The sequence below is a fragment of the Festucalex cinctus genome, chromosome 5 (genome assembly GCF_051991245.1).
Source record: "Festucalex cinctus isolate MCC-2025b chromosome 5, RoL_Fcin_1.0, whole genome shotgun sequence".
Classification (NCBI taxonomy): domain Eukaryota; kingdom Metazoa; phylum Chordata; class Actinopteri; order Syngnathiformes; family Syngnathidae; genus Festucalex; species Festucalex cinctus.
In genome coordinates this window covers 28,709,179-28,996,160 of record NC_135415.1, presented here as the reverse complement: position 1 = coordinate 28,996,160, position 286,982 = coordinate 28,709,179, and the positions used below count along the sequence as shown (strand labels likewise).

Genomic DNA, 286,982 nt, shown 5'->3' with positions numbered 1-286,982 from the left:
ATGTAAAAAAAATTTACTCGCAGGAGTCGAAATAGGGATACATATCTCGAATACTGCATCACACACGTTTGTTTACATATTTGTCTTCGCAGTGATGTGCGGTTATCTATCCATAAGTAACTCGTTTGTCTGTGGTGCTATCGCCCAGAGACATATCCAAATGCTACACTCGACTAGAGTTGAACAACACACATACTGCACGCTCTGCGAAGGGGAGATGCAGTTAACTTGTACTCCCTGGGCGGCGTGAGGTCACCCAGTTCTCCATTTCAAAGGAGACGGGGTCACTTTTGAGCCATCTGAGGCCCTCTGGAAGCAACCAGTCATGTGCGATTTTCCAGTCCAGCGCTCAGTGATGAGCAGCTCCGACTGCGGCTCGGCCCTCGGGGGCCCGAACCCGCGGGGGGAATGGCAGGCTTAGAGCTTGTCCACCTTCTGCTCCGGCCTTGTCGTATCATTGGGAACGAAGACTCATCATCGCCTGCCAGCTCGCGCCGCAGTCATCATTTGCTGCATTCTTTGGCTCTCCGGGGCCCCAGCTCAAGTAAATTATGCTTACCCACGCCATTATTAGACTCATTATAGACCCATTTGAGTGGCTTTCAGCCTGTCACGGGTGCTCAACTATGTCTTTGGCCTGACTTGATTCCTTGTGACAGGCTTTTCTTGAACTAAAAGGCTGGGGAGGGGAAATGGAGAGATTGAAGAGAAGGAAGAAAATATATCTTGAAGGAGTCAAGTGAAGGCTAATTTATGACATTCGTTTGCTTTTATGATTCGGCGGACATTTCTCGTTATGGCATGGCTCCGCATAAAATAATTTTGGATTTGACTTTGAGATATATCTAAACGGTTTGTGCGGCAGAGGTTAATTGGCAGGTTGAGTCCATCTTGCTGGTTGTTGACACATTTTCAAACAGAGTTGAAAAATGACCGTCATTTTTGGAAACCGAGCGGCATTTCATTTTACCGCGCTTGGCTGACGATTGCTATTCACTCGGATTCCCAGTTGCACATTAACCACTTGCCATCCATTCATTTTTCCGTGTTGTGTCCCCACTTCCTCCATTTTTCATTCTATCATCAGTAACATGATAGGGAAATCCCCAGGCCAAAGGAAAATCTGCCTTTCACACATTTTTCACAAAAAAAGTGTGTACCAAATCCTCGCCACGCTAAACCGGGACAGCCAAGATCAATCTGGGAAGGTTCATTTGGAAATTACGGCCCTCGACTCTGGTTCCATCTTATTCTGAATGCCATTATTAATTTCAGTGACTCGGTTATATAATTTATCCTTTTTTCTCCGCCCCTATCAGTTGTGCAGTTTTTTGATTCCCCCCTAATTTCCTTTCGGACTTCGCTCTAATGTCCAGTTTACTTTCCTGCTTAATGATTTATACAAAACTGCAGTTTCACGTTACTTTTTTTAAAGTGTTTTGCAGCTTCAACAGCATGCGGGCCCACTCTGACAAACTTTCCAGTATTTTTTGGAGTCCTAAATCCATCCTGTACTCGTACGTTATTCCACTTAATCACTTTCTTCTGATGTTTCTTTGCATTTCACCCTCAGACACTGTCATGACTAAGTGTGGGTGATACCATTGACATGTCACTGTTCATTTACATCATACAGATTGACAGGAGGGACCCAGGCCAAGCTTTGCGCCTGATAATGACTAATTTAATGCATACCGCTGCTCACTTTCTCCCACTCAGCTCCTCTGTTCTTGGCATGGACGTCTCTCGACCTAAAAATGCTCCTTCTCTCACCCCCCCCTCGACATGTGTTTGCAATTCCCCTCCAGGGGGTTATGATTCAACAGCGGCATCATCTCAATTTGTCTCAAAGAAAGTGGGAGACAAGACCGCCCCTCTCTGCCCCCCTTTTTCGGAGGCAAGATAGCCCGAGCGTGTTTGGCGGAGTTGGACGACGTGAGGCTCAGCTCGTTCGGGATGTGGGAGTTGAAGAAAGGGAGCGGCACGCTGGCCTAATCACATTACGGGTGCCATATTACGTGTCAAGCTGTCACTTTCGATTTGAGCCACCACACTTGCAGCGGCGGGTGCTTTGCTTTTATTTCATATTCCTGTTTTGATTGAGGCTCGATAGTGGTTGGGTAGGGAAGAGATCTTTGAAAAGGGCTGATCATATGTTTACCATTAGTAGTGGTCAGAGTGTGAATGCGTGTGTGTGTGCGTGTGTCTGAGGGCTGACCTCTTCACATTGCATCACACGTCTTCTTATTCTTGTCCCCCATTGAACCGATGTCATGTGTCTCATCATCCAATCTGTCACAGTCGTCGATGTTGAAAGCGAGGGGGAGGGTGGGGGGAAATGCTTGCAGAATCGCATCACAAGAAAAAGAAGATAACAAGTGACAAGAGTGAAAAAGAAGGTATTGGTTTCAAAATGGTGGGAACAGCGTTTGAGTTTCGTCAAAAGCAATTGCGCTCAAATTGAGTGCAATGACTTTGAGGTTGGACTCTGGGGATATTCAGTGCAAGAATAGCTAAACGCTCTTTCAATTACTCGCTGCTTCTCAACGCTCGTCTCCGTCCGAAAGATCATCAGCTTGGTGATGAAGTCCAGAGAACTGTCAAGGCCGACAGCTTCAGATATAGTCAACATAACTGAAGACATTGACCAGGGACAGGACACAAATAGAGGCTGAGGTGCAAACTGAAGGAGAAATATCTCCTGATTTTTTACAATGACAGTCAACTGTAGCCTACAAATTTTGTAAAAAAATAAAATAATTAAATATCCTAAAATCTTCCATTTTATGGTAATTCATTACTGAAACACTGCAGCAGATTTCTAAATACCAATTGCACATTCCACACAATTGGTATACAGCAGGGGTGTCCAAACTACGGCCCGGGGGCCATTTGCGGCCCGTCATCCATTATTTAGTGGCCCGCGACATATGCTAAAAATGACATTTGACTCAGTTCAAATAAAAACAAAAACGTTTGGAGATGGTCAAAGTAAGAAGGGAGCGTGTCAAAAAACACAGGTGCTATTAAAGGTTATTTTAGTTCACTAAAATTAACGGAATAAAATAATATTAAAGAAACAATTTCGTTAACGAAATAAAATAAAAACAAAGATGCTTTTTAAAAAATAAAACTAACTGAAACTACATTTTATGTTTACAGAACTAACTAAAACTAACTCTAATTATAGCAAACATGTCCTTCGTTTTAGTCTTTGGTCATTAATTTTAATGCACCAGACTTTGGGGATGATTTTAAATGTGATTTTTAGTAGATTTATGTTGATATAAACCGGAATAATGACTTTGCGCCCATGTTGTTTTTTTTAAATATTGCGCACAATACTTAATAATAATAATTCATAATTTTGATCGGATAACATGTTGCAGTCCTTCTATTTTTGTTTCGAGACATAACCTTTGATAAATCTCTTACTCATCGAGTGTCTCCAACATTATTTGTGTTTCTTTACTGTGCGTTCTGGACAAACGTCAAAATCCAGATTTGCATACAGAACCAATGAAAAAAAAAAAAAAAAAGGCCCATGCTACAAGAACCTGCTAACCCAATGGAGGTGACCAAAGCATCTGTTGGGTGCAAGTAGTTTGTCATGCTGTGTGAGTGTTTCAACTGACTTGATTGATGATTCCTCATTTACATTTCATCTCCCTGGCAGAGTAATGATCCATAAAACCTGCGTAGATTGTTTCTATAAATTAATGTGAGGTAACAGGCACTATGAATCAGTCCCAAAACTGAGTGATCTGTTGTTGCAATAATGTGCATCGTTAATTTGAAAAGCAGACACAGAAACCCACATGCATTAACTGCCCCTAGTCCCCCACCCCTATATAACATATATAACATATGAAATATGGTTTATTACTTGGGTGGAATTGTGTTCAATGGGCCAGTTAGACAGGACTGCTTTTAATGAGAAATGGCTATGTCCTTTTGTCCACTGTTTAATAAAATAAGAACATTTTGAACATGGGGAAAGGACATGCTCGGTCCTAAAAAGGAGAACACTGTTGCATTTCTTGCGTGTGTGCCACTCACTGACTCACACATTGTTTTACAGAGTGGCAACGGGCGTGTATAAAGATCTTAATCACCAGTTTTGAATTCACTCCCACTCCCTGCCGCCGCTTCACAAGCACAGGTACAACTGTGCAGAGTTGCCAGACGTGCCACTGGTGCCACTGGAGATAATCGTCAAGATTGCATTCAACGCAAGAATGGCCTTTACATTTAGTTTACATTTATTTCCCAATAACACAATTTCCCCCATAATTGTAATTATGTAAACCTCAGATATTCGCCAAGTATTAAAAAAAAAACACAAAAAAAAAAAAAAAAAAAAAGCACTTTTTGTGGGAGAAAAACATTTTTTGTACATGCAGGACTGAAATTACAGTGCAAAGGGATGTAACGATATCCAAACATCACGATACGATATTATCACGATATGAAGATCACAATACGATAATTATCACGATATTGTGGAGGGTTGGCGATATTTAAAAAACATCACAATATTGTAAAAAAAAAAGAAAAGAGCTCAGACTAAAAAAAAAGCGCAATATCATGCTTTTGTACATAACAGCAACACATATAAACCACCTACAATCTCTAATAACAACATTGAGGCACTTACTTGCTAATGCAAGCACACATTGATCGCTTCACAAGCAAATTTGGTTCCCCTTCATCTGACAATTAGTATAGATTTTAAACATAGAAGGCCAAAACATCCCTAATGAAAATTAAATTGCACTAATAAACTAGCCACTGGAGGGTGCTAGATCTGCACAAATGGAAATCAACCTGACTTTTTTTTTTTTTTTTTTTTTTTAACAGATGTGTAACTTTTAAATATTGTGAACATGACGACGACCATATTGTTTTAATATCACGATATTGCCCTTATCGTTACATCCCTAATTACTATATATGTTGTTTGCACCCCCACTAGTCGAAACGCGGCATTCTGATTATTATTGCGCTTGTTGTGGAATATAAATTAACCAGCAAAATGCACCCGTTTTTTTTCATCTCAGGATGTTGCTGTCGACTGAAATGATCAGAAATGCATAAAAATCGCGTTTCCTATTGATATTTATCAATTTTCTAATTATTGTGAGAAATCTTTAGCATGTTATTAGATGCAACTTGTCACTTTCAGAAGTGTGCGTATCAAACTGGTAGCGCATCGTATTCATCAGTGCACAAGTATGAGAGCCAAGCTCTCAATGGGCCAAGAGATTCTAAAGTGCAAATTGTAGCAGACATGAAATCATATTTAACTCATTCACTCCCAACCATTTTCACGTTTCGCAATCCCGTTCGCTCCGGCTGTTTTACTGGATTTTGACTGATTTTGCAAGGCCCACAGAATATTGTGTTCTATTTGCTATAAAAGCATGGAACCTATCAAAAGAAAGATTAAAGTCTCTTCTTTCATCAGGAAAAAAAAGTAAGTTTCTATCTGTTTCCGTTTTGCAGCAATTAGCATTAGAAGAGAGCTAAGTTTCATCAGTTTTCGCAAATCTATTTAAAATTATAAGTAATTTAGCTTTTTTTCTCGATGGCCCTGGTTGATCTCCTTTGCTCTGCTGCCACCTGCTGGCCGTTTGTGTAATAACTACCATTTCTGCAACCGTTCTTTGCAGTTGAGAGGCTGCATCAAAGCCTTCTGTATGCTCTAGCATAAAAAACAAACGTATAAATACGTCTTTGGGACACTTAGAACATTAAAAACAACGTATTTACAAGTTATTGGGAGCAAATGATTAATGTCAAAGAACTCGAAACACAGGTACATTTCTTGGAGTGCTTTCAGAATTAGTCATTAAAATAAGAAAATCAGAAGAAAGAAAAAAAAAAAAGAAATTTGCACCAACACACCCACTGAGAAACGTATTTACCGCACGTGTCTGTAGGCGGGGACCGGAAAACAACACGCTTGCTGTTTTATGAACACGCTCAGCGGCAACCAGCGCACGTAAGGGCGTTAATATTTCACAGGGGAGAAAACGTTATGGACTCTAATAAATATGCACACATGTGCTGCTTGTGTCGAGTTATTGGCACTGGCAGAACACGTTAATGTGTCATATTAAAGTAGCCGCCTGTTGACAAGCCCTCTGTGACCCCTCTTGACTTGCCTTGAGTGAAATGTTAGGTACCCAAAACTTTGAGTTGGAATGCACGATATTTGCAGGTTGAAGCCGATAATGCAAAGCAGATTTTGGATATGTCAGGCACCACCAGTGAGAGGAAATCACAAGACATGAGAGAGAGAGGGAAAATAAGCGTAAGAAAGAAGCGTAGACAGAGGGAGAGAGACATCAAAGAGTAGCGAGTGTTTTCCATACAAGAGCGCAAACGCAGGGCTTCAGATCAGACGAGCTCCTCTGTAAACAGGCTGCTCAGATCCTGCCAGCAGGAGGTTCCCCTTCAGCATGCTATGCTGCTTTGTCTGTCAAAGTTGGAGGGGCACTGGAGCAGCGCTCCTTGCCACTTAACTCCCTCCTCGAATCACCAACACTTCATCACAAAAAAAAATAAATAAATAAGGTGCCCCACTGCTACCGCCACTTCCATTTATTCTTCCCTCTTCCTCCCTCCACTTTCCTATTATGTGTTCTCCTTCATGTTTTTCAATGGTTCTCCCTTTTCAACGTCCCTTCCCGTGTGGACGTCACGTTTGTACGCCGTGTGCTAAAACTTCCATGTCCGAGGGCTTGCGGTTGAGTGAGTTTTGACAACAGAGGCAAAATGGTCGCTAAGTCCGTTTTGAGTTCGCAATCGCGATTAACTCATTCACTCCCAAAAACGTATTTATACGTTTTTTTTTTTGGTTTTTGTATGAAGGTTTTGATGCAGTTTCTGACCTGAAGCGGTCACTTAAAGCGATGATACTTATTACAAAAAAAAAAAAACACAAACGGCCAGCAGGTGGCAGCAAAGTATAAGAGATCAACCAGGTCCATGTTGCAACAAGCTCTTTTTCCCAGTATTTTCAACAGGTTTGTGAATAATGATGAAACTTAGCTAATTCTAATGCTAATTGCTACAAAACAAAAAAATACTGTACTTTTTTTTTTTTTTTTTTTTTCCCCCTTATGAAAGAAGAGACATTTTTCTTTTGGTAGTTTCCATGTTTTGATAGCAACAGAACATGAAAATGGCTGGGAGTGAATGAGTTAAAGATAAGAAATCATTCTTTCTGATATCAACGGTGATTGTGAAGCGGGCGGGGGAGGGGTGGGGGTCCATTGGAGACTACCCCATAAAAAAAAAATGTACAGTGAGTTGTGAGTGAGGCTTCTAACATTGCTAGCCATGCTAACCATGCTAACACTAGAGTCATTGTTATCTCTGCGTGGTGACATGAGCACAGCGAAACAACTCATAACAGCGTAAATATAATATAGATGAATCAGAAAGTTGTTTACCTTCAAATTGAAGCAGGAAAATAAGAATTAAATTCCTGTGTGGTCATTTTATTGAGCAAGTTGAGCTTCTGTTTCATGTCATTATTCCCGCTTTATGGTGACCTGTTAAAAAATGAAGGGGAAAAAAAGAACAATGTTCAGCCCTCCACACACACCTCACAAATTAAGTTAATCCAAAGTGAATATATTAAATTTAATTCATTTTTAGTTCATTAATCTTAATATATTCACTTGAATTAAGTTAATCCAAAATTAATCCAAAGTGAATTTATTAAGTTTAATGAACTCATAATTAATTAAACTTAATATATTCACTTTGGGTTAATTTTATTCAATAGTTTGTTACCATTTAAAGCCATTTTATTACGTTGTCAACAATTCAATTTGTTCATCCAAAATTAATCCAGAGTGAATATATTAAATTTAATGAATTCATAATTAATTAAACTTAATATATTCACTTGACGGGCAGGTCTGACACAAAGACATTTAATTCATTCAGACCAGGGGTGTCCAAACTTTTTCATTTGAGGGCCACATAATGTTATGAAGAGAAATTGTGTTTAGTCCTCAAAATTTTGCATATTTAGAAAAATGCTACAGTATATAAACCAATGAATTTAGTAAGTTTTTATGAGTTTTCAGGGTGGTTCTGTTAGTTTTTATTAGTTTAGTTCATTAAAAAAAAAAATGCTTAGTTTTAGTTTAGTTTGTTAGTTTCAGTATTAGTATTTTTTCTTTTTTCTTTTTTTAAAATGTGTATGACTTGTGTGCAATATTTAAAAAAAACACCATGGGAGCAACGTCATCTTTTGGTGCTTTTCTATTGGCTGCTGCTAGATGACGTCACTTCTGTGTGCATACTTTCAAACGTCATTATTCCGCTTTATATCAAAATAAATCTACTAAAAATAATCCCCAAACACTCATGCATTCAATCAATTACCAAAATCTAAAACAAAGGACATATTTGCTATAATTCTAGTTAGTTTTAGTTAGTTTTGGAAACATAAAATGTAGTTTCAGAAGTAGTTTTCGCTTTTTAAAAAGCATTTTCGTTTTTATTTTATTTCGGTTTTTTGAATATTAGTTGTATTTTTTTCATTAGTTTTAGTTAATACCCTCCCTTCTTACTTTGACCTTCTCCAAACATTTCTGTTTTGTTTATTTTCTTTGAACTGAGTCGCGTCGCGGGCCACGGAAAAATGCATGGCGGGCCGCAAATGGCCGCCGGGCCGTAGTTTGGGCACCTCAGATTTAGACCATTTAGTCAGATGAAGTTTAATGAACTTGGAAGACGTGCACAACCCCATTGGTTGCCTTTGCCAGCCTTTAAACTTCGGTTCAGTTCTTGAGAAAACACGTGTCTTTGCACTTTGGCATAGTTGTCAAGCGGGAAACATCGGAAACCAAACGAAACCTCTCACAGGCAAAGCGATTGGCCAAAGTGAAAAGGCCTTTCCCCTTAAACAAAACCGTGGTTACTTCCGGGTGCGAATGACCTGCGGTCCTCAGTTCCTTCTCGCCCTCGCCGCTCTTTTCAATGGGCTTTGGGAGGGAGCTTTACAAGCGCTTCGCTACTCTCATCCTCCACTGATCAAAGCCTGCTCACGCAGATATATTTCCCCTCGCAGACAATGCCTCTTCTCAAGGTGCTGTCAGGTTCCCTTCTTTGCTTTAATTTCATCTCTTAAACTTTTTTTTTTTTAATCCCCATACCCCCTGCCTCCCTTCGCTCTCCTTCTTTTGTGAGGCCTGTCAGCCGTGACAGTTTGTTGCCAGGAGGGACTTGTGGGAAGAGAAGGTAGGTGCACTTTTACAAAGAGACGCCGCCTGGCTTCACCTCACTCACGCTGTCACTCAAAGCCGCCTGACTTGCCCTCACTCACATGCACGCACCCGCACATACTTACGGGCAAGGTGACACACCCGGCTTTCATCCGCCGGCACCCGTAACGATGTGACGTCGCACTTAGACGTGACGCACACCTTGACCTTGCGTTTGTTGTGTCAAGTTGAAGTATCCGTGGCTGCACAAAAGGGGGGGTTGGGTAACGTTTTGGAGCTGTGAAAGCCAATCGCAGTGTCTTGGGTGTCTCAGATCATAAGCCAGAAGGAAACGCGGAGCGACAGAGCCGTGATGGAGCGCTGGCATAGCCGGCGCTGACGGGGCTTAGATGACAGACACAAGCTGACAGACGCTGACATCGCCCTGTCGCCTCGGGGAGACGCGCGCGGCCCTGAGTGAAACCTGAGGAGTCCCGCTGGCAGCCGGAGTTGCCAGCCAGCCAGCCAGCCCTCGCGAGCCTTAATCCCTCAAAGTTCATAGGAAGACACCCAGGTGACGGAGGGGAAGGAGCAAAGAGGAAGACAAGAGGGGTACGAGGAGAGAGTTTGCCTAAAGGGAAAGGATTGAGTTTGTGAAACATTAATTACACCTTTTCCCTCCCCCTACTATGCCCCCCCCCCCCCCCCCTCCGCAACCTCACCTCTTGCCTATCTGTCATCGTTTCACTTGAGCTGGGGCAGCTCAGAGCAGGTAAATAACTTCATTTGTTCATCTCAAGGCAGTTACAGGTAAGCAGAAGTATTATTTTGTTTGTTTTGGGGAAAGGCACACGTACCACACAGACTCACGTCGTATAATAAGATGCACATTCAAGTATATAAAGTTAAACCGTTTTGTTGTCTTCATGAAAAAAAAAGTTGAAATGATTTCTGCTCGCAAAAAACTTGAAATGATTTCTGCAACAATGACTTTTGCATCTGGCCTATTACAACAACAAGCTCGCTAATCAGTCCCTCCAGGATTTCGCGGGCAAGTTGAAACAACAAGTTGCTTTCTTGGGGGGCGGTCCTCACTTTTTCGCCAAATATTAAGAATTTTGCAGGCATTTTTTATTTTTGTTATGTGACATGCTCACTGCATCCCGATCTAAGATATCCTATTGGCCCTTGAATGCTCTGAACCAATGGCAGGACAGGCTTTTTATGTTGAGAAAAAATAAATAAATCTTAGGTATCGGTATCGGCCGATACTGCAAAGCTGGGTATCGGGATCGGTATCGGGGGGCCAAAAAAAAACGGTATCGGAACAACACTAATTTCTAGGGATGGGCGAGTACCGATACCATGTATCGCTATCGGGCCGATACCAGCCTTTTTTCAAGTACTCGAGTACTCGTGACGCAGACGAGTACAAGCGAGCGATGGCAGAGGGGGAAGACGTTAAGTGAGTCCTCCTTGCCTGTAAGTGGCGCTAGCTTGCAGCAGTTTTTCACCAAAACTTCACCGGTTTGGAAATACTTCAAAATTGTGAATCTTAAACTAAAAGAGCATTTTTGTGTTTTATTTTGAGCGTTAAGACTATTGAACAGTGACTGTGCTGTTTTTTTGTTTTTTTTTGTCAAAATTAAAGGAAATATATTTGTTTAAAAATATCTTTTAGTGATTTTTTTTTTTATTTGTCAAAATGTACTAGTGGTATCGGCAGTTGGTATCGGTGAGTACTGAGGGTCTGAGTATCGGTATCGGTCTGAAAAAAAGTGGTATCGAACATCCCTACTAATTTCTACAATCCAGCTCAAAATGATTTTCAAGATGGTATTTCTCATTTATTATTTCACGTTTGAAGTTCAAACTACATTTTGTTCATTTTTAAACAGGATTATGGCGGAGGTAATAAAAGTGGAAGAGAACAAAGTCAAAGAAGGGGCCTACTTTCTATGAATCAATGGCATTTGCGAATTGACCAGCATCGGTGTGGATGAATTTCCATTCCACATGAGAACCCCACCCCCCCTTCTCCATTGCCTCTCAATAGGCAACCCATCCGGTGCTATAAAAATCACCCCAAGCACGAGTAAGTTTCATTGCGCGCTGTCACGGCTTCAAGAGATGACTGTTCCGCCTTTGATGGGCAAACGTGCCTCATCTCACGCCTCCATTTCAAACTTCAAGAGACAGCCACTCAGCTCCCAGGAACAAGGATGTTGGCTTGTCAGTGGGGTGACAAGTTTAGCACAAAGGGGGCATTTGGCAGGGGTGGGTATACTGGCCCAGTCAAAAGGTCAGACCGCGCCAGTCACATGTCATTAATCTCATACTGGTACATTTTACTGAGGAGGATTCAGACCCACAAGGAGGGTTTTGTTCAAACCCTCTCGAACTACCGTATTTTTCGGATTATACGTCGCTCCGGATTGTAAGTCGCACCAGCCAAAAAATGCATAATTAAGAAGGAAAAAACATATCTAAGTCGCACTGGAGTATAAGTCGCATTTTGGGGGGAAATTTATTTGGTAAAATCCAACACCAAAAACATACGTCGTCTTGAAAGGCAATTTAAAATAAAAATAAAAGAGAGAACAACAGGCTGAATAAGCGTACGGTATACTAACGTTACATGACTGACATGCCTGCTAATGTCAGTAACGACGTAACATATTAAGAGTTTGTAGCGAGCAGTGACGGGAGTCGGAGGCGGAGTGTTGAAGGGCGGCGCCAAAGGCTGGCGTTTTATTGACATCAGCTTCGGAGGTCTTAACAGCAACTCCCCACTCAGCTAGAAGCTAACAGGCTAACTCCCCTTTTCCACATAACAAAACCTTCCCACCCGGAACTCTCCCTTCGTCCCAACGTTCCGTGGGTGAATTATGTTCCCATCACTACAAGTTATTCATATAACTCTAGCATAAAGAACATGTTAACAAGTTTACCAAACTATCAGTTTCACTCCAAATCACTAAATCCAATGAAATCTTCATCCTCGGTGTCACTTTTAAACAACTCCCCCAACTCGGAGGTAGACGATGCGGCGCTTCCTCTTCTACCGGCAATGTTGAACTTATCAACACAGGCCTCGAGCGCCCTCTTGCGGTTTAGTGTGAAAATAACATGTGAAATTATATTATAATGTGATAATTTCACACATAAGTCGCACCCGGCCAAACTATGAAAAAAACCTGCGATTTATAATCCGAAAAATACGGTATATTATTTTGGAAAAGGAAGACACACACACTGTTTTTGTTTTTCCTATTTGGCAGGAAGGAGGTTTTTGAGTGTCAATATTTCATTATATACATTACGCGTAATATCAAAGCTGTGGGCGGGCTACACACCTGCACTTCTCTTTCGCTCTCGAATATCGCAAATGGATCGTTCTGAGATCCCGAGAAGCAAAACGTATTCTTCAGAGTAATTATGTAAGTATCTTCTTTTTCCTCTTTGTCCCAGTTCCTTCACTGGCAGACAACACATTACTTTGACTGACAACTCCAATCATTTCCACTGTGTTTGCGTGGCAATTTCAAAATGTACGTGTGACTGACACTCGGCTCATTGAATTGAGGGGGAGGCTGGACTGGAAGGGGGTGGGGGCATGAAATTAAACAGAAAACAAAATCCTTCTGAGCATGTCAACTCCCCCAACCCCGTGTCTCCTTCTATCCTCCCGCCTCCACTTTGTTGCCTCCTTTCCGTCCTTTCCCTTCTTGTCAGTTCTTTCTACAGCAAAATCCGTTTTGATAGCAAATCAGCACGGGCTTGCCAAATGACAGATAATCCTTCACAGTTTTATCACTAAACCCTCTTCTTCCTATTTTTTCTCGCAGCATGTCGAGTACGTACAGCTGCTGTGTTGGCAGATACAATCTGCCAGCCGATGCGGGTAGTGGAAAATTCCTCAGAAGAACGCAAAGCTCGCCTCCACAGCATCACATGTATCATTTTTTTTTTTTCAATTTATTAATTCAATTCTGCTGTCACCAATAAGCATTAGCAGTAGGGGTGTGAATTGCCTAGTACCTGACGATTCGATTCGTATCACGATTCACAGGTCACGATTCGATTCGATACCGATTAATCCCGATACAAATTTCTAAGTCGATTGTTGCGATTTTTTTTCATTCAAATTTAGAAAATACTAATCAGTAAGCTTGTAGAGTGTAAGATTTATATGAAAATGTATTATTTATTTATCTGAAATTTCAGTCTTATAGAGGTTGTAATCTGTTTCATGTTTGAACAGCATTAAAATAAAAATATTAAGGCTTAATGTTCCGTTCATATAACATTCTTCCATGCTCAAGGTGTGAATCCTAAAAAAAAAAAAAAAAAAAAAAAAAAAAAAAATCAAAAAAAAAAATCGATTCTGCCGATTATTGAATCGATTCGAGAATCGCGCGATGTAGTATCGCGATATATCGCCGAATCGATTTTTTTTAACACCCCTAATTAGCAGTTAGCGCGGATAATTAAAAAAAAAAAAAAATGGGCGACACTGGTAAACAACAATTTGTAGACCATAGACCACAATAATTCAATATCCCAAAAATCGCACCCAGAGTGTCATGACTGTGTTTCGTTTGGGGCAAGGGTTATGTTTAGGTCATGCAAGGGTTTATGTTTGGGTCATGACTGTGCTTTTTGGGGGGGTCTGATGCAATCAGCATGTAACAGCAACTTGTTTCAACTGGTAAGAAGCTATGTGAAGTCAGAAGCTATGTGATGTAAAGAATCTTTCATCTCTTTATCTGCTCCTGTGTTCCTCGATGCCTTTCTCGTTGTTTCTGGTCTAGTCAAGTTAGTTCCGCGCCTCTTGATGTTATGCGAATAAAGTGTTAAAATCGTATTTGTGTCTGCGTTTTTGGGCTCCAAACCCAGAACGTAACACGGAGCACTATTTGAGAAGCACTGGTTTAGCATTGGAGTTTGGACACTAGAACGCCAATATTGACTTCATCTTAATTTTTGTATTTGAGCCCTATTGTAGATCTGCTAGACCAAAAAGCTGAAGACGTCCCACAGACACGCCCACCCCCCCCCCCCCCCCCCCCAATAAGAGAGAGAGAGAAAAAAAAAGCACCCGGTCCTCAGATGTTTAAAGGTTACCGCCTCTTCATCAACCTGCCGCCACATCACTTCAAATGTCGAGTGACAATCACGTCACGATGTGAACAACACCTATAATTTACCTGTCACTAGCAATTATCCAAATTAAAAATGGGACTATTGTCTGACAGATCTACATAATTACTAATCCCAGTTAACGACAGTTTATTACTGCACGACATACTTTCTTCAAAGAGAGAAACGCCTCGAAGCAGCCGCGTCGACACGTACTTGTGCCGGGAAGCTGAAGTGAGCAATTAACTTCCTCACAAACAAAATACAACTGCATAAGGGACAAGTAAATGAGGTACCACAACTTAAGTAAAATAGTTTTCTTTTCTGGTTATTGATTTTTAAGAATCCACCACACTCGAGGAAGAACAGCCAATCAGAGACAGGAATAGGTGTGGCCAATGATGTGTCAATTCGACCGGCATCAACATGGCTTTGTCATTGTGGACACGCCCCCAAGGCCTAGCTAGCACTGACCTGGTAGCTTGAGCCTCAGGAACATTGTGAAAACTCAACAAAATTGGAATTTTGCTTTATTATTGTTATATAATTCATTGATTGTTGCATCCCTGACCTATTGCATTGACGTGTTGGGGTGTGCTAGCAAAACCTACACGAGCCCATCTTTCTTCTACACAAACATGCTATTCGTGCCGTTTTCCCGATGTGGATGCAGAGATCACACTAATCCAATATTTATACAACTAAAAACTTCAAAATGTAATAAATTGATGGAGTTTAAGGATTACACTTTAAAGTCCAATACTGAAAATAATGATGCTAAAACTCAATTAGAATCAAATTTACATCGATGTTATTTGTTCATACAATGATATTGTCATATCCAAGCATGTGCTTTAAACTCAGTCACATACCTTCAAATGACATCATTAGCATTGCTGAGTGGCCTCTCCTTGGCCTTCCCCACGGTATATATATTTAGGGGTGGGGCCAAAAGGTTAAGGGGCATAAGAGAAGGCCGAGGGCTGGAGTACAAGGGCAAAAGTCTAACGGGTCATGGGAAGGTAAAGAAAAAAGGCGGCAACAGTTGAAGGACATTTGTGTTGTTGTTTTTTTCCCGCTGACCTAATTCACAAAACCGACCATTATCTTGAAAAGGGGAAGAGCTATAAATCCCCAAAACAGATGCGCCATTGGGGAAGATTTAGTTGCATGTGATTCATCACCGCGACTAAAAATAAGGGGATGAACAATAGAGTGCATACACAACCGCAAACCATCTGTCCGGTGAAAATACGCAAGCATACATTTTCAACAGAAATGTTAATATAGTGTATTTGATCAAGTTTGTTTTCTACTAAAATTAAGCTAATACGAATTTGATTTTCTCTCGATTCAGTTGCATCAGGCTAGTTCTTAATCTTCTAAATGAAAAATGTATCACAAGTTTGTCCACAGCCGTTTGTTTTTCTTTGTTGAGACTTTTAATTTGAAGCGAGCGGAAAGTAGGAAGTCGAAGGCCAAGAAGGTTCCACGAGCAACGTTAATGGCTTGCGGGGCCGTGCAAGGCGTGTGGGATGAGAGGAAGGAGAGGGAGCAAAAGAGTAAGTGCACTTTTTCCTCTTCATCCCGGGTGATGAATGAGTTCTCGAACAAGGCAGAATATACATCATATCACCTTTAATGGGTGCACATTTCTACAGCCATAACTCAGTGTTTGGAAATAGGGAGGGGAGGATGAAATACGACTTGGTATATATTCCTCCCAGCGACACTTTTACGAGCCCTCCCCGCAGTATAAAGGCATTGATTGCTATTTCAAAAGCTCCATGTCCGACTCGGAGCTGAGTACCTCCAGCTGCCGGTGAAAAGGAAGCCAAACGTTCTTGACCACATGGAGCCTCCAAACATGCCTGCTTCCATCAGGTCAGCAGAACGAGGTGAATACCTACAGCAGGGGTCAACAACATGGCGCCAGTTCTACAGAGTCTCTGCACATGTTTAAAGCAAAAGAAATCGTCAAACATAGCCAATGTATTTAGGAACAAATAACTAAATTAACTATCCAGGGTCTGTAAAATACCTGATTTTATTATATTTATGTGATTTTTCTGGTCAAACTGGTAGGAAAGTTTTAGGAGAGGTTTGTGGAAGGCAAATCGGGGTGACTGACCAAACTGTTGCGGTAAACTGATGGTTTTGACTAAGTAGGTTGAGCTTCTTTTGGTGAGAGATGTAAAAGTTAAAATGTTCCGGAAAGGAAGTCCTTACAGTAGAAAATGAAGGTTTCTCCATATCATTTGTGTCCATATAAAAGTCTGTCTTCTTCAAGTCGTGTAGCCCAGGAAGAAATGGACCGTGCTTGCCTTTTTTCTTTTTTTGGACTCAAACTCAAGGATTAACTAACATGGACATCCCTCAAGTCACAGTTGTATAAACAAAAAACAAAAAAAACAAAAAAAACAACAACAGTTGAGGTCAAACCATCCTCATCTTGCAAAACTTCATAATACATCATACTCGAGGCCAGAGAACATCGAAAGCATGAACTCCACAACCATTTATAAGAGAAACAAATGTCCCTTCATCTCTACTACGTATCACATGTACAGTACATTACAAACAGACTTAGTTAGTTACGCGTAAAATCAATGGAGACTCTCAAAAAGTATGATCTCTATTGGAGCCTAAAATACTTTACAGTCCATACATGAAGAGGTAAAAGAGATACAGTAGATGGCGGCTATATTGGGAGAGATAGAAATGTCGAAATCCCCCTTCTTCCTCATTCTGTTTCAGTATCCAAACTGTGATTTAAAAACCTCATCTGGATATCTGCCACGAGCACTTCATTTATTCATGCTGAGGCCGAGTAGAATTATTGTTGTGTAAAAGCCCAAAGACTTTCAGAAGATCAAAGTTCCAGAATATAAATCATGTTTCCCTGCAGCTCCAACTCAACTCCCCCTCGCTGACTGCCTCTCCAAACTCGTACTGTACTTTCATGCCACATCAATCAAAAGCGGGCGCACACAAATAACTTTCTCTTAAAATATTACACAAGCTTTCGTTGGCTGCCAAATAAAATCACTCTCAATTTCCAGCATGTTTCATGCCCTTGCAGTAGTTTGCCGTGTCTTTACTTTGCATCTCTTCGTCTTCTATTATTGATTATCATTACATGCAGACATTTATTGTGTTAGTCTGGTTAGCACAAGCCTCCGTCAGTTTAGGTTTGGAAAAAAATATTTGTTCCTCTTAATTTGTACTCACTTTCCCTTTTGTTGAATTTCATTTGTATGTTAATTGGATAAGATTCCACGATGGGCTATATACATTATTTTAAGGTTTGACCGCCAAAAACGTTTAATCACGATTGGTAAAATCTTAATGTATGCTGCCATAAGCGTTAAATGATGTCAACAACTTTTTTATTTTTTTTATTTTTTTATTTTTTTTTATCAATGGGCAGTGCAATGTCTAAGTGCACCGCTGCCTGGTCAATGGGTTGTGGAATCAAAAACACTCACTAACTATGGCCAGCAGATGGCAGCATTCGATTTTCAATGGGCTGCCGGTGAATGACATTACAATGAAACATGACAGGAAATAGAACGTTTTCAAGGCTGATGTTAATGATCATAGCCTTTGTCATATTGAAGTTTTTTTTTGTGTCAGTAAAAGAGTTAACTCTTTGACCGCCAAAAACGTTTAATAACGTTTAGTAAAATCACGATGTATGCCGCCATAAACGTTAAGTGACGTCAATTGGTCAGTGCAACGTCCAAGTGCAGCGCAAGCCGGGTCAATGAGTTGTGAAATCAAAAACACCCCACTAACTATGGCCAGCAGATGGCAGCATTCTATCTCTTTTCAATGCCGGTTGCCGGTGTATGGAATTACTCAACTCAACTCAAGTTTATTTAACCTCGCAGCGGTAGCTGCTCGGGCCCTAACTAGAGCTGCAAATGGCAATGAAACATGACGCAATCTGATGAAACAGAACGTTTTCAAGGCTGACGTGAATCATCAAAGCATTTGTCACATTAAATCTAATTTGACCGAGTGTCACTAAACAAAAAATATTAGTATCCAAGTCATTGTGGAGAAAATGTATCTTATTTTCAATTTTGGCTCAATGTCACTCAAATGACCTATTTTCAAATGGTGATTACTAAAGAACGGAATAAGGTAGAAACACACTTTTTTATATATAATGAAAGAATGGAATGTGATCTTTCATGTGGTATATGTATGTTGTATATGTAGCAAAAGAACACAAAATTCTGTTTGCTTCAAAAAATGAGCTAAAATGCTCGAAATCCGCTGGCATTGGGTTTTTTTTTTTTTTTTTGATCACGTGTGGCAGTAAAAGAGTTCAAATAGAGTGAATGAGTGCGTGGGCATTTCGAACAATAACAGTAAACTACACAATTGTTTACTTCTGCTCTTTTCCTCCACTTATGTGCATTTTCATGTGCAAATATGCGTGTATTTGCGCGCCACACTTATCACCGCACAGGACTGGATGTGATTATTACCGCCACAACAAACCTGCTGCATTTTATGTTTTGCAATCACCAGAGGTAGCATATCTGCCGGTGAACGCGCGTATGCGCGTGCTGCAGTTTGCGCCGACGGTGGATTCATCTCCCGAGCTGAGGCAGTAGCTAAGGTCAGCAAGGAAAATATTTCATAAGTGTCATCTTGGCCTGTAGCCTGTGTGACAATATGACAAACAGCTGTATGTGACTTTGCCGGGCTAATGCGCCTCGGCGTGCGTGCGTGTGTGCGTGCGTGCGTCTCTGGAGGGTAGTTTGATATATTACCTTGCTTTTATGTAGCCATCTGAACCAATGAATTACTGCCAGGGACAAGCACGGGTGCTTTGTCATCACAAGGACCCAGTTGAGGAAAATATTTTGGCCTCTGTGTGTGGAATGTGTTATCCGTGACTGCCAGTTCTGAAAACCTTCTTTTTTATGGATCATTTTTAAATATATGTTCTCAAAGTCAGCTAACAAAAGGCATGTTTTAAAAAGTGCACTTAATGTGTTGTTTTTCATTCAGCCTGCAAGACAGTTTTATGTATTGCCCGTATCCGCTCTTTTCCTCTTTTGTAGGCTTTTTTTTACTCCCACGGAGAGCTTAACGACAAAAGGTGGACGGCTTCGATAAACGTTTGTTTGATGTGTCGGGCTTGAAAGATTGACTTGCATTGATTTGATTTGAACTGAGTGAGGCTTGTCTTTTTTTTTTTTTAAATGACTCGGCAGCTCACATGGCTCACTTCTGCCGATTGACAGTTGTTTCTAAGCCCCCCGCTCCTCCTCCTCCTCATCATCATCATCATCATCATCATCATCATCATCATCTCATATCATGTTTGGCAGGAACTCTGTAGATTCTATCACCTCCATTACCTTCTGTTGTTTTTCTGGCTAGTCATTCACAGTCCCGACAGAGAGGTTCAAGCCATCGTAGCAGGAAGCAACATCGACTTGTCACAAGCGTGACCTAACGTGCTGAGAAGCTGACGACGTTTCCTCGAGCACACATGTCACTGCTCTACTTTGTAAATGTTTAAATCGTGCTGCTGTCAAAATGACAGCGGCACAATAATTGCCCTGTTTTTGCTCTAAAACTTTCACCCGATAAATTTAAATACAATAACATTGATTTCATTATTTTTATTGATAAAAAAATAAATAAAATACCTATAAAATGAGCACATACGCGCGCACACACGCACGCACACAAACGGACACAGAAAGAAAAAAAAGCCCATTGAAAATCAAATGCTGCCATCTGCTGGCCATAGTTAGTGAGTGTTTTTGATTCCACAACCCATTGACCAGGCAGCGGTGCACTTAGACATTGCACTGCCCATCCATCCATCCATTTTCTTGACCGCTTATTCCTCACAAGGGTCGCGGGGGCTGCTGGCGCCTATCTCAGCTGGCTCTGGGCAGTAGGCAGGGGACACCCTGGACTGGTTGCCAGCCAATCGCAGGGCACACAGAGACGAACAACCATCCACACTCACACGCACACCGACGGGACAATTCGGAGCGCCCACTTAACCTTCCATGCATGTCTTTGGAATGTGGGAGGAGACCGAAGGAGTACCCGAAGAAGACCCACGCGGGCACGGGGAGAACATGCAAACTCCACCCAGGAAGGTCCGAGCCTGGACCCGAACCGGAGACCTCAGAACTGGGAAGCGGACGTGCTAACCACTCGACTACCGTGCCGCGCACTGCCCATTGATTAAAAAAAAAAAAAAAAAAAAAAAAAAAAAAAGAGCAATGATGATAAGACGAATCCGTAAGACTACCGAACAATTCTGAGCTCTCTCTTAAAAAGAAGAAGAAGAAGAAAAAAAAATGACCTCCTCTGCCGTCAGGCATGGGGTGAAAAAAACAAAACAAAACAAAAAAAACAGGGTTTTTGTTTTGTGTTTTGTAACGCAACACAGACCAATCTAACTTGAGACAGACACTGTCTGGCAGTACAAGCCACGCCTCCACCCAACTTCCTCCTCCTCCTCCTCTCTGTGCTCCAGATAACTTCTCGGCGTCGAGGACAATGGCCGCTTTTGTTCAAGACGGTGCAAGAGAGGACTCGAGTCGCGCATAATGCGGGCGACGTGCAAGCCCGTGTGCGCCTGCGAATGTGTTTCAGGTGCAGCAAGTGCGCACGGGCGGGAAAAATAAAAGTAAACGTAGAGGGGAAGCTATTATCCTGGTGTGATTATTTTGCAGACAGATAGACGACAGGGAGGCAGGCTGGATAAGAGAGTTAGCTTGTGAGACGTGACAAGCTGACAAGAAAGACAATCTCCTTTACTAAAGTGAAGCGATAAGGTTGTCAGGTGCAACTCTGACACGCACACAAAATGTAGTATACTTTAAGCACATAATATGGAGTATATTTAAGTATACCTAAGTTTATTTTTTGAGTGTGCTTATTCTTGTACTAAAAGTAAACTTTAGGTAAACTCATTGGGACTAAATTGGCCCTTTTTAGTACACTTAAGCATACTTGATAGTATATTTAAGTACACTATTAGGATGTAATGTGAATAGGTCACAAAGGGTTATTCTAATCCTTTTTCAGATGCGAGTCATGTAAAATTTCAGTTTCAAATAAACATTCAGAAAGTACATTTGTGTCAATTACTCAGTATACCACACAAACAAAACTTTTCACTTAAACTATATACTTGAACTCCATATAATTGCCCTGTTTTTGCTATAAAACTTTCACCCAATAAATGTAATACAATAACATTGATTTTATTATTTTTATTGATAAAAAAAAAAAAACTATAAAATGAACATGTGAGGCTTTCCTCTCCTTAGACCTGACTGTAACTTTATTCGAATTAGGTGCGTCTCCTGCTTTTTTTTCCCCCATAGAGATTATGACTAAAGAAAGCCAAATTTAAGATTTAAATAGTCGATATCCTTGTCCAAATGTGAAGTTTGATATCGTATAGTAAAAATATAACATTTCTTGTCTAGTTTGACATTTGGAGGGTGTTTTTAATTTCTTCCAAAAGTGCAATCAAAATGTATTGCAACCACAAATAGCATGATACATTAAAAATATTTAAAAACTACAAGTACATCCTAAGTATATACTAAGTATGTAAACTTTTAGTACCGTATTTTCACGACTATAAGGCGCACTGCATTATAAGGCGCACCTTCAATGAATGACATATTTTAACATTTTTTCCATATATAAGGTGCTACAGTAGAGGCTGGGGTTACGTTATGCATCCATTAGATGGTGCTGCGCTAAATGGAATGTCAACAACACAGTCAGATAGGTCAGTCAAACTTTATTAATAGATTACAAACCAGCTTTCTGACAACTCCATTCACTCCCAAAATGAATAAACAGCTGTTTTATTATTTTCTCTGAGGTAAAATATTAGCATTAGCTAGCGATCCAAGATGGCGGGATCTTCTGCGCATGCGCGTCACCGATCGTGCCGACATAGCATCTCGACAGCGAGACCTGTTGCGGCTCAATATGGATCCATATATAAGGCGCGCTGGATTATAAGGCGCATGGTCAGCTTTTGAAAAAATTGAAGGCTTTTAGGTGCGCCTTATAGTGCGGAAAATACGGTATATGTTTCCGTATACTTGCAGGTAGGTACAGTTAACATTTACTTGGTGGAGTATACGTCCAGTAAGTACAAGAAAAGTAAACTGGAATTATCCTGTCCTAATTTTGAGTATACTTCAAGCATACTGAAACATACTTCTTTTTTGGTAAGGCATGTTTTCACATGCGATCGATGTACTATGCAAAGATTAGCATGCAGGTCACACAGGCAAGCACACAAACATAAACGATGGCGAGTACACGCATTAAGTACACTGTGTAGATATTGTTTGTGGACCTTTTAGCTCAGGGAAATCCTTGTTTCAACTGTCTCGGCTGGAATGTTGCCTGCAAGGCTCCTTTTAAGTGTTTGGGTCTAAATGCCATGTCTGCTACACCCCATGAAACTGTCTTAATCCACTTTTTTCCCCTCTCGGTTTTATTGCTGCTGGAGAAAACATGAGGGCTGTAGCGGGGGCCCCAGCCTCAGGGCTCTATCCCCATTCCACACACCCCATAAGTCAGTCACAGATAATTAAATAGGAGTTATTTACACTCGTTTTCCCTTCTCTGCCTCCCTGGCGCTTTTATCATTTCTCGCTCTTTCTCTTTGTGCAGTACTACACCCAGACTCTGACAGTGTCTGGCTGACACCAGTGAATGCCTCAAGAAGTACAATAGGTTGGGGGGGGGGGGGGGTTGACTATTATACGGAGCCCCTAAGGCAGGGGTGTCCAAACTACGGCCCGGGGGCCATTTGCGGCCCGCAGTCCATTTTTCAGTGGCCCGCGGCATATGCTAAAAATGGCATTTGAGTCAGTTCAAATATTTATAATCCATTAAATTTTAATACAAGTGCTATTGAAGGTTATTTTAGTTAACAAAAACTAACGGAATAACTAAAATTCAAAAAACAATTTCCTTAACGAAATAAAATAAAAACGAAAATGCTTTTTAAAAACGAGCTAACTGAAATGACATTTTATGTTTACAAAACTAACTAAATCTAACGAGAAAATTTCCTTCGTTTTAGTCTTTGGTAATTAATTTAATGCATGAGACTTTGCGGATGACTTTAAATGTAATTTTTAATAGATTTATTTTGATCTAAACCAGAATACAGTGATACCTTGGCTGACGAACGCTTTAGCTCACGAACTTTTCGCCTCACAAACATTAAATTCGCGAGCATTTAGTCTTTGCTGACGAACTACTTTTCGGCGGACGAACCAAACCACGCGGTCGAACAGCACCACGAGAAGCTGACGCACGCTCACGGCGTCCCAGTTCGTCACCCCCTTTCTTTTAGTGCGGACGCGGTTTGTGTTTGATAGACATTATGAGTGTACTTTTGCTATTATGGGAGCGAAAAAGACCCCACCACAGGCTAGTGTTAAGCCGAATGCTTACCAGCGAGGGACGGCGATTCGGCGGCGCGTTTGCATTGTAGTCAATGGAGTTGGCGCCACTAAAAAAAGCGAAAGTGCCATCACGTACCTCAAAAAAGGAGAAAATCGTGCCACGGCAGTTTAGTCCCAGGAAAGAGGTGAAAGTAGTTGGCGGTGCTCACTTTTTGTTGACAGCGCTAAAGTGCTCCACTTCCTTGTTCACCAAGGGACACGCCTCCTCGCACGAAAGTGCGAATGAGCGACAACCGTTCCATAAACACTCGACGCGGTGAAACGCTCGTGAATGAAGTAAGTCTACCATTGCTATTATCCTTAAGAACTACCATCACAAAGTAAAATAAAACGACTTTATTATACAGTACAATTTATTTCTTTAATTACAATACAATAGCACATTTATTATACATAAAATAAGGTATATTTTTGTGTAGTTTTAAGGCTTATTTAGTAGAAAATTATGTTTTATAGGGACCTGGGAACGGATTATTCTCATTTTAATGGTTTCTTATGGGAAATAAATGTTCGGAAGAAGAACTTTTCGGTTTACACACACTCTCTGGGAACCAATTATGTTCGTGAGCCGAGGTATCACTGTAATGACATTTGAAAGTATGTCATATGGAAGTGACATCATCTAGTAGCAACCAATAGAAAAGCACCTTCAGATGACGTCGCTTCCATGCTGTTTTTTAAATATTGAGCACAAGTAATACACATTAAAAAAAATCCTAAAACTATTACTAAAACCAAGCATTTATTAAAGAACTAAAACTAATAAAAACTAACAGAACCACCCTGAAAACGAATTAAAACTAACTGAATTTAATAAAACCAAACTCAAAACAAAACAAAAACTAAAATAAAAAATTCCAAAACTATAATAACCCTACTGCCATATTACAAATACATTGGTTTATATACTGTAGAATTTTTCTAAATATATGCAAAAGCACAAATAAATTATTTGTACAATTCTTTTTTTAGGACGAAACACAATTTCTCTTCATTAACATTACGTGGCCCTTGCATCATTCTGATTTTCTGTATGTGGCCCTCAAATGAAAAAGTTTGGACATCCCTGCTTTAATGCATGTAGTTATTTTTACCTTTAACGTAACCATCCGCTGTCGGCTAAAAAGGATCATCTGCGGTCAAAATTAATAGTGTGATTAATCTGTGGTAATACAATGCTTAATACGATAATTTTTTGTGATTAATTAATTAGTTAACGCTTTAACTTTGACAGCACTAGAGGGAACGCAAAGTTTTTTTGTGAGGGCACGCAAACTTTGCGTTCGAACGCAAAGATGTTTGCGAGGGAAGGCAAAGTTTTTGTTTTTTCTACCATGTCACCTTAGGGGCTCCGTACTCTTATGAGGTTGTTTCATTGAACAATCTCATGAATCTAATCCTAAAGTGTGGCACAAAATGTCTCGGCTTGACCAAACACGGTGACAAAGACGAGCAGATTTTCACAAGACGGGCTTGAACGATTCAGCTGCCGAATGTCAGCGTTACACTTATATACTGTGGAGTCAGGCAAACAGCAGCCTTTCAACACCGGGATGAATTAGGGCCCACCGCAGAGCTATGGCGTCCATTACAAGCCTCAGCTGCTCCTTAAATCTTGGGATCACAGGGACACGGAGGGTTCGGCCCTCCTCGCTCCTCGTCAGCCTCAATCTGTTTTTTTTTTTTTGTTTGTTTGGTCTCCGTCCGAGGGCCGGCACGGACCCCAACATGCTGAGAATCCTCTTTAACCGAAAAGGCCGTCCCCTTTAAAAATATCCGCAACAGGAAACAGCCATCCGTCATCAACGTGCCAAAACAGCTGTTAGCAGGCTGCATGAAGGGCCACATGAAAGGAGTTCTTCCCTGTTGTTTGAGCCCTCCCCTTGTTTCATTCTCTCACTGCCTTTGTCTGGCTTTTCCTAATCCCCACGTCTTTGGTCTACTTTTAAACACCCACCTTCTCTCACATGTGCAACCCCACCCACAATGCAGCCACTCACCCTTTTAAACAAAGGGGGCAACGGCATGAGTCGGAAAGCTCCCACATTAACTGTCAGTCTTATGTTGCGAAACGCTTGTTTGTGATTCATAATAAGCTCTCGGAAGAGTACGTCGCACTTTGAGGCTCACCTGTTGTCTGAACAAGGCGGGGACGGACGACGCGCGCACTAAATCCGGCATGCGTTTTCCGCGCTCACATTTTCTCGGATCTCTGCAGGCCGCCGAGGCGTGAGTGGCGACGTGTGGGCGATGAATGAAGGCTAAGCCCAATGATGACAGGTCGAACAGTGACGCTTGTTGAGTGACAACCAAGTGACGCTGCCTCGCCTCTCAGCTGCCGATAAACAGCGGCGGCTTTTAATAATAAAGGGCCGTCTCATACGCAAGTATTATGTATGTGCGGACTTAACTCTTTGACTGCCAAAAACGTTTAATCCCGATTAAAAAATCACAATGGTTGCCGCCATAAACGTTAAATGACGTCAACTACGTTTTTTGTTTTGTTTTTTTTTAATCAATGGGCAGTGCAACATCTAAGTGCAGCGCTGCCTGGTCAATGGGTTGTGGAATCAAAAACACTCACTAACTATGGCCACCAGATGGCAGCATTGTATCGCTTCAATGGGCTGCCCGTGTATCAAATTGCAATGAAAGATGACGAAATCTGATGAAATAGAACGTTTTCAAGGACGACGTGAATGAGAACGTTTTGATAACGTGTGTCAGTAAAAGAGTTAACATGTGAAATGTCAAACAAGTCTACCTGTAAGAACTCCAAGGAAAGGTGATGATTCATAATGCTATTTAGAAACTAAATCTGGATCTGTGGGTGAAGTAGATGTTCTAACAAGAATAGAACTCCATTACAAGACGTGCTTGTTCTTTGAGGAAAATGAATGGGGCCTATTCTGTGCGTCTATCTGATGAAAACTGAAAAAGGCAGATTGAGCCATTAAACCGCCACTAATAGGGAGATTTGGGAGCATGCAAGGATTTCACTATCACAACAAGAAAAGAAAGTTGGATCATGAGGATTTGCTGGCAAGTATCCCGTTTGGTGAATTAAAGGCTCGGAGGCATCTCGTTAAATGAATATCCCAGATACGTCAGAATTAATCAAATACAAGGTTTGATAAGATACAGAACAGAACACGTACTGTTGTGAAAAGCAGTGAAAGGCCACATTAAAAGACAAATACAGCCAAGAAAAAAATGCCCTATTTTCTTAAATTTCTTCTTCATTTTAATGTTTAAAGGGGAAGTCAACCTATACGATTTCTTTACAATGTCCTATGTGCCCCCACTATTAGTATTGTGTTTGTGTAATATGAATTAAACAGCATTTTAAGTGGCGGCCATTCGGCCACTTATTGTTGCCTAAAAAGTATATCAAAGTATCTCAGGAAACAACCAATCACGTCTCAGCGTGAGCGTCACATGACCAAATTCAGAAAACAGGTGAGCATGATTGGTTGTAACGTGGGCCCTGAGCGACTGTTTTGCCATTTTCAATCAACAGAAAGTGGAAAAAATGGCGGAGTCCTAAGATGGGGAGTAAACAGGTCATTTTTGCTACTTAGTTCATGTTCCACAAATGCGATATTAATCAGAATGCCGTGTAGTCGGGGCACATACAACATATTATTATTACATATTAACAATAGGTGAACAACTAACACAAAACAAAACAAGAAACACCTAAAAGCAATGTTTTTGGCAGAACAATACAGTATTTATGCAAGAACTTGTTGTTATCTTAGAAAATCTTAGGAAAATGTCTCGATCAGCTCTTAATATTCAACTTTTATCAACTTTTTGTAGTTTATGAACAAATTGATATATTAGTTCAAGCCACTGGACCTTTAGTTGTAGGCCTATTAAGTATTTAATATGAACAGGAAACTGAAGAAACGAGAATGATTTCTCAAAAATTTCCATATCTGTACATGCAAAATTATGTGCAAAATGTAATAAACTTATGAGAATAGTTGTAATGTGAAATGAAGATATGTTGAATGACTTTTTCCCCCTTGTCGCAATTGTATGAGAATAGATTTAACGATTGGATGTCATCATTTCCACACTCAGTCTATAGCTTTATATTCTCCATCTAGAGACTATAAAGATGAAGTAGTATCATTAAAATCGTGCTAGTTGAGGAATACCAGTCTTGACACAAATGTTTAACTGCTCACACTGGCAGTGTCCTGAACTATCAGGTCATCATTTCTGTCGTTTTGATATGTAAAAACTGCTTTTAGAACAACTCGTTTCGTATGTATTGTGTGTAAATTATGAATGTGGTATGTTGAGGTCACGCATTTTGCATGAGGGTGAGGCCATGAGTCAAACCACGCCTCTATGGAGCAACGAAGCTCTGATTGGGCAGCGACTGGCCGCTTAGGAATAGCGCCCCTCCCCTTGGAGACGTGCAGGAAGTCGAAAAGGGGGACGAGCTTACAGTTTACAGCAGTCAGACGGAGACGCGCACGTCGAACCACCTTCGCCTGCTTTCTTCCTCCTCGGGAATATTCCTCACACAAGTGTCTCTTCATGGTGGTTTTACATTTTGAGAACTGGATCGAGGAGTACTCAACTAGGTCGAGACAGTGAAGAGCCTGTGAAAAAGGATGTCATTTGTTTCTCTTTAGACATTTTTGCGTGGTTCCGCACTGCGCACAAGCCTTATTTTTTTGGATTATCGAATTCTCTTCGGATGAATTTGATCACTATGAACGGATCTGGTAAATGAATTTGAGTTCGGCGTCCGCAAATTATTACCCGCGTTCCTTTACGCGTCTGGACCCCGATGAGAGATCCGACCAGTGGCTCCGGATCGTTTTTACGCAGCCAGTCCCGGGATCGTAACGTCGCCAGTGGTGGTCCTCCTCGCCGAACAGGAGTGGAGAAGCCGTCCGTGTGCAGTGCCAAGTCTCCGTTAGACCCGTCACGTCAGGCCAAAAGGCTCCCCATCAGGATTGTAAAGATGTTGACGGCGCACAGCGGCCACTTGCTCCACCCGGAGTACCTTCAACCGCTTCAGTCCGCACCAGTCAGCATCGAGGTGAGAGACGAATACAAAAAAAGAAAAAGACACAACTCGACCAGAATCTTAATATGACATAATTTATCCAAATAAGCAATTAAAAACAATTGTATAATACAAATTAAAATTGTCAAATTAAGGTGGTCACATAAATCAAATTCATTCGTGGGTGAAAAAAAATCAACATGTAGGCTATTTGTGGTTAATTTAATTCATGAAATTATTCCCCCCCCCCCCCCCCCCAATTTTTCATTGCTTCACTGGTTCATTTTATTTCTGTAATTTCCTCATGCATGTGTTCAGAAATTATACAGTGTTCCCTCGTTTTCCGCTGGGGTTAGGTTCCAAAAAATACCCGCAATAAATGAAATCCGCAAAGTAGTTAGCTTTATGTGTTACAATTCTTATAAATGTTTTAAGGCTCTAAAATCCCCGACCGCACAATTTAGACACTTTTCTCATTGAGGCATTTACATGTTCTCACATTTCTCTCTTGTTCAAACATTGATAATGTTCAAACCTTCAGAAATTTTATAAAATGGGTATATTACTGCAAAAAAATATGCAAAATTGCACTTAAAAAAAAATCCGCGAAAAGTGAACCGTGTTATATCGAGGGAAGACTGTACACGAATGAGCTGATCACAATTGTTTGGTTCTGTTCTTTTATTTATATCTTTTTTGTTTTACAGCGTAAATACAGTTTAACTGTGTACTACAGTTTAATAAGGGGATATGAAAGTTTGAAAATCATAACACATTATGTTTCTTTTCTTTTCTTAGCTGGATGCCAAAAAGAGTCCATTAGCTTTGCTGGCTCAGACCTGCTCTCAAATTGGCAAACCGGACCCTCCCTCCTCTTCCAAGCTGGCCTCCCTCTCCTCAGGCAGTTTGGGAGACAAAGAGTCCACAAGCCGATCATCCAAGCCTGGAGAGCAGCATCAGTCTTTGGAGGACAAGTCCAGCTTCAAACCTTACTCCAAATCATCGGGCGACTGTCGTAAAGACGTTCAGGTGTCCAAGGGGTCTTCAGATAAAACTTTCAGAGTGGCCAATGGCGGCTCAAGCGGCGGCGGCGGCGTTCCTTGCCCATCTTTTCCACCACATTCCAAATCGCCAAGCTCTCCTCAGCTCCACACTCAGAGCCAACCTCACGCACAAAGCCACTCCCCGGCCGCACAACCGCTGCCACACTCGCAGGCCTCGCACACGGACAACAAAGCTGCCGGTTTGGAGCAGCCCGGCTCGGACGTAAAGAACAGCGGAGACAAAAAAGACTCAGATGCGGCTAAGTCGGTCATGGACGGGGCTCAGTTGGCCAACTCCAGCCACATACGGGCCAGCGCCAACTCCAGTAATGCCAGCTCTGCCAGTAGTCCGCGGCCTGAGAGCAAGGCCGACACGCAGGCCTCTCAGGGTAACCTGGTCTCCGGGCACATCGCACCCGTCTCCCCTTTTAAACCGGGACATTCTGTTTTTCCTTTGCCTCCTGCTTCAATGGGCTACCACGGCTCCATTGTGGGAGCCTATGCGGGTTACCCGTCGCAGTTTGTTCCTGGTTTGGATCCTACCAAGTCTAGCCTGGGGTTAGGACTTCCGAGTAAACACCCGAGTTCCAGTCCACTCACGGGAGCCTCTCCTCCGTCGTTGATGCAGGGCTTGTGTCGGGACCCTTACTGTTTGACTTACCCCAATGCGCACCATTTGGGAGGAAGTAACTGTTCCACCTGCGTCCACGACCCCTCAAGTCTCAAGTCCGGTTTCCCCCTGGTCTACCCTTCGCACCACCTGCACTCCTTGCACTCGAGCGCCTTATCTTCCAGCACCACTCCCTCCCTCTCGCACCCGCTCTACACTTACGGTTTCATGCTCCCCAATGAACCGTTACCCCACGCCTGTAACTGGGTGTCTGTCGGAGGCCCCTGCGACAAGAGATTTGCCACTTCCGAGGAGCTCCTGGCCCACTTGCGTACGCACACCGCTTTGCCTGGCATGGTGGAGAGTAAACTCTTGTCGGCGTATCCTTCGTCAATTTCGTCATCAGCCTCCTGCCATCTTCACCTCCCGCCGCACAGCAGCCCAGGCTCCCTGCCCAGCACCTTCTCCTTTCGAGGGTCCCCCGGCTTGGGCCTGGCCCGCTACCACCCCTACGGCAAATCCCACCTGCCTGGAGCACCTGGACTTCCCATGCCATCCATCCCCTCATCTTCAGCTTACTACTCCCCTTATGCCCTCTACAGTCAGAGACTGGGCTCAGCCTCAGCCCTCGGATACCCGTGATATGACACGGTGACATCCGTGGACCGCCGGGAACCAGCTTGAACTCTCCGGAGCGGTCCCCAAGGTACACTTCTCGGAGAGGAATCTTCAGCAGTCGGGGCGTCGTTCCTGATGGTCCGCCTGTCAGGAATGACCATCTGTTAGCCTCACAACTGCGACTGGTGGAGTTTGTAAGCCACCCAGATTCAATAGACTTAAACGCTATTAACTCATTCACTCCCAAAAACGTATTTATACGTTTTTTTTTTGTTTTTTTTTTTGTTTTTTTTAATGCTAGAGCATACAGAAGGCTTTGATGCAGCTTCAGATCTGGAAAAGGTCGCTTAAAGCAATGGTAGTTATTACAAAAAACGGCCAGCAGGTGGCAACAGAGTATAAGAGAGCAGCACGGGCCATGTTGCAACAAGCTCTTTTTCCCAGTGTTCTCAACAGGTTTGTGATTAATGATGAAACATAGCTATATTGTAATGCTAATTGCTGCAAAACAGAAACAGATAAAAAATATACCTTTTTTTCTGATGAAAGAAGAGACTTTAATCTTTCTTTTGGTAGGTTCCATGTTTTATAGCAATAGAACACAATATTCTGTGGGCCTTGCAAAATCAGTCAAAAAACAATAAAACAGTGAAAACGCCTGGGAGTGAATGAGTTAATGACACCAATAAGCAAAGCTTGAAAGTGATGAAATTATGTTTTTCATCTCTCTTGATTGTGTTATTTGTATCTTTTTTTTTTTTCATAATGTGTCACCCAAAACTGAAATCCTGTATTTATTTTTCACACAAGCGCTTGCTTCAAATCTGGGGGATTTTTTTTTTTCTTCCCTACTACAAACTGTTTATTGAAAATCAATAATGATTTAAGTATATTACCGTAATGACTATTATAAATAAATAAAAACCTTGCACCATAATAATGATGGACTATCACGCTTTATTCTGGATTATGTCTTTTAACTCTTCTAAGGTTTACTTTGTTCATCTCTGAAGGCTTATTGAGACTCTGGAGTCGTGCATGTCAGTGAAAATATTTTTATTTGTAAATATGCAAAGATGTAATATTTTTTCAAGCCTGTGTGGGGCATTTTGTTTGGGTTCACAAATGGTACAAATATAGGTGACAAAATGTGTTAATAATGACTGTAATATTCAACCAACTTGGGAAAGTCTTATTTTATTAAATAAATGATCGCATTTGACTCGTTTCCCCTCATTCTTAAGTACATTTATACACTACATAATGCAATTGAGCACTCAGTCTCTCTTCATCATGGTCTATCCATAATTCCAGCTGTTCTATGTGGGGCTGCGTGTAATATTTCATGTCCCATATCAGTTGACAGGGCATCCTGGGTCACATTAGCCCTGTTAGCTAGTCACTGAGGACTTCCATCCCCTCCTCTTCATCCTCCCTCCATCACCAACGTTGCTTTTGTTGACATGAGTGCAGCTTTTAATTGCTGATTCCTGTTTGTGAGGCCCCAAAACAGCCTTCTCAGCAGAAGGTATGGCGGGGCAGGGGTGGCCACTGAGGTCACTGGCACTTCAATAATGACTTGAGGGAGGTGTCGACCCAGGATCACCTCACACTGATGGATAGACCCGCAACACAAAAGGGCCATGGCTGACAAAGGGATGTAGTTATTAGAGAAATATTCATCAAAGTCCTGATACCTCCCCGCTGGGGAAATTGGACTCACGGCTTCCATCCTGAAGTAAGGAACCATTTTCTTGCTGATTTTCTGCATGTCAGCAGTACTGGCTCGATTTTTTGTGGAGACACTCATTCAACAAGAAAGAGCGAGTCTATGTTATATTAGAGCAGGGGTGTCCAAACTACGGCCCGGGGGCCATTTGCGGCCCGCCATACATTTTTTGGGCGGCCCGCGGCAAATGCTAAAAATAATTTTTCAATGCTGTTTTTAAAAAAAACACACACAAAAAAAAGAGGGTGGATTAAACATTCCTAGCTACGCAAAGACACAAATTTGCAGCTAATGATTCAGTTTCAAAAATAAAAATAGTTTCATCCACTTGTTGCTTAGTGTCAAGGTCCAATTTGTGAAAACGTCACATTAAATTAATGGTTCTTAAGTGTGGTCAGTTTACTACCGATCGTTCTTGTTGTGGTTCAGAATGTCAAGTTGGGATTCAGCTGCCGCTCAGTGGAGAGGCGAATCTATAGTGGCACACAGGGGCCACTATTTGCCTTGTGACTGTTAGCAGTTTTCAATAAGTAACTGTACATTATATCAACAATTTTTAATTGCTTCATTGATTTTTACCATGTTTAACTCATTCACTGCCATTGACGGAAAAAGACGTCAAATGATGCTTTTTTTTTTTTTTTTTTTGCTGGTCTGGCAATGAATGTGTTAATAAATAACTTTTAAAAAAAAAATCAAAGTGGCCCTTGCAGCTTGTATTAGAGTATTTGGGTGCTGATAATGTACCTTTGTCTCCGCTCCACTGTTTTTGGCTGACATGCTGTCGGTGGCACAGAGCAAAGAGTCTCCGAGGTGGCTATTGACCCCCGACTCCCAGACTCCTCCACTCTCGGGCTTCATTAGCACTCCAGACAGGGAAAGGCAAGCACAGGTGTCACTTGACAGGACCATTAACAAAATGGATGACCCTCCCAAACCACATCCAGCCCCTGCCTTCGCCAGCAAGGTCACAGCGCCCTGATCACCAGTCTGGGCGGCTCTTTGGGACACTACACTTATTTTTCTCATTTAGAAAGTGGAGCGAGCCACTCCACTTGAAAAGAAGAGTCAATCTGCGCTCTCCTCCACCTACTGGCTCTGTTTTGACGGAATGAAGGATGATAGAAGGCAAGCTAGTCCAAAAATATTACATTCAATGCTTATTGCTTTTTTTTCCAAGGTCTCATAGTCATACAGTGGATTGTGTTGCCCCCTGTAGTTTTGTTGCAGAATTACAGTTTGCAGAAGCACAGTTTGGAAATGTGGTTTAAAAAAAAAAAAAGTACTGTACATTGTTATCCAGATTTTCAAAAGGAATGTCACAAATTACAGGTAAAGCTGACGAGCCGAGCAGGCTGAGATGGTTTACAGCAGAGGTCACACAGAGGGGAAAACTTTCAATCATGTCTGGAGGTGGAATTCATTTCACTGTTGCCAGTTTGCACTCGTTCATCAAATGCCTCACTATTCTCCCTATTCCCTTGCTCATCAGTCTCCGCCATCTATCCCCCCCACACACATCTCTTGCAGCTGAGTCAACACCCACACACTCCATTTATGTTGCCTGTGTGGGGCTTGCGCGCTTGTGGAAGTATGTGTACTCAGCCTCCATCCTTTGTCCACAGGAGTTGACATATGAGGCAGGACTCAGCATTTCTGTTGTATTTAATACCGGAAAACACCACCGCCCATTTACATTTTTTTTTTTTTTTTTTAACTGTTTTTGAGGTCAAGTTCTTGTTCTATTTCTGATCTAAAATGCATTTATTACAAATAAGTCAATAAGTCAGTAAGTAAATAAGTTATAAGATATAAACAGTAAACACAATTATTTATCCATCCATCCATCCATCCATCTATCCATTCATTTTCTTGACCTCTTATTCCTCACAAGGGTCGCAGGGGGTGCTGGAGCCTATCTCAGCTGGCTCTGGGCAGTAGGAGGTGTACACCCTGGACTGGTTGCCAGCCAATCGCAGAGTAATCACAATTAAAAAAACAAACAAAAAAAAAACAGAAAATCATCAGCCTAATTGTTACTGATACTTTAAAAATATATATATATAAAATATATAATTACTGAGTGTTGCAAACCAGTCCAGGGTGTATCCCACCCGAATGTCAGCTGCAATATGCCCCTGCTCCCTCGTAATCCTAATGAGGACAAGCTAGTAGATCACTTCCTGGTTTAATAAGGATGATGGGTTAAGATAATTGGACCATACCATTTTTTTTTTAATTTGATAGCCATGGAAGATTAAAAACTACCGACACAACTTGTGCGCAGTGCCATGTTTGTGTTAGTTACAAATAAATAAAAACCTTTGATTAAATTCCTGCATCCACATTTGTATCCAGATTTGTACCAAATTTAAACGTGTCTTCCGCTGAACAGAAAATCTTCCTGTAAACTGCCTAGCAACTAACAAACTTAAACAAACAGCAAAGACTCTCACCTTTCACACTCGGCAGAGGTCATAAATATATATATATATTTCTATAACCTCTACCTGTTATGAAGAGTGAATGGTATCACTGTGGTGCCGGGGAAAGATTGATAGTGGAAATCAAAGAAGTAACTGTGACAGATGGTGATGGAGAGGACTAATATTTTCCCCCCCGCGAGATGCCGAGACGCTGCAGAGTGCCACTGTGAGGTCCCGAGCAGCCAGTTGACAGCGCTGGTGATTAATGACGACAGGGTGTGGAGCTGCTCTTCAATTAGAGCCAGCTCTTACTCAACTCACCAATGCTGCTGACAGCCAGGACACAGCCAGAGAGAGAGAGAGAGAGACGAGGGGGGTGTTTTTTTTATTTTTTTTATATGTCTCACTATTCGTGTCTCTGAAACAAAACATTAACCTCGACTCCATGACTACCACCTCTGTGTTTAACATCAGGACCCAGTACAGAGCGTTTTGGCACCAGACAGTGACCACAGTGTTAAAGCGGGCCAGATGGCATGAACACATCCCTCGTCAGGCTCTGTCACACAAAGTCTGTTCTGTCTCCGCATAACTCTGCAACCGACTCTTCCAACTGCCCTCTTACAGTCCCAACAGCCTCTTGTACTGCAGTCTTTTGCTACTGTACCAAGTCGGAAATGGTGCAGTTAATGATGTTATAAGGTAGGGGTGTGCTCAAAAAATCGATACGGCAATATATCGTTGCGGGCCTCATTACAATACACGTATCGATATTGCTTGTTAATAGGGGTGTAAAAAAAAAATCGATTCGGCGATATATCGCGATACTACATCGAGCGATTCTCGAATCGATTCAATAAAAAAAAATCGTTTTTTTTTTTTTTTTTTTAAGAGCTCAGAATTGTTCATTCGGTATTCGGATTCAACGTCTTATCATCATTGCCTTTTTTTTTGTTTTGTTTTTTGTGTGAATCGATTTTTAAACTTCCATTTTTAATGGAAAAATATTCAACAAAACGTCTGACTTCGGGTTAGGATTCACACCTTGAGCATGGAAGAATGTTATATGAACGGAACATTAAGCCTTAATATTTTATTTTAATGCTGTTCAAACATGAAACAGATTACAACCTCTATAAGATAAATAAATAATACATTTTCATATAAATCTTACACTCTACAAGCTTACTGATTAGTATTTTCTAAATTTGAATGAAAAAAAATCGCAACAATCGACTTATGAATTCGTATCGGGATTAATCGGTATCGAATCGAATCGTGACCTGTGAATCGTGATAGGAATCGAATCGTCAGGTACTAGGCAATTCACACCCCTACTCGTTAACTTTAAATAGGCAGTTAACGTTTGCCTTTGCAGCTTGCATTGCACCTAAAAAATAAAAACCAGCAGCGTCTTTGAAGTTAATTGCCTTCAATGAATGCAAAAAATAGCTCACCAGCGATTGGACACTGTGACTGGCTAATAAAAATGAAAGCAGAGGAAGAATGTCAACATTTATTTACTTATAAACTTAACATGGCATGTGTCTCAGCGTACCAAATTTCCCTATATTTTGTTCAAAAAAATAAAAAATAAAATAAAATGTGTCTTATGTGGGATACATATGTATCGCAATACGTATCGTATCGTGGCCCCTGTATCGTGATACGTATCGTATCGTGAGGTTGGCGGCAATACCCAGCCCTATTATAAGGACGTTAATCCGTATCATATCTATTCGTGTTACCAGTGATTGAATTTGTGTTGTATTTAACACATTTATGTCAGTTGTATGATTACATAAAAATAATAATTAAACAAACCGTAGTTTAAGTTGTGTGTAAAATAATGACATCCAGGACGACGATTCCCAGTTGTGTTGCTCATCTGAGGACTGCTTGTGATTACAAATCTGTATGTTTTGATTGTGGCTGGCTGATTAATTAGTCCGACCGACATTACAATTTTTTTTCTTTTTTTTTTTTCTTTACAAAATCATCTTGCGGGCCGGATTAAACCGGATTGGTGGGCCTGATCCGGCCCGTGAGCCGTATGTGTGACACCCCTGCTTTATATGATTAAATTTAGTGTACTCGGAACACTCACTCTCATATCACACGTTTTCCACATAATTCTACAATATGTCTGTAACAACTGTTGCACATTAAAATGTTGGTGGTTGCTGTTCGTGATTCAGGGCCATCCAACGGATCTCTGTGTTTAATTTAGCTGAAGAAGTGACTCACTGATACACACATTCACACTCGAGTTTATATTAGCAAAGACCTTGTGGTTTCTGGAGTAAGAGTGTGGAATAAGCTCCAACAGGCAGCGTGATTATTTTTTTTACTCTTTTCGTCAACCCTATTCAGACCAGAAAAGTCCTTTTGTAGTCCGCTTGTTCGGTCCGGACCAAAAGCGGACTTTGTTATTATTATTATTTTTTTAAGTTTGGTGCGGTTCATATTCACACTCTGCTTTTTTTTTTTTTTTTTTTTTTTTTTCTCAAGTGGACTATATTGCGTAATCACGTCGAACCACGTGACGATCCGTGCTGCTATTGGACAAAAAATGACGAGGGCTGTACGCGTACGAAACCCGGAAATGGCGGTAAAATGGTAAATTCCGACGTGCTGTATTATGACGCTGAATATTTGTTGCGTTATTAGATGCGAGATATATGCGAGCGTCAAGGGCAGCTCATTCAACGGAGGTTCCGCCACACTGTTGCTAAATTTGGAACGCGTCGTCGACTGCGTGTAGTAAACGGAAGATGTTGACGGCATCATGGTTAAACAGAATACGGATGATGATGAATTAATTTAGCACAATATCCACTACCGGGAACAGTGCAGGTCTGAATACACCTCGATGCAAGGCAAGTTTATTTGTATAGCACATTTCATACACAAGGCAACTCAATGTGCTTTACACAAGGAAAGACAACACAATAAGCATCAAGAAACAGTAATTAACATTCAAAGGAAGAAAAATAAATGAAAATAGGTTACAAGATTTACTAAAAAGAACATACAATAACAATCTTAAAACATTGTTCAACAAACCTTAAAACATTTAACATAAGGAAGTTTAAAATAATAATTAAAAAAAAACACACACTTAACTCATTCACTCCCACCCATTTTCACTGAAGCAACCCCTTTACTGGATATTCTCTGCTTTTGCGAGGCCCACAGAGTATTGTGTTCTATTACTATAAAACATGGAATCAACCAAAAGAAAAATTAGCATCTCTTCTTTCATCGGGAAAAAAAAAAAAGTATAATTCCATCTGTTTCCGTTTTGGAGCAATTAGCATTAGAATATAGCTAAGTTTCATCACAAATCTGTTTAAAACAGTGGGGAAAAGATTTTTTGCAACATGGCTCTGTTTGATCTCTTATACTCTGCTGTCACCAGCTGGCTATATTTGTAATAACTACCATTGCTTCAAGCGTTTTCTTCAGTTCAGAGGCTACATCAAAGACTTCTATATGCTCTAGCATAAAAAACATAAAAAACGTATAAATACGTCTTTGGGAGCAAATGAGTTAATTAAAGCTGTTTAAAAGTCCCTAATCAAAGGTATCTGAAAACAGCAAAGTTTTTAACCTGGATTTAAAAGCATTTACACTCGGGGCTGACTTCACTTCTGTTGGCAGCCTATTCCAACTGTGTGCAGCATAATAGCTAAATGCAGCGTCACCATGTTTGCTTCGAACTCTGGGTTCCACTAGTTGGCCCAAGTCTGTCGATCTCAGAGCCCTGCTGGGTTTGTACTCAATTAGCATTTCTTGGATATATTCAGGACCCAAACCATTTAGTGATTTATAGACGAGTAGCAGAACTTTAAAATAGATTCTACAGCTGACTGGGAGCCAGTAATATGTTCTGATGTAGCGAGTCCCCTCTTCACTTTTACAGCCTCCACCTTTACCTTTTCTTCCATTATTGTACGTTACCCATAAGCCCCCTAGGTAATCATAGCGCTTATGTTATGAAAAAAAAGAAAAAAAGAAAAGAAACCCCTTCCCATATAGCGGTGGAAGCCAAGGAGAGGGCGGGAAGGGAAGAGAGCTGATTATCCAAATACAGTCATTAAAGGGGAAATGTGTTTTTGAAGCTGTCAAGATGATTAATGGGCGAGAGCAAATCCTCACAAATGCTCTTGTTTAGTCTCACTGGCAGACACGATCCTGCCCATTGATTTATGGCAGGCCTGCTGTGTGAGACCACAGTGAGGTTAGAGGCTGTGAGTTTGTGAGCGTGTACCTCGTGGTGTGTGCGCGCACGCATTCACGCTTGATTGTGTGCATATGTGTGGCTTGCCTGTTCCGAAAGGTAAATTGCGGGGTTGTGTGCACATGCATATGTTAGCGTATACAGTACTGTGCAAAAGTCTTAGGTCACCACAACAAGCTTTGCTTTTATAATGGCCCCTTTTTCACAGCAGTTCAGTATGACTTGTAAAACTTGAACTAATAGGACACAGCAGGTTTAGACAAATAAATACGAAACCAATTTACGCAAAACAATGAATAGAAATGGTGGAAATTGCATTTCTATTAAGAATTTTATATTTTTATCTACTTTGGTGATAATCTGGATGAGGGTGGGTTTTTTTTCCTTTTTTTTTTATTTTTTATTTTTTTAGGCATGTAAATATTGGCACTATCTTAACCCTGTAATCAGATTGGCACACCCGTGTCTGTTTTTACCATCCATTAACCGGGACGTAGCCTGCTAGCTAACAAACATGGAACAATAAACCTAAACACAATGCTCGATTAATTGTTTTTATCAATTGTTTAAACTTGTTGGATGTCTGCACTTGAGTGGCCTTCTAGTTCTATATGAGCGTGTTGTTAAACCCACAAATCAGATGGTGGCCCAAAACCTTTGCACAGTATTGTATGCAGAGGTAACATTTGCTCTTGTGTCTTTTTCGTTTCATTGTACTTAGTTTTCCTGAAACATAATTTTTACTTTTACTCCAGTATTTAAAGGCCTGGTCTACCGTTTTCACTCAGGAAACTGCACTTTTTAAATACAGGATGTACACACTTGAAGTTTTTCTCAGTCTACACATCTGGGCTTATGTTAATGTCTGGTGGTGATTTGTCCTAAACCCCCACACCCCCAGCCTGTATTTTGCCATTTTGTGTTGGTTTTGTAAACAGCGGGACGTTTCTGTGGAAAGACAGTGTTTACACCCCTCCAGCCAATCGCAGAGCGCGGGGGGGGTGGGGGCGGGCGGGGGCGGGGGCTGCGTGTCGCAAACGGGGCCGGGCGAATTTGTCGGCTGCGTGATGTCACTCCCACGGCAATTTGACAGCACGCACAGATTTTTTTTTTTTTCACTCACTCACTCACTCACTCACTCACTCACTCACTCACTCAAGCTTACATGTGTGAATGAGTGAATGAGTCTTAACGCTCAAAATAAAACACAAAAATGCTCTTTTAGTTTAAGATTCACAATTTTGAAGTATTTCCAAACCGGCGAAGTTTTGGTGAAAAACTGCTCCAAGCTAGCGCCACTTACAGGCAAGGAGGACTCACTTAACGTCTTCCCCCTCTGCCATCGCTCGCTTGTACTCGCCTGCGTCACGAGTACTCGAGTACTTGAAAAAAGGCTGGTATCGCCCATCCCTACTAATTATATATCATAAAATGAATAACTCTTCTCAGAAAAGAATGTTTCTCATCCCAAGAAGGTAAAGTAGAATTATTTCAAGGCGGAACAGTCCGTTCGAGTCAAGCTCTCCTTGGCTGCTTTCAGATGGATGTCTAGCAGCTGTTGGCCCCGTCGTCTGCTCCCTGAGCACCACCATTAGTCCTATCTGTCTGCAATTTCCTCATTCTTCCTCGGTTCCCTCTGAAGTCCACTCTGATCGCTTTCCCACACCCCCACGGCTCAGCACAACACTGTACTGTAAATACGCAGCAGCTAGACTCGGCCTGGAAAGACCAGAGCACATTTCCCCGTCCACCTACTCATGCACTCGTAATCTCACACACACGCACGTGCATGCACGCTTACGCACACACACCTCATCTAATATTCCTTCATGAAGCAATTACGCAGTCACCCGTGAAGGAGATGTTAAAGGTTGATTTTTGCAGCAGCGAGAGGTCAGTTTTAGAAGTTTGCGCTGGAACCAGAATCTTCAACATTGTTTCTCCTGTGCAAAAAAAAAAAAGTGAAGAGTTCTTTATAAACGTACTTTGTGCACTTTGATCAGATGGACTCCAGTGAGTCCGTTTCTGATTCCGCCACTAATTTGAAAGAAATGAGAAAGGCGCTCCCATTGGCCACAAAGCTATGTTCCGCCCATAATGGCGCTCAGTCTTGCAGAAGCAGCAATCCGCTTTTGATCAAAGGGGCATAAAGCGGAAAAAAAAAAAGAAGTGGAAATTCAAATTTTGGTAGTCTGGTGCCCCGTGCGCCCGGCGTAAAAATATGTGCAACTTCATTTTGGTGCCAGGGCAAGTCTAGCCTACACTGGGAAAAAAAATAATAATAATAAAAAAATAATACCTCGTACGATTTACTGAAAAACAAGTATTTGCACTCACTCCAATTAAGTAAATTCTACTGCTCAATATCAAGTATTCGACCTCAACAGAATTAAGTAACATTTGCATGCATATTTAAAAAACATTACATTCTGGAAGCCATGCTTTGGAAAATACACAACTTTCTTTTTTTCTTTTTTCTTTTTTTTAAAGAAGGCAATGGAGGACAATGCTGATCTAAAAAAAAAGGTTTCATTGCACATTTGACATCAGAAATTCTAATAAATGACGTAAGGTTGTGTCATGTGCGCTGCAGATGCAGTGGCGTGTTTGTTGCATCTTGTTTAAATGATGATAGGGTGCCATTTGTCGATTCAATCCATCATCCGTTGTACCTCAGCTGACCCCGAATGTTGGAGCCAGATGGGTCCAATTGGAGCTGGCCACTAACATGCTGCACTGGAGGAGGAGGAGGTTCCCACACATGCCTTCCAAAAGCAAAATTTAAGGGCATGTTAACCAGCTGCGAACTCATTCTCTGTGTTGATATCGTATATGTACACACCTGTGTGTATGTAGGCACATTTCTATACGTTGGGTTTATTCCTGCTGACTACTCGCTCCCTAAAACCCCAACTGTGTGTGTGTGTGCGTGTGTTTGTCAAAACGTGATGATTGATGACCCAAACTCTTCAGCTTCCTTCCTCTCTGCTCCAGTTGTGTCGCACACATCAACACACGTCACCATAATGGATGGCGGCAGACAACTTTCGCAAGCTCCTGCTCAGGCTCAAGCAAGCAAACGGACCATAAAAACTCTCCACCACGTGCAAACAAAATCATATAAGTCGCAATCAAAACCCTCACAGACACTTTTGCATTTCAGTCATCGTGAAAATAATCTTTTTCACAATGACCTTGAAGCAGAGCGCTCATAGCTAAGAGTACGAAAATAAGTTGGTAGTGGATAAAGCCCAATTCACAGTGACTGCGGAACGGCTGCGGTGCGTTTTCCGTACGGCGGCCGTACGGACGCCCGTAAGGACTTCACACCGCGTGCGTTGAGTGTCCGGAAATCTACTCCCGACAGATCACGAGATCACGTTCTAGCACCCTCTGGTGGCTAGTTTTTTTTTTTTTTTTTTTTTTTTTTTTTTTTTTTTTTTTTTTTTTTTTTTTTTTTTTTTTAGTGCAGTTCAGTTTTCACAAGGCATGTTTTGGCCCTTCTATGTTTAAAAATGTGGAGGAGCTCAAGGTGTGCTTGTATTAGCAAGTAAGTCAATATAAAGTGTTATTAGAGATTGTAGATGTTTATGCGTTGCCAACACAAGCAATGCCAAAACATCCGCAGATTCAAACTGTCTTACAAACATATGGTTTTGGTCTCAGTATTTGGAGAGTGCATCTTAAACCAACATCTATCTTTCAACCTATTGTGATAGAGTATACTTGCTGCCTTCTTATTTTACATACTATCTATCGCCACTGTTGGTATGCTTGTGTCTTACAATTATTGATATGTGCCATTTGTGGACTTGTTTTGTTTCTAGTTTGTCTTTTACCCAAGCTAGTATTGTTATTTTTTTTATTACCATTGCTGGTATGAGCCGTTGATGTCATGTTACTTAATTAACACATTGTTTGTAAACACATAGTTTTTCAGTATTATGACAACCGCTGTTGGTTAGTGCAAGTTTGTAGTAAAGTAGCTAAATTTGTTTTTGATACTAATGATATTGGGGGTGGGACTTAATAAGTTTTTCTTCCTTCCACTGATTTTCAGGCTAGGTTTAGAAAAAAAAATTGTCTAGAAAAATTGATATATTGTTAATGTGATTATTGCCTGAAATAAATGAACAAAATAAAAAAAATTAATGAAAAAATAAATAATGTAAAAAAAAAAAAAAAAAAGCACAATATTGTGATTTTTTTTTTCTTCTTTACAATATTGTTATATTTTTGGGGGATCGCCAACCTCCTCACAATATCGTGATAATTATCGTACCGTGATCTTCATATGGTGATAATATCGTATCGTTACATCCCTACTGATAATCCATCAAAGTATGTCCGACTTAATCAAACAGATGCAGTAATATCCTGCTTAAATGCAGTATATGAGACAGACAAAATAATAATAATAATAATAAAATGAAAAAAATAATAATAAAATAAAACAAAGCTTAAGTGCGTTCATCTCAGCATCATCCTGAGCTTTTGACTCTCAAGCTTCAATGATCTGAGTGAGACTGAGAAGGAAAGACATAAAAAGCAGACGTGGGGAGTGGTACCAACAAAGAAGGAGAAGGGAGTGGGAGGATAAATAGAGCGAGAAAGAGAGTGGTGGAAAATGAAGGAAGAAAAGAGAGCCAGAGCACAAGCAAGTCCTGCATGTGTGTAAGTTCCCAGCCCTGTCAGGGCCCTGTCAGCCCGTGATTTATGGCACCGAGACTGGGAGCAGTCTTCGCTGCCAGCTCAGTATTGTTACAACTGACAGCTAATGAGGCCAGACTGGCTTTCAAGCACAGCACTTAACAGCGGCCTCCATCTTCTCCACTCACCAGCGTTCTCCACACTCTCTTTCTCTCCTCCATTTATTTCTTCTTCCAGGGTGGCGGCATGCAGCGTGCAGAGCTGCAACAATGCTTCCGGGGGTCCGAGGAGAAACTTGTCAGGCAGACTTAGATATACGAGCGCCGCTGCGTAATTGCCATATTTTCGCTCTCTTCTGCGGTCTATTAGCCAAGGGGCTCGGCGCAAAAATAAATGAGGGTGAGATCATGATTTAAACAAAGGAAGAGATGAACACGTTTGAGACAGACAGTGCTTCACTTACTCTTTGACCTCTCAAACTGATTGGCGGGGGCCGTCATCTTTGCAATATTACCCAAACTTTGCTTTTCAGTATTCAGCAACCCTGGTCTGGACTGCACGGGACCTCTTGCTATAATCACTAGCAGTCTCTGGCAGAGGCGCCCTCCCCTCCCTCTCACCATCCTCCCTCAGCCCCTAGTTTCATGTCAGTCGTGATTAATGGCACTAGGGCCCCGGCGCGGCTTACGCTGCCAGTTCCAGCGATGTTCCCTTGATACTTAATGAACTCTGACAAACTTCTTTTCCCTTGCTCTGTTGTTCTCTTTCTCCCCCCCAAATCCCTCCAACCTGTTTAAAATGCAAAGCACAGAGCTGCCATGGGCACACCTTAGGGTTAGCTTTCCTCCTCTGTGAATTTCTCAAGAGGCCAAGGTCTAAAAATAAGGCATCGCTGCCATTTTAAGTCAAGGGCCTTGGATTGTAGGTGATAAATAGACAAAATTAGTATTAAGAACCCCCCCCATTGAAAGACATTGAAAACAGGTTGGAACCTCGATCCCCTCTGTTGTCCTCGTCTGATTCAGGTGTTACAGGTGTTTAAGCAAACACAATGGAAGTGAAACTTTATAATTAATACGTTGGCAAAGCCGTGTGCAGTAAATTGTCATTGTTGTGATGACTCCTTTGGCTGACTTGGAGACACATACGACCTAATGTTTTCTGGTCTTTGTCGCCATCTGCTGTTTATAGTGGGTAAAGCATTTACTATGTTTTTTTTTTTTTTTTTTTTTTTTTTTTTTTTTTTTTTTTAAACAACTTCACTGTCTTAGCGGCTAAGACTTAGCCTGTGGAGTTTTTATAGGTTCTCGGGTAGTTTACCCACTGTAAAGTAAGTGTGCGCATAATTAAAATTGCAACGATTGTCTCTTTCTTTGTGGTTTCTATTTCCATTAATTCCTCAAAAAATAAAAAAATAAAAAAATAATAATAATAAAAAAAATAAAAATTTGTTTTTATAGGTACTTTTTTTATTTACAGGTAAAAATCACAACTTTTACAGATACAAAATTCTAAAAAGAAATTCTACAGGTCCTTTTTTTTTCTTTACTTTTGTACCATCTTACTTCCATATATACCGTGTTGACTGTAAACGACTGTCAACAATTTTGACTCTATCTATCTATCTATCTATCTATCTATCTATCTATCTATCTATCTATCTATCTATCTATTGTATTCAAACTGGCAGTGGAGTGGTTCATCCACTAGATGTCAGTAGTGCTCCTATTATCCTGTTTGAATCATGTGAAGAAGAAGTTAGCAGGTGGTTCTAGTGTTTAGCTTCGATTTGGACCAAATTGGAAGGTAAGAGTTTCACAGAAAGGTCGCGTCGTTCTCAATGGCAGCTTATTTTTAAATAGATTGTGCGGCATTGTTTTGCTTCCTTGTAGCGTTGGCAAAACTCAATAACTACTTGGCCACAGTTAAGATCTGACGAAAAAGACAAGGCTGACCGCAAAGTGTTTCACAGGCTCTCAGCTATTTATGCCCAACAATGTCTATATTTCAAGAATGCAAGCCGCACGTTTAGTAAATCAAATAAATCAACGTTAACAGCGTACCTTATCGAGTTCACGAATTCCATTCATTGTTTTGAAGATATTTAGTTCTCGTGTCCTTTTCCTGTGGGAGCACCTTAAGACGGCAGATCTATGCGAGCTAAAACTTAATTTAAGGTAGGTCTATGTTAACTTTAAATGTGCGTCTTCATTTATGAGCATAGTTCAGCCGATCAGTCAGTCCCTCAAAAGTCCAACTGTCGTGCACTTTGTTAGCGTTGCCACACTTTACGTGCATGTTTTGAACAAACAGGTGAAAACTGTTGATTCATGAGACCGCTCAAACGTAGTTTAATCAACTTGTTGTTCCCATGTCCCGAATGAGAGATAAACAAAGAAATGCACAAGCACCACAGCTGGAACTTGTGTCCAGAGGGATTCCCTAGTTCTTTTCAAATGCTTTTTTTTTTTTTTTTTAATCATCACCGGGGATTTTCACACATGGGGTTCAATCCTCTTTGACGGTGACAAGGTTATTGAGCCCCAGCTTACGGCAGGACAAGCCTTAGCTGAGTGCAGATAAACAGTAATGAAGCCAGCATATGCGCATCATGTGTTACTTGCTGTATGTGTTGTTCAGTGAATGCAGGAAATAAAGTCTATTTGTGGAGGGAGAGTTGCTGATTGTTATCTTTTTATTCCCAGGTTGAACGATCCATTCATTATTCCGTCTGTCTATTTTGCTTTTCAGAATGGCACAGTGGGGTGCCATATTCTCAATTATTGTGGCTCTTGTTGGAGCGACACTTTTAGCTTCCATGCACAAGATCGATGAAGGTCACACTGGAGTGTACTACAGGTGAGTGTGCACTGCGCAGTGCGTTTGGCTGCTGTATGTCCGCAAAGCAGTTAACCTGCTTAGCTGCAAAACAGCCATCTGCTTCGGTTCTTCATATTTGGCAAGTGACATATTAAGAGCAGGTACAGTAGGCATTTCTCAGTTTAGACCAGTTGACAAGAAATAAAATAATTATTTATACTACTAGAATGTTTTGGACGTGTTCAAACAAAAATGAATCTACCTCGATAGGAAATAAATATCTTCATTTGACTTCACCAATGTTCTACAAAATATCACCTCCTGCTCCGGGTATACTGTACTATAAAAATTAATTAGTATCCTGTATGATGTAATTATGGTCGAGGGTTTATACTGTACCTTGATAATAAGTCACAAATGTCGTTAGAATTTCCAGGGCTAATATTACATAGGTAAGGTACATTAACATGATTCTCACTGATTTGTGCAATGTTAATTTGACTTTTTTTTTTTTTTTTTTTTCCAAGTCATACGCAGCTTTACACTTGGCGCAGTACGTTGGTCAGGGCTCAGGTTAATGACCAATCACGACTTTTTTCTGAGTTTGGCCATGTGATTTTTGCAAGCTGAACCCTGAGGCACTGTGACGTTGTTTTGTGGCAAAATAGACGCCCCCTGAAATGTTTAAAACGGGTGGATTTTGATGATTAATTCATATTCTAAGGAAATATTATTGAGAATACCGTGTTTAGACTAGCGGGGCCACATAGACCATATTATTGTAAAGAACATTTTTCACTTGACTTCTCCTTTTAAGCTCGTAACTCACCGAGGGGGTGAACGATAGCAATTTGTCGTCAGGGTTCGTCAACGTTCGTTCAAGGTCACAAACGTTTGCCAGGCATTTTCTAGATAAGGAAAAGCACGGCAAATGTCTTGTGTTTCTTCTTGTCGCAAAACCATAAAAACAGTTGCCGAATGTCTGAAAAACGTATGCGAATTTGATCAAACCTTGATGAGAAATCAACATTTGCTACCTTCACAAACACAAACATTCGCGCTCTCAGCATGCGGGATTTTATCGGTTCAACTGTCTTGACTCATCGCAGTTGAAAAACGTGTTTTATGATCCCACAGGGGAGGAGCTCTCTTGACCGCCACGAGTGGACCGGGTTTCCATCTTATGTTTCCATTCATCACCTCCTACAAGTCTGTACAGGTGATTTAAGTGAATGTATATTTTGAAATAATAATTTGTATTCTACCACAGTAAAAAACATTTCAACAAGCAAAAAATTACCATGATGCAATTACCTTATTTTTCCTAAGATACACTTCTTTTCTGTAGTTTGGCTGGTCCTGCGACCTTTACTCAGGTGCGACTTGTGCCTAAATCCACATTCCCTTATTGTGTTGACGGCACAAACAAGTTCCGGTTGGATTGGAAACGTTCACTTCTAACTACAGAGAAGTTTTTCAATTTAGCTAGCATCCCACATAGCATTGTAAATGAAATAGTAAATCCTTGTTTTGGCAGATGCCACATGCTAAACTAGCAATACGTCACACATTAGTTGTCATGACTACTACCACTTCTTCCATTTCTTTTTCTTCTTTTGCTTCCATTTCTTCTTCTACATTGTTTTGGTGGTTGGCTAACACTTTGGTGCCACAACAAGGATTTACTATTTATAGAGCACCAAATAGCCAATCGCAATTTGGCTCTTTTGCCCACAACAAAATACAGAATTTTAGTTATAAGTAAAACATTAAAAACCAAGGAGAAAAACTTTTCCAGAGTTAGCAGTAGATTTATTTATTTATTTTTAAATCACTGAAACATTATTAGGGAAGGATTTGGGGATTTCTTGCTCTCGGTTTTTGTAAAATTAATTCCCCCCAAAAATGTGACTTAAACTTCTACATATGCATCGTTTTAACTGGTACGACTTATACTCTGACTTATAGACCAAAAAATACGGAATGGATTTGTTAAGGGGGGGACCTCGGTGTTCAGTCAAGTTTGCTTTATAACATGTCAGCATTTTACTTGGTATTATTGATTTTCAAATCTCTTTTTAGATAGTGTTTAGTAGAACTGCGCGATATGGCTATAGAATGTATCAAGATATAAGTATTTAATTTCACTGTGTCGATAATATTGACCCCCAATCAGAATAAGAAAAACAGATACAGTTAAATATGTTATAGGTGCCTTGTGCAGTTCAAAAACGTAATTGTAAATTAGATAACTTAAAAAAAAACAAAAAACAAACTTGACACAGAGGTTGCAGTTACGCGTTAGGCCACAGGGCGGCAGTCACGATTAGAAAAGTGACAAACGCCACAACACAACTAACTACTCTTTCTTCTAAAGTAGAATAATATAAAATAATTCGCCTGTTTTATTGCAGGCAAATATTCCATCCATTTTCTTGAACGCTTATTCCTCACAAGGGTCGCGAGGGGTGCTGGAGCCTATCTCAGCTGGCTCTGGGCAGTAGGCAGGGGACACCCTGGACTGGTTGCCAGCCAATCGCAGGGCACACGGATACGAACAACCATCCACACTCACAATCACACCTAAGGACAATTCGGAGCGCCCAATTAACCTGCCATGCATGTTTTTGGAATGTGGGAGGAGACCGGAGTACCCGGAGAAGACCCACGCAGGCACGGGGAAAACATGCAAACTCCACCCAGGAAGTGCCGGAGCCTGGACTCAGGCAAATATTGTTACAGTCAAATATTTTCAAATATGTTGAGTCACTGTCAATCTTTACGTCATCTGAAACTACGCTATGCAAATTGAGACAACTTTACTTTTGCAAATGAAATCATGCTGTATGGTGCGACCAACTGAAAAAGTTGGTAGCACCAGTGCTACCAGTGCAAAAGTTAGTGAACAGCCCTGATGTATCAATGATTAGTTCATGCAAACTTGAGTACACAACTGGAACACTTGTTTTCCATAACCCCCACATAAGGTTCACGTCATTTGTGCTGATATGTCAGAAAATAATGCATTGTTTTTGTCCTGTAGACCACACTGCAGACAGATGAGGTGAAAAATGTTCCCTGTGGCACTAGGTAGGCTTTCTGTTTTGATAGTTTGAACTAGTTTCATATGTGCCCTCGTGATGTGTTTACAACAGTGTTGCGCCACACAATGTGTTCAAGATGCTTTAAACTGTGTAAAGAAAATGCACTGGCATCTTTTTTCGGAGGAACGTTTCACTCATTAAAAGTATTAAAAACTCTTTCAGCGGTGGTGTAATGATCTACTTTGATCGCATCGAGGTTGTGAACTACCTTGTTCCCTCAGCAGGTAAACAATAAAACCACTATTTGTTCCTTCAGAAAGTCAGCACGTTATGTTGTTTGATGTCATGTTTGTCTCACCCTCGACAGTGTTTGACATAGTGAAGAACTTTACTGCCGATTACGACAAAGCTTTGATCTTCAACAAGGTTCACCACGAACTCAACCAGTTCTGCAGCGTTCACTCTCTGCAGGAGGTCTACATCGGCCTGTTTGGTAGGTACAAACGGTGACAAGACTCTAATAATGACAAATGCAATTAATAGAAGAAGCAGCATCACTGTAACAAAATTTCCCTTATTGTTAAAAACAGTAATTGGACACACATTTACGCGCTCTCACTCACTTTGATATCTCAAAAAAAAGCTACAACCAACTATGCTATGTGGACCAACACCTTGCTTTGGTCCACATAGCCTACGTCGTTGTTGTTGTTGTTGTTGTTGTGTGGTACTAGTTTGTTTGTGAAGTCGAATTCTCAACTTCACACGCACAACTTCTCCTCTGCAGACCAAATCGACGAAAACCTGAAACTAACATTGCAAGAAGATCTAACAAGCATGGCACCTGGTCTCATCATACAGGTACACTGACAACCATGATGACCCAAACACAGTCATCTTTTAGTTTTTCCTTTGTTTTAATGAACTTATGGATGTATTGTCGCAATCAACGGTGCACGTCGAAAGCCGTTCAACTCAACTTTTATTTATAGTCACTAGGGGTGTAAAAAAAAAATCGATTCGGCGATATATCGCGATACTACATCGCGCGATTCTCGAATCGATTCAATAATCGGCAGAATCGATTTTTTTTTTTTTTTTTTTTTTTTTTTTTTTTTTTTTTTTTTTTTTTTTTTTTTAGGATTCACACCTTGAGCATGGAAGAATGTTATATGAACGGCACATTAAGCCTTAATATTTTTATTTTAATGCTGTTCAACCTCTATAAGACTGAAATTTCAGATAAATAAATAATACATTTTCATATAAATCTTACACTCTACAAGCTTACTGATTAGTATTTTCTAAATATGAATGAAAAAAAATCGCAACAATCGACTTATAAATTCGTATCGGGATTAATCGGTATCGAATCGTGACCATTCGTATCGGGATTAATCGGTATCGAATCGAATTGTGACCTGTGAATCGTGATACGAATCGAATCGTCAGGTACTAGGCAATTCACACCCCTAATAGTCACTAAGTTTAGCTCACTGGGGAATTCCAATTTCTGTAATGGGTTTTTCCGAGACTTTTGTTTCAGTTTTCTTCAATAAGATACCCACTATTACTTTGTTTTGTTGACAGGACCCTTATTATTTTGAATGAGGCCGTTATATAACAAGTTGTGCAATGCTATAAAATCTGGATCTGGCACAAGTCGTTGTATTGAAAGGTAAACACCAACGTGATAACATCATTTTGTCTTTTGGCGTTTGTGCAACTTCAGAGGCACTGGGAAGTTTCCATCATTCTGTCCGCTTGTCTACTTCATGACATAATATTGTGATTTCGACACAATCTTTTTGTTGTTCTCAATATCCTGATCTACACACAATGCTGCATCCGGACATGAGCTGTCTTGTTTCTTTTTACCTGTCATGTTGAATTCATCCACCACTCAGAGCATTGCAAATATTAATGTGAAATCTTTTGGAATTTCCTTACTGGGCGGTACCTGTCGAAGAGGTCATTAACAAAAGTGTTTGGACACTAGGGCTGGGCAGCTCATTGAAATTTAAACTCGTGATCATACAAACACGATAATCAAACAAGAAATGATGAATGAGCCGAATGAGAATGACGCAGTGTGTTCGCAAGTTACCAACGTTGTGAAAGCACCCTGAATGCACCGTGTTGCTTGTGCGGCATTGTGCGTGACATGCGTGACATTTGCATGCCCACCCCTGAGCGTGCTTTAAACTGTTTCATGACACCTCAGTTGGAGTTAACTGTAAAATTAGACGCACAACAAACTGAATTACACACATGGTATATTTAAATGCAAGATATGCTTCATTTTAGAAACACTGTATAAGCACCAGTGCTAATGCTAACATCAATGCAAAGTAGCATTGACACGCTAATATGAAGTTAGTGTCAACTTCCAGAGTGATATTCCTTCAAATAATTATTCACACAGAACGCTGCAGGGATACATAGTCAGATAATATATCAATACTCAAAAGGCACACTTTGAGATACATGCCTACAAGTATGTTTAATGGGGGAAACTTATTTCATGTTTGTACAAGCAGATGGCACCAAAACCAACACTCGTATTTTTTTGGCTTTTTTTTCCTCCAGTTGATCTCTATTTTTCGTATTCTCATATGCCTTAACATTGAGGAGAAAAAAAACAACAAAAGTAAACCTTGTGAAAATCAGTTGAGAAATTAGTAAGTTATGATTTTTCAAATGTACATTTTTTGTTTTTTGTTTTGATGGTAACATTGCCCCACCAACATGGCTGCCACGTACACACGTTGCTTAGCTGGGCTGCCGCAGCGCGCTAGCGTAATAGTCAACGCAAGTTTATTTGCATTGCACATGGCACAATTCAACACCAATTTGACTCAGTACTTTACAAGTATTGATAGTGATACAATCTTGCAGCTAGGCCGGCCTACTCGCCACTGTATATTATAATAACATATAATTTCGAAAATTCCAGAAGGGGGAAAAGCTTTGACATTTGACATAAACCTGCAGTTGTTATGTAGATTATTGAAATTTTTTATGAGATCCAAATGCAACCCTCCTGCATAATACGGATCCCAAAATGAGATACAAATACATTTCTGAAAGGCCACTAAAAATACTTTCCAACCAGGCAGCTAGAAATAAATGAAATTTAACACCACTTAATTCCCGAAACATGACCTTCATAATCCCAAATGTTGGTTCAGATACGACCCAAGGATTTATTAAATTCATTTTTCATTTATTATTTAAATACAGTTTAAGAAAATGTAATTTTTATTATTTATTGGGATGTTTTTATTGGCAGCATTCGCCATTTATTTATTTATTTATTTTTTTAACGGCTGCTTTTCAGATGGGCTTTTCTTATACAGTATTGCGCTGCCAATGACAAGATGACCTAATGGTTCACAACCTTTTGTTAGTTCATCCCAAATGATTGTGACAGTGAATGAGACACTTGCTAGAATAAAAATAAAAAAAAATAAAAAAAACTTTTCCAAAAAGTGAAAATCATATGATTGAGTGAACAGAATATTTTAGTATGTCATGAATAATATTCAAAGGGGGCAATATCCGGTGGAAATGTTTTAATTTCATACATTTATTGATGTTACACCACAATACTTTATGAAAATAATGTGTTGCAATTATTTGAAGCCGTTGCGAGTTTCATGTCAGCTGAGCTGAGTACATTCGTGTCACTGAAAGACCAGAAGGAATTTATAGTTGGTTAGCTTTCACGACCACTGCAAAGACCTTAGCAGTCCCCACAGGATCATTCATCAACAATGTTCTTTTTTTGAAGTGGGGGTCTATTAATAAAGAACCCCCTTAGACCCCATAGATAAACACATATTTCATTGCTGAGTCTTACGCTCTCCCTTAGATTTTAATACTCGGGCCTGAAATCTCCTACAAATAACCAGAACCAGTTGAAATAACAATTGCTGCTCGTTCAGAGAAATCTTTAACGTTGTCACAGTGCCGATCGTTGAGCTCTTACATCTGGGCTCCTCGACATCTGCCTTTGCTTATTTTTTCTTTTTGTGAACACTTTTTGGGCAACATTTTTCTGAAAGAGCTGACCGGTCCCTTCTGTCTTTGCGTCTTGCTCTGCAGGCAGTGCGCGTCACAAAGCCCAACATCCCAGAGAGCATCCGCAGAAACTACGAGCTCATGTAAGTTTCATTTTGTTCCCTGTATGAACTTTGATGGTTCCTCGGGCCCCGACGTTTGTATTGTGTGTTGTGCCCCTTTCCTAAACTCATCTCTCACTGAGGCCAAATCTTGTACAGGAAACACTTAACCACATTGTTTATGTCAGTCTTGGAGCACATTTGTTTGACTTCAAGTAGTCACCAACATGTGCGTGCGCTATAAAATGCTCACCCCCAACCCGCACACGACCCTCCACTGTGAGTGCAACATCATTGCACCATCATGTTTTGACTTGCTATGTTTAGTCGATGTGTTTTCCTTTCACATCGATGTTTAATTTTCCATCAGTTGGGCATCCAGAGCCAAGCAGATAAATATATCATTTGATATGATAACGAGCATTAAAAGTTCCTTGATCCCAAGAATTTCTTTTATGCTGATACTGTACGTCACCTGCATGGCAAAAGCTGGCAAGCACATTGTGAAATTAACAAGTCAAAACTTGCAACAATTTCCAACTGGTTTATCATCTCAGATACGGGTCGAGCGCTTGATGCTTCTTTTTCCATTTCACCTACGCACACTGGCAAGTTTGCACAGCATGAGCTGAGAAACGCAGCAGTTGTGCTTTATTGTTCATGTTAAAAGTCCTTTGACTCTCATGCTGCAAACACTGGCTCTTATTCCAGATGCAGCTTTGCAGTATCGGCCGATACCGATACCGAAGGTTGTTTTTTTCCCCTCAACATGAAAAAGCTGCCCTGCCATTGGTTCAGAGCATTCAAGGGGCCAATAGGATATCTGAGATCGGCATGCAGTGAACATGTCGCATATTGGTGAATGTCGTGCACGAGCATGACACAAGATGCTGCATCCAAAGTCCTATGTTAGCGTTGGAATTAATGGTATCTGAATGTTACTTGTTAGTACTCACCGATACCACTGTTTTATTGTGGTATACGGTACCAGTATCGGTATCGGAACAACACTAAACTATACAGTATTAGACATATACAGCTCGTAGGCAGTTGGGTAGCGGGGGTGGGGCTTTGTGGGGGTGGTCACTATTTTTTAACAAGTAAAAAAATAAATAAATAACGATATGTGCTCCTTTTTTTGTCTTTTATCGCTCAGTTCCTTAGACCCCAATATTAGATTTGGCAGAGGCATCTTTTGTTGAATTACAGTTATAATTATTTAATGAAAATAAACAAATTTCCTCCTGTGAACATCGTTAAGCATATAATTGATACATGTTAAGGCAAGTTGTATCATGTAATATGCATGGTTGTAGGTGGATGACGTCAGCCTGAGCAGACACAAACGAGCAATGACACTTTTGCGCTTGAGGAATTCGTAGCCTCCGGTGTTGAAAGTTTTTTTTTCCCCGCAGGGAGAGCGAGAAGACAAAGCTGCTGATTTCCCAGCAGACGCAGAAGGTTGTGGAGAAAGAGGCGGAGACAGAAAGGATCAAAGCTGTGATTGGTAACATAGGATTATATCTCAAGTGTTAAATACAGGAGTTTGTGGGAAAAGACTGAATTTAGATTATTTGTCTTTCAGAGGCCGAAAAAGTGGCCCAAGTGGCCGAAATCAAATTTGGACAAAAAGTCATGGAAAAGGAAACCGAGAAAAAGATCTCAGAAATTGAAGGTTTGTACCCTGCTCAGGTTTAGTTTATAAATCTTATATAATAGAAACTTTTATCTTGTACAGCAGAAGCTATTTGGCAAGTCTCAGCAGGATGTGCACACTTGCAATCAATGTAATGACTAATTTGTACCAAATGAAGTGCATGGGTGGGCCATTGCTGCAGTCCAGGTACACTTCATGCGGCATTACGAAGGCAGGTTGGGGCTTTCAACACATCATTATTTTTTATGCAATGTCTTTGGAAGATGTAATCTGTTTCACACTGAGCTGAATTAGGTAAAAAAAAAAAAAAAAATACATGAATACAATCCAGTAAAATCTTCAATTGCCTGCAAACATAACTCAGGCATCACACACAGTTGTGGTGTTTGACGACCTTTCCACTTTCACAACATTCTTTTCGTGCGCTTGATAGATGAGGCCTTCTTAGCACGGCAGAAGGCCAAAGCAGATGCCGAATTCTACACGGCACTGAAAGCAGCAGAGGCCAACAAGGTGACAGAAACTCATGTTACTTAACTCATTTGCTCCCAATAACGTGTAAATACATTTTTTTTTGTTGCAAGTGTCCCAAAGACGTATTTATACGTTTTTTTTGGTTTGTTTGTTTTTTTTATGCTAGAGCATACAGAATGCTTTGATGCAGCCTCTCAACTGCAAAGAACGGTCGCAGAAATGGTAGTTATTACACAAACGGCCAGCAGGTGGCAGCAGAGCAAAGGAGATCAACCCGGGCCATCTAGAAAAAAAGCTAAATTGCTTACAATTTTTTTTTTTTTCTTTTTTTTTCTTTTTTTTTTTTTCTTTTTTTTCTATTTTTTTTCAAAGAAAAAAAAAAAGGAAAAAAAAATTGCTTACAATTTTTAATAGTTTTGTGAAAACTGATGAAACTTAGCTCTCTTCTAATGCTAATTGCTGCAAAACGAAAACAGATAGAAACATACTTTTTCTTTCTTGATGAAAGAAGAGACTTTAATCTTTCTTTTGATAGGTTCCATGCTTTTATAGCTATAGAACACAATATTCTGTGGGCCTTGCAAAATCAGTCAAAATCCAGTAAAACAGCCGGGAGTGAATGAGTTAACATAGTCCGTGTGTAAGCATACAAATCTGTGATTGATTTACTTTATGTACCCGAATTCAGAACGCAAACTCCCATTTTCCTTTCCTATCGCAGATGAAGTTAACGCCTGAATACCTGCAGCTGATGAAGTACAAGGCCATCGCCGCCAACAGCAAAATCTACTTTGGCAGCGACATACCCCAAATGTTCATGGACTCTGCCGGCACCTCACTCAAGGCCTTGTCTGCAGCCATGGATCTTGCGGGAGAGCAGATCTCGGACATGGATTAGCAAGAAAAGGTATATTGGGACCGAGAGGACGGCGCAGGTTGGTGGTGGATCAAATGCTGAAGGCAATGACTCAAACTTTGGCAGGTACTTTTCACCCTCCAGCCCAGAGATTCGCTGCTTATCATTTTTACAAGTATCTCAGAAGCACTGCTTTAAAAAAAAAAAAAAAAATGTCATTGTTTGACGAGGTGTGTAAAAATGACCCTTTCAGGTCAGTGTACAACAGTGGTTCTAAACCTTTGTTGGAGGTGTTGAACCACACCACTTTCCTATGTGCATTCACCAAACACTTCTTTATTGAAATATAAAATGTCTTTTTTTTTTTTTTTTCAAAATTCAAGTCATAGGTATAGCCGGGTTGACTGGAAAAGAAAATGAACAGGGAGAGTAACCCAAAAGCATTCGGTTCTTGTATTCACCACCTCCATGCAGCTTCACGACGCGTTCATTTAGTTTAGCTAGATAGCTAGTTGTGCTGGACTAGAATTTCTCAGCTTGTCATTGCAAATCATGCAATTAAGACAACTGACTCCCATCACTCAAATCAACTTTATAGAGTGAGTACTTTCAAAAAAACCACCAATGTTTTATTAAAACCCAGGCACAGCAGATACAATGAAAACGGCAGAGGCCCCAGAATTGAACCTTGTGGAACACCATACGTTTCATTATATGTGCAAATTCATATTACACATATGTCCCACCACTGTATTTTTTTTTTCTCGACATAGTAAGAAAATGTTACAATCTTAACTCATTTGCTCCCAATAACTTGTAAATACGTTTTTTAATGTTTTAAGTGTCCCAAAGACGTATTTATATGTTTTTTTGTTTATGCTAGACCGTGAGCATACAGAAGGCTTTGATGCAGCCTCTCAACTGCAAAGAATGGTTGCAGAAATGGTAGTTATTATACAAGCGGCCAGCAGGTGGCAGCAGAACAACAGAAGCAATCCCGTTCGCTCCCGGCTGTTTTACTGGATTTTGGCTGATTTTGCGAGGCCCACAGAATATTGTGTTCTATTGCTATAAAAGCATGGAACATATCAAAAGAAAGATTAAAGTCTCTTCTTTCATCAGGAAGAAAAAGTATGTTTCTATCTGTTTCCGTTTCGCAGCAATTAGCATTAGAAGAGAGCTAAGTTTCATCAGTTTTCACAAATCTATTTCAAATTGTAAGTAATTTAGCTTTTTTTCTACATGGCCCTGGTTGATCTCCTTTGCTCTGCTGCCACCTGCTGGCCGTTTGTGTAATAACTACCATTTCTGCAACCGTTCTTTCCAGTTGAGAGGCTGCATCAAAGCCTTCTGTATGCTCTTGCATAACAAAAAAAAACAAAAAAAACGTATAAATACGTCTTTGGGACAGTTAAAACATAAAAAAAACGTATTTACACGTTATTGGGAGCAAATGAGTTAATAATAGTAGCTCTATTTTTAATTATTCGGCAAATCCTTGCACCAATTTCAGCACAAAGAGATTACACTGGTTTTCTGCTTTAAGTTCCTGACTTCATGCACATGTAGCAACTAGTAGCATCCAATGATTATCGCTCATGTGTGGTGAAGTAGACTCGAACCCAAAAGCATGTCAACATCACTTTTATTTACTCCATGGGTGCGTTTCCTACAAATGTCACGTTTGACTCTGTGTGCTTTAATTGTTCACAATTTTTCATCACTTGCATCTTTTGGTTGATTTTTTTTTCTTGTTGTTTTACATTGTATTGGGTGCATATTGCAATCTGTTAGTAACTGTTATTTTTCATGTTGCTTGTGAGAATCATCATTCATTCTTTGACATGTTGTGTATCGCTGGGACCGACCCGAGCGATACAAGCCACTCAGGATTTTTGCTTGATCTCGTGCTGTTTCGATGCGTTTTTTCTATGCAGACTTGAGGATTCTGGCACTGGCAGACATATGAGCAGGTTTTGTTCCAGTCTAAACAAAACATTTTGATCATGAAACTTGATATGCAATGTAAGGCTTTAACGTAATATTTGAGTTCTGTTGATGGAATGGGTTGTGTTTGTGGGTACCTTTTTTTTCCCCCCATTAATATTAGTTTTATACATTGCAAATTTTGATCAGGGTGAAAGTTCAGCATGAGTGCATGTTTTTTTTTTTGGTTTTTTTGTTTTTTTACAGTTCAACAAATGTTTAAATATTGGGAACTTTGTGTGTTATCTGATTTGTTGTACAGTTTTGTCCAGAAGTATTTGGGAAGTGACAGTTTTATAAATATCTTCTTTATACTCCACTAGTTGATCATTAGAATTTAAACGCAGACTTTCAGCTTGAAGATGTTTAAAAAAAAAAATAAAAAAACATTTGATATTTAGGAATTACAGTCATTGTATTGTTTTTTTGGGCCAGTTGACCTTTTGTGAATAATTTGTCCAGATATTATTAAGTCCCTGCATTTTGTAAATGCTGTAGACAAACTTTTTGACTGATTCTCACTGATCATTGCAAATCCTTTCATATTCCAAAACTTAACGTCATGTGGCATGCGGGTTATTCCCGTATTGTCCACAGCTCCAAAATGACATTTGTTCAAATAATAATGACTTCACAATGGCATTGTACAAAATTAATCATGTTCACATTCAATTCACCTTGGGAAATATTTCCAACATTCCAAAAAATTCCAACACACCAAACATTCCTTTTTTTTTCTTTTTCTTTTTTTTAACAGCATATTACACATTCAGCACCATCATTCCACAATATTTCATATCATTCCACATCTTTCAATAGCGTTCATATTTTCTGTCTAACGTGCCATTCTTTCAATAGTTGTAACCATTTTCACCATCATGTTACACATTTGTCATTTCTTCCACTCCATCCATATCACTTGGTATCATTACATTTAGTTCATCATTCATTCCACATGATTTTTTTTTTCTTGTTTCATTCCCCAATTCACACGCATTATCTCAAGAAATTTCATTTTATAATTACAAGTAAGCTCATATTTTGTCGTTAAAAGTATTGGAAAAAAGTAAACTAGAGTCACTGGTATGATTGTTTTTTTGTTGTTGTTTTTATGTCTTCAAATCCTTGACGTGAAATCATAAAAGCTCTGTCTGTGTCCAAATACTCTTGGATCTTGCTGAAGAGGGGTCAGGGAAAAGAATCACCTGAGACCTTGAAACTTGATATGATTCATTTACAGCGGCATACTGTATCTGACTCGTATCACAGTGAGCGGACGTGAGAATTTAACTGCCATTTAATATCTGTTGGCTTTTTTTTTGTTTTTTAAGGAAAAAATAAAATATATATCTGTTGTCCTAACTCATCGTACTGTATGTTATGGCCTATCTGCTCTCTGGTGGTGATCAAATTGATCGAAAAGGGGTGTGCAGTCTGTATTTAATGACGAACAAAAATGACAATAATATGAAAGTGTAAAGTTTGTACACAGATTTAAATTGAAAATATACGTTGACAATAAAGCACTGTGGATCTTATTGTCCCCACTGATTCAAATATTACTATCTTGTCAAGGATAAGGTCCAGATAGACATTAAAATGTCTTTTTTTTTTTTTTTTTTACACATTTATTAATGTTGTATTGTAAGTACCTTTTTCCACAAAAACAGCACGTGGGCCACAGCACCTTTTCCCCTTCATTTCTAATTCTAATTCGATTTTTCCATATTAATATCAATTCGATTAATAAATGAGAATCTCGATTCTTTTATGAATCAATTTTTTTTTGGCACACCCCTACTACGCAGTTGTCATAAGGAAGTGCTCGCATACGTGTTGCTTGCAAGTTGAGTCACAACATTCCAAACATCCATCTTGAGTTGTAGACATAATGGATGATGATAAATATCTATCCATCAATTTTTAACCGCTCACTCCTCGCATAAGGGTCGCGGGGTATTATTATTATTATCATTATTAAATTAATCCGGGGGCGAGTTATGCCCCTCCTCCAAGTCCGCGGGGATGGAAAATAATAAATGTGGGGGGGGAAGCATCATTCTCCTGCTAGTGAAACTAATGTTGGGAAACAATAAGGAATGTTCGTCCTGGACCTTGACTGAAGGTGTGGTTGAGACAAATTTGCGTTCACCTGTAAGCGAAAGTGACTCAGACAGTCGCTACTTAATAGGAGATCACTGGCAAGAATGTCGATCCAGGTCGCGACCTCGCGATGAGCGCAACTTTGACGCCATGCGGGCCGATGCTCCAAAGCTTGTGGGACTACGTGAGGAGTCATCACGAGGGGGTCCTCCTCTCCCCTTACCTGCCCACGTTCTGCGCTTTCCTGACCCACGTCGCATTTTGCGCACCTTTCCTGGTGCTGGACCTCCTGGCCGGAGTCAGTCGGCGGGTGCGTTCGTGGAGGATCCCCGCGGGCGAGCCGCCGCCGCCGCCTCTGCTGGCGTGGTGGAAGTGTCTGTGGAAGGTCGCGGTCCAATACCTGACGGTCGTGCTCCCCGCCACCGCCGTCCTCCAGATGGCGAAGAGCCCAGCAAAGCTGCCCGAGCGCTCTCCAAGCAACTGGCAGCTTTTTGTGGACGTTGTAGCCTGTTTTCTGCTTTTCGACGCGCTCTTTTTCTTTTGGCATCTCTGCATGCACAGGTGAGTAAAATACATCTTAAGGTTTATGGTGACCATGCATGTTCTCACATACAACTTGCCACCTATTAAAGGCAGGCATAAGCTACAGTAGTGTATATAAACAATAGTTCAAAAATTTAATTATTAGCAGCTATTTGAAACACAATTGAAATTTGGGCTTTCAATGCTTTTTAAAGCATTAAAGCACCTTTTGACACATTTAACTTGTGTTTTAAATGCTGATGTGAAGTTTTGAGTCATTTTTCTGAACATTTACAACGATATTTGATATACATTTTCTTGACCGCTTACACCTCACAAGGGTCGCGGGGGTGCTGGAGCCTATCCCAGCTGGCTTCGGGCAGTTAAGCGGGGTACACCCTGAACTGGTTGTCAGCCAGTCGCAGTATTTGATATGTTAAATATTTTTTTTAGGGATGGAGAGTACTACGGAGCCCTTCTAGTGTCAGGGTCTGATTTTTTTTTTTTGCTAATCTGTACCCACAATTTAGCAATCTGTACCCACAGTTTATTAATCTGTACCCACAGTTTACTCATCTGTACCCACAGTTTAGCAATCTGTACCCACAGTTTACTAATCTGTACCCACAGTTTACTCATCTGTACCCACAGTTTACTCATCTGTACCCACAGTTTAGCAATCTGTACCCACAGTTTACTAATCTGTACCCACAGTTTACTCATCTGTACCCACAGTTTACCAATCTCTACCCACAGTTTATTAATCTGTACCCACAGTTTACCAATCTGTACCCACAGTTTACCAATCTGTACCCACAGTTTACTAATCTGTACCCACAGTTTATTAATCTGTACCCACAGTTTACCAATCTGTACCCACAGTTTACTAATCTGTACCCACAGTTTACTAATCTGTACCCACAGTTTATTAATCTGTACCCACAGTTTACTAATCTGTACCCACAGTTTATTAATCTGTACCCACAGTTTACCAATCTGTACCCACAGTTTACTAATCTGTACCCACAGTTTACTAATCTGTACCCACAGTTTACTAATCTGTACCCACAGTTTACTAATCTGTACCCACAGTTTACCAATCTGTACCCACAGTTTACTAATCTGTACCCACAGTTTAGTAAACCGCACCCACGGTTTAGCTCTTCTGTGGCGTTATGTAATACGCATGCGCACGCAACGTTCGAGTGGTTGCTTGACGGCAGTATTAGCAGCTAACAGGTGCTTGTTTTCATCTTAAACTGTAGAATTATGTATTCAGTTGATGTGTAATGTTGCGCTTGCGCCACTGTGAGGCGCTCGAACACTTTTCTTCTTTCTTTCTTTTACTTCCGTGTTAAGCCTGAAGGCTGGTGAAATGCAGACGTGTTTTGTTGTGCTCCGCAATTAAAACGCCATACTTGGCTAAAGAAACGTCATCTTTCCGTCATCCATTCATCGTTAAGCTGGCAAAACTACAGTTTAAGGTTAAAAAAAAAAAATTAAAAAAAAGGAGCTGTTCGCTGCTAATACTGCTGTCAATCAACCACTCGAACGTTGCGTGCGCATGCATATTACATAACGCCACAGAAGTGCTAAACCGTGGGTGCGGTTTACTAAACTGTGGGTACAGATTAGTAAACTGTGGGTACAGATTGTTAAACTATGGGTACAGTTTACTAAACTGTGGGTACAGATTAGTAAACTGTGGGTACAGATTAGTAAACTGTGGGTACAGATTAGTAAACTGTGGGTACAGATTGTTAAACTATGGGTACAGTTTACTAAACTGTGGGTACAGATTGTTAAACTATGGGTACAGTTTACTAAACTGTGGGTACAGATTAGTAAACTGTGGGTACAGATTAGTAAACTGTGGGTACAGATTGTTAAACTATGGGTACAGTTTACTAAACTGTGGGTACAGATTGTTAAACTATGGGTACAGTTTACTAAACTGTGGGTACAGATTAGTAAACTATGGGTACAGTTTACTAAACTGTGGGTACAGATTAGTAAACTGTGGGTACAGATTGTTAAACTATGGGTACAGTTTACTAAACTGTGGGTACAGATTAGTAAACTGTGGGTACAGATTAGTAAACTGTGGGTACAGATTGTTAAACTATGGGTACAGTTTACTAAACTGTGGGTACAGATTACTAAACTGTGGGTACAGATTGTTAAACTATGGGTACAGTTTACTAAACTGTGGGCACAGATTACTAAACTGTGGGTACAGTTTACTAAACTGTGGGTACAGATTACTAAACTGTGGGTACAGATTGTTAAACTATGGGTACAGTTTTCTAAACTGTGGGTACAGATTAGCAAAAAAATAAATAAATAAAAATTCAGACCCTGACACCAGAGAGGCTCCGTAGAGTACCGATACCAAAAAATCAAATTTTATTGGCCTATTTTGGCCCTGACTTCTGGCAAGGACCAGCAAACTCTTCTTCTCTGCTGAAGAAGTCCAGTCTTGGCGTTGAGAGTCACTCTTCACTAAACGCTGCCATCTAATGGTGAACTCTGTTGTTACAGCTTTCAACTGCTCAGTTACCGTAAACATTTTTATTTGCAAAAAAAAAAGAATCGAGAGTGGGCGTAAGCTGCTGCCAGGTGACAATCCTTGTTGCAAAGTCACATGGTGAAGAAAAATGGAAAGTCCCTGACTCACTGCAATGTTACTCACAGCCGCTCTGCTTTGTTGTCCCGTGATTTATTGATATCAGGGTTCTGTGCCGAGATTCATTTCTTTATTTTATTGCTTTGGCTTCACATTTCTCTTTCCATGTTACGCAACCTAAAACAGAAATACAAAAAGCAACAGAGCAGTACAGAACAGGAAGTGGCGGCATTAGCCAACAGCTATTTTTGTTAGTGTCGCAACTAAACAGTTCATCTCCCCCCCAGTGGTTTCATGACTGTAACATGACTATTAGACCAACAAATGAGACAGAAGTTGATCAAGATTCTCTGACAAAACCCGCCGAACGTAACTAAGGTGCTTCACATACCGTTTTTTTATGTTATCTGCTATTTGTCATCTTTGTTTACTTGCTGCATGTGTACAGTACGTCTCAATGATGGACTGAGTCACTTAACTCATTCACTCCCAGCTGTTTTACTGGATTTTGACTGATTTTGCAAAGGCCCACAGAATATCGTGTTCTATTTGTTGTAAAAAAAAAACATGGAAACTACCAAAAGAAGGTGTAGCATCTCTTCTTTCATTAGGAAAAAAATAATAATTTATGTTTCCGTTTTGCAGCAATTAGCATTGGAATATAGCTAAGTTCAATCATTATTCACAAATCTGTTTAAAAAAGTGGGGAAAAGAGTTTTTTGCAACATGGCCCCGGTTGATCTCTTATACTCTGCTGCCACCTGCTGGCCGTTTTTGTAATAACTACTTTTGATTCAAGCGTTCTCTTCAGTTCAGAGGCAGCATGAAAGCCTTTTGTATGCTCTATCATAAAAAATACAAAAAACGTATAAATACGTCTTTGGGAGCAAATGAGTTAATTGACTCCATATACTGTAAGCAGGAGAAACTCAAATGTTTGCATTCCATGAAGCGGAAATACTGCCACCATATTTGAGCCCCCCCCCTTTTTTTTTTTTTAAGCTGGATTCTTTGGATAAATCTTGTCTTTCTCCACTAGTTAGATGTTACAATAGGCTTAAAATCGGAACAAAATAGGGGGGAGACGAGACTCAAGGGCGCAAAGGAAAGGTTTGTTGACATACCGAAAGAATTAACATTCTGTAAATGAGCAAAAGTCTGAGGCTAGCATAAAAGGAAGGTAACTTCAATGGGAATGTGTAGGAGCCCATGAGGCAAGCAGCTGTGGCATCCTGCTGGTAGGTGGACGTCTGACTCCAGCGAGCGCCCGTACGCTTTTATTTCCTGCATGGAGAGAGGCGGATTGGGGGAGGTCACAAGACAGAATCTGAGGCGCCTGCGGGCAACAGGACAGCGAGGGGCGACCACCCAAAAAAAAAAAAAAAAAAAAAAAAGGTCCAGGGCCGGTGTTAGTACCAGATGTGATCGGGCTGCCAGATCATATCGGGGTCATCGAATGAACACGTCACGCTACAGGATTATCTGGAAATCATCCAGTTGACGTGAATCATTGGAAAGAAAACGTTAAAGATATCATTTAAATTACAAAATGTATGGAGTGACATTGTAAAAACGTAAATAAACCCAAGAATATAAAAGCAAGATATACTGAATAAATAATAGATTGAATGAATAATAAATACACAAATTAATTGCCTGAGATGTGACAAATATTTCCAGTTTAGATTGGTAATATGTTCCTCTTATCATTTTGTGAATTCCTCGTTTTCCGCTGGGGTTCGGTTCCAAAAAATACCCACAATAAATGAAATCTGCAAAGGAGTTAGCTTTATGTTTTACATGTATTTATTTACGTTTTGACGTCAACCAGATTTTTTCTCTTATAACTTTGTTGAACAATTGTAATGGATAATCCTGTAGTGCGACGTCATCGGTAGGCCAACCCCGACACCATGTGGCAGCCCGATCACATCTGGCACATCTGGTAAAATGGCTCTCAAATTATGGTTACAAAACAACTCTTAACTACTCAAATGAACTTTACATATATATTTTTTTTAAATAATAAATTGTGTATTTCATTTGTTTATGTATTATTTTTTGGTATTTATTTATTGATATATATTTTTATTTATTTTTTTGTATTTTCTTTTTTTTTTAATCTTTTTATATGTAAAAGACGAGGTTTTGATTTCTTAAACCGTAAAGACGAGCAAAACATGGACGGCAATATTATCCATCCCTGTGATTTCTCACAGCCATTTTTTGCTCGTCCGTTTCCTTTTCAGGTTCACGTGGCTCTACCGCAACATCCACCGGCAGCACCACCAGCACCGGGTACCGTTCGCCCTGCAGGCCCAAGACGCCAGCCCGGCCGAGCTGCTCTCGCTGCTGCTCCTGGCGCAGCTCAGTGCCCGTTTGGCCAACTGCCACCCCCTGAGTGCCATCCTCTTCCACGTTCTCAACAGCTGGCTGGCGGTGGAGGACCACTGCGGCTACGACCTGCCGTGGGCCCTGCACAGACTGCTGCCGTTTTTCGGCGGCGCGCCTCACCATCACGCTCATCACCGTCGGCACAGCGTCAACTTTGCGCCCTATTTCACCCATTGGGACCGCCTCTTTGGCACATATAGCCGGGAGTGAGGGCGCTGTTTCATTGGTCATTTGGAGAGTCATGTGACTCCTAAATGTGGCCATGCAATGAAACTACAATTTGACTGTCATCGAATCCTGACGGCGACGCTCGTCTTTATCGACATTGTTTAAAATGCATTGAGACAATGTGAAGCACGCGCACGCCAATGGCGGAGTGAAGCCAGTGTTGTTAAATGGCGCCATCGACTCGAATATGTTTTTGTATTTGTCTCCATGAGACGCAACAGACATGAGAAGGGAGGCAGGGAAAACACAATCAAAGTAAAAGCAATCAAAATCACATCAACACAAACTCAAATCGTGACAGCTTGCCAGGAATTGTCCAAAAATCTAAAACCTTTGAATGTATTTATTGTGCAATATTAATGTCCAGATTCAGTGTACATTTTATTAAATAAACTGTGATTATTTAAAGTAAGCGTTCCCTTTTTTTCCGCCACAGCTGTTTCCACTTTCTGATGCACTTGATAAGTCCGTGGAAGTATGAGAGCAGAACATCGACTCAAGCTCATGATTCTATTTTTTTTTTTTTTTTTTTTGTGCCTCAGTTCAAGATGTGTGTGTGCCCCTTCGGTCTTCTGTTTGCCTTGATGGACCCGCAGGGACCATATTAACTCATTCACTCCCAGGCATTTTCACTGAAGCACCCGGCTGTTTTACTGGATTTTGACTGATTTTGCAAGGCAGAATATTGTGTTCTATTGCAATAAAAACAACAAACCTACCAAAAGCAAGATTAGAGTCTCTTCTTTCATCAGAAAAAAAAAAGTATATTTCTGTTTCAGTTTTGCAGCAATTAACATTAGAATATAGTTTCATCATTATTCACAAATCTGTTTAAAACAGCGGGGGAAAACATGGCCCTGGTCGATCTCTTATACTCAGCTGCCACCTACTGGCCGTTTTTGTAATAACTACCATTGCTACAAGCATTCTCTTCAGTTCAGATGCTGCATCAAAGCCTTCTTCATGCTCTAGCATAAAAGAAACAAACAAACAAAAAAAACCGTATAAATACGTCTGTGGGAGCAAATGAGTTAAGAAACCAAAAGCACATGTGCAGAAGATGAGAAATACCCAAGCATGTCCGTTTTTTTTTCTTCTACTTCATCATCATCATTATTTATTTATTATTATTATTACTACTATTATTATTATTACTATTATTATTATTATTTTTTTTAATTATTATTATTAGTAGTAGTATTTTTAATTATTATTATTATTATTATTAATTATTATTAATTATTATTATTATTATTAGGGGTGTTTAAAAAAATTTGATTCGGCAATATATCCCGATATTTCAGCACGCAATCCTCGAATCGATTCAATAGGTGGCCGCATCGATTTTTAAACATCCATTTTTGATGGAAAAATATTCAACAAAACGTCTTAACGGAACATTAAGCCTTAATATTTTACTTCAATGCTGTTCAAACATGAAACTGTCTGTTAAATACGGTGACTCACAATTATAAGGCTGAGGTTTCGGATAAATAATACATTTTCATACAAATATTACAGTGTGCAAGTTTACTGACTAGTATTTTCTAAATTTGAGCAAAAAAAAAAAAAATCGCAACAATCAACTAATAAATTCATATCGGGATTCATCGGTATCTATTTGAATCGTGACCAATGAATCGTGATACGAATCGAATCGTCAGGTGCAAGGCAATTCACACCCCTAATTATTATTATTATTTTCTCAAAAGAATAACTGTCACACACATACTTTAATTGAATCATGCCAGGTGTTACAACTCTCTTTTATTTGGGGATGACAATTTTACATGATTCATGTTTATACTAGGGGTGTTAAAAAAAAATCGATTCGGCGATATATCGCGATACTACATCGCGCGATTCTCGAATCGATTAAAAAAATCGTTTTTTTTTTTTTTGTTTTTTTTTTTTAAGAGCTCAGAATTGTTCATTCGGTAGTCTTACCGATTCAACGTCTTATCATCATTGCCTTTTTTTTTCCTTTTTTTGTGTGTGTGTGAATCGATTTTTAAACTTCCATTTTTAATGGAAAAATATTCAACAAAACGTCTGACTTCGGGTTAGGATTCACACCTTGAGCATGGAAGAATATATATGAACGGAACATTAAGCCTTCATATTTTATTTTAATGCTGTTCAAACATGAAACAGATTACAACCTCTATAAGACTGAAATTTCAGATAAATAAATAATACATTTTCATATAAATCTTACACTCTACAAGCTTACTGATTAGTATTTTCTAAATTTGAATGAAAAAAAATCGCAACAATCGACTTGTAAATTCGTATCGGGATTAATCGGTATCGAATCGAATCGTGACCTTTGAATCGTGATACGAATCGAATCGTCAGGTACCAGGCAATTCACACCCCTAGTTTATACAATAATTGTTATATCAAAAAAAAAAAAAAGTCAGTTGCATAACAGTGTCAACATCTGTGTTCAATTTCAGACTTGTTCCGTAAACTCTCCAGCATTTCACAACTCAGAGTCCATAAATTGTTCAAAGATGTCCGAACGCGTCGGCAAGTGAATGTTTGTTTTTGGTTGAAGGAGGAGAAAAGCAGGAGAAGAGCGCTTTTGGGTGGGTGGCGGTGTTAGCGGGAGATCGGCTTGATAAAAACGTGACCCAAAGCGGAAACGATCATTACAGGCCCAACGTCAGAGTCGGGGCGAGTCGCGTAGCTGGAAGGCCCCACACATCTTCACAAGCGAGATACACGTCCACAGCCAGCAGCCCACTTCATGATCCCTTTCGGTGGAGCATTATGGGATGTCGGGAGCGACCGTACATTTTGAACTCGCTTTGTTTACTCACTGTAAGGTACACACCGAGATGGATCACGTAGGCTAAATCCTCCACAAAGGGCAACATGAAGAGCAAGCAGTGAGGCTGAAATTGTTCAGCAGATGCAATTTAACAACAATTTAGTCAAGTAATTCCTTTATATTGATTTTTTTTTTCCACCTTACGAGGCTCTCAAACCGCTTTACATTTTGACTACTCATTCACCTTCTGATGACGCAGCATTAATAGTTCAGTGTCTTGCTCAACAAGTTCACAAAGGGGATCGAACCCACAACTTCAGAGATGACCACTCTACCACTGAGCCACACCGCCCCTTTTTTTTTTTTTTTTTAATTTTGGATCACATGAAATTTATACTTAGTACTGATGCCCCAAAGCAGAGGCAGCATCCATTAGTACAATTCTCAAGCTTTCCCCTTTCCCTATATCTCATATGATCCATCCATTCATTTTCTTGACCGCTTATTCCTCACAAGGGTCACAGGGGGTGCTGGAGCCTATCGCAGCTAGTTCAGGCAGTAGGCGGGGGACATCCTTAGACTGGTCACCAGCCAATCGCATATCGTATATGATGTCTTTTCAAAATAAATGTGAATACAATTGTCATGACTCGGGTCATGCAAGGGGTATGCTTACTGTCATGACTAGGGTCATGCAAGGGTTATGTTTACTGTCATGACTAGGGTCATGCAAGGGTTGTGTTTATTGTCATGACTATGGTCATGCCAGGGTTATGCTTACTGTCATGACTAGGGTCATGCAAGGTTTATGCTTACTGTTATGATTAGGGTCAGGTAAGGGTTGTGTTTACTGTCATGACTATGGTCATGACAGGGTTATGCTTACTGTCATGACTATGGTCATGCCAGGGTTATGCTTACTGTCATGACTAGGGTTATGCTTAATGTCATGACTAGGGTCATGCAAGGGTTATGTTTACTGTCATGACTAGGGTCATGCAAGGGTTGTGTTTATTGTCATGACTAGGGTCATGCAAGGGGTATGCTTACTGTCATGACTAGGGTCATGCCAGGGTTATACTTACTGTCATGACTAGGGGCATGCAAGGGTTATGCTTGGGCCATGCAAGGGTAATGTTTGGGTCATGACCGTGTGGTCAAGTGTCACTTTTGTTGCCAGGTGTAGCTATTAATAGCTGAATTTTGAGTTATGTTGAGGTACTGAATCTGCACACTGGCCACTTGTTATTGTGTCAACACGTTCATTTTTTCATTGTTGTCCAATGCAAATATTTAATTAAATATCTGCAGAAATGTGAGAGATGTTTTCACTTTTTGTGAGATACTGTATGTCAAACGAGAAAGCGAAAAGGCACAGAGCACTCCGCAGGATTCGTTATCGTTTGAGTAAATACAAAACATTTCCCATTTCATCATATTTCCTGAGAGTTGGCTCGCCACTGACAAAGGCCAGATTCTATTTCGCCCCGATTATGTAAATATTCAATTAGTGAGCTTTTCATAGCTCAGACTGAAAAGTCCTTCTTGCCCTCTGGTCTGCTACTATATTTACTCCAGTCCTATACTGCACCGTCCTTACGGAAAGGTCTGGCACAACTTGCAATTTTTTGCTTTCTGGGATTTTTATGTGCTGTTGACTGTGTTGTTGTTGTGACGGAACACGTAAATCTTGCGATGCCACGAGATCATCACATTTATATGAGCTCATTTTGGTTCTAATTTGGGATGTCACGATAAGGGCAATATCGTGATACCGTGACATTAAAACTGCCGCAAAATCGTGTCGTCATGTTCACAATATTTGAAAGGAACGCATCTGTAAAAAAAAAAAAAAAAAAAAAAAAAAAAAGGCAGTTTGATTTCCATTTGTGCAGTTCTCGCACCCTCTAGTGGCTCGTTTATTAGTGCAATTCAATTCAAATAATTGAGAAGCACTGTGTTAGTGGAATATGAGTTAAAAGCAACAAAATCCAGCCGTTTTTATCCATTTCCCATTTCAGGGAGCGGCCATTCTGCTACTTGCTGTCGACTGAATGTTGAATCAATGTTGCTCAGATCTTAGCTAACAACCAATCACAACGCAGCTTCAGAAAACAGGTGAGCTGTGATCGTTGCCTGAGCCTGAGCAACACCGATGTGATCTTCAGTCGACGGAAAGTGGCAAAATGGCCGCCTCCAATGGATAAAAACGGCTGGATTTTGCTTCATAGCTCTTATTCCACAAATGTAATATTAATCAGAATGTCATATCGTCAAGAAATGTTTCAGTTTTACTTCCACTTTATGTAATCATTGAAATGTGGAGGGAAGCCCGAGCGAATGTAATGTGGCCAGTGGCGACATTTGAGCTACAAGCTTTTGAATTTCGAGACAGGCATACTAGCTAACCGTGCTGCCGCTATGGCGCTACATTGGACGATGACGTATGAATATAAATACTAACAATCAGTGACTACTGTAATGTCCGTGTCTACCATCTAGAATTAAAGTGCAAATGATGAAAAAAATTTTTGCATTTCAGAGCATGAATTGGATCACATCCTTTATTTACAAACTTATTGTGCGTTGGTAGATGAAACGAGCGAGACAATATCGCAGTCTGTTGTCGGCATCTTACAATTTTGACAGCAGAGAGTCGTCATCATTCAAAGCATTTCCTCAGTCTTCAGCCTCATCAACAGGTTTTCCGTCACAACGTCAGCGCGAGTAGCACATCATCCATTTTCTTCATTAACAGTCCCGCTAATCACGTTCCCATGCTGCTTTGTTTGGAAGTCACGGTTGAACTCTGACCTATGTTGCTGATACGATTGGATGAAGAAGGCAATGGAGAAGAAGCAGGAAAAAAAAAAAAAAAAAGACTTAACAGTCAAGGGGGCTCTTTAGCTGAAAAGGTCGAGCCACATCGTCATTGTAAATATCCAAACAACAAATAAACACCATCATGATGAAGTAATATTAACTTCAAGTTAAAACGCTTTAAGTAAGCATTTAACGTCATGATTTGTCATTTACTTTCGATTGGTCCAATTTCCTTACGTCACATTTTATATATACATATAATTAGGGCCGTCAAACAATCACATTTTTTAAATCAGATTAATCACTTAATTTAAAAAGGCTTTTTTATGAACTATGCCGTTTTGTTCACAAATCGGAGACACGAGAGTTCTTTGGACTGATGTTTTACTGTGGGACTTGCTTTTTTTTTTTTTTTTTTACCACAGCCGCACCGTAGAACTGGTGAGACAAATGTACAATTAAATAAACGTAGCTTTACAAAACAGAAAACATAAAATACAAATAAAACATATACGTACCACTTTGGCCTGCTAGTGAACAAACTGGTACTTATGCAACTTAATTAGCTTTACTTAAGCTCTGCCACTGTCGCGACGTAGAGCTGCTGTGGCTGCATCTGCTATGCTAGCGAAAACAGGAAGTGACCTAATCATACTCAAAAAAGTTAAACGCAAACTTTACCCTTTTAATTTACTTACAAACTAATTATTAATGACCATATAGTCCTACTAATTATACAAAAATAATAGGAAAATAAAAACTATGCACCTAAACAAAATAAGTTTGCGCACCATAGCAACCTTCTATTACAATTACTGCAACAACAACTCCTCCTACTGGCGAAACACAAAACCGCAACTACTTCAACCGTTACATGAACACTTTTTGCCTGCCAAATTTGAAGAGCACCTGTTATGTGTTAATTCGTTCAACATTTAATGTTATGAGGACATCTACAACTCTCATCCTCCACTTTTTTTTATAATCAGTTAATTACGTGCATAATTTTAAATAAATATTGAAAAAATGACCACAATCGTTTGACATGAACAAATATTCCGAATGTCATACGCAAACATTTATGAAATGCTTTACTTTAATTGCATGTAGTTGTGTTTATTGCTCAAACACAACCGGTGCAACCTTTGACGTAACCATCCGCTGTCAAAATTAATAGTGTGATTAATCGGCGTTAATGCATGACTAATGCAATCATTTCTTGTGATTAATCAATGAGTTAACACTTTAACTTTGACAAGCACTAATATACATATATATTAGTTCTGTCAAAGTTAAAGCGTTAACTCGTGTATTAGCATAGATTAATCACACTATTCATTTTTGACTCTTTGCATATGACATTCAAAGTATTAGCTCATGTCAAAACATTGGGTTAATTTTGTTGTCATTTTAAATTATGCAAGTAATTAACTGATTAGAAAGAGGAGGATGAGCGTGTGTACTGCAGCAAAAAATGTTGAAGACGTCCTCATAACATTAAACATCGAAAGAATTAACACATACCTTGCAAATTTGGTGGTAAAAAATAAATAAATAAATCATGTTTTTTTAATTGATTAATTAAAATTCTAAGATGCGATTAATCTGATTAAAATATTAATCGTTTGACAGCTCTAATATATATCGTATATGTATATAAGGCTCAAAGCTTGTAGCATAATCGAGTTAAGTGCATCTTAAAAACCAAAAATTTTGAGCACTTGGGTTTGTATCTCTTCCAAAAAACGTATGAAAATGTCAAATTTGGTCTTTAAAAAAATAGAAATAGAACTAGTGTTTATGTCTCTGAGTGTTATGTCTTATCCACCTTCTATTGTCATTTTTCAGCTGAAAGATACCCATCCCCAAAAAATTGTCACTTAACTCAAAATTTAACTACAATAACTGTTTCATTAAAAAAAATGACAATAATAAGTTAAACCAATAAATAGTCGTATTTATTACAAGTAGCAGAGGTATCAAAATCCTTATAACAAAAGAAAAGTCCTTTTCCTCTGGCTTCGTTTTTGTCCCTGACTTTGGTCCACATATGATAAATATCCCCCCCCCCCTAGAAAGGCAATTTACCATAAAAGTGATGGATGACCCAAATGAGGAGTTGCCGGGTCAGTAAAGTCGAGATAGTTAACAGTTTCCAAGGAATGTGGTCAACCCCTGCCCCTTGTTTTGTCTCAATCCTTCATACTGCCACCTCAAACATTGCTTGGAATGGACGTCCGGGTTTGATCGGCCAACCACAAACACCTTGCTATCACTTGCAGCTCGTCTGTGTGTGTGTGTGTGTGTGCGTGTGTTGATAGTGGAAAAGAGGCATGTGAAGTGGGAAACTGGGTTGGGACCGATAACCCCCGCCGGTCGGACCATCGCACGGTGCCTACGTAATCAGGAGCCTGCAGGAGGCGAGCCTGGAGAGTTCCAGTCTTGTCAGTTTTGCCCGGACGAGGTCATTTGGACTGTGGCGGGCCGCATGAAGTGCTGATTAGTGTTTGCATCAAGTGGGGAAAGGCGCAGATAAGTGGAGAGGAAAACACATGTCAGGGGGGGGGGACGGAGCGGCGGGGAGGGGGAAGCTCTGGCCCACGAGTTCCCACCGACATTGCACACACTGCAGAATGTGCTTAGTTAAGATCCTTGAGGAACTTCTTGTAACTTTTAGTCACGCTGGCAAAAAAAAAAAAAAAAAAAAAGGAGACGTGAATGTCAGTCTTACAGCTGATCTCACTGAATTGGCAGCTGCCATTCACGAAGATTCTCGTCTTTTCTGTCTCGACGGACAAAGCCCAGCCACATGGGGACTTTTATAAATAGTGATTGGATGCACTTGCAGTCCTGTTGAGTCGAGTCCACTGATAGACCCTTCCAGATGACGTCACTGCTTAGCTTTCCGGAGGGCAAGCCTCCCATAAAAAAAAAAAAAAAAAAATGAATGTAGACAGCTTGATTTTCGGTGAAGGTGGGAAATATGTCAAGTCGGGCTGCACGATATTGGAAAAACATGCGATATAGTTGCTGAATATAGCGATATCGATATTATTGCGTTATTTAACATGTACCTAAAGAATTGACATTTTTATTATTGAATGAATTACATTTTTTTCAATGCGGCAAAATAATCAAACTCAATGTATTCTTAATTGTAATTACCTCTCGATAATGTTCAACTATTGGATGGCAGTGCACATTTTCGTTTAAGAACACTTTGTTCCAACTATGTTTTGCATTTAGGGTTTGGAACGCCCATGGAACTAGGGGCGTGGAAACCAAATAAAAAGAGAGGGTGAGAAGGGGGAATTTTTTTTTTTTTTTTTTTTTTTTTTTTTTTTTTTTCCAGAGAGTGCAGTAGTGAATTGTATCAGTCAGTTCCTCTCCTCTCTCCTCGTGAGCTTTGAACTGGGTGTCTTCTCTCCTTTTTTTTGTCATGTTTAATAAATGTCAAACAGGTAAACCCCACTGGTCAAATTCATATAAAAGCATAAAATTCCATATCAAAATTGCGATATGCATATTGCATCGGCCAATATCGCGATATCGATATTTTTGCAATATATTGTGCAGCCCTAAATTGTCAAGTGTTACCAAAAAACGTCCCAAGTAGGACGACACTACATTACTGCGACTCATTGAAACCAGCCGTTTGTAGCCGCTAGCTACAAAAAAAAAAAAATAGAGATGTTTGGAGGGCAAAGTGGAAGTTAAAGCTTAAGGTGTGTTGTTTTTGGTTGAAACAGTATGTCGATCACTACTTTCATGGTGTAAATTGTCATTCGTTAAATCGTTTGTGTCCGAATATACTCGTCTCTCTGAAGTCTTCAAGCTATCTTAGCTTGCTAGCTGCTAACAAACAGACCGTACGTTTACAACACATTCCTCAGCAGAAATCAAGTCTGAGTTAAAGCGTTAATTGTGATAAACGTGTTAAATCGTTAACTTTTTGTTCAAAGTTACTTGATTACAAAAAAGAATGAATGATTGCTTCACTAAAGATACTTTGGCACATTCATCACGTCTGCCTCAAATTTACAATCGCAGGTTAATGTTATGACCCACTCAACATGAAAAAGAGAAAAACGACCTGATATAAAATGATCTGAGCATATCCTCGTACTGTTTGTGGGTGCAAAGCAGTTGCGTCGTAGTTTCGCGCTAGCTACCGTACTTGTCTTTCACTCTTCACTGTCTTCCGCCTGGTTTAGAAAGACTGCCGGCAGCCGAAAGAACGATCTCATCTCTCTTTCAGCCATTAGAGCATACATCGGCCGCGCACAAGTTCACCGAAGCATCGGTGGCCGATTTATCAACTATTTGACCTATTTTCTAGCTCACGCTGATTGTTTTCTAAGTCACTCGCATTGACGCCCTGCCCTCCACCGCGAGGGGCGCACTTCCAACGTGACGTCACACTAGAAGGGTCTATTGCTCTTGAAAACAGTCTGGAGAGTCCAGCTATCTGCAGCCGCACTCGGCCACAGTCATGCCTTCATACTTGTGCTTATACGTGACCACGCCCGTGTCGTCCAGGTACAGGAGCGAGATGGCGTCCAGCCTGGTGGGCACGCAACACGCCCGCGCCGTTTTCTGAGGGCTGTTGATGTTGACCAGCGTTTGGACGATGGCGTGCTTGGTGGGCGTGACGTGTTTCGTTAGCGGGAAGGAGCAAATCCCGGCGCACTCGTAGGCGTCGTAGCCGCCGGGCGCCAAGATCCAACTGTCCCATCCGATGTCCTTGAACTCCACGTGCAGCGGTTGTCTCCGGCAGTGGTTGCCCTTGGCGTTCCGGCGGATGCGCGAGCTCGAGTCGTAGATCAGGTTGGAGCGCATTTGGAGCAGGTCGGCTTCATCGGGCTCCGTGCCGTCGTCGTCGTCCCGATCGAGATCGCCCCACAAGTCGTTCTCAAAGTCGTTCTGGAGGATTATGTTGGACGTTTCGTGGTCAATCATCTCGTCCAGCTCGTGCTTGTCATCTCGATGCTCGCTGCTTTCGTCGTCCGAGAAAACAATCAGCAGGGGTTTGTGTTTTTCCTTCACGTTTGTGTCAATCTTCATGTCTCCGTCAATATTCCCGTTTCGGTTTCGGTCCGTGACCGGTCGCGAGTCGTCTTCGCCTGCCACGCTGTCGATATGCACCGCCAACCGATGGGTCGTTCCGTGCTCGGATTTACGCCACCGCTGGACCGAATCGGTCAGGTTGAACGCTTCCCAGCCGTTGTCGGTGCCGTACACTTGCCTCGAAGCCAACTCCAGCATCTCCACGCGCGCCTTCTCGGCCCCGAAGTCGTCTCCTCTCTCCGAATTCTCATCCGTGTCGTTGCCGTCTTTGCCGTGACGTACCAGCTCGTAGATGGTGACTTTGCGGTCAACGCCGGCAAACAGGTGACGGTCGGTCTGGACCAGCGTGTAGAGGCGCAGCTCGGCCGCAGTGACGTGCTCGTGATGGGGGACTGACACGTTGAAGAGGAGTGGGTGGCGCCTCACTCCCCCAACACCGACAGTGCTTGAAGAGGAATCTGGGGAATAGAGAAAAAACGTGAATGAATTCGGTGTTGGTATCTTTGTCAAATTCGTGACTATTTTAGTCTTTATTGCTCCAATTCTTGTGTCAATAGTTATTCAAATGGGAAGTCAACACCCCTAAAAAAAATTACCGTATTTTCCGCACTATACGGCATTATAAGGCGCACCTTCAATGAATGACATATTTTAAAACTTTTTCCATATAAAGTCGCTAAAGTAGAGGCTGGGGTTACGTTATGCATCAATTAGATGGTGCTGCGCTAAAAGGGAATGTCAACAAAACAGTCAGATAGATCAGTCAAACTTTATTGATAGATTACAAACCAGCTTTCTGACAAAATGAATAAACAGCTGTTTTTATTATTTTCTCTGAGGTAAAGTATTAGAATTAGCTAGCATGCGCGTCACCAATCGTGCAGGGTCACCGATAGCGTCTTGACAGCGAGATCTGTTGCGGCTCAATATTGATCCATATATAAGGCGCGCTGGATTATAAGGCGCATGGTCAGCTTTTCAAAAAATTGAAGGCTTTTAGGTGCGCCTTATAGTGCGGAAAATACGGTATTGACAATGATATGTTCGACCAGCCCCACTAGTCTAAATAATGGTATTCTGGTTGCTATTGCGTTAGCGGTATACGAGTTAAGCAACAAATTCCGGCAGTTTTTATCAATATCAGTCGGCGGCCATTTTGCTACTTGCTGTCGACTGAAGATGACATCAATGTTGCTCAGGGAACAACCAATCACAGCTCAGCTCCAGAAAACACGTGAGCTGTGATTGGTCATCGCCTGAGCAACTGTGACGTCATCTTCAGTCGACAGCAGGTGGCAAAATGGCCGCCTCCTAAAGTGGATTAAAACGGCTGGATTTTGCTGCATGAGTCATATTCCAAAAATGTAATATTAATATGAATGTCGTGTTTAAGCTTAGTGAAGAAATGTTTACGGTTAACTTCCTCTTTATATTATCAATAAAATGTGGAGGGAAGCCAGAGAGAAAGAGAGATTTGTAGATAGTCCAGAATAAATCATAATCATTATCTGGCTTCTGCAGAGCTGATCATTTGAATCATGTGTGTTGGAGGAGGGAGACGTGTAAAACGAGAGAGCTCGGGTGCTCAGGAGTTCTCTACCCCGATCGGGATCATTATCAGACTTCTACAGAGCTTGTTGATGAGCTGATCATTTGAATCAGGTGAGTTTGAGGAGGGGGATATCTAAATCATGCAGTATAATGGCCTTCGAGAACCAGTGTTGCCCACCCTTGTAAATCTCAACAATTACTCAATTAAATAAAAGGAATGAAATGATTTTACTAAACATTTTAGTACTCAAATGAATCTAGTTTTGATGGCTTTTCTCATACATATTAAAATATGTTAAGCTAGTCTCACAATGGAGAATTTGCAACAAGAGCAACTATATTAACTCATTTGCTCCCAAAAACGTAGAAATACGTTTTTTGGAAATGTTTTAAGTGTCCCAAAGACGTATTTATACGTTTTTTTTTGTTTTTATGCTAGAGCATACAGAAGGCTTTGATTCAGCCTCTCAACTGCAAAGAACGGTTGCAGAAATGGTAGTTATTACACAAACGGCCAGCAGGTGGCAGCAGAGCAAAGGAGATCAACCAGGGCCATGTTGAAAAAAAAAGCTCAATTACTCACAATTCTAAATAGATTTGTGAAAATTGATGAAACTTACCTATATTCTAATGCTAATTGCTGCAAAACGGAAACAGACAGAATTTTTTTTTTCCCGGATGAAAGAAGAGACTCTAATCTTTCTTTTAGTATGTTCTGTGTTTTTGTAGCAATTGCACACAATATTCTGTGGGCCTTGCAAAATCAGTCAAAATCCAGTAAAACGGCTGTGAGCGAATGAGTTAAGGTCATGACCCAAAGTTTTGCGTACCTTCATTCTTGAAGCTGCGGATGATGCTGGCGCTTGGCGCGGCGTTGCGGTCATTGGCAAAGCGGTTGTACAGCTCCATCATGTACTCGGGCGGCTCCTCTCGTATGCTTCCAGGTGGAAGCGGAGGCGGGCCCAAGCCCGACAGGTTGAAGGTCTGCAGGAACTGCTCTTTCAGGTTCTCCAGCGCGCCCTGCGTCATCAGATTGTCGTCCTGCTCCGACCGCGACGGCTCCGCCGCCCTTCCCGGTCGCCGCTCGGCGTTGGAGATGGGGCCGCTCTCGCCGCAAAGAGGCCCCCGGAGCAGCAATATGGAAAATAGCAAGAGCAAAGTCTCGCTGCTGCAAATGCTTCCCAGGAGAGAAACACAAACGCTCGCCATGGAGAGAGAAAAAAAAAAAAATAAAAATTGCAATGAACTTTTTGCCGTCACGATGACTAAAAAGTGTTGTTGACCTTTGCTGTGATCTTCGACAGCGAGCTTGATGCACAACTATCAAGCTACGAGTCCAGCGGAAGCGTGACAGCAGCTCGGTGATGGTTCCACCTTGTCATCTCTCGCCTCGTACTCGCGTTCTGTGCTTCGCTCTTCCTTCCCAGCTTTTTCTCTCAGTCTCTTATCTCCGATATGGTGGGCCCTTGCTTTGCTGCGTGCGTGCGTGCGTGCGTGCGTGCGTGCGTGCGTGCCCTCCACTTTGAGCGATGCTGAGCGTGTGTTATCTCACAACTTCCTTAATGAGCATTTTGTAAACACTGTCCTGTGGCCTCTTCCTTGTGGAAGCGCTATTTTGTTTGGGTGGGTGCACCAGAGTTGATTTTTTATTTTTTTTTCCCATTTGTTTATTTGCTTTGCAAATGGCAGAGTTCTGCACGCCGTTGTCGACGCGCCATCCACCATTTCGTTTTGACAAAGTGCGCCGGTCTGTTGATATCGTTGCATATTAGAGGACATTAAAACACTTGTCCGAATGAAATTGAAATGTAATGAGCTGTGAGGCCCAATAACCAAGAATGTTGCTCAACTCGATTCACATTTCCTGGAGAGTGCAATAGAAGCGTGTATTGGTGGCGTGGGGGCGGCCTTGGTGCTGCCGCGGCTCGGGGGATTCCGAGGGGGCGGTGCTCGCTTTCTTTGGGGGCGGTCCTTATGCATGCCAGATCCATCACACCAGCATCTACTGAAATTCAAACAGAATTCGCCTCTCCCTCCCTGTCTGTGGATCTCACTTTGCTTTATCGATCCTTCCCTCTTTCCTCTCTTTAGTTTTTCCTCTGGTCACTTGAGATCTCCTCAATTTGTTGGAATTTAGAAGTTTCTGGGGTTGGCGCAAAGACTCTGGTTTTGTAACCACGCAGGAGGTGTTTGGTTGGTGCTGGATGTCACTTTGATGGACTGGATGTGCTGGTTTCTGTGGATCTCACTCCGCCTCATCGATCCTTCCCTCCTTCCTCTCTTTAGTTTTTACTCTGGTCTCTTGAGATCTCGTTAATTTGTTGGAATTTAGAGGCTTCTGGGGTTGGCGTAAGACTTTGATTTTGTAACCATGTGGAAGGCAGGAAGTGTTTGGTCGGTGCTGGATTTCACTTTGATTTATCTTTCTTTTCTTTTTACCTTTTCTGACCTTTTCTCCGGTCTCCTGACCTTTTGAACCTCACGACTCTGGCGAGACTCTGAAGTATCCGGTTGTGGTGAAGGGTAATGGGATTTTTATTAGGTTTTAGGTGAATTAATGAGTATAAATTTACACGTATTTGCACGCACACATACACGTAAAAAAGAAAAAAAAAAGAGAGAGAGCAATGATGATAAGACGTTGAATCGGTAAGACTACCGAATGAACAATTCTGAGCTCTCTCTCAAAAAAAACAAAAAACAAACATGTATTGCACACTGTACCGTCAATAAAGTCTAAAAAGGATGAATGAGAAAGTGATTGAACGGATATCGTGTCCCGTTTCCCGCTGTGATAAAATGGCCTCCCTTGCCATTGAGAAGAAGATTCCTGAAGACTACCGAATGAACAATTCTGAGCTCTTCAAAAAGAAAAAAAAAAAAAAAAAAAAAAAAAGAGAAGAAGATTCCTGCTCACCACCTGAACTCACATGCCAGCTCACAACTGCCGCGCTCATTCCACAGCTTCTTTTTGCGTTGACCCGGAGATACACTCGGCGCGTCGCCCGGTTGGGACGCAATGAGCTGCCAGGGTGACACTTGACAGGCGGGGCTCTTATCTGTTGCGCTGTTGAACTGCTGTGGCGACTGACATCACACCTTCCTGATGAGCCATCGAAGGTTTGATAGGAGCCTGCTTGCTTGCGCACATACGGCGCATTGTAAACACACATGGCCGACTGGATTTTGTGGTGTGTTTCCTTTCAATTTGATCATCAACGAAATCACGACTATAACAACATATTCCTGATACAACAAGCTACCTCACAACCTAAAATGAAAGTTTACCCTCAGACCTGTATTGTATACTGTATTGGCCATTTACTCTTTTAATAACCCTTACTATGCTCCTATGTTGAACTACACGGACATGCCCAGAAATGTCAAGATCGTCCCATTCTCTTGTTTGACCCCGATGGTATGATTTAGATCAGGGGTGTCCAAACTATGGTCCGGGGGCCATTTGCGGCCCGCCGTCCATTTTTTAGTGGCCCGCGACAGATGCTAAAAATGGCACTGGACTCGGTTCAAATAAAATAAAAACAAAAAATGTTTGGAGATGGTCAAAGTAAGAAGGGAGAGTGTCGAAAAACACAGGTGCCATTAAAGGTTATTTTAGTTCACTAAAACTAACGAAAAAACTACAATTCAAAAAACAATTTCATTAACGAAATAAAATAAAAACGAAGATGCTTTTAAAAAAAAGAAAACTAACTGACACTACATTTGATGTTTACAAAACTAACTACAATAAAACTAACTATAATTGCAGCAAACGTCCTTCGTTTTAGTCTTTGGTAATTAATTTAATGCATGAGACTTTGGGGATGATTTTAAATGTGATTTTTAGTAGATTTATTTTGATATAAACCGGAATAATGACTTCGCGCCCATGGTGTTTTTTAAATATTGCGCACAATACTACACATTAAAAAAAACAAACACAAAAAACTAAAACTAATACTGAAACTAACTAAACTAAAACTAAGCCTTTATGAAAGAACTAAAACTAATAAAAAACTAACAGTCACCCTGAAAACTAATTAAAACTAACTTAAAAAAAAAAAAAAAAACTCAAAACAAAATAAAAACTAAAATGAAAAATTCCAAAACTATAATAACCCTACTGCCATATTACAAATAAATTGGTTTATATACTGTAGCATTTTTATAAATATGCAAAAGCACAAATAAATTATTATTATTATTATTTTATTATTATTATTATTTTTATTATTTTAAACACAATTTCTCTTCATAACATTATATGGCCCTTGCGTCCTTCTGATTGTCTGTATGTGGCCCTCAAATGAAAAAGTTTGGACACCCCTGATTTAGATCATAAATGTAACCACATTTGGAGTCAGACAATGTTTAAAAATATGCTTATACTGTAACCTGCACCATTGAATTATTGCTATTGCACAGTAATTTACACCAACAATGTGTTAGCTTGCCGGCTAGCATTGCTAGTTGAATTTGCCACCGTGAACTTTGGTCACTTTATCTTCTCAGGCCTTTATCTAATGTTTTGTCCCTGGCAGGATATTGCCTCACTGTTTTGCTTTTTCTTTGACAATCTTGGTCTTTTCACACTTGTCGAACCATTTGGTAACTGATATTTTTGTGATGGGCAGTCACTGGCAGTCAGAGGCTAAAATAACAGAATATACTGTCATATATATATATATATATATATATATATATATATATATATATATATATATATATATATATATATATATATATGTAGTTGACGTCATTTAACGTTTATGGCGGCATACATTGTGATTTTACAAATCGTCATTAAACGTTTTTGGCAGTCAAAAATTTAATTGACGCTAGCCCAAGCAAGCATTCGGCACCTACAACAATAATAATGCACATTTTGTCAAACTGTTCTCGAATACTGAAAAGCTTTTTTTGCCTGAGCCAATCAAAACAAAGAATAGTATTATTTCCTCACATCTTGGGCAGAGGCCTTTATTTACTCAACTGCAGAGTACAAACACAAAACATGCCTATTAACGTTCTATTATCTACTTTTTCCACAAATAAATATGATCTTTTATTATATTGTTGACTGGCCGGTGATCTTTTGCAGGCTTTCGAAAGCCTGTTGCCCGAAGGCAGTTGGGAAAGTCGCCAGCTCATCCGCAATGAGGACAAGTGGTACATAAAACGGATGGATTACTGTACATAATATGCATTATAATAACAAATGTGCAATAAGTAATATGTATATATATTACAGTACCGTATTCTATACTGTATTATAGGCTCTGTGGTTCACTAAAAAGTCGATCTTCCACTTCCTTTCTCATCATTTGAATGGAAACTATGTCATTGTGTTCCGGGACACACATCTCAAACGTCTGCTCTTTCTTACTTTGTTTACTTTTTTCTCTCTAATCTGTAATTATTCCTGCCTGAAATGTTGAGTAGCTTTTGCTCCACATTTTACCGCACACAGCAAAAAAGTCGCATGTGGTTTTCAAAATTTACAGATGCCATGTCGCTCTGTACAGCGAAACATGGCGCAATCAGTCATGGGAAATGATATTATTATGTTTGGGAAAGGTGAAATGAGGCCTATATTTGTGGTACTCATTTATCGAAGTAGATGATTAACTCATTCACTGGCAGCCATTTTCACAGAAGCAATCCCGTTCACTGTTTTACTGGATTTTGACTGATTTTGCAAGGCCCACAGAATATTGTGTCCTATTTCTATAAAAGCATGGAACCTATCAAAAGAAAGATTAAAGTCTCTTCTTTCATCAGGAAAAAAAAAGTATGTTTCTATCTGTTTCCGTTTTGTAGCAATTAGCATTAGAAGAGAGCTAAGTTTCATCAGTTTTTTACAAATCTATTCAAAATTGTAAGTAATTGAGCTTTTTTTCTAGATGGCCCTGGTTGATCTCCTTTGCTCTGCTGCCACCTGCTGGCCGTTTGTGTAATAACTACCATTTCTGCAACCGTTCTTTGCAGTTGAGAAGCTGCATCAAAGCCTTATGTATGCTCTAGCATAAAAAAAACGTATAAAAACGTCTTTGGGGCACTTAGAACATAAAAAAACGTATTTATACGTTATTGGGAACAAATGAACTAACTGGGGGAAGGAATTAAAGGAATGTAAGTTCTTAGCTAACATTTGGAAATATCAATCTACTTAACAGATTGCTCTCATAGGACTGGAGCCACCAAAAACGTCTCAACTGTGCACACAACAATTACACAACAAAGGCCACCAACTCTAAACAAAAAAACAAAAAAAAATGTCCCAACTGTTAAGTAGGAGTTTGCAGCTTTCCACCAAGGAACTGCTGAACCTCCTGCCGCAGCTCTTCATTTCGCGTCTGAGCTTCATCGCGGCTCCGCTCGGCATTTCGGAGGCAGATTTCCAAAGCTGCCACACGGCGGCGCTCCGCCTCCAGAGTAGACTGAAGCTCAACCACAGTGGCCCTCAGTTCCTTCATCTCCTGCTGCATACTGCAAGAGACAACGCATAACAGTGGCATGCAAATAACCTTTTGGAGGGCAGCTAATAAATAAAAAAAATAAATAAAAAAAGAAAAAAAAAGAGAAACTAATCATCCATCCATCCATCTGCTATAAACGTAACAGGCAATTTTTGATTTATCAGCGTATGTCCAACTGTTAAAGTAGCACTAAGGAACTTTTCAATCTTAATAAAATATTTTCACAACTCTTATGAAACATCGACGTAAAAGTAGTTGAATGGTACTTTTTACCATGGCCCGAGGGGATCTATCGTTTTTACTGGCACTAAACAACTTTGCTGTCAAGACGCTAGCGTTGATCCTGCACGATCGGTGACGCACATGCGCTAGCTAATACTAATACTTTACCTCGGAGTAGGGGTGTGAATTGCCTAGTACCTGACGATTCGATTCGTATCACGATTCACAGGTCACGATTCGATTCGATACCGATTAATCCCGATACGAATTTATAAGTCGATTGTTGCGATTTTTTTTCATTCAAATTTAGAAAATACTCATCAGTAAGCTTGTAGAGTGTAAGATTTATATGAAAATGTATTATTTATTTATCTGAAATTTCAGTCTTATAGAGGTTGTAATCTGTTTCATGTTTGAACAGCATTAAAATAAAATATTAAGGCTTAATGTTCCGTTCATATAACATTCTTCCATGCTCAAGGTGTGAATCCTAACCCGAAGTCAGACGTTTTGTTGAATATTTTTCCATTAAAAATGGAAGTTTAAAAATCGATTCACACACACACAAAAAAAAAAGAAAAAAAAAAAGGCAATGATGATAAGACGTTGAATCGGTAAGACTACCGAATGAACAATTCTGAGCTCTTAAAAAAAAAAAAAAAAAAAAAAAAAAAAAAAAAAAAATCGATTTTTTTTAATTGAATCGATTCGAGAATCGCGCGATGTAGTATCGCGATATATCGCCGAATCGATTTTTTTTTAACACCCCTACCTCGGAGAAAATAATAAAACAGCTGATTATTCATTTTGGGAGTGAATGGAGTTGTCAGAAAGCTGCTTTGTAATCTATTAATAAAGTTTGACTGACCTATCTGACTGTTTTGTTGACATTCCCTTTAGCGCAGCACCATCTAATGGATGCATAACGTAACCCCAGCCTCTACTGTAGCGCCTTATATATGGAAAAAGTTTGAAAATATGTCATTCATTGAAGGTGCGCCTTATAGTCGTGAAAATACGGTAAATGCAATGTTAATCCTCACCTGTCAAAAGACTGCCGGTTGTCTCTATTCTGTTGAGTCCTGTTGTTGACCTCCTGACTTAAAGCACTTCCTGTCAAGGGCTCAACAATCTTCTGGGCACAAGCAGGCCGGGAGTCACTCTCAGTTTTTTGGGAGCTCGAAGTAACGGACGCCTTCTTACTGGTTCCATCTTGCTCTGCGAACTTCACGTCTCCCTCCTTGATGCTTGTGGCGGAGCCTTTAAAAAAAGATCCCGAACTGCGGAGGTCCAGGATCTTGAAGATGTCCTCCGACAACGTCCCGCTCTTCTCTTCCACTAGATCCTGGATGCGACCCCAGCGGCTGATGGCGCCGGCTTTTGCCGCCATCCCCGTGAGGGGGCAGCTGAAGGTGGGCAGCGTTTGGGTACGTTTGCGGGGGCTCCCGGGCCAGTTGTGGGAAGTTGGCGTCGAATCTTGCAGCACATCTGGAGCGCCGCGGTTTCCTCGCAGGTCATTTTTCTCCACATCTGTAGACTCGGAGAAAGAAGTATCACCCATCTGCAACACAAATATGAATTATGTGATGTAATGTTTTAAAGTGAACAATCCTAAAGCCATTTTCTCTGCATTGTGAGTGGGAACTTATCCAACTAAATTCACCTCTTAAAACCACCACTATAACATCAAAATTATTAAATAAATATGATACAAAAACGCAGTGTCATCGCATAAATATTTATCCAAAATATAACATATAACAGATGCTAAATGTATTAACTCTTTGACTGCCACACGTTATCAAAAAAAAAAACTTTAATATGACAAAGGCTTTGATCATTTACATCATCCTTAAACATTCAATTTCATCAGCTTTCATCATGTTTCATTGTAATTTCATACGCAATGAGCCCATTTAAGAGAGATACGATGCTACCATCTGCTGACCAGAGATAGCGGGTGTTTTTGATTCCACAACTCACTGACCAGGCAGCACGTGCTGCACTTAGGCAGTGAACTGGCTATTGATAAAAAACAAAACAAAACAAAAACGAAAACAACATACTTGACATCATTTAACGTTTATGGTGGCATACATTGTGATTTTACTAACGCAACTTGCAGACGGTAGAAAAAAAAAAAGGCAATGATGATAAGACGTTGAATCGGTAAGACTACCGAATGAACAATTCTGAGCTCTTAAAAAAAAAAAAAAAAAAAAAAAAACAACGATTTTTTTAATCGATTCGAGAATCGCGCGATGTAGTATCGCGATATATCGCCGAATCGATTTTTTTTAACACCCCTAGTTTTAAGTGTCCCAAAGACGTATTTATACGTTGCTTTTTTTGTTTTGTTTTTTTATGGTAGAGCAAACATAAGGCTTTGATGCAGCCTCTCAACTGCAAAGAACGGTTGCAGAAATGGGGGTTATTACACAAACGGCCAGCAGGTGGCAGCAGCGTAAAGGAGATCAACCAGGGCCATCTAGAAAAAAAGTGGCTGATACCGTTCTTGTCTTTCTGTAAAGCGCTTTGTGACAGTTCAGGCTGTTTGAAAGCGCTTTATAAATAAACTTGAGTTGAGTTGAGTTAATGCAAAAATATTCATTAACTCTTTGACCGCCAAAAACGTTTAATAACGTTTAATAAAATCACGATGTATGCCGCCATAAACGTTCAGTGACGTCAACTACTTTTTTTTTTTTTTTTTAAATATATCAGTGGTCAGTGCAACATCCAAGTGAAGCGCAGCCGGGTCAATGAGTTGTAAAATCAAAAACACCCACTAACTATGGCCAGCAGATGGCAGCGGTAGCTGCTCGGGCCCTAACTAGAGCTGCGAATTGCGATGAAACGACGCAATCTGATGAAATAGAACGTTTTCAAGGCTGACGTGAATGATCAAAGCCTTTTTTACGTTAAACCTAATTTGACGGAGTGTCACTTAAACAAATAATATTAGTATCAAAGTCACTGTTGTGGAGGAAATGTATCTTTTCTTTTCAATTTTGGCTCAATGTCACTCAAATGACCTATTTTCAAATGGTGATTACTAAAAAAAACGGAATAAGGTAGAAACATCCTTTTTTTTTCTAATGAAAGAATGGAATGCGATCGTTCTTGTGGTACCCATGTTGTATATGTAGCAAAAAGAACACAATATTCTGTTTGCTTCGAAAAATGAGTTAAAATGCTCGAAATCCGCTGACATTGGGGGTTGTTTTTTTTTTAATAACGTATGGCAGTAAAAGCGTTTTAAAAGTACTATAAAATCATAATCGCTCAACATCAATTGACAATTTTTTCAGGCAAGAGTTGAAATGAACCATTTCACAAAATAGCTGGTTAGTTTTTCATAAGCCGCCTGTTCCTTTACCAATATTATGTATGCATGGTAGTGGTGTAAAATATGTTGCATTTCTGGAAATTGTGACTCCATCGTAATTTGTCAAGTGTTAGGTTTACTTTGAGTACCAGAGCATGCATTGAAAATAAAAACGTCCGCCCGGGTATTACTGTACCTCAGTCGAGCCCCAGCCCACAAGGTTGCGAGGCGAGTTCTTATTGTTGTCGGCCTTGTTGGAGGGAGGAGACGGAGGCACGTCGTTGCAGAGAGGGAACAAAGTCTCGTGTTGTCGGATCATCACCGTCATCAACTTCTGGATGTGAGGAGTTGCTGAGAAGGAAACAAACACAGACCAATTAAGGTCCCATTCTGATGAGATAAAATCATCATTACTGTATGTGTAGTCATACTGCTTAATTCATATTAAATGTTGTCATTACTGTATTTGTATGGCCACCTGTGTATAGAAAACAATGGGAATCGAACAGATTAAAAGTTCGGAGTTGTCTAAATATTAGGGATGTAACAATATCCAAACATCACGATACGATATTATTACGATATGAAGGTCACGATACGATAATTGTCACGATATTGTGGGGGCGTTGGCGATATTTAAAAAAGATCACAATAATGTAAAAAAAAAAAAAGAGCTCATACTAAAAAAAAAAACAATATTGTGCTTTTGTACATAACAGCAATGCATATAAACCACCTCCAATCTCTAATAACAATATTGAGGCACTTACTTGGTAATGCAAGCACACATTGATCGCTTGACAACCAAATTCGGTTCCACTTCAACTGACAATTAGCATCGATTTTAAACATAGAAGGCCAAAACATCCCTCATGAAAATTAAATTGCACTAATAAACTAGCCACTAGAGGGTGCTAGATCTGCACAAATGGAAATCAAACTGACTTTTTTAACAGATGTGTTCCTTTTAAATATTGTGAGCATGACGACGACGACATTAATATCGCGATATCACGATATTGCCCTTATCGTGACATCCCTACTAAATATACAATAGTTAAGAAATGAAAACAAGCTTGCCATGTCACATTGCTGTCGCACATTAACTAGCATAATTGAGATTGGACAAGAGTTGGGTTTGCACTTACTGATTTAAACTTGAGAATTTTTTTTATTTTATTTTTCCCCCCAACAAAACAGTGGAAAATTACAGAATAGTGGAACAATGATATCAAAATATCAAAATCAAATCAAATCAAATCAAAATATGCATCATAATTCTGCCTTTAAATAAACAAGAGTGTTTGATTGACACGGTCATGTTCATTTACAAGTAGGCCACATTAGTACATTTTGTCTGAAGTGGTGTAGAACTGCACCGAGCATATTTTGCAGCCAGTCAAAATGGCAGAAACAGCCAATTTTCATAAAGTTTGTGTATTGAATACACTGATTACAGTTTTCTATCTTTGGTTTTCAAAATTGGAAGAAAATGCTTGACATGCCTTATAAATTATCACATGCTCGGATGGCACTTTTCAAATCACAGTCTGACGTCCTGGGTTTAAATTGCTTACACAGCTATTTTTTGACTTCTTTTTTTGAAGTTTTTTTGGGGGGGGAGGGGCCAGGCTTTTTTTTTTGCCTTTAATTTCTGTATGGAGTTTCCATGTTCTCATATGAGTGCTCTGCTCTCTCTTTCCTCACACATTATAAAACATGTACAGTAAAGTTCATTGAGGACTCCAAATTGCCCGCGGGCGGTTGTAAAAAGGATGGTTTGAAATGTTGGTACCCTTCATGACTGAGATGGGGTCTTCTAACTGTGGTTTGAGCAGGTTGATCCCCATCACTGTGGCCAGGTTCTCCACGTTCATCTTGTTCACTTTGGAGTTGAGCTGAACCTCAAATAAGAACCTGCGGAACAATCAAGTACACGATGGCACTTCTTGCTCTTGTGACTGATTTTTTTTTTTTTTGGTCATATCCCACAATGCTTCAGCTCACCTGCAGATATAACTTAACAGATTGTAGTTGATTCTAGGGAGGAGGGCGATCTGTTTCTCTAACTTTTCTTGACTCTGAAAGGACATTATTTGGTCACAAAAGGACAAACGTGCTGGGAATTTCATACGCGTAACATGATGAGACATATGACATGACATATCCTAAAACATACTAAGTCATTGCCATGGTCCAGTAGGTTGGTGCAGTCCAAAAAGTCTTGGTACTGAGTCCAGGGCACCACCGGCTCGGGCAGCTCCCGCAAGTACAGCTTGAGCAGTGACGCCACCGTGTGGACGTCTGTGTCACTGTTGGGGAAAAACCCCACACCAAACAACTTCTTAATACACTCTTCATTTACTGACACGTCTCCAAAAATATGCACACTAATGGAATTAAAACTCCAAAGAGCTGTAGCAAATATATTAATAATGCTTTGCTTGGTTTATGCTGCTAATTAGATATTCATTTAATAATGTTTATGCAGTTACGGATGGATGGATTTTGGTTACAATTCTTGTTTGCTTGTTTTTGTTTTTATGGAGACATATTATGGAAAACGTACTTTATAGGGTCACCAACTCCCGTGATTCAGGCCCGTTGCTTGTCACTTTCTGCTTTTACTATTTTTTATTTTATTTTTTTTAAATAGCTCCTCCCGCTAGCCGCTCTTGTTAGCTGCTCCGGCTAATTCCGGCTCGCTCGGTCTTCCGTCATTTGCTCGCCGGGCTTCACTACGGCTGCCAAGTCGCCGTCGTTCGCCGAAATGCTCGTTGTACGTGACGCAAAGTAAAAATTGGTGGTAGGCTTGCGAAATGTGGTCTCTCTGCGCCACCGTAGAGCGCATGCTTCTAATGCTAGTCTTGGACCACTAGATGGTGCTAGCGATCACTGTATGTCCCTCTAAAACGCCACGGAAGCGTTTTAACGTGGTGAGTAAAATACATGTCAGTAATCTGTCTCATTTAAAGAGGAAAGTCAACCCCTCCAAAAATTATTGTAGGCTAAATATGTTCTATGTAACCCCACTAGTCTAAATCTGCTATTCTGGTTAATATTGCGTTATTGGATGGATGGATGGATGGATGGATGGATGGATGGATGGATGGATGGATGGATGGATGGATGGATGGATGGATGGAATATGAGTTAAGCAGCAAAATCCAGCCGTTTTTTTTTTTTTCAATATCAGAAGGCAGCCATTTTGCCACTTGCTGTTGAGCGAAAATGACATCACAGCTGCTCGGGGTTCAGGTAACAACCAATCACAACTCAGCTTCAGAAAAAAAGGTGAGATGTGATTGGTCATTGCCTGCTGCCCTGAGCAACATTGACGTCAACTTCAGTCGACAGCGAGTGGCAAAATGGCCGCCCCCTGAAATGGATAAAAACTAGGGGTGTCAGGCGAAAATTTTTAATCGTAATTAATTGCATGACTTCCATAGTTAACTCGTGATTAATCACAAATTTTATACCTGTTTTAAATGTACAATAAAATATTTTTTTCCCAAGTTTTCATACTCTTGTTAACATAAAAGTGGGGGCAAAAATGTTGAACTAATAGAAATATGGCTGCATATTTTAGTCGTTAATACAGTCATTTCATAATAATTCATCAAATTGAGTTAAAATTAAAAAGATGTCCTGTAAAAAAAAAGACGAGTGAGCTATCGAATCTTTAAAATTTGTCAAATTCTGCACATTTTTTTAAATTGTAAAATATAACTTGAACCCAGTCTCCACAAATACATGCATATTATTTAAAAAAAATAAAAAAAAAATCTAGATTTTGACATGGACCTGTCTGCTATGTTGCATTTGGAATTCCCCCAGTACAGGCTTTTCAAATAAGTAAGTTAAAATTAATCATGCGTTAAAAAAAAATAAAATAAATAGTGGTGTTAAAAGAACTTTAAATTAACTCAAAATTAACGCAGTAATTTCGACACAAATAAAAACAGCTGGATTTACTGCACAACTCATATTCCACAAATGTAACATTCATCAGAATGTCATGTTTAGGCTAATGAGGTCACATATAAGATATTATGGTCAAGAAATGTTTAAAGTTGACTTCCCCTCTTTTAAGTTTTAGCCACAAATTTGTCCATTTACCATCCGCTGTGTTACACATAACCACACACAGGCTAGACTAAATGTTTGCCTGATGTCAGCCGTGTGGAAAAACAAAGCTTATCATATTGTGTAACACGTGCGCGCATCCTCTTGCATACTCAGCCAGAACAGGATGTGGTGTCATCTGCCCCCCCCCCCTCCAGTTTCTCTGCAGGTCTCTCAAATTTCCCTGCTTTCTTATACAAGAAATGATGGTTTGATTTTTTTTTTTTTCTTTTTTCTTTTTAAGCAGCTTGGATGCAAAGTTATCGGGGAAGTGAGATATTCTTTGGTGAGGAAATGATCGTTTTCACTTTGTCTCAGCAGTCTTCTGGCTCTGTTTGTGATTAGCAAACAGGCCTCGTGATCAAAGCTTCATAAAGAGCCGAGATGTTTACGATACACAACTCAACAAAAATCGATACATGGTTTTATGTATCGATATTGGGATATAAAAAGGCGCGTCGATACGATATCGATATATCGATTATTTTGAACCCAGCACTAGCGATAGTGGAGCGTGACAGTGGAAGTGTGTGACCTGGGGAAGGACGGCCTCTCTCCCGCATCGAAGGCGTCCCTGAATTGCTTGACAGCGTTGTCTTGACCAGGGAGGCGGAAGATGCCTTCCTCACTTAGACCATGTTCTTGGATATACTCCACACACTTCTGGACCAGGATGGGCACCACGTGGGGCCCGAAACGTTGCTCATACATGACCGTGTCCCTCAGACTTTTTCCAAACACTGGAAGGACACGCAAGACATTCGGCATGTTGGACTGGTGATATTTAGCATATCGCTAATTTACATGAAAAAAAAAAAAAAAAAAAAAAAGTACAACTGTAATTTTTTTTTTTTTATTTTTTAACTCATTCACTCGCCGCCATTTTCACATTTCGCAATCCCGTTCGCTCCCGGCCGTTTTACTGGATTTTGATTGATTTTGCAAGGCCCACAGAATATTGTGTTCTATTGCTATAAAAACATGGAACATATCAAAAGAAAGATTAAAGTCTCTTCTTTTATCAGGAAAAAAATATATATTTCTATCTGTTTCCGTTTTGCAGCAATTAGCATTAGAAGAGAGCTAAGTTTCATCAGTTTTCACAAATTTATTTAAAATTATAAGTTAGCTTTTTTTCTAGATGGCCCTGGTTTATCTTCTTTGCTCTGCTGCCACCTGCTGGCCGTTTGTGTAATAACTACCATTTCTGCAACCGTTCTTTGCAGTTGAGAGGCTGCATCAAAGCCTTCTGTATGTTCTAGCATAAAAAAAACAAACAAACGTACAAATACGTCTTTGGGACACTTAAAACATAAAAAAAAAAAACGTATTTACACGTTATCGGGAGCAAATGAGTTAATAATGACTGTGACTAACCTCCACTGGGAGCACCGATGGCCCTGCGCAGAGTTCGGACCCACTCATCCAGGTCAGTCTGCGAGTTGGCCATGAACACGTGAGGACATCGTTCTTTATCCGCATTTGTACCTACCGTAAATAAAGATTGACTGAATGTTAGGTACAAGAACGAGGTCAAATAATGAATCCATCTGCCCACATGTCTGTCTGAAGTTAGTTTCTCATCCTTTTATTTGCTTCACAAAACAGGAAGTTGAAGGTCAACTATTGGAAATGTGTTGCATATGCACATGAAGTGTAATTAGTAACTAGTAACTACCTAGTATTTCTCGAGTACAAATCTTACCTGGTATGATTTCGAAGATGTACTTCCCCGGCTCATCTGCGTTTGAGGGCAGTTCATTGACCTTGCTGAATTGAAGCTGGATAAAGCCCTAGAAAACAAAAATACTGTCAAGCAATGGACGTTGACAAACTCGACACAAACTACAGGAGAATCTCAAAGGGGACGTAAAGTCAGAAATTGTATTTGTATTTGTATTGTAACCCCACCCCAGCCTGTATTTAGCCATTTTTTGGTTGTGTGTTTTCTAAACTGCCTTTGTCTAAAATTTCTGACATTTTTGGGAATTTTACAGACATATGGTCATTTTCTCTCTCTACTTTCTTTTTTTTTTTTTTTTGACATTTTAGGTCTTTATTTATTCATTTATTTTTTTTACTTATCTTCTGCCATTTTGCCAGCAAATTGCTAAGATTTTTGGCACTTTTGTGGGCATTCTACTGTAATTTTAGTGATTTATTTTGTTTTTGAATCTTTTCCTTTGGACATCTCAGTTTACTTTTTGAACATTTTCTTTCCTGCCTTTTTTATTCAATTCTCTCACATTTTTGGCAATTCCATTGACATTTTATTTGTAAATTTCTGCTGTTCCTCTTCCTGTGTGGAACTTTTATGATAATTTTTTTTTGAATATTTTTAGCTAATTAAAAAAAAAAAAAAATCATCTTTTTTTAACAACTTAAAAATTTGGATTCTTGACATTTTTTTAAAAATATTTATTTTCACTTTTTTTTAATCACTTTTTATTCACTTTTAAAACCTTAATTCATTTGAAGAATATTTTATATAAAAATAGAAAAGAAATACTATAAAAGAAATGCTAATTTCTACTATTTTATTATTTATTTATTTTTTTGAGATCAACAGGGAGCCACATAAGAGGGACAAAAGAGCCACATGTGGCTCCAGAGCCGCAGGTTGCAGACCCCTGATCTAGAGCCCGATAGAGATGGGCGGATTCAAGCGTGTGTGAAATATGTTGAGGTGTGTGAAAGTTCTTCCACAGCTGTCAAAAATAATTGATTTATGGACTGACTGAGATGTTACCTACGACTCTTAGTCGTTTATTCTTTCAGATGACTTCAAGACGTTGGGTGTGTCCAAATGCCGGCTTGAAATGGAGTCCCAAATAAAGCATCCTTTCTTACCAGGATGGTGGTTTCGCGGTCATCTTTGTGGTAGGTGAGCGTGTTCCCCCTCAGCACAAAGTATCGCTGGTGCCAGTTCTTGACGAGAGACCTTTGCTGTTTCTTCAGCCAGCCAGCCTTCAAAGGCCTCTCCATGGACTTGGAGGCGCGTGGGGAGGCCGCAGTCGGACCCGAGCTTCCCTCGCCGGACAATATGCTCTTAGAGCGCGCTGAAACACAGGAAACAGACGACGAATGGCAAGACGAGCAGTTCTTACATTACAGAAAAGTAAGAGAAACTTCTGCACCACTCGACTGCTGCAGTGTTCTTCCTCTTTTTTTTTTTGCGGTGAATGTGCACCAGCCTCAAAGGGCGAAGAGGCCTATTTTTGTTCTGTGCCGATACTTTCAGGGTGAATAGAAACCGCTTCTTTGTGCCGACCAAGTTCCTGTTCGGCTGCCCGCACAGGAGAGCTTAGAAGGTTGTGCAAGTAATCAAAATTCAATTACAATTTCAATTATGACACTCCACAATTACAAAATCACCTGCGTGATATATAAAATATACAGCAAAATATACAGCAAAGGGGAGGTTGAAATTTCCTCTTGAGATTATAAAGTGCAAAAAAAAAAAAAAAGTAGTGTAGTGGTCCACATAGATGACTTACATGTCATAGGATGAATTGCCTCTCAATGCACTGTAATGACTTTAGCTCACTCAAATGTTCATCTAGATATTGATTAAAAAACTGTGACACACATTTTAAATCTCAATTGAATTCAAAACGAAGCATTAAGTTTGCAAAAGGCACAACAAATAGTTCAACAGGATATGACTTCCTGTGATTGTGGTAAATTCCCAATGCCATTCAGTCCAAGTCAGCATTAAGCTCACAGCACGTGTGCAAATCTCCTTTATCACAATGTTGCAATTTAAAAAAAAAAATAAAAAAAAATAATAAAAAAAATTAAAATAAAAAAACGCCTCGGGGTACAAGGTGTGTTATGGCAAGTGATGCCAATAACACAAGACACAAGTAAGCCTGGCTTTAGTAGGTCAAATTCTATACACAGTTGAGGATTATCATCAAAATACAAAATATTATATTTACACATGTGGAAAATGAATAATAATACAGTAAAGGTTATTACCATGATCCATCACAGTTAAACAAACTGAAGTCCATTATCTCGAATCCAATTAATTGACCAACATCCAAAACAACTATAGCTACGTTTTACTTGTTAGTTTTGGCATGGCCAACGTTTGAAACGCTAACGAAGAGTGCTGATCTGTCCTGCAGTCGATGAAGGCAGCACGGCCGCCCGCTTACCAATGCGAGCTGTCTCAACTTTGAAGGTGCTGAAATCCCAGTTGCGAGGTAGTTTCAAAGACATACTGTAGTCCTCAATTTGTAGCACAGGTCAGTGTTTAATTTTACACACACACATACTCACGCACGCACACAACAACACGCATGCACACATACAAACACAAAAGCAGATATCGCAAATCAGACTTCCTGCTTCCTGTGTGTCATCTTTTTTTCTTTTTTTTTCTCACCATTTCGAACGCTCATGTTTCCTCAGGCTTGGTTTTCACGTTCACACTTTTTTTTGTATACATTTCTTTCGAGGTGATTCGTGAAAATGCTCCGGCGTTTTTAAATGACAAAAAAAAAAAAAAGTTCGATGTAATTGTATAAAACGCTCGTCATCTTTTGGTACAGTCAACATGTTGCCGCACACGTCAGGTATGTCAGTGACTTAATGTCCTCTGAACAAAGATGCAATGCAGTCTCAGTTATCATCAAAGATACGTAGAATGGGGCTGGGAATAAATTACATAAGGGAAGCGAAACCACGTGGACAATAACATCTTTAGCATCTATTTTTTTTAATTATTTTTCCGACAAGGCAAAGTACATTTTAGCATCAAGAGTACATTTCTTTGTATAGACAAATATACAACACAAAGCACTCAACTGCCGAAGAATAATACAACTTGGACTGATTTACAGGGGAGAAAAAAAAATAAAAAAATCAATATGTGGTTAAGAAATGTTGCACCACCACTGAATACATTCTTTAAGAGGTCCTGCTTGGCAGTATTGTAATTATGGTCCACAATGGCTTTTCTGGGTGTTACACAAATGATTTATTCTAGTTTAAGTCTTGAGTTTTCCCTCTACGTGCTATGAGTCGGAAATTAAATATATTTTGAAATTGTCATATTTGGCAAATGTTTCTTCTAACATGAGCAGACTGAGTGCTCTTCCTCCCTCTAGTGGCTGCCTTTAACAAGTACAGGGCTTTAGGCGAAAAAAAAAAAAAAAAAAAAACATCACAGGGACACAAATGCAGTACTGTACTAAGAACTTTAAAAAGTGAAAATAAAAAGTCCTGATGAAAGGACACAACAGCATCATCTGTGTAGCGTCTAACTGCATTGCAACGAGAGCGCAGAAAAGCCAACAAATCAGTCAAACAAGCAGCTCATTGCAACAAAGCGCATACTTCTATGCTATTGCAATGTCCTTTCCTAAATTACAGCATAACTTCAAATATTCCCTTGCACTATACAAAATATTAAAGCACACCAAAAAATAGCTCTAAAATCTTAAATGTATCATATAACTTTGAAGTTGCTCAAATAAATACTTCATGGATAAACTTACACTTATGGCTATAGTGATTGTCCGATGGAAAGTATGAATGACATGTTTGACTTACATTTGAACAACAAAACAACATACATCTGGTCTAGTTTCAGTGATTCATAAGAAAAGAGCCTGAATTCAAAGACTTCTAGGGTGGAAAAAAAAATAAAAATATTTGGTGGAGATATCTTAGTCCGGATGTGATTGATTTCCTGTCTGGGTCATGTTCTGAAAAGGTTGACTGACTCGAGGAGAACAACGGGACCAACAAGTGACCCGCAAGTCACTGCTACATTCCTATCTGGGCTGAACCGAAAACACATTGCGGAGATTCAGCGCAAGTCGACAGGGGAGCTCAGCAAATACTTGACGATGTAAATGTCTCTTGTAACGGCACATAGGGACCAAATGGATGTGCACAAACATAATGGAGCAAGTGTGAGCTAAGAGTTCAAAAGGTTGATGACACACCTCAATGTCCATATTGCTAATGTAAACATGTCAACTCCACGTGGGCCACACGATTGCACCTTCTTATACATCAATAACATAAACTAGATAAACACAAAAGTAGTACGTACTTTCAAAGACCACTTTTGCTTGGCAGAATTGAACGACATACTAGTTTTGCAGCACTAAAGGATGACTTGAAACGTGTCCAATAACAGCAATCTTATTTTTTTAAGTTATTCACCACCACACTTTGTATAAAACTGTCTTTTTAAATCTAAGTGAATGTGTCCTTAAGCTGTTCCAACTTACATTTACTGACACATTTTCTCCAATTACAAAATACAAACATAATCAAGAGTGGCAGTAGGTGACCCCAACGGTGGGAGAATACGTAATACTGCAAAATACTCCATTTTACTATTCAACATAACCCTTGGCAGTATTTATTGAACCGCGAATGAACCCTGACTGCTTCACGAAAAGATTCACTATTGTCACACGCTCGATATAGCGGTCAAACTATGGCAGTGAAAGGATCCAAATGTTCCCTTTGAGCATTGTGAGGAATCATCAGAATTACTACTGACAGTCAATATAACATAATGCAAAAATATGGAATATGTCTGACTTCAAGAGATAAAATTACTAGCACAACAAAAGCTTTGTTTGTGTTCAACTGGTATAGAATTTGTCAGTAACAAGCGTGGTGCTCTGCCCCCTCTGCATTGACCTCAAAATGTGCTCCGCACAAACAAAGATTGGACTTGTAGATACGTAACACTTCCTGACCCTTGACCCTGCCAAAATCATTCAGACTTCACTTACATGTGTCCGCATGACAATACATAACATATGATGTGGTTCAGATTGTGAAATGAGTGGCAGTGAAAAGACCATTAAATATACACAGACAGTTATGACCATCTGTCAAAAAAACAAAACAAAACAAAAAACTCCCAGACATACAAACGTAAATTCCAATAGTTAGGACATTGTGTAAAACATAAATAAATAAAAAAAAATATAATTATCTGCAAAATCTTTTCAACCTATATTCAATTGAATACACTTCAAAATAAGACATTAAACTGATAAACATTATTTTGAATTATTTTTTTATCCCTGCAAACATGTTGCTAAAAATGGTGGTTAGCTTAAATCAAATTCAAGTTGAAATTCTACCGTGCAACGCAAAAGCCACATAACACAAAGAAATGACGCCAGCTTCTCTGGGGCCAAGCTCACGTGAGATGCACTGATACAAAGTGGAAAAATTGTGCTGTGGTCTGATGAGTCCACATTACAAATTGTCATTGGAAATTATGAACTTTGCATCCTCCGAGCAAAAGATAGTTTTTCAGAGACAGTGTCTGTTTATTTCTGCACGACAATGTCAAGCCACATTCTGCATGTGTTTACAACAGTGTGACTTTGTACTAAAAGAGCGCAAATACTAGACTGGCCTGCCAGCAGTCCAGACTTGTCTCCCAGTGAAAAACGTGTGGAGCAGAAGAATTCCACCGATAAAGCTTCAAAAATTCATGTACTCAGTTCCCAAACAGTGCGTGTTGTTAAAAGGAAAGGTGATGTGTGGTAAACGTGCTTCTTTGGAACGTGTAGCTGGCAACCAATTCAAAATAAGTGACTATTTGACCCCCCCCCTCAAAAGTATCAATTACAACACTGAATATCTTCTCTATGCAGTCTAATCAATTGAATTTAGTTTAAAAAAAAAAAATGCATTGCTTTTATTTACGTTTTACACAATGTGCCAACATCATTGGAATTGGCGTTTGTAGTACAACACAGCTGACATATAAAAAACTATAAATACTAAAATTGACAACAAAATAATTCAATAGAGAGGGTAACAATACAGTGAGTGACATTTGAGAGCAGTGCAATAAAAAAAAAGACGCACAATTAAATATAAGAATATTGTGTACAGGTGGAAAACGCTTTTCAACAAACAGTGGGAATAGACTGAAAGGCTTGAATGGAAAAAAAAGTGTACAGTACTTGAACCAACAAACACTTGTGATTCACATATGGCATGGAAACACACACACACAACTCATACCCAAATGAAATGGAATGACCCGAGGGTGCCTTTTTGATTTTCCTTTTTTTTTTTTTTTTTCCTAGTCACGGAAAAGCACTGCGAGTCTCCCGCAGAGCCTCTCGGTGTCACCGCTCTAGGCGATCGCCTCCTCCAGCGCGGGCAGCAAGCCCTTCTCTGTTAGGTGAGCCTTGAGAGAATTGAAGATGTAGAGCTGCTGGTCGGCACGCAGGGCCAGAAGCTGCTGGATCACCTTGCTCGGGTTGGGGCCCCTGAGAGGAAGTAGCAAATCATGCCAATCAAAAAAACAAAAAACAAAAACAAAAAACACTTCGGGAAACGACCATAGAGTTTTTGAACAAACATTTGATTGTTTACCTGATGAAGCTAGCAATGTAGACATTTACAAATGTGGCCATGAGGTACTGGCAGTCAAATCGGTCCATTATGCCACCGTGTCCTGGAATAGTGTTGGCAAAATCCTGGAAAACAACATATTTAATATTGCCTTAGAAGTCCCATATCCGGCTCAGTGCCAGCTAGGGTTAGCCATTATTTAAACCTAGACTTTAAAACAAACACAGTAAACTATTAAACCAGTTAACTACCTAGGCCTAGTCATCTAAATATTTGATAAACATATTGAGAAGCAAGCCCAGGTCCAGGCCATGCAAAAGTAGCGACGTACCTTTATCTTAAAGGCCCTCTTAAAGCCGCTGGCGAAGAATCCACCAAATGGTCCGACGATGGAGGCGAACGTGGACAGGGCGATGCTGTGGATCTGGAACGGATAGAGACGAACTGTGGTCTGCAGACACAAGTGGGACAAGATTAGATGGAGACAGTCAGTGACGCCACAACTACAAAGACAATTAAGTTTTGTGACCACATTCGGTGTACTCGTGTATTAAATCAATTTCCCTCATTGAGATGAACTGAAATCCCCGTAATCCCTTCCCGACTCTGACAATCCACCAGCATTTCTGGTATGTTTTTAATGAAGGAAAATAGCACTGTATTGCAGAAAAAAAAAATATGAGAATATGAGGAAATATACCGCCTCCATCAAGTGCAATTACTTTAACAAGTGGCATGCGAGTGACATCAGAAACTGGCTAACTAATGCTGCGTTCTCACCAAAAGCGAGGGATGGCGATTCGGCGGCGCGTTTGCATTGTAGTCAATGGAGTTGGCGCGCAACGGAACGAAAGTGCGTGGGAGCGGCGCGGATGACGCGTTTCGCGCGCCAGCGAAAATCCGCACATTCGCGACGAAAATCCGCACATTCGCCGAAGTTAAAAAAATTGAACTTTTTGCGCGTTTCGCCTCGCGGTAGCCAATCGGCTTTGAGTACGTGCAACGTCACACACGGCGTGCTCGCCTATTTGTCACCCCGAGCGCAACAACACGGCCAGCCGTGACAGAATGATGATCAAGAAAGTGCTGGTAATTCTGTTTACTTGCTTTTGAACTGTACCGAGTTAGCAGCAGTGCTTATTATTGATGCCAAAGCTATTTTTAGCACAAATGCCGGCCGCCAGATTGCCACTAAAAAAATTTTTTTTTTAAAAAAGAGCAAAAAGTGCTATCACGTACCTCAAAAAAGGAGAAAATAGTGCCACAGCTGTTTTGTCCCAGGAAAGAAGTGGATGTAGTTGGCGGCGGCCGCTTTTTGTTGACTCGCTAAAGTGCTCCACTTCCTTGTTCACCAAGGGACACGCCTCCTCCGCTCCGGTGCGCACGAAAGCCCGAATGAGTGGCAACCGTTCCAAAAAAAACTCTCGCGAATGAAGCGTTCCAGTTCGCCTTTTCGGATTTGGTGAGAACGTAGCATTAAGCCTGGTACATACAAGGATTTGTTTGTCAAATCTTAAAATAGTTGGAGCTGCCCCTTGTGAGTGTTCTCTTTATGTATTTGTGTGTTTCACTGTTCATTTATTGTGGTGTACACTTGAAGTTAAACGAATAAAGAAATGTAAAAAAAAAAAAAAAAACTACACTTCCTCCTCTTCTTCGGCGACAAGGTTATTTGCATGATACTGGCTGAGCTTACATTTTCTGACACGTGCTAGCAGTTTTTTTTTTTTTTTTTTAAACAACATTGCAGTCAAGCCTAATCCTTCAGTCAGAAGATGCGTCGGACCCTCCTGTACACTCAAAAAACAAAAAACGCTACATGGTGATGTATTGATACGTCTTATGTAGGGGTGTGAATTGCCTAGTACCTGACGATTCGATTCGTATCACGATTCACAGGTCACGATTCGATTCGATACCGATTAATCCCGATACGAATTTATAAGTCGATTGTTGCGATTTTTTTCATTCAAATTTAGAAAATACTAATCAGTAAGCTTGTAGAGTGTAAGATTTATATGAAAATGTATTATTTATTTATCTGAAATTTCAGTCTTATAGAGGTTGTAATCTGTTTCATGTTTGAACAGCATTAAAATAAAATATTAAGGCTTAACGTTCCGTTCATATAACATTCTTCCATGCTCAAGGTGTGAATCCTAAAAAAAAAAAAAAAAAAAAAAAAAATCGATTCTGGCGATTATTGAATCGATTCGAGAATCGCGCGATGTAGTATCGCGATATATCGCCGAATCGATTTTTTTTTAACACCCCTAGTCTTATGTATGGAAAGAGTCAAGTCAAGGTACGACCACACTTCTTGCTCATCCAAGTGTGAGGGCATTTCATGTCACAATGCCGTGGACTCACCCATCCAGTGACAGACTCGAGGATGCTGGGAAGGTTGTAGTCCTGAAGCTGGAAAAGTTCCGGCGGCTCGCAGTCCACCTGGAAACTGTTGGAATCGTTGTTGAACTCGACCGGACACACGAAGTAGCGGTAGCCTGCCATCACGTACGAGAGCTGCGAGGGAAAATCAAGGTTTCAAGATGACTTAGTTGCAGTGATGATGCGTAACTTGTCATGTAGCAAAAAATGAAGATCTAAACCAAGTGAAGCCATGTTTTCACCAAGCTACAGTTTTGATGATTTGAAACAGGATTCTAAACTACTTGTTTGGCTTCACGCAGAGACACACGAGAGAATTAAACATTGATTTACATTTGCCTAAAAGACAATATAATACTAAAAAAAATAAGTCACCAGGATGCCAAACAAAATGGTAGCAAAGAATCCACCGATGAAACCCTCCCACGTCTTCTTTGGCGACAGCTGTAGATGACACAGCACAAGTATGTAGTACAGCTCGTTAATACACATGGAACATGGAGCCTAACACACGGAACACGGCATCAACAGTGCGCCACCAAATGGACCAACCTTAATGAGAGGGGTGCGGCCGAAGAAGAAGCCAAACATGTAGGCCATAATATCATTACAGATCACGCAGGAAATTGGCACAATAAACCTGATTTAAAAAAAAAAAAAAAAAAAAAAAAAAAAAAAAAAAAAAGAGAATGAAAATTGTTTAAAATTGGGTTCAATCCTGCAACACCTTTGCTCCTTATTTCTACGTTATTGTGATTTTGAATGCTGCACATTAGGAAAAAAAAAAAAAAAACATCTTCAAGCATGACATTTTCTGCAAATTGAACAAAATGTGTTTACATACCAGATCATCCCTTCAAACAGGTTGTGAATGATGAGGTGAGACTGCGTCACAACAATCAGCAGAGTCACGTGAGTCCACCCAAACTGATGGAATAAGAAAAATTAACAGGTTTCCAGTTTTTGAGCACCAATTTCTACAGAGAGTTGTCTATAATTGATTTGTATTTATTTATTTTGAAAGGGCTAATGCATATTAATCAACATTTTACAATGTAAATGTTGCCCAAGTTAGCTAAAATAAGCTAATTTTCATTGGCAGTCCCTTGGGCGGATGTAAGAGCCAGCCTACGAGTCATTAAAATCACAAATCAATTTCCAATATACAATAACGAAATAACGAGTCAATTTCTTGTACATATATACAATAAAAATCAACCTGTTTCTTTTCCCACTCTCTAAGCCAACGATTCTCAAAGTGTTTGATATCTAGGGCAACCACTTCCCCCAACGCGCACACAAACTGATTCCCTCTCGCAGGCCTCATTAATAACCCATCTTCCCTCAGGACGGATGCTACTTACCATGTAGAACTGAAGGCGGTAGTGCTTCTTCACCAAACTCAGCACAAACATGCAGAAACCTGAAGTGTGAACATGCTCAATCAATGCAATGCAATGTCCGTTACAGGCTAATCAATTCAGTCAGAATTCAGGTCATCTTTAACTCATTTGCTCCCAAAGACGTATTTATACGTTTTTGTTTGTTTGTTTGTTTGTTTTTTTATGCTAGAGCATACAGAAGGCTTTGATGCAGCCTCTGAACTGAAGAAAACGCTTGAAGCAATGGTAGTTATTGCAAAAAGAGCCAGCGGGTGACAGCAGAGTATAAGAGATCAAACAGAGCCATGTTGCAAAAAACGCTCTTCCGCACTGTTTTAAACAGATTTGTGATTAAACTTAGCTATATTCTAATGCCAATTGCTGCAAAACGGACACAGATAGAAATAGCCTTTTTTTTTCCCTGATGAAAGAAGAGATGCAAATTTTTCTTTTGGTAGATTCCACGTTTTATAGCAATAGAACACAATACTCTGTGGGCCTTGCAAAAGCAGTCAAAATCCAGTAAAGGGGTTGCTTTAGTGAAAATGGGTGGGTGTGAATGAGTTCAAGAAACCAATTCATTCTAATCTGACTTGAGCTAAAAGGCCCAATGTTGATTATGCAGCAGAGTGTCTCAAGGTTGCTCCATCCTAATAATCGTTTAGTGTGAGGACTGACGAGACGGTGCCCTTGCAGATCAGTCATAAAATGGCAATACAAATCACTTGTCTCTTATCAGCTCTTATTAAAAATTGTCTTGCTTCTTTTTTTTTTTTATAGCCCCAAAGCCTTTATGGCTGAAGAGGAAAGAAACCAAGACTTTCCATTTTATCTAATACAAGGGGAATCCATATGTGGCATCTTCAGTCTATGCCCTTTACAACTACATGTTTCTGCTTGCATTAACTACATAAAAAAACAAAAAAAAACAAAAAAAACGGGCAGCTCAAACCCACCAGTGATTATGGACCACTACCATGACAATGAAAGAGATTAGTCAAATAGCTTTAATAATTACTGTAGCTAGTGTGATTCAAGTGTTGTACCTGTGAGGTAGAGGGCAAAGGAGATAAAGCGGTGGTATTTGCTGAGGATGCGAAGCGGCTCTTCCCTTTGCACCAGTGTGAAGAAGTAATCTGTGACGGTTTCGCCATAGAAGAAGTAATTGACACAGAGCAAGAAGTACCTGTCGGGAAGATCGTTGACACGCTTATCTCACGCGCTTTACGACGGCAACATGCGTGTTCAAGTGTCTCTTATAAGAACAAAACTGCAAAGCATCACGCCTGATGGGAAGATATTGGATTCGGAGCAGGGAATCAGAAAGGGAAAACCGTCTTCACCAATTTGCTACAGAATATTTCCTCTGCCTTGGAAAAAATATGCATACCCTCTGAATGTTTGCACATTTTTACACCTCATAATCACAAACTTATTGCAATTTTAGTTGATGAACACAAAGTAGCATATAATTGTGAGGTGGAAATGAAAATGTTATAATTTTACAAGACTTCTGAAGGCAACAATGGGACTTGATAGGGGATATCAGAGGACCAGGGTGTGAATATAAATGCACACTACACTTTTTAAGATTTATATTTGCTTGATTTTTAAAAAAAAAAAAGGTACAATATATCATTATTTTTCCACTTTACAATTATGTAAGGTGCTATTTTGTGTTGGTCTGTCACAAAAAAAAAATAAAAAATCCATTCAAGTTTCTATGGTCACAAAATTTTGAAAAAGGCCAAGGGGTATGAATACTTTTTCAAGGCACTCAAAGTTGTTTTTATTGTTTATGACATGACAAGGATTGTCATGATAAGGATGAACATCACAGGGAATACAAATTTAAAGTTCTACCGTATACCACTGCAGCCCTGCTTTACTTTGACTTACAATCTAATACCTACTCTAAAAAAACAAAACAAAAACAGTTTAGACAACAAACCTCAGCACATCTGCATCAAAATAGACAAAATATGAGACAATATGATAAGAAAAAAAAAAAAAAAAAAAAGTCATTTTGTACGTGTAGGTGCTCACCAACTGAGTGTCCTGAACCATGGCAGATGATACGAGTGGTAAACACTGTAACCGATGGTGATGATTTCTTGAAAGCATTTGATCTGAACACACAGGACCTATGCAAGGAAACGCACAATTTACAAGTGAGGAAAAGGATCATCCATATTAACTCTTTGACTGCCAAAAACGTTTAATCACGGTTAATCAAATCACGATGTATACCGCCATAAACGTTAAATGACGTCAACTACGTTTTTTTTTGTTTTTAAACAATGGGAAGTGCAACATCTAAGTGCAGCGCTGCCTGGTCAATGGGTGGTAGAATCGAAATCACTCACTAACTATGGCCACCAGATGGCAGCATTGTATCTCTTCAATGGGCTGCCAAATTAGAATGAAACATGACGAAATCTGATGAAATATAGAATGATTTCAAGGATGGCGTGAATGATAACGTTTTGATAACGTGTGGCAGTAAAAAGAGTTAATGAAGCATTAGAAATTGTTTGATTTGAAGTTGAAACTTTTTTAACAAATGAACTTTATAGAGGACAACCAGTGCCAGATGAACATCTGTAAACTGCTCGTTCATCCAATATTCATTCTAATTCTAAAACTGTGACTTTTCTTTTATTTATTTATTTATTTTATTTTTTAATGCAACACTGCAACAACATCCAAAACTAAGACAGTGGTGGCCAAAGACATCTGTATAATATCACATAGCTTCCATGATTGCTGCTGGTCATACTCACAATCATCATAAGCACCATGGGGCCCAAGTAGATGATCAAGAAGAAGAAGGAAATCATGGCAAGTGTAAGGATCCCTCGAACCCACCAGTTCTTCCATCTAAAGGAGATGACGACATGAACATTTTTGCTTCCTGAAGGACGAAGGAAGGTGATGTCAATTCACCTTGAGGAGAGTCCGGACAAGGCTTTATTCAACACTTCTGGTGTGTCATCGGGTGGCACTGGCACCTCGGGGACCCCCGAGTCCACTTTGGGGTCACTGTCTGTCCCGCCGTCTTTTTCCGACCTTAGCTCACTGTCTGAACCCTAAAAAGCAAAACACACATAACAGCAATTCAATAGTGACACGCGTGCCTACTGTACCTTTAAACCGGGGGTGTCCAAACTTTTTCATTTGAGGGCCACATACAGAAAATCAGAAGGACGCAAGGGCCACATCATGTTATGAAGAGAAATTGTGTTTAGTCCTAAAAATTGTACAAATAGTTTATTTGTGCTTTTGCATATTTAGAAAAATGCTAAAGTATATAAACCAATTTATTTGTAATATGGCAGTAGGGCTATGATAGTTTTGGAATTTTTCATTTTAGTTAGTTTTGATTAGTTTTCAGAGTGGTTCTGTTAGTTTTTATTAGTTTAGTTCTTTAAAAAAATGCTTAGATTTAGTTTAGTTTGTTAGTTTCAGCATTAGTATTAGTTTTTTTTATGTCTATTACTTGTGCGCAATATTTCAAAAACACCATTGGAGCGATGTCATCTTTTGGTGCTTTTCTATTGGCTGCTGCTAGATGACGTCACTTCTGTGTGACATACTTTCAAACGTCATTATTCCGGTTTATATCAAAATAAATCTACTAAAAAAATCACATTTAAAATCATTCCCAAAGGCTCTTGCATTCAATTAATTACCAAAGACTAAAACGAAGGACATGTTTGCTATAATTATTATAGTTTTGCTATAGTTAGTTAGTTTTGTAAACATAAAATGTAGTTTCAGTTAGTTTTCGTTTTTTTAAGAAGCATTTTTGTTTTTATTTTATTTCGTGAACAAAATTGTTTTTTGAATTTTAGTTTATTTCGTTCTTCTGCCTTTGAAAAAGAAGATAGAACTATGTGTTCAGTTGAACAATCACACAGCAACACAGGAAAATCAAAAAAAACAAAAAAAAAAACTCTTCATACCTCGACTGACCCCTGTGCTGCAGTGACCAAATTAGGCTTGGAGTCATCACCGCAGAGCAGATGGTCGACTGACGGTGCGCTGTGCTTCTAGCAACATAAAAGGCAAGACTCAGCAAGCGAATGTCACAATCAACAACACACAGTCACATTTTTACAAGAAATTCTGGTGGAATAATAATGTCTCAGATTGAATATTCATAGAATCTGATTACATCCTGTAATATCATCACAACAAATCCTCTCGATATCGAGAAACGCACGAACAAAATCAATCATTCTACATCTGCTGGTTCCCATGGAGACAATGGTCTTCTTTCAGGATGCTTGGGTTAAAAATAGCCCACCGTCTAACATAAACACCCCCCCCCACTACTCCCCCTTCATTATTCCTGTTAGACCGCAGGGAACTTGGAGCTCCTGTTTTTGGAGTGTTAAATTTATTACACAAGATAAACAAAACAAAACAAACGAAAACAAAAGAACATTCTCTGCTCCCACTGTAGGCACTATACGAATAAAACAAATAAGAAATGTGTTTTTGATTTTGTTTTCAATCGAGAGTATATATCAACCATTAAAATGGACCATAACTGCTTTGAAATTACAATATGTGGACCACATACTTGAAAATGACTAAATATGACAATCAAAAATCATCTTATGTCAATTCCACATTTTATTGAGACCCCAACTAATTCTGGGGTAAACGTTACCCTAGTTGCATTCACAATGTGATTTTACTTTACAATGACAAACTATGATTCAGATGGAGAGAGACCGAAACAGAGTTTATCCACTTGAAAATAAGATCGTCATTACTTTACTAGGACTCTGTCATAGTATTCATACGTTATTCAGTATCTCTAAATTCCTATTTCAACGATTCAGGAATGACATGTGGTCTATCTTACTCAACACTTAATGGTTCAGTGTCGCCCCAGTGTTTATTGAAACGTTACCATCATCTCACATATTTGAAATACTGAGAAGTTAGTCTCTCTGTGGGACCATGAGTCACAGATTCTTGGAAGGCAGATGGACACTAGTGCAAAGACTAGAAATTGTCTACAACAAGATGTCACCAAGGTTAAAAAAATAAAAAATAAAATAAAAAAGAAGAAGAAAGGAGTTGATTTACAGCACGTGTCAAAATCCAGTCCTCGAGGGCCTGAGTTCTGCATGTTTTTCAGGTTTCTCGACTGGAAAACACATGATTCAATGACCAGGATCATTATCAGGCTCCTGCAGAGCTTGCCGATGAGCTTAAATATGAACCAGCTGTGTGGGGAAACCTTAAAAACATGCAGGACTCAGGCCCTCGAGGGCCAGACTTTGACACCACTGATTAACAGCGGATGTGGGTCTTGTATACAGGGGTGGGTAATCCACATTCAGAAAGTAAATATCCTGCAACAGATTGGTTTTAGCCACAGCGACTTCTACTCTGCTGGCAGGTAAACGAGCTCATCTCCACCTGTTGAGTAGAAGCACCTGTGAGTAAAGCCAAACTGTTTCAGGATTTATACATTCTAGACCCGAATTCCCCAACCCTGGCTTGGTAGGATCACTGATGACGTTAGAGGAATCATATTCGACTCATTGGCTGCACTCGTGTATTTCAGTGACAGACTTGCCACAAAGTAGCTCGCATTTTACCTGTAAACATAATTTTATTGTGAAATCTCACGCAATACAACAGTCTACAGTCCTATTGCAGAACTAGGTTGCATTTGGCCCATGGAAAAAAAGCTTACCATTGACTTAGCATTCATACAAATATTTGACAGTCCAGTTAACAAATGGTCATTTGTTTTTGGACAGGTCATAACTCATGATGAATCCTGATGCATTTGAAATTTTTGCAAAAGCTTTTAATTAATTTAATTAATCAATCACCGTGCCCACATCCATCACTGCGCCACGCCCCCTTCCACATTCCACCCACAATTTGACAACAACAAAACCCATTTCCTGTCTCTGTTTACGCGTGTGTATGTTGCAAGGCAAAGTTGCAAACCCTATCAGCCCACTCTCAACACGGCTAGTAACCGTGGACGTAAAAACAACCAAGAATATATTTCCACAATTTCTAGCCGACGTTTATGGATGAGACGAACAGATGAGATGCACAGTAGACCTACTGAATACTATGCGCTCCATCTCAGTCAGTAAAGGGTGTATAATACTGTATTTCACATGACGTTTGAATTTTGAATTTGCTCTGGCTGTTATTGTTATTGTTCCATGACGATAGCTGAGTCAATATATGCAAGGAATCAGTTTGTTATTAAAACAACACCAACGACGGCGTCTCAAGATAAATGTGTCTTTAATACAACACCCCTTTCACATTTAAAGGGTTCCACAATTTTCGCGTGATGTACTAACGCGAACACCGTCCTAAATGAATTAGCTAGGTGGCTAGCTAGCGTTAGCATCACATTGCAATGACAGGAGCGTGTCCAAGCTAACATTACCTTGTCCTCGGGCGGCTGATGTTGTAACGTCGCTTCGGTGTCTTTGGCTCCACGGTGCCTCATCTCTGTCATCTTAGCAAACCACGGCCGAACGATAACAGCGAAGGTCCTGTGGTTCCGTGACACTTGGATTTCCTCTGGCCAAAATTCTGCACGGTTTTAGTTTAGGTTAAAACCCCGCCGAATTAAGTGGGAGTGAAGCGGAACTTAACTTCCGCTTTTCAGAATAAGTGTTCCATTTAGTTAGACCATGTTTGGTTTGGTTTATTGAACATATAAATGCAATACAAAATATAAAATTAAAGTGAAAGAAAACAAATCAAAGTTAAACAAATCAAAAATAATTATTAGTAAAGTCCGAATTTACATGTTCAAATGGAGTAGGAAGTGCAAGCTTATCTAGTCCTACCCCCAATAATTTATGTCATGAAAATGTTGTGCAGAGCAGTGATACTGTATAGTGGATTAGCCCATCTGCCTCACAGTTCTGAAGTCACGGGTTCGAATCTCAGGTGGCCTTCCTGTGTGGGGTTGGAGCTTGACGTGTTTCCTCCAGGTAGTCCTGTTTTCTGTTTTTCCCAAAACATGCATTGTAGATTAAATGAAGACTATTTTTTGTTTTGTTATGTCTTGTTTTGTTTTTCTCCAGACATCTACTGTCTGGTGTAATAATGTAACTACAGCTGTAATTAAAATTAGGAAACACAACATTGACAAACGCGCTGACTGCATAGAAAGCAAATAAAATAATAGGGATAAATAATTATATACAACCATTTGCGGTGATAAGAAAATTTGGGGTTGGTAGGCATGAGACTTTACTGAAAAAAATTTGAGGATGGGGAGGGGGGGGATGTTATAGGAAGGGAAATTATTGATCTTGCTAAATTATACATTTCTTTAAAAAATAAATATCGGATTTAAGTCTTTTAAGATGATTAATTTATAACATCGTTGTGTGTAGATTATACTTAGTTTTAAATGGTGTGCTGGTGTGCTTTTATTTTGGGAGGGGGGGGCGCAACACGCGCTACGAATTTGCTAACTTGATGATGGACGCAGCGAGTGACGTCACAGAAGCGCAGAAAAATAAATATTGTGGTCTCCGGTACATTGTGTTGCACTGCTGCCCACACAATGTTACACATTACCGAGAATTCGTTTTAGAGAGAGAGAGAGAGAGAGAGAGAGAGAGAGAGAGAGAGAGAGAGAGAGAGAGAGAGAGAGAGATTGGATGTTTTCAATAGCTATTCATTATAAATGGCGGTGTGTGTTCTTCCACTGTAGTTTTCACTTTTACCACAGAGTGGCAGCAAGAGTTCATTGAGTGCGAGCGTTTGCGTGAAAGCGTGTTTGCAGGCGTGTCAGCAGTTATATAAATACATGATTGCTCGTTACAACAGAAATGAGCAGGAGGGGGGTCGAACGCTGAAGATCCAACGGCTCGATATTATCTGACATCCCAAAGCAGGGTGTTGTTAACTTGGCTTGTAGTCGGTGAGGATGATGGCTATAACTGGGATGTGGGCGACAAGATTGCTGTATTGTCAGGGAGCATCATCAACTAATCGTTAGTTTATTAACAATCACAACTTGAGCAGATCATACTGAAACTCAAGTTGTGAATTATGTTCTAAAAAGATAACATAATTACATTATTAAGACTTTTTTTTTTTTTTTTTTTTTTTTTTTTTTTAAATAAAAAGTTCTTAATACCCATCCAATCAGGTTATATAGCCACTGACTTGATATGGACGCACACACACTCAGTGATTACGACTGCAGTAGGTGTGACTGTGGTACCTCATCTTCACTGCAGTGTGACGCTCACAGATTGCAGACTCACAGTCCTCTGTGCGCCCCAGACTGGTGATATCCTACTTGTGCACAATGGATTACAAAAACAGTCCTTTTTTTTTTTTTTTTTTTTTTTTTTTGGCAGGGGCTCTTCAGCAACTCCTCCAGTTCTGCAGAGCTTTGGGACATCTGCAATGCAGAAGTCTATATATAGCAGTGGAGGTGGAGGGCGAGAGCAAAGAGACAGACAGACAGACAGACAGACAGACAGAAGGACAGAGCGATGTTTGGGCAGAGATGACACTTAAATAGAATATTAAGCTATCTATGCATTGACAATACATTGTTATTTTTTTAAAGTACGGTAAATTGGAATGTTGTAAAACTTATACCGAAGAATATTCTGGAGGCAGGCGCACCGATGTCAATTTACAAGTCAGCACTTAATACCACAAGGTCACTTGTAACATTAGTCAATATAAGTAAACGTTTCAGTCATTTAAAATAATAGCAAGATGTAATCAATCAACATTAAGGGAGGCTTGTGATTAAATGGTAATGCCTGGCATGTACAGTACAGTTTGATCCCAAAGAGTCTCAAGAGAGTAGTGAAGAGGATTAGAGAATTGCAAATGCAACAAATCCTGTAGATAAATAACCGACAATAATGTAATATGGCCTTTATATTTTAAAATGAGGTGTTAGTGTTATTATGAAGTGTTATGCTATTCTTTAATATGTAATAAATATTTTATTTTGATTAAATATTTCATAATGATTATTTTTAACAACGTCATACTTTTTAAAAATAATGACATTTTTTGACTGACCATGTCAAACCATATGATACGGAAAAGTAAAATTACATAAAATCAATAAATAATAATGCATTCAAACTGATCACCAACATTAACTCAGGAGCACAATATTAAAAAACAAAACTTTAACCTGCAAATCAAAAATATATAAAATAATTTGTGCTGATTTATTTTTTATTTTTTGCTGTGTGCAAAGCGCGCATGCTCAGTGCAAACAAAACCGCTACACCACCTAGCAAATGCTCCCTGCCAATAATGAGAGCGCCACTGCCCCCTAATGTAGTGGAGGTGCAATTGCACTTTATTCCAGGACAGTAAAAAAAATCAAAATACAAAAAAAAAAAAAAAAACATGTTCCGAGGTCAAACGCGCCCTGCTTGGTGGAGCCTCGCGCCCCCCTGGGGGGGCCCGCCCCACTATTTGAGAAGCACTGGTATAACACAATCGGACTCTGTAATATGTCTACAAGATCAATCAAATTAATTTTGTGCATTAAACACTAGTATATGCTTTTGTGTACTGTGAGACTATTCTACCCCCCTCTGGCATGAACTCTATTATTGGTTGATGCATTATTACCACAGAACAGAAATGGAGAAAGTAGTCACACTACTTACTTACTTGTACGTAATGTAACGCCTGATGGCTGATCAGCCATGGACGGCACAGCTGGACAGCAAAAACCGGAGAGCAACAAAGGAACTGGAAGTACAGAGCTTATTTTATTAACTCATTTGCTCCCAAAAACGTATAAATAGGTTCTATTTTAAAGGTTTTAAAGGGACAGCAACATGAAAAAAAAATCAACTTTTTGGACCTTTTAAAATGCTAATTCCTCACCAAGCACATGACGGAAGTGGTGTTTTGCTCCATTCGTCCTTCTATGAGAAATTCTAGATCATTCTGCTCTCCAAGCAATGAATCTTTGGGAAATGCCTAAAATCTTAAAATTACTCCTAATCCCAAACAATTATACAAAGATGTGCTTTTTCTACATGTCTTTTTACACATTTATTTCAGTTCTACAGATGCTCGTAACAGAAAAGAAAATTCTCTTAGGACACATTTGGATAATAAATGGCTTTATTTGGCTTTGAGAGAAATATCACTGCGTGAGCTAGCAGCGTGTACGTCACAGTTAACTACTAAGCAGATCCACTGGCAACGTATCCATACTCCTCTGCTACCCCAGCATTAGGTACGACGCGGGTGTTTGTATTTGATCGTTTCAGTCATGGTTAAGGCAAGTTTAAATTGAACGCGCAGCAAGCGAATGATGATTTCCAACCACAGGCGCAGTATTCAAGCTCTGAGTCAGGCCATGCATTTGTGCCTCTTGTTTCATTCATTTGTCGAGGAGAACGCAGGGCGAGGGCGTGGGACAAGACGAACGACGGCGTTAGACGACAGAGGAGAGTCCAAATAAAAAAGGTTGAGGTGTAAATAGCCCTATACAGTCAAACCTCGGTTTTTGAACATCATCCGTTCCAGAAGGCTGTTTCAAAACCGAATTGTTTGAAATCCGAAACAATTTTTCCCATTATAATTAATGTAAATAATTTTAATCTGTTCCAAGTTTAAAAAAACTTTTTCTGTTTTTTTTTTTGTTTTTTTTTTACTATTTTACACCATAAACTGCACTGTATACTGTTTACCATAAATAGAAAAGGAAATAGACACTGTTTTATTTTAATAGAAGATATCCTATCTAAAATGATGGGGAAAAAAATGCACTTACAGTATTTCTTCAATCTTCATTCATATGTTCATTGTTTGCAGCTTTTGGTTTAGGTTGTTTGTGTTCTGTATGCGTGTGTGTGTGGGTGTGAGTGTGTGGTTTCCTAAAGAAAGACAGAAAATAAGCCAATAAGTAAATGTATAAACGTAAGTTAAGGCAGAATGCAAATTAAATTAGCGCAGTTAACCATGCGTCATTTAGAACATCACTTCCGGTACGCGCTCTTAAAGTGAAACTAAATGGTGACACTTCCGGTTTCGGGCTTAGCAGCGCAACATCAACTTACGAGTGCTATGTGGTAACGTGCGGATGAGGAAACACCGTCCAAACATTCGTAACAAACATTTTAGAAGGAACAAGCTATAGCTGATTCTGGCAAGAAGGTTACAGACAAGAAATAAGGACAACAGGACCCACCAGTCTTTGACGCACACGCTAGCTAGCGCCAGACTTCCGGCTGCTATCGCTGCTGGCGAAGACTGATTCTGTTCAAGTGGCCACACGCACGAACGCGAGGGTAAATTGTGTCACGTGAACTCGCGTTCGAATGAACAGACTACAAATTATGCAAATTAGGATTCGTCTCAGTTACGCAGTTAAAGTTGAACACATAAGACTTAAGGAATAGACAGCTTTGTAGCCTTTTCTGCACTCGGCGAGTGAGTCGCGTTCAGGTACACTCGGCTTTTTTCACTTCAAGAGCCGATTTTTTTGGGACGAGTTCTGAGACATAAAATTCTCGAATTTTCTGGTCGAAAACCGATTTGGTGGAGAACAGAAGCGTTCGAAAACCCAGGTTTGACTGTACTTGTGGAACCTTGAACCACCTGCCACTTGCAGTCTGAGTGGAGTGGCTGTCAGTGTCACTGCCAGCTGTCACTCAGCCGTGCTCACACTTGCTACATTCAACAAAAAACGCGTTTGACATAGACAGCAAAAACGCGGTTGCTTCTCACAAAGAAGGAAAGAACAGAAAGGAAGCGGGTCAGCGTAGTGATCAATTACATGTCGTTTGTGTTTCACGCTTGTTCATTTTTTGAATATGCACACAGAGATAGCTCACTACTACCAATTTCTTCATTCAAGCAAGCAAAACACCCACTAGACTCGATGAGTTGCCGTTATTGCTGCGTTTTGATATTGCGATGCAAAAAAGATGGATGGTGAATGCGGACTTTTTTTTTTCTTTTTCTCTGTCTCACGAAGCACATCACTCGCTGTGGGACACACAAGGTTGGACTCAAATGGATACAATCCATTTTGCTTTACAGATGACAAGCTGATGATGATAGCTGGTAGTGCTATGATTTAAAAAAAAAAATGTTTGCCAACTTTTATCTGTCAAAATCTAATAGCACCGTAAAAGTTGGACTGGCTGTTTGTGTCGTGCTTTGTGCATTTTGTCTTTAAGGGTTATGTGCTACTACCTTATGTGCAGTATTTGATTAGTATCGGTCGTGATTGGCACATTCATTGCTTCCATAAAGCAAATAAATTCTGTTTAAAGTGTATGGAACATCTTGGCAGGATCATTCTTTTTTCCTTTTTTTGCCAGTGTAGATGGATCCAACTCATGTGCTGATTCGTTTTTTTAACAGGAATACCTCGCAAATAGACCAAGTGAAAAATAGAACTGGTCACTATATCTTATAAGCAGGAGAGATGATGATGATGATGATGATGATGATGATGATGATGATGGTGACGATGACTCCACAAGCAGTTTAGTTCTTGCTGGTCTTCTCAGTGGGGCTCTCCTTCTTCTTCTTCTCCTTCTCATCCTTCCCTTTTGGCTTCTCCTCCTCTTCCTCTTCCTCCTCCTCCTCCTCCTCAGCATCTCCTCCCTCCTGGTCGTCTCCCTCGTCTTCATCCTCGTTCTCCTCGTCCTCGTCCTCCTTGTCCTCTTCTTCTCCCTCCTCTTCCTCTTCCTCCGGCTTGGACTTCCTGTATGTTCCCAGGGAGTACGTGCGGGACGACATGTAGGAGAAGCCGGGGTAGCCCGACTGCACCATGGCACCGCCCACGGAGCTGAGGCGGCACTCCTCGCCTTCCAGCAGTTTCCTACACACACACACGAAGACCAGACATCAATATTTGGAGAAAAACAAAAAAAAACAAAAAAAAAAACACCATTTGTATATTTTGGAGCCTAAAACAGTAATTTAAAGTGACAGTGTATCAAATCTAGTGCCATCTAGTGGTGAACTAATCAAATGCAACAACCTAAGTTTGAATGCACATCCACGACAAGTGGCTCAGAGAGACTATACTTGTTTTTGTTTTAAATGTTTTCGTTTTTCCTTTTGGACAATCATTGCGACAGTTTTCAACATACAGTTTACAACAGGGGTGTCCAAACTATGGCCCGGGGGCCATTTGCGGCCCGCTGTCCAATTTTCAGTGGCCCGCGACATATGCTAAAAATGGCATTTGACTCAGTTCAAATAAAATAACAACAAAAATGTTTGGAGATGGTCAAAGTAAGAAGGGAGGGTGTCGAAAAACACAGGTGCTATTAACTCAACTCAACTTGATCTATATAGCTGTCACAAAGCGCTTTACAGAAACACAAAAAACAAACATAATATAATATATATTAAATATATATATATTTATATTAAAGTTTATTTTAGTTAACTAAAACTAATGAAAAAAAAAACTCAAATTCAAAACAATTTTGTAATCAAAATAAAATAAAAACAAACATGCTTTTTTTTTTTTTTTTTAAAGAAAAACTAACTGAAACTACATTTTATGTTTACAAAACTAACTAAAATAAAACTAACTATAAATATAGCAAAAACGTCCTTCGTATTAGTCTTTGGTAATTAATTTCATGCATGAGCCTTTGGGGATGATTTTAAATGTGATTTTTAGTAGATTTATTTGGATATAAACTGAAATAATGACGTTGCGCCCATGGTGTTTTTTAGATATTGCGCACAAGTAATTTTTTTCAAAAAAAAAACAACGAAAACTAATACTGAAAATAACTAAACTAAAACTAAGCATTTATTAAAGAACTAAAACTAATAAAAAAAAACTAACAGACCCACCTTCAAAACTAATTAAAACTAACTAAATTTAAAAAAAAACTCAAAATGAAATAAAAACTAAAATGAAAATTGCAAAACTATAATAACCCTACTGCCATATTACAAATAAATTGGTTTATACACTGCAGCATTTTTCTAAATGTGCAAAAGCACAAATAAATTATTTGTACAACTTTTAGTACTAAACACAATTTCTCTTCATAACATTATTTGGCCCTCAAATGAAAACGTTTGGACACCCCTGCCCTCCATCTACATGAGTTGACTATCAGGCCTCCTTTCTCCACATTCCGAGTTTGATTGTCGCACGACTGACGACAACTGCTACTGCCAACGTGTTAATTATTTGAAATGTTGCAAACCTGTAAGCGGCTATTTCAATGTCAAGCGCCATTTTGACATTGAGCAGATCCTGGTATTCCCGCAGGTGACGTGACATTTCTCCTTTGGTGCTGCGCAGCGCCGCCTCCAGCTGCTGAATGGTGTCCTAAAAAAACACATTTATTGACATATGGTCAATTCAAGGTCGAAAAAGTGATTGTCCGCATCGAAGCTGACACTTAGTGTGAACACTTCATCTCGTCCCACATACCTGCATGTCTCCTATTTCATTGTTATGGCGATCCTCCATCTCAGCTATCTGCCGCTCCAGGGCCTCATTGTGGCCCCTGAGGGCCTCAATCTCCAGGGTGCGAGCTTGCACCTGCCTGCGGTACTCGGTCAGCTCCTCCTTGGAGTGCTTGATGGCGTCCTGGTTGCGAGCGGCAGCCTCGGTCACCGTCGCAAACTTGGAGCGGTACCATTCCTCGGCCTGCGCCTGGTTCCTGCATGACAGGTTCTCATACTGGGCCCTGATGTCCTTCAGGGCCGCGGCCAGGTCCGGTTTGCTCATGTCCATCTCCACTGACACCTGGACAGAAGAGGGTTTTACGGCAGGGGTGTCCAAACTACGGCACGGGGGCCATTTGCGGCCCGCCGTCCAGTTTTCAGTGGACATGTGCTAAAAATGGCATTTGACTCAAGTTCAAATAAAATAAAAACAAAAATGTTTGGAGATGGTGAAAGTAAGAAGGGAGGGTGTCGAAAAAGACAGGTGCCATTAAAGGTTATTTTAGTTAACTAAAACTAACGAAAAAACTAAAATTCAAAAAACAATTTCGTTAACGAAATAAAATAAAAACAAAGATGCTTTTAAAAAAAAGAAAACTAACTGAAACTACATTTTAGGTTTACAAAACTAACTAAAACTAACTATAATTATAGCAAACGTCCTTCGTTTTAGTCTTTGGTAATTAATTTAATGCATGAGCCTTTGGGGATGATTTTAAATGGGATTTTTAGTAGATTTATTTTGAAACAATTTTTTACAATTACATTTTTTTTACAATTACAATTGTTTTATTTTAAATGGGATTTTTAGTAGATTTATTTTGATACAAACCAAAGCCCATGGTATTTTTTAAATATTGCAAACAAGTAATACACATTTAAAAAACTAAAACTAATACTGAAACTAATTAAACTAAAACTAAGCGTTAATTAAAGAACTAAAACTAATTTTAAAAAAACTAACAGAACCACCCTGAAAACTAATTAAAACTAACTACATTTAAAAAAAAATCAAAACAAAATAAAAACAAAAATGAAAAATTCCAAAACTATAATAACCCTACTGCCATATTACAAATAAATTGATTTATATACTGTAGCACTTTTCTAAATATGCAAAAGCACAAATAAATTATTTGTACAATTTTTAGGACTAAACACAATTTCTCTTCATAACATTATGTGGCCCTTGCGTCCTTCTGAGTTTCTGTATGTGGCCCTCAAATGAAAATGTTTGGACACCCCTGGTTTTACGGTTATACTGTTCACTTTTCAAGGGCGTTTTAGATTCAGATTTTATCATCGCCATTTTGGAGTAAGCGCTGCAAATGTGCTTCTTTTTTTTGGGGGGGGTTCATTGCGATCATCAAGATTCACCTGACTGGCGAGTGAGTGTGCATTTGATCGACGTGCTAATGAGCTGAGTCGGACGGCTGGAGGACAGAACTGAAGGATTAACTGCTGACTCGAGCTTCTGCTGTGCGGTCGATAGCTTACATGGCAGTAAAATTGCTTGCAGGGAGGTGCCAATACCCTGGAGAAATCTACCTGGCAACAGTCTTGAAATTGGTCTTGAAATTTCCTTAATTATAAAATACAGTAGTGGAAATTTCCGATTATAAATTTGAGTAAGTTTGAATACATTGTTGCTTCAAAACATTGTTCTATATGTTTATTACTAGGGATGTTCGATACCACTTTTTTTTCAGACTGATACCGATACTCAGACCCTCAGTACTCACTGATACCAACTGCCGATACCAGTAGTACATTTTGACAAATAAAAAAAAAAATCATTAAAAGATATTTTTAAACAAATATATTTCCTTTAATTTTGACCCCAAAAAAAACCAGCACAGTCACTCTTCAATTTAGTTTAAGATTCACAATTTTGAAGTATTTCCAAACCGGTGAAGTTTTGGTGAAAAACTGCTGCAAGCTAGCGCCACTTACAGGCAAGGAGGACTCACTTAACGTCTTCCCCCTCTGCCATCGCTCGCTTGTACTCGCCTGCGTCAGGAGTACTTGAAAAAAAAGGCTGGTATCGGTACTCGCCTATCCTTATTTATTACTGCGCTTCAAATAAAAAAGCCTTTTATTCATAAAGTGTGACGTGCAAGTCAGGGTGCCTGTTTTCAATACCGCCCCTTGGGAAGACCACACCCTTCGATGATGCGCTTTTTCTGCGCATTTTTCAACACTCTCTCCCCTTTTTCACTCCCCTCCCTTTTTCGCAAATGATGGACAATTGTTCCCTATCACGAGTTAAAAATGGGGGTTTTTTCCCCCATATTGCTCAACAATGTTACATTTATTTCTCTGGAGGATTCAACTAACTTTTTTCTAATGAATAAACCTTGTCTGATAATGTTGGTCTTACTGTTGTCGTGTTTGTTTGAAAGTTGTCACCGTTCATAAGAGTTTACTGCAAAAAGGGCGGGACCAGAAAAGTGAACTGCCATATCATAAATTGCGCATGAATGCAGTCAAACTGCGCAAAAAGGCCGCTGATTTCATTTGCGCAATGCAGCAGCGCCGTTAAAAGTAGACAATTTGGGGTGGAGCGTAATCGAGCCGGTAAAAGTTGGCTCACCTGCGTTGCCTGCAGTGACGACTGCAGCTCCTGCAGCTCCTCCTCGTGAACTTTCCTGAGGAAGGCGATCTCATCCAGCAGCGACTCCACTTTCTTCTCGAGCTCCAGTCGCGCCAAGGTGGCGTCGTCCACGTCCTTGCGGTAGCCCTTCAAGGTGTTCTCCGCCTCCTCGCGCAGCCTGCTCTCCTCGTCGAGCTTCTCCCGCAGGCGCTCCAGGGCCTCGCTCATCTGCACGCAGTCCAGGTGCATCTGGCTCTTCTCGTGGCTCAGCTCCTCGACGCGCGCGCGGAGCTCGCGGATCTCCTGCTCGTAGAGCTCGTGGAGGCGCGACGGCTCGCTGTTGCGTTGCCGCAGCAACGTCACCTCCGCCTCGAGAACTTTGTTCTGCTGCTCCAGGTTGTGCACTTTCTCGATGAAGGACACGAAGCGGTCGTTGAGCCCCTGCAGTTGCTCCTTCTCGTTGGTTCGGATGATCTTGAGCTCGTTGGTGACCGCCGTCGACTGGCTCAGGTCCATCATGGAGGAGGAGAAGACGCGGCCGGGGGCGGCGGTCCTGCGGTAGCCGCTGGACGACATGACCGAGGGGGACCCGTAGGTGCGACTGCGGTACCCCGAGGAGTGCACGCGGGACGGGCTGCTGCTGCTGCTGCTGCTCATCACCACGCGGCCGGCTCGCGGCGCGTCGCCGAATATCTTCCGATAGGAACTGCTGCTATACATTTCACTGGAGTAACTCATGTTTTCTTGTCCCACTTGCGGGTGTCTTGCCGAGCCGTGGAAGTGGAGTCCGGGTTGAGTGAGACGCAACGTGAGCTCAAGCGCCGTGTTGCATGCAGTGATCGAGTTCCCCGCAGGTGCTTTTATAGGGAGGGGTGCGCCTGCGCATCATCTGGCGCAGAAGCAACGGGACGGGACGGGATGGGACGGATGCAGGGGCCGCGGTGTGGGAGGGGACCTGGCCTGCTACCACATGCACCCTCTTGGGAGAGAAGAATTCACTCATTCAGCGCCTCTTTGCTGTCGTGCCACTCAAGCATTACATGACAAAATGAAAACGCTTGGCGTGCAAACTTATCATTCACTTTCAGCGACAACAAAATGATCAATAAGAGCCAGAATTTTCTTATATCCACCCGCACACCTGACGTGACTGCCATTGGACTTTTTTATTTTTTCCTGCTCTCCTTGCAGAAATTTAATCGATGTGGGCCCACAGCTGTGTTTTGTTACTGCAGTCTGTCCCCGCCCCTTCCCATCCCCACCTCTGCATTGAGACTAACATTTTTATGATATGCTCTCACATTCACTCCCCTGGAATATGAAAACGTATTTCTCTTTAAAAAGGGGATGCGTTGTACTTATTTAATTGCTAATTAACGTCAGCACGGCAAACGTCTACATTCACAAATTCATTCTTTACTAGCCCCAAGGTCACAATGTCAATAATTTTCCTTCATCATGTGACATTTGAAGTGACGTCTACCTGATTCTGACTCTGGCCTTGGTCCTGATCCAAGCTGGTCTGGAGATTAGACCACACCCCTTGCACACGCATCCAGCCTGCAGCCTCGCCACCTCAATACAGTGAAAATGAGTCGATGGAAATAACTTTAGGGGAAGACAAACATATATAATGCACCTTGCTTTAAATGATCAACTTTATGTCCATCCATCTTATTAACGACACTACACATTTTATCCACTAGGAGGTACCGTAGTCTCATTGGTTCATCATTATTGCCCCTAATCACCTAAATTATCTTCACACTAACAAACTATGAATACAGTCATCATTTTTGGGGGGATATTCTTACTTTTATGTTACATTACTCATGCATCCATTCATTTGACTATTTATATAACGTGGACAGAATAGAAATATGTCCATAATAGGCCCACGAAAGCAAAGGTAAAAACAACCTGCAGTGACAGTATGCGGTGCTGCACTTTGCTGTGTGTGTGTGTGGTGGCGACACACGCGCGAGCTGAGGAGGTGGAGCGGCGAGTGGGGTGACAGTGACTCAGCAGGATGCGAAAAGTCGCTGTTGGCTGTGACGATCATCCTCTGACGAAGCACAACCTCCATATTCTGTATGCACACAGCAAATCAAGTCAGCGTTAAACGTGCAGTGATCGATCAAATATGCAGTAACCAGTTGTTGTTCGAACCAAAGTGAACTTCATGGGAGATGATGGAGGACAACTGCTTTTTTGGAGGGGAAATCACCCCCCCAAAACTGCATGATAAGTCAGAAAGCGTGAATGTCGTTTGGATGGATGAGACAAAACTAGAAGGTTTACGCAAGGCACATCAGCTCTTTGTTCACAGATGACAAAATGAACCATAGCAAGAAAAGAACACTGTCCGAACTGTGAACCACCGAAGAGACGATCTTGTGTTCTGGGGCTGCTTTGCTACATCCGGCATAGGGTGTCTTGAATCTGTGGTGCAATGAAATCCCTCCAAGACTATCAAGTTATTCTAGAGAGAAAAGATTGCTTTCAGTTGCAGCTCACGGAGCTTGCAACATGATAATTCACCCAAAAATAAACAGTGAAAAGCACCCAAGAATGGCCGAGAGCGAAACACTGGACTATTCTGGAGTGGCTTTATACGAATAAAACCGAATGAGCATCCGTGTAAGGAACTGAAACTACCGTCTGGAGAAAGCGCCATTCAAACCTGAGACACTGCAGTAGTTTGCTGATGAAAAGTGGGCCAAAGCACCTGCTGAGAGGTGCAGAAAACTCGTTGAATGTTACACAAATCTTTTGATTGCAGTAATTCCCTTTAAAGGTTGTGCAACAAAGTATTTAGTTTTTTTTTCCAGTCATGTTTCATGAGTTTGTTTTTAAATAATTCTGTTGAACCAGAATTGAAAAACAATGCCAGATTTTCATTGGTTAATTTTTAAATAAAATTTTTATTTATTGTTACTATTCTAATGTTTATATTTCCTATATAGAGAGCTGCCACTGCGAGCCACTTAAGTCCACGACTGTCCATCTTGACATGCAGACATGTTTCAGAGGTGTTGCAGCCACTAACCACAAGATGGCGCTGTCCTCCCAGCAGACACTCATAGTGCTGTCACGGCAACCTAAAAATGGCGGACAGAAGGCAACGTCTTTGACAGCAACTTCTATTCTAGCAGGGTTCACCAATTCCGGTCCTCGAGGTCCGGAGTCCTTCAGCTTTTAGATGTTTCCGCCTACCAACACACCTGATACAAAAGATCAGGATCGTTATCAGGCATGATAACTGATGAGCTGATTATATGAATCAGGTGTGGTAGTGGGCAGAAACATCTCAAATCTGAAGGACTCCGGATCTCGAGGACCGGAATTGGTTTTTATTTTTTCAATATTTTGGCGAATACGACTTCTATAGTTGTCTTAATTTGTCATCACTTGAATGTTTTCATATGAATTATTTACTATATGTGCTCATTACATAGCAAATTAGCATAAGCTGCCTTTTGCCCAAAGTCAGATATTGGCCCCAGCTCGACTGCAAACATAATGTTGGTTTCATAAACCAGGTGTTACAACCGAACACTTTTTTTCTCTGTCTTTCTGTGTCACGTGCAGACCACCATCTCGCTTTCCCTTAATCAGCCTTGGATGCACTGATCTCTTGTGATGTGCACTTCTCCCTGCATTTCCCTGAGATCTCCTTTGCTCATGTTGATATCCTCCATCTGTTGGCGGAGACAAGAATGATGCACGCAAAGCAGCCAAACATATGATTCTTTGTTCCAATTGCACAATCAAATTTGATAGAACACGTACCATTCTTTGACTTTATTCAATACAAATGCCGTAATACATACATACATAATTCACTCCATCTCTGCCCGACCTTGCTAATCAGTCTGGGGTGTGGCATGCTCCTAAAAACTACTACTGTACTATACGAAAAGTAAGTTGACATGTAAATTTGTAGCTTATTTGGTCCTATAGTCAGCTGGCATCGAACCGATACTAGTTACTAGAGGATGATGATGATGATGATGATGATGATGATGATGCAGACCACTGACATATAAGGCAAAAAAATTAAAATTAAAATCAGACAGAGAAAGTCCTCCTCAGCAGTAGTTGGTGCTATACTGGCAGCCGTTTAACACATCAGTGTGGTGTAAACAAACAATCTTGGTGGTAACATTATCTTTGGTCACGCACTAGACGCTATGGTGTACTGCACATGCGCAGTTGTTTTCTGTTTGGTTCTCGAGTGTTCAGTAAAAGCTGTCGTCCAGCACACATTATTTCGTTTGATTAAAGAACACGACCATCAGTGACTCATTGTTTGCATCAGAAAGAAAGCTCTTTTTTTTCCTCTTTTTTTGGGGGGGGGGTCATTGTGTTAATGGAAATTTTATATATCAAAAGTACCATAACAGATATTGGTACTCTGTATCGGTGAGTAGGCCCGACTCAAAGAGTGAATGAATACTCAAACTAAAAAAGTGGTATCGAGCATCCTTAGTTGTGAGGACTTAGCAGGTAGAGCAAGTCATTATGTCGCCCGATTCACTTGTGTCCATAACATGATTAACTGACTGCGGACTCAATCATCATCCATCAATGTGTAAAGTTTGTGTAGCGCAAACAGTTTTGCTTGCATTCGGTGTGTGCTGTCGCAGGTGTGTACGCGTGCCTGGATGTTATTGGCTGGTCATATCTGCTAATATGGCAACCAAAGACACTGAGAGGTGGGTCAGTAGGCCTGCTCACTCTCACATCTGTAAATAAATACACAAGTTACATAACTGTCAATGACAGTTACTTGGGGCATGGAAGTGCGATAGACAACCACTAAGTGATGAGTGTTGCTGATTTGTTGATTATTTATGTTTATTATGGTTCGTATCTTGTGTTTTGTTATTGCTGGCTTTTTGGCTCTAGGTTGTACTTTACTATCTTTTCTGTGTGAGTATTTATTTTATTATTATGCAGTAGTGGTTCATTATCTTCAGCATTTTATTTTTTTTTTTTAACCATTGATGAAGAATAAATCTGTAAACTAATATGGCGCGTCTTGCGACTTCTTCCCACTCCCTTTTGAACATGAAAAATCGATGTTAGATGAGCTTTGTTGAATTTTGTATTTTTGGTGCTGTTTTGTATGTTTATTACTGTTAGTTTTTATTATTTTTTATGTTCAAATACACTCAAATCAAAAAAAAAAAAAAAAAAACTACATAATTTACAATGAGGTCAAGGTGTTAGCTAGGGAGCTTTCACCACTTTAAAAAAAAAAAAAAAAAAAAAAGGAATTTTCCTACAACTAGCATCTCACTCAACATTTCCGTCGTTCCAGAAGGCATAAAAAGAACACGCCCATCCCCCACGTTCCTTTCCCCTGGCTTTGTGTGTAGTAGTCAGATGGCCGTGATCTTACAAACGTCGGATTTGGCAAGTAGATTATTCTGAAAACACTGTTGAGAAGCAGCCTGCCGTGTCTTTCATGTGTTGTGCAAAACCTCATTACTGCTCATCCCAACCCAACTATGCCAGCAACAAAAATATTGGCATTGTTTCCAAGCCCTTTGAAATGATTTTGTGTCATGAGGAAAATAAAGACAACGTGGAGGTTGTAAGGTAGATAAACCAATGGTTTCAAAGTTATTTATTACTTTCACTGGCAAATATAAACCGCTGCCACACATTTGAAGTTGTTTCAGATGTCCAATTCCTAAAAGTCGAGTGCACGAAATGTCCTCCGTTAGGTTGATTTTGAACATACAGAAGAACGGAGCCGCCATCGAAGAAAGGCAGCGTCAGGTGACGATGACATCATGGCGCAATGATGATGATGATGAGTGTGTTTGTGTTAATGCATGACAGCACGCCTCAAAACAATTCACCGTACATTTCAACAGATCATATTCAAACATGTAGTACTTTTTTTTGTTGGGTTTTTTACATTTTAGATCAGTTTAAGGCAATACTAGCCACAAATGAAAAAAAAAACTTACAAACGTGATCCATCAGTGCCGAAAGCTGTAGCTTAAACAACTGGTTGTTCTTTAGAGACGCAACATCTTGCCTCTTGGCAGGCGTTGACAGCACCGGGGTCCGAAACTCTCCATCCGCCACCGACCTGCCTGGCATGAACCACAACCGCAAGTTCGGCACGTGCTGGTGTGTGGGTGGGGGGGAGCGGGGGGGGGGGGGGGGGGGGGGGGGTCAGGCTCACACGTGCAGATTGGCGGAAGACAAGGAAAGTAGTCTCTCTTTAAAATGATCTGCCATTATTACTAGGGATGGGCGAGTACCGATACCTGGTATCGGGCCGATACCGGCCTTTTTTTCAAGTACTCGAGACGCAGACGAGTGCAAGCGAGCGATGGCAGAGGGTGAAGACGTTCAGTGAGTCCTCCTTGCCTGTAAGTGGCGCTAGCTTGCAGCAGTTTTTCGCCAAAACTTCACCGGTTTGGAAATGCTTCAAAATTGTGAATCTTAAACTAAAAGAGCATTTTTGTGTTTTATTCTGAGCGTAAAGACTATTGAAGAGTGACTGTGCTGTTTTTTTTTGTGTCAAAATTAAAGGAAATATATTTGTTTAAAAATATCTTTTAGTGATTTTTTTTATTTGTCAAAATGTACGACTGGTATCTGCAGTTGGTATCAGTATCGGTGAGTACTGAGGGTCTGAGTATCGGTATCGGTCTGAAAAAAAAGTGGTATCGAACATCCCTAATTATTACTATAGTGGTATCGGTTCTTGGTATCTTTATTTGTGACGACTCGAGAGTTGAATTCCCACGTTAATAACGAACATCCCTAGTCTCGACTTTATCGAGATGCACACAATCAATTGTCCAGGTTTGAGATGCGCCAACGACACGCACGCGTCAGTGAATACCCAACTTGAACGCATCCCTTCACAATCCTTTTCACAACATCGCTACACGGTTCCTCGACGAGGGTTACGTTGACAAAAAAATAAGCAGCATTCCACACTCAGAAAACTAAAATCTATTTTTGTGATTTTGTTCTTTTTTTTTTTTAAGATACATTTTTTGGTGGTCCATCTTCATGCTTGAACTGTGATCTAAGTGGTGGAGTGACTCGCTGGTTGCAAGATGGTGGACATCTACATTCAAAACAAACCGCAATCCTCTCCGTGTGCGTCTTCCTGACCAAACAAGGAGATGAAATACAGATTTTTTTTTTTGTTGCTCCTTGCCACACTACTTCTATTGCCACCACCTTTCCTGTTTTATAACATTTCAATTCATTTTTTTTTTTTTGCCTTGTATTGAAGAACAGAAAAGCACCGTCAACCACAGGGTAACATTTCATCTTTCTAAGAGCTCTGTGGCAAAACTTCCCAACAGACACGAAGCCTTGAGGCACAAAAGACGTTTTTCTAAATATTCTATGGATCGATCGACTATAATCTTGACTGTGCAAACAAACTACACACGTGAAACCCTCAATAAAACTTCACGAGAAGAACAAAGGCTATGTCGAACTCATTAAATATATATTTATATTCATCTCTAGCTTGATCAGATCTAATAAATACTTCTGATAGACTTTTGTAAACTATTTACATTACAGTAGACTTTTTTTTTTTTTCAAAAACAATAAATAGCTATCAAGGCAAGACAAACGAGAGGGTCTTTCAGGCATTAACACAGAATTGAGTCTTCTGTTGGTTGGTACGCGCAGGAAAACGTAAAGCCGACATTTTGTTTTAGGGCGACTTTCCTTTTCGTACGCTGATGGCAGGAACGTTTACTAACAAAAGGAAAAGAACGCTCTTCACTTGCCTGTCTCTCTCTCGACATAGTGGAATGTTCGTCAGCCTCTCGACTGCTCTCAGTAGGTAGACTTTCCCATTCCAAGTAACACCCGGACAGGAAGAAGTAGAAATTGAAAACCGACAGGCGACGACTGTCATTTCCAGGTTCCGACGTAACCGCGGATGGTTACATTGCGCAGGTCAGTGATGAGGTCGATGCGCGGCATTTCCTACGCCTGTTGTTCCAAAATGAGCGGGGTGACTACAGTTGGTAAATTTCGCTTGAAAAAAAAAAACACACCGACGGGACTAAAGATAAAACAAAAGTCATTTGTTTAATTAATTATTAATTGCTGAATGACACCCAATTGATACGATGTTACGTTTTGAGCAATACACACATGCATGCAATTGCGTACGTCAGAAGTGTCCAAACTACGGCTCAGGGGCCATTTGCGGCCCGCCGTCCAATTTTCAGTGGCCCGCGACATATGCTAAAAATGGCATTTGACTCGGTTCAAATAAAATAAAAACAAAAATGTTTGGAGATGGTCAAAGTAAGAAGGGAGGGTGTCGAAAAACACAGGTGCTATTCAAGTTTATTTTAGTTCACTAAAATTAACGAAAAAAACATCAAATTAAAAAAAACAATTTCGTTAACAAAAAATAACATAAAAATGAAGATGCTTTATTTAACTAACTGAAACTACATTTTATGTTTACAAAACTAACTAAAATAAAACAAAAAAAAAGATTGCGCACAAGTAATACACATGAAAAAAAACTAAAACTAATACTGAAACTAACTAAACCTAAGCATTTATTGAAGAACTAAAACAAATAAAAAACTAACAGAACCACCCTGAAAACCAATTAAAACTAACTAAAAAAAAACAAAAACTCAAAACTAAATAAAAACTAAAATGAAAAATTCCAAAACTATAATAACCCTACTACCATATTACAAATAAATTGGTTTATATACTGTAGCATTTTTCTAACTATGCAAAAGCACAAATAAATTATTTGTACAATTTTTATTACTAAACACAATTTCTCTTCATAACATTATGTGGCCCTTGCGTCCTTCTGATTTTCTGTATGTGGCCCTCAAATGAAAAAGTTTGGACACCCCTGGCGTACATGCATTTAATCAATGTTTGCAAATGACATTCAGATCATAAAATGCGTTAATGTCAAAATATTACGGTATTTTGTATTTATTTTATATTAGGCGAATATGCAAGTAACTTAGCTGATTAGTCAAAATTAAAAAGTATGATTAATCGTATTAGAAATTGTAATCGTTTGACAGCACTAGTTTTAACGCTCTATAAAGCAATCCGATGTCAACTATTAAGAATGACGCCGACTCGCCGGTGCACCAGAAAACACCGCAACGATCACGACAATCTTCCTGCCTCCAAGCATGCTTAGGACCGCCCCCTCATTTAAATGACATTTCATGACGCATTTCATGCTTACAGAGTCTGCGGCTTAAAATATGAGAGCAGAGCCTTTCGATTTATTGGTTATATTGACATCTATTTATGTATTTATTTTTATATTTCTTTTTTTTTTTTTAAATCGTACTTTGAGTGGTTTTTATTTACATTTATTTTTTTGTTATTAATGTTTTAATGATATTTTTTTTTTTTATCCGTTTTTATTTTCACTTTTATTTATTTTATTTTGGCATTTTTGGTCCTTCATACCAGACGCTCTGGCAACAGCATGGATATTACAATGGTACGTTCTACACCAATCAGAAAGCGCATACAGACACTCGGCTACGTCCCCACTTTCGCCCGTCAGATTGGTGCATAGAGGCCCTTAAGAACCACCTTTGAGATGGTACTGAAAAGCGGTTCCATTGTAACCGCTCGGCCCTGAAAAGCAACCACTCGGGGGGAGGGGCCAAGCAAGGCCATCTCGGGCTAATGGAAAAGCAGCGATAATAGACATACATAAACACATGAAAAACACCACAGTCGTCAGAGAGTGGCAGAAATCGTCGGCCCCAAACGCTCAGGTGTGCACTAAAAAACGTCAAGGTGAAGATGCCTCGCGAGTGAGGCTCATATTGCTGTTGCGTTCCCTTTGAAACATTTTTCAACACCTTACAGATGACTTCTGAAGTACGAAAGGTAAGGGGAGTTCCATTTTCAATCGATGTCTGGAAAAAGGTTGACATGTTTAAAAAACAGATGACTAACTGTGGTGAGCCTGGCGGGGGGAAAAAAAAAAAAAAAAAAAAAAAGGGCCTCTTGTTGGGCACATCTTATGGAGCACCGTCTTCAAAAAAAAAAAAAAAAGCAATGATGGAGTGCGTGCGTGTTGGTGAAATCTCATAAGTGCTTCCAATACCTCTTCACACATACAAAAAGAGGCAGTGAGATATTTTAAAGCAGTGGTGTCCAAACTACGGCCCGGGGGCCATTTGCGGCCCGCCATACATTTTTTGGCGGCCCGCGGCAAATGCTAAAAATAATTTTTCAATGCTGTTAAAAAAAAAAAAAAAAGGTGGATTAAACATTTCTAGCTATGCAAAGACACAGATTTGCAGCTAATAATTCAGTCTCAGAAACTAACTAACTGCACATTATATCAACAATTTATAATTGCTTCATTAATTTTTTACCATGTTTAACTCATTCACTGCCATTGACGGAAAAAGGCGTCAAATGATGCATTTTTTTTTGTTGCTGGTCTGGCAATGAATGTGTTAATAAATAACAAATAAATAATAAATTTTAAAAAAAATCAAAGTGGCCCTTGCAGCCTTTTATTTTTCTGGATGTGGCCCTCAGAGGAAAAAGTTTGGACACCCCTGTTTTAAAGGAACATTCTCCGGTTGAAATTTGCATTTGTGACGGACGGAGGGACAAGTAAGGGGGGGACCCGACGCGACGAGGCGCTCGGTCCGGATGACAAGTCAGGTGGGGGGAGGGGGTGGGGTTATTTGAGGTGGATGGACGATCAGGGAGTGGCGACACATTCTTGGAAAGGGATTCGAGTGGGCGGGGATAAGGACCCGTGACGTTTATAGGCCGCAGGCCGGCTGCTTGGCCCTCTCCTGAGTGTCCTGCAGGCGCCGCAGGCTGGCGCTGGCGTAGCCCTCATCGCTACAGCTGCTGCGCAGGCTGCCCCGCTCGTCACCTGAGTCGCTCACGCTGCTGGTGCTCCACTCCAGATCACCCAGCAGGTAGTCCGTTCCCTCCACGTCCACATCCAGGTCCTCTGTGGGCAACAGGCAACAAATAGCAGTCGCTAAAAAACCCAACAATGCGACCATGTCAGCAAAATTATTTCCTCCCACTTATTTTATGCATAAAATAGTTAGAAATGACATTAAGTCTGTCGACAGTTTGCTGATAAAAGGCGAAAGGCTTGCAAAACAAGCAGATCCGATGTTTTTAATCGCCCGCCATTCATTTTCAAGTACCTGCTGCGCACTTCGTGCTTGCTACACGCCCACGCAAGTCATGGCTGAATGGTGACAATGCATCTGCGTCTTGTGCAAAGCTGAAACTTTGCTTCACCTGCAAACCTTGGAGGAGTTAAAGCAGGGGCGACCAAACTACGGCCCGGGGGCCATTTGTGGCCCGCCGTCCATTTTTTTAGTGGCCCGCGACAGATGCTAAAAATGGCATTTGACTCAGTTCAAATAAAATAAAAACAAAAATGTTTGGAGATGGTCAAAGTAAGAAGGGAGGGTGTCAAAAAACACAGGTGCTATTAAAGGTTATTTCAGTTAACTAAAACTAACGAAAAAAACTAAAATTCAAAAAACAATTTCATTAATGAAATAAAATAAAAACAAAGATTCTTTTTAAAAAACGAAAACTAACTGAAACTACATTTTATGTTTACAAAACTAACTAAAATAAAACTAACTATAATTATAGCAAAAATGTCCTTCGTTTTAGTCTTTGGTACTTAATTTAATGCATGAGCCTTTGGGGATGATTTTAAATGTGATTTTTAGTAGATTTATTTTGATATAAACCGGAATAATGACGTCACGCCCATGGTGTTATTTAAAATAATGTGCACAAGTAATACACGTAAAAAAAAAACTAAAACTAATACTGAAACTAACTAAACTAAAATTAACCATTTATTAAAGAACTAAATCTAATAAAAAAAACTAACACAACCTCCGTGAAAACCAATTAAAACTAACTAAATAAAAAATAAAAAACTCAAAACAAAATAAAAACTAAAACGAAAAATTCCAAAACTATAATAACCCTACTGCCATATTACAAATAAATTGGTTTATATACTGTAGCATTTTTTATAAATGTGCAAAAGCGCAAATAAATTATTTGTACAATTTTTAGGACTAAACACAATTTCTCTTCATAACATGATGTGGCCCTTGCGTCCCTTCTGAGTTTCTGTATGTGGCCCTCAAATGAAAAAGTTTGGACACCCCTGGTGTAACGTTTATTATCTGCATGATTTATTTATTACTGTTAAGTTCTGGCATGTGCACGTAGGTCGTTTGATTTTCCGTCACTTGAAATGTCCATGAAATTGTAAACAGAGAACCCGATCGCATTTGACACCTTTTACGGGAAACAAAGAAAGAAATGAATAAAGAAGGGAAGTGCATGAGCAAACCTTGGTCAGAATCGGACTTGTCAGAGGACATGGTGGAGCCAGTGCTGTCCATGCGGATTCTCACCACGCCGAGCTGCTCCAGACGCCTTCTCAGGTGTCTCTGCTCTCTCTGTAACTGTTCTAAGGTGTGCTGGGCTCTTCTGTCACTCTCCTCCAATTTCTGCACGGTGAAAAAGATGATATGGTTTTTATAGAGCACTTCAGGGTTTACATATCAGAACTGCACCGTGCTTAAACCGGATTAAGGGAATAACTTTTTTTATTCATGATGTCATTTTATGATCCATAAAACGCTTGAAGAGCAACGTTTAGATAAGCAAAACAACGACCACGCCCACCTTGATGTGATCTTTGGCCTTCATCAGCAGGCTCAGGGTTGTGTGCCTGTTGGCATCTGGACCCAAAGGAACCAACGATTTCAGTCGCTCTAAACACAGTCGGAGATGTGCCCGTCTGAAAGCAACGGGGGAGAAAAATGAGGGCAGGGGCTCATATGATCGGATTTTGAATGCCAAGAAATAGGGGTGTTCAAAAAAAAAAAATCGATTCGGCAAAATATCGCAATATTACATCACCGCAATTCTCGAATTGATTCAAAAGGCGGCCGAATCGATTTTTAAATATTCAACAAAATGTCTTACTTAGGGTTAGGATTCACACATTAATCATGGAAAAATGTTACATTAATTCATGGAACATTAAGCCTTAATATTTTATTTCAATTATTATTATTTTTACAACCTGTTTGTTAACTCATTCACTGGCAGCCATTTTCACAGAAACAATCCCGTTCGCTCCCAGCTGTTTTACTGAATTTTGACAGATTTTGCAAGGCCCACAGAATATTGTGTTCAATTGCTATAAAAGCATGGAACCTATCAAAAGAAAGATTAAAGTCTCTTCTTTCATCAGGAAAAAAAAAGTATGTTTCTATCTGTTTCCGTTTTGCAGCAATTAGCATTAGAAGAGAGCTAAGTTTCATCAGTTTTCACAAATTTATTTGTAAGTAATTTAGCTTTTTTTCTACATGGCTCTGGTTGATTTCCTTTGCTCTGCTGCCACCTGCTGGCCGTTTGTGTAATAACTACCATTTCTGCAACCGTTCTTTGCAGTTGAGAGGCTGCATCAAAGCCTTCTGTATGCTTTAGCATAAAAACCAAAAAAACCAAAAAAACGTATAAATACGTCTTTGGGACACTTAGAACATTTAAAAAAAACGTATTTACACGTTATTGGGAGCAAATGAGTTAAATACAGTGGCACAGTTATGGCTGAAGTGTCTGAAAAATAAATAATACATTTTCATACAAATCTTACAGTGTACATGTACAAGTTTACTGGTCAGTATTTTCTAAATTTGAGTTAAAAAAAAAATCGCAACAATCAAAATATAAATTCGTATCGGGATTAATCAGTATCAAATCAAATCGTGACCTATGAATCGTAATACGAATCGAATCGTCAGGTACTAAGCAAAATTCACACCCCTACCAAGAAACTAATGTTTGAGGCTACAAAAAAATGTAGGCCTACTTGAAAAAAATTGGAATAATTGCTTCTAGAATTCTGATGTAAACTGAACAATTACATTGTGCAAATATCTGCTCCATACTTTAGTCTACAAAAAAAACAAAAACGTAATGCTGCAACTAAACTGCAAATTTATGCTAACTAGACCTTTACAAAGTTGTTAATAGACTATTAACATTCATAACCCAACAATACTAATTCTATCAGCTATGCAACATGTGAAAAAGTCAAACGATTAATCTCCCTATCTGACCTATGACGCCTTTTTCAAACATTTACATCCATCTCTCCGTTCTCCATCACGCTCAACTGGCAGTTGTGGTTGGTTGCTAAGGTCTGGCGGGTGTTTGAGACCGACTGACCGCCGGCTGTTACGCAACACACACCTCCGTCTGCAGCCTCACAAAAGTGTGTGCGCGCGCCAGTGTGCATACGTGGGCGGCGGGAGCGTGTGTACGTCAGACTTCTTCAAAGAGTTTACCGTGCAAAATGCTTTTTTTTTTTCTGCATCCCAAGGCCGGATGAGCTGCTAATTTAACGGCTGCTAGGTGAGCTTCACTGCCGGATTATAATGGCACCGAATACACACTAGGAAATGTGATTGTGGATTCAGTGCTGAACACAATAAACTAAGCTTAAGCAAGCATATGCAAAGTAGCACATACTGTATAGTAATCGTATTCTATGAACGAAGCCAGCTCTTTTTCACATCTGGCTTCCAAAGTGCAAAGGTCATTACATAACACGCAAATGCTCTCGCCTGCCTTGTGATATAACACGGCGAGGCCAACGTTTGTTAACACTGTCCAGACACTCGTGTCCAAGTTACTGACAAAAAAAAAAAGAAAGGGGAGTGACTGTTTCGACTCAACTCAACTCAGGTTATTCTAGATAAGTGCCAAAAGGGCACTGTCAATAGGTGAGTATACTGTATGAAGCAGGGGTGTCCAAACTTTTTCCTCTGAGAGCCACATCCAGAAAAATAGAAAGCTGCAAGGGCCACTTTGATTTCCATTTTTATTTTATTTATTTTTTATTTGTTAACACATTCATTTCCAGACCAGCAAAAAAAAATACATCATTTGACGTCTTTTTCCGTCAATGGCAGTGAATGAGTTAAACATGGTAAAAATCAATGAAGCAATTATAAATTGTTGATATAATGTACAGTTACTTATTGAAAACTGCTAACAGTCACAAGGCAAATAGTGACCCGTGTGCCACTATAATAGATTCGTCTCTCCACTGAGCAGCAGCTGAATCCCAACTTGACATTCTGAACCACAACAGGAACAATCGGTCGTCAACTGACCAAACTTAAGAACCATTCATCTAATGTGATGTTTTCACAAATTGGACCTTGACACTAAGCAACAAGTGGATGAAACTATTTTTATTTCTGAGACTGAATTATTAGCTGCAAATTTGTGTCTTTGCATAGCTAGAAATGTTTAATCCACCCTCTCTTTTTTTTTTTTTTTTTTTATAATTATACAGCACTGAAAAATTATTTTTAGTATTTGCCGCGGGCCTCCAAAAAATGTATGGCGGGCCGCAAATGGCCCCCGGGCCGGAGTTTGGACACCCCTGGTATAAACATACAGACAAGAGCGATAGATCTGTGACATAGCATCTCCTTGAAAACAGAACTATTCCTCGCAACCCAAATTGATTTCTCTTTCATTAGCCCCAGACTGGCTGCAAACTACAACTAGGTCAGCATGGTGCACTCAGCACGCCAGTAAATAAATAAATCATCCTTCCGGCTTCACTCTCGCCCCTCTCTCACTCTTTTTTTTTTTTTAAAGATACAATGTCAGGATAGGCATAATATATCCATCCATTTTCTTGGCCGCTTATTCCTCACAAGGGTCGCGGGGGGTGCTGGCGCCTATCTCAGCTGGCTCTGGGCAGTAGGCGGGGGACACCCTGGACTGGTTGCCAACCAATCGCAGGGCACACAGAGACGAACAACCATCCACACTCACACGCACACGCACACCTAGGGACAATTCGGAACGTCCAATTAATTGGAGACCGGAGTACCCGGAGAAGACCCACGCGGGCACGGGGAGAACATGCAAACTCCACCCAGGAAGGCCGGAGCCTGGACTCGAACCGGAGTCCTCAGAACTGGGAGGCGGACGTGCTAACCACTCGACCACATATTTTTTGCCAATTCATTGATCATTGAGAAATATAACCATAATGTCTGACAGCTGTTTCAACTAATTATTGGGTCTCAGCTTTTCTCTATCACATTTTTGAGCTGTAGGATTCTTGTTTTCTTAAAATAAATAAATAAATAAATTAGAGGTGTCAAAATTAGTGCATTAATTTTGAGTTAATTTAAAGTTCCTTTAATGCCACTAATTTTTTTAACGCACGATTAATGACCGCCCCTTACTTGGAAAGTAACAATTCCACTGGTAACGCAGCAGAGACATCCAGTCAAAATTTAGCAGTAATGCATTTATTAATAATACATATATTTGTGTAGACTGGGGTCAAGTTGTATTTTTGCAATTTAAAAAAAGAATTTCACGTTACTTCATGTTAAAGATTGGATTGCTATTATTATGAAAGGAAAAATTCATTGTAACCATGCCATCTAGTGGCAGAAAAATGACCAACACAAACCAATATCACACTCTTGTTTTTTTTTTCATTTTAATTCCAATTTATGAATTATGAAATTGCTGTATCAATGACTAAAAGATGCAACTATATTTTTATTAGTTTAATTTTACTTTATCTATTCTTTACTATTATTATTCGATTCTATCCTACTAATTTAATTTTAGTTTAATAGTTTTTTCTGTTTTTGTTGAGTATGAAAACTTAAAAAAAAATAATGTCTTAATTTCTTGTTCATTAAGAACAGAAATAAAAGTTGTGATTAATCGTGAATTAACTATTGAAGTCATGCGATTAATTGCGATTAAAAATTTTAATCGCCTGACACCCCTAAAATAAATATGTGGCATGTGTGGCACGTGTAAATAAAACACTATAAGAAGGAATAGTTCTGAGATTTGAGACAAAAAAAATAATTCCATAAAATGAAATACAACTTACAATGGTATGCTCATGGTTGCAAGGTTATGAGAAAAGGTCGCAAAAATCCTCTTAATTCCTACTATGCTAGCTTTCTGTTTGCAGATATTGATTTATACTGGCCTATTGAGGAGCTGCACTGTTTCGAATTGTGACAGTACTGCGGGTGTTGAGAAACCTGTTTCCTGCACATCTCTCTCTCTCTAAAAAAAAAAAAAAAAAAAAAAAAAAATGCATTAGACAACTGGTTGCCCTGCGATTGGCTGGCAACCAGTCCAGGGTGTCCACCGGCTACTGCCCAGAGGCAGCTGAGATAGGCGCCAGCACCTCCCGCGCCCCTTGTGAGGAATAAGCGGTCAAGAAAATGGATGGATGGATGGATGGATAGACAACTGGTGTCCACACTACATCCCAGGGGCCATTTGTGGCTCGCCATCCATTTTTCAAGTGGTCCATGACGTGCTAAAAATAGCATTTGACACAGTGTTTAAAAAAAAAAAAAAAAAAAAAAAAAGGTTTGGAGATGAGAGGGTGTTGAAAAAAAATAGGTGCTACTATTACACATAAATTGGATTTATAAAGTGGCATTTTTCTAGGCAGGCAAAAACAAAAATTATCTATGCTATTTTTTTTTTTCATAACATTACGTGGCCCTTGCATCCTTCAGATTTTTTTTTTATGTGGCCCTCAGACGAAAGTTTGGACACATATGGGAGAAGAAAAAATGGATGTTCTCGTGGATTGAGCGACAGCACATTGTTTGTGTGCATTATCGGTTTACACAAGACATTTGAAATTGATTGATGTTTACATACCTGTTTTTCTCCATTTCATTGTGTGTCGACCTGTGGAGAAAAAAGCAAAACATGAGCAACCAAACACAACAGGGTAACCCTCGTCGTGTGCAATTACTGCAGTCGAACTGCATACTGTGGGGGTGTGAGAAAAGAAAGCGAGTGAGAAAAAGCTGCTGTGTGGGAGGTTGTGGTAGTCAGAGGGGGTTGACGTGAGTTTCAAGGAAAATGCACACATGGAAGACTGGATTTTGCACAGCCTGCAGTTCATTCTGCAGAGGAAACATGCGTTGTTGTTTTTTTTAAAAGGCTGTGCTTGAACATGTAAGGATGTGGGCAAGTGGTAAACATAGTAACAGTATCCAGAAACATTTAGCAGGACTATGCTCCTTTGTATTTCCGGATAATCCAACTCTGTTGGAGGAGAAGGTGCCAAAGAGAAGCGAGAAACAAGATGAAATTCCAGCTTTACTTGGAGATTATAAAATTTGTCTAATCAGTGTATATGTATGTATGTGTGAATGAGTAACTCATTCACTGCCATTGACGGAAAAAGACGTCAAATGATGCATTTTTTGCTGGTCTGGCAATGAATGTGTTAATAAATAACAAATAAATAATAAATAAAAAAAAAAAAAAATCAAAGTGGCCCTTGCAGCTTTCTATTTTTCTGGATGTGGCCCTCAGAGGAAAAAGTTTGGACACCCCTACACGACTACCTCAAGCACACACCCTGATCCGAATGCTCCCTGCGCACACTCTGCCAATAATGAGAGCGCCACTGCCCCCTAATGTAGTGGAGGTGCAATTGCACTTTATTCTAGGACAGTAAAAAAAAAATAAAAAAATAAAAAAAAATAAAAAAGCATGTTCCCCGAGGTCAAACGCACCCCCCTTGATGGAGCCTCGCGCCCCCTTGGGGGGGGGTGGGGGGTGGGGGGGGTGGGGGGGGGGGGGACTATTTGAGAAGCACTGTTTAACCCAATGTCTAAAATTAGCCTCTGCTCGCTCATCTCAGGGGATTCTAACTTGCATGGGCATATGCACACAAAATGTTTTTTTGTTTTTTTTATCACCTTTAATATCTAGATAGAGTTTAGTCTAAAGGGAGGGCTTTACTACCGCCACCTGAGAGTGGAACTTTTTGTTCGTTGCGTGCGTGCACGCGCCACTGGGGGTATCATCTTTAGGTGCGCTTAACTGCACTGACCCCCCTCCAATGGAATAGGAATTCCTACAGAGTGTAAACAGCCGCTTGTGACATAACAGTGCTGGCAGAAGAAGCATAGCACTCATTCAGACTTGATTGCAGTATCTGACCCATCTGGTGTTCATTTCGTCAACAAAAAGTAAACAAAACATAATTTCATCAACACATTTTTCACCAGACTAAAACTAGACTGTACTTAAAACCCTCATTTATAAACAACAATTGGGACTAAATCAGTACGCATATCAGGGGTGTCCAAACTACGGCCCGGGGGCCATTTTGCGGCTCGCCGTCCATTTTTTAGTGGCCCGTGACATTTGCTAAAAATGGCGTTTGACTCAGTTCAGATAAAATAAAAACACAAATGTTTGGAGAGGGTCAAAATAAGACTGGAGGGTGTCGAAAAACACAGGTGCTATTAAAGGTTATTTTAGTTCACTAAAACTAACGAAAAAACAAAAATTAAACAACAATTTTGCTAACAAAATAAAACAAAAACGAAGATGCTTTTTTAAAAAAAAAAAAAAAAGAAAACTGAAACTACATTTTATGTTTACAAAACTAACTAAAATAAAACTATAATTGTAGCAAAAATGTCCTTCGGTTTAGTCTTTGGTAATTAATTTAATGCATGAGCCTTTGGTGATGATTTTAAATATGATTTTTAGTAGATTTATTTTGATATGAACCGGAATAATGACGTCGTGCCCATGGTGTTTTTTTTTTTTAATGTTGCTAACATAAATTTGCAATACAGTGCAATATCCTGGCAGCCAAGATGATGAAAAATAAGATGAACTTGTCCGGATGGCGAGCTATGCAAAGGATGTACAGTTTGCATAGTGCGACGCAGTTACAAAATGAGCGTGTGCACATGTGGGAGGTGGGGGAGGAATCTCTCTCTCTCTCTCCATCTATGTAATCAAGGAGCCGATGCTCTCTCTGCCAAGAGCGGGAACCGAGCAGGGAGGACACAAGAGAGGTGAGGGAGGTTACAGAGAAAGAAAGTGAGAGGGAGAGAGAGAGAAGGAAAAAAAAAAAAAAAAAGAGGAGAGACATGACGACGGAGGGGAAAGGCACTACAACTGACACATACGCACGCCCATCCCCCACAATTCACACGTCAAATCCATGGGAAAAAAAAAAAAGCAATGGACGAGCAAATATTAATATCGTTGCCTATGCCCTCAAGAAATCACTATGACACATCCAGGTTTTTAAAAAAAAAGAAAAAAAAGTCACATTCAATAATCAATAACAAGCGCAACTCAAATAGTCACGATTGGTAGATGCTGTGAAGATTACAAGATCTCGTGAATCAAAAACCACAACAAACTTATGAAAAAACATCATCCCGCATCTTTAACGTGCATTTCCACTATGTGCAGTTTTCTCCATAGAAGATCCTTCATTGAATGGAAAGACGATGTCGCAGCGGCAACATTTCTCTTCACTAGCAAATCACAGTAAAATGCCCCTGATTAATAATATTAAAAGTAGGGCTGGGAATCTTTGACTGTCTCACGATTTGATTCAATTACGATTTTTGGGTCTACGATTTGATTCAGAATCGATTTTCTAGCAGAAGTGTACCTAATAATGTGGCCAGACATTCTAAGCTACTGTTGTCATGGTAGCGTGGCAAGTTGTTTTCCATGTCTTTCTGTTGGCCACCGAGGCGCAAATCTAGACTCGAGGCCGGAGGTGCCCAAGTCCGGTCCTCGAGCGCCCCTTATCCAGCCTGTTTTCCTCATCTCCCTCCTCCAACACAGCTGAATCCAAGCTCATCAGCAAACTTTGCAGAAGCCTGATAGCGATCTTAACTCATTTGCTCCCAATAACGTATAAATAAGTTTTTGTTTAATGTTCTAAGTGTCCCAAAGACGTATTTATACGTTTTTTGTTTTTTTTATGCGAGGGCATACAGAAGGCTTTGATGCAGCCTCTCAACTGCAAAGAACGGTTGCAGAAATGGTAGTTATTACAGAAACGGCCAGCAGGTGGCAGCAGAGCAAAGGAGATCAACCAGGGCCATGTAGAAAAAAAGCTCAATTACTTACAATTTTAAATAGATTTGATGAAACTTAGCTCTCTTCTAATGTTAATTGCTGCAAAGGGAAACAGATAGAAACATACTTTTTTTTTCCCGATGAAACAAGAGACTTTAATCTTTCTTTTGATAGGTTCCATGCTTTTATAGCAATAGAACACAATATTCTGTGGGCCTTGCAAAATCAGTCAAAATCCAGTAAAACCGCCGGGAGCGAACGGGATTGCTTCTGTGAAAACGGCTGGGAGTAAATGAGTTAATTATGAATCAAGTGTGTTGGTGAAGAGAAACATGGAGTAAAAAAAAAAAGGCTGGATTGAGGCTCTCGAGGACCGGAGTTGGGCACCCCTGATCTAGGCTAATGGCTAACGATGAAAAAGCTATTACTCCTGCATGACCCAAGTCATGACACTGATTGGATTGATCTATAGAATCCGGACCACATGCAATGACTGTGCAGTAGAATATGCTCAAGTAGTCGTGTTGATTGAATTGTCAGGATTGCCTGTCGCTGAAATGTCTCCAGCAGTCACCTTGACTGACCCACTTCGCCTTAACAAGCGGTCAGTGGCCATCAGCTTGACACTTGTTTGCAGCTGTCACTGTGATTCCAATAAGTACAACACAAATCTTTCTTAAAATGTTTCTAGCAGAAGCCTGAACATTTTCACTGTTTGCAATTTTGAATCATGATGCTGCCACCACCATGCTACACTGTAGTATGGTGTTCTTTTTTATCTTTTTTTTATGATGAGCAGAGTTATGCTTGAGCCAAACATACCTTTTGAAATTACGACCAAAAAGTTCAACTTTGGTTTCATGGCTCATCACCAAAAGAACACCATACCTACAGTGAAGCACGGTTGCAGGAGCATCATGCTCCGGGGGTGGTTTTCATTTTTATTTGTGGTTAATCATGGGCAGTTTAAATGATGGCAGGTGATGGCAGATGGCATTCACCTATTTATAGATTTTTTTTCCACAATATTTGTTAGTTTTTGTTTTTTTTTTTGGTTTATTTTTGTTTTTTGTTTTTTTTTGTTTTTTTTTTACAATTTAAATGTATTCATTTTTTTATTTTTTATTTTTTTTATGGAAACTACACATATTGGAACTTTTTCAGAATATTTTTTGGTGTATTACCCCCCCCCCCCCCCAAAAAAAAAACAAACAAACAAAAAAACAAAAAAAACATACAAAAACTAAATAAATTTCAATGGCTGTCAATTATACACAGATATGCGCTATTGACAGGCCGGCCCAATCCCTGTTATCCATGAACAACGGGGGCCAACTGTATTGTTTTAAGATGTAATATCACCATTCATCACTAGATAGCAAATATCACTTAGGTGCACTTGCACCGTTTTTTTCCCCTGACCTATAAATACAATACGAGTAGGCCTAATAATGTGTTTTTTTTTCTTGTTTTTTTTTATGCACCAGAGCCCTTTTCCAGAGGTTGTGCGACAGGATTTAAGTATTTATTATTATTGTTTATAAGCTTTGTTGTTGAAGGCTGGATCGTTTATAAATGCATCGAGTATGAAATTCATTAAGATACGGTGATGAACTTTGGTTCAATTTTAAAAAAGCAGACAAAGGCATGTATTTTGCGCATATTTAAAATGGCATTTTTGTTATACAGCTGGTTAGGAAGTGCACGGTCTTATGTGGTCCCATGGTGGTACTGATTTATAAAAAAATAAAAAAATAAAATAAAAATAAAGCACCCTCACCATTTAAGTTGCCTGTGTTTGAATGTCACTGCAGTAAAGTGATAGAGAGAGACCATAATATGATGATAGGTGGTAACTGAAAAAGAATTGGGTGTGGAATGAGTTATTCACTGTGCAGGAACATTATGATGGGATGCTTTTTCCATAATAATAATAATAATAAAAAAATACATCCAACCCAGAGGTGATTAGTATTTACCTGCTACTTATGTTTTTCTTGCTTTTGCTCTTCCTTTTCAAACTTTCCCTCTCTCGACTGCTGATAAAGGGCGGCATGGAGGCATAGCCATGCTCAGCTTCTGCAAGCACATTAAAGATAACAACCATTTGGTCAAACAGTGTCCAAAAGCCAAATCCAGAAAGAGAAGAGCTCATTATGCTTGTTATCCTTTTGGCATTCATTTGACATATTTGAAGCTTAGGTAAAAACACAAAAGTATTTCAAGCCCTATATTTATACTGCATTTTCTCCCCACAACCTGGACAATGATGTCATCTTGAACTGGAATAAACCCCACTAGCAAACCACAACAGCAGGAAAGGAGGGGCTATCATAAAAACAATGTCTCTGGCCACACATCGCATATAATTTGTCATTAAAATAAAAATGAAAAACGTGTGCAATGCAATCGAAGAGGGACTTTAACCTTAAGCTTACAGTAATCGCATACACATGCATGAATTTAATATAAACATATTTCGAGGGTGAATGATACATACCACAATGCTTAGCAAAATACACAAAGAGATTAAAAGCACGGGCTCTTTTAGGTAAAATCTATTAAAGCAGAGATAAATGGATCGCTGTTGTTTTAACATGATAGGTGCACAAACAAGCCACATAAAGGGGGGAGGGGTGTCGCTGCATATTCCCAATGCATAAAATCCATAACAAACGAGAAATAAAATGATACTTTACCTCGTTCCCTGCGATCAAGATACTCGGCTGCTTCGATCAGCATCTGCACCATTCCGATAGCCGTCATGTTCAAAAAACAATAATCGCTGATATTTAAAAACAATAAAATAAATAAAATAAATCCTATGGGGGACCCCGTGGCTGTACACAACCTTCGCTTCGTCCACACAGTAGCCTTTTTTATTTCAAGGCAAGTGTTTGTCTCTCCGACGAAGTATCAACGGGTTGTAGAAAACTTAAAAAGTGCCACAAGACAAAGCAAGACACACTTGTTTTCTCCCCCTGATGCTGTTCCGACAATGTCAGCTGATGTGGTTCAGGTAGAGACTAGCTTTTAGCTGCTCTGGCTAACACTTTCAGTAGCAATGATGCTTGACTCTCAAATGTTAACCAAGTCGTTCGCTTTCCAGACACATTCACGTATCGCTTGGAAATTATTCGAGCAATGTTCTGTCATGAAAACGAGATCGGGAAAGTAAGAGCCAGTGACAATTTGCCAAATTAACGATGAAAGTTAGTCACGAGTTCCTCTATATGAGCGAGTCTGTCCCTGGTCTAAAAGCACAAAGTACTGGCCTCGTTAAGTGAGTTATGGAATAAACAAAAAACAAAAACGAGCTAGGTCTTTGTAAAAGTTCACCAGCCGATGTCATCCAACACTTCCAAGTTAAAAGCTAATTGTTGTGCTCGTTCGTCACACCAATGATCACGCGCCACACACGTTTTGCTAAAATGTAGAAAGCCACTAATATCGGAGTGCTAAATACTGTCTTGTCTTCCAGTGGCATATGTATACAGGATTTGGATGACAGCTAATTATTGTATTCCATGGAATACGTTTGCGTATGCTTAGATGTGATTGGTTATTGGCGATGGTAACTCAGACTCCTATTGGCCGTTGAATCTGTCAATCGTTAGAATGGCCCGGCGTCCAATGAAACGGAAGTCGGTGGTCAGCCATTTTGGTTCATATTACATGCCAACTTGTTTTTGCGTGGAGCCACAATGGAGGTTTTGTTTAGCGGAATACCCTGCTCCGTGCCGATTGGTTGAATTATATTAAACCCGACAATCATTGGTCCCGAGCTTAAATCCTAACGCCCCATTCTGACAAAGTCCCGCCCCCGTCACATGCTGTACTGCGGTGTAGGATTATGATTGGTTCTTGCAGTGTTTGTGTTGTGTTGTGGTCGGGGATTTGTTAAATGTACATGCCGTCTTTTAATTTGCTCCATCAGCGCAGGCGTATTTCTTGACTGTCTGACACGACAAAAATGATTTGAAGTAGTCTTCCTGGTACCATGCATAATAATAAATGCTTGATATGTTACCGTAGTGTTCTGAAACTAGTCTATGACTGTAAAATAATAATTATAATAATAATAAAAAGCCTAACTTCCTTGATGAATATGTTGAACGTTTTGGTAATAAATGGCAAACAGAAAAACAGTGGTAACGTGTGTACTTTTCTTAATATAAAATCAGGTAATGGATCATTTGCTATACTGACTCAGTACTGTAAAAATAGTGTCTAATAGTTGACATTCCACTGCATCCAAATGTTTCAGTTAAAAAAAGGAAAGTAACAAACACTGCTTGCATTGACTTTTAATACTTTTATTCAAGTGTTTTACATAACACAAAAGTAACTTTAGAACAGCGAGAGGCTTCATGTACCTCATGTTCACCAAAATGTGGTCTAATAGAATCACCAAGACGAATATTAATGTCTCCCATTAATCAAAAATGTATATGGAGATAACCGACATCCCACACAACAAAGGTTACAAAAATGAAAGCACAAAGTACAAAACATTCTGAAATGAGAAATGAGCAAAGGAGTTTCTTCATGCGATAAAGTCCAGCGGTCTGTTGAATCCACCCTTTCTGTTCATGTATTGCCTAGAAAATAAATATAAAAGAAAAAAAAAAAAACATTACATCACTGTTACCCTCGCAACACTTGCAGATGACATCATCACACACCAATAGGGGAGCTCGAATCTCTGCATAGAAACACCTGCAGAGGTGATTGGCTCTATTGACAACAGCAGTAATAATGCTTGCTGTGAGGGGACTTAAAACTTGACATTTTAATCCAGCAATCTGACCAACAACAGATGACTAACATGACGCCCGGGTGAAAAGGCATTAAGACCTGACAGCATGGCGCAACTAGCTGCACTCAAAGAGTAATATTCCTCTTTTACAATTTCCACTTCTGTAGAACAATGAAGAAGACATTTGTCATACCTGTATTTTCTTTTCATGGTTGTATTGACAGCATATGCATTGGTAGCTCCCTCACTTTTCTTCCCCTGGTGGAAAACAGAACATGTCTTTCAAATATTTCCCAAAACATTAAAGTCATTAAAGTAATGGGAAAACATTAGCGTCTCAAACAATTGGACATGTTTTAATGTAACAAAAATGAACAATTTAATAATTTTGGAGCTTCTGTTTATCTTTGGGTTGTCTTTCACGTACAAACACTTTCAATAAGTGCTCCCAGTGGGAAGTAGACGGAAAATTGGCCGGCACGATGGTGGTACTTGGGAATGATAAGGATTATTTTAGGTGGTATTTGGTGTAAAAGGTTTGAGAACCAACTGTCATAAATAAATCAATAATACTACATTGTTTGATAAACATAACATTAATTTATGTAAATATTAAATTTATTAAAAAAATAATAATCTAATCCTATACTAAACAGCGGATAGAGCCGAATAGACTAGTTTGGTGTATCGTAACAGCCTTGGAGCGCAGTGGCCTCGTAATAAAATAAACTCATGCTCTTAACATTTGTTTGATGGCGATGGGAACACTGGGCAGATTTGTGAGAAAATCAGATTTTTATTGTTTCTGAGCCTGTGACACCACATGACAAAGTTATACTCCATTCCATTCTACTCTTTAAAAAAATAAAAAATAAAAAATCTCAAATACTGGTGATATATTAGCAATAAACATTAACAACCCATTTGGCTGATGGTGGTGAAGATTTACGTCATTAAATAAATAAAAGATGACTTGTTTCTTAAATCAGTGAGAGGTCGACTTTGTGAATGACATTTTTTATTCATTTGTTGAATTGGCTGCACATCATACATAACATACTCACCTTAGTTGAGTCAAATGTTGAAAATCCCATAAGTTTCATCATCTCAATTTCTTCTTCAGTTTTGCCTTGCATGTCCTCAGCTGTTAAGGAAAAAAAAAAAAACAACAACAACAACAACACAAAAACACAATCCATTAAAATTTCAATATACAAATTCATGATGATAAAAACACCTTTTAAACAAAATATGTTCAAGTACTTTGTCAACAACTGCTATGAATAAATGAAACATGCTATGTGCATGTTGGCCTCTTAAGGGCAGTGTGGTGCCGTTTATTCATGGAGAAACACAAGATGGGAAAAATGTGGAAGAAAGCTCTCCTCTTGTGATTGACCTATCAATAAAACTAGTTTTTCACAGATTGGGAAGAATATGTTATATAATATGTTTTCTTTTCATTTCAGTGTACATATTGCACAATTCTTTTTCGGAAATATGATGGTGAAACATTAAATCGCTCTTGTGCACGTTATGTAAAACATTACACAGGTAATAAAGATTTCATGTTTGCTTAAAGTCAGCAGCCCCCACTTGGTACCGGGCCTCACAGATTCATACAGTAAAAATAAATCAAATAAAAATCCCTTGTCACGGGGCATATACAGTGATACCTCTAGTTACGAAATTAATTGGTCCTGGAAGAAAGTTCTTAAGTAGAAAATTTTGTAAGTAGAGACGCATTTTCCATGTAAATGCCCTAATCCGTTCCAAGCCTCCCAAAATTCAGACATAAATGTTTTATAAAGCATAAAAAAAAGCATCAAAATGTAACAGATACATGTTACAATTAGTTTATTGCACAATAAATGAGAGTTGTGAGTAATGTGAACAAACAAAGAATAGAGTAAAGAATAAAAATGATGCTCATTTACCTTTTTAACTGCTGTCCTCATTGTTTTTTGTCCTCTTTAGTGCATGTTCTCTCTCAGAAGTCTCAGAAGTGTTTTTGCCTGGTGTTTTGTAAAGAACTGATCCAAGGGTGTTTTTTTTTTTGTTTTGTTTTTTTTATTTTTTTAATAATCCTTTGAAAATGTCCAAGTTACCTCATCATAGTGAGCGATCACCAACTGGTGAACACTTGTTCTGGGTGATAAATTCTGAAACTTGATGGAAACTTCTGGTACGGCGAGGCATCTTTTTCCAAAAAAAGGCCCGCCTCGTCGCAATTAAAAACTAACTGTGCAATGTAGCCTTTATCAATCACCAATTGTTTGAATTCTTGCATAAATGAGTCGGCCGTTAGTGAATACATTTACGTAAAACTATCTGAACGCCTGTTAATTTTACACACATAGACACGTGGTATGCTAAGGTAATAGCCAATGGCAGAGCAGCGGTAAGTATGTTGCATTCAGTAAACTCTGGGAGCTGTGAGTAGCGGCCCATACTGTAGTTTTACCTTTCGTATCCTGATACTTCTTTCGTAACAAGAGGCGATATTTTCCTGTTGAGGAGTTTCGTCACTTGAAAATTTCCTTTGAAGGGACGTTCGTAAGTAGAGGTACCACTGTATGCCCATAATGGACGTAGCCACTCAGGCAGGAATCTGACTCAGCACCCTTTATATGTTCCAAAATGAACATCATCACCTGGGTGGGAATTTTTGTCAGCACCTCACCCCCGTCGACAGAACAGATGGTTGCTGGCCCGCAAAATTTAAGTTGGACAATGTACCAGTCCGCGTTGGAAAAAATGGTTGAGGACCAACGGTTTTAAGTCACAATTTAATTCATTTTGTGTTATATTACAATGGGAAAATTTGTTTTGAAGTTAGACTTCAACTTTAGCGTATGCAAAAATGAAGTATTTTTTATACCTGATATTTGAATGGGTTTGGATGACTTCTCTTTACGGTCGTCGTCACGTCTGTCTTTTTGCCTCATGGGGGAAAGCGAGGAGGAGCGATGGCGTCGTGGGGACCTGCAGAGGGAAAGATAAACAGCTGCAGGACGGGTTATCACAACCACGGAGTGCGGAAATTGCTGATGAATGAATGAATGCTCATGAATGAAGAATTATGTACTGTTAAGCGAGTTATAATCAACAGCAATGGTTGAAAATATGAGCTGTAAAAGGACCACATATTTAATTTTTTTTTTTTTAACTCTGACTGCCAAAGACGTGTAATAACGATTAGTAAAATTACGATGAATGGAATGTGATTTTTCATTTAGTACCCACATTGTATATGTAGTAAAGGCAAACAATATTCTTTTTGCCTTGAAAGAGGAGTTAAAATGCTTGAAATTGGCTGGAACTGTTTTTTGTTTTTTTTTGATAACATGTGGCAATCAGAGTTTTGATGGTATGCTTGTGTAAAAAAAAAAAAAAAAAAAAAGCCTGCCATGATTACCGATACCATAAAATAAGGCCGGATATCGGTAATTAATTGCCCATCTCTATGAAACATAAAACAAAAAGAGAATCAGACATTGCATATTTAACACCAAATTAGTCAACCAAACCATATCACTAATGAGAGTTGGCTAGCTTAAAGGGGAAGTCAACCAAAAAATGTTTTTTACAATATGTTCTATGCAGCCCCACTAGTCTAAACACAATATTCTGACTAATATTGTGTTTGTGGCATATGAATTAAGCAGCAAAATCCACCTGTTCGTCGGACATTTTGCCATTTGTTTTTTTACAGAAAATGACATCACAGTTGCTAAGATAACGTCCAATCACAGCACAGCTAATCAGTGGTTTATCAGTACCGGAAACCTGAGCAACTGTGTCATTTTCAGTCGAAACTTTTGCAAATTATTGGATATCATAATCTGGTGAAGCCTCACTTTGTCTCACTTGTCAAGTTTCCATCCAATTGTTTCAAATTCTTTCAGCAAATTTACTGAGAATGCGCAAAACGGACATGCGACTTATTCCTGTTTCCATCTGTTCTTCTTTTGTGAATATTGAGAAGGGACTCCGCCGCTGTAGGTGGCGGTATACACAATTTAAAAGAAGAAGAAGAAGAACAGGAAGTGCCCGCGTCATTGCGACGATGTCATACGATTTTGCTTTTGTAATTCTTGATAAACCACAACGTTTCTTTGCTGTTAGCCATCTAAAATTGCATTAACATTCACTTTTTCAATTAATTCCGAAAAGATTTCTGCTTGGTCTCCGGCTAACACTGGACTCGTATGCTAGCTTCTCCAACCCGTGAGTGAACAGTGATGCATCATGTCACAACGGGTCTGCAGCATGTTGTCAAAAATATACTGCAATCCCCTACCTATAATTTGTGCTCGTTTTCAACCTTTTTAAACAATTAATTAAGTGACCCATTATTTATTTATTTTTTGAATATCCATAACATTGAATGTTACAGGCATAACTCACCTCAACTTTATTTATAAAGCGCTTTAAGAACAGGCATTGCTGTGTATATATATATATATATATATATATATATATATATATATATATATATATATATATATATATATATATATATATATATATATATATATATATATTTACTGAACAAAATGCAATCAATTGGCTGATCATAAATCAGTGGCTGATCAATCAGACAACCACAAAGTCAGAGCAGCTGGGGAGTGAAAGATAAACCGCTATATAGCGGTCACCGTACATTGTTTCAAGTCATTCTACACAAAATGTACGGAACGCTACAATCGCATTTAAAAAAAGATTCCCTCACCTTGAACGTCTCCTGTGTGGAGATCGGGAACGACTTCTTCTCCTTTCTCTGTCACGATCTCGATCTCGTGACCGGTCCCGTTCCCTTCTCCTTCGATCGCGTTCTCGTGAAGTTGAGCGTGAACGTCTCCTCTCTGCAGGCAATACGGTAAGAGTTAACATAAGGATGCAGGAGTTGGACCCAAAATATGTGAAGATAATAGTTAATAGTTAATTATTCTGATCATTAATTAGCAATTGCATATAATTTCGGTTTGGCGTTGTCGTGTTGATGTTTGAAGTCGACAGTCGCTTATCACACACTGCGTGGGTCAATTTCAATCAAAATACAAGTAACAAGGCAACTGCATCGACGTCAATGTATTAGTTGGAACGTTTTTATTCTTAAGCTGGCCTCCGCAGCGTGTTCAGTGGACTATTGTACGACCCGACCCAATCAGTGGCGCTTGATCCACAAGGCTCACGGCTCAGACATTTAAACATGCACTTGCACTGTGCAACTGGATTATTGTCGAACCCTGACTCAAAATCAGTGTTTTTTGTCAACTCTGTCAGTTTTGGGTTTTTTCTAAGAAATAAATGTATTCTTTTTACAATTTCTGTAAAAGACTTTGTTCTTTATGTAAAATTTATTTAAGAAAACATTTTTCTTACATTAATATTACAAAGAAATCGGGAAAATGCAGACTTTTTGAAATTTTGATTTTCAGAAAAGCTATGATTGATATGTCATTAAATACTATTTTATGACATATCAGTGAAACTAAAAAATATTCCAATGTATATAACAGACTTTCAATTCTTCTTAGACCTCACACTTAAAATTGGACACTTTTAAAAAGTCTGACAGAGTTGACACAAATCAAGTTTTAAACTGAAAAATGATTATTTTGTGGTGGGAAAAATATTTAGAACCTGGTACATCCTTTTTCTATACAAATATATGGAAATCCAAAGGGGCGAGCACTCTACCCACTACATGAAGAACTGGAACACATTCACATTCAGAAGTCGTACTTGTTGTCACGCGATTTACGGCAAAATAACGCTAGGTGGCGAGTTGCCGATCACGGCAAAATAACCACAGCGCGCAAAAAAAAAAGAAAAAAAAGAAAAAGAAGAAAAACAAAGAAGTAACGAGCCAATTTTTGATAAAGCAAGGAGTAGAAAGTACATATGTTCTTAAATGGACTCGAATTAAAAAAGCTGTCCGAAAAAAAAAAAAATGTACAGTGGACTTGGATTTTTACGTTACTTCCCACAACTGCCAAAATCCAAAGATTACATTCTCACGACAGGAAGCCAATGTCAGAAACCGCGTTTGTGGTAGACAAACAATACATTCATTTTGAGGACGTGGAATTAACACAGTATAATATAGCAATGTTGAGTTCTAGAAGTCTTTCTTTCATCGACTCATACAAACGAGGCACACAATCGTGACATGTAGTGTCTTACCACGCCTTGGAGGAGTTCGACTCCTGCTTCTTCCCATTTTAACCAGTCAAATATTAAGTAAAAGAGTAAAAGAAAAACCACGCAGAGCGAAGAGTTACTCGAAATTTCTGTTGTATTTTTCACTGCTCGCCACCATAACTGAGAAGTTCCGCTGTGACTATAGACAACTTCCGTTTGTCTTTTTTTCCTACTGCGCCCCCTGTCGAGTCGGATGTAAACCTTTATTATTATTATTATTTTTTAATACTTTATTCAATACTTTTAATTTACAAATCCATTTATTTACAATAAAGGTGTCCTAGTGGGACACCTTTATACGAGCAGCAGGACAACTACATGTTGCTAGTGACTCAGTGAGGCAAAACTGTGACCAAGTTGACAACTGTATATATACTAATAGGGCTGGGCGAGCAAGGTTAGGGCGATATGGCCCAAAAATAAAAGCTCAATTCGGGACAATTACTATTTGAATCTAATAAACCCAACAAATTTTTATTTAAACCTCAATTTATTCAAAAAATAATTCCTGTGCAAAATGTTCAGCCAACAATAATGTATTGTGATTCTAAGTCAGTTCTAATAAACGTAATTTGTGCTTAATTGCCAAAATTAACCTTAAGCTAAATATCAAGGATATGGAATACATTCTCAAGTGACTTTCCATAAGTACTTTGACCCAAATGTTGCAATTGTCCCTTTCATCGTACATAAAAATCGTTATCGTTGAAGCATGTTTGACTATAAAGAAAAGACGAAACAACACTGATTTATAATGACTATCATTAACAAAAGGGAAAGAGTCATAATAATTAAGGGACAGCAAGTCCATAAGTTGACTTCATTCGAAATAAAACTTTAATGACAGGTATATGGTAGACTTGCAACATTCACGTACACATTCTAATATCAAATAATCCAAATCATGAGCAAACGTTGCATCAGCATTTGATTTGCACCAACTGACTTTAAACAGAAAGCATATTTGACTGTTTGGAGGTATTTGCATACACATACACAGGAATATGGGGAACGTGGAATGTTTTAGTGCCTTCAGTGTATTCACGAGTCTTTAAGCTGCAATTACAAGCAAATTTTTAGAGCCACCTTTTGTTTTCTTGCAAGACGGTATAATTTTCGCTCAGCATTCATCTTCTTCGTTGTATTCCTGCTGTAACAACACCTACGGATTTACAATAAACAGCTTTCGGAGCACAATTGGTAGCTATCAGTATACATTTCTACATGTAATGCACGTGTGCTCACATATACACCGGCAATATCAATGTGGTGTTTAGAACTGAACATTTACAAGATGCTAATCAAGTGCTTTTCTAGCAATACGAAGAGACCAATTCTGAGTAGTGAATATAAATGATATATTCAATATGCAAAATGAGTGGTGACTAAAATATGTGAGAAATACAAAGCATGTGTGATGAGTAGTGGTGGTGGGTTGGAGCCGACCCAGTTTGTTTGTTTTTTTCCTTTTAAATCAAAAAAATAAATCGTCAATAAATCTGTCATAACCAAGTTTGAAGATGGCTCTGTTTACTGTGTTTTGAAAAGACCTGCAGTTGAAGGTGAACCCGTCTGTTACTGCATTGTACAACAAAAAGAAATATTTCACAGCAATATTTCGTCAAGGTTTGGCGCTAATCAACTCAGGTTTCCGCTTTTTCCTTCTGCTTCTTGCTCTTTTTCAGGAACGACGGCGGCTTGAACTTCTTTTTCTTCTTGGACGGGGACTTGGACGGCGACCCCTCGGGTGTGCCGCCCTGCGGTTTGGCGGGCGGGGCGGAGGTGTCGTTGGTTGAAAGCGCCTTCATCCCTTTCTCGAGTTCTTCCGCCTGCTTCTCCTCTTCGCCTCCGTTCTGTAGGACTGGGGCGTCCGTCTTTGCGTCTCCTGCTCCGAGGATTGTCATGGAATGAAAACACGAGGGAAACATTTTTAGCAGCCACACTCAAATGTATTTGGGTGTTTTTAAAGCAGCAAAGCCAAATGGCATATGAATACGTCTTAGTGCAGATGGGCATGCGCTCTTCGTGAGATGTGTGCGGTTTCTGTACTTACTAGTGAGACAAGACCAAAGCACCAGAGGTGTGCCCTATGAATCATTAGCAAAGTAACACAGAAAAGGACAGAGAGACAGACACAGAGGGACACAGGTACAGGAGACACAGTGGGTACAGGGACAGATGGATCTGTATCAACGCTAATGACTTGGGTAGAAAACATTTTGACCTGAGACACATGTAAACCATCCCCGGCTTCAGATGCGATGCGAGCCCGTTTACGGCTAGCCAAAATGTCCTCTTAAGAGCAGGGGGGTCCAAACGACGGCCCGGGGGCCATTTGCGGCCCGCCGTCCATTTTTCAGTGGCCCGCGACATATGCTAAAAATGGCATTTGACTCAGTTCAAATAAAATAAAAAAATAAAAAAAAATGTTTGGAGATGGTCAAAGTAAGAAGGGAGGGTATCGAAAAACACAGGTGCTATTAAAGGTTATTTTAGTTAACTAAAACTAACGAAGAAATTAAAAATAAAAAAACAATTTTGTTAACAAAATAAAATAAAAACGAAGATGCTTTTTAAAAAAGAAAAATAACTGAAACTACATTTTATGTTTACAAAAGTAACTAAACTAAAACTAACTATTTATAGCAAAAATGTCCTTTGTTTTAGTCTTTGGTAATTAATTTAATGCATGAGTCTTTGGGGATGATTTTAAATGTGATTTTTAGTAGATTTATTTTGATATAAACTGGAATAATGACGCCGCGCCCATCGTGTTTTTTAAATATTGCGCACAAGTAATACACATTAAAAAAAACAAAAAAAACAAAAAACTTAAACTAACACTGAAACTAACTAACCTAAAACTAAGCATTTATTAAAGAACTAAAACTAATAAAAAACCACCCTGAAAACTAATTAAAACTAACAAAATTTAAAAAAAAAATCAAAACTCAAAACAAAATAAAAACTAAAATGAAAAATTCCAAAAATATAATAATAACCCTACTGCCATATTACAAATAAATTGGTTAATATACTGTAGCATTTTTCTAAATATGCAAAAGCACAAGTAAATTATTTGTACAATTTTTAGGACGAAACACAATTTCTCTTCATAACATGATGTGGCCCTTGCGTCCTTCTGATTTTCTGGATGTGGCCCTCAAATGAAAAAGTTTGGACACCCCTGTCTTAGAGCAAACAGACAACAGCTAAAACTTGACCCCCAGTGTTACTCCCCTTTGACTGTGGAAAATATGTGGGACAATCGCAACGTATGTCACGGCAACGATCTATCAAGGAAAATACTTGCAATGAAAAATATTGACAGGAACAATATAAAAATACTTTGAAATTGCTTATTTTGAATGTTTGCAGTCCGACTTGTACGAAATGCTCTGCTGAGGGTAGACACTGTTTTGGGTCCAGGCAGCAGCCCCATTAATATTATATTTTTTTTGGGGGGGGGGACTATGTAGAAAATGTCATGTCTGTGGCCAATATCACTTCACAAGGTCACCAGTATTTGAGTAATCTTTTTTTATGAATTGTACAATAACAGTGTGATATTATGGGTCAACCATAAGCCAACTATAGATCAAAAATGGACCGATCCGCTTTACGGTTACAATTTGACCCAACTTTCTGGGTTGTTTTATACAATGTGACCCAATTTTTTTGACCCAAAGTTGGGTCAAATTCATCTAAGCAGAAGATTATGTCCCAACTTTGAGTTTTGTTAAAAAAAAATAAAAATAAAAATCCAATTTTCTTACCCAAAGTTGTATCAAATCGACCCAAATAGAGGATCCAACCCAACTTTCTGGGTTGCTTTATTGAAAACGACCCAATTTTGTACCCAAAGGTGTGTCAAGGTGACCCAAATAGACGACCTGACCCAAATGTCTGGGTTGTTTTATACAATATGATCCAATTTTTGACCCAAGTAGAGGATCTAACCCAACTTTCTGGATTGTTCTATAGAAAATGGCTCAATTTTTGACCCAAAGTTGGGTCAAATTGATCCAAGTAGAAGATATGACCCAATTTTCTGAGTTCATTGGAAAATAAAAAGTCCCAATTTTTTACCCAACTTTCTGGTTTTATAGAAAATGACTCAATTTTTGACCCAAATAGATGGGTCAAATTTACCCAAGTAGAGCTCTTACCCAATGTCCTGTGTTATTTTATAAAAAAAAAAATGGCCCAATTTTTCATCCAAAATTAGGTCAAATTGAGTTGACCCAAGTAGAGGATCTGTCCCATTTTTACCCATGATAGGATTATTTTTGAGCCAACTGTTTTTAGAGTACAGCCAATTCAATATATATACAGTACTAGTGCATACACTTATGTTACTGTATACGTTTCAATATCCTTAGTCGTAGGTAATTAGCGCAAACTCTACAGCGGTGGTTGGTGACTACTATGAGGAGTAACTTGGCCATCAGCGACCATTTGAAGCATGAGCGGGTAAAAGCAGTCGAGCAGAGCCTATGGAAGACTGCAGCAGGCGCCTACGTAGGTCAGCTAGCCGCTGCGCATGACATGCAGGGTAGGCAGGGAGTGCGCCTCCAAAGCCTCACCTGAAAGTGTGGGATGACTGGGCAGAGGGCCCTTTGTGGGGGAGGTAGTAGGGGAAGTGTCATTTGCCACCTCCTCCCCTACTTACACAAAACACAGAGTTACACACCAACAGACTGAGATCACGACTCAGCTGTGCAGAAACTGCAGCTGAGAGGCAAAGAAAAGCAATGAAGGGCGTGGCAGACATCCATTATCATTGTTGTGTACGGTAGGGAAAGCAAAAGAAAGATTAAAGCCTCTTCTTTCATCAGGAAAAAAAAAAAAAAAAAGTATGTTTCCATCTGTTTCCGTTTTGCAGCAATTAGCATTAGAATAGAGCTAAGTTTCCTCAGTTTTCACAAATCTATTTCAAATTGTAAATAATTGAGCATTTTTTCTAGATGGCCCTGGTTGATCTCCTTTGCTCTGCTGCCACCTGCTGGCCGTTTGTATAATAACTATCATTTCTACAACCGTTCTTTGCAGTTGAGAGGCTGCATCAAAGCCTTCTGTATGCTCTAGCATAAAAACAAACATAAAAACGTATAAATACGTCTTTGGGACACTTAAAACATTAAAAAAAACGTATTTACACGTTATTGGGAGCGAATTAGTTAAAATAGCTGAATTTGCATATGTACTGCACATGGCAACATTCAACAGTCTGTCTTACATAATAGGCTCATCGTCATATTTTCATATCAGACTCCAGAGGATTCAGTGCTTTGTCATGTCATGAACCTCACTTGCACATCACCGCTTCAGAGTTCAACAACTGAAATGCTGCAATGATTGCAAATATGACAACTTTAGTTCTATCTTATCGGAGAACAAATTTTTCTCCTGAAACGAGACAAAGCATGCATGCGTATGGACAAGTCTGGCTGAATGAAACCTACCGTTGGTCCCAATGTCTTGTTTCTTCTGCACTTCTATGCGGTAGTCCTCGAGCTCCTGGTCTGTCAGCTGATTAAAGGGGTTGGGAGTTTCAGGCTCTGGTGGGACTTCGGGTGGGATGACTGGTGACTGAGTGAAAGGACAAAAACAAAATAAATCACAGCTCCAAATTGTCGAGGGGAGTTGTAAACAAGATACATTTGTGTTAAAAATGGGTTCAAAATGACTAATTATGCAATTAGGGATGTAACGATATCCAAACATCACGATACGATATTATCCCGATATGAAGGTCACGATGCGACAATTATCACAATATCGTGGGAAGGTTGGCGATACAAAAAAAAGGTTACAATATTGTAAAAAAATAAAATAAAAAAAATCATGCCTTGTGAAAATTTAACTGCACTAGAAAAAAATAAATAAATAAAAATAAAAAAAAGCTAGGCACCAGAGGTTGCTAGAACTTCACAAATGGAAATAACAACCCTTTATTTTATTTTATTTTTATTTTTTTTAAACAGATGTGCTGCTTTTAACTCATTCACTGGCAGCCATTATCACAGAAGCAATCCCGTTCGCTCCCGGCTGTTTTACTCGATTTTGACTAATTTTGCAAGGCCCACAGAATATTGTGTTCTATTGCTATAAAAACATGGAACCTATAACAAGAAAGATTAAAGTCTCTTCTTTCATCAGGAAAAAACAGTATGTTTCTATCTGTTTCCATTTTGCAGCAATTAGCATTAGAAGAGAGCTAAGTTTCATCAGTTTTCACAAATCTATTTAAAATTGTAATTTAAAAAAAAAAAAAAAAAAAAAGTAATTTAGCTTTTTTTTCCTACATGGCCCTGGTTGATCTCCTTTGCTCTGCTGCCACCCGCTGGCCGTTTGTGTAATAACTACCATTTCTGCAACCGTTCTTTGCAGTTGAGAGGCTGCATCAAAGTCTTTTGTATGCTCTAGCATAAAAAAAAAACCAATAACAAAAAAACGTATAAATACGTCTTTGGGACACTTAAAACATAAAAAAACGTATTTACACGTTATTGTGAGCAAATGAGTTAATATCGTGACATGATGACAACGATATATTGTGGCAGTTTTAATATCACGATATCACGATATTTCCTTTATCGTTACATCCCCAATAACAATAACATGGCTAATAATGTACCAGTAGGTGAGTCGTGCATGTATGGCAGTCCAAGCATTATGACACAAATGTACTGGAGCCATTTTTTTGCACGTATCAAACTACTTGAAGAAATCATGTTGCCTTATGTTGAAGAGAAAATGACCTTGAAGTGGGTGTTTCAAAAAGACAACAGCCACAACCACAAAGCATGAATAAAAATGCTGCTATTGATTTGGAATATTTTTACACTGAATTTTACCGGAGGACTGTCATCCGTGACCACGCTGGCGAGGACCTGCGACTGCGGCCCCGCTGTCTTCATGTCTTGACGATTCTGCTGCCGGATCTGAGGCGGGAAAAATAAATCAACGCAAGTATACTTCACTTGAAGGCCAGTTTTCGCAGTTGCAAGGTACCTTGTTTCGTGTCTCGATCACTTCTCGGGGGTTAGTAAAAAGAGGCACGAACTGGTTTGGGTTTTCTATCTTGATTGCTGTGCTGCCAGCTTGTGTCATTTCTTCTGTCTTCATCCACTGAGGGAGGAAGATAACAGTTAGTTTACAAAACACAAATTTATCAAGAATATTCTGTCCACTCATTGCTATGATGGTTTCCAAAGTGCTCATTTGTTCTGCCACCAGAGGGCAGACTTTGCACTGCAGCAAACACAAAAATGGAAGTGGAGGCAGCCTTCTCTGCATTGCAGAGCTTCCGTGAGTGGACGAAGGAGGTAAACAAATGTGGGGGAAGAACGAGCTCCTCCCAATGGCACGAAAGAGCCATCCGATTTTCTTTTTCCATCACTTCATCCGTCCATTTTAAGCACCACTTAGTCATATCCGGTTGTGTGGAAACTGCAACGTATATCGGCTGACCAAAAGAGAGAGGCAGGTCGGGTACACTCTGGGCTGATCACGTCAATAATCACTCATTGATAAGAAAACTAGCTTGCGCTAGATGAATGAAAGTTCACTATATAACTCAGCGTAACAATCATTGCAATTCACTCATTTTCCTGTTATCAGAAAACAAAAATAGCACAGGGCACAATCACTATGACAACAATAACAAATACATTCCATATTTTTGAATGACTTTTTACTTAGACTTATTGAAACTGTTATAGTATCTGATAGGCCAAGACTTTTGAAGCCACGAGTCCGCCATCTTGCCACTCCCAAGAAACGTTGGATTATTATTATTTTTTTAAAATAAAGAATTATACCTGTAATTCAACAAAAGATGCCTCTGCCAAATATAATATTGGGGTCTAAGGAACTGTGTGATAAAAGAAAAAGTTGGGTCTTCCAGAAGCACATATTGTCCACTCGTTAAAAAAAAAAAAAAAAAAAAAAAAAAATGTGACCATTTTGCAAAAAAAGTATTATTTATTTTAGGATTTATTTATTTATGTATTTATGTATTTATGTATTTATTTATTTATTTATTTATTTTCGGGGGTAAATATTTGTAACTTTCAGTATGACCTAAGTACAATGATCAGTTAAAAAAACAAAAAAACAAAAAAAGTAAATCAAACAACCAAACTAATCACAGATATCCATCACCGCATCCTTACAGTGGTGCGCTGGTGTCCAGGACTGGCTTGCTCCTGGCTGACTTTCTGGTAGATGTTGGGAGTGTTGAGCCATCGGGTTCTCTCCTGTTGCTGGCGATGGGTGAACGGGTGCTGCTTGAGACCCAACGGAACCCCGTCGTCATCGAACTGGTGAAAGCCCGTGGTGGTTGCGGGAACCTCAACATCCTTTCGTGTTTGCGACCGCGATCGTTCCAGAAGCAACGGGAAACGGTAGGCATAACCTGTACGGTAACCCTGGAAGACAACCAGGTGGTACATGTTTATATTTCCATGCATCTAGCTCAGGCCCACAGCTAATTCTAGAAGATTACTGACAGCTAGGAAAGTGTTTCTCTTCAACCAATGTACATACATACATTTAATTTTGACAAAAAAAAACAGCACATTCACTCTTCAATAGTCTTAACGCTCAAAATAAAACACAAAAATGCTCTTTTAATTTAAGATTCGCAATTTTGAACTATTTCCAAACCGGTGAAGTTTTGGTGAAAAACTGCTGCAAGCTAGCGCCACTTACAGGCAAGGAGGACTCACTTAACGTCTTCCCCCTCTGCCATCGCTCGCTTGTACTCGTCTGCGTCACGAGTACTCGAGTACTTGAAAAAAGGCTGGTATCGGCCCGATACCGATACCTGGTATCGGTACTCGCCCATCCCTAGTAATTAGCATTTCATTCGTAAGCTATTGCTGGATATCGAGCCGGAACTCAGAAATTGCATTTGGATATCTGAAATGCTAACTGCATTTCTTATTTCGGTGTATTTCGGATATTTTTTTGGAATTAATATTTCTTTAACATTTATTAGCATTTTTGGAATTTTCATTTTAGATCCATCCCCCAGTCCGAAATTGCGTTAGCATTTCATATTTCCGAAATGGCATTTCCACTGTATTTCACATATATCTCCGCTTTCGGGTGATACGTTTTCAAGTCGGAGTAATATTGGTATTCAATTCGAATTAATATTGGTTTGAGATGTCCTGTAACTGCATTGCGGATTTTCCGTAATTTCCTTGCATTTTTCCATCATTCCCGATATCCGTAACTTTTCTTTTCTTCTTTCTTTTTTTCTTTTTTTGCTTCGGAAATCTGGAGGAACTTTTGATATTTTTGGATATATTATTAGCATTTTGGATATCCATAACGTTTTGAACATCTGTAATTAACATTTCAGAATCAGTACGCTATTTCGGGATTATTCGGCCGGAAGTCAGGAATGTTATTTTGAATGCACAGTGGGCCTTACTAAAAAAAATAAAATAAAAATGCATTCAATTAACTGCAAAAGAGACAATGCGAGTTGATTTTTTTTATTTTTTTATTTTTAAAACTGACTCACCAAGTTATCTAGAGTTCTCATGAGGGCTTCAAACTCATGTTCTCCAATGCGGCTCTTTTGCATTGGGCCAAATGTAGAGCCAGCCCAGCCCACAGTGCCAGCATGATTGGGTTTATGGGTGGTCCGGTCAAGCAAAATCAGGTTCTGTTCACCACCGGCGCTGCACAATGCTGACACCTGGCATACATAACGTCAATAATCAAATTAAATCATCGAAAAATGCTCTCATGCAAATGCATAACGTGTTTGCGTGCATGTGCGCGTGTACCTGGATTTGACAGGCAGCCTGAATGTGGTAGATTGCGTAGAAGGCCTCCTCCACAGACTCCCCCAGGGCCACTATGCCGTGATTTCGAAGCACCAGTACCTTCACACAATTGAAATCCACAATAGAATTGGATTAAAACGTCGACGAATTAGATGTCCATTCACATGCAATCAGAGCTCGTTCTTAACTCATTTACTCCCAATAATGTATAAATACGTCTTTGGGACACTTAGAACATAATTTTTTTTTGTTTTTTTTATGCTAGAGCATGCAGAAGGCTTTGATGCAGCCTCTCAACTGCAAAGAACGGTTGCAGAAATGGTAGTTATTACACAAACGGCCAGCAGGTGCCAGCAGAGTATAAGAGATCAACCAGGGCCATGTTGGGAAAAAAAAAGCTCAATTACTCACAATTCTAAATAGATTTGTGAAAATTGATTAAACTTAGCTCTCTTCTAATGCTAATTGCTGCAAATGGAAACAGATAGAAACATACTTTTTTTTTTGTCCTGATGAAAGAAGAGACTTTAATCTTTCATTTGGTAGGTTCCATGCTTTTATAGCAATTGAACACACTATTCTGTGGGCCTTGCAAAATCAGTCAAAATTCAGTAAAACAGCCGGGAGCGAACGGGATTGCTTCTGTGAAGATGGCTGGGAGTGAATGAGTTAAAAGCTCTCATCTTGAAGCAGTGCTTGAGTCACTACCGTAATTAGGTATTCATTCTTTGCACCCATGAGGAAAGCACAACACTGCTGCTGAATAAAACCACTTTATTGTAAGGGCGATGAGTCTTTTGTAGTTTGCTAACCTTACAAGTGGGCCCAAGGCTCTTCTGAAGCTCGACGCGGTCTTCCTCTGCCTCCATTACTCCGTTGTACTCATAATAGGCCACATCCCCAACCAGCAGGGCTTCATGGGACAATGGCAGCAGGCCACATTTCATAGCTGAGACCTAATGACAGACATTGTTGGTGGGAAAAGTGCATTATAGCAATGTAAAACTATAAACAGGCATATTCAGAGGAATTTTTTTTAGAGAGAGAGAGAGAGAGAGAGAGAGAGAGAGAGAGAGAGAGAGAGAGAGAGAGACCTGATATTGGACTACACCATGAGTGATTTGATGTTTTATTTCAAACTAACTCGGTCGTCAATAATAATCTCCGTCTGACTTACTGCCGCTGTGGCTGGTGTGTGGAGGTGAAGCAGGCAGCGGGCATCCGGTCTGGCCGAATAGATGGCCGAGTGCAAGCTAAACTTCTCCGTGTCCACGGCAAGATTTAAGCTGCCCTTCTCCACCATTTCACCCAAGATATTCACCTTTACCTGAAAATCACATCACCGATATTATGTGCTTACGCAGGTGACGACATCAACTCGAGAAATTATCACACAACAACTGAGATACATCCTTAACCCTGAACATGCTTTCGTCACAGTTCGGTTGTACAATTCAAACATCACTCAAATCTGAATACCAAAACATTTGAGTTTGCCCACCTACACTCCTTTAAAAAATAAGCCAAGTTGAGCCAGACTAGAAAAATATGGCTTAAAAAAAAAGTGTTGGTACTGTAATTCTTGATGATTGGGAGTATTTGGAAAAGTTGTTAAGTTGAAACTTAACAAAAATGAAAGGACAGCGTAGTCACCTATGATTAATAATTATTGAAAAGTAACCAAAACAATTCTTATGAAAAGAGGTTGTCCATCCTGTTTGGATTGTATTCTCTGAAACATGGTTCTTGGAATAATACAGTACTACTACTAACCTATGGAGGACCAAAACTGCCAAAATTCGAAATAAATAAATGACTAAATAAATACATAAATAAATAAATGACTAAAAGTGAAAATAAAAATGAATATAAGAAATATAATTCCAAAATTATATCTAAAAAAATATATATAAATGGAAATAAATCAGTTTTTGTTTTAACTTTTCGTCATTTATTTATTTATTTCGTCATTTATTTATTTATTTAGTCATTTATTTATTCATTTCGTCATTTATTTATTTATTTATTTTGAATTTTGGCAGTTTTGGGCCGTACAGCCAAGTGGAAATGTTATTCAAATGAGCTGCTCACTCGGCCAATGACAGGCAGCTTGCAGCGGTGGAGTCCAACCCAAGACACGCTTAGGACCGCCCCCTCATTTGAATAACATTTCCACTTGGCTGTACCGCCCAAAACTGCCAAAATTCAAAATAAATAAATAAATAAATAAATGACTAAATAAATAGATAAATAAATGACTAAATACATAAATAAATAAATGTCCAAACAAATAAATAAATGACGAAAAGTGAAAATAAAATAAAAAAATAAAAACTGATTTATTTCCATTATATTTATTTTTTTAGATATAATTTTGGAATTATATATTTTTTATTTTCACTTTTAGACATTTATTTATTTATTTAGTCATTTATTTATTTCGAATTTTGGCGGTTTTGGTCCTCCATACTCACCAGGCTTGATCCAGTAACCTCGCTGTAGGCCAAGCCGTCTGGTAGCACCAGGAAGTGTTCCTGTTCTTTGCTCACACGCAGCTGTCAAAAAAAAAAAAAAAAAAAAATAGACAGGACACTTCATAAATGACAATATACTGAAAGTGGAGTCATACCAAAACCACTGCATTCAGCAGCGTTTCAACAAAAATAAAAGCAAACGAACAGTGAGGCAGGTGTGAGCGATCTGGGCCCAGCCATAGAGATCAAAAAGACGATGGACGCTGGCAAGCTTGCAGCGCATCAGTCGCTCCCCTTTCACCATGCTGCCCGGATCGCAGCCTTGGAGGTCATTGATGGGCGTTACCATCATCATGTCTGGAAGGCGGACAGACACATTTACAAAAAATTCAGACAATGACACACTGTCGAACACAAAGAAATATTGCGACTTTAGGTCTTGTCCTGGCAATCTTCACAAATATGTGAGTAAAATACTTTTCTGCAATGCCGGCGCTGATATTACGTGAAACAATGTGAGCACAATGTATATGCACTCTGACGAGAACAAGCTAGTAGACTGTTAACTGTGACTTTCTTGTGCATTTGCAACACTATTAAAAAATTAAAATAAAAGGGCTAAGGCAGTGGTGTCCAAAACTTTTTCATTTGAGGGCCACGTACAGAAAATCAGAGGGACGCAAGGGCCACATAATGTTATGAATGTTATGTACAAATAATGTTTTTGTGCTTTTGCATATTTAGAAAAATGCCACAGTACATAAACCAATTTATTTGTAATATGGCAGTAGGGTTTCAGCACCCAAGAAGTAGCTCTCACTTTAAGAAATGTTGGTGACCACTGGAGTAGACAGATTTCAACAATTTTCTGAATGTCCTGATATGTCACACAAAGACAAATAAACCGCTCCTCCATAAGATAATTTGAGATGAACAAAGCAAGCTATGTTTAGTGAGTGATTATGTCAGATAAACTATAATGATAGCCATGGGAAAGGGCGGGGCAGAGTGCACAATTCCTGCAGTGCAGTAAGCTCTGGCGATATCATCTTTCACATTGTACAAGTTATATCTTACATGCATACTTCCTTTAATCAAACGGATCATTTAGAGTGAGTATTGAGTGCCTGCTATTAAATGATTCAAAATCAATCCAAGCCTATTAAATATTTGACTTTGGCTGTTTGTTGGTAGGTAATAGGACCTCAGAGCAATTGATCCGGGACAACAACCATTCTAGAATTTGTACTATACGCTGCATCATAAATTTGACATACTAGACGGGGAGACGGATAGGGTTGCAGGTGAGCCGTGCATGGCCATGTAGTCAGCCAACTGCCGGAGTGCCCAAAGGTTTGAAGAGCTGCCACCCTTCTTCATCTGCTCCTGGATAAGTGCATCCAGCTCCTCTTTGAATGACTGCACACACACAAAGAAAAAACAAAACATGTTCACGGGAAATGAATACAATCTTGAACACATTATTTCATTCAGAGTAGTGTTGTTGTCATTCTACATCAGTGGTGTCCAAACTACAGCCCGGGGGCCATTTGCGGCCCGCGACATATGCTAAAAATGGCATTTGACTCAGTTCAAATAAAACAAAAACAAAAATGTTTGGAGATGGTCAAAGTAAGAAGGGAGGGTGTCAAAAAAACAGGTGCTACTAAAGGTTATTTTAGTTAACTATAAATAACGAAGAAACTAAAATTCAAAAAACAATTTTGTTAATGAAATAAAATAAAAACGAAGATGCTTTTTAAAAAAGAAAACTAACTGAAACTACGTTTTATGTTTACAACAGTAACTAAACTAAAACTAACTAAGTATAGCAAAAATGTCCTTCCTTTTAGTCTTTGGTAATTAATTTAATGCATGAGCATTTGGGGATTATTTTAAGTGTGATTTTTAGTAGATTTATTTTGATATAAACTGGAATAATGACGCCGCGCCCATGGTGTTTTTTAAATATTGCGCACAAGTAATACACATTAAAAAAAAACAAAAAAATAACTAAAACTAACACTGAAACTAACTAACCTAAAACTAAGCATTTATTAAAGAACTACAACTAATAAAAAAAAAAAAAAAAAAATATCAGAACCGCCCCGAAAACTACATTAGAACTAATTAAAAAAAAATAAATCAAAACTCAAAACAAAATAAAAACTAAAATGAAAAATTCCAAAACTATAAGTAATAACCCTACTGCCATATTACAAATAAATTGGTTTATATACTGCAGCATTTTTCTAAATATGCAAAAGCACTTTTAAATTATTTGCACAATTTTTAGAACTAAACACAATTTCTCTTCATAACATGATGTGGCCCTTGCGTCCCTTCTGATTTTCTGTATGTGGCCCTCAAATGCAAAAACGTTTGGACACCTCTGTTATACATGCAACAATCAGCACCACATACAGTGCTCACTGAGAATATAATACAGTGCAGCATTAGTGCAGCATCAGCATGAAATTGATTTATGACCTCATCATTTTACCCCTCTGTTGACAAGCCAAGAAGTGTTCACGTTATATTTTATTACGCTGGATGTATGCACAGCAAGTCTACTCTCACCGGACTCTGAAGAAGGCTGGAGATGTGTTTCTTAAGCTGTGGTCCGGAGCCGGGAGTTGAATGCTGCGGCGATTGGAGGCCTTCCGGGACCCCATTACTGGGGCTCCGCTGCACCGGGGTTTCCATTGGGGTCGGAGACTTGCTCATCTTTCACAGCCGCTGTCTCACAACCACGGCTTGGTCGAGGACAACTAGCAAACATAAAATCGGAATATAACCACTTTTATAATGAACATGCAAGAATGGTAGGGAAGTTCTCAAGTTGCAATCGGTCCTCGCTGACGAGGGTGAATGATCACCGGTCAAATCTCCACACATAAGCAATAACTCATCTCACACAAAAAAAAGGGTTTACATTGTACCCAATTTAGGAATATGTGAGCTGATTTTTTGTCTTGTTGTTGACCACTATTAATGGAATTTATTCTGTTAGTAATTTATTTGTATTATTTTTTAATCCAAAAAACAAAACAAAACAACCCATCCAAAAGGAGACCGTATATCACTGGCAGAAGAAAACATCGATCACGAGTGGGTACGAGCTCACATGAAGACAGTCAGTCACAGCACCATCATGACCATTAACTCATTCAGTGCCATTGACGGCTATACACGTCAAAGATCCATTTTTACTGGGCTGGCAGTGAATGAGTTAATGGTTATAAAAGATAATCACTTGACAGCTCTAATTTTTGTTAAAAAATAAAAATAAAAAATAAAAGTATATGTACTCTTACACCCCCTTGTGGCCGTTTTACAGGAAATATAAATTAGAAGCAGAAAATTGCTATTAACTTTATGCAATTTTAAGATGAAATACTATATTGGGATATATGTCTTCATTTAAAATGATCTGTTATTGTTTTATGGAGGAAATTTATTTGTATTTAAATCTAATTTTTAAAGTAATTAACTGATTAAAATAAGAGGAGGATGAGCGAGTGTGCAGTGGATCAAAAAATGTTCAAGATGTGCTCATAAATGTAGAAAGAATTAAAATACAACAGCTATTCTTCAAAAAAAAAAATGTTGAAAAAGCCTTTTTGATTAGGCGATTAATGGAAATTCTAAGACGTGATTAACTCATTCAGTGCCATTGACGGCTATACACGTCAAAGATCCATTTTTTACTGGGCTGCCAGTGAATGAGTTAACTATAAATAAAACAGCAACTCAGCTTGGTAATGCTAAAAAGAAACGTTAGGTGTTACCATAACGATCGTTCAAAAAGATCCGGGGCCTCTTCCCAACTGTGTTTTCACGCACAGTGCTGCAGGGAGCAGATAAGGTCCCAAAACACCCCACACCCACCGTGACTACTTGCAAGCATACTGGTATACACAATAAGTCATCTTTATTTATATAGCGCTTTACAATAAGAATATATTAATATAATTGGGTGAGAAGAGCTTAACATGGATCTACTAACAACACACAGTTGTAGGACAATAAGACCATCAAATTTCCCAGAAAGCCATTACGGTGCTCAGCTTGACACGTACATGCATGTTACGACTGTACTGTAAATGTATCTACCCACAATGGCTTCGGGAGCACCAACACCCATTGGAATAATTACCTTAAGTAGTTCAATATTGATTTTCTGTGGCTCCACTTTCAGTAGGCTACAACCAGAATGGGCCTGAATACTGTTATGTGATTCTTACAGTGTACAGTGTACTAAAAAAAAAAAAAAAAAAAAAAACAACTTCACATGACAGTGCTATACATTATACACAATGTGTCCCACTTCATGCCCTGCACAGACCTAGTACAAAGTGCAGTTGTAGTAGCAGTTGCATGGGTGGAGAAGACAGGTACAGTAATATAAAGGTTCACGTGAGCCATTGTGAGAGTGATCAAATCCACCAAAAATCATGTTACATCACCTGTACCACAACTTAGACCTGGTTTAACCTGGTCTCAGGTATAGAGAAATGCCTGTCACCAAGTTGTCAGGTGGACCTTGGAGAAGCAATAGAAAAACGCCTGGCTCTGTGTGGACGGGGTCAGATTCTCCCACGGCAAATGAATCCAACTTTGCTTTTGTGCACGGGGATAGTGTCATTGTGGAACAGAAAAGGGGCCTTCAATTGCATGGTGTAATAGTGTAATACAGTCGGGCGAATAAGTTGGTTGCCTAGGGTGCAATACTGTGGAGGGCAGGTTGCAGAATTTCAGAAGGAAAAAGGAAGCGGTAACCACTGTACTGTAACCATGTCAGTTAATATAAATACTGTACAAGGGGTTCTCGGTTTGTTGCGCAAGTCCGAACACACCTTAGTCGTGGAAAGTAGCAAATTGACAATTGCAGGAAGTGAAGAAAATCCACCTGAGGATGGGGATAATGCATGCAAACTCCCCACAGAAAGGCTGGAGTCCGGTTTTGAACCCCCCCAACCTCAGGACTGTGAGGATTGTGCTACGTGCTAACCACTCCATTTCGGCGCCAACAGACAGACTCTTGCAATGAAAGTGTTTGAACATGTCATATTCTGTGTTAGAACTGAAAAGTAATGCTGGATGTGCTGCTCTACTGATCGCCTCGTGTATACTGCACATGCGCTGTCCGAGCCGTTGGTTCAATAGTCAGGTGAACCTCAGCTCGTATCACCAACACGTTTCTGGGAGTGAACAATATCTCCAAAACAAAAACACCCTCATACTCAAACATTCCCTTGTGGCCGCAAGTTGCATGGCTGCCTAGCAACACTCACACGCAACGCAGCATCAGCACCAGCAGAGCCAATGATGAGCTAATGGACGCCTGCAATCACTCGACGTGGAGGCCGACTGCCGCGACATGCAGGGACTGCTCGTGTGGCTGTTCGCTACCGTGTTGTCAGGAAAATTGATCCTATAGTCCATTTGTCAAATGCGTGGCAATTTAATAAAAGACAAGCGCGGGCATGCAAAGGCTAAAGTCGAAATGCGATTGCAAGGAAACAGCTAAACGGCTTCCGGCCTGACATCATTAGAATATTTATTGAACGCGAACAGCAAAATAGCGCACAATGCACAAAAGAGGGGGAACAATGCGTTTCCCAACGTGGTCGAGCTTCTATCAGCATCAAAGCGCACACGCTGCTTCACGCACACACATGCGGTACAACGCCCAACAACAGTGGGATGTTGCACGCAATAAAAAAATGATTAGAAGGTAACAGACTGACCTCAGTTGACTCCTGCAGGACGAATCCGCCGTGTTGGCTGCAGAACAACCAAGTGGCGACTGCCGCCGTCAAAGCAGGCAGATGTGGCTCGGCTGCAAATGTGTCGGCGACAGCAGCTACGTTTCTTTGTCAGAGTATATGATGGCAAGTCAGCGGACCATGATGCTTTTCATTGCCGACTGCGTCGCGGACCAGCCCACTGCCACGCCTGTTCAGTGTGACACGGTGACAACAGCAACAGACAATTTCAGGGTAACATGCAGGGGTTGTGCCTGTGAAGCCTATTTGGATTTCTAGTGTGGTGTAGAAAAAAAAAAAAAAAAAAAAAGGTTGCGCTTTAACGCATTTAAAGGCCCGATTAAGTCGGAAGACGTCAGTCAGACGCCACCTTCTGTCGGGAGTGGGGATGAATAAGCTTTATGTTGCGTGTAGGTGGCGGTGCAGTGCAAAGTTCAGTTGATTTAAAATTGTAATATTTTACAATAAACGAAACTGTATATAAAATACATTGTATAGGCACACGTTTTATCGCAAGAGTGATGCTTAGTTGTTCTTTGGATGTACATTGAATTTGAATATTGTAGCAAAAAAAGAGCTCATACTAAAAAAAAAACAAAAAAAAACAATATTGTGCTTTTGTACATAACAGCAATGCATATAAACCACCTACAATCTCTAATAACATTGAGGCACTTACTTGCTAATGCAAGCACACATTGATCGCTTCACAACCAAATTAGGTTCCCCTTCATCTGACAATTAGCATAGATTTTAAACAGACGGCCAAAACATCCCTAATGAAAATTAAATTGCACTAAAAAACTAGCCACTAGAGGGTGCTAGAACTGCACAAATGGAAATCAACCTGACTTTTTTTTTTTTTTTTTTTTTAAACAGATGTGTTCCTTTTAAATATTGTGAACATGACGATATCGTGGCAGTTATATCCATCCATCCATCCATTTTCTTGACCGCTTATTCCTCACAAGGGTCGCGGGGGCTGCTGGCGCCTATCTCAGCTGGCTTGGGCAGTAGGCGGGGGACACCCTGGACTGGTTGCCAACCAATCGCAGGGCAGTGGCAGTTATATATATCACGATATTACCCATATCATTACAACCCTAATTCACACACTAATGGCCGACTGCTGCCATATCCATTGGGAGCAAATCGGGGTTTGCTCAAGGACACTTCAACATGATCACCAAAGGCGAGGATCGAACCTACAACCTCGTGAATGGGAGATGACCACTCTAAGCCATGCCGCCCCATATGTTAGAGTTTAAACATTACCATTGAAAGTAAAAGGAACACAAGAACTGAAAAGGTATACTCAGCCGCTGGTATCCCAAAGGGGAACGCTTGGGTACCCTCCCTGTTGGGATCCAGGTAAGAGGGCACCTGTCATGATTCGAGTCATGCAGGAGTAATGTCTGGGTCTTGTCTCATGTCTGGGGTCATGCCTGGGTTAAGTTTGAGTAGAGTTCATGACCGTGCGCCAGAGTTCACGACCCGTTATGTGTCCGTTTTGGTATTGATGTAACAGCATCCAGTTTCAACTCACGACATTAAATCAAACTCATTACAACATTTCAATTCCAAACTATTTTTTTTATTCCATCCATTTCAGACAGTGTATACCAAACAGCAGTTGTTCTGCCTTGACCCGGAAGACGGCGACTTCTATTGCTACCTCTTGCGGCTGTGGCGTAGAAGAAGAAAAATGAACAGTTGAGGTTCTTCCTGCCAAGGCAACCTAAGAAATGGGCGGGAGCGCAAATGCAGATGCGACATATTCGTCAATACTGATGATACTCAAGTGAAATCGATTCATGTGTTACATTGTAAATCTTGCCAAGGACACGTCTGGTGAAATTGTTTTCTATAGCAAAAGTAAAATAAGAAACAAAAAACAGGCACCTTCTTGAATGTCTTTCTTCATAGTAACAAGTCCTAGGGAGAGGGTGGGGGGGGGGGGGGGGGGGGGGAAATAAAATAAAAAAATTACAATACTTCCAGAATTACATTCAATGGTCTTCTCATTGAACAAAACATTGCCACATACGGTTGCCTTCAAAAATTATTCAATCCCCATTACACATGACATTTTAGTATCAACTTTCAGCAGATTTATAAAAAAAAAAAAAAACAACAAAAAAAAACAGCTGCATAGATACTTCAATTACGATAGTGTTGCTTAAGTTTGAAGCCTTTGCAAATATAATTTGGAATGTAGTTTGAATAATTTTGAGTGCAACTGTATATCATCATACGCGATAAAGACATTACAGCCCACTTCAATATTGCTGAGCGAAATTGTAGTGAAATACTTTACCACGAGAGGGCACTGTAATACAGCATGAAATCTTCCGAGGGCACTGTAATACAGCATGAACCACAGCCTACAGACCACATTTATGTCGTCATACCGCACAATATTCTGTTTGCTTTCAAAGATGAGTGAAAATACTCCAAATCGGCTGGCACCGTTGGTGTTTTTTGGATATCGTTTGGCAGTCAAATTAGTTAAACATTTATTTTCTAAGAGGCACAAGTGGGTGGTCTCCCTCCACCTTCAGATGGGGATACAGGTCCTGACTGTTTGCGCCTTTGCACCAAACAACTCAGACTACCCTCGCACCCTTCTTTGTAGTCATTGGAGCTGGAGAGTGCTCCCTCCTCAAGGGACTCACTCCCTCGTTTTGCTAGTTGATTTTAATGCTCACGTGGGCAAAAAAATGAATAAATAAATAAAAATAAAATTAAAAAAAAAAAGTAACCAATTGTCCCTGATGGACTTATACCAGGATGTACAGGGTCAGCTTTTGTCAAAGCAGCAGGCACATGCCATAATCATTAAAATGGTGAAGCATAGCAAAATTGCTGTGTGGAGCTGCCTCAATCACAAATCACTTCATCTTCAATCAACAAATACAAGACAAAGAACTTGTTGATAGTGCGTGACTCAACACAATCAAATGCTTTGTCTCTGCAATTTGTAATTGTCAAATCTTAGAACGCATCTGATTGCAGTTCGAGAGGTTCCTCCTTGAATATCAGTGAAAGGAGCACATTTGTAAACAGACTGAGGGTTACCAACCATTTACCAGTGATTTGAGGTATAAAAGAAAAAGGATAAAAAATATAAATAATAATAATAATAATAACATTGAAAAGGGCATATAAAACAGAGACGTTCAAGGGATTGTCATCAATGGGATAGAACATAAATTGGCGTGTTATGCTGATGATATTTTGGTTTATTTGGGATATCCAACTCAATCACTACCCAAGATTATGCAATCATTTGAGCAATTTGGCTTACTGTCTGGATATAAAATTAATGTGCAGAAAACTCAACTGCTTACATATAATTATGACCCCCCCACACGTATTAAGGATAACTATCCTCTTGCATGGCAAACAAAATCTCTGAAATACTTGGGAATTATTTTGCCAAAAGAACTGAATAGACTGTCCGTGGTCAATTATCTACCTCTTCAAAATAGGCTCAAGGAAGATGTAGGAAGGTGGAACTTAATCCCCTTCTTTACTTTTAGTTCAAGAATTGAATCAATCAAGATGAACATACTTCCGAGATTCCTATACTTGTTCCAGACCCTGCCAACAGAATTGAGTCAAAATCAGTTCAATGAATGGGACAAAATGTTACTGAAGTATATATGGCAGGATAAGAGACCTCGAGTTCGTCTCAAAACCTTGCAGCTGTCTAAGGAGAAGGGGGGATGGGGACTACCATCACTCAGGGAATATTATTGTGCATCTCAAATGAAAGCAATGGTGTACTGGTGTGACCCTACATATGATGCACAGTGGAAGAGAATGGAAGAGGGTGTGGTTCCGATCCCCATACAAGCCATCCTTGCTGACAGACAAATTCAAAATTATATAGATGCTATAGACAATCCATGGGTTAAATTAACCCTCAAAGTTTGGAAGAGGACTTTAAAACGATATGATCTAGGTAAAGAAATTGTGACTCTGAAATGGTGTGCATATGATTCAGATTTTATGCCCAACAAATCTGACATTGGATTTAAAAATTGGACAACAAGAGGGATAACGGCTCTATGTAAGATAATGAATGGTGGTCAGCTGCTTGGTTTTGAGGCACTCCGGCAAAACTATGGTCTTGAAAAACAAGATTTCTACCGGTACCTACAGATGAGACATTATGTTGAAACAAAACTGAAGGAGGCGAGAGGTGTACAAGTGGATTTGATAGGCATGTTTAGAAAAGCTTATGATTCAAAAATTGAAGGTAAAATTATTTCAGGCATATATAAGGCTCTTTCTAATCTTAAACCATATTCTACATCTTATATTAAAAATAAGTGGGAAACATTACGGAGGAGGAATGGACAATGATATGGAGGTATCAATGGAAATGCACCAGCTCGTTAAGCTGGAAAGAGTTTGGTTGGAAAGGGTTGATAAGATATTTTATCACACCTGAGCAAAAATCCCACTATGATAATAATCCCCCGACTTGTTGGAGAAATTGTGGCAGTCGCAATGCAAACCACTACCATGTGTTCTGGAACTGCTCTTTTATTAAAGTCTATTGGGAGGAAATTCACAAGGCATTACAGAATATATTTAAACGTGTAATATTCTCTGAGATTAAATTTTTGTGGTTTGGACATATCCCTCAGGACTGGTTGAAAAAAAGACAAACAATTGGTTAGCATTTTGTTGGTTGCTAGTAAAAAGGCTCTAACTAGGAAGTGGTTGACACAAGAAACCCCAACGCTAAATGAGTGGATTGACATCACTATGGACATTTACAAAATGGAGAAAATAACGGCATACGTCAATCATAGAAGTGGACAATTTATTTCCTGCTGGGAGAAGTGGATTCATTTTGTAAAACCCCTTAGGTTGGACTTTAATTTTGACAATGATTGAATGAGTCTGAAAAAGACATTACTCCCTATTTGTTTTTTTTGTTTGTTTTTTCTTTTAATAGTTTTATGGCGACAACTTATTGAGTATAAGTATGTATATGTGCTTCGTTTGGTATGTGATTCAGATCTGCATTACGAAGACAGATGTTTTGCACATATGGAGTGTGATTCAAACGTTTTGATTTCTGTTTATTTTCTGTGTTAAAGAATTCAATAAAAAGTTCATTACAAAAAAGAAAAAAGAAAAGGGCATATAAAATGTTACTGTTCCATTTACCACAGATTTTCAAGGAGTAATATCGCGATGTATTGCCAAATCGATTTTTTTAACACCCATAAAGTGTATTATTTACATTAACTACTAATTTATTAGTTCACTTGTGCAAATGGGGGGGAAAGCGTGGAGGTTAAAATATTTTGGCCATAATTATACTGTACAACTTATATATTGTCTGTATCTTGTCATTGAAAAATCACCCACGTTACGTTACACTTCACTCGGTCCTGCTTGTTCATAAGCAGTGAAGCCATCGGTTAGTAAATTGTCCCTTCGCCAATGTCTTGATGCTAACCAGTAACCACAATTGCCATTATATCAGAGACCGTTGCACCCGGTATCTGGTGAAATGTGTCACAGCTGTCACTGTTCATTCATGAGCAGCGAACTGGCATCATTCACCAAAAGCCAACTGCTTGACGCTAACCTAACCCCAGTGAGTAACTGCCATTCATGTCGGAATGCAGAAGAGAAAAGCTGATGTCATCCGACAGCACATGAAAAGGGCATATCCTTGAGAAATATAATGCTGTGCCAATAAGCAAACGGATGTTTGTACATTGCCACTGGAAAAAGTAAATCGTGTTATTTTCCGGTCATGTAGCCTACCTGTTGGTGCCTGAACTACCAAACATGCACAACACAAGTTACCGAAGATTGGTCAGGTTCGACTTGAATGAAGAACTGGTATGCAGGCATTGCACAATGTTGCAACACTAGTCTGGTCATATCTCCATCTTCTGTTCCTGATTCAGAGGGCACGATGAAGCCATCCTGGGTGTGGCCCTCCGACATATTCAGAAACTGTAATAGGAATCATGTACGAAATCATTAACTCTTATATCGATTCATACATTCGATGGTTAAACATTACTGTATTTCATTTTTTTTGTCCAATAACAACTCAGTTGAATGTAAAACAGTACGATAGAGACTTACATCATCCACTCTCCAAAGATCACTGTCAAAGCCTTCTGTGTGACCATAGGTGATTGCATTCTGTAGGAAATCTGTTTCACTGCCCTCGGTCTAATGAGCACAAAGCAACAACAGTTGAGCTATTCAAAAACTAACTTAAGTGCAAAATAACTATAAACTTGAGTGCAATAGTAAAGATGACATACAGTGTCTGTGTCTTGCAAAACTCCAAGTAGTAATCGAATGTACTCTGTCGCAGCTTTGAGAGTGTCGACTTTACTGGGCTTGCGGTCTGGTCGCATCAGCGGTACCATTCGCTTCAAGCGTGAGAACATGGTGTTAAGGTTCCGTATCTGCAAAATGGAAAACAATTTTAAAAAAAATATCTGAATACAAGCGATGACTCCATTTTTCAGGTACAACCTACAATAAATCATTTAACAACCTTTATGTCAATGTATTACGTTAGAGGGGTTCTGACCTTTGTGTTTAAGAGAAAAAAATAATAATAATTAAAAAAATAAATAGTAAAACGACCGGCCATTTTGGTAGGTAGCGCCTACACAAATGACATAGCTTTTGACAATTCCGAGCTTCCGTCATAAGCCAAAATGGCGGTCTTACTCGCAACGTTGTAATTTGATTTGTGATGATTTTTTTTTATTTTATTTCCAAATTTCCAAATGTGATGTCATTTAAGAAGCCGCTCTGCCACTCAGCAATGAAATTCAAGCTTATACGCACTCGCTCACTCACCCGAAGCCGTTCCTTGGCATTGACCTGTTCTCTTTTTCTCGCACTTTCGTAGAAGTCCTCAGCAACTATATAATCGTCGTCGACTCGTTTGAATTTCTCAATGTTGCGGTAAACCGGCAGAGCAGATTCGCCTGTCAAACGCTTCAAAATGTCACTCATCATCTCCTCCTTGGGTACCTTCATTTTATCAAGGAACGTCTAATTAATCTCGTGTGAAGTTCCCGATGGTCATTAAAGGAGAGAAACAGGAGTACTGGACAAGAGTAATCAAGCGGCTGTCAACACCTGCGCAGCACCATTTAACATGTTCGTTGCTGTTCGTAAACTCCCGCGTTGCCGATTACGGTTCGCTAATTTCCGGTTTGTCATCGGATAAACCAGGCCGCAGCAGCATTAAATAAATAAATAAATAAATAAATAAATAAATAAATAAATAAATAAATAAATCCCGCAAGCAATTAAAACTGAATACAATATTATTTTTACAATTACAAGTTACTGATGTTGAGTCAATGACTCTACATCATGCTGAACGATTGGTGGTGGTGGTGGTGGTGGTGGTGGTGGGGGGGGGGGGGTGGGGGGGGGGGGTAGTGAAAGTACGCTGTGCCTTCTTAGCAGCCAATCAGCTATGTGAATTTACGTGACATCACAAAACTGACAAGTCCCGGAAGCTGTATTTTTTTTCCACTGACAAACTTGAAAATACAAGACACTGGGCAGCGTTTGTATGCACAATTTTACTGTATTTACTTTTAAACTATTTACAGTGGTTAACCCGTCGAAGAAAGACCGACTAAAGCACCAACAACCATGTCTTCGAGTCTACTCACTAACTACTGCGCCGAACTCCATGATGATCAGAAACATAAAGTGAGTAATCCTACTGGAAGTTACTGTCAAAATCAAAAGTTTTTGAAGACATTTGCTGGTTGCTCCGAAAGTTATGTCACCTTGAAGACGAGTCAAACGGGTACCACGACTTGTACGCTTCGTGTGCTTTACTCAAATAACGTCGTTGTCACCCGTTAAGAGGGAAATCCTGAAACTGGATGCTGCTCACAGCTAAACAACATTACTGTGAAACTTCCAGTCACTCATTCGTTTATATGACTGATTGACATAGCAATGTGAGCTTCGGTGTTCTTTTCTCGGTGTTCAAAAAAACCCTCCGCGTTTTATTTGTGTAAATTTGCTTATTTCCAGACCTGAAATGTACAGGGAGTTTTCAAAAGTCTTGCATGTGAACATTTCAGACTGTGACGAGGATAGTCGGATTGACTCCAGAGCAGAAATAGGAAGCCATACATAGGGACATTTTCCAAATAAAACAACGTATGGTGAAGGTTGCGGGTTGGAGTGAACTTTTGTTGATAGTTTTCAGTCTTACTCTTTATAATATTATTATTATTATTATTATCATTATTATCATCATCATTATTATTATTATTATTATTATTTTATTTTAAATGGCTGTATTTAAAGTGACACCGTTTCTATTTTTAGACACCGTGGGATACCTTATTACCATATTACCGCCCAACCCCACATGCCATGCCAAGAATATATCACTCCAGCGATTTACCAATCTTTTTTTTTTTTTTTTTTTTTTATTTTGTTTTTTTTTTAAATACAAGATATGGCTCAAAACATGGCTATGCTGCCACTGATTTATCCTTTTGTTTAAATAGCCAAAAGTAGCGTCCAGTATTGTAATGGATCAAATATACACCACCACCAGTGTTTGAACATTGAACGCTTGTTCACCTGCTTACTAGGAAATCTGTTTACATTTCTCCAACGGTTTAGTTGGACAAGTATTTGCACCATCTTCAACTGCCTGATGAAAAACTGATGGATATATCCATAAGATTTCGACGGGAAATGGACAAAGGCCTTTGCAGAGACACCAACCCCACGGCTACTGTAAAGATGCTGCCAACTTACGTACGGTCAACTCCAGACGGAACAGGTAATGCTCTCATCATATCAGTTTTTACGCTCCCGTTAGTGGCTAGTTGCTAACGCCGGAGACTTGTGCCGTATCATACAATGACAGACTAATTAACAGAATAATTAAGTTTCTTAGCATCTTTAATTGGCAATTAAACCATCATTTCGAGGTGGCGCCATGTTGATGTTGGAAGTCGACAGTCGCGTGTGGACTCGTCAAGCTGGCCGCCTTGAGGCGCGACGCATTGCACACGCTGCGTGGGTCAAAATACAAGTAACAAGGCAATTGCATCAACGGCAATGAATTACTTGGAAGGCCTTTATTTTGAAGTTGGCCTCTGCAGCGCGTTCCGCGGATGTACCACCCGAAGCGTGGCGCTTGATGCATACAGTTCACGGCTCAAAGATGAACCGTTGCATACTCACGCCGTGCGACTGGATACATTTTTCACCGGTTAGGCTGTACAGGGGTGAATTGGTTGTAGTATCGAGCCCTGATATAGTTCAGCATTGTTGTAGAACTATTAAGGTCCAAACACCACTGGTCCAATGCCAGGTTTTTGTGGGGAAAAAGAATGCCATTAAAAAAGAAGACCAAGAAAAATAATTTCAAATCTCTTTCACCCGAAGTACAAATAAGTTAGATAATGTGTTTGCACAGAAGTGTACACACCCTATTATGACTGGGGTTGTGGCTCCGTTTAGAATAAACCACTCGCATTCAAACTCTAGTTAAATGGAAGCTAGCACACACCTGCCACAATCCGGTACATGCACAACCTACTTCCCCGCATTTGGAAAAACATACTATGGCACTCTTCATACTATGGCACCCTCCGTTTTATGTAAATGGTAAATGGAGTGAGCGTAGTTGTATAGCTACACAATTCATACACCAATGGGAGGCTGTTCCATTCATGGCGCTGCCAGGTATACTGGGGTAAATTAGGGTTCAATATCTTGCTCAGGACACTTTGACATGGGCACCACTTGAGTTGAGGATATACAGTAACCCACAACCTTGAGGCTGGGAGACGACCACTCTATACGTGTATAACGTTGCGTATGTTAATATCATTTGTCTGCTTTTGTGTTCAGAACAAGGAGAATTTCTGGCCCTTGACCTCGGTGGATCCACCTTCCGAGTGCTTCTGGTTACAGTTATGGGTGATGGCGAGCAAAAGGTGGACATGGAAAATCAGATTTATGCTATTCCTGAACATCTCATGAGAGGCTGCGGATCTGAGGTTAGATGCACTCCACATTATGTGATTCATGTTTTCCTGATAATCGTTTTTGTCAAATATTGACTGTTTTCATATGGATCCAAGTTGCCAATAGGCATGTGCCGATATTACATTCTGAAGGCATGATAACAAAGAAAAATATCACTGTGTCACGGTATTAAAATTGCACCTCTAAAATGTCCTTTTTTCAAATATTTGGGTAAATCTGAACAGATTTTTTTTTCCCATTGAACACAATCGATTTTTTTTTTATATATAGAATATTTGGTACTGTAACAATTAATAACCATGACCCATGTTACGTTTAAATAAATAAATGTTTACAATCTTATTATGTTTAAATTCTACTTAGCAAGTCACAGTGTCCCATCAGTGGTAAGCTATTTTTTAGAACAGACCCCAGCTACTCCTGTTGTCAATTATGTCACGCTGGAACTGACACATATACACACAGTTTTTTTGTTGTTGTTTTTTTGTTGTTGTTTTTTTTTGTTAAAGGACAATGCAAACTGTGAAGGCCAGCCATGTGTATCTGTCTTTACTTCCAACCCCGTCCCACTCCCGTCCCAGAAACCTTTTCTCTTTTTTTCCCATTTTGTTTTGTTTGTTTTGAAAAATGAATAAATACATTATACACAATTTCCTTTTGCAATGTTTTTTATTCTTATTTTTTTTTGTCACATGAATTAATCCCAATTTGCACGTATTTTTCTTCTACTATGTTTCAGTTATTTGACCATATAGCTGAATGCCTGGCTAATTTCATGGAGAAGTTAGGAATAAAGGACAAAAGGCTTCCTCTGGGCTTTACATTCTCTTTTCCTTGTCAACAAAGCAAGTTGGATGAGGTGAGAAATGTTGGGGTGTAAATTACAAGCACATGACCTTAGTCTAGTTGTTGTTGTGTTATGGACTTTTATATAACTAGCTTCGTTTTAGCCCCGAAGTTGAAGTTGGCAACCAGTTCAAGGTGTACCCTGCTTCTCGACCAGAGACAGGGATAGTCTCTAGCATATCCACAACCGCAAAATGCACTCTGATGCCCTAACACCACTCTGCAGCCTATGTTATAAAACAATCAGCAGCTCATGCTTGAACTGTTTCCTTTCCTTGTACTGACTGACCCACTGAGCTCCATCACTCCTTTTTTGGAGCACTCTGAGTAACCAAACGGCACATTTGAACAACGCGCAGAGTTTCCGAACAGTCGGAGTGAAGCAGTGCATGCTCGGAACCTATTTTACAAGTAGGAAACGGGGATTTTGGGGGCAAGTCCAAGATCAACTCCGGAGAGACTCCTGGAAATCACATTGTTAGGATTTTTAAAGAATGTTTTTGTAAGTTATGGTACTACAAAATAAGTATTTGCTCAATAACAAACAAACAAGGGCTGGTTTGGGGCTCATCACAACATCTCATCCTGTGTGGAGGAATGGGCCAATGTGTGCAAATCTGTTCAAGACCTAAAATTAATGTTTGACCGCTGTCATTGTCAACAAATGTTATGACAAGTATTAGTGATTGAATGTATTGATTTGAACTTTTGTTATTGACCAAATACTTACTTTCCACCAACATTTCCAAATACATTATTTAAAATCCTACAATGTGATTGCCAGGAATTTGTTTCTTGCACGATCGGTGTCTGATCAAATACTTTTTTCTTTTTTTTTTTTCCGAACTGCAAATGTTAAAGCACAATGGTTTCCGGATGTATAAACATATATGATTTTATGTCCCTTATTTATTCAGAGTATATTAATTTCTTGGACCAAAGCCTTCAGGGCAAGTGGAGTAGAAGGAAAGGATGTTGTCAAACTCCTGCAGAGAGCTGTTCTTAAACGAGGGGTAAGTGTGCAACAGATCCTGCAAAGGAGACTATTTTGAACTAATGATACAGGAACAGCTTTTTACATTATTTTTTTTTTAGCTGTTGTGAAAGGGCCAGTTTATCTTTGGAACATGTGCATATTTTATGGATTCATGAAAGTAAAGTAATCTTCTGTCTCTTCCGGGGTTACGTTACAGACCGACCTCGCAATAAGTGAAATCCAAAATAGAGAAAGATTGGCATGTTATAGCAATTACGGTATGGGTTTGCCGTATAAATGGTATATTGTGTAAATAGTTCAAAGTTGCCCAAAGGTAGACGACTCAACCCAATTCAACTTTATTTATAAAACACTTTAAAACAAGCATTGCTGTATGCAAAGTGTTGTACATGAAACAGAAATCGGTCATGCAGTAATGAGCAATTGATGTTGACAACTAATAGAAAACAGTCTTTTTCAGAACTGCTGAACATTACAGATCATCTATTGAATGCTCGGTCATTGTGCGAGTCACAGTAATTGTTCTTGGATATTAAAAAAAATAAAGAAATACAATAAAAAAAATAAAATAAAAAAAATTCAGTGTCCGACATGAACGATAGCCCCGGCAGACAAGTACAGCACTGTCAGTCCACTATGAGGCTTAAGACGCTGGCTAGTACAAATTTCAGAAATCACTCGATTGCTAAACAAGGAAAAGAAAAACATTGCGTCCGCATTGAACAGTTGCTTATCAGCTCACTGTTTTCCGCTATTTATATTGGGGCATGCTTGATGCTCCAGCTACCGATGAGCTACGGCGGGCTAGCTAATGTAGCTAAATATGATTCAACAGAGTGACACTAATATTTTTGTTTGCTTCTGTCATCAGTGATTTTTTTTTCCCCACTGTGGAATCAATGAAGTCTCCTTCTTGTTATTGTAGGACATCAGCGTTGACATTATGGCTGTCATTAATGACACAGTGGGAGCTATGATGACGTGTGGCTATGATGATCATAACTGTGAAATTGGTCTCATCGTAGGTGAGTTTTTGCAATACTACTTGGAATAATCGTAGTAATTAACTGAAGGGTCATCGTGTATAATGCATTGTTATTGCTGTTATGTGGAAATAAAAATTGTATTATCCCCTCACATCACAATTTGATTAAATAGGATAACCATTTGTCGATGCATTTTGACACATTGAATATCGATGGATTCGTTTTCCCTTACTTAAGATGGTAAACCCCATCTATTTGCAGGGGATCGGGAAAACCCTGCCACAAATAGTGGAAAACTGCACCTAATTGACACACCTTAACCACAAACTATGATCCAAAAATAATGTTATATAATTTCAAAACTTTTATTACTTTGTAAAACATCAGCTTTAAAAAAAAAATACATGGCTTACGTTTTTATTTTTATTTTTTTTTATTTATTTTTTATTTTTTTTAAACTGCACCAGAAGTGTGCAATACAAGCACACGCAACATATGCCACTTTTCCACTTTTCCATTCTAACCCCTGGCCTCAAAACAGTGTAATGGAAAAGTGACCACCCAGATGGAACAAAGCTCTTTTGGTGTAGATCAGATGCAGTGGAAAAGGGGCATAAGAATGAATTATTGCTCACGATTAAACTTTTTATGTTGCTGGTCCCAGAAAAATGATACTGATACTAGTTTACTTTGACAGGGATTTGGACAAATTTCAAATAACATTTCTTACTCCCATTTCATTCATTCTTCCAGGAACAGGGACAAATGCCTGTTACATGGAACAAATGAGGAATCTTCAGTTGCTGGATGTTGATGAGGGTCAGATGTGCGTCAATACAGAGTGGGGTGCTTTTGGAGATGACGGTGCCTTGGAGGACCTGCGCACACATTTTGACAGAGAAATTGATGCTGGCTCTCTGAACCCTGGCAAACAGCTGTGAGTGACATATTTGAAAGTTTTATAAGGAAATCTGTAAGTTATTACTTTGAGTGATTGATTTTTGCTTTTCTCTCCTCTCAATACATTTACTAACTTCCCAATATATCCAACACTACTTTTTTCCACACACTTTCAACTCTGTAACTTTATAAACGACACGTCCATTTATTAATTTTTACTGACAAGCTTCATGCTGCTAATAGATTTACCAATAATCTCATCACATCTGACCGGTGAAATTACCAAACACGTCACAGTGCGACTTTCTGAGTCTGCCCTCACACTGAATTCATATTAACTCAGTGGGAGGTGTGAATGAAGAAATATTTTACCAAAACCGTCTGCTTGCGAATGTGAAGAGTGTATTTTAAAGTAATGCTTCTATTGTTCAAGTTTGCCAGTGTTAAAAGAAAAAAAAAAAAAAATCCACTCTTATCAACGGCCTTCTAATGGCGAACACTGCGCCCTACTTACACACACAATTGTAACAATATGACTATTCCAAGAAATGACAATTGGCCACTCATCTCCTCAGATTGGGTGAGTCACTAATATGGACTCACTGCGATGTGAACTGTGCGAGCACGTATCGCCTACTGAGGCTTCCTATGCAATATGTCGTCCTGTGTCACTTTTTTAAATCCAAAAGGAACCGGCACAGTACGTACGTACGTGTGCCGCTATTGTGCATATTTATCTCGAGCCATTTTCAACACTTTTGATTGGTCAAAAATCAAAATAACAGCCACACGTAAGGACTGACCAATATTATAGTTTTGAAAATATATGAAATTTTACAATTTTGACTTATGAGGTTTCGGCCAGACACCAGCGATATACTGTGAAGTATTGTTGTGAAACATAAAAATCCATCTGTGTGACCTCTTACTTTGCAAATATCCCATTTTATAACGTGGACACCGCTTCACTAATAAAGTGAAGCGGCCAATTATCTACACGTTTATTTTTATGGCTTAATTTAGCGTTTGCGAGTTTTAATCAGGGGTGCTTCATAGTTGGGAAATTATGATAGAACAGATGTTATAATCAGGGGTGCGCATAATAATTTTAGTGTAGTTCTCATATGAGCACCAGAATTGTATTTTGATGCTCATTATTTTTCCTGACCCACTGTCCTCATGGGTAAACTGAAAGGTTTACAACACAACTGGAAAAAGTAGGGCGTGTGGGCCACATATCCATCTACATCGTCGCTGAGCGGCCCTCACATAAAAAAAAATAATAATACATTTAAAAAAAAAATAGTTTTTTTTTTTATATATTTTTTTTTATTAATTTAATTAATTATTTGTCGATTTCTAGTTTTGAGAAGATGATCGGTGCAATGTACATGGGAGAACTGGTACGGCTCATCCTCGTGAAAATGGCCAAAGACCAGCTTCTGTTCCAGGGCAAGACTACAGCCCAGCTCCTGATGACGGGAAAGTTCCTCACCAACTATATTTATTCCATCGACAGTGACAAGTTAGTTTTTCTTTTTTTGTTTTTTAAGTTTTTTTTTTGCATTTGTGTTGTCTTAATATTGCTTTTTGGTTAGCAGTAGACCTCTCATCTCAGACATATCATCTAGAACTATCATCTCAGTTTTGTTGCCCAGAAGCTTTTGCAGTTCTTTGTAGGAACGTTTTAGTATTATATCTTAATAACTAATTTGCACGTTACAGATCATGTCTTTTATTGGCCATATTTGTTCATGAACCAAAGTTTTTGGAAACGCATCTCAATCAATTGATAATAGTTTCACATTGTGACACAATATTTTCTGTTATCTGCAGCAGAGAGGAAGGTCTAATGAGTGCTCAAAATGTGCTGCAAGGCCTCGGCCTCGACCCGACCCTGGAAGACTGCATAGCTACTCAGAGAGTGTGTCAGATTGTTTCCACACGGGCTGCACATTTGTGTGCTGCCACTCTAGTTGCAGTGCTCCGGCAAATCAGAGACAACAAAGCAGCTGAGAAGTTGCGGACCACCATTGGCGTCGATGGATCGGTGTACAAAAATCATCAAGAGTAAGTTACCCTTTTCCATGCCATGAGACACGTATTTAGTAGAAACAAAACATTAACCCTATAAAGCCTGAACCATGAAATATATGAGAGAAAATTCTGATTCTTTGTAAATATAGTATTTATTGGTCCTTTTGAACAAACAGAATTTTTTATTTATTTTTATTTATTTTTTATTTTTTGGAAATTCAACTTCCACATATGACCTGAAATTTTTGTCATATTTGATACATCTGGTCTCAATGCTCAAAATCTGTACATTCATAACTGTCGCAAATATAATAAACAGACATATCAAACATATTCATGTTTCCAAAAATCTGAAAGCACATATCCCACTATTAATAAGTATAGGTGTCTCTCCTTTCTCAATGGGATCTTCAATCTTGCAAGGCTGCTGGAAAAGCCATCAGCTGGGTGATAATGCCCTAATGGATTTTAATCAGGGTTTTAATGGGGGGAAAAAAATAAAAATGTTGGTACTGCTTCCAGTGTAAGCCTGATTTAACTCTTTGACCGCCAAAAACGTGTAATAACGATAAGTAAAATCACGGTGTATGGAGCCATTACCGTTAAATGATGTTTTTTGATTTCTTTGTTTTTTATCAGTGGGCAGTTCACCATCTAAGTGCAGCGCACGCTGCCTGCTCAATGAGTTGTGTAATCATAAACATGCACTATCTATGGCCAGCTTATGGCAGCATTGTATCTCTTTTCAATGAGCTCAATGTGTATGAAATAACACTGAAACATGGCGAAATCTGATGAAATCTGATTAAATAGAATGTTTTCAAGGATGACGTAAATGATCAAAGCCTTTGTCATATTAGTTTATTTTGATAACGTGTGGCAGTAAAAGAGTTAATAATTGTTTTACATACAGTATTTAGTATAAAGTCAAGTTGTTTCAGAAGCAAGTGTTGAGAAAATACACTACTCCCATTTTAACCAATTGTATGAATTACTTTTGCCCAGGTTTTCTCGGAGGCTTCACAAGATGGTACGGAGGCTCGTGCCTGACTGTGACGTGCGTTTTTTGAGATCTGAGGTTGGAAGCGGGAAAGGCGCAGCCATGGTAACGGCTGTAGCCTTACGTCTTGCTGCTCAAAATGCTGAGCGGCAACAAATACTCGATACACTGCGTATGACTCGTGAGCAGCTGATGGAAGTGAAAAGACTGATAAGTGAAGATATGGTACGAGCCTTGTCAAAGCAAGCACACACTCAGGCTAGCCTCAAGATGCTTCCGACATTTGTCTGCTCTACTCCAGATGGATCAGGTAGCTCTTGCATACATACCATCCGTTTCCTTTCTGAGCATTGCATGTAACGGTTCTGTGATTTCAGAGCATGGAGATTTCTTGGCTTTGGACCTTGGCGGCTCAAGTTTTCGAGTGCTGCTCGTGCGTGTGCGAAGGGACAAGACACATGTTGACATGCACCATAAGAACTATAATATTCCACAGGAGACAATGCAGGGCACAGGGAAAGAGGTAAAGTATTCATCGGGTTACATTTACAGTATAAAGAAACATTAACTCATTCACTTTCACTTCCAGCCATTTCCACTGAAGCGGCCCGTTTCGCTCCCAGCTATTTTACTGGATTTTGACGGATTTTGTGAGGCCCACAGAATATATTGTGTTCTATTGCTATAAAAACATGGAAGTTTGGAACCTACCAAAAGAAAGACTAGTCTATTCCTTCATCAGGAAAAAAAAAAGGCTGTTTGTATCTGTTTTAGCAGCAATTAGCATTAGAATATAGAATATAGAGTGACACCCATTGGAAAGGAATCGGGGGAATAATTTTATGCAGTATATATTTTTTTTAAATAATCGCCATATTAATCGGTAATCTGTATTTTTTTTTTTCTGCCAAAATCAGTATTGGCATCGGCCTCAAAATATGCACTCATTTAGAATAATGCATGTTTTATTTTGTTTTTGTTAATTAACATTTGCACGAGTTTTCATTGTTCCCAATGTATCTCACATTGTTAATGTGATGATAAAGATTGATGTTGTACAGCATAATCATTACTCTCCTAAATGAGAGCTCAAGTTAAATAAGTCTTGCAGTATATGATGGACATCAGCAGACATTTTTACTAACAGTATATACAAACGAGGTCTACTGAGGTGTACTGTGAGCTAGTTTGATCAAAGCGTGATCAATCAGGACATTTTTGATAGCGTTAAAAGCCTCAATAGAACTGTAATATGTGAGTTTTCTTTTCATGTCTTTCATACAAACCAATCATTGTAATTGCTTTTTATTATACATAAATAGTGACTGAATGGAGGAATTTTCTGTGCATCTTTTTTATTTTTATTTTTTATTTTTTGCAGCTTTTTAACCACATTGTAGACTGCATGTCCAACTTTTTGGAAAATATGGGTATGAGAGGAGCATCCTTACCTTTGGGATTTACGTTCTCCTTCCCCTGTCACCAAAGCAAACTGGATCAGGTGAGGTTGTCAGGTCTTGTTTTGTTAAGGTTTACCCTAAAATGTATCAAATTTATATGCTGCTCCATCTCTGTCAACACCAGAGTACATATCATTTTCATTAGTCATCAAAATTTCCATTCCAGATGATAAAATACATAAACCAATTAAATGGCAAAAATGTGAATATAGACAGGTGATATTCTATGTAAAATAATAAAACTGTACTTTTTTTTTTTTTTTTCCCCCCCCCAGGGCATTCTTCTGAAGTGGACAAAAGGCTTCAAAGCTAGTGGTTGTGAGGGACACGATGTTGTTACGTTACTTAAGGATGCAGTGCGAAGCCGAGGGGTCAGTACACAAAGCATTCTGTCATGACATGCCTTGACATTGCGGAAAATGTGATGCTTTTCAAAGCAACGTTCACATTTTTCAGTTTGTTTTGAATATATTAAATTATTTTAATTAACATTCGGTTAGATGCTTTTCAAAGCAACAAATCCCTTTTCAGTTCTTTTTGAACATTTAAATTCTTTAATTAACATTCAGTTACATGTTGCCAGTCCGAGCTCTAATTTTAATATATACAAGTCAGGACTGGCCATGAACAAAAAGTGACTTATAGTCCGAAAAATATAGTAGTCCTCATGAGGTTATGATTTATTGCAGATGTTGATGTATACATATCTAATGTTCCAGACTCCAGAGAATATGACTTACCCCAATTGTTCCCTTCAAAGGTTATCTACTACTGTTAATTACTGCAGACTAGAACACAACCAATTTAGATTTTTTATTTATTTTTTTAAATAAAATTTAATTACAGTCAGTAACCCTCTTTTATAAATGTTATCACTGCTTGCAGGAATTTGACTTGAGCTTTGTGGCAGTAGTTAATGATACAGTAGGAACCATGATGACCTGTGGTTATGAGGACCCCAAGTGTGAGGTGGGACTCATTGTTGGTAAGTGTCATCTCCTACCATTATTTGATTTTTTTTTTCAATTGGAATTATTAAAAAAACAATGTTTGGTTGGACGTGTTCTGCATTTTCCCCTTTAGTATTGTTGTTCAGTAGTTTAAGAGTATTGCCTGTCTATAATTTAGGCACAGGGACCAATGCCTGTTACATGGAGGAGATGCAGAATATTGAAATGGTTGATGGCGATGACGGACGCATGTGTGTCAATATGGAATGGGGGGGATTTGGTGAAAACGGAGAACTGGATAATTTCCTCACAAGCTTTGATCGTGTTGTCGACGCCTCCTCAAGCAATCCTGGAAAACAGAGGTACTATATACATACTTAAAAGATCTAAATCAACGTTCTTGCAGGCACCAAATGTAATTTGACCTCTTCAAGGTATGAGAAGATGATCAGCGGCATGTATCTTGGCGAGATAGTGAGGCACGTGCTGATGGAGTTCACTGAAAGGGGTTTACTGTTTCGAGGGAAACTGTCTGAGCGACTCAAGACTTGGGGCATCTTTGAGACTAAATTCCTGTCACAAATTGAAAGGTAAGGATTATTCACAGTCAGATAATCGCTCCTCAATTTGTGATTTATTACCCAGAAACTCTTGTACACAACTGTTTGTTCCCTCTGTTATTACTTATTGGATTTTATTTGTAACAGAAACCTATTTAAATCTGAACATTGGTTTTGATTTAAAAGATGTGATTGCATAGAATTGAACGGAATCAAATGGTTCCAATTTTGCCTCTGTTGAGCCAAAACGAAGCCCCCACACTCCACACACAACTCCCACCCTTCTGAACAAGTGTTACACTTCGTAAATATAACTTTTAAAATGCAAAATGTCGAATACAAAGGGAGTGCAGAATTACTAGGCAAACGAGTCTTTTGACCACATCAACCTCTTTATGCATGTTATCCTACACCAGGGTTCCGCAATTCCGGTCCTCGAGGGCCGGAGTCCTGCAGGTTTTCCATTTTTCCGCCGACCAACACACCTGATTCATATGATGAGCTCATCAGTGTGCCTGATAACGAGGGAACGCAATCTTTGCCAGAGAATGCAAAGTTTTTTTTTGTTTTTTGTTTTCCTACCATGTCACCTTAGGGCTCCGTAGAATACAAATATAAAGAATATGAACTAAAAATAGATTTGCTTAGTGCACCCCTCGTGTGTTTTTCCCCCCCATTGAGTACAAAGACGTATCGCACAAGGTTTCAATCTTCATTTTTACAATTGAGATGATTAGACTCTCACACGCACACACGAATAAATTTGCTTAGTGCAAACCGCTTTTCTTTTTTTTTTCCCCATTGAGCACAGGATGCATCACAGAATGTTTTAATCATCTTGATTTTTACAATTGAGATGATTAGACGCTCTCTCTCACATGCTTGCACACAAACAATCTCATATAAGAGGCCAGCGGCAGTTAATTTCCGCATTTCACCTCCCTTTTTAGAGAACAGCAAGTAGTGCTGGAATACTACAATTTTGAACAATTTGAAACTTTAGAGAGAGTCAAATTAAGCTCACCTGTAAAAGTTGTACTGCATTTTAGCTTCATTGTGAAATGTAATGTTTGCAGCGTGTGCTTGTTCCAGGGACTGAAAATGTTTGTTTTATTCAGGCTGCCAGACAGCACAGACACGCTTTTGATTTCCAACCTTGATTTTTGTCTCTCTGATCCCTCAGCGACCGTCTGGCCATGCGTCAGATCCGTTGCATCCTGCAGCATCTTGGTCTCACCAGCTCAACATGTGACGACAGTGTCCTGGTTAAGGAGGTTTGCAGCATCGTCTCCCGCCGGGCGGCACAGCTGTGTGGCGCTGGCTTAGCCGCTGTGGTTGATAAAATACGACAGAACCGCAACTTGCAACAGCTCACTGTTACAGTGGGAGTTGACGGCACACTTTATAAGATGCACCCTCAGTGAGTATCTTTTGTACAAAACATAAAAAAAAAAAAAAAAAAAAAAAAAAAAAAAAAAAAAAGTTTACCAATTCTAACCCTTATTTTTTCTTTCATTCAAAGTTTTGCTGGAGTCATGCAAGAGACATTGCAGGATTTGGCACCACAGTGCAAGGTGACGTTCCATAAATCTGAGGACGGAAGTGGCAAAGGAGCAGCACTCATAACCGCAGTAGCCTGTAGAATCAGGAATAACGAACTGGTCAATAGCCCAAACTAATTTTTTTTATTTTTTTTATTAATGTGTATTACAAAGCAGTTTTTGATTTAAAACAAAAAACAAACAAAAAAAAAACAATAATAACAATCCCAATTAAGCAATATCACACGATACAGATTGATGATTTACTCACCAGCATATTTGAAACTGATTCAGTTACTGGTTTGCACGTTGTTTTCCAAAGTAAAAGCTAATGTTTGAAAATGTCTTATTTTGATTAAACACAAAAGATAATCAGTCAGTTTTATTATATTCATATCATTACAGTATTTTAATAAAATTATAATAATAAAAAAAAAAAAGTAATTACAGTAAGAAAAATTGAAATTGGAGTTGGGGTAATTTTAAATTTGTGGTTGTAATCTATTAATTATTAACTTTCTAATCAATAAGCTGTCAATTTAATCAATTAATTTGGACACATCGAGTACCTTGGCTACCTGCGTACAGTTTCCACCTGTATCTACTAGGGATGCACGATAAAGCTATTTTCAAACGCTAAACGAATAATTTAGAAAGTGGCAATGTCGATAAATGATAAGCCAATAATTACTTGCAAAATTAGCTTGAATACAAATATACTTTCAAGTCCTGCTACAGATATATGTCGCTGATATATGTCAATGTCGCCAATGATGTATCTTCTGTGAACACGAGGTCGCGGGCGGGGTTGAGGGATTGGGCACATCTTGAGCCACAACCACAAAAGATGGACCACCGTAGCATGTCTATTATTATTGGCAGATTTCTTTATTATCTGGTTTATCTGTATGATGTCAAATGGGTCGATAATTGCCTATAATTATCGGTGGATGACTTTATTATCTGTTTTATCTGTATGACTTCAGTGGTCGATAATAATCGGCCACCAATTTTATCGTGCATCCCTCGTTTCGACATTGCTCCTGCTTTACAGACCTGTTCTCTTTCCTGCTTTATAGGAATGCATATTAACGTGAATTGAGAGTCAGTCCACTTACATTCTTCAAGACAACCGCACCATTTTATTTAAACAGATGGAAACCAGGCATTTCAAATTGATACAATTCCCTTTTATAATATTTCATGTTTTTAAAAGTTGGATTAATAAACCACTACTGTTTGAGTGCCACTAAAGGACAAAAGGTGATTTTCATAATTTGAGATTTCATTTGTGAGTTATTCGTTTTGATACACCCGAGCTGCTATTAAAGCAAAATGTAAGAACTTTCAGTTTTTGATTAGGACGGCACCATATGGACAAAAGCGATAAGTGTTTTTGACTGATTGAAGACCACTTCCCATGAGGACCAGCACACCGCATTGTGAAATTCTCATCTCCTGGTCGCCTGCAAGTTGGACTGAATTACTTCTTCTGTTTCCAGTGGCTGTGTGAAGGATTAATAGCAATGAGGTAATGAATCGAATTGTATTGAAACAATATCATAAAAGATGTTCAAAATAAATGTTTCACTTTGGTTTTGTACCTAGGGATATAATATATCCAAACATCACGATACGATATCACGATATGAAGGCCACGATACGATAATTGTTTAAAAAAAGATCACAATATTGTAAAAAAGAGAGCTCATACTAAGAAAGAAAAAAGCACAATATTGTGTTTTTGTACATAACAGCAATGCATATAAGCCACCGACCATCTCTAATAACAATATTGAGGCACTTACTTGCTAATGCAAGCACACATTGATTGCTTCACAAGCAAATTAGGTTCTCCATCTGACAATTAGCATAGATTTTAAACATAGAAGGCCAAAAAATCCCTAATGAAAATGAAAATTCACTAATAAACTAGCCACTAGAGGGTGCTAGAACTGCACAAATGGAAATCAAACCTAAATCCGTTATTTGCGTGCGACAAAGCCAAATACTGACTCTTTGACCGCCAAACACGTTTAATTGCGATTAATAAAATCACGATTTATGCCGCCCTAAATGTTAAATGATGTCAACTACGTTTTTTTTGTTTTGTTTTGAATCAATGGGCTGTGCAACATATAAGTGCTATATAACGCTGCCTGGTCAATGGGTTGTGGAATCAAAAGCACTCACTATGGCCACCAGATGGCGGCATTGTATCTCTTCAATGGGCTGCCAAATTACAATGAAACATGACGAAATCTGATGAAATAGAATGTTTCCAAGGATGGCGTGAATGATAACGTGTGGCAGTAAAAGAGTTAAGTGATGACTTCATTTATTCCAGTTAGATTTTTGTCGGTATAGCTCTATCCTAAGTGAATTCACTTCTCCCACGCTTGATACATTGAAACCGACGGCGGGCTGGCCTTCCCCAATGCCTCGCTGTGACCGCCCTTCATTTTCATTGTTGCCATTTCTATCCCTTGGTGCGAAGAATTCCTCCCTGACCGGACCCCCACACAGCCCACCCTTGTTCTCCTTTCCAGCTCGTGTTTGTCACTGTTGAACTCGTCGTTGTGGACTCTGCTCCCCGCTACAAATATCAGCCGGTTGTTATTGCCGCCGCCATTTCTGCAATTGCAACCTTCCAAAGGCACTTGCGCAGAACGTTCACTCCTGAAACACGCGGTCATGCTCCGCCGCGCGAGACTTGAGAAGGTTGCGGAATTGCACACCGCTTGGAATCCTCGTTTGACGTTGTCGTTGTAATAGCCGCAAATGATCGGGTTGACGCTGGAATTGGCGAAAGCCGGCCAGTGGGCAAAGGGGAAGATGTAGCTGTCCAATAGATCCAGCTGCTCCCTTTCCAAGCCTGCGTAGTCTGCCAACATCATGAGGGTCCAGAGTGGTAACCATGACAACATGAAAAGCAAAGTCACAAGGATCAGCATCTTTATCGCCTGAATCTTTTTCTTTGAGAACATCGGCTTAGCCCGTCTCCTGCCCCTGACGTGGATGTTGCCCCCCTGTGGGATTCTATTAATAACCACAGATGAGCATAATTTGACACCAATGGTACCGTACATAACTGCGATGATCGCCAATGGACTCAGGTAGATGAGCGCAAAAAGAACTGCAGTGTAAACCTTTGTCATCTTTGGGTTGGCAAAGTTTTCATAACAGGTGTATAGGGGCGTCGTTTGGTTGAAGTCGTCATTGCAGACCATGAAGTGCAAAGGGATTTCCTCCACAGTCAAGGCAACTGCGGCTGGACACATGATCGCCATTGCCAGTAGCCAGATAAGAACAATCGCTGCCTTGGCAGTGACTATGGTTGACTTGTGCAGATACACGATGCAGCGAAACCTGTTTGGGGGGGAGGAAATAGTGGCTGTTACAAAAAGACGCATACTTCAATAAATCAAAAAGTAATCAATGGTCCACTTTGTGGGGAATTATGGAATTGAATATTATCACCCCCCCCCCCCCCCCAACTACCGTTGATGACTTTGCATGTTTTTTTTATTATTGATTTAACTGTGTTATGTACACGACTGTCTCAGAAAATTTGAATATTGTGATAAAGTCAATTATTTTCTGTAATGCAATTAAATAAGCAAAAATGCCATACGTTCTGGAATCATTACAAATCAACTGAAATATTGCAAGCCTTTTATTATTTTAATATTGCTGATTGTGAGTTACAGCTTTAAAAAAAAAAAAACCTCAAATCTCCTACCTCAAAATATGAGAATATTTCCTCAGACCAAGTAAAAAGCAAAAAAATGCCATAATCAGCAATACTAAAACAATAAAAGGCTTGCAATATTTCCGTTGATTTCCAGAATGTGTGGCATTTTTGCTTATTTAATCGCATTACAGAAAATAATGGACTTTATCACAATATTCTAATTTTCAGAGACAGTCCTGTATAAGGACCCCAGGAAGATAAGCAACTATTCCAATTGTCCCACAAGGGAGTGCTGGCTTATGGCGATCCTAATAAATAAACAAATAATCACGCAATTATTCCACAGAAAAGCGGACAGTGACTTTTTCTTCCTCTTGCTTTAAAGCAGATTTTCAAACACTCCGTCGGCTAATCATAAAGTGCCACAATTCGTAACGTAACACAGCCCCGTTGAATTCAATGAATAGATTTATTATAGTGCTATGAAACGTCCCGTCGTCGTATCGTGTAAAGTCTGTCTCAATGCAACGAGGTTAAAAACTCGATAAAAGTGTACACAGCAGTTGGGTGGGATGTGGCTGCGCGACACAACGGCAGCTAGGCTATCAGGTATCAATCATTAACATTCAATTTACCTACCTTATTGACGTTGGGGTAGTTTGGAGAGAAACGGAATAGTTTGAAAGAGAAAAAAAAAATAGAGCAAAGACGCCGACTTAACTGGCTGCACTTTGCAATCTGAGCAGTGACCACTGCATGGTTTTATAATGTATTGTACGTTATGATGACATACGTATGAAGCTGTCATCTCAACGAGTCACGTGACACGATATTATTTGAAGACATAGCCTAAACTTTCATTTCCGAGTAGACTAGTGAAATTGAATAACATCACGCAGTTTACACGAGAGCCTAAAAAATATTAAGAAGCAGCCCCACTGCAAACAGGAATATTAAACAATGAGATCAGACAATGAGTTCATAATGTAATGGCCTCAATTAAGGCTTTTAAACAGGGAATAAAAATGCTCGACAAAGGTTTATCACTCCATTTTTTTTTATTTTTAGCGCAACATAAAACAATATGTTTTTTTTTTTTTTTTTTACCAAATATGCTATTTATTCACATAATACACCATACACAGCTACAAAGAGAGAACAAAACCACTTTTTACATACTGCATCCTTAACATGGAAAATAAAACAAGAACAATTGAAAAACCTAAAAAGGAATGTAGCTGCCAGTTATGTGAGTAGAATTTTTTTATTTATTTTTTGGTGTGTGTGCGTATGTGTGACTTGGTTGCTTTTCCCAAATTTTGAGTTTCATTAAATTAGGTGTAAAAGTAGGCCATGCACAGTGTGATGCAAACTTCTAACTATGTGCGTGTGTGTGTTCACAAAAGACAAAATACACAAACAATTCCAATTAAGGAGATAAAAGGAGGCAGTACACATTTTTATCTTCCTCTTGTTCAAACATCGTAGCACTCTTCACTGGAACAATTACAGCAACACCCTTAAAGGCTTGTTTCCAATGTGTTGTACCAAACATAAAACCCCCCAGATAACAGTCTCCACATAATACACGCTGAATTCAAGTACAGTATGGAATGAGTAATACAAGTCGAGCGCCCCCATGCGATGATGTCTATCATTTCCTATATCACTTCTCCTCATTACAGTTGAGGCTACAAAAAGGTTGTGCAGAAACACTTGAGCACCAGGGCAGTTTGAGCTTCTGAAAACCCTTCAATCAAATGTTGAATCATGATTAAAAAAAAAAATCTCAGGGGAAAAAAACAAAAAAAACACACAAAAAAACACCTGTGGTGAACCAAATAACAGTTTGCACAGTGACTTGAAGGTTTTGTGTTATAGCACCGATTCCCAGAGCTTAACCAAAAGTTTAAATTATTTCAAAATGCACACTATATGTGCCGTTTGTATATGCAAGTATGTGATGTGGGCTATTCATATGGTTGAGAAGTAACGTGGGTAAACATTATTATTTGTTTCTTCTCAAAGTAAATCACAGACCAGCTGTATATGGGAATTATTAAAAGCAAACAATTTTGTTTTTTTTCACACAGCTATTCTGCAGACTGCATATTTGATAACTATATTAGATAATAATAATAATAATAATAATAACAGGTAGAATTAAATTAAACAAGCAACGTTTCAGCTTGCATCTGCAGACAGCAGTGTGCGTTTCCTAAAATCCTCCTCTTGGATTATGCTTCCTTGCCAAGAGTTGAGAATACTTTCATATCTCCATCAGTTACTTATATGTAACTGAGCTTGAATGTAAAGACTAAAACAAAGTAAGAAAAAAAAAAACAGCCTCAGTGTTGTTTAAGGTAAAAAAAAAAAAAAGTTCACCTACCAGCAACTCTAAAACTCACTAATTAAGGCTTGTTCTCCTTTGCTAGTTTAAACACCAGCTGCTTTTTGTTTTGATTCTGGGGGGAAAAAATGAACAATTGCATACAAGTCAGCTTTAGCAGTAGTGGGGTCAGGGGAAAAGCAATTTTTAATTTTTATGGCATTCTAAGTGACTTGTGATCGATCACACTGTTGTTTTGCAGGTTTCAGGTTTGCAAAAAAAAAACAAAAAAAAAACAAAAAACTTGCTGTTCTCCAGTTTTGTAATATAAATTGGATGTTTTAACTTTTGTTTGACAAGTAATTTTGTACATGCTGACTTAGGAAACAGTTACAGTACTTGTGAGAGAAGAACAAATTGTTACTAAGCATACATGTACACACAAAACACAGGGAACAAGTGTACTGTTGTCAAAATACCCCCCTACACTTTTAGGATTCACATACTATCCTCACCAGTTAAATAGTTTTACCTAAATATTTGACTATTTACATTTGTATTTCTCTTCAGAAAATAAAAACAAAACAAAAAAAATAACCTTCAAGTTGTCAATAATCGTCTTTCTTTTTTTGTCATTAAAATCAAGTTTAAAAGTGCTTTATAAATCTGTTCTTCTCTATGTACAATTTGTATTAGCTATATAAAAATGAAACAAAGATAAAAAGAACCCAAAGACAATCAGTATTATCGCCATTAATAAATAAACAAACGTAAACAAAGGGTCAAGTGATTGTGGAGATCTTGAGCACGCAAAGGTAACATGCACGATTCTCTGCCCTCAGTAGCAAGTTGTGATTGTGACCAGCATCTCGACAGCACAAAGTACACAGCTGGAAACCAACGAGATCTTTTTTTCACGGGTGAAAAGTGTCAGCAACCGGGAGCCAAAAGGGAAATATTCACTCGTTTAACTTTCACCCCCTCTCGAATGTACGTTTGACGGCCAAGAAGTCAAAAATATGCGACTGGAGAGACGCCATCCAACGTGTCTCACTCTTTGGCTCTTTTACACAATTTGTGACGTAACAAAGTGAGAGATTGATTGACTCGATGCGTTCGGTAGCGACTCCCAGGAGACGCAGCGCTTTAGCAAAACCTCCTAAAGCAAACAATCTACGTTCACGAGGCGCCTGCCGAAGGACCCGTCGCGCTCTGCTCGAAGATGACAGCACCACGCAGACGAGACGACGGGCCTTGGCAGGAAATCAAGTGTAGAAGGAGAGCACCAAAGTGTATGGATGGATCACTGACCTACCCCCATCAAATATGACGTTTGAACCCAAGTTTGCTCCAGAAGTTTTCACATTGGAGCTCGAATGGGTCAAATATCAGCGGAGGTGGAGGGTTCATGCAGCAAAGGGGAAGAAGGCCAAACTGGCTTCTGAATGGAACTCAGTCGAAGGTGTTTCAAAAGGCGGTCAAGTCTGCCCTCTAGAGTCGACACTTCAAAGTGTTCACTCCTTACTGGGGGGGGAAGTTAGTCGAGGAATTGCAGATCTGGGATCAGGTGGACTTAGCTGAGATAAGATAAGCGGCAAAAAAAAAAAAAAAAAAAAAGCACACTTGTTGTGGTGTACATGACCTCGATTTCAGTTAGAGCACCCAAGTACAGCACCAAGCGTCATGATGGACAGTAGTGGAATGAAAATCCATCCGAGCTGGAAGTTGAGCACCAGTCAAAAAGCTGCTGGGGTGTAGAATAGGAAGGAGGAGCACATTAAGGAATGTCAAGAGAAGCATGTGCCAAAAGGGAAAATGCACTTTTTTTTTTTTTTTTGCAAAACGGTTTTAGCCATTTCATTTCACAAGAGCAAAACCGTGTCAATAGTGTGAAGAAAAACAGTCCTACGATTAGAAGTTAAAATGCCAATCCTAAACATATTTGTCCCAATTATTAGGAGCTCAGTGTGAAACTGAAACTTTTTTTTTCATGATAATTTGTATTAACAAGCTTCGATAATGGCTCCTCCTTGTAATACAGCTGGAAGATTGACAAAGAACAGAGAGAATAGTTTTCCCAAACATGATAAAAGCAAACGTCTGACAGATTCAGACTGGCTTCAAAATATTCTGAACAAAACAATCACATAATTAATAATAACATTATTGAAAACAACCATGATTAAAAAAACAAAAACAATTCTTCATTATAATACCTGTAATAACAACAATAACAGTAACAATTGCAACCATTATAATATTGATAATAATAGCAATATTTAGAATCATTCAAATTCTATAAACAAGAAATAAAAGCAATGGAGTTCCTCTCCAGGGAAGAGAGAAGCAGAGCACCACAGGCAACATGTTGAAAGCTCAAACGCTGCCTGACATGAGGTAAAAAAACAAGCAATAAAAGTGTCCCTGCCCACTTGTGAGTGTGGACCGCAGAGGGGGAAGATGGCGAGATGGCGGACAGTGTGACATTGCACGGGACATTCGCCGTGCTCGTTCCTCCCGTCCGGCTCCGCCGTGGCTCACGCGGCGGCCGACGTCACACGAAGCGGCTGTACGGCCCCGTGAGGTGCGTGAAGGCGTAGGGGGACACGTTCACCACCGAGGTGGTGTGGAAAGTGGGAGCGATGCGCGTCGCCGGCCCCTCCCGCCCGTCTTTCGATTGTCCGGCGCCCGGCGCGGCCCCCGCCGCCGTGGCCCCCCACTTGCGCTTCTTGCCGAGCGCCTTGATCTCATCCTGGGAGAGGCCCAGGAGGGCGGCCTGCTGCTGCCGCTGCAGCGCCTGCTCGGCCAGCATCTTCATTTTGGCCTCCCACAGCGCCAAGCCATGCATGGGCTGCTGGAGGTTTTTGTGCTGATAGAAGACCAGGGAGATGCGAGACGGGTGGGAGCGGTCGGGCTTTTTGAGCGGAGTGGTCGCGTGGAGTTCCCGCCGGGCGCACTCGATGAGGATGGAGCCGTGAGCGGGCGCTACCGCTACGCCCCCGATGTTGGGGTCCAGGAAATTGTGCTCGCTGTCAGACCACACCCCGTCGTCGTCGTCGTCGTCGTCGTCTTCCTTGCCGTCGCTCTCGGCTCGGCCGGGGTCCCAGCAAGCCTGATCCGACTGCTGCAGGGCGTCGGGGAAGAGGCGTCCCTCGGGGGCCGGCGACGGCGTGCTGCCGGCCGCCGAGCCTCCCAGAGACTTCCAGGCTTTCTCTTGAACCCCGAGGGGAGTGGAGCAGCGACTTTCCCCGGTTTTGGACCACATCTTGTCCGGGTAGGCGCCGGCGGCGGGATTGCTGTGCTTCAAAGCGGGGCTGTACGCGCCGTGCCCCATCGCCCAAGAGTTTGGCTCGGGACTCGGGGCGGGGCTGGCCCACGGCCTGGGAGCGGCGGGCTGCGGTGTATGTGAGGGGGATGGAGAGTTGCCAATATGAGGAGGTAAGAACGGGTGAGTGAGGCCTGGTTGTGGCGTGGATGGACGCGGAGATCCTTGGTGCAGGACGCCTAAATGAGGAGAGCAGGACGGGGACGCGTGGGCGACCGGCGAGGCCGCCATGCGGGTGTTTGAGCCCGGGAGAGATGCCCACGGTTGCGGGAAAGGGGAGGGCGGCTGGTGGAAGGTCTGCTTCTCTTGCTTGGGAAAGGCGTCTTCAGGCCGGCGTTTTGGATCGTGACGATCCCAGTTTGGAGGGACAACACTTCCGTTGAAGCGATTTCCCGGCCAGCTCGGAGGTCGGGAGGCGGCGCCGGCTTGACTCGCCATTGTGTCCTCGCAGACCGGCATCTCCATTGGTTCCTGCTTGATGACTGGAGTGCCTCTATTGGAGGACTCAGAGGAGACAGAAGGAGGGCGTGGCTGGTTATAGTCTGACGACTGGACTGGGTTGGGTTGCTCGAGATAGGAATGGGCGAGTCGAGCCTGAAGGTTGTGAACGTCGGGCTTTTGGTCGACCTGGAAGGCCATCCTGCCCGCTTTGGACAAAGGGCTGTTGCGACCCTCGTAGGTCCTCATCTTGGGTGCGAAAAGTGCATTGGAGGCGTAGTTGTAGAAGCCGTAGTGCGATGCCGGCACATTGTGGTTGTAGCCGTTGACCGGGTCTCCTGCAGAGGGTTGGCCAGTTGTGGGGAGGCCTCCCCTTGCATAGTAGGCAGGATGTGCGCACATGGACTTGATTGCATCCGCTGCTTGCAAAGAGCGTCCGTCCATTGATCCGTTGAAAGGCTCCTTTTTAATGTTGGGATTAACTTCTTGTTTTATCATTGCTGGATGTATCGAAAAAAGAAGAAGAAAAAAGTTACAAAGAAGACTTGAAGCACGTTAAAAACAAACCTGGAACAACATCATTACCAGAGGTGGGCATTCCGTCAGCGCTAACGGATGCTAGTTTTGCTGAAGAATGACGAGCGGAGACAAAAAAAAAAAAAAAGACAGTCACTGACGGCGGCCATTTTGCTGGCTGACTACTGACACATCAGAGGGAGAATGGAGGAAGAAGAGGAAGAAGAAGAAGAAGAAGAAGAAGAAGGAAGAACAAAGAAGAAAGAAAGAAGAAGGAGGAAGAGAGAAGATGAAGAAGAAGTATTACACAGACCAACACTACCAAAAAGTTGTTTTCCGGCCGTCAAAAGACAGAAGAAGACAACGGCCGAGAAAAAGTCGAAGATGAAGGAAACACTGGTCCTAACCAATGACAAATGACGGACTGGCAAAATTCACTGACCCGCCCACCTCTGATCATGACTCACAATGCAGTTGTGACGTCAAACAAAGACGAACCTTTATTGCCTTGGTGCTGAGGAGACTCGTTGAAGCATACTTGCGTCTTTTCTGGCGTTTCCGCCGCCTGCTGCTGGAGTTTGCTCTTCTTCTTCTCCGATGCCGCCTTCTTGGCATCCAGGCGGCGCTGGCGACACGACTTGGCCGGTTCGGGCAACTTGCGTACTTCTCGGCGGAACGCCTGAAGCACCTGAACGGCTCCCGTCTTCATCTTGAGTTGCAGGCCCTCCTCGCTGCCAAATTCGTCAGTGGTGGAGAGTTTGTAGAGAGGCAAGACGTGGAGCTGTTCATCTTGAGGGACCTCCCCCACCGTGCGGTTGTCCTCCTTGGTCAGAGTGCACACCTGAAAAGCCGGGAAGAAATTGAAGCCATCTTAAGTCACAATTATATCGATTTCTAAACCGGTTCCAGGAGATTGAAGCGCATACGTACCACCGTGCAACCGTTGTACAGGTTGTGCTGGTCCTTATGGGCGTGAGCGCAGAAGTCCAGACAAGCAGTAACTCCAGCAAACGGTCTACCTGCCTTCAAACCGAGCCTGCAGTCGGAAGCCTTCGTTTCTGACTGACACTGGCAGAGAGAGCAGAGAGCTTTTTTTTTTTGTTTTTTTTTTTTTTTTTTACTATTCCATCACAATGTCATCAAGAAGGATGGAGTCTGATGAAGCATCTCCAAATATCCTACAGAATTTGTACAACAGATCTCTTTCAAAATTGCCTGCCAAGGCATTTAATTTTTTTAAAATGTCAGGATTGTGACGCTGAAAGTTGATGCACGTTGTTGAGTACATGTTTGTCATTTCAGTAGTTTGGTATCTGTGAACCAACTATGGAATCAGAATCCTGCCAATACTCGAAGCCTCGAAACTTCGGTTTGAATCTCCGAAAACGTTTTTGTATGACTGAAAAAAATGTTTCGAATCTCCAAAAAATTGTTTTGAATCTCCAAAAATATTTTTTGAATGACTGAAAAATCACTGAAAAAGGTTTAAAAAAAAAAAAAAAAAAAAAAAAAAAGGCTAAGAAAAGACAGACATTTTTTTTTAAAAAAATGCAGAGAAATGATCACAATTTACAGGTTTTAAAAATGGGAAACAAATGAATGCCTCAGGAGAACGATGCCAATATGCCATTTTTGAAACTTGGCTTGTGGCCGTTTTGAACCTCTGAAAATTTGTGGGTGAAACACTGTAAAATTAAATTAGGGGAAAAAAAGGTTGTCTTTTTGAATGATTTAATATGCGTTTTGGAGATTCAAACCCACTTTTCAGGTTTGGAAATATTTTTTCAACGTTTTGAGAACGTTCAGAGTTTACAGGTTTCAAAAATGGGAAACAAATAAATGCCTCAGGAGAACAATGCCAAAATGCCATTTTTGAAACTTGGCTGGTGACCATTTTGAACCTCTGAAAATTTGTGGGTGAAACACTCTAAAGTCATACTTTAAAAAATGTCTGTCTTTTCATGGGCTTTTTTTTTTTATTATAATTTTTTTTAAGCTTTTTCAGTGATTTTTCAGACATTCAAAAAATATTTTTGGAGATTCAAAACATTTTTTCAGTCACACAAAAATGTTTTCAGAGATTCAAACCGAGGTTCCGAGGTTTGGAGTATTGGCAGTATTCTGATTCCACAACCAACCTGGTTACTGTAGGCCTGAGGCGCCAGCTTCTTGTACAATGGCGCCACCTCGGTGGCCAGATTCTGGAATTGATCCCTGAGTTTGTCTTCCTGGTGGGGGAAAAAACAAACCATAGAAAGACCAGTTATGCATGACATGCTCGTATAACTGTCGAGTCATCAATTTCTGATGTACCTCTTCAGGGCTCGCTCCTTGCAGCCGGAACTTGCGCGGGGTTTTGCTTCGGGCATATTTACAACCATTAAAGTACATGCTCCAAGAGCAGCCAAAGGAAAAGGAAGCGCCACAAGTGTCAGCGTCCTTGCCTTGACATGCACATGTTCGACTGCAGGGGGAGACAAGTGAACACATCTTCAGAATTCATTCACGTTACATCGAGATAGACGTGGTCATTTTCAGCATGTGTTAAAGTGGCACGAAGGAACTTTCAACCTTCATAAAAATATTTTCAATCATAACTCTTCTGATGAAACATCGACTTAAAACTAGTTGAATGGTATCTTTGCCGTGGTCTAAGGGGGTCTGTATCATTTTTATTGGCACTAAGCAACTTTGAGGATGATGGTAGGAAGTTAGATCCCATGTTGACACACTTTTGATTTAAAAAAAAAAAAAGAAAAGAAGTAAACAATGCGCTAAACAGTCAGATTGGCTCCTAACAAAAGAGAAACGGCAAAAGGGAATGTTATGATGCGCTTTATGTCGGCAAGGTCTCAGCATTGTATCTTGTCAAAATGTTGTTTAGCTCTTTATTAGACTGACAAATGAGAGAGCTTGCTGGTTATTAGTATGAGCGAGGCAATGAAAAAAAAAATACACAAATGATCCAAAGAAATGTGTAGCAAAGATATCTTTTAAATGACAATGTGATTTATCTTTTTTTTTAACAGAAAAAGACAAGTTTCTCTGTATCTGTATGCCAAAATCAATCACTGGATTAGAAAAGAAACAGGTGGACAAAAAAAACAAGTAAAAAAAAAAAAAAAGCTTAGGAGGAACTGTAGACCTCCTCCCCTTTGCCTTCATTAGTTAAACTTAATAAGCAATAAATACATGTAATAATCATGTTTTTTTTTGTTTTGTTTTTTTAATCTAAATTATTTACTATAATCTGAAACGGGGTTTCAGAATTTAATTGGTACATTTAGACAAGGAATAAGGGCTGGGACCAGATAAATTGTTTACTGGTAGAACAAAAATGCTGTTATTGCTAAAATTTGATTTTACCTTGTGTATGTACAAATGTATACAAAGAAATGTATTTTTCTTTTTAAGAAAATGTTTTACTTCTTTTGTGTTTTAACTTATTATATATTACTTATTATTTATATTTTTTCATTTTCACCATACACTGGTTTAAAAAAAAAAATGCAAGTATACCTTATGTGTGAGGCCGGAACAGATTAATTGCATTTCCATTCATTTCAATGGTAAACATTAACTTGATTTATAAACATTCATAACTTGGGGTTGCACAGTACTCAATTGGCAAATTGTGCCAATTTACCAAATTGAGTGTCCATCTTGACTGTTTACTATGTAACTACTGTATGTCAAAATGTTAATGATAAAAGGGCAATAAATCGAGAGGTATTGGTAGCCACAGACAGAATCTTGGGCAGTACTGGCGGTTGCATGAACAAATCATCTTTAATACATTTTCAGACTATAGTACAAAAACAGACGAGCGTTTCTGCAACTGCAAACTCAAAGGAACTTTGTCAAATCCAATCCTGCGGCTACTCACTCATCGTTGAGGCCGCAGCGTCTGCTGGTGGGGTTGCCAAATTTGGTGAGCGTGTCGCTGATCTCCCGGTACAGCGTGTCAGCCATCGACCTCGGGACGCCTTCCCACGCCATGATGAGGATGATGATGACCGCGTTGGCACAATGGTGGCCCGCCCGATGACGCACCAGACACAACAGCTTTTCTTTCTCGCTCCCACGACGGATCACCTGGCGGCATTTGGAGTCGATCGTTTTGTTTTTGTTTTTTTACTGTCTGCAACTTTGAGATTATCGTCATGTGACGATGTCAGTCTTTTGAAAAAAAAGTGACTTCCAAAGTTGCTTGCATTTTGACCTGTCCGATTTGCGTTACACTATTGCAGTGCTTCTCAATTATTTTCTGTCATGCATCTGAAATTCAAGAATAAAATTAAATCCTTAATTAAACTACAAACATTTTTTGGCTGACCATGTCAAACCATATGATACATAAAAATAAAATTACATAAAATCAATAAATAATAATGCATTCAAACTGATCACCAGCATTAACTCGGGAGCACAATACAAAAACAAAAAACAAACAAAAAAAACTTTAACCCGCAAAACTAAAATCTGAAATAATTTGTGCTGATTTTTTTATTTTTTTTTTATTATTATTTTTTTTTTGCTGTGTGCGAAGCGCGCATGCTCAGTGCAAACAAAACCCCTACACCACCGAGCGAACGCTCCCTGCGCACACTCTGCCAACAATGAGAGCGCCACTGCCCCCTAATGTAGTGGAGGTGCAATTGCACTTTATTCTCGGACAGTAAAAAAAATCTAAATTAAAAAAATTAAATAAAAAAAGCATGTTCCCCGAGGTCAAACGCGCCCCCCTTGATGGAGCCTAGCGCCCCCTGGGGGGGGCCCGCCCCACTATTTGAGAAGCACTGCACTATTGGGATATTGATACCAGCATCATGTCAATTTGAAACTTTATTGAACTCTATTTTGGCAAACAATCTACATTTGCCACTCACCAAACAAAACAAAAAGATACATGTAAAAGCGAGGTACGAGATATTACATTTTCCAGTCCGGTCATAAGGGAAAGTAGTTTGGAAACAACTGATTACAATACGTCAAAGAGGGTTTGAAGTGACTTACCCATTTGGCGATTGGACACCCTCGCGAGCTTTTTCCCTCTCGGCCTGTGTACACCACTTTTTCAATCCGGACGGCCTCTCCTTTCTCTCCATACCTGCGCATGACAGATTGACATATTAGTTTTTTTTTTAATTCTGAATCTAATTCTAAACTGTATTCTTGCCAGACTGGCTTCTCCGACTCGCAGTTAAACACACTAATTAGTTAGTTAAACAAACGATTTACAAAAAAAGCGTGACAAAGAAAATTTCCAGAACTGGTGTTACATAAGATATATAATTTCAACCTGAAACCAAACGACAAGTTTTCCCCTTCAACATCAACAACAATCAACGATCAACATGCGCATCCGACAAAGAGATCCGGCAACATTTGCTTTGTTTGTTCAGTTCGCGGGAAGAGGTGAGAGCTGTGGCAGGACAACTCGTGCTTGCTTCACCGGAACAACGAGAATGTTCACCCGGAACATCCGACAGTTCTGAGGAAAACTTAGAAGTTGGATTTAAAATTGCTTTTCTGACACACCTCAGGCTTCGCTGTTATTAATACTGTATATATCGGGGGTGTCCAAACTTTTTCATTTAAGGGCCACATACAGAAAATCAGAAGGACGCAAGGGCCACATAATGTTATGAAGAGAAATTGTGTTTAGTCCAAAAAAATTGTACAAATAATTTATTTGTGATTTAGCATATTTAGAAAAATGTTACAGTAAATAAGACAATTTATTTGTAATATGGCAGTAGGGTTATTATAGTTTTGGAATTTTTCCATTTGAGTTAGTTTTTATTAGTTTTCAGGGTGGTTCTGTTAGTTTTTATTAGTTTAGTTCTTTAAAAAAATGCTTAGTTTTAGTTTAGTTTGTTAGTTTCAGTATTAGTATTAGGTTTTTTTTTGTTTTTGTTTTTGTTTTTAGTGTGTATTACTTGTATATTTCCGGTACAAGTTGTTTGTCTTTTCGAAGGCGGAAGGATCAGCTGGCTGCAGTGCGTCAATTAGCCGTCTACAGGGCGACGCGCAGTGACACGAACGAACAGAAAAGTAGTGCCTGGCGGTAATGGAGTCTGACTTTTTTCAGAAAAGGAGTATTGTGATGCAAATGTATCACTCTTTTGAACACAAATTGTTTTTAGAAGAAAAACGCTTTATTTCCGTGACCACAGCCAGCTTCCCGGACTATTTTCCTCTCGTCCAACACCGGACCAGAACTCGAGTCACAGAACGCTGTCAGATTTTGTTTCAAAAGTTATGAAATAATCCTTCCACCCAGATTCAGCCGACGCACAAGACACGTAAATGATAGTTAATGGTTAGGAAAAACAGGATTGCTGTCGAACAGCAACCAGTTTGGCAGCGAGCTCGAGACGCGCGACTGTTAACAGACGTCCGCAGACTCCAGTTTGACAGGAACCAGGAAGCATTTATGCTGTAACTTATGCAACCAACTGTTGGAACTTGAATCCAAAATATTTTGGTTGGGAATTGGTGACAGAGAGTTTTTCTTTCTTCCAGTATTGATGAATGACGAAAAATTGGGCAAAATGGCTGGTACTGGAGCAATACGACACGGGTGCCGAAACACGTGTCATTTTTTTTTTTTTTTTTTTTGCTACCCATCTGTGACTCTCCCATAATGAATACACAGACCACTAACAACGCTCCAGATTTTGCCATCCAGCTTCTGCGTATGTGTGCAAACGCTCAAGTGATGGATGTGATGTATGGGATTTACTATTGTCCGTGAAGTATACACTCTGGCTCTCGCGAGCTACAGGGGAAGTTAAGGAAGTAGTTATAATAGTAGTAGTAATAAAACAGCGTTTTCTGGAGAACCAAAGATTTCACTTTATTTGATGTACAAACATCACAATGGAGAAATAATACTCGATGGACATTGAAGTGCTGATGGTAAAGTGCAGACCTTTTTTATCTATTAAGTTGGTTCAGCCATCGCTGTGTTGACGCTAGCTAGTTAGCTACATTCCACCGCAACCGACAAGGCAGATAGTGCTGCTTGATACTATCGATAGACATGAGATTACAAATTTTTGTTGCCACCTTATATAAAAACGTCAATAGGCAGGTTTTTCCACTAATAATGGAGGAAAGCTTCCCAAAACAAACTGCAAATAGGTGAATTGGCAAATACCGAAATGCATATATGCAGCAGCACAAGACTAAATCATGAATGAATACAAATAAAAATGGAAACTGAACAATTCAGTATTTGTAAAGAACATCCCTCCTGGTTCTTATTAAATTGTGAACAATATCTTATGTCAGGGGTGTCCAAACTTTTTCATTTGAGGGCCACATACAGGAAATCAGAAGGACGCAAGGGCCACATAATGTTATGACGAGAAATTGTGTTTCGTCCTAAATATGTTACAAATAATTTATTTGTGCTTTTGCATATTTAGAAAAATGCTACAGTATATAAACCAATTTATTTGTAATATGCCAGTATATTATTATAGTTTTGGAATTTTTCATTTCAGTTAGTTTTTATTAGTTTTCAGGGTGGTTCTGTTAGTTTTTATTAGTTTAGTTCTTTAAAAAAAATGCTTAGTTTTAGTTTAGTTTGTTAGTTTCAGTATTTGTATTAGTTTTTTTTTAGTTTTTTTATGTGTATTACTTATGCACAATATTTAAAAAACACCTTGGGAGCAACGTCATCTGAAGGTGCTTTTCTATTGGCTGCTGCTAGATGACATCACTTCTGTGTGACATACTTTCAAAGGTCATTATTCCGGTTGATATCAAAATAAATCTACTAAAAATCACATCAAAGACGAAAACGAAGGACATTTTGCTATAATTATAGTTTGAGTTCATTTTGTAAACATAAAATGTAATTTCAGTTAGTTTTCTTTTTTTTTAAATTTTGTTAAATGAAATTGTTTTTTGAATTTTAGTTTTATTTTTTTTGTTAGTTTTCGTTAGTTGTGTTTTTCAACACCCTCCCGTCTTACTTTGACCATCTCCAAGCATTTTTGTTTTTGTTAATTTATTTGAACTGAGTCAAATGCCTTTTTTAGCATATGCCGCGGGCCACTGAAAAATCGGACGGCGGGCCGCAAATGGCCCCCGGGCCGTAGTTTGGACACCGGTGCCTTATTGTCATAACTGGTGATCAAATTGAACATATGGATTGTTGAGTTTTATTTAAGCAAACTTGCTTTCATGTGCATTTCTTCAGTCTGAAGGTCAGTTTGTAGCGAAAGGGAGTTTCCAGTTTCCAGTCTGGGATCGGAGGTTGCACTGGGGGTCATTAGAACTTTTCAGATGTTGGCTTTATGGCCCATTTGAAATGTCCTGCCAGCAGCATTGTGAAAACTTCACCCTGACTAGATTTGGCGTGACAGTGAAACACAATGAAGGCCCGCTGAATGGGAATCACCCTAAGGTGGGTTTGAAATGGGGTGTGAGCTCTAACTCTCCACATGGGGCCTGCTTGGGTCAGGGGTTGGTCAAAGGTCATCCAGGAACTTTGGGGTCTTACTGAGTGACGTCATTTCTCAAACAACAATGAGAGCTTTCGGTCTTCACATCCCCCACACATTAGTCTTCTCCTACAACTATTGCCTCAGCGAACACTATTCATATTCTCCGGGGTGCTTAAGTCAGAATTGCGCCCTTTTTTTTTGCTGTGCAGATTTTCCCATCGACTTAAATGTGTCAATTACGCACCGTCATGAAATGTACGAACGAAGCGACATTTAAATGACAAATGCAGTGGTGCGAGTATTCTCCCATAGAGTTAAGCATCTTTCCTCTTCCGTGCTCAGGAGTCTTTACGAAGGACTAGCGCCTCTTGGAGGCTAAACATCGTATTGCACGTTGTTAGACTCAACAGGGGGAGATATCAATTTTTGTCAAAAGCTCAAGTTTAGTTGTGTGGCCCTTAAGGCCACTCAAACAGAGGGGATTGTTAGATTACGCCTCTTAACTCATTTGCTCCCAATAACGTGTAAATACTTTTTTTTTTTTTATGTTCTAAGTGTCCCAAAGACGTATTTATACGTTATTTTGTTTGTTTTTTATGCTAGAGCGTGTCCGTGTCCGTCAGATCCTTTGGTTAAAACAACCACTCTAGAATGGTAGGTGTTTTCAACCAATATATATTGGTGATTGGGCCAACCCATACAAATTGAGAATTCTGACCAAGATATTGGTTACTCTACTCTTGGTTACTCTTTGAAATAAATAAATAAATAAATAAATAAATAAATAAATAAATAAATAAATATATTGTAATCACTTATCACAATTAATAAATACATTTAGAATACAATAAATTGATACAATAAATATATTTCTAAGTGATCTATCTCGACTTACTTTCTATTGTATCCAATTTCATTGGTTGTTTGGCTAACCAATAAATTTGGTATGCCCGTAAACACTTGGAATGGTCAAGCCAATATGACCTTAACCTACTGGACTGTTTTTTTATTTAACCAATCCAACCAAGTGTATATTGCTCTTCTCTCTCTCTCTCTCTCTCTCTCTCTCTCTCTCTCTCTCTCTCTCTCTCTCTCTCTCTCTCTCTCTCTCTTTCTCTCAATATATGTAAATTAATGCATTTCGAGGGGTGTTAATTTATCTCTGCCATGTCTGACCAGGTATACCGCTGCATGCTGCAGTGTCCTGTAGGGCTGCAGCTATTGAATATTTAGTTATTCAGATATCCTACTGGAAATAAATCCATCCATCCATCCATTTTCTTGGCCGCTTATTCCTCACAAGGGTCGCGGGGGCTGCTGGCGCCTATCTCAGCTGGCTCTGGGCAGTAGGCGGGGGACACCCTGGACTGGTTACCAACCAATCGCAGGGCACACAGAGACAAACAACCATCCACACTCACACGCACACCTAGGGACAATTCGGAGCGCCCAATTAACCTGCCATGCATGTCTTTGGAATGTGGGAGGAGACCGGAGTACCCGGAGAAGACCCACACGGGCACGGGGAGAACATGCAAACTCCACCCAGGAAGGTCCGAGCCTGGACTCGAACCGGAGACCTCAGAACTGGGAAGCGGACGTGCTAACCACTCGACTACCGTGCCGCTGGAAATAAATAAATAAATAAATAACTAAATAAATAAATAAATAAATACATCAGATATTCAGATAAAAAAAATAAACATATTTTGCTTGGTGAAAGTACAATTATGAATACAGATGCCATAAAAATTTTTCCACTTAATAATGAACAGCCGTCATTTTCAACAATCAACTTTTTTTTTTTGTATTGAAAAGATGTACCTTCTACCTTCTTCTTCTTTTTTTTAAATTCCTTACGCTAAATGTTTTTAAAAGTTTGCTTTCTAACATTGTCAATGTATGTTCTTTTCATAAAAATGTTGTAACCTACAATTGTTTTCTTTTCTTTGCTTCTGAATGCTGTTAACGACTGTGTTTATTGCTGCTTATATGTTGTCTTTCCTTGTGTAAAGCACGTTGAGTCGCCTTGTGTATGAAATGTGCTATACAAATAAACTTGCCTTGCCTTGCCTTCTTCTCTTCCTCCCTCATTCATCCTTTGTGCTCATCATTTGCTCTCCCTCTCTCTGGGCTCTGATATCTATCCTTCTTCCTCCATTATTTCTCAGCTATCTGCTGCTGCTTCTTGCTTAGCCTGTGTTATGATGATGATGGGGATGAGGATGAAGATGATGAAGATGATATTTCCTGTTCCAACTGTTGGATTCTGGGTCATGGATTCCCTAAGGACAAAATGTGAGGAGGTGCAGGAGGAGGAGGAGCACGTGAGGGAGAGGAGACTGAGAGCATGTAGGAGGAAGCTAACAAAAAAGAAGACAAACCGTGTCTCCATCAGGTCTCGTATGGAAGCCACGGTGGGTCCGGATCCCAAATGATTGTAGTAGGGCGCGTCATCTTTCTCCAGGGCTTGTTCTAAGAAACGGAGAAACTCAATCATAACAACACCCAAAAGGCGCTTTGCGCTTTCGTTAATGTCTTTTCATCTGTACGAATAGAATAAACAAATAAAGATATTGCTTTATGAGTAACTGAGTAAAAGTTGATGTACAGGTCGTTAACATTCCCCAGGATTTTTGACTTGTACATTACCATACTGTTAGCAGTGATGAGGTATACCGAAAGTGTGCATCGGTCTCTCATGTTCAGAGGTAATAAGAAGTTTGTCTGCAGAAGCACTTGGGCTTAGGCTCAGGGCAAACACTCGAATCACAGCTATGTCTTGTACTTATGTAACATTGAGGCAGTTCATTTAACTCATTTGCTCCCAATAACGTGTAAATACGTTTTTTTTTAATGTTTTAAGTGTCCCAAAGACGTATTTATACGTTTTTGTTGTTGTTGTTGTTTTTTTATGCTAAAGCATACAGAAGCCTCTCAACTGCAAAGAACGGTTGCAGAAATGGTAGTTATTACACAAACGGCCAGCAGGTGGCAGCAGAGCAAAGGAGATCAACCAGGGCCATCTTGTGTGTGAATGTGGACCAAAAATGCGAAAATAAAAATAAATAAATAAATAAATAAATAAATTTACATGGAAATAAAAACGACAAAATATGTATACATAAAAAAATAAAGTCAAAATAAATTTAAAAAAATGAGATTCAAAAACCTAAAAATAAATATGTAACTAAATCTAAAAAATTTAATATATAAATAGAATTAAATGTCAAAAATGCTCTGCTCTCATATTATTTATTTAATGCAGCAGACACTTGTCAGCATGAAATACGTCGTGAGATGTTATCCAAATGAGTCGGTGGTCCTTTGTGTATTGGGTTTAACTATTCGCCTATTGGTTGATCGAGACAGTCAGTCTATGTTGGACTCTGCCCGTTCCACAGCGAGGGAGAATTCACACACAAAAGAAACAGTGGACCTTGTTGTTTACAGTGACTTGCATGAAGTTGTTGAGCAACTCAAGTCGCAAGTTGTGGTGACAAGATAGTCGTCCTTTGCTGGAGCTCTCCATGCAAGTCCGGCGAGACTGAGAGGCAGTTTACTATGGCGGCGGAGTCCAAACCAAGACACACTTAGGACCGCCCCCTCATTTGAATAATATTTCATGACGGATTTCCTGCTGACAGCGTCTGCAGCATGAAATAAATAAATATGAGAGCAGAGCCTTTTTAATTATTGATTGATATTTGTATTTATTACCACATTTATTTTGTATTTATTTTTATTTTTTGAATCTCATTTTTGTTTTTGTATTTATTATTTTATTTTTTATTTTTTTAATATCCGTTTTTATGTTCACATTTATTTATTTATTTATTTTTAATTTTGCCATTTTTAGTTCTCCTTAGTGGGACTTGAGGTAACAATAAATAATTTGTAACAGGTACCAAGTACAATTTTTGATGAATGTACACAAATATTGACACACGTTGACTCACCCAGACAGGTGCAGGTGGGGAAATCTGCCTGCAGATCTTTAGAAGGTGTAGCCAACAAGCTCTTGGTGGGGGTGTCTAAATATTTGAGGGGGGACTCTAAGAACCCTTTCAAAGATGGAGAGAAGGGCAGATCATCCTTAGTGGGAGTGTCTTCCTCAGAGTAACAAGTGGTGGAAAGAACAGCTACATCGCCCGAGGCTTCAAATTTCATCCGTTTCGGCATGGGGGAGCATGGTATGCTGAACGTTTCCGGTAGCTGACTATATTGTGGATGCTTATCAAGTGGGGCCTGCTGATTTTCGGAGATGGAGGACTGGGGCTCGCGCTGCTCCTTCACTGGGGTCACTGTGGATGCTTGGTTTGAGGTAAATTCACTTTGGGCTTCAGACTCATCTTTGTCGGCATCCATTTCCTCTTTGTTGAGGTGAGGTGCAGAGCAGGACTCGGGAGTGTGATTGAAGGACGGCTGATTCTGAGTGGGAGATGATGTGAGATCCTGGGCGCTGGTCTGGGATTGATTCATGATCTGTGAAGCTGTAACTGTCGCAGACATGGCTTCGCCGGAAGGTGTAGCCGCAGCTGAGTCCCCAAATTCTGCTTCAAACTGCAGGATCAGTTCTTCGTACTTTGGGTCTACGTTGATGAGACCAGATAATTGTGAGGTGTTTGGCGGAGATGTGGAGGTCAGAGATGAGGCAGTGCTGGCATTGCGATGGGCTAAACTACCCACTTCTGACTCAGCATTGGTTCCATGGGCTATTGATGAGGGCACAGAGGCCATCAGGGTGGAATTGTTCACTGACAAAGCAGCATGAGCGGAAGAGGGAGCCATTGAGAGGTTGGAAATTGATACCTGAGATTGGGCTGGGGCAGGAAAGCCTGCAGCAGCCGCCTGAGTGGAGTTACTGTGGGAGGGTAAAAGGGGCAGTGAACCTGGTTGCAGGTTATTCGGAGTGATGGCTCGGCCCATCATAAGGGCTGATGGTTTTTCCACAGTTATCTGACTCTTAGGCAGGAATGTTGGCACAGAGGCTTTTTGCTTGGTTTTCTTGATGACAATCTGTTTGGGTTTAGGAAGGAGAGGGCCCGGGAGCGCCCCACTCATAGTTTTGATGACAGGGGATCCTTGGCTCATTTTTTTCCTCTTGGGTTCCGTGGGATCCTGTTTTATGCTCAGATGATTGAAACCATTGGCTTCCATCTGTGGCCACCATTTTTTTAAGCTTTGGAAAGACGCAGGGCCCGGTGCGCCAAAGCCAGGGGAATGACTAGAGAAGAGGTTCCTCTTGTAGTGAAGGTGCTGTTGCAGAGCTGCCTGAGTCGAGTGTCTAATGGCTGCTTGACCAGGAGACATGGGAGTACCGGGATAGTGGCGAAGCTGCAACTGACTATTATCCATGTTGTAATGTCCCATGGAGGCGGAATGATCACCAAAATCTGGCTCTTGCTTTATATTGGGCAAGGATGGCTTGCCCTGTGCCTGCACGCCTCCATTCTCGGGAATCTGCTGTGCGGATGGGAGCTTGAATGATGCATTTCCAAACTTTCCACTGGTGTCACCCAGAAGCTGTTTGAGCTCTGACATTGGGTCTGGCCGAGTGTGAGGTGCACCAGCATAGCGGGACAGGCGCTCTTCAGAAGCTCTGTGTGGGCCCTGTGCCCACTGCTGGGGATTTCGGCCAAAACTCGGTGGATTTCCCTGGCCTGGAAAGGGAGAGGTAGAAGCATGTGGGGGCTGGCCCTGTGATTGGGGCCTGTGATGCTCACAGGACACTGTTGCCTGCTGGTCAGTGTGTAATCCTGGAGGGACGGACTGAGAGCGCGATGACGGACAGGTGACTGCAGAGGATGGAATCAAGTTAGTGCAATTTGGAGTTGGGGATGTGAGGTTTTGGGTATGTTGGTGATGATGGAGGTTATTATCAAGGAAGGCTCGATCTGGAGCAACAGCACCTTGAGTCCCGGTCCCAGATAACTGTGTCAGGGCTTCTATGGCAATAGCTGTTTGAAGGCTGACGTTCCTTTCCTTGGCTATTGAGAGCACCTGGGGGGAGCACGGAATTGGAGGGAGTTTTGAGCTGGGTACTTGGACAGCATGAGGACCTTTCGTTTGTTGTTGTTGTTGCTGGGGGTATGAAGAAGTCAGGTGGCGGTGGTGGCCCCCATTTGTCTGGAGATAGAGTTTATTCTGCAGATGGGATTGCTGAATGTTGGGCTGTAAATGCGGGGAATCAGTCCTCTTGCTGGTGTCATGATTCTCACTGATTGCCAACTTAATCTTCTTCTCCAGCCACTCAAGGTAGTCTGGACAATCTGGCCCTTCGCAGTCGCAGTTCGGAGGCTTGCGACCGCGTTTTGCATGGTTGAGTGCGGTCTGCAGGGTTTTCATGTCTTCTCCAGGTGTGTGGCTTGGGTCAGGAGCCCCTGCTGAGTGTCCAACCCGAGCCCCACTGGCGCCCATCTCCCGGGTGAATTTCTCATACAGCTGCATCATGTCAGGCTGCACTTGGATGCAGGAAGAGGTGGAGGAAGGAGGTAAGGTGCCGGCAATGGCAGACAAAGTGACCAGATTGTGAGCATCTTCCATATCCACATGGTGGACAGGCTTACTTGGGTTTGCATAACTGCTGTTGTGGTTCAACGATGGTTGCTGTTGAACTTTGCCATGTGCTGGCACCCAGCACTGCCTTTGAGGTACATCTGCTGCCCTCTTCTGCTCTGTTTCGACACATGTCTCATCATTAGGGTAGCAATTCACCCCATTGGACAGGTCCAGGCTCAGCGCGCCTTCCTGGAGGCGGTCATGTGACCCAATTTCCATCTGGTCTCCACCTCTGGGGCCATCCAATGAAGTGACTTCTTGAACAGTCTGAAAGATAAACAAAAACACAGGAGCGCGACTTGAGTGACTACTATAGAAACTGTTGCATACAGTACGCGCTAAAATGTTAAATGTATGCATTCCCAAATACAGTAATTAAAACACTGATAAATAACAGAATCTTTCCTTTCCCTTCTTTTGCTCTCTTATCCATGTTTAGCTCCCACCTTTTACAAATACGCAAGCACACACCCAGTGCTGTAAAGTCAGATTAAATAGGTTACAAGGTGAAGTATGGAGTACTGCTTTAGAGGACAAATGACACGAGAGGTAATCTACAGATGTGACAGTGTTGTGTATTTATGGCAGAATTGTTGAACTATGCAAAACAGTCTGTTAGAAATTAACCCATATTACAGGAAGACTGAAGAGCAAATGCAGAACAGGAATTGTCCTTTTGTAGACCGGTTTTCAAGACCAATCAATGTGTCAAACAAATGTACCCAAACTTTCAACCTCAGACGACTGTTGTCAACTGTTGTCTCAGTTTGGTGGGAAAAGAGGCGAGTTAACTCTGCTGTTGCAGATACCGGTTTTGGTAGTTTAGAGTTGTCTTTTTGCAAAACATTGCACTCATCACAACAAAAACTACAAAACTGGAATCAGGAAGCCCACTGAAGTGTAACTGAAGTGTCCTTTAATTGTCTTAAAAGAAAATAACCAGTGAAACCAAATTATTAGCACAAGATAAATTACACAAACATCAAAAGGCCTTACGTTTCAATGCTGAACTCAGGCCATGATTATTAATTTCTTGCTAATTTACTTTTAAACTGGAATTTCAGCGCATATATTTATAGCTCCAATTCACCAACAAAATACTACGCATGAACGTGCAAACTCATAAAGTAGGATTACAGAGCTAAGGGAGGCATGACTAACATAGATCTGTCAAGAGCAAACACAGAAATCATTAACAGAGTCCAGGTAGTGTCCGACCATTCCAGAATGTAGAAAACAATGGAAGACTGATATTGCGTCTTGGCACTTTGCTTGAAGCCACTGAACTGTGTCGAACTGAATTTGGGTTTTACAATATAAGAGCTGTATCAATCATACTTCCTTCAAAAAGAGAACAACGCTCAGGTTTGACTGAAATTGAAAGACAGATATTCATTTACCGATAAAAGTAAATTAGGGAGCGAATTCCTTTCTGAATAAATATTTTCAGTATGAAGGCTGAATTTGACCATTTGAGTAGTTATACAGTACATGCATATGCTTTCTTATTCAGGTAACTCCTAAATGGTAGGCTAATGTATGAAAATGGGCGTGTACCAGCTGAATCTTAAAAGTAGCAGGACATCAAATTAAAACGTTATTTTTTTTTATGTTTCGGTTCTGTGGGATTGTGTTTTTGTTAGATTTTGGGTGTTCTTGTTGTCCTTTATCTGTGCGATCTGTGTTTTATGCATTCCTTGACTCGTTTTGCAAAACCACATCCATCTGTGTGTGTTTTCTTTTCCCCGATGTGCCAACCAATCAGTGCCCTCAGCCACTTATTTCTTGCCCAGGTGTGTCTTGTTGAGGCAGTCAGTGTGGGTGTATTTAGGCCTTGTTCAAATGGAAGCAATGCCGACTTCGTTCCTCAAAAAAAAATCTTGAGAAGACACTGAGGACGTTTAACGGCTGTAATGTGTATGCCAAGCCTGGAGTGGCGCTGTATCACAGCCACAGGGAGTTAACGGAAAGCGTAGAAGAATCAGCGAAGAAGACGAACCAATGATCTGAATATCTTACTGGCTAGCCGATAGGCCAAGACTTTTGAAGTCACGAGGCCGCCATATTACTCCTCCCAAGAAATGTTTCTCAGCATTCGATCCTACACATTTACAGTATCGAAACTCGAGAACATTTGAGACAGTACTTAGAAACGGCATGATTTATGATGTTTTAAATTTGTTAAACAAGAGGGGGCTGCCTTAGTCTCATGTGTTTGTTCAGTCCGTGTCGGTACACTGTTGTCGTTGAATGTTGGGTGTAAGTTGTGTCTTGTCCTGCCACGTCTTGTAGCCAAGCCGAGTCACGCCACGTCACGTCCAGTCACCGTAAGTCATGATGTCCTGTCCAGTCACGATCAGTCCAGCCCCGTCGTGTCCTGTACAGTCCTGTCACGTTCGATCCAGTCCAGTCACGTCGACCAGTCCTGTAACATCTTGTCTAGGCACGTCAACCAGTCCAGTCATGATGTCCTGTCCGGTCACAGTGACCAGTGCAGTCACGGCGCCCAACATTTGACAGCAAACTGACAATTACACGGCTCGTGGTTACTATGCCTAACAAATCACATGTTTCAAAAGTTAGTAGTAATTAGACTGTTATTTGAAATGCATTTGGTAACCTAAAGAAAGTGAAACATTCTGTTGGTTCTTCACAGTAATACATAAGCAACATATCAGCACTTTATACATCGGGATCGATAGCGGTGTGCTCCAAGAATCGATATGAGAATATACTGTATCTTTGAGGGCCTCTTTACGGTGAACGTATCGATACAGAGGTGACAGAATCAATATTGCAGATTCGTTCATCAAGTTTCCCAGTCCGTCTCTGAAAGTCACTCGTAGCTGTGCAGACATTTCGATCAGGCACAGTGTTGGCGGTAAACCAGACATTAGACATTAGAAGAAGAAAACCTGTTTTGCCATTCAGCATAATAAAAATATTTTTTGGGGTGTAGATATGACTGTTTCCATAAAAGTGTATGGCCGTATGAATATGTGCAATAATGTGTGGTGTTCCACAGGGTTAAATTCTGGGGCCTCTGCTGTTTTCGTTGTATCCGCGGCCCCTGGGTTACATCTTAAGAAAACAGCAGTTGGTTGTTTGAAATATAGAGTTGAGTTGAGTGATGGGAGTCAGTGTCCTAACTGCATGATTTGCAAACCCAGTTGAACCACACATTAAGAACCGCTGCCGAGCCTCATGCATTAGAAATTATTTCAAATGTATCCCATTACAGTTGACTGATTCCAATAGCTGTACAACCAGGAGTCTAACAATCCAAATGAAAGATTTATTCTGGTTGCTCGATCTGGGTCCAGCTTCTGTCACCGCTCCAATATTATCATCATGAACCTTTGTAGTGTTTAGTGACCGGACAGGGAGTATGTTCAGATCTTTTGAATTCACCTTCTGTGCTGAGGATCCCAGGGGGCGGCGATGGCAGTGCTAAGAGGTGGTTTGGGGTTAGAAAAGAGGGGGGTTGGCGGCGAACAGCCGGCAGGCAATACGTGAGAGGCCCCGTGTCTGCACTATCAGCGACATCAGACTGGAAAGAGGAAGGGGGTGGGGGGTGGGTGGGGTTGTGTGAGGCTGTTATGAGAACTGCACAGTGTTGAAACAGAACGACTGCAACATCCCTCTATCGCACACACTGAGACTCGCCTTCCCTCCTTTTCTCACCGTTTAAACGTGCAAAAGCAACGTCGGAAACGCGAGTTGAGATGGACCGCCAAAGAGCAACGTCTACTGACGATGTTGCGATACACTGTTGGACAGTTCAGCTTTTATTCCACATGACTGATCGCCACCGCTTGGAATTCAGCGACGCTAACAGACAGCGACGCTGTCACGCCTGCCGCTGTACATACAATGTGATATTTGATGTAATATTTCCACTATGACCGAACATTCCCTCTTTTGGTCTCACAAACATGCGCAGAGTTCTTGGCAAGCATCCAAAAGTGTATGGCGGTAAATACCTCAGGAGCCCTTTAAATCCAACGCGACTCGTCAGCTGAATTGACACCGACAATGAAAATGAAAGAGGGAGGAGACAAAGCGTATAAAGAGCGGTGTTGCTAAGGGGCTTCAGCCACTGAGGAGACAGCTGAACCTAAATCCCTGATTCACAACACTCGCCATCCTCCTTCTTGACCCCCTCCCACCCACCCCTCGCCCCTTCCTTGGCTGCCAACAAGGAGCCTGAAACAGAAACCCTGACAAATACGAAGCGAGCTCAAGGACAACTTACGTGGTGCGAGACGTCCAGACAGAGATAGCGCTCGCAGGGCAGAAGGCAGAGAGGAGCATGTGCAGCGTTGTGGTGTCAGAAAAGCACGCAAGCGATTTCAAGGTGTTATCCGGCCTTATTTCGTCCCGCCGCAGAGCGAGAGCAGCAAAATCCAGACGCGTGCGTTCACACACGTAAAGAACACACCTCCGCCGAACGCCTTCGTCATTCTCTTTGCTTCCCCTTATGGCTGCCACTTTCCGCTCTCTCCTTTTTCTTTTCTCATTATCTCTGTCTGCTCCTCCCTTCCCTTTTTCAATATCCTCTTTCTTTCTTTCTCTGGGCTGCACATGCAGTCTGCTTCTCAGTCGACACCCTCCCCCCCACCTAACCTCTCTCTCTCTCCCTCACTCTACTCGCCGTCCTCTCATGCAGCCTGTACATCCATCTCTACTGCGCTCACTCTCTTTCTCTCTCTCTCTCCCCCCCGCCAGTGTGTGCAGAGCGAGGGGCCATTATCTGAGCTACAGCGGGCACGTACGATGGAATGGAGGAGTGTGCAGTGAACAGAAACAGAAAGCGCTGTGGGCTAGAGTCACTAGGAAACAGCAGCACTGACTTGCCTTCAGCTCCACCCAACGCACTCTCGTGCGTCACATAGCACCGAAGCTTTTTTTTAGTTTGTCCATTTCGATGCAGCACAAGACTGGTTTTGTCTGATTTCATGTCTTTCGCCCATCAATTGCGTTTCTTGGTGTGGCTCTTGAAATTGTCGTTGTTGTTTTCCTTCCGATTACATCCAGTTGTAGCGACGTAGCAACCAAGGCTGGTTCCTCCATCCTCCGGCGGTTCTTCACGTGAAACCGGCGGTCGATCCCGAAGTGAAGCCACGCAAGTGGGAGTGTGCTTGTTGTCAGACTCGCAAGACCTTCCGCAAAGGACGAAAGGAGAAATTGAGAAAAAAGGGGGTTTTGATACTTTTTCTTTTATCCCATTTGGCAACTTGGGAATGGAGATCGGATGAAAGACGACGATGTGGGATAAAATTACTTGACAGAAAGGGAAAATTGGATGACACTTTGAGATCAGCAAGCATGGAGGAGCAAGAGGGATCAGAGCAGTTCGATGCTGCATTAGCACAACGTGGGAATTCTAAGGAGAAGTTCCTGTTGCTTTATGACGGAAGACCGAGGACGAATCGCTTTGTCGTTCTGGTGACTGGCGGCGGAAACGCAAACGCGAGCGCCTCGCCGCCTCGTCCTCTTGTCCGTCCACCGGGCCGAGATCACACCGCCTGCTGTTGGCTCCTCACCATCGTTCTACCATCGCCGTCGTTTTCAACCGCCAAGCGCTTCCTCTCGCTATACTTGCTGGCTGATCGGCCTCGCGGAGTCGCTCCTCTTCTCAACGATCGCCGAGCTTCGGCGCGCGTCCGCAGCCGGGTGAAGGGGAAGGAAAAAACATGGCTGCCTCCGCCGAAGCACACCGCCGGCTGCTGCTGCTGCGTTGTGTAATTCTCTTAACATTACTGGCCATTTGCAGACTTGGCCATTCTTTGACGGGACTGACTTCCGCTCCTACTTTGCTCTTTCTCCGTCTCGTTTAGCCTCCCCGCTCTGTCATTTTCTACAGGCTTTTTCTCAGTCTGCCTCCCTGTCCGTTTACTTCCCCGAGCGTTTTCCCATTCAAGCTTAACCGCGGCTTTTTCCGGTCCTGACGACGAGTCACTGTACAATGTCTGCCACGCTGTCGTCACGCGTATTTTTTGTATATACACGCAGAACGGATGAGCGTCATCGCCAAAGCAAAACGGAGCAGCCTGAGCCTTCCAAGGGAAAAGGACAGAAGTGGAGCATAGGTCACATGACCAGAGAGGGCCAATGAGAGAGAGAGGAAAGGCAGCGGGGAGGTGAGGCAGGAAGCACGTGTCGATGACATCGTGTGGTTGCATCATCGGCGTCATCGTTAACACCCGCCAACAAGTTTGCCTCCGCCGCTCAATGGCGCACACACTCGAAAACTTGCACTTTCATACAACCAACTGGCTGCATGTGGCAAAGCAGTTCTGGCTCACCACTCACTCGCCTTGCATCACACATGCTCAAAAGTCTTCTTTGTGATATCAACACGACACTCTGGTGGAATGCTAACATTATTATTGACTAACACAACCTGAAATACTGCCAATATGGAGTTTGTAGCTGACGGAGCATAATGAGTACAATAAAAATAAATGAGAATTAAAAAAATATATCATATAAATATGAGGCTGTGCTATACGAATCAATCAACACATATCATTAAAAAGAGGATGAATGATGGTCACTGTCCAGTATTATTGTTACTGAGAAACTAAGAAAGATCTCATTTTGGGATGAAAACAGGGAATGTGCAAAAAATCTGGAAACTAAAATCTGTCTGAATGTTTTACACCTCTTGTTTAATGTACCCAACATGCTAACTAAATAAATTCAGTGAGTTCAGTTTACAATAACCTAACCTGACATCACCTGGTAATCAAAATGCATTTCTAACACAATCAGCCGAACATACGAACAAAAAAACTATAAGAAACTGAACTCAACTTTATTTACAGAACACTATACAAAAACAACCGCAAATGAAACTAAGTGCTCTACACAAATAATAATCAAAAAGGTAATCTTATAACAAATGAAGGCACAGTCTCATTCTGAACTACGCAGTAATTACATGAATACATACTATACGATAGCTAGCTAGCTAGCTGATAGATAGATAGATGGATAGATAGATAGATAGATAGATAGATAGATAGATAGATAGATAGATAGATAGATAGATAGATAGATAGATAGATAGATAGATAGATAGATAGATAGATAGATAGATAGATAACTACCAAACAGCATATACCAACAATGTATTTTGTATAATAGTAAAATTGGCATAAGACTTACAGTACCGCTGCTGTAACCGGACCGTGACTGTAATTCTAACATGAATCCCACAACATTATCTGGTCCAACTCTCACTCAACAAACTGTCCCCCTTTCACTGTTTTTTTTTTCTCCAATTGTCTTTTCTTTGTCTCTGTCGTTCTCCTTTTCTCAGCAGCGCACAGGAAAGGTAGGAGGCATGACTGACAACACGAGTCGATTCTGAGCAGCGTGTTGGTTTGTCCTGCATATGACTAAGCCTGAGTCATCTGTTCTTCCAAATGACTGTTAGCATAAACCCCCGTGAAACACTGCAGTTGACTCGAAGCTAATGACGACGTTTACGTTCCGTTAATATTCAGGCCAAGATTCCGGTTTCTGAAACATTCGGAATAATCCGTTTACAGGTGTCGTCAGTTATTCCCGTATATATAGTAAATGTAATCAATTGGGATATCCCCATGTAAACCGCGACGCATGACGCAAATAGACGTCGTTTCCGCTTCTTACTTTCTAACATCAATCGCTTTGTGTATTTCTGGTGGGTTGCACAACACATACACGTAAAGTAGTTCCTGTACTCATAAGATTCCTTGCTCATAGCGCAGAACAAAAAAACAATGTTACCTTCATTGATGATATTCCCTTACATATTTATATGACCAAATATTTGGGTTGTAAAAATGAGTAACCCATGGGTCTTCTTCTGTTTTTTTTTTTAAAAACGGAAATGTTTTTTTGCGGTGTTTACGTGGCCTTGCGCAATCGTAATATTGCGAACATTCCGGTTTTGAAAGCATTAGTGACTGCGTGTAAAGGTAGTCATTGTGTGCAACAGCGGTGGTAGGTTTGAGTAATAAATAGGGATGCAACGATATCCAAACATCACAATACGATATTATCACGATATGACGGTCACGATACGATAATTATCACGATATTGCGGGGGCGTTGGAGATATTGAAAAAAGATCACAATATTGTAAAAAAAAGAGAGCTCATACTAAAAAAAAACAAAAAAAAAACGCACAATATTGTGCTTTTGTACATAACAGCAATGCATATAAACCACCTACAATCTCTAATACCAATATCGAGGCACTTACTTGCTAATGCAAGCACACATTGATCGCTTCACATGCAAATTAGATTCCCCTTCATCTGACAATTAGCATAGATTGTAAACATAGAAGGCCAAAACATCCTTAATGAAAATTAAATTGCACTAATAAACTAGCCACTAGAGGGTGCTAGAACTGCACCAATGGAAATCAACCTGACTTTTTTTAACAGATTTGTTCCTTTTAAATATTGTGAATATGACAACGACGATATTGTGGCAGTTTTAATATCACGATATCACGATATTGCCCTTATCGTGACATATCTAGTAATAAATACCCTTATTTGTAAGTTATTTTGCTTTCACATCAGACATTGAGATTTCTATAGTTTTGTATCGCTTTTCATCACTACTTTTGTCAGATGAAATTGTTTTCATCTTTTCCTATAGTAGCCAATAAAAGCACACATGAGCATCGCATTCATGTCAAGCATGTCGTAGCTCCTCCTCCAGTCACACACTTGTCAGCTGAATCCGTTTTTCACCACTGTGGAGTCCATTGACCTCCATACACAATCCCAACACAAAACAAGCTTCATTGCCCTGAAGTCTAATGGCATCAAGGTCATCTGATCTCTCGCTCTCTCCCCTCCCCCTCACCGCGCTTTTGCTTTTTCGCTCCGTTTCTTTACATTCTCCGCTCTCTTCCAACATGTGTTTCTCATTACAGGCACAGACATGCGCCAAGGAAAATGCGCCAAAACATTCACACGGCACACAGTATATGCACGGCCAGTCGTGGATAAAATATTTGTTACACATGCACATGACTACACTCGCACACGAATACAGTTATTGGACTGTTCACTGTGGGTCAGGGGGTTTATTGGAGGGTGGGACCGGAGGCAGCCGGGCTATACAGAGCAAATACTGTTTACACTTCTGAAATACAACAAGAAGTTTACGCTACTCATTGGCAAGAATGTCGTGTTCATTGTAAGCTTTTACCTCATTCACTCCCAGTCATTTCCACTGAAGCAACCTAATTCACTCTGTAACATGGCCCTTGGTTGATCTCTTAAACTCTGTTGCCACTTGCTGGCTGTTTTTGTAATAACTACCATTGCTTCAAGCATTCTCTTCAGTTCAGACACTGCAACAAAGCCTTCTGTATGCTCTAGCATATAAAACCCATAAAAACGTATAAATATGTCTTTGGGACCATGATAATATTTAAAATAGACCGTATTAATACGTTTTTGGGAGCAAATGAGTTAATGGATTGACTTGGGCCTTCAGTTTCCAATGTGGAATACAACATACTAAGGCAGGGGTGTCCAAACTTTTTCATTTGAGGGCCACATACAGAAAATCAGAAGGACGCAAGGGCCACATCATGTTAATAATAAGTAAGTAGTGCAACTTATTGAATAGAGTGCATTTTATTTTTCAGAAACTTTCATTTTGTGTTGTTAGGGTTTTTTGTGTGTGTGTGTGTGGGGTTTGGTTATAGATCAATGAATTTTATGTCGGTTGCCCAGACTGAGCCATACTGCCCGACATTCGGCACGTGCAAGTCTGCACGAGAAGCCCAGCTGGGGAAGGTCCCCCCCCCCCATCCACTTCTCCCAGAAATCCACACAAAGAAAAAGGAGGAGTGGTTTGAGCGTGAGGCGGAAAAAAAATGGAAAAGGTGGTGCCGGGTGGGGGCTCGAAGGCAGCATAAGGAGTACGGAGGAGTGCTCTTTTTTTTTTCTTCTTTTTTTTTTTTTTTGTTGAGGAAGTCCCTTTGTGTAATATAAAGAATTCAATCAATAGCCAACATTTATTAGACAGACAAGACACGAACAGCTACTGACAACAATGCAGGAATTGGAACAACTTCAGAACAAGAATTAAGACAAATATGGTCTTAAATTAGGTACAGACTTAAAACGGGAACAAACCGACTGACTACTTTATAGTGGGTGCTTGTTTCTCTCACGACTTGAGCTAAGATTAGCTCTCCATATGTCTAGTCAGGCGGAGCCGGTTTTAAAGGGCCAGTGTTCTGCCATGGTGGCTCAGTGTATGATCACGGCAAAAATGTTCAGTTATGTTGCCACATTTTAATAGGCTTGTGCGTATTTGCGTGTGTATGCGCGTGCGTGTGCATGCGAGATGGAAACTCCAACAGCTGCGGAGCTGCATGACATAAAACGTGGCGCCGCTGCGTTCACGTATGTAACGCGGACCCGGCGGGAGCGGCGGCGCTGCCGGCGGTCACGTGAGAGTTAAAGAGTCGGAGCAACAGCTGAGAGCTCCACCTACTTTTCTTTCCATACATTTTTTATTAACTGCGGCATCATGCAGCTGACAAAATTACCTTCCCTTCCATCAAACGCAGACAAGCGCCAACAATGCCACCATGACGCCGCTAAAACCGCCATCATACGCGAGAACATCACGACAATTTATTTGGAGCAATGTCTTTGGATTTAATGAAAACTAACAAAATAATGAAAAATCAAATTTAAACTACATTTTTATTACCAAAATAAAATGAAAACAAGAATGATATAAAACTAACTGAAATTAACTATCATGAAAATGAAAAGGAGGAAAGTCAGAACAGTCGCTTGGCATAGATATAAACCAATCCAAAAATGAATAAAAAATAAACTAAAATGAAGCATTTTTTGGAACAAACCCTCTTAACAAATAATTTTAAAAAATGACCTCTTCTTAAAAAAAAAAAAAAAAAAAGGTCAAAATGAACTATAATGAAAAATCTAAAACTCTAAATATACTGCTTGGGATCAATTGGGCAGGTATAGACACCTGTGTTATACCCGAATGTTTCTTTCGTTCATCTTAAAGGGATACTTTACTTATTTAACCATTTTTGGCAGTCAAACATGAATATTTTGCCTATAATAAATTTGATATTTTCATTATTTTCATTGTACAATTAGTACCGTTAAAAAAACATTTTGCAACTTGCTGTTGACTGAAAATGACATCACAAGGGCTCAGGTAACCAATCACAGCTCAGCTTGTAAATGTCACATGACCAAACCTAGAAAACGGGTGAGCTGCGACCTGAGCCCTTGTGATGTCATTTTCAGTCGACGGCAATTTTTTTTTTTTTTTTTTTTTTTTTTTTTTTTTGACGGCAATTTGCAAAATGTGTTTTTAAAGGTACTAATTGTACGTGAAAAATAATGAAAGTATCAGATTAATTATAGACAAAATATGAACTTTTTTATAGCTATAAAGGGCTAAATAAGTGAAGTATCCCTTTAAGAATATATTTTAGTTAACTTATTCCTCCTCCTCCATGGGAAAAGAGATTTAGTGGTGTTAGTCATTTCTACAAATAAATCATCAACGAGTTAGAACAGTGTTGTTTATCTATTGTGTCCAATCTCGTATCCTACTCCCAAAATGTGTACAAGTCTCCTCCAATTCCATCTTACAATTGCCGTAGATGTGAGGAGTCCCAAAACTTTTTGTCACGTACTCTTAAGAGCATCTCTTTACATCAAAAGTGTATTGAAAGCAGTAGTGAATGGCACACTTGTGTTGTCAAACCTTTCCACTTCCTGCGTGTGCGCAATACATCAACCCACTTCCTACACGACCACACACGCATTACACACGCGCGCACGTGGGTGATGGTGAGTTGGTTACGTGGCCGCCATTGGTTGCTGTGTACCTGAGCTAAAATGAAAGCGGTGATGTTGTCATACAACCCAACGTTACCCTGGAAACTGGGTCAGCGTTAACCCTTTGCGTACCGAAAGCTAAACACACGATTAACACACATTCCATCTGCTGTCCCTCTCCCTGCACAAACACGCCCTTTTTTTTAAATGTCTTTTCCCAGTGAAAGGAAATCCTGAACGCGGGAATGCAAGTCAAGTCTGTCTCGCAACCTGTTGTTGCGCTCATAACCGCTTTATGAAACTTTCTTCAATCATTTGTTAAAACTCATTCACTGCCAGCCATTTGAGAAAATTTTGAAATTTTTAATACCCATGTGATATTACGTTCAATTATTATATATAAACCGAATCGACAAATAAGAGAATAGACTGCCTACATTTTGTCCCGTCCCGTTCTTTTATAATTGACGGTAGAAAAATGTAGGTTTGCCAAAATACCATTTCTCCCATGGACTCTGAAACTAGGGATGTCACGATAAGGGCAATATCGTGATATCGTGATATTAAAACTGCCACAATATCGTCGTCGTCATGTTCACAATATTTAAAAGGAACACATCTGTTAAAAAAAAAAAAAAAAGTCATGTTGATTTCCATTTGTGCAGTTCTAGCACCCTCTAGTTGCTATTAGTGCAATTTAATTTTCATTAGGGATGTTTTGGCCTTCTGTGTTTAAAATCTATGCTAATTGTCAGATGAAGGGGAACCGAATTTGCTCAATGTGTGCTTGCATTACCAAGTAAGTGCCTCAATATTGTTATTAGAGATTGTAGGTGGTTTATAGGCATTGTTGTTATGTACAAAAGCACAATATTGTACTATTTTTTTAGTATAAGCGGTTTTTTTTTGTGATCTTTTATAAATATCGCCAACCCCCCCACAATATCGGGATAATTATCGTATCGTCACCTTCATATCGTGATAATATTGTATCGTGATGTTTACATCACATATTTACATCGTTACATCCCTATCTTAAACTGTGTTTATTTTGTATAAAATAGGACAATGATGTCATCTACCGGTGGTTGGGCATCAGTAAAGTTGTTTCCAAGTTTGATATTTACAGTGGAGCATAGTCAGATTAGCACCCATTTATCTCCGCTCTAAGAAATACAATTGACAAGTATACTTGTCAAAGGCAGTGAATGAGTTAATTAAGAGGATCCTGACTTGTCAAATGCATGTTTACCTTTTTGGTAATCAGATAGCAGCTTGACACGGAAACAAGATCTTCACTAGATCGTCAAAACAAAGCATAGCAACCGTAACCATCAACAAACAGCAGCTCAGGGAAAACAAATGGAGGAGATGTCGACCAATTTGTTTAGGCAAGAAAACATTTTCCCACAAATGCAAGAATGTGAACTGCTTTGTTCTCATATAAAAAATCGGCAGCTTTAAGTATGACGCGGTGCAGTTCACCAGCCATGATAACCGCATAGCATTCGACATGCGTTATTGTCCACATGATGGCAGTCTCTCTTTTTTTTTTTTTTTTTTTTTTTTTCAAAAACGAGTTCCGTAGAACTCTCGCCGCTCGAACCTCGTTCCCGAACGACGGCGTAACACGCTGCACTTTGGTAAGCTTGACGCCGCTAACTTTGACTCCCTTTGACCTCATTTGACTCCACAACGTCCGCTCGGAAAGGACGCCGCGCCCTCTCGCGGCTCCTGAGCCGGAATCCCGGGTTCCTCCTCCTCTTCCCTCCTTTCTTTCTCCGCTCGGCCTCTCGTATCCACGCACGGCTCGGCGCCGGCGCCAATCAGCGGGCAGCGTGGGACGCTTTAAAACCTGCTACACATCGCTACGGCTTCACAGCCGCTCTGGGATGGAATTCAACTTTTACGTATGAGACGCTTGGAAGAAACAAATATGGGAAATACGGATGATAGCGACAGGTGTGTTTGACACCTGGATCGTCTTTGTGCTATCATAATGAGATCTCGTTTTCGTCGGGGACTTAACAGCGACACGGTATATTCGATCCACAACTGTACGGTTAACGTCCTGTTTTAAGTCTGCTTTAAACTACGCAAACACGCCAACTATCACATCGTCGCCGGGTACGCAAATGAGCATTTACACCACGGCGGCGTTTTAACGACATGCTGACATGTGAGCGACACACAAACAAACTTGAAGTCCTCTCTTACCTCAGCTCCCGCTTGAGGCTTCCCCGAGCAGGCTGGACCGTCGTCTTCCAAATATTGCACCTTTCAAGACATTCAAAACACCGGGTTGGGGGGGGGGTAAAAGGATGGACGCAAAAAGAGAGATGGGGAGGGGAGGGAGAATAACAATCAATAGAATAATGCGACAGGGGCCATTTCGCAACCACCTGCCATTAAAGCGAGGGCAGTTTTCCTGATTAAAACATCCCAAATGTGACAACTTCAATTATTGTCACTCCTGTCATCTTTCAGTAAACATCAAACAGTACACAAATGTTTTTTTTTTTCACAGATTCAGGCACTAACAAGCTCTCACATATAGATATATTCAAAACACTATTATGGAATATCAAAAAAAAGAAAAAAATGTCACGCTAGTGCATTCTTCTCAATTGCACAACGTATAAGTGTGTCCGAAAATAGAAACAGAATGGCCTGGGCCGGTTAGAGTTAAAACAAAAGATGGTCTCATTAGCTACAGGCTGCCCCCCCACCACCCCCCCTTGTCTACATAGCAACAAAATGATGTTTTGTCTCAAGATGCTCCCCGGTCCCGCCACCCTCGTCGCCCCCTTCCCCCTTCCCACCCATCAATCGTGAAACAGTGAAGATCTATAATCAGCAATATTTACCCTAAGTCTCACAGCTGCCTGGCTTTTTTATTCCTTCGTCCGTTTGCAGAATCCCCATCAGACAGGAGCCACGACTCCAGCTCCCCCTCGTCTTCACCTCTTATCCCTCTACACCTTTCTTCTCTTTCTTTCTCTTACACACTCCTCTCTCTCTCTCTCTCTCCCTCTCTCTCTCTCTCTCTCTCTCTCTCCCTCTCTCGCCCTCTCTTCTCTCTGTGTTCCAAACAGCTCATTCAGGAAGCCATCTTGTGTTTTTAATCTGGTTTCGCCGGAGCCCTCGTACGCACGCTCTCTTTCTCTCTTCCCCTCGCTCTCTCGCTCGACCCCCTCCCTTGCTCACAATCCCTTGTGCTAGTACGCCAATGGATTTGCTCTGCGCACACACACACACACAAAAAACGCACAGTTTTTTTTTTTTCCTTTTCTGCACATAGAATGTGAATGTCATCTCAACGACCCTCCTCCTCCTCCTCCTCCTCCTTTCTCCCTTCAAACATACACATTGCTGAGCAAATGTACACACACGCACGCACACGCATATGCATGACGTCACGTTAGACATAGTGCACAAAAAGCAGCGCCCATCCACCAATCAGAAGCCAGGCTGGAGTCTGCTGCCTGCTGCTAGGGTGAAATTGAAGGCGCGCGAGGGAATGGAATGGACGCTCGTAAAAAAAAAAAAAAAAAAAAAAAAAAGAGGTTGAAATGAAAAAAGGAAAGGGTAGTTGAGTGTGTTGTTAAGCCAATGTTAACGAACGGTGGACGGGAGCGTGTGTGCGTGTGTGTGCGTGTGTGTGTGTGGTAATCTCAATTATCTCTTGAAGCTCGCCTCTCCAAACAATGACTCTGGTATGTGCTATCAGGCACCATCTGTGTCAGGGCTGCCTGCAATAACTGGACTGGACTGGACACTGGACACGCGCGTGCCCACCCCCACGCGCACACACAAATGCAAACAGCAATACAGCTTGCCCCCCCACCCGACACCCAAAGCATGTTTGTCAGCCTTATAAGTCCTCCGTGCTGACTCAAAGCAAGTGAAAATGAGCAAAGAAAAGATGACTCGGCAGATTTTAGAGATTGTAAATCAACAGATGTATTTGCATATTCAGCAACCTGCTCCTCGCATGACATTCTGCAAAAAACAACAACAAAAAAACTAGTTTGTCCTTTAGTGCACCTTTCCAAAGCAGGCTCGAGTAAGCGCCTATTCGCCAAAAACCACAATGAGACGTAACGCTTTGACAAAATCTGTCAACGAGGAAACTGGATGCCTTTCTCTTTCAATTCAACCACTTTGTTCTGTTCAAATTCAGCATCGTTGCTAAGTCACGTCCAGCAGCGTATTCATGCAAATGCTTCACTAAACGTCGCCGCGTGTCGGCTGCAACAACGCGTCGGAAGGAAGTGAACCAGACGGCGAGCGCGAGCGAGGTAGACGGAGGAGAGCGATGTCAACTCCAAGGCGGTGACGCAGCATTTGTGGCGGCCGCCTGACGCACTCGTACGGTTCGGGAAATCCCCTCCGCGGACGTCACGCGGGTCACGTGTGGGATTGTGTGGGATTCTGCGAGCGGAGGCGTGTTTGTGGCGAGCGTGGTCGAGGGGGGTTGAGCGGCTATGGCGGGAAATACGATTGCAAGGTGGACCAGGTCGTGTTAGTAGTCGACCCCAGCGACCCTTGTGAGGAATAAGCGGTTCAGGAGATGGATGGATGGATGGATGGATGGATGGATGGATGGATGGATGGATGGATGGATGGATGATGGATGGATGATGGATGGATGATGGATGGATGGATGGATGGATGATGGATGGATGATGGATGGATGATGGATGGATAGATGATGGATGGATGATGGATGGATGGATGGATAGATAGACAGATGGATGGATGGATGGATGGATGGATGGATGGATGGATGGATGGATGGATGGATGGATGGATGGATGATGGCTGGATGGATGGATGGATGGATGGATGGATACTGGATAGATAGACAGATGGATGGATGGATGGATGGATGGATGGATGGATGGATGGATGGATGGATGGATGGATGGATGGTTGGATGGATGGGTGGGTGGATGGATGGATGGATGGATGGATGGATGGATGGATGGATGGATGGATGGATGGATGGATGGATGGATGGATACTGGATAGATAGACACATACTGGATGGATGGATGGATGTATGGATGTATGGATGTATGGATGGATGGATGGATGGATGGATGGATGGATACTGGATAGATAGACACATACTGGCTGGATGGATGGATGGATGGATGGATGGATGGATGGATGGATGACTAGGCTGACTTTGTCTCGAGTCGAAAGGTGATTGTTGTCATGCCATTTTGTTGTTTATGTGTGTAATGTGTACAATCTTATACTTTCATTTTCAGATTTGTTAATTAACAGTAAACACACGCGGCAGAAAACCTTTGGCAATCACCGTCTTCCTCCAAATGTGAGAAATGATCAACTGAAATAGGTTAGCATTCTTTGAGAGGTCAGAAGTTCAGAAATGTGGAGGCAGTAAACTTCTATGACCCAACTGGAGAAGTTCGGGAAAGACAATGGTGACAATTTGGAGCACTCGTGTCAATGAGCCTGTTCACCTCTCAGCCACCGATTGAACTCGCGTGCACAGGCGCACCGACAGTAAATATGGTCCTCCAGCTAACTAATGACAAATGGTTCCGTTTTTCCCAACTACACAGTCCTCTGATAAGACTTTTCTGGACACATATGAAGAACAAATTTCAGTTAAGAAACAACTGCCATTTAGCAGCAAAGGAAATCCTTGAGGGGGTTGTGTGAAACACCCAGACAGCAAAACCAAACAAGACAGGACAGGACAGGACAGGTCTGAAGAGTGCTGATGAGAACCCTTATTTCCTGTTTGTGGCAAAACAAACCACGTGTCCTCTCTTTCAAACTGTAAAGTGATCCTCAACCCTGACAAGCTACACTGCCTCCAACAGCCTATAATCATAATCAGTGAATATTTGGAGAACTACTGTTTGATTCTGGTTGAACCTTTTCAAAGGCTAATATTTGTCATAATGCAATATTGTGTTTATTGACTTCATTGCTCAAAATAATGCGCTAATGCTACGTAGCATTCGCAGTTCAGCCGCGACCACCGCAGATAACAAGCAAAGCAACAATCGCGAGCGTCCTTGTCAATATTCAGGTGATTTGTTATCCTGGCAAAATTAGCTGCAATTCTCATAAAAGATGAAACACTTTTTGAATGTGAATATAATCTGTATGTTGACCTTTTTCTTTAATTCACTTATTTCATATGTTTATAAAATAATAGGGACGGGCGAGTATACCGCCGATACCCGACCTTATTTCAAGGTATTGGTACTTGCTACGGCAGCTGATATCAGCATCAGCTGCCCTCTTGTGGCCGTTTTAACATCAGCCACTAAAGGCACAGATGCTCATTTCTATGTACAAGCACGTTTTCATTGGGACTTTTTTTTTTTTTTGTCTTGCCACTGGATTAATAGTTTAATTATATATTTATTTTATTTTATTTTTTAATAAAAATTAGTTGTATTGTTTGTTCTATACAAAATATGTATTTTATGAACAAATGGGGGGGAAAAATAATAGAATATTGCTGTTAATTTTATGCAGTTTTAAGTAAAAATGCAAAATTCGGATTTATAAGTCTTTTTTTTTTTATCATCCACCATTGTTTTTCTTTTTTAATGTTATGCATCAAAAGTACTAGTGGTATCGGTACTTGATATTGGTAACGGTGACTGTTCAACAGTTCAACAGAAAAAAAAAGTGGCAAATTTGCCACTTTTTTTCTCGCCATATTAAAAAGTGGCAAATTTACCACTTTTTTTTTTTATCATCAATTGACCCCGCCCTCTAAAAAAAAAATTAAAAAAAAAATTTGTACGTGGCCCTAATACGCCGTTGTATGAGATCAGACAATATGAAAAAAAAAATCTTGGCTTTTTTTTCATTCTATTAATTTAATTTTATTCAGCTCTAGAAAATCCAACCAGGTTTAAGCTGCTGTTTCAAAGGATGTTACCAGACTGAATTGAATTGAACTCAATTCAATTCAGTTCAATTCAATTCAATTCAATTCAATGCCTTTATTGTCATTGTACAAAATCCAATGAAATTTGTTGCGCTGCTCCGTTCGGTGCAAAGTAAAATCATAGATTTTAATCACAGATTATCCAAGTTCTCACTTATTCAATACAACTACATGAACCAATATCTGCATAATAATAATAACAAAAAAATAATGAGTTATGCTTCGAACTTTTATGTGTGGTAATTCACATCCTTCCTCCTTTTCCCAAACGGAAACGCGTAACGTGCTGAGCGAAAATATCCTTCGTCAGCAGCCGTCCTTTAAATCACGCCTCAAGTCAAGTCAAGTTTTTCCTGTTTTTTTTTTTTCTCCAACTGCTGACTGTCGGTTGCATCTTCCTCCTTCCTTGACTTGCAAGCCCATCCCCCACCCCCTCGACCTTTTCAGACCCCCATGCACACACAAACACATTTAGCCACGCGCACGCGCGCACACCGCACACTTGTAAAAGTGCACTACTTCTTCACCCACCCACCCACTCACACAAACACAAAATAGCCTAAAGGTCAACCCCCCACTCTCAGTTGAGGCCGAGGAGGTCAAAGGACAAAGCGGAGGCAAATAGTGGAATTCTCCTGTGCGGCTCCCTCAACCGCGCGCCCTCAAACACTAGTCAGGGGACGTTTTAGTAATTGGAGCTGTTCACAAAATTGACTCGGAATACGTGACTGAAAGTATTACCGACTTTTTGAAGACGTGTTCTTGTCACATAGTGAAGCTAAAAATGCTACAAACGCATTTTGGATCTAAATAAATGGTACCTCTGGATTTGCATTGGTTGCATTCACAGTGGAATGAATTAAACTCAAATATATAAAACGAAAAAAATATCTGTATTATTATTATTATTATTATTATTATTATTATTATTTACATTTATTGTAGCAAGTCATTGGCTATCGAGACCATGCCACTTGGAATGAAGGCTAGCTGACATTTGTTCAATTGTAATGTTGATGCAATTGGGTTATAGAGTGTGTCGGTTGTGTAGTCCACCTGTCCAACAAATAAATAAATAAATAAATAAATAAATAAATAAATAAATAAATAAATAAATAAATAAATAAATAACAAAGCCGTACCTCATGCATGAGCTCCAGGGTTATTATCGTTTTGGAATTATTCATTTTACTTAGTTTTTATTTTGTTTTGAGTTTTGTATTTTTTAATTTAGTTAGTTTTAATTAATTTTCAGGGTGGTTCTGATAGTTTTTATTAGTTATAGTTATTTAATAAAGTTTTAGTTAGTTTCAGTATTAGTTTTAGGGGGTTTTTTTTTAAAGAAAAATGTGTATTACTTGCGCGCAATTGTTTTTTGAATTTTAGTTTTAGGTTTTTTTTTTAACTAAAATAAGCTAGGGGTGCACCGATCACAATTTTCCGGCCGATCACCGATCACCCGATCTTTTAAAAAGTCTGACCTGCCGATCCCGATTATTGCCGATACCGATTTTTTTCATTACAAGCAGTATATACCTTCTGTGTTCCAATCTTGTTTTATAGGAAAACATTGAACAATATCGGCGAAATAAAACAAACGAATTATTCTTTCAAATAAAAATGAAAATCCTATTAATCATCTCAGCAGAAGAGGACAGTGGCTGACTTTTTTAGACATATGAGGATGGAGATGAGATTGGTGGAAAAGATCGGCTCATTTTTAAGAGATCGGCCGATCACCGATCTTCCAAAATTAAGGAAATCGGGGCCAATAAATCGGCTGACCGATCGATCGGTGCACCCCTAAAAATAACTTGACGTTAATTCTGTTTTTTTTTTGTTTTGTTTTGTTTTTTGCCCATATGTGACTCCGCATCCAATTACTTTTTTCCCACGAGCATGCCGCGACAACGCGCTCATTGAAAAACGTGCGTTAAAGATGCCGACTCACCTCCCGGCTGCCCCGCCTTCTTTTCAGCTCGTCACATTTGCGCAGCTTGCAGATCTGCTTGCCCGTCCGGCGGTTCGCGCAGCTCGCACAAGCGCCGCAGTTGACTTTGCGAAGGCACGGCGAGCAGGCGCCGCATTTCTTCCTCTTCTTCTTCTTCTTCTTCTTCTCCTTCTGCGGGTTGAAAGCGGCATCCTCTCGGGGGTCAGCGGGGGACGGGGAGAAGAGGCCCGCCTGCTGATGCTCGCTCTCGATGTACTTGCTCAGCGGGGACGTCTTGACTAATAATTTTCTCTTCACGCTGCGATTTGGAACTTGGCTGCTGAAAAAATGGCAGACTTCCTGAGGAGGCGAACTGCGCGCCGCCCTCGACTTTGGCATTATTCCGACGCTGTGTCGGGATTTTTGAAGGATTTCAAAAAGGGCTTTAAAATGCTAACAATTGGTTTCCTATTAAAAAAAGATACCAGCCTGAAATAAGGACCTCGATGCGTGTCATCATAATGATCCCTTGGAATCGTTTCTTGCTACCCAGTTTGGGTCGAAGCTGGATCAGCCTAGAAACAAGTCAAAAGGGAAATAATGAGACATTTGAACAACACTCAACTGCAATTGGATACATGTTGACGAATGCTTTTCAACAACATTGGAGCTCAGCGGAAGACAAGTTTGTTGATATTAAACCGTCTCCTTCGGTAACAGCACAAGCTAATCGAGATTGTATACAGACTTTTGTCACTATTTAGCTTTTATGTATATTCTTTGGGAAGCTGCTATGTTTAACCGCAGACCCCCACATGGATAAGGGGCTTAAGTCGCGCACCGGAAAGAATGGGGAGGCGGTTGTGTGTTGCTGATGTGCTGATGCGCACTGTCCTCTTTGTCTGGTGGGTCACACGCTCCGGTCGACCGTCAATAAAAGCTGGATTGTTCAAGAAAGACACATTTTCTTTGCTACTGCTACCGGGCCGACAAGAACTGAATGTGTTTTAGGAAATACAGTATTTCAAGCTGTTGATATTGACAAAGGGAAAAAAACATATATATATGTATCTGTGTAGGTAAAAGTATGAGACTATATATACATGATATACTATTGAATGTGTTCATTATTAAGAATTATAATAACCTTTGTAATTAATAATCAAGATATATCATATATATATATATATATATATATATATATATATATATATATATATATATATATATATATATATATATATATATATATATATATATATATAGATATTTATATATATATGTCAGGGATGTCACAATAAGGGCAATATTGTGATATTAAAACCGCCACAATATCGTCGTCGTCATGTTCACAATATTTAAAAGGAACACATCTGTTAAAAAAAGTTTTCCATTGGTGCAGTTCTAGCACCCTCTCGTGGCTAGTTTATTTGTGCAATTTAATTTCCATTAGGGATGTTTTGGCCTTCTATGTTTAAAATCTACGCTAATTGTCAGATGAAGGGGAACCTAATTTGCTTGTGAAGCGATCAATGCGTGCTTGCATTAGCAAGTAAGCGCCTCAATATTGTTATTAGAGATTGAAGGTAGTTTATATGTATTGTTGTTATGTACAAAAGCACAATATTGTGCTTTTTTTTTTTTTAGTTTGTTTTTTTTGTTTTTTTACAATAGTGTGATCTTTTTTAAATATCGCCAACCCCCCGACAATATCGTGATAATTATCGTATCGTGACCTTCATATCGTGATGTTTGGATATCGTTACATCCCTATCAATTAATGGACAAGTAATCTTCAAGTAACTTTGATAACACGACTGTCGTCCTTTATTTTGTTTGCCGTCTGAAACATCACACAACTTAATAATATTAAGTTAAGTTACAAAGGGGGCTGCTCATTAGTGAGAAAAAAAAAAAGTCAACCTAGTCAGATAAATCAACTTGGAAAAATAGGTCAATTTATTTATATTTTTTTGCAGACGCACGCAATATTGCAAAAGAGCCTAAAACCACATTTGATGCGTGCCAGCAGTCAAACATTGAATGTATCATCAGCAGTGTCGCGTTCGTGTGATTTGCCACCGGCACGATTCACCCCCCCCCCCCCCCCCCCCCCCCCCCCCCAGGTGGCGCGTGCCATCACAGATATAAATAACAGCGTCCTTAGATTTACATGACGATAGTCCCTGTTATCTCCTGGCATTAGCATTCACAATACACACCCATTTAGTCTTACGTGTGGGCTAATTGCTCTGAGTGACAAAAAGGCCACTTTCCCTTGGGTGTCAATACACACACGTTGCGATACTAAAACGCACACGTGTCCAAAGGTAAACTTTGCGAAACAATTAATTGGTATAGGTAGGCTAGCTACTTCGAGTTAGCATCATTATAAAGATGCTAGTTATATGATAGAAACTTACACATTTTGGGGCCAGAATAAACCCTCAAAAAACTAAAATACAATATCATGCGTCACTCACGTGAATGTAGGCTCACGCTAAAACGTGGTTAACAACTTCACATGTGAAGCTATAAGAGAAACAGCATTTACCTGACGTGAACACATTCCATTATCATGCTTAGCTTATACGCGAATGTTTTGGCTCAGGCTCTTAAAACATATTGAACAAATAACATTTACCTGACGTGGACGACAGTGTAATTGAGTTGATGGAAATTTCACTTCGGCTCTCCGTCGTTAAAATACAAAAATAAGAGGATAAAATGAGGCAAAAACAGCCAGATAGATGAGCGAGAAGTTAAAATAGTTGCCTAGGTCCAATAAGCGTGCGTGTGCAAACGCTCGGGGAAAACTTGGAAATAATCGACACCTCGGTGACAATCGAAGGGGAGAGAAAACTTAGGAGGCTAATAAACAACTGAGAGGAGGTGGGATGTGGTGGAGGGAGAGACAGAGGAGGAGGGAGAGAGAGAGGTCATCTTTTAGTAGTGTTGAAGTCATCAGTAAATTATGGGCTGGACCTCTGCCAGATGAGGGAGGATGAGATGTGATCGCTGTCATGTCAGTCACTTGTATTTTTGTAATATACATATAATTGGTTACTTTTTTTTTTTTTTTTTGCGCCATTTAATAGCTATTAGTAAGCTGATGCTGCACAAGTACATAATAAATTCCAGATTATAAAATGGCCAAACTGAGGACTTTCAATAAGTGCTTTTAATTTTCTTGTAAGAAAAGTAAGATTAATCATTTTATGTCTGACTTGCATTATTAGTTTGCCCAAGGTGCATCAAAGTACCACCTCAAAAATACTTCCCTCTCCAAGTAAATTTACCTTAATGGTGAACTTTAGATACAGCAGCGTGATAGTGTTTATCAAAAACGAGACAAGAGCTTTTGAGGTACAATATGTTTTGTTAATTGCATTGTAAGCCACTTTAACATTATCAACTGTTCAGCATTGCACTTAGCCAAGTCAAGTCAAGTCAAGTCAAGTGTATTTATATAGTCCTTAATCACACAAAAGTCTCAAAGGGCTTCACATGCCCACAGTTGACAAAGAGTAACGATATCCCGTGATCAACCTGCGGCGCCTCCCGGAGGGTAAACATCCCATAACAAATGAATGTTGAGAGCTTGATTTTCGGTGAGCGTTTTCGTTAAAAGGTGGGAAATATGTCAAGTGTCACAAAAAAAAAAAAAACGTCCTAAGTAGGACACTACATGACTGCGAATCATTGAAATCAGTCTTTGAAGCTGCTAGCTACAAAAAGTAAGTTGCGTCGTAGTTACACGCTAGCCACCGTGCTCGTCTTTTACTCCTCACTGTCTTTCGCAGAGTTTAGAATCTCTGCCGGCAGCCGAAAGAATGCTCTCATCTCTCTTTGAGCCATTAAAGCATCCGTTGGCCGCGCACAAGTTCACCATAGCATTGGTCGCTGATTTATCAACTGTTTGACCTATTTTCTAGCTCACACTGATTGTTTTCTAATTCACTCGCATTGACGCCCCCCACCGCTAGGAGCGCACTTCAAGGTGACGTCACACTGGAAGGGTCTATTGAAATGATTTAGATCGTAGTTTCCACCGTGGAACAAGACTCGAGCCTCACTTTTTGCAGTTTGTCACTTTTTTACTCACGACTGCCATCTCTGGCCTAAAGTGTAACTGCAACGTCTGTGCCAAGCTCGTGCATGGTGCGCTCGCGCTTAGTTGTCCCTCATGGGATGAGTAAATTATGTAAATTAAAAAATGGCTTTAAATAGGGAGCCAACCCCCCAAAAAACTTTAAAATACTATATTGTATGTGGACCGCACTCATCTAAACACAGCATTCTGATTAATACTGTGATTGTGCAATATGACTAAAAACAGCAAAAATCCACTCGTTTTAAACGATCTCAGAGGGCGGACATTTTGTCACCCGAGCCTACCTAATGACCAATCATGGTCCAGCTTGCGAATGTCACATGACCAAACTCAGAAAACCAGTGAGCTGTGATTGGTCGTAGCCACTGAGAAATTGTGATGTAATTTTCAGTCAACGGAATGTGGAAAAACGGCGCCCCCCATGGAGAAAAATGGTTGGCTTTTGCAACTTTATTCATATTATACAAACGCTGTATTAATCAGAATATCCTTTTTGTACTAGTGGGACGGCATAAAACATATTGGAAAGACAATTCTCCGAGTGACTTCAGGGAGGGGTCTAGTTTCAGACATAGTGATTCCAAAAGTATTCCAAGAAATCCAAGTAGTGGTACGTCAACACAGATCTTTATTACCACACTGTTGTGACACAAACAAAAAGCAGACCAAAATGTGAGCAGCACATATTCCAATATATATGCTCACAACCACAAATAAAACTTTCAAAGCAAAGCACATAAAGTGAATTTGATGGAGTGTTAAATAAACAGAATAGCAAGACAGTAGTATCCAGGCTTTTATGGAAACAAATACGCTACGCATTAATGCAATTACTGAATGGCATTCCGTAATTGCATTATTTAGAAATTGCAGGGATCGTTTCAAATGCTGAAGTCTACTTTGATCTATATTAGCACCTGAGCCACCATTGCTCTGGTAGCTTGGATTAGCTTAAATGATCAATAAATATTAAGTTATGAGTACATTAGTAGTATTTGTAAAGATATCATGGATCAACTTGGAGCGAAAAGGAGCTTGGATTGTTCCACTGGGTTCAAGCTTTTGATGATTGTTGATAAGCTGTTGCTACAACGAGCCCACTAATTGTGGAGCTAAATCCTGTAATGTACGTAAACGTGCGTCCAACAAATAACATCACATCACATCACATCACATCAAATTTTGGTCCATTTTGAGCGGAAGTGATGTTCTCATGTCCGGACCTGGAATTTGCCAGCCTTGGTCATGTACTTGATGCCTTTGAAAGGTTTATATTTCTCCCCATACATGTCCAGGCGGTTGACCTTCAGTCCTGTTCAAAGGATAGCACATATGCTTTCATTAATTCATGAATACTGTGTCAATAGTCACATCTTGGCAACACACAAGTGATGTGAAAAGGTAATTGATGATATTTACATTCGTTTGATAATCCTAAACATTAAAAGTGGGACAATTTTGCAAAAAAATAAAAATACTAATTTGAGAATGGGTTGTCCACTGCCTCATTTTACTGGCATGATTAGAAAAAGAGAACCCTAAAAAAAAATAAAAAATGCTAGAGTTTTGGTCAGGTTTAGAAAAATCTATTGACTTTCCAAACCGCTGATCCTAATTTAATAAATAAGAGTTCACAGAGCAATTTTTTGAATGGAAAAGAAAGCTGTAATAAATCCTCCAACCAAAGTCTGCAAATCATTAATGAGTAATGCCTTTGGCGCCATCTTATGGATGGTGCGCAGCAGTACAATTACTACCACGGAGGGTGTCAGCTCATAGCATGCTTATGAGGACTTCAGCTGAAATGGTGTTGATGCAAAGAGAGGAGAAACATGCATGACGCTTGCGTGAGTTAACCTGAGATGGCCATCTGTTGGATTTTCAACTGGATGTTGATGGTAGGGTTCTCGTCGGGTTTCGAGGCCCCCGCCTGCAGGCTCATGGTGCCTTTCAAGCTGGGAAGCTTCTGCGGGTTGATCTTGCCCACATCCCAAGTCAGTAACTGACCAAAAAAAAGATGTGAAGCAAGTCAATGTACTGTATATTTCAGGTATCCCTTTTACACGACATACTGTATATGTTGTCGCTTACCTTTGTGACTGGGTCAAAGGTGTATGTTCCCTGGGAAGGGTTCAGATTGGCGTTGAGAACCCCGCGAGGAAGCTGACTGCTGACTAGCACCGACTCCACAGCCTTGCCCATTGTCTGCTTGGGGCCGAGCGTCAAGTCGAATCGTCCCTGGGAGCTTCCTTCGCGGAAAGTTATGTTGTGCTTGACGTACACCGGAATTGCCACCAGGCTAAAGAGGCATGAAAATGAAGCCGCTCATGTGATGATTTCCAAGTCTATTATCAATCATCGTAATGACATTACAGGACATCCCCCAGTTTTATTATCGAGTTCCGTTCCTATGGTGGAAATGTAACCCCAAAATTTCTATGTTTAAGTAGCATAATTACATTAAATATTTGAATGGAAACCTCTTTTAGGCCGTAAATACAAAAACAGTCATCACGACAGTAAACTGAGAATGCCATCTTGTGCAAACTAGTTCTTTGTGTGCCCTTTTGTTAAAGTGAAACCATCAAAACCCATCCAAAATGGAACCATCAAAACCCGAGAAACCCTCCGTGCACTTGAGCAACTCATTTGTTGACATGCGCTGAGAGTATCAAGACACCAACTTCTGCGAGCTGACGTGATAGGAGAGTAGTCGGAAGTTTCCGTCAGGGGGGATGAAGGAGAGGATCCGCTCAGCCTCCCATCGCTTGAATCGAACGCACGGATGAAAACTGACATCATCCAGCAGCCGAGGATTCTGAGTCAGAAGAGAAGTTTGTTCGAAACATGTAGGAGGCGTTTCTCATTTCAACTTGACTTAAAAGTCCGCAGGTGCCAATTTAATGCCATTAGACTAATTCGTACACATCAAGTGGCAAATAAGGTTATGTTTAGATTTAAAGAACACACGAAACAACCCGCAGATGTCCAGATTGAATGCGTGTAACACAAATGTAAACAAAAGTACATAAACAATACTAATATCATTGCGTTAGTTCGCCTGAGTACGACGCTGAAGTTGGCCCCACGGTCGCGCTCCCGTCAAATCATCTTTTCATACCACCTTAAAAACCCTCGCCTGTAGATGCCAGTGTTTGTCATCGCAGTGGCAACACTCACTTTGGGTGAAACTTGTTGACTTTCTCACGAGTTCAGAAACAGGTGAGAAAGTCAACTCCATTTTGTTTTGTTTTTTGACAAAGACAGGTCACCAAAATCATCAGTTTCATCCATTAGCCTCTGCAGTCAAGGTTGGTGAAAAAAAAAAAAAAAAAAAGACAACAATATTGTAAAAAAACAAACAAACAAAAAAACAGCAATGCATATAAACCACCTACAATCTCTTATGGCAATATTGAGGCACTTACTTGCGAATGCAAGCACACATTTATCGCTTCACAAACAAATTAGGTTCCCCTTCATCTGACAATTAGCATAGATTTTAAACAGAGAAGGCCAAAACATCCCTAATGAAAATTAAATTGCACTAACAAACTAGCCACTAGGGGGTGCTATGGGGTGCACAAATGGAAATCAACCCGACATTTTTAACAGAGTCGTGCCTGAGCTGGGCTAGTTTTCACCCTCATTAATTTTTACAAGGGGAAACGTTCACATTACTCCACTGGCCACCATATTTCATGATTGACACCCCTCTAACGTAGTATATTTTGACCATATTTGTATTTGATTATCTAGCCTGTTCCAATGTCATGTTTTTGTGATATAAAAGAACATTAAGATAAATCATTTAATTTTTTTTTTTAGCCCATTAATATAACCTACGACCTATACAAACTCAGTGGCATGCAGTTGGGGTCTTCAAAGGCGCCGTGTAGCTGGTTGTCTTGTTTCCAACCCAGTTAAGTTTATATATACACTCAATTTGTCATCTATGTACAGGAGTTGTGCTGTATTTGCGACAGTTATGTTCCTGTGCCTGCGTCGTAACCCAAATTTGTACGGAAGTGTTGTAAGCTTAGGTGTCACTAGTGGAAAAGCCAAAACTCAGAAATGTATAAAACACATTAAAAAAAAAAGTGAAGTTTGAAACCACTTACCATAAACGACAGCGTGAGATCAGGCATGCCAGTTAGCTTGACGCATGCATCAATGACTCCCTGGATTTCCGCTGTTATGGTGGAACCTGAGGGCGGAAAAAAAAAAAAAAAAATCATATTTCATAACACACAGCTTGCTTATAAGAGTGAGTGGCTTTCAGAGCGTTACCTGACTTATCAATGATGGCGTCGATCTCCTCCACCACGTCAAAATAAGCTTCATTGTTGGTGTATTTGACGCCAGTGCGTCGCCATGGCACCACTGACAGCTGGCCAGTGGGGAGCTGCTCACCCACATTGGTGCTGCCTGGCGATTGACCATATAAAACAAGATCGGTTTATGCCGCAACGCAGACTTGAGGAATAGAGAGTAATTGTTCATTCACGGTTACACCCAAATTTGAGCCAGTGCAGAAGCTTCAACGTTTATGTGCATTAATTAATACCAAAACATAAAACTCATTGCTGTCTCCAGTGCTGTTAACTTAAAGCATCTGTGGGATAAATCTTGATATTGATATTTGTCAACTGTGGGTATATGAAGAAGCTCTTTGAGACTCTTGTGCTATATAAATAAACTTGACTTACACTGAAAAGTTGCTAAGTACTGTAATTCTGACTAGGCTTCTTTGTCCCCATCAATCAGTATACCTGAGAAACAAATTAGGCACCGTGACAAAGTAATTTGGAGCGATGTCTCTCTGCCTGCAGTGGGGCCTGAAACTTGTCCAGTTTTTTTAGAGCACAATTCCTTCGAGCAGTGGTGTCCAAATTACGGCCCGGGGGCCATTTGCGGCCCGCCGTCCATTTTTCGGTGGCCCGCGACATATGCTAAAAATGGCATTTGACTCACTTCAAATAAAATAAACAAAAGAAAAATGTTTGGGGATGGTCAAAGTAAGAAGGGAGGTTATCGAAAAACAGGTGCCATTAAAAGCTTAATTTAGTTAATGAAAAAACTAAAATTCAAAAAACAATATTGTTACCGAAACAAAATAAAAATGTAAATGCTTTTTAAAAAACGAAAAACTAACTGAAACTACATTTTATGTTTACAAAACTAACTAAAACTAACTATAATTATAGCAAACATGTCCTTCGTTTTAGTCTTTGGTAATTAAATTAATGCATGAACCTTTGGGGATGATTTTAAATGTGATTTTTAGTAGATTTATTTTGATATAAACCAGAATAATGACGTTTGAAAGTATGTCACACAGAAGTGACGTCATCTAGCGGCAGCCAGTAGAAAAGCACCTTCAGATGACGTTGCTCCCATGGTGCTTTTTAAATATTGCGCACAAGTAATACAGTTTTTTTTTTTTTTAACTAATACTAATACTGAAACTAACAAACTAAACTAAAACTAAGCATTTTTTTTTAAAGAACTAATAAAAACTAACAGAACCACCCTAAAAACTAATAAAAACTAACTAAAATGAAAAATTCCAAAACTATAGTAACCCTACTTGCCATATTACAAATAAATTCTCTCATCATAACATTATGTGGCCCTTGCGTCCTTCTGATTTTCTGGACGTGGCCCTCAAATGAAAAAGTTTGGACACCCCTGGCCTTAGAGAGGAGCTTCTGCCTCCCTGACAGCAAGAAAATATTCCACTTTTTTTCCAAGGGTTAAAATTGGTGGACATAAACATAACCATCGCACCTGTGATGGTGTTGACCATCGTGCGGAGAATGGTGGGGGGCTTGATCAGCTCTTTGAGGATGTTGGACTCGGTGGCCAGGGGAAAGCCGTTGTCCAACATCTCCTCCAGGAGTTCATAGACCACAACCACATTGTCCTTGATGGCAGCCTCTGTGCACACACCGAAATAGTCCTGTTCAAAACAACACACGTGAATGTCGAGTGGAACAAAAAAAAACATCATAACTTCAAGTACGACAATTTCATCGAATGCGAAGAGAAGAACATGAAGATAACCTGGAACGTGTCGACGACTCTGTGCAGAAACTCAATGACAAAGAGTGGCGGCACCTCGCTCTGTATGACCGCCACAAAGTATATACGATGTCTGAGAACATTGATAAGGTAGTGGTGCGGGGTGGGGATCACAGGCGGGACGTTCTCCGGCTCACTGGCACGCTCCTGGGCCTCAAAGAAGTAGTCGCACACAGAGCGGCTCACCACACTCTTCCAGTGCTTCTCCAGGAAGATGTCTCCTGAGGAGTTGACCAGGAAGAGACTGTGGATCATCTTGACGAAAGGCTACAAAATGGAAGACAAAAGTTACATTAGAAGGTGTTAAATCAATTTGAATGCTGACAAATGTACACGCACAAAATTAAAACTGACATAATGATATCAAGGTGACAACCCCTCAATATAATTGTAATCCATGATTTGGAGCTTAAAAATATTCATTAAAAAACAAAAACATAAAACGCAGTCAACTCCATTCGAAACAAAATTGTGTGCTGCGTTTAATACGATACAACACAGTGGTGACTTGTCAATTTGCGTTGCACTGAAAGAGACAGGAATTCAATCAAGAAAATGAAATACAAATTTAAAAAAAGAAAACTCAAAATATATGTAGCATTATTTTCCAAACATACTGTAATAAGTCTGCCCTGCGATTGGATAGCAACCAGTCCAGTGTACCCCGCCTACTGCCCAAAGCCACCTGAGATAGGATCCAGCATCCCCCGCGACCCTTGTGAGGCATAAACGGTCAAAGAAAATGGATGGATGGATGTAATAAGTCACTTTTTTTCATAGTTTGGCTGCTCCTGCGACTTCTACTCTGGTTGGAATTTTATATATTAAAATTAGAGCTCAGACTGGCACCCAAAACCACTTTTAGCAGTTGACAAATACTTTTGGTGCATTACAGCCGACGGCCATCTGTGGCAGTTATGCACCGAAAGTATTTGACAGTCAAAGGAAAGTAGAAAAAGTACAAGAAGAAAAAGAAAATGGAAAAAAAAAATGAAAAAAAGAAGAACAACAAAAAACAGAGTATGGCTCCAGAGCCGCATGTTGCAAACCCCTGATCTCGTGGAAGAGCATTTTACAGTATTTGTCCATCACTTGCACAGATAGCTGCACAAAGATATGTTATTTGTAGTAAATAAATAAATTTTGCACCTAAGTAAATAGGATAATTTGATCTCTCTTTGGTACATGGATGTCCCACAACACACTGGTTATGATCACAAACATAACATTTTATAGTAGAGGAGAAAGAAGAGAAGTAACAAAATAATCATCATGGGGTCGTGCATGTCATCTCTTCATGTGACAGCACCATAATGAAAGCTGTCACACATTCCTCTTTTAGCCAACTGCATCGCTAGCTACTTGGTGAAAATCATGAAAATGACCCTACAGGGAAGAAAAAAAAAGAAGTTCCTAACAGATTGATCATTCTTCGGTTTCCACAAGCAACCCTCCACCAACTCACATGACATTCTTTACGGATAAAGGCAGTTCGTGCTCTGGTGCCCCCACCAAGTCTTCACCAAAAGAACACAGGACATATTTATTGTTACTCGTTTTTAGGGTATCATATTCTCTACAATGTAGAAATGGCAGAAAGTACACGCAACAATTGACAAATGGATTACAAACTGAATCAAACTTTATTTTTATTTTTTTGTGATTGTAGAGATGAAAATTGTCCCGTATGATCCTCAATAGGTAACGTTATGTGCTCACCTGATATTTAACCCTATTGTCAGCCGATGAATCATTATTTGAATTGTATCACGGGATTAAATTATCAAATTGAGTTGAGTGATATCATGCTATTTTAAGCAGTATTACACCCCTTTTATTCATTGGCATTTGAGTTTAGCTGGGGTCCGGGGAACGAACGCCCGTCAGCACAGTTAAAAAGGGTTTCCCTTTTAAACGAAATAACGAAAAGCATTTTGAGTCTCAACATTACAATGGTGAGACAGTTTAATTAAAAGCATTCAGCCCCATCTGTAATAAAATTATACCAGCACCCCTCCTTCTCCTTAGTGTCTCATGACAAGTGGAAAAACGTCACCCACAACGAAAATAAAAATACAATAATTTCCCAGCAATTGGTATATAGATAAAATGCTGTAGGTTCATAAAACACTTACCAAACACAAATGTTTCGCCTCGGTCTCCAATTTCACTATTTTCTCATTGAAATATGAAGCCGCTGTCGCTTCCGTTAGCAGGATCAGGCTATGGTGACAGGAAGCGGAGAAAAACAGCCAACCACAACCTGTGAAAATAATCAAAATCCCGCCTTTTCAACACCGTCATTGGCCAAGAGTGCGGAAGTTGTGTTGCGGCCACTTTGTGGTGATTGGGCAATGGGTAAGCAGCGCCTCAGGATGATTGGACCAAATGAAAGCGGGTCTGACATTTTGTTTCTAGTGTTTTCATTTTGTGGCGTTCATTCAACAACCAGGACAAATGGACCGCATTCTCAAAAACAGTGACCAGCTAAGACATATTTTATAAATGATGTATGACGTATCACACGTTTTTATTCATATTAAGCATTCCATGTATACAACTGCGTATATATTTTTTTTAATGTCTGGACTGAAATTTGTTGGGTAGCTTAATTTATCAAGACGCCACTGCAGTTGATTAATATCCGACTATACATATCAAACATTTTCCCAAAGTTTATGGAAAACAACTTATGACCGCGTGGTGTGAAACAAACATTCATTAGAAGTAAATCTTGGAGTAGTATGGGACATATCAGAAGTAAATCTTGAAGTAGTATGAATGGGACATATCACCTAAAAAATGTCAAGAGAAACATGAATGGCTCAACATAATTTATTTTCATTTTATGTTAAAATGTACAGAGTTCTTTGAAAGTACTTGCTAAGAAAGGGTGGGAGCGGATAAATGGAAATACATACAGGGACAGAGAAGAGAGTTGAGGCCGCTGAGTACAGCACAACACTGCACTCAGCCAAACTCTTATTTATTTTTGCACTCTCTCTTAGCATACAACGAAACATGTACAATTCCAAAGGATACAAAAAGGGAAGCGATATAAACAGACAGAAATATACGGAGCTCATTTTTACATGCCTCTTTAATGTAAGGAAGTCATCCTATACAACACACGTTAAAAAAAAATGCCAAGTGACCTTTAGATATTTGTCCTTTTGTTTAAAATAGCATTAATATACTACACAAAGATAGAAAAACTCTAGAGATGAGATGGAATGGAAAGGTTAAAGGCATCTTAGTCACTAAAAGTGAGTAGAACTTTTTTTTTTAATCATTATTTTTAATTTCAATAGTAAGTACTACCCAAGAGGTGAGTGAAAAATATGTGGTGTTCTTGTATTGAAACATAAGTGAGAAAAAAATGACAGTACCAATATCAATGTCAGAATTTCTCTTTATATTATAGAAAAAAACGTGTTCTCTACACAGGTTCTTTTTAGTCAAAAAGAGTCAGCTTAGGTCATAATAGAAAGCTGCCCAGTCTGATAAAATTCAGAAAGAAAACAAAGTTCAGAACAGAACAATAGACACAAAAAAAGTATGCAATGTCAGGTCTGTAAGAAAACGAAAACGCCTCTTTTGACTTTGAATACTGGTACATGGAGCAACAAGGTGAACCGTTCCACCTTCGCCATTTAAACGCCATAACCAACAAAGCTGACCCTGCTTTCATACGAGTGTGCCTCTGTGTGGGCCAAGCCATGCACTACACCAGGCCTTTAGGTACACCCTTTTTAAGGGCTAAAACTGTCTACCGCAGTATCGCTAGCAAACACAGACGTTGAGAGAAAATAAAATGCATATATAAAAAAATACAAGTTTAACAGAATACACATTTTATAAGCAGACACCTCGACCTCTTTGGGTCTTAACACTTTAGGGGAAAGTCAGCTAATTGTTAACCAAATTTCCTTAAAGCAGCTCAATGGAAATCTCGCTGTTTGTTCTGAAGTCTTTAACCGCAAAAAATAATAATAATAAAAAATTGACAATGCACATCGACTGTCAGTGGAGTGTGGACAAGAATAGCTGAAGGTGGTACATTCCTGTGCTAGTGCGCTTATGCAAGAACTAGCCAGTATGCGTCTATGCATGTGTTGCTTGATAATGGGAGGTATCACGATATTTACATCTTAACTTGTCAAAATGGCAGAAAACTGGAACATAATGCTACTACTGGATATTTAAAAAACAAAACAAACAAAAAAAACCTAACAAACAAAAAAAAAGACATTGTTGTCTCATCTGTGTCTTTGCAGTGTTTTTGGTATGATGTCATCCACCCAGGAAGACAGAAAAATGAATAAACATCTCGAACACAGGCGGTCCCCGCTGGCCATGGAGATGTTGGGGTCTTTGTGGAGACCCAAGAGTGGCGGGGCCACCATTTCAGAATGCCACAAATATAAAGACTGAAGCATATTAAGAGGCCAGACTGCACACAGATATTCCAAAACAAACAACAAAAATAAAGTTCAGTTTATGTTTAACAAAACAAGAATCCACCTACTTTGTCTCTTTTTTTTAAGGTAAGGCTTCCTATGTCAAAAGATTGTGTGCATGGTTGAATATAATCAGACAACTGTCTTTTGCATTTGCAATCCGACAAAGCAAGATCAGAATTAATCCTGTATTGTCCTTTTCTGTGCATCTTCCTTGCCATCCTTTCCCCTGTTGCTCTTCAAGGGGAAGAGTAGACATTTGGGCCAGTTTGCAGGGTCTGCGTAGGCCTGGCCTGGGTCCATGTACAAACCCTGCCTATCTTATGAGAAATGGACAAAATGATTACACAGAAAAACAGGAAACTCCTGGTTTCCATTCACTTGCACTCTGGGCGCCTTCCACAGCACTGTAGAGTGTGAACATGACTGATGCACATTTAAGGTACAGCAAGAATCAGCCTTGGACCCATGTCTTCATCTGCTCATGTAGGGCGACTGTTTCGGGACACCAGCATAGCTATGATGGGAGGGGCCTGTGTACATCATGTTGCCATGGTGATTTGGCTGCATAGGCTGCTGGGGGTAACCCTGCCCTCCCATCATTCCCATTTGCATTTGCATGGGATACTGTGCTGGCTGATTCATGTAAGGAGGATTACCGTGGTAACCACTGTTCATCATTGGTTGGGTCATTCGGTAGCCAGCTGACATGGGATTGAGCGGTGTCATGTTCATGGAATTGTATGGTGCCGGCGTTGGCATGAGGTTTGGCATCATGCCGCGTTGAACAGCCAAGGTGCGAGGTGTGCCTTGCATGGCCACAGCTCCGGAGCTGCGTCCGTAGAGCTGCTGCTGGTGCGGGGCCGGGGCCAGCTGCTGAGTGGCTTTGGACCGTATGGAAATATGGCCTTTGACAGTTGCCATTTGGCCCTGCAGTCGCTGTGTGTGGGGTGGGGGGCCCAGACTGATGTTGGTGGTGGGCATGTTGCATTGCAGCTGCAAGGAGCCCAAGTTCATGGAGCCAGAGCTCAGGTTAGGGGGTGGGGTCATTGTGGGCTGGCCCTGGGAGAGGGGTGCGTGGGCAGAGGGCGCAAGCCCTGGGTTAGAGAGTGAAACACTGGTGGCGTAAGAGGTGACGGAGGCTGAGTGAGAGTAGGGCATGGCATGTGGATCCATAATGGTGTTTGTGAGCTGCTGGAGTTTGGCCAGACTGAAGGTTGCAGACGGTTGGGGGTACCCGCCTGTGCCAAAGTCCTGACCCATACGCTCATACAGGGTACGGCCACCTCCCCCGCCCCCACTCTCAGGAATCTCCATAATCATGGGAGTGGAGCCAAAGCCATTTCCCATGCTACACTGGGAGAGGGGCTGCTGCTGTTGCTGCTGCTGAGGAGGGGGGGCTGTGGGTGGAGGCTGAGAGTTGGGAGTCTGCTGCTGCTGCTGGGGAGGCTGCTGCGGAACCTTCTTCTGGGATGACTGTGGCTGTTGCTGATTGGTGCTGGGAGGCCTCTCAATCACACCACAGCTCTGGGGAGACTTAATGCCACAGCTAGGTGTGTTAGATGGATGAGGAGGAGGTGGGGGTTGGGGAACAGAATTGCCAACATTACTGGCTCCGGGACCACTGTTGGGGCCGGGTCCAGTTTGCTGGATGAGGCTGCAGCTTCCTAACCCGTGTTGAGTTCCTCCATTCCCTGTGGAAGATGTTAGACTGGGCGTTGGCACGAAGGAGCAGCTGTTGGACTGTGAGGAGGATGGGGTGGCCGAGCTGGACGAAGAGGCGGCGGTTGATGAAGCTGAAGAAGCACCTGCCACAGACATTCCACCTCCATTACCCCCGTTTCCCGTTCCATTGCTTCCTCCACCCATGGTCGAGTCATAGCTGCTGGGGTTATCATAGTTCTCCGTCGTGCTTTCGATACTGCCCAGGTCACTGAAGCCACTGTCAACCACCTGCTGCGAGTGGTCTGACACAGATGGGACATCCATCATAGGAGACGTCTCCATGTTCTGCTGGGATGGTGCAGACAGAGAACTGGGATGTTCTGGGGTGATCTGTGTGTACCCACCTCCACTTCCACCACCAGCTCCAGTGGGGCCAGGAGTCCCACCCCTTTGCCCTGCTGCTGTTGTGTCCACGATGGCCGAGGGCAACCCTGGACTGTTCACCGAACGAACAGACTGACTGGGCAGTGGGGGCATTGGAGGATTAGGCAAGGGGCTGCTATGTTGGGAGGCCCCGCAGTCCTCGACCAATGCCAGGGCCTCCTCCTCAGCATCCCCAGCGTGGCTGTAACTTTGTAGTGTCCGACAGGCTGCAAGTGTCTCTTCACAATCCTGGTAAGCCCCGTGGTGAGGCTCAGTCTCGTCATCTTGGGCTTCCCCTTGTGTAAGAGACTGCACTGCCTGGACCGTCTCCAAGTCGAGTTCATTGGAGTGGTGATGCGGATGATGTGAGTGATGATGACCCAGCTCCTCTTTGAAGTCAGAGTGCTGGTGAGGGTGGGAGTGGGTGTGTTGGGGTTCAATCAACAGTGCGACATCTTTGTCGTCGGTCTGCAAAGGTTGCAGCTGCATGGGCTCCGAGGGAACAGACATGGCCGTAACAGTTTCCACAGCCGCGGCGGCCGCAGCAGACTCCTCCTGCTCTCTGCGCCGCCTGTCCTCCTGCTGTGGATCAGCGGAGGAGGGCCGGCACTTTGACTCCTGCGCCTGCTCTTCAGGCTCCTCCTCCTCCTCTTCTTCCTCCTCCTGTTTGCTGACATAGTCGCGGGCCACGCTGTTCTCCATGTCTAAAAAAGCCTCTCCGCCTTGTGGTTCTTCTTTGACTGGAGGGGAGCTTGCGTGGGAAGCAGGCTCTTCCTCCTCATCGTCATCCTCCTCCTCGTCAGACTCCTGACTTTTTCGTTTCTTACTGATGTTGCTGCTGCTGCTGCTCTTCTCCTCTAAGTGTCCATCACCTTCATCGTCTGCATCATGGTCCTCACTTCGCCGGCTTCCTGAACCTGGCGTAGCTGCTGCTCGCCTCGACAAATTTAGATTACAATGGCCCTGGCTCTCAAACTCCTCTTCTTCCCTTTCGTCTTCCTCATCATTTTCTTCTCTTTCGCCAATATCAACATCCTGAAGGCGGAAATGTGGGGCCCGGGGCGCTGGGTTGGATGAGGAAGAGGAAGCAGACAAAATGGGGCGGGAGAGTGGACGGCTGGATTTGGTCTCCTCCCAAGTTCTCGCCGTTTCCTCATCATCCTCTTCCTCTTCCTCATCTTCCTCTTCTGCATCCTCTGGTTCAGAGTTGAGAGGTGGTCTTGGAGCAGGTGGGGGTGGTTGACGGAGGTTAGGGTTCCTGGGTGGTCTTCCTCTCCTTTTTGGTACCTTCTGCTCCACAGGAATGGGGAGATAATAATCATCGTCAGAGTATTTTTCTTTGCTATCCAAGATGGCTCTTGAAACACGCTTGCTGTTTCGATCTGTTGAAAGCGGCTGAGGATCATTGTCCAACTGCTGCCCCAACAGTCTTTGCCTCTCTGCTTCCTCTTGGGCACGCTGGAGATACCAGCTGCGAGGCTTCCGCCCGGGCTTCATCTTGATTTTGGGAGGCGCAGGAGCGCCGCTTGCTTGGCTTTCTGCAGCAGCTCGCTGGTTGGCTCCACTTCCGGGTGGTCTTCCAGGTCCCCGTTTCTTCCAGTGCAGTGGTTTACGGCTCTTTCCTTTCGGCCAGCCTTTTTTCTTCTTGACCGGGACCTCTGGATTGGCAGCTTGATTTGCAGAGGGACCCGATGGCAATGCAGCCATAGGGTTCAGCATGGCGGTTAGCTCTAAAATGAGATAAAAATAAATACATAAATAAATAAACAAACCAACAGGTGTGACATAAAGCAATCTAGACACCCCTGTATAAACACAGTTATCGGAGAGTCAACAAGGTCCATTCCACCCACCATCGTCCTCTGAATCGGAGAGGTTGCAGTGCCGGCCCCTTTTGGGAGCAGGGTCTGACAACCTAAGTGCAGAGCGGGCAGGAGGGTAGCGGCGCAAAGGGTGACCCAGGGTTGTCTCCTCCTCCAACCTCGGCATGGGCCTCTCTGAGTCAGAGTCGACAAAGGGTTCGTCCAAAACTTCTGTGGTCTCAGAAATGGTCTCCGTCACCACACTGCTGTGCGGGTGGCTGCGCTGACGAAAACGACGCTTCCTCAACGGCTTCTGGGAAAAGCAGATAATAAATTGAGCTTAAATTTTTACAAGTTTGTTGCTTTTTTTATATAGAATTTTACTTAAAACATTTTTAAATGCTATTATTGTCACAATTATCACTCAAAATAAATGAGTATTTTCTTTGTACCTTGCATTTGAGCCCCATGGCTGGCTTTGTGAGTATGGGTGGGGAGCAAGCCCTGCTTTCTTCATCCTCATCATCATCATCGTCGTCGTCATCGTCATCCTCTTCTTCACTACTATCACTGAAGCAACTCTTCCTGATGGGAAGAGAATCATTTAGCCTGGAAACCCCGGGAAGCTGTGCCAGGCCCTCACTCGGGTCCTCCAGTTGTCTTTGTTTGGGGCCTCTCTTTTTCCTGGGAGGGCGCCCTCTTCGGGTGGGAGTTATGGTGGGGTGCCGGGCCATGTCGACTGTGTGAAAGCTTGTGGACTCCACTTTCCTCTCTAGTGAGAATAGGGAGGGGGTGCTGGTCGCAGAGCCAATTTTACCTCCATCTGTCCTTTCATCTTCTTCCCCCTCCTCATCCATTGGGCGGACCTTAGGTGACCGGCCAACTCGTTGGCCATCTTTAACTCCTTTACCCCAAGGCCAGTTTTTGGGTGGGCGACCCCGGGGTCTGCGTTCGCCATTTGCTGGCAGAGGTGGACGTGCTGGCTGTGGGGCAGGTGGACAACGGACGGGAGGGGATGTTGGGGAACTTTGGCTGACAGGAAAGCCTAGGAATCCCTTTCTTTCTTCTTCCTCCTCCTCCTCCTCTTCTTCTTCTTCTTCCTGCTTCTTTGCCTGACGCATGTGCCAAGACATGGATGGTAGCTTGTGAATTGGCTTGATCTATTTTGAAACAAGAAGCAACATATATCAAGGTTGGTTCTCTAAGAATGCATGGCAATTGTGTGATAATCTGTTAAATGCTTCTTACCTCCTTGCGGTCATCCACCGTTGGTTCTTGATCGTCCTCTTCATCTTCATCCTCATCAGCATCAGAAACCACGGTATTAGTTACAATTACAGGAGTCCAGCGGAGACACTCTGGGTCAACCTCGAGCTGTCGTGGTCTGGTCTTGAGACGAGCCATGTGGTTATCTATCAGCTTCTCTCGTCGCACCAGGACCATCCTGACAAGGCATACGTCATTACTAGGGGTGTTAAAAAAAATCGATTCGGCGATATATCACGATACTACATCGCGCGATTCTCGAATCGATTCAATAATCGGCAGAATGGATTTTTTTTTTTTTTTTTTTTTTTAGGATTCACACCTTGAGCATGGAAGAATGTTATATGAACGGAACATTAAGCCTTAATATTTTATTTTAATGCTGTTCAAACATGAAACAGATTACAACCTCTATAAGACTGAAATTTCAGATAAATAAATAATACATTTTCATATAAATCTTACACTCTACAAGCTTACTGATTAGTATTTTCTAAATTTGAATGAAAAAAAATCGCAACAATCGACTTGTAAATTCGTATCGGGATTAATCGGTATCGAATCGAATCGTGACCTGTGAATCGTGATACGAATCGAATCGTCAGGTACTAGGCAATTCACACCCCTAGTCATTACAGTCCTGCACTCATGTTCATTATAAAGTAAATGACAGTCCAGTAAAGGGGGTGGAATGGTTTTGAAAACTGCTAAAAACTCACAATTTTGGAAAAAATAAAATAAAATAAAAAATAAATAAATAAATAAATAAAAAAAAGAGTATTTGTGGACTAATCTGATGAGGCAACTACATGCAGTGTGACAGATTCTGTGCTCTAACCTGTCTCCTCGTTGCTCAAGCATGTTGAGGCTGTGCAGGGTTGTGGTGATATCTTGGGGGCAAATCCCGGTCAGTTTGCTGAGATGTCTTATTGTGATCTGCCGTTCACGGATCCGATGGAGGCACTCTAGAACCTCACTCCGCCAATAGGCCATGTAGGACAGCCGACCGAGGTCTGAGAGAGGCTTTTCTGGTGATCCAGGCTGGCCCTCACGTTTAGATAGTAAGTAGCCTGTAAGGAGGCAACACGTGTTAAAATACATGGTGAATTAGACATAGTAGCTAGTAGGGATGGAACGATAACAACAATATAGTGATAATGCGATGTTGAAACTGCCGCAATATTGCCGTCGTCATGTCACAATATTAAAAGCAGCACCTCTGTTAAAAAAAATGTCAAGTTGATTTCCATTTGTGCAGTTCTAACACCATCTGGTGGCTAGTTTTTCGTACAGTTTAATTTTCATAAGGAATGTTTTGGCCCTTTTATGTTTAAAATCGACACTAATGGTCAGATGAAGGGGAATGTATTATGCTTGTGAACTGAGGCAATATGAGGGAGGAACTCAATGTGAGCGTGCATTATCAAGTGCCTCAATATTAAGTTTTATTAGAGATTGAAGGTTGTTTATTATTGTTATTGTTTAGTTTCTCTGTCAGTTGTTTGTGCTGTTTATGTGCAACAAAAAGAGATTATTACTGAAATCAATGAGGAAGCGTCCATAGCCTTTTCGCTGGTACTGTGGAAGAATCATGATGCATGATACGTTGTACTTCTGTTGGCAGTGTTTCTCCTGTAAAGACAGACGTATTCCATCATGAGAGAATAATAATGGTCACTTCAAGGTGCAAGCCTCAGTGCAAACAACTGGCTTTGATGTTAAATGTGTAAACTCACTAAATGCTCTTTTGGCAGAGTACTGTCATTTCAATAGTTGCAACTGCTACAAACAACTCACTGGCAAGTGGGGTTTCAAAAGCACAGTGAATGTTGATAGTATTGTAGTTTTACCTTAGAAAAGTAGCCGACCAGGTGGCAACCTTTGCTGTCATTCTGTGTGAGAACATAGAAAAGGAAGGGCTCCACATCATAGTAGAGGGTCTTGTGGTCCAGGAAAAGCTTGGCCAACAGGCACAGATTCTGGCAGTAGATTGTGCTCACATTTCCATCGACCTTTCAAAATGATTAATGAGAGAACAGATTTGAGCGTAACAAAATAGAAGACTTCCTCCTTGATGCCTGTTCACCCTCTTGAACAATATTCTCGGGTAAAGTCCCACATTGTTTTTGACAGTAGTAAAGAACAAGTCAAGGGAGGCGTCGGCATTAGGAAATAACTTCAACAAGTGTCTCATAGGAGATTGTGCAATACAAAGGGACAGGATGAATGGCACACAACTGTCACATCAGGGTGACAGTATTGTGCTTCAGTGTGAATGAAATGGTGGATGTAGTTAGAAGCAGCATAACATAATTTAGTTGATAACTTACGAAATCCTAATACGTACACATGGTAAAGGAACATAACATTGGTATTGTTTTATTAATCAATGTTACTAAAAGCTAATCAAATGTACATTAACTGGAACATGGTGTCAAGATGAATTTTGATTTAATTACGTAACCATAAAAGCAGCTGTGACATTTTCTGTTGCACTAATGCCTTTGTCTTGGTGCGAGTGATATAGCTGGGATGGTTTAAAGATTGATTAATCAGTCAAGAGTTAATTGCTCCTCATTTGGAATCGACTTGGGACTACAATTAATTACGTGTAGCAAGACTGGGAGGGAGAGGAGAGAAATAGAGAGACCTAATAACAATGATAGTGATGTACTGCTCTATAGCAGTGTCATCCCTCATCCTTCATCATGCTGACTGTCCATTAATTCCACTGGTGATATTCGGACTTCTATCAGTGTTAGTGTGTACCTCAAACACAGAGACGTCGTCTTTCCTGTAAATCTCATTAGCCGGAGGATGGAACCAGTTGCATTTCTTCATGTGCTGGTAGAGAATGCTACGGCTCTTCATGTAGCGCAAGCAGAATTCGCACAAGTAAAGTTTGGGTAGTCTAAAAAAAAAAAAAGAAATGTAAGGTATAATTTGGTCAAAAAGGTCCATGTATTTTTTTTTTTTGTTCTTACAGCAATATTTTGCAAGCATCAGAAAAGCAATTTTTATTGCAATCTTGCCGAAAAATAACTACAGCATTTCAAAAATTAATTGGCAGAGCTCATGGGGAAAAAAAGTAAACATTACATTGTTCAATAGGTACTTGTGGTTTTATTAATTAACATAAGAAGGCTCCTTAAAAATTAACAGTAAGAGGCTGGAGGGTAGTCATACACACAAAACTGAGGTGGCTAGTGCAAAAAAAAAAAAAACACGTTAAAAAAACAACACAAAACTTGAGGGTGCTGCAAATACATATAAATATTATTCACACCTGCTGTACTCCTGTGGGTAGGGAGAAGAGTACCAGGTTTGGATGTCAAACTTTCCAAATTCAATGACTGATGGACATCGCATCTGAGGGTCTGGTGGACCTGTAACCCCAACTTTCTGTGAGGGGTGACCAAGGTAGGGCAAAGAAGTGAAGAAAAGGGGAAAGGTTACATCCTGCACTGCAAGTAGCGTGAAGACACTGCTGTGTATCCACAAAATGCTAAAAATGAAAACAGGAGCACTAACAAACTGCTCAGCAACTTTGAATTTGAAGCCAATGAGAAGACAAAAGTCATTCCTTTATTGATGCTGGACATGTCAAACCGCATTACACACTTGGGCAATGCCAAGTCACCGACATTACTCTAACTATTAGAAAAGTTTTCTTATTCTTTAAATCCTTCATCTTTCTATCATCACCAAAAAAAAAACAAAAAAAAAATCAGCTCCAACAGCTCACAGCAAGGTTGTTATAGTTAACGAAAACTAACAAAACAAACTCAAACAAAAAGTAAAAAGATTTTTTTGTGAATAAAATACAATACAAAGGAAAATGCTTTTAAGAAAATGAAAACTAAATGAAACTACTACGACTGACTTGACTTTACTTTCATTTATAAAACAATAATTATCTGGTTCTTTTCAAGTTATATAAGGTAAATACTAAGGTTTGAAATCACTGAATAATAATGAATTCCATATCAACTAAAATTATTTTTTCCATAATTGCCTAGCTAACTGACTCTTGACGACTCTCTTGATTTCAGGCGTTACTCCAGAAAGAACACATTGTACATGAGTGTATCCCCCTATTGAGGGTCCCATCATATGCTTTGTCTCGTCTCCCCTTTTCCCATCTCTGGGAATCATTCTGCATGTATATTTTGGCTCATCAATTGCATACCTGTAATGCAAGCTCCTGGATGTGCCTGAATAGCTCAATGTCTTTTTCTGTTAGATTTTCATGTCCAGGCAGTCTGTCGTCCTCATCGCGCCAGTCGCTGCCTTCTTGATTGTCTGAAGGTGGCAAAAACAAAGTATATAAACCATGTGCAAAGTTAAAAACTCTAAAAGAGACACACAAACCAGTCACTGAGCTTCTTTAAGCCTTAAGAAAATATTATGTATTATGAAAGACATGGGAATGTTGTTATGGTTTACACGAGTCATGCCCTTTGTAAGATCCCATGTAGATTAGAAAAGAAACTAAAATAACTATAAATAAGAACTGGATTGTGTACTGTGTGTGTTTAAATAAAATATATTAACCTTGTAAAATGAACAAAAAACTCTCCAAATGTATCCGCCTTTAAATTTATACCGATTTTTAGAGGTTTTTCATTTGTTATGCTGACAAAAACAGATGCGGCGCCCCCTAGACACGACCAGAGGTTCATGAAAATTACTCGTCACTTCCAATTAATTGCATTGATTTACTTTGCAATCGTAAGGAAGGGCGACACTGAATTGACTGGTTAGCATGTCCGCCTTACAGTTCAGAGGTCCCGGGTTCGAGACCAGGCTCTGGGCCTTCGGCATGGAGTTTGTCAATTTTATTTGATGAATCAAATTGAGAGTTTGTTTTTGTTTTTATTTGGAACTTAAATCCTCATTTGCACAGACTTTTTCTGCCTTCTGTCAGAAGTTAACAAAAGATCTTTAAAATTATCTGCCATTGGTTTAATAGAAATTTCATGTATAAAATGGACGAGTGGTGTCGGTGTACTATGTCAATCTGGAGGAAAAAAAAAAGTGGTATCAAATATTGTCACTTTTAAAGCTCCCCCCCCAACTATAAACTATGAATGCTCATAAAAAAAAATATATAATAAACAAACAACAGCCGACAATTCATGTGAACCAAATAGTCAACATACCCGCCCTGTCATCTCCATCTCCCTTGCGATTGGCTTTCTTTCTGATGCGACACTGCTCCGAGTAGTCCACCACTTCTTGACGTGCTTTGCGACCCTCGGGCGATGGTGTGAAAAATTTTGTGAGTGCATCGATTAATCCCTTGGTCTTGTTGTTGAAGCGAAGGCTGCTCTGTGTCAGGTCGTCACCGTCCCGCATCGAGAAAAGTAGTCGGTCATCACCAGGGTAACCTTCGCAAGAGGAGCTGGATGAGGAATTAGCCGAGGACGAGCGCTTCCGCCGAGCACGGCCGCCCAGTTTCTTGAAGGGTCGTCCCGGCCTGGGGAGACATTGAAGAGTCGAGTTAGAATTTTTCATAATGTGGTCATAAAATCCTGTCTGTGAAGTTCCCCGTCAGTGTATAGCAAATTAAAAACGGTATGACTTAAAAATGGTTGCTCTTCAGAAGGTGACGGTATTTCCGTACCTGTTCCTGGGACGCCCAAGTGGTGCATTATAGCGTCGTTTGATTTGTGCTGCCTTTTCATGTAGAAGATTCTTTCCCTTTTTCCTTGGTTGGCAGATTTGACAAATCCACATGCCTGGGTCAAAAACAAGAAAGGAAAGCAGGTATATATTTGACTTGTTTACACTTCAATTGAGAAAGTGAAAGAGGCAGAGGAACACATGGAACATGATTACTATGTTCTAGATTTAATGTGGATGTAATCTAGAAATGCAAGTCTCACCTACTCTTTGAGGCAGATTAGATGAATGATTGACTTTATGGGAGGCTGTAAAGATGCAATAAAGCCACAGGTACAAAGTTAAAGAGGCAGTTCTGTTTATTTACCTTTTGGCATCCGCGTGAGGGGAGGATCACAGCACTCCATGTGGAAGCCCCGGTCACATGAATCACAAAATAACATATTGTCCTGCACACAGACACACAAACATGTATTGATGACTCATATTCATATATTATGTAGGGAGCAGAGCCTGATTAAACCCACAACAGTAATTAGTTATGTTTTTTTTCCTTCCAAATTCACAGCAACAAATGATCGTCCATGCTACAATTGTACAAATGTGTATCCACCTGTTGCCATTCATAGGACAGATTAAAAGCTTTGAATAAGGGCTGGGCGGTAGCACATGTTGATGACATCATCCCATAGCACATGCTGATGACGTCATTATATGGCACATGTTGATGATGTCATCACATCTGCGTCCAGGCTTTGTGCACGGCTCGCAATCAGCGTAACAATGGAGTCAAGCACCGATTGCTGACTTTTAATTATGATTTGAGATGTGCACACTAAATGTTGTTAAAGGTAAATTTATTCTTTCATTGTTTTTGTTTTGTTTTTTTATGATTTATGACCCAGATTTCAATGCCAAAATGTAACTTTGTAAGTACAATGATAGGAGATCATGATGATTTCAGTATTTAGCTATTTACAATGGGAGGTAAAGGTACATAATTTTAAATTTCTTCAAACTTCAGACTAAAGTGGTCATAAAATGTGGTCTACAAGAACAAACAAGTGTTCCTGAAGGGCACAGTTAATGATATAATGATAAATTCAACTTTTTTTTGTTTTCTTCCATTCACCCACCTCTGAGCATTCCAACTCATTCTTGTTCTGGAAGCAGCAGCCCCTCCTAACCCAAGAAACCAACTGGTCGTGTGTGACATACATGAGTGAGGACGCATCCTCGTACCTCCACTGCAGACTAAACACACGCCCACTTTTTCCCCAACAGCTTCGCCGCATGCCTTTGTTTACGCAGCCATGCTCGCAGAATAGTGATAAGTTTATCAGTCAACATTCCTTCAAAGTGAATTCCCATCGCACTTTGATGAAGAGGGCATAATGAGATACATGTGCAAGCGGTGAGCTTTTGGACGACGTCATAAACGGGGCGCAGCAGCCACACAGGTAATATGCTGACATTCGTGCCTTAGTCGCTTTTATTTTGAAGTTGTTCTTGGCAGCTTGTCGTGACGTGACCGCTGACTTGACACGTTGCTTGAATCACTCTGGTTGCGGGTGTTTGCAAAGTTTTGCCAACAATGTCAACAACACAAGATCGCCCAGAAATCAAGTTCAATCGCTAATTAAAGGTGCATTGTGGCGTTTAAAATGTCAAAGATTTATGCCCAGATGAGTACAAAGAGAGCCTTAACTTTTTAACTGCGACCACGCCTATCAGCCGGTACCTTCCTTTAGTGTGGAGTGCTCGGGGGAGCTGTAGAGTGACGTCATGCTCAGCACCACGGATATGTAGTGTTGTGTTGTGTTAGCTAGCGTACGACATAATTGGGATAGAAACTGAGGCCGGCTTCGAGTGCAGCACAAACTCCAGCTCAGACTCCAAGAAAACTGAAAAACAAAGAGCTTATATCGAGCGCATGTAACTGTGCATGCTTACCATGCATGAGCTTGCGACAAAAGGCTGCAGTTGTGTTTTTTTTTCATGTACTTTTTTTTTTTTTTTTTTTTTTTTAAAGACAGCAATAGCTTCAAATTGTAAATAGGAAGGTTCACTTAATTTTTCTTCCATATCCTGTGAATGTCTACATATTATTTATTTAAAAAAAAAATGCTTGTGTAATGTAAATTAATGCAGACTGTTTAATCTTGTGATTCAGATGACGATCAGATTACAATTTATGACAAATTACGCAGAAAATAGAAACTTAGGAAATTCCAAACAATTCACATACTTGTGCATCCCACTGTAAGCCTTTTGTTACACTGGCAGTGGAAATAGTTATAAACCTGCACCTCTGGTTCATTATATAATTGCACTGGATATTTTTGATTTAACAAATAACAGTTTCCGTTTGTTCATTCATTAAAATCTTTTCATTTCTTGTTGATATATCAAGCTATTGTGGAAGTGATAAAAAAAACAGAAAAAAACTTGAACATAAAAAGCGCTTGGTTGTGTCTTTTGAATTACAGTGATGTCTCACTTCATACATCTGAATACCAATGAAGGAGGACAAAAATAGCACAATCTCACAACTACAGCTACAGTATGTCTACCATCATCTCTATCTGGCTCTTGAGAACAAAGCCTTCACTGGCACTGTTCATCTGCCATTTTGCCATATTTGCTCATCCACTCACCGCATTCTTTCCTTGATCCTGACAGCTGCTGCAGGTTTTGCATTCGATGCACTGCCACCACAGTGCCTTGACTCTCACCGTGAGCTCTGGGGAGAACTTGAGACAGGACGGGTGGCCTGCAGAGAGGTAGAAGCGCAAGCACAAACACGTACATCATTGTCTTGTGGCTGCTGACTGACATTGGTAACCCACTTAAATCATTGTAAAAGGAGCAAAGGAGATGCATTTGGAATTTGGAACATTCCTCAAGTTGCTCACTAATTCCAACTTGCTCGTACGGCGTTCAAACAGCTGACATGGTGTCAGACCTTCGCTTTGGTTTTGCTTGATGAGCAGCCAGTGAGAAACCTGCTGCAGATGAAGCGGGGACACTCTCTCTCGACGATAATATTGTTTAGCAACAATAGTCAAGAGATTGATTACACTTTGGTTACACCGTGGAGGAAGTGAAAGTGTTAGCTTTCAATGTGCATCTCCACTTTAAACCAGGGGTCTCATACTTCCGGCCGGGGGGCCATTTGCAGGATGGTATTTTGCAACCCTCTACTAGACGTCAAAGCTAAATTTTAGTCCGACGCCCACCTTTATATCATGCCGTTGTTGCCATTTTTCAATTACTTATGGGCTACCATAGCTTGCTCATGACCATTTTTGGCAAAATATCATTCTGAAGTGACACGAAATGGATGGAAAAGACATCCAGTCCTAGTACACTCTTTTAGTGCCAGAGGTTTAGCTATTGATAGTGGTATTTTGTTATTTATTTTGACAAAACAATAAATTGACACTGTTGTCTCTCTCGCTCTCGCGCTCACTCACTCACACTTACCACTGTTGCCACAGTCTGCACAGGAGATGAGCTCCTCAGGCTTCTTATCACGATTCTGCTCCTTGGTCCCCAAACAGAAGCTGCAGATGGGGATGGGCTCTGCCACCGGCTAGAAGGGAAAGATGGAGAAAGTAAAGACCACAGGTAAATGTTACGGGGCCAATATACAGGTGAAAACAAAGGGATGAGCGCTGCTGTATGTTTTAAGAAACCCTGATGACTGCTCTGATAAATGAGCCAATAATTACTATATCCACTAATTGTTCGATAAAATAATATAGACATTTTTTTCCTGGACTCGATGAATTGTCATTTACAATGTGTGTTTGTTGTTTACGTACATCATCAACATTCAGTAACTTATTGCTTCGTTCTCTTTCCTGTCAACTTGTTTGCGGCTGTGGGAGGCGTGACTCATACACACCCACAACAGTGTCAAAGAGAGATAGAAGGAATACTCAAAGCAAAAGTTTTAGGCTGACTGTAGTTTTACAATTACAGAAAGTTGAAGCGCATACAAACAATTAGTTCCAAAGTCCAATGCCACAGTGGGAACGAACCACTATGCCGCATTTATGAAGAAAGTCTTAAGACAACGAGCCTCCAAGTCCATTTAAAGCCCAAACAACCCAACCACTTTTTTTAAGACGGTAACAAAAAACACGGCATGTAGGGCGATCCATTTGCCGACCGTTTGCAATTAACACCACGCCGATACTACTCACTTTATAGCCAAAGAGATTCAGCCATTCAACACTGCTGGGAAAACAACATTTAGGAAATGCTGCAGACCTTTGACAGGCAGTACAAATTGCCCAATTACATTTCTCAAACAGCCATTCCAGCTTTGTACACAGGTGAAAGAAGACATCCTGAAGGAGATTCTCATTTTAGCCTGCCGGTACACACATTCGTTTGTTATGTTAATATTTGTTTAAGTGTAATTCCACTTTCAATGCTGCTTGAACTCCTTTACGTATGTATGTGCTTGCTTGGCAGTAGAGGCTGGGGCAGCGATCAGGTCCTGGCAGGGAGGAGACAGAAGCAGGAGCTTGATTTATTGGGCTAATTTTCTTCAGGCTTGGGCACCTCCTTATTGCCTCCACTAACCCCACCTCTACTAAGCGAGCCAGCCCAGCACATGGTGAGAGAGGTATTGAGAATGGGTGTCAGGAAAAGGAGGTCACAATTAAAAGAGCGCTGTAAAGAGTAAGTGGCAAAAACAAGGGTAGATTAAATGTGCAAGGTAAAATGCTCAATTTGTAGTTGCAGAAGAAAACAACACAGAATTGTCCAAGTACTGTACTGATAACTACCTTTTTAAACAAATTGGTGTAATTTTATTAGCATAACAATTACGACAGTCTGACAGAAGCTTTTCAAAGTCAGGGGGGAAAAAGTGGGGTGAGCCAAAAGGAACACAAATTCCATAAGTAAGAAGAGGTAAGAGACCCACACCCGGGGGGGCAGCAATTAACCGGTTTTACGATTAACCGTGGTTTTTAAACGTCAGAATTATCTAACCGCAGCCGTTCAACAACACCGGTTATTTCCGCTCACAACAGCTCCTCTGTTACCACACGGTCCATTTAGTGAGGGCACAAAAACACAGGGCTCAGCTTTGAACACGCGGGGAGAGTTGCGTACCCGACGGCTGGGTTCCGAGGCGGCCTGGACCAGGTTGAGTGTACGCGGGGAAAGGGAAGGTCGAAGCAAGGCGGCGGCGGCGATGAGCGAGGAGGAGACACCGTGGGGAGCGAGCCGCGCGACGGTTGGGCCTCTCGGCCCAAGTCGCCGCCGTCGGGAACCAACGGCACACCGCTCATCGCTCCGTCGCCACCGAGCCTCCCCAACCCCGGGGCTCCGAGCGGGAAGCTCCCACAAGCCCCCCCCCCATTCACAGCCGCTTGCTGGATAGGCCATAGGCCGATACTTTTCAAGCCGTGGGGCAGCCATATTGGTACACCCAAGAAACGTATCTCGGCATTTGGCTGTAAAATGCCTATATGTGTAGCGGTAAACCGCACAAATCACCAGTGTCAAGGCTGTGGACGAACATTTCACCTGTGAGTATGATTGAAATGGAAAGAAATTGAAACATGAAAGATTATTTTTTTTTTTTAAATTAAAGAAAGAGGGTACATACCGTCCACTTTTTATACATAGTGTCCATGCCCTATTTTAAGAGCATACAAGCCTCTGCTGTATTTGTCTTAAAAGGCAACTATTTTTTTTTTTATTCATTTGCAGTTATTGTTGTTAAAAATATAAATTTTCAAAGAATGCTGATGTGATTTTTTTTTTTTTATGTCTAAGAAAAAGCGTAAAACCACATTTTTTTTCTCAGACTATAATCGTAATCCATCCATCCATCCATTTTTTTGACCGCTTATTCCTCACAAGGGTCGCGGGGGCTGCTGGCGCCTATCTCAGCTGGCTCTGGGCAGTAGGCGGGGGACACCCTGGACTGGTTGCCAACCAATCGCAGGGCACACAGAGACGAACAACCATCCACACTCACACGCACACGCACACCTAGGGACAATTCGGAGCGCCCAATTCACCTCCCATGCATGTCTTTGGAATGTGGGAGGAGACCGGAGTACCCGGAGAAGACCCACGCGGGCACGGGGAGAACATGCAAACTCCACCCAGGAAGGTCCGAGCCTGGACTCGAACCGGAGACCTCAGAACTGGGAAGCGGACGTGCTAACCACTCGATTACCGTGCCGCCATAATCGTAAACCAAAATTTGAAACCGTTGCACCTCTACCCACACCTCAGTCATTCGTGACATGTAACTCTGTCACTGCAGTGCCAAGTGGGCCAACTGTACAGATGGAAACAAACTGATCCAGCAACACAGCTTTCCAGACATCTTGTATAAGCGCCACACATTGCAGCACAGTTTCAGTTACCAGTCGCCACTGTAAATAAATCCCAAGCAGATACTTAAAAAGAAAAAAAGTTAATCCCCTCACAGTGACAAGGAATTTGAAGCATTGAAATACAATCTTCAAATTCCTCCTGGGAACCATTTTACTCTCTGGTCAGTATTTAAAAGTTCAACATAGCCCTGCTTTTGGAAATTATACAGTACATTTTATACAAATCAACAGGCCAGTGGAATCAAGCAACATGGCTGGCATTTGACGTCTCGAGCAAGAGTGGGCGTGCCAAATGAAGCCCTGATTCAGAGCCTGTGTCAATTCCAAGAAAATCATGCGATCAATGACAAACGACACCTCGATTTGTGCGGATGACGTCACTAAATACGACGCACAGTTCCTTTGGCTGCATTTTACACGACCGAGACGAGAGCTGAGCGTTCACAGGGACCCAAACCAAACACTTGAAAAAGTTAACATATGTGAAGTTTTATCTCCAGATTATTACGCCCAATAATGTGCAGAAAAGCACTGTGTCTGTGCTAACAACTTTATTTATCATAGAATAACACAACGTTACGACACTGTATGCTTGTGGTTATTCATTCATCCAGCTCGTCGTTTCATTTCATTTCTCAGCGTGGTAATACGTGTTGAAAATGTGTAGCTAATGGTGAGTGATCATTTTCAATCTTTTTTTTTTTTTGGGTGCTTGACCACATGAATAAATTTTATTTTTTGGATTGATTTGTTCTCTGAAGCATTCATATTAATTTGCACAAATAAATGAAATAGAAGATATGCTGTGGTACCGGGGTCCCACGATTAGTGTTGTCACAGATTACTTGGAAAAGTAATATGATTACTGATTACTCCTCAAAAAGTAATCTAGTTATTTTCCTGATTACATTGTCAAAGTAAATCAGTTACTCAAAAAGTAACTTTTTAGTACCAATTTCCGCACATTTCATATGACCTGTGTATCGAGGTACGTATCGTATCGCCAGGTTCACAAAGATACCCAGCCCTAAGCAATCCAACTAGCGGGAAAGCTCCATTCTTCAGGAAGCTTAATTTTACGATCACTAGTTTCCAGTTAGCTATATTAACCGGTGGACTTAGGCTTGAAATACCACCTCAATGCTACTTTGAGTACCACACATCTGGACAAACACAAACAGGTAATTACCCGCTGACCAGCCATGCACAGAAGATTTTAGGACAGTGTGCTTCTGCTTATGTAATTTTGTACAGCATGTTGGGCCGTAGCACTGCTATAACACATTCTTGTTGTGGGCTACATTGCTATTCAGGTGGCTGTACTCAGTATACACAGGCATCCAATAATAAGCTATTTTTAGTAGGAAACACATGGTTGGTCTGACAAAAATGCATTTTCGAACAGTGATTGGATTGTTAGGGAAAAAATGTTGGCCTGCCCCGGGGGCCAAACTTAGTTGCCAACCTCTGTTCAAGGATCACATAAACACTTCTGAGTGCTCACCAATAGCTTCTTGAGACTCCACTTCACATTGTCATACTGTCTGTATGTGGAGAGAATACAAAATAGAGGTGGCCTGGTTTTCTTTTTAAGCAACTGGCTGTTGTTATCCAATGACACTATACTGAGACACCAATGAGAGGGAACAATAGAGAGAAGAAGAAGAAGGGGGAAAATAATAAAAGCAAAACATGAACAAGAGGAAAACAGTGCTGTTGTCCTTGTCGTCTCAAGTCAAGGATCTCATTAAAATGGGGACCCAATCTCAGCAACCCCCATCAATCCTCCCACCTCCAAACACACACCTCTCTCATAGCTGCACCCTTAACACAAGCTCATTGATCACTTACAGGACACGATTTGAAACAAGACAACACGAACACCTCAAAATTGTATTTAACCGTTAATTTGCCAAACAAGTGGTTGGAATGCCATTGTTAAGACAAGGACATTTTGAAATGTAACCAAAATTGTTGGGAAAAACCTGCCTCTAGAATCTAAGTGTTGAGTTTGATCTGTCCTTATGCCGGGCATCATGCCAGACCTCAACATATGCTGGAAGAGTCTTAAGCGTCCTCCAATTATTGCACATCAAAGGATAAATCCTGGGTGTGTGCTTCTTTTTTTGGATTTCTAAACAAGTTACTACTAACACACACTTACATACTAACTTTTTCTAGGAGCAAATTGGCCCCTAACCTGAAACTTTAGTGTTACAAGTAGAATATTTTGGGTTCACCCTGTAAAATGAGTGCTAATAAGCACAGTCGTCACATTTCTATTTGCTCTAACTATATTACTATCCGGGTATACATGGAGCCATGTACTCCAAAATGGATCCAGATAACTAAACGCAATGAAAATGCTCTATAAACACGTGAGTTGGAATGAAAAGACCAAAAGGATTTTCATTTGGATTCACGGGTGGTATAGTCCTTTTGCCAACCCAGTAAACACTTCAATCACAATAGCAAGACTGCGTCCGGTCTGCACATGCTCTGTTGTGTGTGTTGAGTCGTGAAGTTGTCATTAATGCACTTTAAAATGGTTATCATCTTACCAAGAGCTTATCTGCGACGGGAGAACTTGTTTTTAAGTACTTGGAACTTGTTTTTGTTTTGTTTTTTAAATCAAGAAGTTACTTAGATAAGTGTTAAAACTATCCCAACTACTCAAATGAAATCCATCTTGATAAATCATGTGATGTTACATCGATTTCCGCGCGTCGCACCAACGACTGATCTGATTACCGGAGTGGCGCATGCAAACGTCAGATCGGAATGGACCATGTCACATGTAAACAACTGACCACAGATCATTTGTAATGATTTCAATCAGAATGACAAAAAAAAAAAAAGGCTCCACGTAAACCCGGCGACTAATATACAAACAAAACTATATTCAAGGGAAAAAAAAATGCAATGCAAATTTACTTGTCCCATATTCTGATGAAAACATTACTTGTACTGTCAATTTAAAACCTAGAATTGTGTTTCAAGCAATAGTTTGCTAAATAATCCGATTCAATAGACTTGCTTTCTTTGCACCCCTCTTCGAGTCACCTTATCGTGGTGGAGGGGTTTGTGTGTCCCAATGTTCATTGGCGCAAAGTGGTCTGGGGCTTATGCCCCTGGCAAGGTCACCCAGAGCAACCAGGTCCTCGGCGAGGGACCAGTCCCATCAAGAAATGTTGTTCAGGCAGCAGGGTGGATGACTGGTTCACACGTCTGCCTCCCAGTGCAGAGGACGTGAGTTTGACGTGAGTCCGGGCCTCGGCCTTCCTGGGTGGAGTTTGCATGTTCTCCCCGTGCTTGCGTGGGTTTTCTCCGGGTACTCCGGTTTCTTCCCACATTCCAAAGACATGTTTGGCAGGCTGATTGAATACTCTAAATTGTTCCTAGGTGTGATTGTACGTGTGTGTGGTTGTTTGTCTGTGTGTGCCCTGGATTGGCTGGCAACCGGTTCAGGGTGTACCTCGCCTACTGCTCAGAGCCAGCTGAGATAGGCTTCAGCACCCCCCGCGACCCTTGTGAGACATAACCGGTCAGGAAAATGGATGGATGGATGGATGGATGAGATATATAGGTCATTTTTAAAGAAATTATATTGGTTCAGGTTGTACCCCGCCTACTGCCCGAGGCCTGGTGGGATAGGCTCCGGTGCCCCTGCGACCCTTGTGAGGAAAAACGGCTAAGATGGATGAAAATGTTATCCGGTTATTCTGGCAATCAATGGAATAATCGACAGAAAAATCGATTATACAAACAATGATAGTGACAGCCCTTCTATTTTGCTTAAAAACCCAGGCAAACCACTGTCACAGACCTAAATAATTGCATCAAATGGAGCAGGCTCGCTGCTCTCCAGCTTCAATTCCACAGCTGTGTACCACATTGACTCCATTTGTGGGGTAGAGAGGTTATCCCATATGCAAGGCCTCACAGAGATGCATTTCCCATGCCAAATGTCATAATGTCACAGTTGTCGTAGAGCTAGAGTTAACTGCTCCCCCTTTGGCGCAAAATGTCTCTGGTTCTTCTGTCTGTGAGGTCTGACAGAATCGCCAAAGCAGCACACTATAATTATACTTTGTGGCACGTTTGTCACTTTGTGGTTTCTCAAAACTGTCTCTCATTTTTCCCTTTAATGATGGGAAACAAAATCTTGAGAGTTGTAGCCAAATCAAGAAATTTGAGGATTAGCATGCGTGTACGTTGCGGCTCTGCTCCGGCGGCGAAGCCGATTTGTTTCCATTCTATCAGCTTGTTCAAATTACACCGGCTGCGTATGCGCTGCGGATCAACTGATCGCAGATCGCAATAAGCTACGTTTTAACCAGCGATGAAAGATTAAAAACACGTTACCTTGCAGTTGGGCAATGCAGTGGATTGTTGCCTTAGACACGGGTGACCACAGTTCAAATCAGTGGTATACAATGGTACCGGCAATGCCTTGGGGCAAGTTAATATTAGTTGACCATTTTTTGTGGTCGACCCCCCACCCCCACCCCCAGCCCTAGCCTACAACAAATGAACAGAAGCTTACTGCATGTCATGGACAGAGTCAGCCAATCGGTCAGACTTTCGGCTCCGGTCCATGTTCTCAACAATCATTCTTTTATTTCTTTTTTTCGGAGCACAGTGCCTACAGCATTCAACATAATGTCATCATTTCATCTTCTTGAGTTTTCTTCTGTCAAGTATGTCATTACATGGGTGTCACCCAGTGTCCAGACAGACACCACAGTTGAATTAAACAATTTAAGAAGAAGATGACCAACTTGTGTTGTTAAAACTCCGGTTAAACGGTAACTATTTATGTTACTTAAATCACTGTTTTATTCAATCTAATTCTTTGCACTTCATTGTACAACCACAATTTGATAAGGAGTCACTATTTCCTGCTGCCACTGTATATTTGTTATTTTTAGTTCATTTTATTGTGTTCTATGCAAAACATGCATTTTATGCACAAATGGGAAAAAGATCATAGAAAATTGCCATTAGTTTCATACAATTTAAGGAAAAAAATGCATGTTGAGCTTTATAGGGGACCAAAAAGGAAGTTATTTTATTTCTCTTTATTTATGAAGTAATTGTTTTAGATAGTAGATTTTCCTCCATGTGGCCCCTGAGCTAAAATCAGTTTGACACCCTGTTTTTTTTTTGTTTGTTTTTTAACCAAACCAAAAGTGAAATGTGTGACCAAATCAACATTCCCACCTAAAACTAAAAATAATAAATAAATAAATACTTGGTGTTTTAGAAAAGAGAGCAATGGTGGAACAACAGAAGAGGAAGTGGTGTATGTGTGTATTGTTTTGACATGGCACACAAATTACTTTGTGGTATTTTTGCAGCTCTGTATTAATTGAGTTGTTTAACAATGTCAGTATGTGAAACCTTTCAAAAACAAAAGGAAAACGACTAAGAACTACTACTACTACTACTACTACAAAAGCTACTGTTTTATCTATGTAAGTGAACCTGTTTTGCAATGTTTGTGTTTCAGGCACTAAAATGCAATGTAAACAAACAGCCAAAAAGCATATTTTATATTAACCAATTTAATATAGTGCTAAAAATAACAGTTCCCCAAAACCATTTCTGGCATGATGGCAGTTGGAAAAAAACACTGTCACAAGTTTCTCCTGGGAAAGACAATCGACTCCAATGCATATTCGACAGAAAAACAGCAACAGTAAATTTGATGAAGGTATTCTCTTGGCACCCAACTAAGCCACCTTCCCAACATTCCTGTGTTGCAAATCCAACCCACAAAATGGTTCCATCCTACCGGTAAACACACCAACTACTCTCTTGTGACTAATACGATTGTGTAGCTGGGATGTGTATGGAAAGAGGAAAAAATGGCGGGAAGCATTTAAGGCATATAATCAATATCTGAGGGGTGATGTGCATTCACTCTCAGATGGCAAATAATGTCTTAACCATGAACAACCAGGTGTTTTTTTTTGTTTTTTTTTAAGTCCAATAAGTGGAATTGATTATGCAAGGTAACTATATCAATTAGTGTTCATAATAAACAATGGAGCCCCATGTAGCTTTATCACCACCAACAACCAGAAGCAAGCAGACGCTGCAGAGCAAATGAAAGAGCCAATCCAGTTACATGGTCAGTGGCACTATTGGAGGGAAGTCACTGCATGTGTGTGTGCAAGTGGCTTTTTCACACGTCCTCACCGTGACACTGCACGTCGACATCGAGAACTCTGGTTCACCCCGGTCCAGCTGTTGGAAAGAGGGCAATCGCAGGGCAGGGAGATCGCTCTTGCCTATTATGATGGGATGAACCTCATGCACACAACTATGTAATCACACAGCTCCCCGCACAAAGGCGCCACGTCAAAGCCCATCCCACCTAATGGCCAAAGCTTCATACTGCTAACGGGTGCTCAGGGAGGCAATGAGGTTTGGAGTCTATATATCCATGACCCCTGGTTGACTTCGATCACTGTTCACCTCCCCCTTCGTGACCTGGCAATGGCACCCTATTAGGATGAGGGGGGGGGATAGAGAGACGGGTATAGGATCTCGTTGAATAGTGCACTCTGACACAAACATCGGAGAATTGAGTACGCAGATCTCTCAAATGGGGTCAGAGCTGGTGCTTAGCCATTTGTTTTGATTTTTTTTCCCTCCCCCGACTTCACTCAAAGCCTCTCGTTCCTCTTCTCCTTACGAAATCATAACTGTAGGCGATCATGCGAGGCTATATGGCAATGATGCGCCACAGGAAGACTATGAAGACGGAGGGCGATCACACTGGACTGTGTGTTACAGACTGCTTTAAAAGCACAATCAGCTCATGCCGCCTAACATAATACATCAGAGCATGTCTACAAAATACAGCCATGGGAAAAAAATTAGACCACCCTTGTTTCTTCAGTTTATTCATAAAGGGTCATTTATTTGGACCAATATATCAGAAACAACAAAAACAGCTCCTAAGAGTTGAATTTATGAGGTGAACGAGACATTTTCTGAAGGTTGTCTTGATAACCAAACCACTTAACAAGCTATGGCATTGTACTGCCAAAAACGGTGCTTTTAGGCATTCCATGTACTCACTTCATACACTTTTTGTGGTACCAGACATTAGGGGTGGGCGATGTGACGATATTAGATCGTGTGATGATATGCAGGGCTGACGATCTGTCATTTTTGTGGAATCGTCTGATCGCAACCGAGAGCAATTCAGCACAATTTGACAGTCAGCTCATTTTCTGCCACTGACTGAAAATTACAGCCATACAGCCTGCGCCTATTGGACAGCCAATCACTGTAGTCAAGTAGCGCACACACTTTGCCCGGTCACACCATAGGAAACCACGTAACCCGCGATCTACTCACAAGGGTTGTTAACTTGTTACAATATTAACCTTGACTTTATACCAGCCAAGTTGTGTGCACTTTAAGACATTCACTATTTCAAATACATTAGAAAACATAACTGTTGACTTTTGTTATAGTCTTGCTGCTTTATAATTAACATTTTTCTTTAAAATAGGTATTTATTATTAGTGTTCATCTTCACAAACTAATGACTGTAGCCTTACTAGCCTAGTATTTATTCAATACTAATAATTTAATATCTATTTCATATTATTATTTTTTTAATTGTGATGAAATCGAAATTGTGATTTTATAATTATAAAAAATCCGCCAAAGTTTGCTTAAGGGCGTGGATTACAATGTTCTCATAGCTTGTATTTCATAGTCAGGACATTTGTGTGTACACGTCGCTGGCCCTTCCAAGCAGAGGTTAGTAACCGGCTGCTCTCTCTGTCTCTCTGATCAGGTTACAAAAGTGGGTGTGTTCCCGCTCTCCTCTGTCGCCTGCATGTCTGCCTCTCCCGCGCTCTACAGCTCATTCCGCCTCTCTCGCTTTCTTCTCACTCCATGTCTCTGCCTCTTTCTCTCTCACTCTCTCTCTCTCTCTTTTTCGGAGGTTTGTGGTTTGCATCATCCAGCCTCATATGGCACCACTACGCAGTCCGACATTCTCTTTTGCTCGACTGTTTTTCTCCCGTTCTCTTTGTTCCAACAGTGTCCAGACAGAGGACAGAGCTGCAGACGCTCCAAACTGGCTGGGAGCCATGTGACTTCCTCCCCCTTGTTGACCTCTGCCAACAACTGACCCACCAGACATCTAACAAAGTAGCATCACACTTTAATCGTTCGCACGGGCATAAGCGTTAAAATGACAAGCCGCATGCTTATTTAACTGGAATTCACATTGTTTCACACAATATAGTAAACTGCAGCAACAAATGCCATGTGACACAAGTGCTAACCATCAGTACAGATGCATATTTCTTTTTTTACCCTTCCACACAGTGCTGATGAGTAAATAAAAACTGAATGTCCCAGTGTTTATGTTTGTCAGTGTGTGCTTCATGTATACACAACAGTTGCAATCTTACCTTGTCCTTCTCATGAGGCAGCAGGCGGACAGGGGGCAGTGATTCCAGGGATACCATCCCAGTGCCGTCATTGTGGGAGCTGCTGCGACTGATGAACTGAAAAAGTGGACCCTGTTTTGCCACACGTCCATGGGCCACCGCCCTTTTGAGGGCCACCCTTAGCTGCTGGTGGAAGATGCCAGGCCCCATGGAACCGCTGCCCGACAGGTAGGCTGCCACATCAGCCTGGCACTTGAGAAAGCGCTCAATGTTTTTCAAGCAAGAGCCCCCAGGCTCGTGGAGGCCCTCCAGTGCCCGCTTGATCAACTTGTTCCAGTCAAGTCCAGGTCTCTTCCCCAAATGGCTTTGGAAGCTAGTGCCACTACTGCTGCCGCCGCCGCCGCCGCCACCGCTGCTGCCGCCTCCTCCAGAGCTGCCTTTGGGCTTGGGAAGAGCCAAGCGCCCAGGGTTGTCAGGATCCTTGTAAGAGTTGAGACCTTTGTTGGTGACCTTGAGGATGGTCCCATCTTTCACACTCAGTTCTAACTGTTCCAGAATAGTCTTGCGGTCCAGACCATGGGACATAGAGACAGCATTGCAAATGCGCTCCTCAGAAGGTCGCTGCTTCTGTTTCTTCACCTTCTTGATGGCCTCTAGGATCCACTGGGTGTATGTGGGGTTGGCCAGTTTCACCATGACTGCAGTCTCTCAGGGCGCGGAGGCCCTGGGGCCTTCTCACAATCACCAAACAAAAAAATGTGAACTACAGGCCAAAGACAGACACCTGGCCTGCGCCGAAGCGCCGCCGCCTCTTTTGCTTCTCGCTGTACTTTTTTCCTCCTCTGCTTACTATCCCTTGTCTTGGGGCCGCACAGTGACTCCCTCTGAAGCAGAGTATGAACAACGCGGTAGTAAGCAGCTGACCATAGCACAAATCCCAAAACCAAGTTCTCCACCCAGTAAAATCAGGCCCGCCCACCTCAGTCGCAGGGAAGAGGCTGGTATTAATGTAGGAACAGTTTTCTTCAACATAAATTGTAAAATAAAATGGGAAAAAAATAAGGATGTGTAGACAATAAACCAGTCAGTTTACAGTCACTGGTAAAGTCAGCAAATTCTCAATCTAAGTTGCAAAAAATGGCCATGCTCTCCAAGACATGAGTTTCATGGTAGAGCAACAAAAGTCTGTACGGGTGTTTGTGACGTATTCTAGTTCTTTAGGTTTCCCTGCCTCCACAGTCCCTTGCTCTCTCGCTTATCCTTTTTCTTTTCACTGTGTTCTTCAACTCCAGCAGTGTTGGCTTCTCAACAACAGGACGGAGTAGACGGGACGGGGCTGATCACCCTCATGTTTATTGGACTTCAGCTGCACCACCCTGGATAGAATAAGTAAAAAAAGACAATCTGTTAAAATACATTTACATAATAAGTACAGGTGACACACAGGCAACCAAAGGAGGGGGGGATTATACAAACAGTGGCACACCATTAACTACTGTGTACAGTATATAAACAAAACTCCTGTTTGCACTGCTTACAATGAGTTCGACTAACATGGTATGTTTCAGAACGCTCAACACTTTCCATCATATTTTCCAAATGTTCCCAGATTGAACACTACCACCACATACATACCGTAAGATGTAATAACCACCAAAAACATACATGCTATTTTAGCTCGTAGAAGCAAATAAAAAAAAAGTCAAATAAGGTATTACATGTGTAGTATAAAGTTTGCCGTGTGCTTATGTTGTTGGTAAGCTGGGAACTGAAATACAATGCAGTCAAAACACACACTGTTAGCAAACATTAGCCGAGGGGCAGCTAAGCTTTAAAAAATAAATAAAAATAAAAATCAAGGCTTAATCAGTTGCCCGACATCACTCAAGTGTTTCCTATTGTTTTATTTACTCTCACTATTACCAGCAGCCAAGAGTGTAACAACAAGCCTTCCCGCTAAACGCTGTTGTTTGGCAAGCTAACGTTAACAGCTAGCAAGTGTGCTAACGTTACGTCTGTGTTACTAACGTTACTTGTCCAGGCAAAACATAAACAGCGACAAACACACGGCTAGCGTGAACAGAAGCCCAAAATATATCACCGCCTTCTTTTCCAGCCACCGCGACGGCATCGCAACAACCACAGCTAATAATCTCAATTTGAATGTCATTCTCTTATTAACGTAAGATCGCGGCCTTGTATTGGGCACAATGCAACTTGCTGACGGCCATATCAGCTAGCGGGCAAGTGCAGGAATTAAGGTATCGTAGCCAAACATCGTAAACCATATTTAACATTGAGGGACCCGCGGTTTTCAAGCTTAGCCACGGCAGAGGATCCGCTGACCGCTTCGACGAGTCGAGTCCCAAACAAGCGATCCCCACCTCGCTGACGTCCGCCCTCCGCCGCCAGCCTCCCTCCCACGTAACACTCCGCCAGCCTGCGGTGCGGTAGAGACAAGGCCGCTGGAGCCGAGTGGCTAGGCCTCGGCTCCCCTCTCCGTTCCTCCCCCCCCGCCCTCCTCAGCGCTCAGCAGCCCTCCGTACCCCTCTCTCCTTCTTCCTCTCGAGGTCCCCCCGAAAAGCCCGAGCTCCGGTTCTGGTTTGCGGGGGGGTGGGGGGGTTGGGGGTCGAAGCTCCGATCGAGATACGCTGTTTACGAAAGACCGCGGAGTCCCTCCGTCCCCCGTATGCTGTTACTCACCGGAATCCCGTGTCGATCCGCCGGGGGAAGTGTACCAAAACCGCGCAAAACGGAGACAACAACAAGCCTAAAAATGCAGCCAGAGACCAGAGGCTCTCGAGCCGACGCCATCTTTGAGTGAAACGGAGCACGGCGGTGGGGGAGGGGTAACACTGAACCGTCAGGCTGGGCCAAGGGACCGTCTGCATGGTGCGAGGCGAACATCCAGGGGAAGAAACATTCACAGCGAGACGGTGGGGGCGGCGGCGCGCTGTTGCTATGAGAGGGCTATGGATATTGCCTGGGCACGTGAAATGGAAGAAAGGGACAGATGGTGATGGTGGTGGTGGAAAGGAGGGGAGGGGAGGGGGGGGCAGTTGAGGTAATCTCACAGTCTCTGTTGTGCCACAGCCGCACAGGAGATGATTCAAGGGAACGTCTGCATTTTTCTTCGCGGCTGCAGGGGGAGAAAATCAAATCAAAGCCAATGAGCACGCGTTTAACGTTAGAGGGTAGTGAAAGTGAGACCTCCCGCTACATTGCAGTCTATTGTGGCAGCTCTGGAGTTGTAACAGGAAGATTGACACATGCGTTCAGTCCTGAAAGGATCTAAATGGAACAGCTATCTACAGTGTTGCATCACATTTAAAAGCATGCCACCCACTTGTCTCTCTGCACTGTACTGATGTATAGTATCGATTACCTAACACTATGGCGTTTCCACTGAAGAAACAATTATGCGTTGTTTTATTCATTAAATGACAAGGAGTTTCATGTTTAACCAAAGTGTCATTCATGTTCAACATAAGATGCTCAAGTCTACATTGGAGAATGATATATATTTTAAGGGACTATAATAAATATATTAATGTTAAATGGAGAACACATTTATAATGTTATTCCTGTGTGGAGTTTGCATGTTATCCCCATGCTCACATGTGGTTTTCCTTCCACATTCCAAAACAAAAAAAACATGCAAGGTTCATTGAGGATTTCTCTATAGCCATTTTACAGTGATAATGGATAAATAGCTGAGAAACCAAAAGCCAATGAAAATAGTTTCTTCAACTTATTTTTTAAATTGGTGTTTGGTAACAAAACTCACACTCATCTCAAGTGTTATTAAAATTGATGAAAATTTGCAAGTTTGGTACAAGAACGATGGAATAGGCACATCATCTGATTGAGCATGCCACATCGGGCCCCAGGGCCTTTTGTTTGACACAAATTGTCTGTAGATGTAAATGTGGTTGTGAATGGTTGTATATGTGTCACGCATTTGACTACAAGCTGCGTCCAACCGGGCCACAGCTTACCCGCAACTATAATAATGGCATATTGTAGAAAATTAATAGGTCTAACTAATTAAGTCTTGTTGAATTCACCGTAGCAGAGGTCAGCGCTTAATTATGATCATAAATATGGAGAACAAACATGTGAATATATAGTATTGTTTGTGTTACATAAATTGTCGTTAGGGTTCTCCTAAATTCATAACATGCCTGCAAGTTCTGACCTAATTTATTTGTACAAAAACGAATTAAAAAAAACAAAACAAGATAATGTGATTAAATGAGGTGGTGTCATATTAATAAGGACTAAAACACCACATTGATTTGCCCTTTAAGTTACGAAACTACAATAGTGAGGCAATAATTAAAAATCCAAACAAATCACAGCAATAAAATGACGCAAAACGATTTTCACATCAACACGGAACGTTTGGAAACTGACAGCATTCTTGTTCAATTAGCTGTAAATATTGAAAACCCCCCAGGTGAAAATTGAATCATCTGCAGCTTTTGAGTAAATCCGCTTCATGGCAGTCCACAGAGACGTGATGTAGAGTCTCTTATGGGGAGCAATTAGACATGAGTTTTCCCCTGTTGTGAGAGGGTGAGCTGCTATGGGTTGACAAAGTGATCATCAAATTAAAGTGTCATGGTTGCGGTTTAATCGCTGTTTATCCGGTGCGGACTGCAGTACTTCTTGAGGGACAGATAAATCACTTCAGCAACGACAAGGCACTCATTATACAAAGTACTGAATGCATGTGTTATCATCGTACAGATAAATAACGTGGTCAGCTACGAGATCACCTCTTGAGGACTCACATATTACATTAGCGTGTACAGTGGGTCAGCTCGCAGATGGACGATACTCAGGAGAAGCGTGCACCGCCTCTATCTTGCTATGAATAAATAATAGCATACACCATGATCCACAGCGCAAACTGCCCAACAATGTACAACCAAACAGCCCACTCAGGCTGGCGTATGTGGGCGGCGGGGTCAAGTTGTTTCTTCCTAGTTATCTGGAGAAAAAAAAAATAAAAAATCCTTTCTCAGTGTTTGAGTCAAAATAGAGAAGGCAAAACGGTGTGGAAAATATTTAGATGCTTTACATGTGACATCGTTTGCTTTAATGTGCTTTTTGACAGAAGTGCTTCTTAGAATTTGTGTGATTTTCTTTTAAAAAGTGTTGATAAATCAATAAGTCAATAAATCAACAAACAGACCTTAGAGATGGAATCATTTGATTGACTATTCTTGTGCGTGCGTACATCAGTACTTCTCAGTTATTTTTGTTGCCCACCCCAGGAAGAAGAAAATATTTAGCGCCCGCCACCCCCCACCACCACAAACCCTCAGCTGCAACTATAAATAGTATCATTTATCTCTAAAAGTGTTGCCAGTAAACCTCTGCAGATGAGCTAATACTTAGACTTAGACTTGACTTTATTGATCAATTTGGGATGGCTCCCTCTGGGAAATTTACATGTCCAGCAGCAATGAGAACAGATAATAAAATAAAAAAAATTATTCAATCAATCAATAAATAAGGTTATTACACCAGAGATTGAATTAATAATAATAATAATAATAATAATAATAATAATAATAAACATTCAATCAATCAATAAATAAGGTTATTACACCAGAGACTAAATTAATAATAATAATAATAATAATAACATAAAAATTCAATCAATCAATAAATAAGGTTATTACACCAGAGATTGAATTAGTAATAATAATAATAATAAAAATAAAATAAAAAATACAAATTCAATCAATCAATAAACACACATACATACCCATTCTCCGACAACGCTGCCACCTACTGTAGTGGATGTGCAATTCCACTTTATGGCAAAAAAAAAAAAAAGTTCCCTGAGGTCACATGCTTCGCCTCTTATTTGGGAAGGACTGGTGTACATCTGTAAAATGGCTGTGAAGCATTTCATAGAAATACAGTACTAACGTCATAGATCAATGTTGCTGTAATGATTTTATTTTATATAAAGAAAAAAAAAACAATAGGCATGCAAGGAGTATAGTTTTCTCAAGTTAAAACAACAACAACAAAAGCAATTCATTATAAATTCCTACCACTTCCACATAAATGTTTTGGCATGAAGAATCTGGTGTGCAGACAAGGAAATAAGTAATCCTGGGCTTCCTCTAATCCTCATAATCCCTCCTTTTCAAATTTCTGTTCTCTGTGCACCCACCTGCTTGACCCGTGAGCCCCCCAGTATGTGACACCAGGGTCCACCTGCCCTCCAGCAGAAAAGTGGATTTCCTGCTGCTCATCCTGCTTTACTTCGTGATGGCATTTTGATCTGGCCCGTTTCAACAGCTTGTAAATGATGATCTTTGTTTGTCTCAGTTCTTTTTGCAGATGCGTGTGAAATCCCTCATAATGGCTGCAAAAATCGAATCCGACTGATTGCCTGTTTAAGGTTCAGTCGATGCTTACGGATCGACTCCAACAGTGAGGTTATAACAGGACATTCATTGCACAAACAAGGCTACTAAATAAACAGGATTAACTTAATATTAAATGATACTGTAATTGGGTTACTTCACTGTATTGGACATCTCAGATATTGCGTAAAGTCTTTTCACATTTCTTTTGTGTTTCTTTGATACAGCATATAAATAGATTAAAATTTCAGTGTCTGAAAAGGCTGTGATTGGATGGTGGCCAGTTCAAGGTGTACCATGCATTTGACCCAAAGTAAAATGGGATAGGCACCAGCTCAC

General features: G+C 40.4%; 16 protein-coding genes and 2 long non-coding RNA genes across 29 annotated transcripts; 5 read left to right on the top strand and 13 right to left on the bottom strand.

Annotated features, from left to right (window-relative positions):
• Window positions 1-28,352: 28,352 nt before the first annotated feature.
• On the top strand, window positions 28,353-32,394 carry znf703 (zinc finger protein 703). Its single transcript, XM_077521180.1, has 2 exons — window positions 28,353-28,934; window positions 29,700-32,394. Exons 1-2 carry the CDS (start codon window positions 28,680-28,682, stop codon window positions 31,194-31,196), a joined length of 1,752 nt encoding a protein of 583 aa, XP_077377306.1. The 5' UTR covers window positions 28,353-28,679; the 3' UTR covers window positions 31,197-32,394.
• Window positions 32,395-45,939: 13,545 nt separating this feature from the next.
• Window positions 45,940-58,055, top strand: erlin2 (ER lipid raft associated 2). Of its 2 annotated transcripts, none has more exons than XM_077521631.1 (12): window positions 45,940-46,026; window positions 46,972-47,079; window positions 48,178-48,259; window positions 50,084-50,130; window positions 50,307-50,368; window positions 50,452-50,577; window positions 50,872-50,945; window positions 54,192-54,250; window positions 55,624-55,715; window positions 55,794-55,883; window positions 56,299-56,378; window positions 57,061-58,054. In XM_077521631.1, the coding sequence occupies exons 2-12, from the start codon at window positions 46,973-46,975 to the stop codon at window positions 57,235-57,237; spliced, it is 996 nt and encodes a 331-aa protein (XP_077377757.1). In that variant the 5' UTR covers window positions 45,940-46,026; window position 46,972; the 3' UTR covers window positions 57,238-58,054. The 2 variants fall into 2 exon arrangements, with proteins under 2 accessions (XP_077377757.1, XP_077377758.1); XM_077521632.1 differs by lacking the exon at window positions 45,940-46,026 and adding an exon at window positions 46,045-46,397 and having other exon boundaries at window positions 57,061-58,055.
• A 3,214-nt stretch (window positions 58,056-61,269) lies between these two features.
• On the top strand, window positions 61,270-67,772 carry LOC144019239 (cholesterol 25-hydroxylase-like). The gene is made up of 2 exons (XM_077522179.1): window positions 61,270-61,845; window positions 66,682-67,772. Exons 1-2 carry the CDS (start codon window positions 61,415-61,417, stop codon window positions 67,034-67,036), a joined length of 786 nt encoding a protein of 261 aa, XP_077378305.1. The 5' UTR covers window positions 61,270-61,414; the 3' UTR covers window positions 67,037-67,772.
• Window positions 67,773-72,376: 4,604 nt separating this feature from the next.
• On the bottom strand, window positions 72,377-73,840 carry LOC144019510 (uncharacterized). The gene is made up of 2 exons (XR_013283691.1): window positions 73,172-73,840; window positions 72,377-72,652 (listed from the first exon to the last, which is right to left on the bottom strand). It is a non-coding gene; the product is annotated as an uncharacterized LOC144019510 (long non-coding RNA).
• A 2,824-nt stretch (window positions 73,841-76,664) lies between these two features.
• On the bottom strand, window positions 76,665-80,480 carry bmp10 (bone morphogenetic protein 10). Its single transcript, XM_077522436.1, has 2 exons — window positions 80,102-80,480; window positions 76,665-78,178 (listed from the first exon to the last, which is right to left on the bottom strand). The coding sequence occupies exons 1-2, from the start codon at window positions 80,478-80,480 to the stop codon at window positions 77,118-77,120; spliced, it is 1,440 nt and encodes a 479-aa protein (XP_077378562.1). The 3' UTR covers window positions 76,665-77,117.
• A 3,743-nt stretch (window positions 80,481-84,223) lies between these two features.
• Window positions 84,224-97,808, bottom strand: arhgap25 (Rho GTPase activating protein 25). The gene is made up of 11 exons (XM_077521168.1): window positions 97,592-97,808; window positions 96,279-96,487; window positions 95,134-95,221; window positions 94,806-94,916; window positions 93,964-94,168; window positions 91,483-91,615; window positions 91,311-91,384; window positions 91,099-91,220; window positions 89,500-89,654; window positions 87,019-87,536; window positions 84,224-85,763 (listed from the first exon to the last, which is right to left on the bottom strand). The coding sequence occupies exons 1-11, from the start codon at window positions 97,653-97,655 to the stop codon at window positions 85,562-85,564; spliced, it is 1,881 nt and encodes a 626-aa protein (XP_077377294.1). The 5' UTR covers window positions 97,656-97,808; the 3' UTR covers window positions 84,224-85,561.
• Window positions 97,809-98,135: 327 nt separating this feature from the next.
• cds2 (CDP-diacylglycerol synthase (phosphatidate cytidylyltransferase) 2) lies at window positions 98,136-112,204 on the bottom strand. The gene is made up of 14 exons (XM_077521169.1): window positions 111,999-112,204; window positions 109,522-109,608; window positions 108,503-108,645; window positions 108,340-108,436; window positions 107,603-107,700; window positions 106,603-106,742; window positions 105,539-105,597; window positions 105,019-105,101; window positions 104,727-104,814; window positions 104,550-104,618; window positions 104,157-104,309; window positions 102,118-102,237; window positions 101,808-101,911; window positions 98,136-101,701 (listed from the first exon to the last, which is right to left on the bottom strand). The coding sequence occupies exons 1-14, from the start codon at window positions 112,068-112,070 to the stop codon at window positions 101,566-101,568; spliced, it is 1,449 nt and encodes a 482-aa protein (XP_077377295.1). The 5' UTR covers window positions 112,071-112,204; the 3' UTR covers window positions 98,136-101,565.
• A 3,474-nt stretch (window positions 112,205-115,678) lies between these two features.
• neff1 (neuronal intermediate filament family member 1) lies at window positions 115,679-123,547 on the bottom strand. The gene is made up of 4 exons (XM_077521130.1): window positions 122,610-123,547; window positions 120,000-120,317; window positions 119,770-119,894; window positions 115,679-118,412 (listed from the first exon to the last, which is right to left on the bottom strand). The coding sequence occupies exons 1-4, from the start codon at window positions 123,345-123,347 to the stop codon at window positions 118,076-118,078; spliced, it is 1,518 nt and encodes a 505-aa protein (XP_077377256.1). The 5' UTR covers window positions 123,348-123,547; the 3' UTR covers window positions 115,679-118,075.
• A 4,662-nt stretch (window positions 123,548-128,209) lies between these two features.
• On the bottom strand, window positions 128,210-147,090 carry mxd1 (MAX dimerization protein 1). 3 transcript variants are annotated; one of them, XR_013283494.1, is made up of 7 exons: window positions 146,297-147,090; window positions 145,577-145,676; window positions 140,400-140,429; window positions 135,336-135,450; window positions 134,998-135,157; window positions 130,393-133,608; window positions 128,210-128,718 (listed from the first exon to the last, which is right to left on the bottom strand). XR_013283494.1 is itself a non-coding variant. In XM_077521131.1 (6 exons), the coding sequence occupies exons 1-6, from the start codon at window positions 146,361-146,363 to the stop codon at window positions 133,412-133,414; spliced, it is 669 nt and encodes a 222-aa protein (XP_077377257.1). In that variant the 5' UTR covers window positions 146,364-147,090; the 3' UTR covers window positions 129,609-133,411. The 3 variants fall into 3 exon arrangements, 1 of the variants encoding a protein (XP_077377257.1); XR_013283495.1 differs by having other exon boundaries at window positions 128,210-128,756; window positions 130,397-133,608; XM_077521131.1 differs by lacking the exon at window positions 128,210-128,718 and having other exon boundaries at window positions 129,609-133,608.
• An 807-nt stretch (window positions 147,091-147,897) lies between these two features.
• snrnp27 (small nuclear ribonucleoprotein 27 (U4/U6.U5)) lies at window positions 147,898-154,729 on the bottom strand. The gene is made up of 6 exons (XM_077522105.1): window positions 154,549-154,729; window positions 153,092-153,224; window positions 151,238-151,341; window positions 149,421-149,500; window positions 148,550-148,614; window positions 147,898-148,198 (listed from the first exon to the last, which is right to left on the bottom strand). Exons 1-6 carry the CDS (start codon window positions 154,583-154,585, stop codon window positions 148,144-148,146), a joined length of 474 nt encoding a protein of 157 aa, XP_077378231.1. The 5' UTR covers window positions 154,586-154,729; the 3' UTR covers window positions 147,898-148,143.
• A 651-nt stretch (window positions 154,730-155,380) lies between these two features.
• On the bottom strand, window positions 155,381-172,940 carry add2 (adducin 2 (beta)). Of its 3 annotated transcripts, XM_077521607.1 has the most exons (16): window positions 172,603-172,940; window positions 169,430-169,620; window positions 168,127-168,268; window positions 167,055-167,206; window positions 166,850-166,930; window positions 165,553-165,702; window positions 165,188-165,331; window positions 164,376-164,474; window positions 164,108-164,284; window positions 162,747-163,001; window positions 161,584-161,700; window positions 161,427-161,513; window positions 160,032-160,158; window positions 159,153-159,230; window positions 156,620-156,653; window positions 156,348-156,451 (listed from the first exon to the last, which is right to left on the bottom strand). In XM_077521607.1, coding segments are annotated over exons 2-16 (1,791 nt in total). In that variant the 5' UTR covers window positions 169,577-169,620; window positions 172,603-172,940; the 3' UTR covers window positions 156,348-156,450. The 3 variants fall into 3 exon arrangements, with proteins under 3 accessions (XP_077377731.1, XP_077377732.1, XP_077377733.1); XM_077521605.1 differs by lacking the exon at window positions 156,620-156,653 and having other exon boundaries at window positions 155,381-156,451; window positions 172,603-172,939; XM_077521606.1 differs by lacking the exons at window positions 156,620-156,653; window positions 159,153-159,230 and having other exon boundaries at window positions 155,381-156,451; window positions 172,603-172,939.
• Window positions 172,604-174,572, top strand: LOC144018927 (uncharacterized). Its single transcript, XR_013283553.1, has 2 exons — window positions 172,604-172,854; window positions 174,233-174,572. It is a non-coding gene; the product is annotated as an uncharacterized LOC144018927 (long non-coding RNA).
• On the bottom strand, window positions 174,185-179,848 carry figla (folliculogenesis specific bHLH transcription factor). Of its 2 annotated transcripts, none has more exons than XM_077521609.1 (6): window positions 179,482-179,848; window positions 178,932-179,078; window positions 178,747-178,836; window positions 178,459-178,611; window positions 174,523-174,555; window positions 174,185-174,304 (listed from the first exon to the last, which is right to left on the bottom strand). In XM_077521609.1, the coding sequence occupies exons 1-5, from the start codon at window positions 179,662-179,664 to the stop codon at window positions 174,541-174,543; spliced, it is 588 nt and encodes a 195-aa protein (XP_077377735.1). In that variant the 5' UTR covers window positions 179,665-179,848; the 3' UTR covers window positions 174,185-174,304; window positions 174,523-174,540. The 2 variants fall into 2 exon arrangements, with proteins under 2 accessions (XP_077377735.1, XP_077377734.1); XM_077521608.1 differs by having other exon boundaries at window positions 174,185-174,358; window positions 179,482-179,847.
• Window positions 179,849-180,129: 281 nt separating this feature from the next.
• hk2 (hexokinase 2) lies at window positions 180,130-195,530 on the top strand. Its single transcript, XM_077521341.1, has 18 exons — window positions 180,130-180,354; window positions 181,291-181,453; window positions 182,533-182,681; window positions 183,410-183,529; window positions 184,434-184,529; window positions 185,439-185,538; window positions 186,253-186,436; window positions 187,763-187,924; window positions 188,236-188,469; window positions 189,442-189,746; window positions 189,814-189,959; window positions 190,818-190,937; window positions 191,172-191,267; window positions 191,782-191,881; window positions 192,025-192,208; window positions 192,281-192,436; window positions 193,590-193,826; window positions 193,929-195,530. The coding sequence occupies exons 1-18, from the start codon at window positions 180,295-180,297 to the stop codon at window positions 194,083-194,085; spliced, it is 2,769 nt and encodes a 922-aa protein (XP_077377467.1). The 5' UTR covers window positions 180,130-180,294; the 3' UTR covers window positions 194,086-195,530.
• On the bottom strand, window positions 194,253-198,397 carry npffr1l2 (neuropeptide FF receptor 1 like 2). Its single transcript, XM_077521342.1, has 2 exons — window positions 198,281-198,397; window positions 194,253-197,316 (listed from the first exon to the last, which is right to left on the bottom strand). The coding sequence occupies exon 2, from the start codon at window positions 197,235-197,237 to the stop codon at window positions 196,332-196,334; it is 906 nt and encodes a 301-aa protein (XP_077377468.1). The 5' UTR covers window positions 197,238-197,316; window positions 198,281-198,397; the 3' UTR covers window positions 194,253-196,331.
• Window positions 198,398-199,714: 1,317 nt separating this feature from the next.
• On the bottom strand, window positions 199,715-242,845 carry tet3 (tet methylcytosine dioxygenase 3). Of its 4 annotated transcripts, XM_077521210.1 has the most exons (12): window positions 242,657-242,845; window positions 240,034-240,587; window positions 233,351-233,410; window positions 216,671-219,539; window positions 215,096-215,186; window positions 209,266-209,359; window positions 208,136-208,344; window positions 206,563-206,713; window positions 206,388-206,477; window positions 205,180-205,317; window positions 204,748-205,090; window positions 199,715-204,233 (listed from the first exon to the last, which is right to left on the bottom strand). In XM_077521210.1, the coding sequence occupies exons 2-12, from the start codon at window positions 240,409-240,411 to the stop codon at window positions 202,525-202,527; spliced, it is 6,132 nt and encodes a 2,043-aa protein (XP_077377336.1). In that variant the 5' UTR covers window positions 240,412-240,587; window positions 242,657-242,845; the 3' UTR covers window positions 199,715-202,524. The 4 variants fall into 4 exon arrangements, with proteins under 4 accessions (XP_077377336.1, XP_077377337.1, XP_077377338.1 ...); XM_077521211.1 differs by lacking the exon at window positions 242,657-242,845 and having other exon boundaries at window positions 240,034-240,638; XM_077521212.1 differs by lacking the exons at window positions 240,034-240,587; window positions 242,657-242,845 and adding an exon at window positions 234,001-234,261.
• Window positions 242,846-244,731: 1,886 nt separating this feature from the next.
• On the bottom strand, window positions 244,732-252,472 carry ap3m2 (adaptor related protein complex 3 subunit mu 2). Its single transcript, XM_077522848.1, has 9 exons — window positions 252,346-252,472; window positions 250,193-250,477; window positions 249,917-250,088; window positions 248,417-248,554; window positions 248,248-248,333; window positions 246,811-246,944; window positions 246,218-246,425; window positions 245,984-246,128; window positions 244,732-245,438 (listed from the first exon to the last, which is right to left on the bottom strand). The coding sequence occupies exons 2-9, from the start codon at window positions 250,463-250,465 to the stop codon at window positions 245,338-245,340; spliced, it is 1,257 nt and encodes a 418-aa protein (XP_077378974.1). The 5' UTR covers window positions 250,466-250,477; window positions 252,346-252,472; the 3' UTR covers window positions 244,732-245,337.
• A 559-nt stretch (window positions 252,473-253,031) lies between these two features.
• On the bottom strand, window positions 253,032-283,206 carry kat6a (K(lysine) acetyltransferase 6A). 3 transcript variants are annotated; one of them, XM_077521263.1, is made up of 17 exons: window positions 282,955-283,206; window positions 280,273-281,627; window positions 268,938-269,046; window positions 268,109-268,224; window positions 265,819-265,900; window positions 265,453-265,567; window positions 264,989-265,305; window positions 264,016-264,128; window positions 263,113-263,228; window positions 262,596-262,737; window positions 261,677-261,838; window positions 261,365-261,458; window positions 260,665-260,896; window positions 259,809-260,004; window positions 259,013-259,720; window positions 258,612-258,870; window positions 253,032-258,488 (listed from the first exon to the last, which is right to left on the bottom strand). In XM_077521263.1, the coding sequence occupies exons 2-17, from the start codon at window positions 280,945-280,947 to the stop codon at window positions 255,145-255,147; spliced, it is 6,780 nt and encodes a 2,259-aa protein (XP_077377389.1). In that variant the 5' UTR covers window positions 280,948-281,627; window positions 282,955-283,206; the 3' UTR covers window positions 253,032-255,144. The 3 variants fall into 3 exon arrangements, with proteins under 3 accessions (XP_077377389.1, XP_077377387.1, XP_077377388.1); XM_077521261.1 differs by having other exon boundaries at window positions 258,612-258,873; window positions 282,955-283,205; XM_077521262.1 differs by lacking the exon at window positions 282,955-283,206 and adding an exon at window positions 282,636-282,749 and having other exon boundaries at window positions 258,612-258,873.
• Between the last annotated feature and the right edge of the window lie 3,776 nt (window positions 283,207-286,982).

What these genes read in the sequence shown, in the direction of transcription:
- erlin2 (XM_077521632.1), top strand. Translation starts at nt 46,973, where the DNA reads ATGGCACAGTGGGGTGCCATATTCTCAATTATTGTGGCTCTTGTTGGA. An exon ending in GGTCTACATCGGCCTGTTTG is followed by an intron (nt 50,578 to 50,871) that starts GTAGGTACAAAC and finishes TCTCCTCTGCAG; the next exon opens with ACCAAATCGACGAAAACCTG. An exon ending in AAGCAGCAGAGGCCAACAAG is followed by an intron (nt 56,379 to 57,060) that starts GTGACAGAAACT and finishes TTCCTATCGCAG; the next exon opens with ATGAAGTTAACGCCTGAATA.
- cds2 (XM_077521169.1), bottom strand. Translation starts at nt 112,070, where the DNA reads ATGACAGAGATGAGGCACCGTGGAGCCAAAGACACCGAAGCGACGTTA. An exon ending in CTTTGCCCTCTACCTCACAG is followed by an intron (nt 105,598 to 106,602) that starts GTACAACACTTG and finishes TTCACACTTCAG; the next exon opens with GTTTCTGCATGTTTGTGCTG. An exon ending in TCGAGTCTGTCACTGGATGG is followed by an intron (nt 102,238 to 104,156) that starts GTGAGTCCACGG and finishes TTGTGTCTGCAG; the next exon opens with ACCACAGTTCGTCTCTATCC.
- znf703 (XM_077521180.1), top strand. Translation starts at nt 28,680, where the DNA reads ATGAGAGATCCGACCAGTGGCTCCGGATCGTTTTTACGCAGCCAGTCC. An exon ending in CCGCACCAGTCAGCATCGAG is followed by an intron (nt 28,935 to 29,699) that starts GTGAGAGACGAA and finishes TTCTTTTCTTAG; the next exon opens with CTGGATGCCAAAAAGAGTCC.
- add2 (XM_077521605.1), bottom strand. Translation starts at nt 169,576, where the DNA reads ATGAGCAAGTCTCCGACCCCAATGGAAACCCCGGTGCAGCGGAGCCCC. An exon ending in TCGCTCACACCTGCCTCACT is followed by an intron (nt 166,931 to 167,054) that starts GTTCGTTTGCTT and finishes TTTTTTTGACAG; the next exon opens with CTGCGTGTGAGCAAAGAACA. An exon ending in AGGTTACTGGATCAAGCCTG is followed by an intron (nt 165,703 to 166,849) that starts GTGAGTATGGAG and finishes TGTGATTTTCAG; the next exon opens with GTAAAGGTGAATATCTTGGG.
- bmp10 (XM_077522436.1), bottom strand. Translation starts at nt 80,480, where the DNA reads ATGGCGAGCGTTTGTGTTTCTCTCCTGGGAAGCATTTGCAGCAGCGAG. An exon ending in CCGCAGCTTCAAGAATGAAG is followed by an intron (nt 78,179 to 80,101) that starts GTACGCAAAACT and finishes TCTATTCCCCAG; the next exon opens with ATTCCTCTTCAAGCACTGTC.
- npffr1l2 (XM_077521342.1), bottom strand. Translation starts at nt 197,237, where the DNA reads ATGGCGATCATGTGTCCAGCCGCAGTTGCCTTGACTGTGGAGGAAATC.
- snrnp27 (XM_077522105.1), bottom strand. Translation starts at nt 154,585, where the DNA reads ATGGGAAGAAGCAGGAGTCGAACTCCTCCAAGGCGTG. An exon ending in CCACACAGGAGACGTTCAAG is followed by an intron (nt 151,342 to 153,091) that starts GTGAGGGAATCT and finishes TTCCCTCTGCAG; the next exon opens with GTCCCCACGACGCCATCGCT. An exon ending in ACCATGAAAAGAAAATACAG is followed by an intron (nt 148,199 to 148,549) that starts GTATGACAAATG and finishes TTTATTTTCTAG; the next exon opens with GCAATACATGAACAGAAAGG.
- ap3m2 (XM_077522848.1), bottom strand. Translation starts at nt 250,465, where the DNA reads ATGATCCACAGTCTCTTCCTGGTCAACTCCTCAGGAGACATCTTCCTG. An exon ending in CCTTTGACCCAGTCACAAAG is followed by an intron (nt 246,129 to 246,217) that starts GTAAGCGACAAC and finishes TTTTTTGGTCAG; the next exon opens with TTACTGACTTGGGATGTGGG. An exon ending in CCAACAGATGGCCATCTCAG is followed by an intron (nt 245,439 to 245,983) that starts GTTAACTCACGC and finishes TCCTTTGAACAG; the next exon opens with GACTGAAGGTCAACCGCCTG.
- kat6a (XM_077521261.1), bottom strand. Translation starts at nt 280,947, where the DNA reads ATGGTGAAACTGGCCAACCCCACATACACCCAGTGGATCCTAGAGGCC. An exon ending in TACCCACAGGAGTACAGCAG is followed by an intron (nt 262,738 to 263,112) that starts GTGTGAATAATA and finishes TTTTTTTTTTAG; the next exon opens with ACTACCCAAACTTTACTTGT. An exon ending in TGGTCGGCTACTTTTCTAAG is followed by an intron (nt 261,459 to 261,676) that starts GTAAAACTACAA and finishes CTGTCTTTACAG; the next exon opens with GAGAAACACTGCCAACAGAA.
- neff1 (XM_077521130.1), bottom strand. Translation starts at nt 123,347, where the DNA reads ATGAGTTACTCCAGTGAAATGTATAGCAGCAGTTCCTATCGGAAGATA. An exon ending in ATGAAATAGGAGACATGCAG is followed by an intron (nt 119,895 to 119,999) that starts GTATGTGGGACG and finishes GTGTTTTTTTAG; the next exon opens with GACACCATTCAGCAGCTGGA. An exon ending in ATTGAAATAGCCGCTTACAG is followed by an intron (nt 118,413 to 119,769) that starts GTTTGCAACATT and finishes GTGTGTGTGTAG; the next exon opens with GAAACTGCTGGAAGGCGAGG.
- mxd1 (XM_077521131.1), bottom strand. Translation starts at nt 146,363, where the DNA reads ATGACGGCTATCGGAATGGTGCAGATGCTGATCGAAGCAGCCGAGTAT. An exon ending in AGGCCAAAGATCACATCAAG is followed by an intron (nt 135,158 to 135,335) that starts GTGGGCGTGGTC and finishes TTCACCGTGCAG; the next exon opens with AAATTGGAGGAGAGTGACAG. An exon ending in CAAGTCCGATTCTGACCAAG is followed by an intron (nt 133,609 to 134,997) that starts GTTTGCTCATGC and finishes TGTTGCCCACAG; the next exon opens with AGGACCTGGATGTGGACGTG.
- arhgap25 (XM_077521168.1), bottom strand. Translation starts at nt 97,655, where the DNA reads ATGTCTTTGAAACTACCTCGCAACTGGGATTTCAGCACCTTCAAAGTT. An exon ending in CATCTTCGAAATCATACCAG is followed by an intron (nt 94,917 to 95,133) that starts GTAAGATTTGTA and finishes TATTTACGGTAG; the next exon opens with GTACAAATGCGGATAAAGAA. An exon ending in GAGAGGCCGTCCTTCCCCAG is followed by an intron (nt 91,616 to 93,963) that starts GTCACACACTTC and finishes TTTCCCCAACAG; the next exon opens with TGACACAGACGTCCACACGG.
- LOC144019239 (XM_077522179.1), top strand. Translation starts at nt 61,415, where the DNA reads ATGAGCGCAACTTTGACGCCATGCGGGCCGATGCTCCAAAGCTTGTGG. An exon ending in TGGCATCTCTGCATGCACAG is followed by an intron (nt 61,846 to 66,681) that starts GTGAGTAAAATA and finishes TTTCCTTTTCAG; the next exon opens with GTTCACGTGGCTCTACCGCA.
- figla (XM_077521609.1), bottom strand. Translation starts at nt 179,664, where the DNA reads ATGAAGGTACCCAAGGAGGAGATGATGAGTGACATTTTGAAGCGTTTG. An exon ending in ATGCCAAGGAACGGCTTCGG is followed by an intron (nt 179,079 to 179,481) that starts GTGAGTGAGCGA and finishes TCCATTTTGCAG; the next exon opens with ATACGGAACCTTAACACCAT. An exon ending in ATCTTTGGAGAGTGGATGAT is followed by an intron (nt 178,612 to 178,746) that starts GTAAGTCTCTAT and finishes TTCCTATTACAG; the next exon opens with TTTCTGAATATGTCGGAGGG.
- tet3 (XM_077521210.1), bottom strand. Translation starts at nt 240,411, where the DNA reads ATGCCAAAGTCGAGGGCGGCGCGCAGTTCGCCTCCTCAGGAAGTCTGC. An exon ending in CCCCACCTGCACCTGTCTGG is followed by an intron (nt 215,187 to 216,670) that starts GTGAGTCAACGT and finishes TCCGTTTCTTAG; the next exon opens with AACAAGCCCTGGAGAAAGAT. An exon ending in TCAGCACCAAGGCAATAAAG is followed by an intron (nt 204,234 to 204,747) that starts GTTCGTCTTTGT and finishes CGATACATCCAG; the next exon opens with CAATGATAAAACAAGAAGTT.
- hk2 (XM_077521341.1), top strand. Translation starts at nt 180,295, where the DNA reads ATGTCTTCGAGTCTACTCACTAACTACTGCGCCGAACTCCATGATGAT. An exon ending in GTGTACAAAAATCATCAAGA is followed by an intron (nt 188,470 to 189,441) that starts GTAAGTTACCCT and finishes ACTTTTGCCCAG; the next exon opens with GTTTTCTCGGAGGCTTCACA. An exon ending in AGCAATCCTGGAAAACAGAG is followed by an intron (nt 192,209 to 192,280) that starts GTACTATATACA and finishes GACCTCTTCAAG; the next exon opens with GTATGAGAAGATGATCAGCG.